The 262,161-nt window shown below is 36.0% G+C and overlaps 3 protein-coding genes and 1 pseudogene across 17 annotated transcripts; 2 read left to right on the top strand and 2 right to left on the bottom strand.

Moving 5' to 3' along the window:
- The first annotated feature begins 14,771 nt into the window (after positions 1–14,771).
- Positions 14,772–180,053, top strand: LCORL (ligand dependent nuclear receptor corepressor like). 12 transcript variants are annotated; one of them, XM_086705366.1, is made up of 9 exons: positions 14,772–15,267; positions 65,255–65,320; positions 75,844–75,923; positions 76,800–76,929; positions 122,757–123,008; positions 146,184–146,277; positions 154,326–159,133; positions 165,610–165,636; positions 179,752–179,851. In XM_086705366.1, exons 1-8 carry the CDS (start codon positions 15,114–15,116, stop codon positions 165,633–165,635), a joined length of 5,610 nt encoding a protein of 1,869 aa, XP_086561492.1. In that variant the 5' UTR covers positions 14,772–15,113; the 3' UTR covers position 165,636; positions 179,752–179,851. The 12 variants fall into 12 exon arrangements, with proteins under 12 accessions (XP_086561492.1, XP_025777631.1, XP_086561497.1 ...); XM_086705367.1 differs by having other exon boundaries at positions 15,135–15,263; XM_086705363.1 differs by lacking the exon at positions 14,772–15,267 and adding an exon at positions 15,989–16,329.
- Positions 180,054–181,064: 1,011 nt separating this feature from the next.
- On the bottom strand, positions 181,065–227,498 carry NCAPG (non-SMC condensin I complex subunit G). Of its 3 annotated transcripts, XM_025921783.2 has the most exons (21): positions 227,210–227,492; positions 225,803–226,006; positions 225,098–225,326; positions 222,297–222,442; positions 221,964–222,048; positions 220,734–220,926; positions 219,897–220,046; positions 215,380–215,520; positions 214,286–214,409; positions 212,691–212,777; positions 212,191–212,370; positions 209,884–209,994; positions 205,849–205,968; positions 198,802–199,029; positions 189,547–189,728; positions 189,105–189,279; positions 186,285–186,446; positions 185,688–185,826; positions 184,962–185,048; positions 183,469–183,538; positions 181,065–182,542 (listed from the first exon to the last, which is right to left on the bottom strand). In XM_025921783.2, the coding sequence occupies exons 1-21, from the start codon at positions 227,318–227,320 to the stop codon at positions 182,419–182,421; spliced, it is 3,048 nt and encodes a 1,015-aa protein (XP_025777568.1). In that variant the 5' UTR covers positions 227,321–227,492; the 3' UTR covers positions 181,065–182,418. The 3 variants fall into 3 exon arrangements, with proteins under 3 accessions (XP_025777568.1, XP_086561500.1, XP_086561501.1); XM_086705374.1 differs by lacking the exon at positions 215,380–215,520 and having other exon boundaries at positions 227,210–227,498; XM_086705375.1 differs by lacking the exons at positions 189,105–189,279; positions 189,547–189,728.
- Positions 216,073–216,173, bottom strand: LOC147582087 (U6 spliceosomal RNA; annotated as a pseudogene).
- Positions 227,499–227,580: 82 nt separating the features above from the next.
- DCAF16 (DDB1 and CUL4 associated factor 16) lies at positions 227,581–239,118 on the top strand. Of its 2 annotated transcripts, none has more exons than XM_086705377.1 (2): positions 227,581–227,754; positions 236,095–239,118. In XM_086705377.1, exon 2 carries the CDS (start codon positions 236,702–236,704, stop codon positions 237,350–237,352), a length of 651 nt encoding a protein of 216 aa, XP_086561503.1. In that variant the 5' UTR covers positions 227,581–227,754; positions 236,095–236,701; the 3' UTR covers positions 237,353–239,118. The 2 variants fall into 2 exon arrangements, with proteins under 2 accessions (XP_086561503.1, XP_086561502.1); XM_086705376.1 differs by having other exon boundaries at positions 236,110–239,118.
- Positions 239,119–262,161: the final 23,043 nt, after the last annotated feature.

Raw genomic sequence — 262,161 nt, forward strand, 5'->3', positions numbered from 1 at the left:
CTCATGTGGTCTTTTGTCTTTGTGCACATTACCAGTGTCTCTTTGTGTCCAAATTTCCTCTTCTAATCAGCACACGGGGGCCTGTCGTTTGACTAATCACCTCGTTAAGGACCCTGTCTCCAAATGCAGTCATGTTCTGAGGCATAGGGGGTTAGGATTTCAACCTATAAATTTTGGCAGAACACATTTCAGCTCATAATAATCACAAATGTATTGAAAAGTAAATATTAAAATAGTGATAGACCTATAATGAAAGACAGGAGGAGGGGAAAACGGGTAGTTTGATGGTCTCTAACATTGACATTGAGAAATACTGGCGGATGTAGATTACTAAGAGATGTGAACCTAATTGAGGGCTGCCACACAGAGTCATGCAAATTCCACAGGGTACAACTGAATATGGCAGCTCTGATTGACCACAAGAATAAATATTAATATTAACAGTCAAAAATTAAACGTAGTTTTCTTTGGGAGAACAGAACTGGGATTGAGGAAGGGAAAAACAGACTTTTTTTTTCACTAAAAAAAAACCATTCAGTACTAATTTACCCTTAAATACACACACACACACACACACACACACACACACACACACACACAATTTGGACAAAAAAATTGAACTGCCATTGAATAAAATAAATAAGAATTTCATGTCTCCTTTGCCTTCTCCCCATCACTGCCTATTTCTAAACCTTATTAGGTCTTGAATAGATTATGGTAAAGTCTTATAAGTGTTTTCCTTGCTTCTAGTACCCTCCAACACATCCTGAAATGCTTCTAGAGTATTCTGTCTCAAATAAAAATATGACCTTGTTCAGTGATCCTTGCACCCCCTTTTTGATGTTCCTTATCATGGGAGATAAGAAGACTTTCTCTCTTATAACTCTCTCTGATAACTCTCTGATAACTCTCTTAGTGCCACTTTTTGTTCTCCCCAGACTAATTGTTTGAGGTTTTTCCCATTCATCATGCTCTTTCTGCCTTTAGTCTCACATTATCTGGCTGAAATGCTTCCTTTTCTAAACTTCAACATTCCTCCTCCCCTCCCCAACTCATTGCCTCCATTTGGTTTATTCTTGTCTTTTCATCCGGTTGTCCAGGTAATTGGCTTTAGACAGAGCTCTTTTACAGGACTTAGCTTCCCTCTCTCCTTTTGTGAGCTCTGTTCTTTGGTGTTGGCTTCCCTCCCGAACTCAAAGTAGTTAACTGGTAGATGTGTGTAGCACATCTCATGGAAAAGAGCAAGGGTCTCTCCCAAACCTCACTGTGTCTCATTGGCCTTGGACAGGTAATGTGGCTATACTTGGGCCAATCACTATGCCAGGGGAACACCATGTTCTGATTGGCCAGTCCTGGGTCACCTGCCCACAGGAGATGGAGTCAACTCCATGAGAAGCAGATAAATTGGGAATAGGAGAGGGAATGGTCTTCAAGGGGAAATCAAAATGTAACTTCTAAAAGGGAAGTGTACAAATACTCCACAACAAATATTATACACTTAGGCCATGGTTACAAAAACAGATTCTGTGGCTTATCACTGAAGACCCACTACCTAGTGTAGTAGCACTTGACAAATGTTAGGTGCCTGAAATGTTTGTGGAATTTTTATGTCTGAGGTATTGCTTATGACTGAAAGATATATTTTAAGATAAGGTGTGTATCTTAAATACTGACATTTTAAAACCAAATCATTCACTTTATACAAATGCAAGTTGTTTAAGATATTTCTGTAAAAAATGAACAGTATTTTTGTAGCTGCATATAAATTCCAGTTGTATTAAGTATGCAGAGTGGAGGGGCGCCTGGGTGGCGCAGTCGGTTAAGCGTCCGACTTCAGCCAGGTCACGATCTCGCGGTCTGTGAGTTCGAGCCCCGCGTCGGGCTCTGGGCTGATGGCTCAGAGCCTGGAGCCTGTTTCCGATTCTGTGTCTCCCTCTCTCTCTGCCCCTCCCCCGTTCATGCTCTGTCTCTCTCTGTCCCAAAAATAAATAAACGTTGAAAAAAAAAATTAAAAAAAAAAACAACGTATGCAGAGTGGAATTCTGTCACATTTTTATATTTACAGTTGACCCTCAAACCGCATGGGTCTGAACTGCATGGGTCTACCTACACACGAATTTTTAAAAATAAATGGAATGCTACATGGCAATGAGAAAGAATGAAATATGGCCTTTTGTAGCAACGTGGATGGAACTGGAGAGTGTTATGCTAAGTGAAATAAGTCATACAGAGAAAGACAGATACCATATGTTTTCACTCTTATGTGGATCCTGAGAAACTTAACAGAAGACCATGGGGGAGGGGAAGGAAAAAAAAAAGGTTAGAGAGGGAGGGAATCAAAACATGAGAGAATCTTAAAAACTGAGAACAAACTAAGGGTTGATGGGGGTGGGAGGGAGAGGGGGGTGGGTAAGGGGTATTGAGGAGGGCACATGCTGGGATGAGCACTGGGTGTTGTATGGAAACCAATTGGACAATAAATTTCATATTAAAATAAATAAATAATAAAAAGTAAATAAATACATTACTATAAATATAGTTTCTCTTCCTTATGGTTTTGTAAACATGTTCTTTTCCCTAGCATTCTTTATTGTAAAAATAAAGTATATGATACACATAACATACAAAATACATGTTCATCAACTGTTCATGTTATCTGTAAGGCTTCTGGTCCACAATAGGCTAGTAATTTTTGGATAGCCAAAAGTTATACTTGGATTTTCAACTGTGCAGGGGCGTTGACACCCCTGACCCCTGCATTGTTCAAGAGCTGTCTGTACTGCTGTTTTGTTTGAACTGAGAAAGTCATGAGAAATCCATCCCAAAGTAGTTGACATTTTGGAGGGCTTTTTATTTTATTTCATTTTTAAAAATCTATCTTAACTTAGAGTGCTTTACAACCAATGCTTTAAAAGAAAATGCTGCTTCGGCAGTAAGTTTTGCATAATCTTTAAAGTGCCAAAATAAACCCTCAGACAGATCAAGGGATTCATAATAGAACACGAGTCTGCTTTTTAAATGCATAAAGAGCACATCTGAAGGTTTATTCTCAAAAGTGAGTATGTGCAAACCAGACCCCTTGGAGGAATGGAGGTGTGCTACCAGGCATTCATTCTATCTTGGCAACTCAGTTTTTCCGGATAGCATGATGCAACTATTTCATTAGCTGCACGCGAGCCACTTGATTCTTCTCTCTCCCTATTCCTTGTAGAACCTATCTGGGCAGCTATTTAATGATACCAGGCCAAATTCTTTCTTCCCTTCTTCCTGCCAAATAGTACCATAATTGTCATCAAGATGTGATCATCTGTTTCATATTACTTTAACTTATGCTGAATGAAAGCACCAGTGTGATTTGCCATGTCATTTAAGCTCTTATTCTTGAAAAGTAGAAAATATGTGAACATTTCTTTTTATTCCCTTTTCCAAATCATAAGACCAGTGAATAAATTAACATTGTCCTATTCGAGGCATTATACTATTTTATTAGAGAAAAAAAGATGGCTAGAATGGAAAGAGGTTTTAAGGGAAGAAATTTGTTGGGGGAGGGAGAGAATAAAGACTCTACTTAATAGAATATAAAAGCTTTCACAGTCCAGAAATGTTCTGCCCAGTATGGTAGCTTCTATCCACATGTTAACTATGAAATGTGGCTAATCTGAATCAAAATGTGCTGCAAGTGTAAAATACATATAGAATTTCAAGAATTTAGGATATATAAAGAACATAAAATACCTCACTAATAACTTTTATGTTGATTATATGTTGAAATGATGATGTCTTAGATGTATTGGACTAAATAACATATAGTCTTAAAATTAATTTCACTTTTACCTTTTAAATGTGGCTACTAGAAAATTTGTAATTGTGCGTGTGCCTTGCATTGTATCTCATATTATATTTCTACTGAACAGAACTGGTTCACAATTTATATGCCAAGAAATGAGAATGATCAGATGAAATGTAAGGAAAAATAAAATCACATTTTAAAAGTTTATCTATTTATTTTGAGAGATAGAGGGAGAGAGAGTGAAGAACAAGGAGAGAGGGAGAGAAAGAATCCCAAGCAGGCTCTGTGCTGTCAGTGTGGAGCCCAACACTGGGGTCAATCTCGCTAACAGTGAAATCATGACCTGAGCTGAAATCAAAAATCGATGCTTAACTGAACCACCCAGGCACCACAGAAAAAATAAAGCCACATGTAACAAGCATTCTCAAACACTATTTTCTGTTCTGAAAAGGCTTATTTGTAAGAATATTTGTGTGTCTAATAGAAGTCAGGGCAAAGTAGGTAAATTTTTTTCAATAAAGTGGCTATTTGTTTTTGCCTGTCTGGATATCTATATTCCCTTTTTCTCTTAATAGCACCCTGGTATTCCTTTGAGGAACCATCTTTCCCTGAATCTGAGTCCATGTGGTTAGAATGAAGTTGATTCATGATGCTAGAATTGGTCATGTCAGCCAGGCCTAGCCAATCAGAATATTCCATTGCCTTGGTCACAATAATTGGCTCAGGAGATTGATATAAGTTGGTTAACAGTAAATTAGCTCTAGATTTTGGACTAACTACTGAAAAAAGAGGTGTTTGGTAATCTGGAGGATTAAGTCTATAACTACTCATGGCCACCTTAACCAGTATATGGGGAGATCTGATCTAAAAATGAAAACAACCAAGAGGAAAGCAGCGGTAAGAGACAGTAACAGATTATTATTATTCTTTTTAGAAGTGAGAGTTCTGCAAGCTGTAACTTCTTTTTTTTTCTTTTTTTTAAATGTGTTTATTTATTTATTTTGAGAGAGAGAGAGAGAGCAGGGGAGGGGCAGAGAAGGAGGGAGAGAAAGAATGCTAAGCAGGCTCCATGCTGTCAGTGTAAAGCCTGACGCAGGGCTCAGCTAGATCTGACAAACTGTGAGATCATGACCTGAGCTGAAATCAAGAGTTGCGCACTTAACTGACTGAGACACCCAAGCACCCCAGAAACAGATTATTTTTGAGTACTTAGATTCATTCTATGACTAAAGCTATCATCTGAAATTTTTCAGAATTTTAATAAATTCCTTTACTGATCAAACAAATTTAAATGTAATTTCTGTCCTTCAAAACAAAGAAATAAGACTAATGTAAAGGGATTATCAAATAGGTAAACAATCTGCATTCGTACAGTCCAATGAATACTCAAGGAGGTTTGTCTATGTTTAAGTAACTGTGCTAAGTGCTGATGGAGGAGGGCACAAATTTGTTCATTATTATCATCCATCCATCCATCCATCCATCCATCCATCCATCTGTCCATCTATCAAGGAAGCACTGAGTGAGATCCTCTTCCATGCCAGGCATTACTTTAGTCACTGGAGAAGCAGAAATAAAAATTAAGACTGGCAGACACTGATTATTTTCCTATTTTCTAAGTTATCTATGGGCCTGTTACTAGTTCTTTTTGCTCTCTCCAATAGTGTTCCAAGTTTCCAATTTTTCACAAATCAAACCTGTTATATAATTTCTATTCCATTTTTGTCTCAGGAAATTCTTTCTTGGATCCCTCCTCATCCTACTCACATTTGGACTTGCTTTCAGGGTTTGCTCTCAATTCTCATCTGTGACTGCCCTTCCTTACCTTCAAAATTCCTTTGACCTCTCCCTTATGTTGGATTCCCTGTTTCTTTGTTGTGAAGAAACACATCCTCCAGCAGTATCCTGAAAAGGAGTATATGGGAGATAAATGTTTTCAGATCTTGCAAGCCTGAAAACCTCTATTCTATTCCCATAATTGACTGATAGTTTGGTTATTTCAGAATTCTAAATTGGAGATTATTTTTAGTTATAATTTTGAAGACACTGCTCCATTGTCATCTATCGAGAAGTCCAATACTGCTCTGTTCCTTATCCATTGTACATGGTCTACTTTTATTCTCAGAAGTTTTTAGAATTTTCTCGTTATTCCTGGGATCCTTAAATTTCATGGTTATGTCTTGGAATGAAACCTAATAATCTAGAGACTCATTTCCCTCAGTTCTGAGAACTTTCCTTTTATTATTTCTTTGATAATACTCTTTCCTCATTTGTTCTTTTCTCTCCTCATGGAACTCATCTCTTGTTGGTCAAATACTGGACTTCCTGGATTGATCTTGAAATTTTCTTATCTCCTTATCTCCGTATATTTTATTTTATTTTTATTTTAGAGGGGGAGAGAGAGTAGGGGAGAGCGTCAGAGGAAGAGACTGAATCTTAAGCAGACTCCATGCCCAGTGTAGAGCCCGTCACAGGGTTTGATCCCACGACCCCAGGATCATGACCTGAGCTAAAATCAAGAGTCCGATGATCAACCGACTGAGCCACCCAAGTGCCTCTCCATATTTTTTTAACACTACTTTGGAGAAATATCCTATCTCAACACTTCTATTGAATGCATATTTATGAATGAAACTCTTAAAACATTTATTGGATGCTCTGTCTACATGGGTAGGCTTGTGACTGATGGACTTTACTAAAGTGTGATCAGGCAGAAGGCCAGTTTTCTCTGGGGAGATTTTCAAATGTCAGCATTTGTAAGTCTTTTCTGTGATTCTTCTGAATTTCTTTTGAGAAGAATTTCCAGTTTCCTGCTAAAAGGTACAAATCAAAGTTATGAGTATTGTAAGAACAAGTTGGGGGAAATTTAGCAAAATTGTACTTAATCTGTGTTTAGTCTGCAACTTGAGCTCCTCCTTCTATCACACTTGTTGTCCACAAATCCACAATCTCTCCAGTCCAATTTCTCCAAAGAATAAATTTCCTATCTCTTGCAGAAGTTGGGATAAAGCCTGGCTGTACCTGGTGCGGAGGCAGTCAAGAGGAGGAGGTGATTGTCACAGCTTTTTACACAATCTTCCAACCAATTCCAGGCTTTTAGCCCTGTCTCTCACCTCTACCTCTGCTTGTAAGTCTCTATTACCTTGGGAAAAGGAGAAAGAAATCATGGAGACCAATGATATTCAAAATTGTTGCCGAGTTTTATATTTAGATTGTTTTTTCTTTCAAGTTTATGATTTAGAGCTTAATGACTTTAGTGCATAAGAATAAGATCACACCATTTTGCCTATTAAATTTGAAAGCCTCTAATAGGATAATATTAGATTGTTCTTTACTTCCATGGTTGCATAAGTGATTATTAATTATAATTTAAATCTATATTATAATTTAAATCTTCAAGTATGATACAATTTTGACATACTGACTACTAAGTTAAAAGGTGCTAAAGCAATATCCCAACTTCACATATTTATTCCCATATCTTCTTTATAAATGTGAATCATAGGTAATTTAACTGCTTCTTTCTTTTCTATCTTAATTTCACATCTGTTCCCTAGGTGGATATTAATATGGGCCACTATCATATTTACTGTTTAAATAAACCTTCTTTATGGTGATATTTTAAAGTAAACTTCAATCCACTGGATTTCACTTTGTAGCTATACTGCTGGGCCACTTCATGGGCCTCATATTTATTTGCATTCTGTACTATTTTAATATCAAAATAAATATTTTTTATATGTTGAAACTGAGAACCAATTCCTAGCTACTGTCAACAGCATGGAAAAACAATTCCAAATTTGTAAATTGTTCATATTTCTGTTCCCTGAGGCATTTTGGTAAGTAAATCAATGAACTTTATTCATATGAGACATTACGGTTTATTCTGTATCAGGAGTTTCAACATACAGAAATGCCAAATGATGTTAATTTCTTGGTTTCGAATATAATCTCTGTAAAATGCAACCACACCATCTCCTTTTGCCACTGTCTTAACATCAAGAATGAAAAATAAGTTTGAATTTATGAGTAGCGCTTGAGAATGGTGGTGGGATGGGAATGAAAGAAGTCTTAAATCTTTCATATTTTCTTCTAAAAATCCCAATTTGTTACCATTTCGTTTCAATTCAACAAAAGTCTCTTTGGTACCAACTAAGTATAGAACGCAGGTATACAGAAATGATGAATACTCAGGCCTTGACTTCACACTCTTCAAGGTGGTAGAGTGGAACAATAAGAAACATTCATAAATAATGATAATACATGGAGGAATATACTAATACCCATGAGAAAAAGTATAAATAAAATGTGTCAAGAGCACAGAAAGGAGTAGTTTGGAGGTACTTAGTTTGGAGGTACTGAACAAACTCAATGAGAGTAGAACAGCTTGCAAGTGTCAGATGGGGGGCAACAGAACACCTAGTTTGGCTGAATGATTGATATATTAAATACTGGAGGATGATACTTTTGTGTTTGTATCACTATATTCTTCCACATCAACAGTGTTCCCTCATGAAAATCAGGTAAGTCTAAGTTTCTCGATTTCTGATTCCTTACAAGGCAGCTTTATCACCTTCTTTTCTGCTTGCCAATATAAAGCAGTGGTAAATCTGGAAAGACAGAGTTGGAAATTCTAGCTCCACCACTAACTACTTAGTGATGTTGGATAAGTTCAACTCACTGAGCCAATTTCTAATTCCTTCTCTGAGAAATGGGAACAATAATAACAGTACTGTGGCACTTGGATGGCTCAGTCAGTTAAGTGTCCAACTTTGGCTCAGGTCATGATCTCAAGGTTCATGAGTTTGAGCCCCACCTCAGGCTCTGTGCTGACAGTGCAGAGCCTGCTTTGGATCCTTTATCTCCCTCTCTGTGCCCTTCACCCACTCTCTCTCAAAAATAAATGAACATTAAAAAACTTAAAAAAAAATAACAGTACTTGTTGCATAGGGTTATGGTAAATGTTAAGTGAATTAATAATGCAAATAAATGCTCAAAAAATGATGGCTATTATTATTGTAAAAAGAATCAAAATTAGAAATTAGGAAATCTGATCTTCAGTTTGAGTACTACTACTTATAAGCTGTGTGACATACACAAATTGCTAATCTTCTCTGGGCCTCAATTTCTGTATCTGCAACAATAGGGAATTGACCTATATCATCTGTACTGTCTCTAAACTATAATAGTCTAGGTGACATTTTTATTTGACTTTGATACTAAACTATGCAATTGGACTAAATTGGCTCAAATTGCCACCATTAAGCATATAATACAGTGAAATTATTAAAAGGCTGAATATGAAAGTGATATTGAGTTAGGCTGGAGGAGTAGTTTCAAGTGGACACAAAAAGAGTAATGATAGATCAGGTCCTATTATCATCTGCCTGGGTACAAGAGAAAATATACGGTAAATAGTATTAAATTCAGATTCCAAACTCAAAGGTGTATGATTTTGTTTTTTTAAAAAAATTAGAAAACATGCTTACCCTAATTTCACTATTGGTTATCCTGACAGTTGAGGGCTTGACTCTTCCTAATACAGTGAAAATTGTGTCCAACTAAAATATATTTAATATGAAGATGGTAACAGGGTGTAATAGTAATGCTTAAAGAATACCTAATGGTGGAACTGAACAAAGAACATCAAGAAAAAATATCTGAGATAGCACCTATACTGGATCACCTATCATACCTATTTTTATGTCTATTAAGAACAGTCTTGAAATAGGAAATAGGTAGACATTATAATATAAGAAATGAAGTGCATCACTGTTTCTGCTTCCTCAATTTTTATTCCTTGCTGTGAAATTTTATCTTTGTTCCCTACAAAATGTACCAAAAAAATGTTGATGGTATCTGGAAATGCATCAAGAAGACAAAATTATTCCTCTATTTTAGATATCTCTTAATTATTTAACTGCAGTATTGAAATTAAATGCACCAGCATGTATATCTGAGATGATGGTATCCTTGGAGTCCATACTCTCATGAGAAAAAGAATGCTGAGAAATCTTTGGCTCATAAACCTGGATGAATCTAAGATGTTTGCATAAAATTTAGCATAATATGATTATGTGGCTGATTAGAAATTTTCTGAAAGAGGGCTATGTTCCATGCCCTAAATAATTGGTTGATCAAATTTGTCTTTGATTTTTAGATCTCTGATCAGTGCAGTGCACTATAGTTCAAAACTAAAGGAAATATAGTAAATTGTGATTTTTTTAAAGCATCTAATAAAATTTACTAAAAAAATGGCTTCTCAGAATTATTAATCATTTTATAGTTAATTAAGGCATTGAATATTATGCCTTATAATTACAAATATCTAATTCATACAAAGCGTTTAGGTTTTATTAAATTAGAAAATGTATATTATGTTTGTGCTACATGTTGGTAATTCACAACTGAGTAGGTATTTTACAATCCTACTAGTATATTGGGCTGTTTCTTTTTGTTGCTAAGTACAAGAATAGCTTTCATTTTTGGTTAGTATCTCAAAAAACATGACTCTTCTCATACCCCTTTGTAAATTTTATATTTCTCTACTATGGAAACATGAGTATTTCAAGCCACTCCAATTTATTTGTATGTTTTAATTATCTTCTACTAAAATGTACCCCAGATTAAGAAAGCCAAATGGTCACATAAATCAAGAAACTTTTAATTTTTCCAGTAGTTTATATCTACACTTGGTACTATATAAAAACCACAGATGTGCTAATCAGTTTTAGGTAGAGAATAGTGAACTTGGGTGGATATTTATGGTGGTTTGATTATAGTAATGACCCCAATTTGCTCACACCCTTCTATATCCATGCCTTTGTTAGTATTCTCTTTTTCAGATTTGGGGCTCAGGCATGCGATTTGCCTTGGCCAATGGGAGAGTAGAAAACAACCAATGGAAGCAAAGACTTGAAAACACTTGCACATTAGTGCTTCCTCCACTGTTGTGCTTCACATGCCACCACTAGGTAAATAAGATCTAGCCAGTCTCTGGATGATGGGACACATGGCTCAGTCATTCCCATTACCCCAGCAAACACGGAGCCAAACTCCAGACCAGAGTGAGGCCACTCTGGATCAGGCAGCTTCCCACATTAGCAATCCCAGCCAAGATCAGAAAAACCTCTCCAGATCAGAACTTGCAATCTGACCTGTAGACTTTTGAACAAAAACACATGGTTGCTCTTTTAAGCGCTAAGTTATGGATTGGTTTGTTACACAGAAATTAATAAATTATATGATATACGTAGGACATAGCAGTACAAAAACATATTTCCAAAGAACATTAACATTTTCATATCATGTATCTGTTGTTATATGAAAAGTCCTTTGTGAGTAACTAGATTTTTAGTGTGGGATGTGACCCTTACTTTATCCTTGGCTTTATAGATACCCTAAACATTTGTCAAATCAATAAAAAAAAAAAATCAGGCACCAATTAAGTGCCTGGAACATCACTAGATGCTGAGAACACAAGGGTGAATCAGCTAGACTACTAAGGACTCTATGTTTATTGAGCTTACCCTGAAGTCAAGTTCTTGGACTATTACAATATACTCTCTGATACTTGCCATGGAAAATTCTTTGTTCTCCTAAGTCAAGCTGACTTCCAAAAATTGCTCCATTTATGCATTTCATTATATATGGCCATGATCTTTCCCTTCTCCCAGAAATTCTTCAGCAATGATATTCATTGGTTCTGTTCATTGATATTTCTATTCTCATTCTTTGGGGAAACATGGTAGCATTGTACTTTCCCATATGCAGTAGGCTGCAAAATGGCCACAAATTATTTCTTTCCCCTGTCTATACCCCTTTGGAATGTGTCTTCCAGATATTTTTTTAAAGACATAGAATCTATTTTACCATCCTGATGCTTGGCTTGGCTATATGATTTGCTTTAGCCATTGGAACTAGAGCAAATGGGACTCAAGCTGAAACTTAAAAAGTATTTGTGTATTGGGGCTTGCTCTCTTGCTGCTCTTAGAATACTGTAACTGCCACCATGTGAACAAGCCAGGGCTAGCCTCTTGATGATGAGGGACACCTGGCCAGATTGCTCTGTTGTCCTGGCCGATAGTCAGCTCACCCTCAGAAACAGAGCTGCCTTGCTGACAGGCAGATAATCACAAATACCCAAGTAAGCGCAGCCCAGGCCAGGAGAAGTGTCTGGCTGAGGCTAATACAAATTTCCATTCCATACAATCATGAGCTAAATGAATAGTTGATGTTTTAAGCTATTAAGTTTTGGAGTGGTTTGTTATGCCCTTAAAGCTATCTGATATATCTCTCCTTTGAAGTTAGGCATGACCACATGATTTACTTCATCCAGGGAACTATGTCACTTCTGGCAGAAGCTTTTAAAAGCTGGATTGTGATTCAGCATCTTATTTTTCTTGTCATAGGGTGCTTCCAAATGGTAGGGCTTCATAAACTTGGGTCCCTTTATGGACATGGAACAGTTCTCCCCATTCTCCCTGATACTTTTCAGAGAACATATAGTTTAAGAAATAAATCTTTGTAGTAATGAGCACTGGGTATTATATGTAAGTGATGAATCACTAAATCCTACACCTGAAACCAATTTTGCCATACACGTTACCTAACTAGAATTTATATAAAACTTGAAATAAAAGAAATGGATCTTTGTATTAAACCTCTGAGATTTTGGGTTACTGTTACTAAACCATAACCTAGTCCATTCTGACTAATGTAGAAATTGGTACCCAGGAGGTATAGTTATGACAGAAAACCTAAAATATGTAGCTGTGATTTAGAAACTCAGTGGGTGGTGGCAAGGAAACTATTGTTAGTAGCTGGAAAGTTGGCAATCCATGCTAGCTGTGGTAAAATATTTGCTAGAACTATTCATGTGTGTCTCCCATTCTTCCCCGTTCTAAATAGGAATGTTTACCATGGTTATTCTGTCACTATTCCAGCACTGTTTGTTGAGTACGAGTGTGTGCCTGTGTGTGTGTGTGTGTGTGTGTGTGTGTGTGTGTGTGTAACCAGGGAGGATAGATTATCTTTCACAAAAGAAGTTTTATCCTGTTTTAATAAGGGACTACCAAGATTCACCCAGAGATGCTGAACTTTGAGATTAATGCCTTTACTGAATGAAAACGTTAGAATTGTCTCACGTGTGATAGGAGTGAATGTATTCTGTATCATAAGTTGAGTGAACTACAGGTTGATGACTAGAAGAATGGATTGCAGTAATCATTGGTGCAGTTTACCTGTAAATTTGGGTTATCTACCTTCTGAGAAAAAAGAATTATACTTCCCTGCTCCTTTAAAGATAGTACGCTCATATGGTTTGCTTTTGTCAATGAAATGGGAGTAGAATTGAGTTGTATAACTTTCAGGAAGAACCAGTTTGCCATGCATGTTCTTTCTGCATATCGTGAAAGTGGGGACATTCTAGAGATTGGAGCCTCCTTAAGTCATCTGGTTGCTTGGTGAGAACCATCTGCAGTCCTCCCTCTCTCCCATCCCTCACCACCCGGCAGCCCCCCATGAACAGTCAGATGAGCAGGAAATACCATTTTTTGCTGTTTTAGATTTTTTGTTACTGCACCATAACCTAGCCCATCCTAACTAATGTAGATTACTGTAAAAGTGATCAGGAAACCTACAAAGGCTGATCATCTGGGCAATTGTAATATGAGTGGAATCTGTAACTGAATCCATCCATTGATCATTCCAAAAGCATCTTCACAAGTGATTTCACTTGCTCCTCCAACTATGACCATTCTGGGAAGGGTGACTGTGAAATTCAAATTTCATCCTTTTTTCTTTATGAAAATGTAAAACTACATCTTCATTATTGAGAGGTAATGAACAATGAAACACTTTTTCATAGGAAGAAAAAAAAAAAGGAAGCAAGCAAGCAATCCAGAAAGCCAATAAGGATAAGCCACAAAACAGGGAGGGTGGAACTGAACTCAGAATGCATAGGAGTTTCCAAGAAGAATAAAACGTATTGTCCACAGACTTGGGCATACATTTCCAGTAATACACAGTACTTCTCAGCAAACTTTGGGTGTCTTAGCTTTGGCTTGACCCCTGCACATATACAGAACTTCATGCACACTCTGGTGCAAAAGTAAAAAATGTCATTGGAGTTTATATTTAATCAAAAGTTTTCTCTCTCTCTCTGAAGAAATATTTTCTCTAGCATAGCGTAGAATTTATTCCATAACATTTGTAAAACGCTAAATCCCGTGCCATGCACTGTACTAGAGTCAGAGAAGTGAGAGATGTCAAGGTACAGCCGTCTCAGTGGGTCGCTGTCCTACGGGAGTTTACATTTTGTGGAACATAAGTTTCCCCTTTCGGAGTTTTCACCTAGCCACACCCAATCCCCCCCGTAAATAATTTTCTATGAAAAGCCTCTTTTTTCCTAATCCTTGTAAATACTCTCGCTCTCGGAGATCTCTTTGCCCTGGAACTGAAGTCACTTTGGCATCTCCCTCTGGATGTTTGGCAGTTATTTCTGATGCGGCCGAATGGCCGGCTTGCTCTATTCCTGCATCTATTCCTGCTCTATTCCTGTCATCCCGGTGGCAGGATGACAGTGACCCCCAAAAGTTTCCAAGACTTAAAGCACAAAGCGCAGACAACTCGGGCGGTTTCCACCGCTCTTCTATCTGGGAGCCCAGAGAATGTAAGACGGCTGGGTCAGACCAGGCGACGCTGGCAGCGCAATCCTGATGGCGAGTTGGAGGCTAAACCCACAAGTCGCACAGCGCAAAGAAGTCAGAGGCCAGTCTGCAAGCCCAAGTGTGAGACAACTAGTGAGTGTCCGTCCCTGCTGGACTACAACGACCGGCAGGCATCGCGTCGCGGCGGCAAGCTCCGCTTCGGGACCCCGGCGCAACGGAGCCTGGGAAGTGAAGTCTCCAGGCGGCCTGAGTCGCGTCGCGAAGTCAGAAGGGAGGCGTTGCTAGTCCGCTCCATTAGCACGCTGGTTTCTGGCGGGGCTCCGAGGCTCTCGCTCCCGCTCAGGATTTTCGCGGGCGGTGGGAGCAGTATGGCTTGCTTGAGTAAACTCCGGCGGGAGGAGGGAGATGGGAGTGGATGGGGAGGCGGGGTCAGCGGAAGCGGCAGGTTGCTTCCTTCTCCTCACGCTCCCTCCCCGCCTCTCCCTGAGGGAGTGGTGGGAGGGGGAGGGAAGGGCAGAGGGAAGGTAGTGACACGTGTCAATCAACCCCCCCTCCGGGGGGTGCGCGCTCCGGGGCTCGCGCCGAGGGCTCGCGCCCCTGCCTCGTGCCTGCGCCGCTCGTATGTAAATGAGGGCGCGTGACGCGGGACGCAGATGGACAAGGGAAGAGAGAGAATGGCCGCTGCCGCCGCCGCTGCTGCCGCCGCCGCCGCCGCCGCTCAGTGCCGGAGCCCTCGGTGCGCGGCGGAGAGGAGAGGATTCCGGCGGGAACTCGACTCTTGGCGCCACCGCCTCATGCACTGTGTAGGTAAGAGAGACACGGGCCGGGGCCCCGGCTCCGCGCGGCGACGGCTGCAGCAGCCCGAGGAGTTTGTGGCTGAGGGGGTTAGTTCAGTCTCTCGTTCGGGTCAGTTCAATGGGGGAGCGCGATGGGAGCGGCGGCGGCGCGGCGGCCCCGGCGCTTGCCTTTTGTCTGGGGGCTCTCGCCCTGCGCGGTTCGCGCTCCTTCCCTTCTCAGCTCTTGGGCTCCTCAGGAACTGTTAGTTCGGACCCGCTCGCCGAGCCCCCGAGGAAACCTCTGGCTCGCGCTCTCCCCGAAACTCCGCGGTGCCCCCTCGCCGCCCGCCGTCCACCCTGTCGGGGGGAGGCAGCGGCCCGGTGGGTCGGCGCCGGGGCGGAGGGGAGCCTGCGGGCAGGGCCGGCGGGAGGAAGGCGGGCTGGTCCGCGCCCCCGCCGGGCGCACACACACCCCCTTCTCGCCGCCGGGGGCCGGGCGGGTAGACGCGGCCGAGTTCCCGGTGACTAGGACCGGGGCGACCCCCGGGCGCTCGCGGGGCGGGGGTCGCGGGTGGGCCGGCTGGGGGCGAGGGGCGGCGGGGGCGTCGCCCGAGGGGCGGGGGCACCCAACTCTGCCCTCTCGCGCTCGGCGGCGACCGCGGCGGCGGCGGCGCTGTGTGTACCCCTTTAAGAAGGAGCTGCTCGAGCGCTGACGGTTGGGATTTGAAGTTCTTCCTCCCTCTTTGGAAGTCTGGACGGATGGGGGGTGTTGCCATGGCGACGGCACCCTTCTCCCCCCGCCCCCCTTTCCTCCTCGCGGACGCCGGGACGACTCTGGTCCTCTTGTACTGTCATGTGATGGACCCTTCCCTGCATGTACACGCACGTCGCCCTCCCCACCTCCCATCCCCGTTCTCTTGTAATTCGGTCTTCCCTTTTGGTGGGGTGGGAATCGTTTTGCTACAAACTTCTGGGCTTGGGGCTGTCATTCTGCGGGTTGCTCGGGGTGGCAGGAGGTGGTGGGAACTCCCCACCCTGCCGCCGTCGCTTTTTTGTCTGAGTGAGACGTATGCGAGGAGCTGTTATCCAGCAGGTTGGTTTAGTGGGCACAGAAGGGGCAAGGAGGGTTATGGGATGGGGTGTGTTGTGCCTGTTTGTTTTGGAAGGCGGTTGCGGGTAGGAGAGTAGGGGAAGAGGTAGAAAGGAGGGTTGCATTGTCTTAAGAAGTGGATGGATAGCGGCAGCAGCTTGCTCCACTGGCGATTAAATCTTAGCATTTGGAGTTGAGGAGTAACCTTAGTGCCTTAAGAAAACAACTCTCTTACCTTCTTTCCATCTGTTCTTGCGCCACCTCGCGCCCCTTTTCCCCCACCCCTCTCAGATTTGTTTGGTTAGCCTGAAGATCTTTCTCGTTTTTCACTAGTGAAAAGGAGATAGTGGTAGGATAAACTAATACAGCCTCAGCTCAGAAATGTGCACTGCAGAAAACGGTGGAAATAGGGAAATGACAAGAAAGAAGATTGCTCTGACTAGGAGCATTTAAGTTCACTTTAGGCAACTTAATGTTTTACCCTTATAAAATATATTTTGGTTTTATTTAAGGAAACATTCTGGGAAATAGCTTTCTTTAGTCAAGTATTTATGAATGATTTAGTTCTTAAAAAAAAGTAAAAAAAAAAAACCCTCACGATATTATTCTTTTATAAAAATGTTAAGCTGACTGTTGCTAGTGCTTCCTAAATACAAAATGGACCCGTTTTCACAATTGCTTATCTAAAGATCTCTTCCACTGACAACCTGTGTAGAAATTGTTGAGTTCGTTCGGTTAGAATCAGGCAGAATGACAGCATTGAAACCCTGGCTCACGATATAATTGTGTTAAGTTTTGCCGCGGCACACAGTAATTCGGAGGTGTCTTAGGTCAGTTTTTGTTTTAGAATTCTTTGGGTTTTTTTCCCGTATCTTCTTACTTAGATCCATGAAATATGGCTCTGTATCACAAAAATATGTGTATTTTGAAAAGTTGTCAAATTTTAATTAAACACGATGTTGGCTTTGATGGAAAAGGGGGTTTAGAATATCTGCTTTACCTACTTGGATACTCAAGTAGGATTGGAAGACGTTGAAAATTGAGTGGATGTGGTATGTCTCACATGCAATCTCTAATATTACATTTTTAATGTAATGTGTATAACTGTACTGTATTTGAAAGGAAATTTTTTCCTGGGCTCTAATTATATTTGAGAAATGTTTCCCATAGTCCCAGTCAGGAGACCTAGCAAAATCCATCTCATACGTTTTGTCATTGTTATTTTGAAATAAACAGTAAAACTCCTTTAAACAGGATATACACTTGTTGATTGGGTTTTTTTTTCCCCCAGTATCCTATATGTGAAGCACCTATTCATAGTGTGAATTGGGATTAAGTGTAGTTTGTGTAATTATTTTAAATTGCCTCTTGCTATTAATGTGCTTACTTTCAATACTATGTAAACATATTTACAAAAAAGCCATATTCTTTTTCCTTTGCATGTGTGTGAATATTTATATGTATGTATTTTTGCATTGAATATATTCAGTGCTCTTATTGCTTGAAATAATTTTTATAAAACATTACACTTTCTACCTTTGAAAAGAAAATGAAATGACCCAAAAGTCTTTTTTTTTTTTTTTTAATGTTTATTTGTTTTTGAGAGAGAGAGAGAGAGTACGAGCAGAGAGAGGGAGACACAGAATCTGAAGCAGGCTCCAGGCTCTGAGCTGTCAACACAGAGCTGATTGCCGGGCTTGAACTGGTGAACAGCGAGATCATAACTTGAGCCGAAGTTGGATGCTCAACTGACTGAGCCATCCACGCGTCACCTCGCCCCCTCCCGCCCCCATCACCAAAAGTCTTATTTTGAAATGAGACATAGGAATTGTAAGCAGTAATTTAGGGTCATATAACAAATTAATATTGAGCCAGTAGTGAAATTTTAAATCTCAGTTCTTAGCCTAGGTTTTTAAAGTAACCTGATTTTTTTTTTATAACTCATCTATATTATTCTAATTTCATGGAGGAAAAAGATCATTTTAGTTGTCATGACTGCTGGTAGTTAGCTAAGATGTTTAACCCTTGATAAGGAAAGTGATGTTTGCCTTTCTCTATTTGTGGAACTCATGTCTTTAGGTTAGATTTCTGACTACTCTGTACTTTATTCCTGGTTTTTCTTTATAATTTAATTGAAAAGTTGTTCTACAAATTCTATGTCCTAATCAGTAGTTCTATTTACAATTTATAATTCGATTATTTTTCTATCATCATCCTGTACTATAATTTGAGTATGCTCAGCTAACAAATGTTTGAGTGCTTACTGGATTTAATAAATAGTATCCTAGTACTCATTATGACTATGACTATGACTCATTAAGTGATAACAGACAAAGTCCTGGATTTTATGGAATATATAATACAGTTAGTATCTGATAAGTCATAAAATTTAAAACAAAGTAAAGTTGAGGATAAAGGAAATGCATTAGCATATTTTTAAGCATTACCAGAACTTGTATAGTCCATTAGGATAGTCAGTCTGGGAGACAGGCCAAGTTTTTGTTTTTCTACTTTTTCTTAACTTTTAATTTGGATAAAATTTCAAATTTACAAGAAAAGTTGGAAGAATAGTACAAGGAACTCCTGTATACCTTTACCCACATTCACCAGTTGTATTACATTTTGCTTACATTTTGCTGCATTTGCTTTATCATTATTGCCTTATATCTATTTATCTATGTATTTTTTTTCTGAATCATTTGAGGATAATTTGGTGACATCATACCTCTCTACCCCTAAATTCTTCAGTGTATATTTCCTAAAACCAAGGACATTATCTTACCTAATCACAGTGTATTATTAAAACCAGGGCATTTAAAAATGATATAATACTATTATCTATTTCATAATTCATGCTCAATTTTTATCTTTTATCTATTAGTCCCCTTCCTCCCCCCACCCCACATCATGTATCCTGTGATCTCTTTAGTCCTATCTCTTTAGTCTCTCTTAACGTGGAACACTTCCTCAGCCTTTCTTGTATTTCTTGACCTTGACATTTTTTAAAAGTACAGAATGGTTATTTTGTACAATGTCCCTCAATTTGAATTTGTCTGTTGTTTTCTCATGACTAGATTGGTTATACATTTTTGGCAGGAATACCTCTAAAGAGATATTGTCTCTTTATCAGTACATCATATCTTGAGGTTCGTGATGTTGGTTTGTCCCAATGTGGTGATACTAGGTTTGAAAATTTGGTTAAGGTGGTGTTCTCCATATTTCTCCCTGAAAGTTACTATTTATCCTTTTGTAATTGATATGTAATTTATGGGAAAATGTTTCGAGGAACAGAATATCTACATAGTCACACCCATATTTCACTCACAAGTTTTAACATCCTTTCATGATTTTCTATCTTCACCATTCCTTCTATAATTAGTAGTTGGTATTCTGTCATAAAGCCATCTTTCCCATCTCCTCTCCACTATTTATTTATCCAGTTATTTCTATTTGTATGAACTCCTGGATTATTATTATTATTTTTATTTTTATTATTATTATTTTTTTTTTTTAGAGAGAGCACACCTATGAGCTGGGGAGAGAAAGGGAGGGAGGGAGAGGGAGAGAGAGAGCAAGAGAGAGAATCTTAAGCAGGCTCCACGCTCAATGTGGAGCCTGATGCAGGGCTTGATCCCAAGATCCTGGAATCGTGACCTGAGCCAAAATCAAGAGTTGGATGTTCAACTGACAGGCACTCCTGAACTCATGGATTCTTACTTTATTTAATGGTTACATCCATTGCTGTCAATATTTTGATTCCCAGATTGTCTCAGGTTTGGCCTTTGGGTGCCTCATCAAGCTGGTTCCAGTGTTTTTTACAAATCACACCTCTCTACAACCCCTCTCACCCTTATCTCTCAAATGATTTTTTTTTTTTAAGTTCATTTATTTTATGAGAGAGAGAGAGCGTGCGCAAGCACCTGAGCAGGGGAAGGGAAGAGAGAGAATCCCGAGCAGGCTCCATGCTGTCAGCGTAGAGCCCAATGTGGGGCTCGGTCTCATGAACCTTGAGATCACAACCTGAGCTGAAACCAAGAGTCGGATGCTTAACCAACTGAGCCAGAACCATGAGATCATGACCTCAGCTGAAGTCAGACGCTTAACTGACTGAGCCACCCAGGTGCCCCTGAAATCAGATATTTTATACATCTAACACACCTTAATTTGAACTAGCCACATTTCAGGTGCTTATTAGCCACATGTGGCAAATGGCTACCTCATTGCACAACGTAGTTCTGTGGTGTAGTAGCTCCAGCCAACTCTTGATACCATGGTACCACTTACTTCAGATTGTTGATAATAACCACACCTATAGCTTAATTTATCTTCCCCCAAATCTTTTATTTGTATAGACTAATACAGCAAATAAGTAAGCTCTGGAGCTAGACTACCTTTGAAACCTAGTGTTACCACTTACAAGTTGCCTAATCTCTCTGTACTTTAGTTTCTTATCTGTAAATTGGAGATAATAAAGTGGCTTGAGAATTAATTATGTTGATATATGCTAATATGTGTCTGTCATATAAAAAACATTCCATAAATTTTAGGTGTTATTATTAGTGATTTATACAAGTTATTAGCAGCTTTGAGCTTTATGCTTTTGCCAGTAGATTCTGTCTGGTGGGAATGCTGATACACAATAAAAGGATCATGAGGCATGTTAGTGGAAAAGATAGTGAGGGCTTGCATTATCTGTATTAAGGTTAGTTTAGAGCCACAGAGTCAGGGTTTTAGAATCACTTAGTCTATCACTTAGTATAATCCTGTCTTTTTATATATGGAGTGACTAAAAAGACATTTGATGCCTTCCTACACTCTAAGGAATCTTTTGGCTTTGTAGTAACTGAATACAAGAAATTAGTTTAAATTCATTAAAAAAAATCTGTATCCTACTAGATCATACTAGATCATCTTGCAGCTACTCTTTGTTGGTACCTACTCTGTATTTTATGCTTCCTTAAAGCTTTGCACTCTGCAAGTGTTTGTAGAGTGCAACTTTCTTCCAAACTACCTGTGCCATTTATAATAGCAGTATCAGTGTCAGAGGATAGTCTCTTCCTCTATTTTTAACCTGTGAAGAAGTTATGGGAGCGACTCATAGAGCTGTGACACTTAAAAGATAGGGCAGTCCAGGTAAATAAAATTTTAGATAATCAACTTGACATTTCTTTCTGGCTCCTTCTTGCCTTCTGATCTTTTGTCTCCCCGCAAACTTCTTCGTCATCTTTTCATTACTGCCGTGTAAATTCCAAAAGGGTAGATTTACTTAGAAATCTTAATTTGATGAAGACTGGTATGGATGGGTCAGCCACCCAAAAACCTTGGCACTTGGCTGTAGCCAATTTTTTACCCATTTAAAAAGGTGTAAATTATGGCACTAATAATGTTCACCAGGAAAATGGAATCTGTGTTGATAATGAGTAGTTGGGTGTTTAAGACATGTATCCAGTATGTCTTTAAAATAGGCAGGTCTGGGGCACCTGGGTGGCTCAGTCTGTTAAGCGTCTCACTTTGGCTCAGGTTGTATCTCGCAGTTTGTGGGTTCAAGCCCTGTGTCAGGCTCTGTGCTAACAGCTCAGAGCCTGGAGCCTGCTTCAGATTCTGTGTCTCCCTCTCTCTCTCTGCCCCTCTCTCTCTCTCTCTCTCTCTCTCTCTCTCAAAAATAAACATTAAAAAAATTTTTTAAATAGGCACGTCAATGGATTTTACATGTAAAATTTGAAATCCCTTATACTCCTGGATTATTTTATACTTGGGAGGGTAAAGTTCTGCCATCCTTAGAAACAAGTAGTGTGCGAATTTTGTATTTTTGCAAATGTTAGAGGCTACAGGTTGGTCTCTTCATGTCCATACTACTTCCCTTGACTGGCTATATATGTGTATCCCTCAAGGCTTGGCTGTGTACCTTGAGAAGTTGCTACTAAGTATTTCCCCCATGCTCCCCTGACTTGTCTGACTTTCAGCCCTGGTGTTTAACTCTACAACAGTGCAGTCTTGAGAGGAGAAAGCAACAAAGGCATGTAGATTTTGGGGCATGCAATTTTTTCTCCCTTATTAGTAAATCTAGTCTTTCATTTATTCTACATTTTGTGTGTGGACTTCCTATCTTTTTCTTTTTTGATAGTATTCCTTCTTCTTGGTGTGTATATATATGGCCAGCATTCATGGGTGATAACAGTTGGTTAGAGCACTAAATTCGTAGGTTCAAAATTTTGGGGACCCATTTAACTTTATTAGAGTCCATACTTAGGGCTGAATCTATCATTAAGCAATTCTTTCAAAAGTTTTTATTCACCACAGAAGGTAAGAGAATGTGAAACTTAATGAAGGATCACTTTTCTCTCTCTCCTCTCATTTTATACAGTTTTCTCATAATTGACAAGAAACCTAACCTCACTTACATTCACTTCTTGTTTTTCTTTTTTATTTTATTTGTTGCCAAGTTATTATTACTTTGTTTGCACTGTCTCATAGATTCAGTTTTTATCGTGAAGTAAGCACTTTGGGGAGATTCAGATAAGATTTTGGTTTATATCAATATCTGCATTGCTGGTTTCATTGTGTTTCAGTCTATATTAAATCATTATTTGAAATAACTGCTTTGGTTTGTAGTTTACAAAGCAGTAATATCTCCCATTTGTCTTTCTTCATCAAGTAAATACTAATAACCGTATTCAGGAAGTACATCATAACTTACTAGACTGCTTCTTCCTTATTTGTATGTCTAGCTTCTTCTTTAGACAGCCTATACATTTTCATCTGCTTTTACTTCTGTTTTGTATACATTGCCCCAAATTCTTGAGTATCTTTTTAGTTGTATGTTCTACCCTGCATCCTCAGTAACTTGTAATTGTAACCTAGAGTCTTTTCTAAAGTATTTACTGAAAAACAAGTTTTCATTAATTCATTCAGATTGGCCAATTCATTTCTTTTTTTTTCTTTTTTAAATATTCATTTATTTATTTTGAGAGAGAGACATAGAGAATGAGCAGGGGAGGGGCAGAGAGAGAGAGGGAGACAGAGAATCCCAAGCAGGCTCCATGCTGGCAGCCCAGAACCCGTCATGGGGCTTGAACTCATGAACTGTGAGGTCATGACCTGAGCCGAAATCAAGAGTCCGACACTCAAACAGTGGAGCCACCCAGGTGCCCTGGCCAATTTGTTTCTGATGGGTATGTGCAAGGTTTGTATGTAGGAAGTAACTTGTCCAGTAGTCTTCATATTTAAGTAGTAAATCATTTAGGGACAAGGGACTGAGTCCTAACAAATGGTAGAAAGGACTAAGAATTGAAGGAATAAGGTTTTTTTTCTTAGCCTTAATCATTATAGCCTTTGGCACAAGTCATTTTTCTGTAAACTAAGATAATATCTGTCCTTACATGTTCACTATTTTTTGTTTTGGGGAAAGGTGCTGTAATACTTATACAGTAGTTTTTTTTTCTGTGCTGAAGATATAAATTAAGGAATTATCAGCATAAAGATGGTATTTAGGGGTGCCTGGGTGGCTCAGTCAGTTAAACATCCAACTGTTGATTTCAGCTCAGGTCATGATCTTAAGGTTCATGGGATTGAACCCTGCCTTGGGCTCTGTGCTGACAGCGTGGAGCCTGCTTGGGATTCTCTCTCCCTCTCTCCCTCTGCCCTTCCCCCACTCATTCTCTCTTCCTCTCCCTCCTCAAAGTAAATAAATAAACATTTAAAAAGAGGACGATATTTACATCCATGGAAATGGATGAGATTACCTAGGGGTAAGGGATAATTAGAGAGTAGAGTACTCTATACCATGTCTTAAGAAATCTTAACATTCCCTGGGCAGATGAAGAGGAGCCCCAAGGTAAGGCCACTGAACTTTTACACTGAAAAGTAAGACAACAGGCTGTAAGTAGGAAAACCAGGAAAGAGTAGTATCGCCAAATCTAAGAGGAGATTGTTACATGTTGTTGAGATGTTAAGTATCTTGAAATAGGGAAGTATACATTGTTTTTGGCAACATGGAGGTTCTAAGTGACATTATTAGTAAATTGCAGCAGTATGGTGGGGAGGGAAGCTACATTGTAATAGGTTAGAAAATAAGAGATGTGTATAAAGGATTATTAGACTACTCATTTGAGAAGCTACATTGTGAGGAAAAAGATAAATGGGGCAGTAATTGGAAGACCCTGGGGTCTAGGGATGTTTGTTTCTTAAATAGGAGATACCATTATGGTGGGGACTGCTTTTTTGAATCAGTAATATCAATGATTAGTTTGTATGTTATTTAATTAATCTCAGACTTGATAGCAACAATATGTTGAGACAGATAAATAGGATGGGCTTGGTTTGAGTGACTGAATGTGATCTCTAAATGTATCTTTTTTTTCCTTCAAAAATTTTTTTCCTAATTAAGTTCATCACTAAGATATGTGTGGAATTAATGTTATACAATTTAAAGAAATGATTTTTTTCCAATTAATTTACTGTTGTCAGTTAATCCTCACAGATCTTAAGTCCTACTGTGTGGCAGTTGATGGGGGGGGGAGTGTTTAATTCTATGTTTCTTCCTTATTGGGTTCTGAACTGGAAATAGACTTAGGACTCAAAGATCAAAATGTTAGCTTTTTAGGTAATTAGGTTGTATTGGGGTTCCTGGGTGGCTCAGTCGGTTAAGCGCCTGATTCTTGATTTTAGCTCAGGTCATGATCTCAACAGTTTCGTGAGTTTGGCTCCATGTTTGGCTCTGAGCTGACTGCTGACCAAGTGGAGCCTGCTTGGGATTCTCTCTCTCTCTCTGCCCCTCTCCCTGCTCGTGCTCTCATGGTCTCTCTCAAAATAAATAAATAAATTTAAATGGTGAGGTTGTATGGACAAATCAGACTTCTTTACTCCCTGTCCTCCTGAATTGAACTTACCAACAATCAAAGACAGAGCAGTTAGAACTGTAGACCTCTTCTAAAATACTGGGAAGTTCTGTGCCTGGTAGAACTTGGTGAGTTTACCATGTGATTTGCTTATTGGTAAGGTGTGACCATCTAGGCAGAGTAAGAGGGAAGCTTGGCCATGCATGAAAAGTGACCTTTAAAACAACAATTCATCCCACTAGGAACAACTATCAGGATGCTGCCAATATTAGTCATTCTTCTTTCCTTTGGGAGGACTCAATAAGGGGTAGAGAAAAGGGCAGAAGCTTCTTTCAAAATACTTCCCCTAAGAATGAAAATTGTTGGGAGAGGTGGGGACTGTGGGTGTGTAAAAAGCTTAGTGTATAAGAAATAGGGCTTAGACTTTGCTTTTATTAAAGCACTCACAGTTGTCAGGGATGTTAAGTATCAGAGTTGGTATAATATAACGGAAAGACTGAAGAGGGAGCAATTAATTTTGATTTGAAGGATCTGAAATGATGAAACTTCAAAAGATTGAGTGAAAGCAGGAGTTGGCATACTTTTTTTATTCCCTACACTGTACTTTTCAGCTCCTGATTTATTTATTTTATAACTAGAAGTTTATACTTTTTTTTTTTTTAATGTTTATTTTTGAGAGAGAGAAAGAGAGCAAGTGTGCGTACCAGCAGGGGAGGGGCAGAGAGAGAGGAGGACACAGAATCTGAAGCAGGCTCCAGGCTCTGAGCTGTCTACACAGAGCCTGACACGGGGCTCAAACTCACAAACTGTGAGATCATGACCTGAACGGAAGTCGGATGCTTAACCAAAGTTGGATGCTTAACCGACTGAGCCACCCAGGTGCCCCTGGAAGTTTATACTTCTTAATCTCCTTTGCCTGTTGGGCCCATCCTTGCACCCACTTTCCCTCTGGCAATCACCAGTTCTCTGTATTGAACATTCTAGGGTTTTTTTGTTTATTTATTTGTTTTTAGATTCCTCATATAAGTGAAATATTTGGTACTTGCTTTCTCTGATTTATTTCACTTAGCATAATACCCTCTAGTCACATCAGTACTGTCACAAATGGCAAGATCTCATTCTTGTTTTATGGCTGACTTACGTCTCTGTCTATCACATCTTCATCCATCCATCAATGGACACTTGGCTTGGCTGTTGTAAATAATGCTGCAGTAAACATAGGGGTGCATATATCTTTTTGAATTAGTGTTTTTGTTTTTGTGGCTAAATACCCAGTAGTGGATCATATGGTGTTTCTATTTTCAGTTTTTTGAGGAACCTCCATACTGTGTTTCCTAAAGTGGCTGCACCACTTTACATTCCTGCCAGAAGTGAAGAAGCATTCCCTTTACTCCACATACTCTTCAGCACTGGTTATTTCTTGTCTTTTTGATACTAGCCATTCTTGACTGACAATCTACTCATTGTAGATTTGATTTGCATTCCTCTAATGATTAGTGAGTGATGTTGAGCATCTTTTCATGTGTCTGTTGACCATCTGTAGGTCTTCTTTGGAAAAATGTTTATTCAGGTAATCTCATTTTTAATTGGATTTGTGTGTGTGTGTGTGTGTGTGTGTTGAGTTGTATATGTTCTTTATATATTTTGGATATTAACCCCTTACCAGATATATCATTTGCAGATTATCTTCTCTGCAGATATCATTCAGTAGGTTGCCCTTTTGTTTTGTTGATGAGGTTTCCTGTGTTGTGTAAAAGTTTTTATGTAAAGGGCTGGATAGTAAATATTTTAGGCTTTGTGGGTTATATGGTCTCTGTTGCAGCTACTCAGCTTTACTGTTACAGTGCAAAAGCAATATATAAATAAATGAGCATGGCTGTATTCCAATAAATTGTTAACAAAATTCCAAAATTGTTTACAAAAATAGCTGGATTTTGCCTATAGACCATAGTTCTCTTATCCCTAAATTAAATAATCTAGCAGGAGAGTAGGGTGGACGGAACAGGCAGAGGGATAGTAAAAGCAAAAGGTATAGAAGTCTAAATAATGATATATTCTGAGAATATTCAGCACTCTAGAGTCATTGGAATATAGACTGGGAGTAGGGAGTGGGACTAGAAGTATAAATTATGGCCTCTATAAGGAGGAAATTATGAGTCTTGAAGTTTTTCTTTTTTTAATGGCTAATAAGCATGATCAGATAAGTTGGCTTATGTTCATTTTGAACATCTGCTGTTGGTTCAGGTTTAAGGGGTTTTTTTATTTGTAATAGTTTTAAGAAGCTCAAATTGAAGCAGCCCTTTTAAGTCAAAACTGGGAAATGAGCAATCTCCACTTCAATATATTAATTAAGATGTTGGATTGCTGAAGTACTTGCAAATGGCACCCTTCTTTTCTGTCTGGGTTCTGAACAACTTGAAAAAATGAAACAAGGAAAAAGATAGGAGCAAGAATATCACTTCTATTGCTGATTAGATCAGGTTAGAGGAACAGGTTGGGAGAATCACGTGGTCTGGCATAGGCCAACTTAGCCACCCTGTTCTAGGCATACTAGGGAAGCAGAACAAAATATGAGCTCTCTGCAGGTATGTTTTCCCAATAGCTGACTCCCAAGGGGAAAAGGAGCAGACCTGAGCTCTGTCTACTCAATTATTCTTTGCAAAATCACCAATTAGATCAGGCAGTTCACTTCCCTAGGGGTGAAGAGAGGCTGATATTATGCTTGTGAAGCATCCTTCCTCACAGAAACAAGGAGCAAGGAAAAGGTGTTATTCCTCCAATAATCCAAGCTACTTTTTGCAGTTATATCTGGAGGTAAGTTTACTGGAAATGATACAACTAGTATTATACTGAAAACAAGTCAAATTTACATATTTTGGATGTTTAAAAAATATTTCATTCTACTGTTTGAAACTACCATGTTTCTAATTCTTTTTTTTTTTTTTTTTTTTTTTTAGCGTATTTATTTTGAGAGAGTGCACATGCAGGGTGAAAGGGCGAGGGAGAGAGAGAGAATCCTAAGCAGGCTCCACACTTAGCGCAGAGCCTGATGCTGGGCTCAATTCAGGAACCATGAGATCATGACCTGAGCCAAAAATCAAGAGTCAGATGCCTAACCAACTGAGCCACCCAGGTGCCCCACAACCATATTTTCTAAACTCTCACTCTTTTTAATGAACTAGATTTTCTACAGACCTGTGTAAGATACTTAAGTAAAATGTATGTTTGGTGAGAAAAGAAAGACAAGACTAACTTCTTTATCAAGTGACTTTTTAAATTTAGAAAGAATAGAGAACTGGTTTTTTTAAGTGGAAAAAACAGATACTTTGATAAAGAGATGATGCTTTTAATCAGTTCTGACTGTGGATACTTATCCAATTTATTCACTGTATCTCTTTCTTTAAAATGTTACCAATTTTTCCTTATCCTCTTCCTCTTCCCTTTCTGAACAATTCAGTACTAAAACCATCAGATGGGACTAAGTGAGGGTAAGTGTCTACACTGGATGGTGTATGTGGGAGAAGGAGCCATGTCCTTTTGGAGGAATGGCATGTCAGAGCCTGACAGGGATGAGGAGGGTCCCGATGTGGGTTGATGGAGTTTTGAGAGGTGAGGAATAATCTGCCTAGAAGGGCATGCTGGTGCAAGGTGTCAGAGTCCAGGCAGGGTATCTATGAAGGATAGTAGACCTGGTATGAGGGAGGGTTGGTTGGTGCTAGTAAGGGGTGTCTAGACCTCAACAGGGTAAGAGGATGATAAGGAGGACAGCTACTGGAAGGTTGGGGGGGGAAGAAAGGAGGGTAGCCTAGTGTGGGTGTATTGAAGCAGATTGGATGAGGAGGGGGTCCATGCATGGAGGCATCCCAGTGCAAGATATCAAAGCCTGAGGGTGGGGAGAGGAAGGCATCCCAATGGAAGGGTCAGCTCAATATAGGTAGGGTATTACAGGAGGAGGAAGGTATTCTTGTAGGACAGATGCCAGGCTTGAGGAATAGGGACCTGAACAAGGTGAGGAAGTTATATACATGGAGAAGGCATGGGGGTGTTGGGGCAGAGAGGGTCAAGGAAAGCATCCCTGTAGGGAAGGGAAGGCAGCCACAATGGGAGATTGGCTATATACAGGGAGACTGGTCAAAAAAATAAATATTAAAGATAATGGGAACCAGGCCTCTCATTGTCTGAGAAGGGAGTTACAAATATGGAATTGGAGAAAACTAGAATGCTGTCTGTAGTGTTGGACTGGAAATGAGATACTGGTATGAACTCATGATTTTCATAGTGTATAGTAGATAGAAGTAAATGTGTGTGTGTATGTACACATGCCCTATACCATTCACTGAGAAGGGGCCTAAGAGCAGTGACTGTCCAGTAGCTTTGTGCCTAATGTATAATTGTTAATTTCCTGATTTTGATACTTGTATTTGTAAGAGAATACCTCTGTAGGAATTACTTGTTGAAGAATTCAAGGGTCATGGGACATCCATTTATTCTCCAATAGTTGGAAAATAAAAGTTTTTACCATACTTAAGATTAAAACACTTTCTGTAAATTTAAGATTGTTACAAAGTAACAATAAGTATTTAAAATTTTTTTTTTAAACATTTTTATTTATTTTTGAGACAGAGAGAGACAGAGCATGAATGGGGGAGGGGCAGAGAGAGAAGGAGACACAGAATCGGAAGCAGGCTCCAGGCTCTGAGCCATCAGCCCGGAGCCCGACGCGGGGCTCGAACTCACGGACCGTGAGATCGTGACCTGAGCTGAAGTCGGACGCTCAACCGACTGAGCCACCCAGGCGCCCCAACAATAAGTATTTAAAAGCAAAGCTATGGGGGTGCCTGGTGACTCAGTTGGTTAAGTGTCTGACTTCGGCTCAGGTCACGATCTCACGGTTTGTGAGTTCGAGCCCCGCGTCAGGCTCTGCACTGCCAGTTAGCACCTGCTTGGGATTCTTACTCTCTTTTCTCTCTACCCCTTCCCCACTCATGCTTTCTCTCTCTCTGTCTCTCAAAATAAATAAACTTAAAAAAAAATAAAAGCAATGTTATGAGTCAAATATTACATCTTTGAATTAATCACTTTCAGCCCTTAAAACCACGTAGTTAATAATATGTAAATTGTCTTGCAGGTTTTTCAACACTAAGAATTGCTCTTTGGAATAATGATAGTTAATATCTACTGAGTGCTTATCATGTGTCATACACTATGTGTATATGTTTTAATCACATTTAATTTTCACATGCAAATTAGCACAATTTTTATCTTCATTTTACAGATTAGAAAACTGAAGTTTAGAGAGGCTGACTTTATGAAGGTGGAATTCAGATCCAGGTCTATATTTGCTCTCCTGGTCAAACCTGATTAAAAAATTAGCAAGTCTGATCCTTCCTGATCAGGTAGTCATGTCTAAAGGTTTAGTAAAATACTGCGGTTCTCTGCTTCATTTCAGAACCCTGAGTTTCAATGGTAGGGAAAAGAATTCTGGATTTAGACCTCCTCAGCCCTTTGTTCCTGGTGAAGAATAGAAGAGAATAGGGGCTTCGGTTATTTAAAAAAATTTTTTTAATGTTTATTTATTTTTGAGAGAGAGAGAGAAGGGGAGAGATGGAGTGCGAGCAGAGAAGGAGCACAGAGGGAGAGGGAGACATAGAATCCAAAGCAGGCTCCAGGCTCTAAGCTGTCAGCACAGAGCCCAGTGGGGGCTCAAACCCACAAACTGTGAGATCACCACCGGAGCCAAAGTCGGGCTCTTAACTGACTGAGCCACCGAGGCGCCTTGGGCTTCTGTTATTTAAAGGCACATATCTCAGTTAAGGGTTCTATGAATGTGGGTTAATCAGAAACAATATACCCAAATTTCTTTCTTGGTCCTTCAGTTGGGAATGGCCAGTGGTAGGAGCATGGAGTTAGTGGGGCAAGGATTTTCCCCAGCACAGATTGTCAGTGTTTTTAATCTGGATATAAAGTTGTTCTCTATCCTAATTCCAAGAATGATGGCTATCACCTTTCTATCTCTTTTGAACTTTTCCAAAGAACGGCAAATGATCAAATAGAAGATAGCTAGTGACAATTTATTGTTTTATCTTAACTCTCCTTTGCCTGTGCTCTCTTAGACCCATTCAGAATATAGGAATGTAATGCCCTGGTAATTTTTTTTTTTAACATACCAACATTATGGCATCAGCTTAATCATTACCTATTTTTTCTCCTTTGCCTTATTATTTGACCTTTTAATATTTCCATTATGACATAGGCATCATTTATAAGTGGGGTTGAATATCCCTATGAGTATACATTAGCTTACTTATTTGCTTATTTTACTAAGTTATGTTATTTATCTTCACACTTCTCATCAGTCTGAATCCACAGATCCTTTCATCCTCTGTCACAGAGTGAGTTTTTGCTGGCCCTCTCATTCTTTAGATCATTCTAAAATTGCTCTTTTATTTTATATCAAGAATGATGGGATTTTCAGTGTCAAAGGAAGCTTGGCCATCTGCTATGATCCTCTTGTGCATCTCTTCCTCATAATTTTTTTTCAGTATTTATGGATCAGTCATTGTGCTAGGGGACTCAGATGCATTAGATTGTTTGCATGAAGCACAGTCTTGTAGGGCAGACAAAGTTCTCTTAGTATAATAAATGCTGTAATAGAAGCATATACAATATTAAAGTTGTGACACAAAGGAAGAGAGTGATCAGGTTTCCTTGTATGGGTCCAAGAATGGTCATAGGATGATTGTGGGGTATGAGAAAAGAGAAAGAGAAGCTGAATCATGAACAAACTTTTAAGCAGAACATAATAGTAATTATTGTTATTTTTAATTATTTTTCTTTATTACGGGATTACACTTGAATTCACTTGATTTTCACAACAGTTATATAAAGAGGAACTATTTTTATCCACTGTATCTGTATCCACTGTACAGATATGGGAGTTAAGTAACTCATCTTAACTTCCATTGGTGGGTTAGTTTCATTTGTGGTTCTGTAAGATTACTCTGCCGGTAGACTAATAGGGGAATATGACAGGTAACTCAACCAGGGAGATGTCAAGATAGCCCAACCAAGTAATTATGAGGATCTGAAATAAGAGTTGTAGTAGAAATGGAGAAGGAAAAATTCAAAAGATATGATGCATTACAGTCAACAGATTTTAGATATTGATGAGCTATGGGCATACAGAAAAAGGAGGAAGAATAGAGAAAATAATTTGCAGGCTTCCTTTGTAAGCCTAATTGGATTGTGAGACATTTATCCAGGATAGGATATAGAACAGCATATTTTTCATATTTCACAGCTCTAAAGCTCCTACATCTGTTGTAGGAATGATGTGGTGCCTGTACATTCTTGTTTTCTTAATATTTGAAGGTCCAGGGATGGTTTTAGAGCTTGATTATTATTGTGTGTGTGGTATTTTGTTTTTTTTTCTCTCCAACATTTGATTCTTTATTATCTGTCAGGAAAATTTAGTGTAGATAAACTGAATGATTTTATATTGTAATCGTATGTTAGTGAACAATTTTATAATACATGTAAGTAATTTGGACTGTCTCAAATCAGTTTTCCCTAATTGTATTGAAGTTGCTAGAGTGTAACATGGTTCACTGTAGGTTTTTAGACCCCCATACTTTGACATATAATGATTCCATTTTTATTTAAACAAAATCTCAAACACTACCTTTACCTTCATCTTCTCTATATACTTCCAGTTACCTAACCTACTTCAGTATTTGATTTACTTGGTCTTTCTTCACTTACTTGTATGTCTTTCACATATCCTTAGTGCAACATACCTAAAACTAAACTCTTGATCTCCCTCTTTTTTTTTCCCCTCAAAAATTATTATAGCATCCCTGAGAGTTGCAACATGGCAGAAACCATGGGAGTACAAAAATTGGCTTCAGGACCAGATTGTGAATAGTTCTCTTTTGTTTTGCTTTTTAATATTGTCCTAAGGAATTAGCACTTATTCTGATATTTAACTGAGATTCAACTGATACTGTTAGCTTGTTTTTAAGTTTGGAGGGTCATAGGAATGCCAGTTTCCACATTCCATTCAGTGAATTTACTGTTAACAGTTCTCTTGTTTTAGACCAACCCTATGCAAACCATGATTACTCTTTCTTTGGGGGAATCAAAAGTAGCCTTCCCAGAAGAATATTTGAAAACTTGGGCATAATTTATAAAAATCATTATGGAAAAATTTAAATATGTACAAAAGTAGAAGAAAGCATAATGAATATCCATATTCCTGTGACCCAGCTTTAACAATATTACAAATTGTGGCCGAATTTTTAATATTAAAATTTGTTTCAACATAATACTTAATTTTATTTTTTTTAATTTACATCCAAATTAGTTAGCATATAGTGCAACAATGATTTCAGAGTAGATTCCTTAATGCCCTTTACCCATTTAACCCATTCCCCCCTCCCACACCCCCTCCAGTAACCCTCTATTTGTTCTCCATATTTATGAGTCTCTTATGCTTTGTCCCCCTCCTTGTTTTTATATTATTTTTGTTTCCCTTCCCTTATGTTCATCTGTTTTTCTGTTAAAGTCCTCATATGAGTGAAGTCATATGATATTTATCCTTCTCTGACTGACTAATTTCACTTAGCATGATACCCTCCAGTTTCATCCACGTAGTTGCAAATGGCAAGATTTCATTCTTTTTGGTTGACGAATAATACTCCATTGTACATATATACCACATCTTCTTTATCCATTCATCCATCGATGGACATTTGGGCTCTTTCCATACTTTGGCTATTGTTGATAGTGCTGCTATAAACATGGGGGTGCATGTGTCCTTTCGAAACAGCACACCTGTATCCCCTGGATAAATGCCTAGTAGTGCAATTGCTGGGTCATAGGGTAGTTCTATTTTTAATTTTTTGAGGAACCTCCATACTGTTTTCCAGAGTGGCTGCACCAGCTTGCATTCCCATAATATTAAAATTTTTAATCAGAACAAGGCATTTTATGTATTGGTTGTCTGAATTCTGTAATCCTTTTCTTGTTCTAATATGAATAAACCCAGATTACACATTTCCTTGCAAGTAATTATGGATTTATGTAAGAGTTGTAAAAAATATGACATTTATGACATCTTACTGCTTGCCTTTAGGCTTAATATAAACTATTTTGGGTTGATTATGCTTTGGTTATGAGCCAAAAAAATTGAGTTTAGACCCCAGAAGCTTACTCTCTCTCTTATTGTCTTTCTTACCCTTTTTCTCCCTCTCTTCCTCCCATCTTTATGCTCTGTGTTTTGAATAGCTCTAAAACCATTAAGAAACCATTGCTGCTTATGTCTTGGATCTGACATTTTCTATTCATGAAGCAAACCAAAGAAGATACTGTTTATTAATAGACTCATTGCATATGATGAAGAGCAGTTCATTGTTTTTTAATCTCGTAGAGCCACTGAATTAACAGTGATATAGCTAATGTGTCAAAATCCCTCAGAGCACTCATCTTACTTGGTTGTTGTTGAAATAACAATAGCTTATTAAAATGTTTTCATATTAGTGTTATATTTGTCAGCATTCATGATAATTTGGTACTTAGGACTTGAGTGTTTATTAAAAGAGCCACAGCAAATTAATTTATGGCTTAGAAGATTTGAAGTTTATGAGATATAGATGGAGATATATATAGATGTATACAGATATAGATGTCTAGATATATATAGATATTCACCTATGTGTATAATATTTTTTTAGTGATGATAATTGTGATGATTCTAGGAGACTTAAAAAAATAAATGTTTTTGGTTTAATTTTAATGAACAATTGAACAGAATGTCCTGATGCCGTTAGTAACTTAAAGTTACAATTATATAAAAAGTATTAAATTGATACTTTTGCAGTAAACTGAATTTAGAGTAACTTTTATTCTAAGATGCCAATTAACTTTGTATCATAAAAATTGTGGACCTCCCTGCAGTATTGTTGCAGTCTCATTCTTCTTGATACCTTTTTTTTTTTTTTAAAGCTTCACATCTTCTTTCTGTAGGTAATTTTCCTAAATTCAAATGTGATCATATGACCATAAAAGCTTCATTGGTTTTGTTCCAACCTTAGGATAGTCTAAATTCATAACATGGCTTGGAAAAGCAAACCTACTGACTCTATACTACCTTACCCTTTTTGTCATTCTGCCTTGGGCACTACCAACAATCAAATGCATCAGTAGCACAGTAATAGTAGTGTAGAAATAACACCAGGTAATATTTATTGAACACGTATTAATACTTGTGCCAGGTGTGTGCTTTGTATATGTTAATCTCCCTTAATCCTCATAATAACTTTGAGTACAGGTATTGTAGTTGGTATTTTACAGAAGAGTCATACTGAACCATTTTGAGATTCTCAAGCACTGTGCCTCTGGGTTTTCCATATTTGTTTTCTCCTTGTGGATTACCAATAGCTGTTATTGGTGAACTTTTTTTTTAAGTATAGCTACATAGAGAAAAGTATACAGTGACCAAAATGAGCATACTTGTATAACTACCACCAGATCAAGAAATAGAACCCCTCCCCAAGAAGTCCCCTCATATCCTCTCACAATCACTAATCTCTGTCCCCTCTGCAAATGTACATAGTATTCTGACTTCTTAACATTATAGATTATTTTTGCCTGTTTTTGGAAACTCTGTTTGAATGGAATTATATAGCACTTATTCTTTTGTATCTAGTTTCTTTAAACTCAACATTATATCTGTAAGATTCATTCATGCTATTGCCTTTAGATATAGTTTATTCATTTTCATTGCTCTATAATATTTTGATATATAAATATGTATAATTTATTCATCTGTTCTCATTTTGAGGGATATTTGGGTTGTTTCTCGTTTACATTATTGCAAACAATACAGTTAACATTTTTATACATTATACATTTTTAATTGTGGCTCAATTCCTGGGTTATTTTTCTGCCTCATCTTAGTTGACTAGACTTCACTTTTCTTAGGAAGCCTTCCTTAGCTTCTCCAAGTTTGGATTTGGTATCCTTTTCTGTGTGGTGGTATCACTCTCACCTTCCTTTATCATAAACATTTATGCTGTATTTTCCACCACATTCAAGGTATATGTGTATGCACTCAGAGAAGAAAACCATGTTTTATTATGTGTGTGTGTGTGTTGCATGCAAAGAAAAAAAAACGTGTTTTCTCTTTCCCTGTCTTTTTGGTACTCACTGAGTACTTAAATGTTGAGTGAATGAATTTTTTCAATACAGTCACCCTTTCATTGCTAAAAACAAACATAAATATAATGTAAATTGAATAATACACTTAATATTCTCTGCCTCTGTTTTATTCTCTTATGTGGTTATTTTAAGATAATAATCGAGTTATATTAAAATTTCTAATTTGTCAGGCATCTGTGTTGTCCCTTTTGTATTTTTGTTCTACCATATGGCTATTTGTATAAAGTATGTTAGGAAAAATGTCTTACAACTCGCGGCACATTTAATAACCCCATTTGTGGCAAGTAATATTATTTGTCCTTTGAGGGTGGTCTTGACTTTTGGAAATAGGCAAAAGACATTTGGAGCTGAGACAAGAATTTTATGAATGATAAACTGTATCAAAAGTGAGTTGAGATTTCAAGGAGCATAAACTCTCCTCCCCTACCTCTTTCCCTTTACGGGTTTAAGAACCAATTTCTTTATACAGAATTAAGTCACTAAATTCAAGTAGAGTTAAGCCATGGTATATGTTGCTTTTGAGTTTCTTATGCCTTAAAAACTGCTTACCTTTGCAAGTTACTTATGTTATACTTGAGTATCATTTCTTTTATTTGTAAGAGTGTTTACTTTTCATCTTGAATTTGTCTTCTCTGATATTAAAATTATCTTTAACCAATTATATCATCTTTAACATCTTTAATCATGCTTTGGCCACAATGCTCATTACTGACACTTGTTTCTCCCCTCCTCCAATTAAATAATACTGATGATATATTTTCTTATTTCTCCCACTTTCTTTTAGACTTAGCTCTCTAGTCTTTCTCATCTCACACATTTTATCATTTTATGTAGCGTTTATTGATCTTTGTTGTTTTGCCTTTCTTCCCCACCAAACTGTGACCTAAGACAAGTGCTTATTAGTTTAACAAAAATGTTTTTTGAATATACGAAAACTTTGTCACCTGTTTTAGTCTTCTCTAAAATACTGTCATTTGCCACAAATGCTCATTTTTATATTAGTCACCTTATTATTTAAAAACTCTTCTACCTCTTTATTAAAAAAGTGTTAAGAATAGATGGTCTCTTGGGGCGCCTGGGTGGCGCAGTCGGTTAAGCGTCCGACTTCAGCCAGGTCATGATCTCGCGGTCCGTGAGTTCGAGCCCCGCGTCAGGCTCTGGGCTGATGGCTCAGAGCCTGGAGCCTGTTTCCGATTCTGTGTCTCCCTGTCTCTCTGCCCCTCCCCCGTTCATGCTCTGTCTCTCTCTGTCCCAAAAATAAATAAACGTTGAAAAAAAAAAAATTTTAAAAAGAATAGATGGTCTCTCTCTCTCTCTTTCCTTTTATCCAAATCCTCTGTTAGCCATGAAATTCAACCACATATTATTGCATGAATCACTATGACAGATCCTAAGGATAATACAACAAAGGCAATAATGCTGTCCCTGTTGACAAGGAGCTAAGAATTCTAGCTCCCTTCCTTAACAACAACAACAACAACAACAAAAAAAAAGGAAAGAAAAAGAAAGAAAAAGTCTTGAATACTTAAAGAATGTGATAATAAATTCTGACAAATTAGGTCATGAACATACTTGAAGAATGTGGTAGCAATAAATTCTGACAAATAAGATTGGAAAAGACTTTGTGATACCATTTAGACAGTACCTGTATACCAGCTCTACGTATTCTACACAAATAAATTTCTTAACATGATTACTCAGCTAGTTGTAAAGATAGAAGAAAATATTTTAGGTTAGTTTGGAAGACAGGGTACTTGACAGATGAATAAAGATGATGGGGGAAAAACATTTCAGATAGACATGAGCAAAAAGCTCAGATGTGTAAAACAAAATGAGTTGTTTCTTATAAGTGACATGTAATTTAATTATGATGAAACTATATAAAATAAGCTGGGAGAATAGGCAGAGATTAGATCAGAGAAGGCCATGTATGCTATTTTAGAACATCTGTAATTCATCCTGTAAGCAGTAGAGACCAATTGAAGAGTTTTAAGTAGAATTAATAAAGTCTTATGCTCTTTATTGTTATTATTATTTTTTATTTTTAGAGAACGTGAGTGGGAGAGAGGGACAGAGGGAGAGAATCTTTTTAAGTTTATTTCAGAGAGAGGGAGAGTGAGTGATGCGTGCACAAGCAAGGGAGGGGCAGAGAGAGAGGGAGAGAGAATCCCAAGCAGTTTCCACACTCTGTGCTGAGCCCAACATGGGGCTCAATCCCACAACACTGGGATCATGACCTGAGTCAAAGTCAGGAGTTGGATGCTCAACCTACCGAGCTACCCAGATGCCCTTTGTCTTATGCTCTTTTAAATGGTGAAAGTTGATTAGAATAATGATTCTGATATCTAAGAGCCTTAGTAATCAGAGAGATACTCCAGTTAACTTCACATTTTCTGTACTGCTGAGAATAATGTTCAATAGAGGTGAATCTTTAAGGTAACAAAGATTCACTGTTTGGAGTTATAAAATTTTTTTCAATTTGTGAATTGGATCAGGCTTCCAAAACTTAACACAGGGTGTAGTATGACGTATATTCAAGTACCTTTCATCTCAAAGGAATGAAACGTGACAAGTGAAATTGAAATTCTCATGTATTGTTTACTGTCCCATTCCCTTTCCTTCATCCTAGACATGCATATTTTTCTCTTGCTGTCTCCTTTAAAGCATTCATAGTCTGCTTCCTACAAATGATTTCAATGTAAGAGTCGGTATACTTTATGTGCTAAGGTGTCTTTTGTAAAAGTTACACATTGAATTTTTCTGTGCTGGATTATTTAAATGTTCCACAAACTTTCTTCTTTAAGTTATTATGTTTTTTCCTAAAGCGTATTATTACCCCATATTTTGTCTTTTTATTTGTGTATAAATCTAGTTGTTTTACTTATTAGTTTTATTTAAGGCAAGGCATTATCAGTGCTATAAATTGTGAATATTCTAGTATTACAACTTTATAAAAATAATTTACAAACTTATTAAAAGATAAAGGGAAATAATATGGACACAGTGTAGTTAGAATGTATTTCCTGAATTTGTCCCTATATACTTGGGTAGGAGTGAAGTCTAGTTCAGATACGTGTGTGTATTTCTAGTTTGTGAATAGTATTTAGCATTTTATTATTGCTTTACACTAAAAATTATATACATTTTTTAATAATTGACTCTGTCTTGGGATTTTTTATTTTTATTTGATTTTATTATTAATATTTGATTTATTTTTTATTGAATATTTGATTATAATTTGATTATAATAAGTAAATCTTCAACATATGAAGTGCTGATAATATTCCAAGTCTTATAGAAGAAAGATTAGTCATTCAGGGAAATTAGGTCATTTGTCCAAGATCATACAGCTGATGCAGTGACAAATCTGGGACTCCAGCCTGGATCTTAATTTCATATCCACTATCATCCTACATATATGAGAAGGCAAAACAGACTCAGATATAAAAACCAAGGAATGCTAATAGTTTCAATGAGAGGATGCGATCAGTTTTCCCAACAGTGACTAACAAGCATTTAAATTCAGTGAAGTAATTATTATAGAATCAATCAAATGAACTGTGTTTAAGCCTTTTACACGGTAACAATTTATTTTGTACATGTATTTATTCCTTGGTGATTCCTTATGACTAATTTTATTTACACATGTTGCATAAATGTAACTCAGAGAAAGAGGTGGATAATTAAGATATTCTTTGGGTTTTCTCTTTTATTGTTATTTTTATTTTTTTTAGAGATTGAGAGTGTGAGTGGGGGAGAGGGGCAGAGGGAAAGAGCCAGAGAACCTCAAGCAGGCTCCACACTCAGTGCAGTCTGACACAGGGCTAAATCCCATGACTTGAGCTAAAGTCAGGAGTCAGACATTCAAATGATTAAGCCACTCAGGCACCCCAGCTTTTCTCTTTTAGTTATATGCAGACACATTGACCCATTTTTCGTAACACTGAGTTTTGAATCAACTTTGGCAGTATTGACATTTTGAACTGGACAATTCTTCTTGTGGAGTTTTGTGTATTGTAGGTTGTTCAGCAGCATCCTTGATATCAGTAGATACTAGTAGTTCCAATTATTTGCTCATGTTTGGGGATTAGGGAGACTATAAGACCTTATAATAATAGAGACATGTATATTAATAGAGGGATCACAATCCATAAGTCACAGTAGAAAACATATTTGATATATACTTATAGAAAGAACAGAAAAGTAAGAAACCACTTAAGAAAGAGGCAGTGGTTACATTGAAACAGTGTCTTAGGTTCTAAGAAATAGAAAAGGCACTAAACTAAGCAAGAGACAAATATGGATCTTTCTTCTTAGAACAAGATAGGATGTGAATACATAAATGTGAATTTCAGAAAGAAATTTAATGTAAAGAAAGATAATTATTAAGAACAGGTAGTTTTTAACTTATAATTGGGCTGTGTTCCAAAAGTTCTTTTGAGAATGAATGTCTTTGGTCTCAGTGAAATTTTTTCCTTAAACATTTATTCAACAAATATTTGAGTGCCTTACATGGGCCAGACACTAGGGCTAACATAGCAGGTAAGATGACATGGCCCTTTACTCCTTGGAGCTTATAAAATTCCATGGCATTTATCAGATAAAATTTTCAAATAAAGATTTATTTATGTAAATTTTTCCCTATTACCCTCTTTTTCCAGTTTGAGTTGAGGGCAGAATACTTGTCTCTTCCTACTTACTGATGTCTCCCCAGCTTCTAGAACACCTGGTAGATGCGCAAATATTTGCTAAATGAATAATTGATTAGTTAGGAAGAGACATTAAAAAAAATTACACATGATTAATTAGAATTGTGATAACTGCTCCAAAGGGAATAATACAGGTATTATATAATATGAAGCATGCAACAATGGGTCTAGTCTAAAGCTAGATTAGATGAGAGAGAGCTTTAAATTGAGGCAGTAGTTTTCCCCCAGCTTTACTGAGATGTAATTGGCAAATAAAATTGTATATTTTTAAGGGTACAATGTGATGATTCAACATGTATACTTTGTTCAGCGATTACCATAATAGAGTTAACACATCCATTACCTCACATAGTTACCTTTTTGTGTGTGTCTATGTGATGAAAAACTTAAAATCTACTCTTAACAGATTTCAAGTTCACAGCACAACATTACTAACTATGCTCTTAATTAGATCCCCAGAACTTATTCATCTTTTTTGTTTATTTATTTTGAGAGAAAGAGAAGAAAGAAAGAAAGAAAGAAAGAAAGAAAGAAAGAAAGAAAGAAAGAAAGAAAGAAAGGAGGGAGGGAGGGAGGGAGGGAGGGAGGAAGGAAGGAAGGAAGGAAGGAAGGAAGGAAGGAAGGAAGGAAGGAAGGAAGGAAGGAAAGAAAGAATCAATCCCAGGCAGGCTCCATGCCCAGTGTGCAGCATGACTTGAGCCGAAACCAAGAGTTGGATGCTTAACCAACTGAGCCACCCAGGTGTCCCAGAACTTACTTATCTTATAACTGAAGGCTTGTTCTCCTGGACTAGCATGTCCCCATCTCCCCCACCACCCCCAGCCCCTGATAACCATCATTCTACTCTGTTTCTAGCAGTTTGACTTTTTTTTTTTTTTAAGATTTCACATAAAAGTGAGATCAGATCATATAGTATTTATTAGTCTTTCTCTGGCTAATTTCACTTAGCATGGTCCTCTAGATCCATCCATGTTGTTGCAAATGTCAAGGTTTCTTTCGTTGTTGTGGCTGAATGATATTCTGTTGTTTGTATATACCACATTTTCTTTATCCATTCATTAGTTGATGGACATTTAGGTTGTTTCTATATCTTAGCTATTATAAATAATGTTGCATTGAAGGGGGGAGGGCCAGATATCTCTTCAAGATAGTGGCTTTGTTTCCTTCAGATATATACCCAGAAGTGAAATTGCTGGATCATATGGTAATTCCATTTTTAATGTTTTGAGGAACCTCTATACTGTTTTCCATAGTTGGTTATTTCCTTTGCTGTGCAGAAGCTTTTTAGTTTGATATAGTCTCACACATTTACTTTTACTTTTGTTGCCATTGCTTTTGGTATCCTATCAAAAAAATCTTTGGCAAGACTAATGTCAAGTAATATTTTCCCTATGTTTTCTTCTAGGCGTTTTTGGTTTTAGTGATTCTTAATACCAAGATTTTTAAGAATTAATAGGAGTTATCCAGACAAGTTTTTGGGGTGGAAATGGGGGTTGGAATGTATTGTAGGCTGAAGGAACAGCTTTGTGTGAATGCCTGAGGTAGGATATAATGTGGCATTTTTTAAGGTTTGAGAGTTGGCAGGGGTGGAGGCCAGGGGTAGCATGGTACCAGATGGTATATTGACTTTTCGTCCATTGTATGCTGAAATACTGAACATCTGTAGCAAAAAAACAGTACCATTACAGTATTAAAAATAAAAATAGAAAAAAAGCTTTTAAATGGTAATTAAAATTTTTTTTAATTCTGATATTTGAAAATTAATTAATTAGAAAATGGGACTCCATCTTTCATGTGTGTACTGATGGCTTTCAAGTCTTTGTTTCTACCTCTGGATGTTTTTGTTTGATTTATGCCCACATATCCAGGTTAGCATATCCAAAAATGAACTCCTTTTATGTCTACCAATTATGTAAAACAAAAATAAAACCAAACCACTTCTTCATGGATTTTCTGTCTCAGTGAATGTTTATTCACTCAGTTTCTCAAGACAGAAATCTTTACTGCTGTCAGTCTCACCTTAAAATAATGAAGCTATGTTACCATATAATTATTTTCACTTAATTGTACTATATCACTCAAAGCTACTTTTTCTTTAATTGGCTATCCTCTTTCTCTTAGGTAAATTTCTGCCTAAGCTTAAGTTCCTGTTTTTTTCTCCGCTTTATTTCTGCAAGTTTTCTGCCATCTATCTTTATTCTTTTCCTCTTTAGTCTATATGCCACTTGCTGCTTGAGTGATCTTTTCTGAATGTAAAACTAATCCTGTCTCTTGACTACTTAAAGTCCTAGCATGGCTCATTCTGACCTTCCAAACTAAGTATTAACTACTTGGCAAAATGCACTAGGCCGTTCAGGATCTGCATTGTGCTTCTCTCTCCAGCCATTTATATTTGCCCTTTCTTCATATCACATTCCTTACTTTTACCATACTTTTTCAGTTTCTAGACATGGCTGTTTAAATTGAAATTAGTTAAAACCAAACAAAAATTTAAAATCTGATCCTCAACTCCTGTATTGAACAGCACAGATAGAACATTTCTATCATTATATAACAGTTCTATTGGGTAGTGCTACTTTTGAGTATATCAAGCTCCCTTTTCCCTGTCTTTGTATATGCTCCTCTCCTTTTCTTTCCTTTTTAAAAAAATTTTTTAAGTTTATTTATTTTGAGAGAAACAGAGAGAGTGAGCGGGGGAGGTGCAGAGAGAGAGAGGATGAGAGAGATCCCAAGCAGGCTTTGCACTGTCAGTGTGGAGCCCCATGCAGGGCTCGAACTCATGATCTGTGAGATCATTACCTGAATCAAAACCTAAAGTTGACGTTTGACCAGCGGAGCCACCTAGGTGCCCCATGCTCTCCTTTTCTAAATATGTAATGTGCCTTTCCTTGTTTTGCCTAGCTCTCTTATTCCATTAAGACTCAGTTTGAGTGTCATCCATTTCTGGAAAACCTTCACTGACAACATCTTTTTCTGTCTCCTCCAACCTTGAAGTCTGAATTCTTGCCTTCTGCCTTAATGTCTGTCACATTTAAATCCAGAAGTCAGTGTTTAGTAGCAAGATTCTAGCAGATACAAAATATTGAAATTTTGTATGAGCTATAGTTTTACTCAATATAGTTTTTTTTTTTTTTAATTTATTTATTTTGAGAGAGAGGGCATGCATGTGAGAGGGGCAGAGAGAGCGGGAGAGAGAGAGAGAGAGAGAGAGAGAGAGAGAGAGAGAGAGAGAATCCCAAGCAGGCTCAGCACTGTCAGCACGGAGCCTGATACAGGACTCAGCTTGACACAGGGCTCTAACTCACAAACTGTGGGGTCATGATCTAAGCCAAAATCAAGAGGCAGATGCTTAACTGACTGAGCCACCCAGGCGTCCCTACTCAGTATAGTTTATGTTGAGCGTAGTGCATGGATTTACCGCTGTGGAAGCAAAAATACATTTAAATCGATTTACCATCTAAGTTCTGACTGAAGAAGCACTTTACTGAATAATTGTGACCTTAGTTAAAGACAGTTTGTATGTTATGTACATCAAAATTACTAGATTTGCTATATTTAGTAAGATTTTAAAACATAGAACTGAATCTAGCAACTCAATCTGTCCAAAGGTAACTTTACAGGTAGAAAGCATTGTAATCAGGTGTTTACATTTTCATTACAATTTACATATTTTATTACAAATATACATATTAGATTTGTGCCCCTTTAATAATTAGCATTATGATAAGCAAAGTGGGGGAATGAAGAAAGCATCAGCATGGTACCTACCCTCAAGTTTATAATATGGTTACTTATCAGCAAGTTTTACCTCTCCTCTATTTTAGTTATCCACTACTTCCTGTATCTCACCATCGCTTGGTATATTTCACTTCTGTAATCATAAGTTCAGATATGCTCTGTTTGTCCAGAATGAGGAGAAAGTAGATTCAACTAAGTTTAAGCCATCAGAATGGTGTTAGTGCCCAAAGACTAGAGAGGAAAATATGATTCTCTCCATGCCCCCAGGGAAAGCTTCACATTTTTGCCCAGGGCTAGACTTTTGTCCTAGGAAAGGGACAGAAAATATGTTCTTCTTGCCTCTGTAATAGATTTGGTGACTGTATTTTCCAAACCAAAGATCTGAATGCATCTTCTAAATAGAGGTGGGTTTTGGTTTTGGTTTTGGTTTTGGGGGTTGTTAATCTGTCTAGCAATATGAAATTACCCTGGAATAGGTTTAGGTGTCAAATATAAGAATGCCACTTTATGGGATTATGGAAACAGTAGATTTCCCAAAATATTTCTAGTTGCAAATATTCAAATTTGGAAGTTATAACTGCCAGAATCCCAGTTTTGTGAACTCATTTGAATTTAGCTACAGTTGGTATTGGAAAGGCTTCCTTGATATGTCATAGGTACTTAAATTGTGTAGCAGAAATAAATTCAGTCATCACTTAAAGACACACAGATATTAGGAATAGTTTAATTAGGAGTGCTTTCTTAGAAGACATTGGATTTGAGTTGAGGCAAAAGAAGGGATGGAGAAGAAAAAGGAATAGACCCAATAAAGGCAGAGAAAAAGGAATGAATAGTGTTTTGAGAATAGTTGATACAGGATAAGAACACCTACCTAAAATAGAGGACTGACTGGTGGTGAGAGTAGTTTGGCTAAGTAAAGTAAAGTAACTTAAATTTATATTAATTGTATACTTTTAAAAATAGCATTTTTCTAATTTCCCCTATACATATAGAAGTTGGTCTCACCTATGAAGGAAGGGGTTAGGAGCATCTGAGAAACTCTTTTATAAAATCTCATATTTATATGAACATATCATATTGTCCTTACATTTGCCTTCTCATCCTTTTAGTCTCAAAAACTTTTTTTAAAAAGTTTTTCTGGGGGCGCCTGGGTGGCGCAGTCGGTTAAGCATCCGACTTCAGCCAGGTCACGATCTCGCGGTCCGTGAGTTCGAGCCCCACGTCGGGCTCTGGGCTGATGGCTCAGAGCCTGGAGCCTGTTTCCGATTCTGTGTCTCCCTCTCGCTCTGCCCCTCCCCCGTTCATGCTCTGTCTCTCTCTGTCCCAAAAATAAAAAAAAAATAAAAATAAAAAAAAAAAAACGTTGAAAAAAAAAATTTAAAAAGTTTTTCTGTGTGTATTCTGTATCATGCTTTTGCTTCAAATCATTGTTCTACCCCCATACGGAAGGCTCGCTATTTTTGAGAATCAGGGGATGTTTGGTATGCCATGAACATGCGGAAAGCTGAGTTGTGTTTACACATCACTGATGACTTTGACATCTAATTTTCAGTCTTCCATCTTTACATTAAACCCTGACATCATTTGTGGTTGACTTTTTTTTCTTAAGGATAACCCATCAAGCCATCTTACCTTATAGTTCATTTAATTCTCAATAATAACCTTCACGTTTCTCTGCTTTAAATCTCTTATGCCATATTAAAAAAAAATTTTTAGCAGGTTTATTAAAATATAATTTACAGAGAGCATTTTATGAATTCTGACACACAAACAGTTGGATAACCAGTTTCTTCAGCCATCAAGATAAAGAGCATTCTATCATCCCGAGAAGTTCTTTTGTGCTCATTGATAGTCCTCTCCTTACCTGTACATACTTTGGCACTCACATCCATTAATCTGCTTTTTGACCCTACACTTTTGCTTTTTCCAGAGTGTTCTATAAATGGAATCATACAGTATAAACTTTTGAGTCTGGCTTCCCTCACTTAACAATATGCATTTGATTATATAGCCATGTTGTTGCACGTATCAGTAGTTTGTTCCTTTTGCTTAGTAGTATTCCATTGTACCATGGTTTGTTTATCCATTTAACAGTTGAAGGTCATTGGGTTGTTTCCAGTGTTGGGTAATTGTGAATGAAACTCCATGAACACTTGCTTGCAGGTTTTTGTGTAAATGTACTTTTCATTTCTCTTGGGTAAATAAAGTCTAGGAGTGGGATTGTGGATTGTGTGATAGTATATGCTTAACTTACTAGAAATTGTCAAACTGTTTTCAAAAGTTGTTGGGCCATTTTGTATTCTTACCAGCAATTTGTGAGAAATTTAATTGCTGTACATCCTTACCAGCATGTGGTATTAGCAGTTTCTTATTAGTCATTCTAATAGGTGTATAGTTATATTTTATTGGAATTTTAATATGGATATCAATGATAAAAGATGTTGGGCACCTTTTCATGTGCTTATTTGCCATCCATATGCCTTCTTTGGTGATTGTGTTTATTTAAATCTATCTATTTGTTAAAAATTCGAGTTTGTTTTCTTACTGAGTTTTGAGAATTCTTTAGTCTAAATACAAGTCATTTATCAGTTATAGAATTTGCAAAAATTTTATGTATACTATTAACCAGTATCACTTATTTTTACTTTAGACAGTTGATTATCTTTTAGAGTTATTAAAAATGAGAAAATCATCTTTCATATTTTACCTTCATCTTAACAATTTTTGAGGGATCTTTATTTTTTTGGTATATATCCAAAGGTCTGTATTTCTTCTGCCTGAAATAATTCTTCTGCCTGAATAACTTCCTTTAGTATTTCTTGTATTGTGGGTCTTATGATAATTTTGTCGCTTTTGGGAGAAGGGGGAGAGTCTGAAATGTCTTTATTTCACCTTCATTTTTGAAAGATATTTTTACTGAATGTAGAATTCTGGGTTGATAGTTTCTTTCAGTACTTCAAAGATGTCAGTCACTACATTGCCTTCTGGTGTGCACAGTTTTGGATGGGAAATGTGCTATCTTTGTTCTTATCTTTGTTCTGTGAATGTAATTTAGGGTGTTACCAAAAATAAACATTAAACAATTTTTTAAAAAATTCTAATTAAACAAATATAGACTTACATTTGGGGACTTCAGGGACATAAATGTAGCGTTACTAATCATTGGAAATTGTATATTGCTTGGGATACACTCAGGTTTCTATGTTAGACTGTTGCTAAAAAATGAATTTAAAAACTACATGTTTAAAGCAGAACTTCAGAATTCTTTACACACATACACACATATAAAATAATTATTTTTGACTTTCAAAAATTTTTCTTATCCAAGGAAAAAAGTACAAATCATAAATTAAAATACAAAAGTGTCTATACTATATTAACACAAAATAAACTGTGTGAGAGAACAAAATGAAAAGTCAAGCCATAATTGGGGGGTGAATGTTGTTCGTGAAATTGACAATTGTCATCCATAATACATGAAACTATGAATTTTTAAAAGGCCAACTATCAGTTGGATAGTGGCAAAAGGGCAATTGGAACATAGAACAATTCAGCAATATGCTGAAGTTCAGTAATAACTTAAGAAACTTCAAATTAAAATGATAAATGATTTTATTTTCATGTGTTTGATGAATATAAAGTTGGATGATACCAAGTTTTGGTTATTTGGGGAAAATTGCAACTTTTTTTTTTTTTTTTGGAACTCTTTTTTTTTTATTTTTTGTTTTTTAGTTTTGTTTTTGTTTTTAATTTTGCAAGAGGCAGAACATGAATGGGGGAGGGACAGAGAAAGAGGGAAACACAGAATCCAAAGCAGGCTCCAGGCTCTGAGCTGTCAGCACAGAGCCTGACACGGGGCTTGAACCCACAGATTGCAGATCATGACCTGAGCCTAAGTTGGACACTTAACTGACTGAGCCACCCAGGTACCTCTGGAAAATGGGAACTCTTAAACATTGCTGATAGACTTGTAAAGTGATTCAACCATATAATGCCATATGTGGGAAAGTTGAAAATGTGCATACATTAGGACCAAGTAATTCCACTTACAGATTTCCATGCACAAGAAACTAACACTTGGACAAGATGACACATTTATGAAGATTTTTAATGCAGCATTGTTTATAATACCAAAAAAAGTGAAAAGTCACATAGCCCTCAAAAAATGGATAAACTGCATATACTTATATAAATGAATTCTATATTAGGGTCAAACCGAATGCACAAGAAATTTTTGTTTTTTGGTAAGGGTGATCTAAATTATGTAAATCTTTCTGCTGAAAACAATGAAAAAACGTTAGATTTAAAATATTAAATTTTTTTTTAATGTTTATTTATTTCTGAAACAGAGAGAGACACAGAGCATGAGTGGGGGAGGGGCAGAGAAAGAGGGAGACACAGAATCAGAAGCAGGCTCCAGGCTCTGAGCTGTCAGCACAGAGCCCAACGCGGGGCTCGAACTCACAAACCGTGAGATCATGAGCTGAACCAAAGTCGGTCACTCAACTGACTGAGCCACACAGGCGCCCCTTAGATTTAAAATATTAAAGAACTGAGCCTGGGTGGCGCAGTCGGTTGGGCGTCCGACTTCAGCCAGGTCACGATCTCGCGGTCCGGGAGTTCGAGCCCCGCGTCGGGCTCTGGGCTGATGGCTCAGAGCCTAGAGCCTGTTTCCGATTCTGTGTTTCCCTCTCTCTCTGCCCCTCCCCCGTTCATGCTCTGTCTCTCTCTGTCGCAAAAATAAATAAATGTTGAAAAATAAAAAATTTAAAAAAATAAATAAATAAAAAATAAAATAAAATGTAAAATATTAAAGAACTGAAAAGACAGTTGGGAATACCCAGGCTAATGTTAGAGGTAAGTAGAAAATAAAGGCAAAGCTATTTAAGTTTGAAGTCCTTTTTAAATATTGTATACTTGTGCTTTTCTGGTTAACTAGGCAAAAGGATCAGAATTCAAGCCCAAGTTTGTCTAAGATAGACATTCTTACAGATCTTCTGCAGATTAAGCTAGGCTTCTCAGGGCCATGCCTTCAGTGTAAAAGCAACCAGACCTAAAATCATCCTTCCTCTCTGTAGTTCCAAAACTGTTGCCTGATGAGCAGAACAGGAAAAGGTGAAAAATATATGAGATTGAATTGGTCACAGACTGGCCTACTAGCAGATCTGTATCAAGTCAATCAAGGAACCTCAAGCTATAATATTGGTTTGAAGTGTTACTATGGTCTGAATTTTTGTGTTGCCCAAAATTCATATGTTGAAAACTTAATGCCCAAAGTAATATTAAGAGGTGGAGCCTTCTGGAGGTGATTAGATCATGAATGTGGAGCCCTCATGGGATTGGGATTAATGTGATTAGTACCCTTTTAAAGGTGGCCCCAGAGAGCTAGCTCACCCCTTCCACTTATGTGAGGACACATAGAGAAGTTGGCCTTCTGTATGTAACCCAGGGGAAAGCCTTCACCAAAATCTGACCATGCTGTCACTCTAGCCTGGACTTCTAGCCACCCAATTTCTGTTATTTTGTTATAACAGCCTCAATGGACTAACACAAATATTTATTAATTTCCTACTGTTATAACAAATTAACACAGATTTAGTGGCTTATGGTGACACTAACACTAATTTACTATCTTAGAGTTCTGGGATCCGAAGTCTGAAGTGGGCCTCAGTGGGCTAAAATCAAGTTGTTGGCAGTACTGTATTACATTATGAAAGAAGCCCCAGGGAGAATACATTTTCTTGTGTTCTCCAAGTTTTAGAGGTTGCCAGCATTCTGTGGCTTGTGGCTTCTTTGCATCGTTACAATTTTTTAATGTTTATTTATTTTTGAGAGAGAGAGAGTGAGCGCCACGAGATGGGGAGAGGCAGAGAGAGGGGGAGAAACAGAATCCAAAACAGGCCCCAGGATCTGAGCTGTCAGCTCAGAGCTCCATGCAGTGCTCGAACTCACAGATTGTGAGATCATGACCTGAGCCGAAGTCTGACGCTTAACTGACTGAGCCATACAGGCACCCCCACCTCTTTTCATCTTTAAAGCCAGCAATGGCTAGTTGAGTCTTTCTGATGATACCATTTCATTCTGACTCTTCTGCCTCTCTCATCCCAATTTAAAGCTTTTTATGATTATAGTGCATCTACCAGTATGATCTTATTTTAAGGTCAGCTGATTGGCAACTGACCATCAAATTCCATCTGTAATCTTAGTTCCGTCTTGCCATGTAACATGATTTATTCACGGGTAGTGGATATTGGAACATGAACATTTCTGTGGGACCATTCATTATTCTACCTACCACAAGATGGTTTCTAACTGATAATTGCCTTTACATGCCTTCTGGAAACAAACAGTAAGCATTTTGGGAAGGGGGTACATCCATCCTAGGCCTTAGGGAATATTTAATCTTTCGAAGGCAAAAGCCAGTAAGTACTGAATTAAGTGAAAAAAGAAATAGGCAAGATAAGCAAGAACCACGAGACAGCAGAACACACTCATACGCTGTAAGATTTTGGAATGATGAGATACTTATCTTTGTTATTTTTATTTTTAATTATTGTTTGGAGTTTATTTATTTTGAGATAGAGCACAAGTGGGGGAGGAACAGAGAGAGAGGGAGAGAGAGATATTCCTAAGCAGCTTCCACAGTGTCAGCGCAGAGCTCAATGCCAGCTCAGTCCTACGAACCATGAGGTCATGACCTGAGCCGAAATCAAGAGTCACACACTTAACCAACTGAGCCACTGAGTGCCGCTTTATTATTTTTTGAATGTTTTGATATTTTGAGAGAGAGAGACAGAGTGAATGAGTGGGAGAGGAGCAGAGAGAGAGAGAGAGGGAGGGAGGGAGGGAGAGAGAAATCCTAAGCAGGTTCCATGCTGTCAGTACAGAGCCCAATGTGGGGCTTGATCCCAGAACTGTGAGATCATGACGTGAGCCAAAATCAAGAGCTGGTCACTTAACCAACTTAGCCACCCTGCCCGTTCCCAGACACTGATTTTTAAAATGATTATGCTTACCATATTTAAAAAATGACAGACCTCAATATTTGCAAGGAATGGGGAGCTATAAAAAAAAGATGTTAAATATTTAGGGCACCTGGCTGGTTCACTTGGAAGAGCCTGTGACTCTTGATCTTGGCATCATGGATTTGAGCCCCATGTTAGGTGTAGAGATTACTAAAATAAATAAAAGTTTAAAAAAGATGTTAGATATTTTAAAAAGAACATAGTAAAACTTGTATAAATAAAATTATTAAACTGACAAATCAGCAGATGAACTTCTGCCTCTGACCAGGGGAAAGTTGGAGGGCTTGGACTTATTCTCCTGTGTAGACAGATAGGAACTGAAGTATGCACTTAAAATCATTTTTTTTTTTTTAAGCATTGGAAAACAGGTAACATAGAAGTGTGATCCCTGAGAAAAATGGAATTAATGATATAGGCTTTATGATCACTCCACCATTTTGCTTGGAGGTCATATCCAGACTGTAGCACAAGCAGGATGAACCCAAAAAGAGCCCAGTGGTCTCACTGACTTGAGAAGATAGAAATCAGCATTCATAGTGTTTCAAGGGGCTAGAATTTGTGGGGCCATACTACCAGAAAGCAGGCAGCTACACAGAAAAAGAGGTCAAGAGACCAGCACCTGTTACCCTCGAATCTTTAAAAACCAGTTAATGCATATGTAATATGGCATTCCACAAGGGCTGATAAATAACACTCTTAGAAAAAAATGATTACAAATGAGCTGTAATCTGAACAATTTCCAGAACTCACACAGGGTTGGGAGTCATTCAGGTTCCCACCAACCAGAGTAAAAACAATCATGGAATACAAGAGGTATTCAGTGGAGATCCATGAAAGCTAAACATAGTAGTGGGAAGCCTTTTTTTGCTTCTGTTTGAAAAACCTTTTTTAAAAGCCTCAAAATGATCTTCAAGTATTTTAAATTCCTGAATAAAGTATGACACTTTATTTTTTTTATTTATTTATTTTTAATATATGAAATTTATTGTCAAATTGGTTTCCATACAACACCCAGTGCTCATCCCAAAAGGTGCCCTCCTCAATACCCATCACCCACCCTCCCCTCCCTCCCACCCCCCATCAACCCTCAGTTTGTTCTCAGTTTTTAACAGTCTCTTATGCTTTGGCTCTCTCCCACTCTAACCTCTTTTTTTTTTTTTTTCCCCTTCCCCTCCCCCATGGGTTTCTGTTAAGTTTCTCAGGATCCACATAAGAGTGAAAACGTATGGTATCTGTCTTTCTCTGTATGGCTTATTTCACTTAGCATCACACTCTCCAGTTCCATCCACGTTGCTACAAAAGGCCATATTTCATTTTTTCTCATTGCCACGTAGTACTCCATTGTGTATATAAACCACAATTTCTTTATCCATTCATCAGTTGATGGACATTTAGGCTCTTTCCATAATTTGGCTATTGTTGAGAGTGCTGCTGTAAACATTGGGGTACAAATGCCCCTATGCATCAGTACTCCTGTATCCCTTGGATAAATTCCTAGCAGTGCTATTGCTGGGTCATAGGGTAGGTCTATTTTTAATTTTCTGAGGAACCTCCACACTGCTTTCCAGAGCGGCTGCACCAATTTGCATTCCCACCAACAGTGCAAGAGGGTTCCCGTTTCTCCACATCCTCGCCAGCATCTATAGTCTCCTGATTTGTTCATTTTGGCCACTCTGACTGGCGTGAGGTGATATCTGAGTGTGGTTTTGATTTGTATTTCCCTGATAAGGAGCGACGTTGAACTTCTTTTCATGTGCCTGTTGGCCATCCAGATGTCTTCTTTAGAGAAGTGTCTATTCATGTTTTCTGCCCATTTCTTCACTGGGTTATTTGGTTTTCGTGTGTGGAGTTTGGTGAGCTCTTTATAGATTTTGGATACTAGCCCTTTGTCCGATATGTCATTTGCAAATATGTTTTCCCATTCCGTTGGTTGCCTTTTAGTTTTGTTGGTTGTTTCCTTTGCTGTGCAGAAGCTTTTTATCTTCATAGGTCCCAGTAATTCACTTTTGCTTTTAATTCCCTTGCCTTTGGGGATGTGTCGAGTAAGAGATTGCTACGGCTGAGGTCAGAGAGGTCTTTTCCTGCTTTCTCCTCTAAGGTTTTGATGGTTTCCTGTCTCACATTCAGGTCCTTTATCCATTTTGAGTTTATTTTTGTGAATGGTGTGAGAAACTGGTCTAGTTTCAGCCTTCTGCATGTTGCTGTCCAGTTCTCCCAGCACCATTTGTTAAAGAGACTGTCTTTTTGCCATTGGATGTTCTTTCCTGCTTTGTCAAAGATGAGTTGGCCATACGTTTGTGGGTCTAATTCTGGGGTTTCTATTCTCTTCCATTGGTCTATGTGTCTGTTTTTGTGCCAATACCATGCTGTCTTGATGATGACAGCTTTGTAGTAGAGGCTAAAGTCTGGGATTGTGATGCCTCCTGCTTTGGTCTTCTTCTTCAAAATTACTTTGGCTATTTGGGGCCTTTTGTGGTTCCATATGAATTTTAGGATTGCTTGTTCTAGTTTCGAGAAGAATGCTGGTGCAATTTTGATTGGGATTGCATTGAATGTGTAGATAGCTTTGGGTAGTATTGACATTTTGACAATATTTATTCTTGCAATCCATGAGCAGGGAATGTCTTTCCATTTCTTTAAATCTTCTTCAATTACCTTCATAAGTTTTCTATAGTTTTCAGCATACAGATCTTTTACATCTTTGGGTTAGATTTATTCCTAGGTATTTTATGCTTCTTGGTGCAATTGTGAATGGGATCAGTTTCTTTATTTGTCTTTCTGTTGTTTCATTGTTAGTGTATAAGAATGCAACTGATTTCTGTACATTGATTTTGTATCCTGCAACTTTGCTGAATTCATGTATCAGTTCTAGCAGACTTTTGGTGGAGTCTATCGGATTTTCCATGTATAATATCATGTCATCTGCAAAAAGTGAAAGCTTGACTTCATCTTTGCCAATTTTGATGCCTTTGATTTCCTTTTGTTGTCTGATTGCTGATGCTAGAACTTCCAGCACTATGTTAAACAACAGCGGTGAGAGTGGGCATCCCTGTCGTGTAGTATGACACTCTTTAAAGGAAAAAAAAATCCAGCATTCACAGTGTAAAATTCATAATGTCTGGCATCCACATGCAATTATTAGATGTGCAAAAGAGCAGGAAAATGTGTCTCATCATCAGGAGAAATTGATATTAATAGAAATTAATTAATAGAAATTGATAGTTAATAATTAGACTAGAAATAATAGAATTAGCAGATAAGGATGTTAAAACTGCTTTTAGAATTTGCACAGTGTACTCACGGATCAAGGGATAACATACACATAATGAAGAGCAATATGGAGAATGTAAAAAGGAAAACGGTGTAAAAAGGAAACAAATGGTGCTGGATCAAATAGATGTCAGTATAGAAAATATAGAAAAAAAGATGTCTGTATGGAAAAAATATCATTCCTATCACATCATTCACAAAAAAATAATCAAAAAGGACCATAAACCTAAATGTAAAACTTAAATCTAAAACTTTTTTAAAAAGGAGCGCAAGCAGAGGAGGGGCAGAGAGAGTAGAAGACAGAGAGAATCCCAAGTAGGCTCCACACTGTCAGTGCAGAGCCCAGTGTGGGCCTCAATCCCATGAACCATGAGATCATGACTTGAGCCGAAATCAGGAGTTGGACACTTAACCAACTAAGCCACCCAGGCACCCCTAAATCTCTAAAATTTTTAAGAGAAAACCTTTGCAGCCCTATGGCAGCACTAAAAATCTGAAGAGGTATAGCTAATAAACTAATGGTGGCAATATAATGGGATACCTAAAATTGTTATTTAACCTAAAACAATATTGTGGGAGGTGAGAGTCAGAGAAGGGAACATATAATAGATGTGACAGAAAACAAATAACAAGATGATAGTTATAAACCCACTGATATTGATAATTACATTAAATGTTAATGGTCTAAACATTTCAATTAAAAAGTAGAGATTTACCGACTGGATAAAAATGGAAGATTCAACTGTGTGTTGTAAGAAACTCCATGTAAGTATAAAGGGATAACATAAAGGTTAAAAAGGATGCAAAAAGATAAAATAAAAATGCTGTGGGACATCTGGGTGGCTCAGTCAATTAAGTGTCTGACTCTTGGTTTCAGCTCAGGTCATGATCTCATGGTTTGTGGGATCAAGCCCCGTGTCGGGCTCTGCACTGATAGCTCAGAGTCTGCTTGGGTTTTCTCTCTCCCTCCCTCCCTCCCTCTCTCTCTCTCTCTCTCTCTCTCTCTGCCCCTCCTCCACTGTCCCCACCTCTCTCTTTCTATCTCAAAAATAAACTTTAAAAAATTTTTTTTAAAAATGAAGAAAAACGCTAATCATGAGAAAGTTGTTATGGCTGATGTGGCATGAGACACAGTAGACATCAAGGAATAGGGCTTTAGAACAAAGGTAAAGAACATTTTGTTAATGATGATGAAGTAAATTCACAAAGAACCAATAAAAAACGTATGCACCAAAAAAGCCCCACACATAAACACCTAATTAACAGAGCTTCAAAATGCACAAAGCAAAAGCTGACAGAACCTAATGGAGAATGATCTACAGAAATACAGAAGACTTCAAAACAAAACAAAACAAACAAAAAAACAAAACCGTAGAAGACTTAAAGAACACTATCAGTCAAGTAGGCCTGACATTCATAGTACAATCTACTCAATAACTGCAAATACACATTCTTTTCAAGTGTACATGGAATTCTCCAATGTACTTCATATGCTACTTGTAAACCTCAACAAATATAAAATGATTGCAATCTTACACAACATGCTTTATGGATCACAAGGATTCAGTTGGAATTTAGTAACAAAGATTTCTGGAAAATGACCAAATTTTTGGAAATTAAACAACACATTTATAGCCTGTGTGTAAGAGAAGACAACATAAGAGAAATTGCAAACATTTTGAACTGGATGAAAATGTAAAGATAGGTGATCAGAATTTATGAGATGGAGCTAAAATAATGAATATAGAGAAGCTTATAGCTTTAAATGCTTTAATTAGAAAAGGACAATTGGGGTGCCTGGGTGGCTCAGTCAGTTGAGTGACTCTTGATTGCAGCTCAGGTCATGATTCCAGGGTTGTAGGATTGAGCCCTGCATTGGCCTCTGTGCTGAGTGTGGATCCTACTTAAGATTCTGTCTCTTTCTCCCTCTGCCCCTCTCCTTCTCACACTTTCCCTCTCTAAAAATAAAAAATTTTTAAAAGGGCAATGGAAAAAATCTGTGATCTAAGCTTCCTCCTGGAAAACTTAGAAAAATTAGGTGCAAATGCAACAAAAGTAATTAGAAGGAAGGATGTAATAAAGGTATGGCAGAAATCAAAATCACAGAAATGGATGGAGAATAAAGAAAATCATTGAAACCATCAGTGGTATTTTGAAAAGACCAATAAAATTGCTAAAATTTTGTCTGGGCTGATTAATGAAAAAGGAGAGAAGATACTTAAACCAACACAGGGGGCAGGGGGCACTTAGTGAGGTCAGTTAAGCCATTAAGTGTCCAACTTTGGCTCAGGTCATGATCTCATGGTCCGTGAGTTTGAGCCCCATGTCCAGCTTTGTGCAGACAGCTCAGAGCCAGGAGCCTGCTTCGGATTCTGTGTCTCCCTCTCTCTCTCTCTCTCTGCACCTCCCCTGCTCGTGCTCTGTATCTCTCTCTCTCTCAAAAATAAACATTTTAAAAATTAAAAAAAAAATACTGGGAATGATAGAGGGCTATCACTACAGATTCTACAGACATTAAAGGGTAATAAGAAACTCTTTTGGACAACTTTCTGCAAATAAATACTATAACTTATAAGATACCAATGGCCAAAAATGACTTAGGTAAGAAATAGATAATCTGAGTATTTTTTATTGATTAAAAAAACTGAATTATAATTTAAAACCTGACCATAAAGCAAACTTCAGGTCTGATTTATAGTTAATGAATAAATATTAAAATATACAAACTCAGGAAATAGAGAATAGCTATCTTCTCGGTTTGCTTTATGAGGCCAGCATTATTCTGTTACAAAACAGAATAGAGACATTTCAATAGAAAGAATGCTAACAGTTTTTAGTCATCAAGGAGCTGCAGATTACAACCACATGCACATTCATTAGAGTGTGAAAGTTGATAAGGTTCTGGTGCAACTGGATCTCTTGTATTATTACTGGTGGGAATGTAAAAGACTACAGCCATTTTGCAAAAATGACTATTTGGTTTCTTAAAATTTTAACAACAAACCAAACCGACTCTACAACTAACTTCAGCAATAACAATCTTAGATATTTATTAGAGAAATATGATATATTTATAAAGATTTATACACGCATGTACATACCAGCTTTATTTATAATAATCACACATTCTAAATAACCCAAATGACCATTAACATGAGAATTGATGATTTATAATATATACATATAACAGAATACATCTCCACAATTAAAAGGACAATACTACTGGGGCGCCTGGGTGGCGCAGTCGGTTAAGCGTCCGACTTCAACCAGGTCACGATCTCACGGTCCGTGAGTTCGAGCCCCGCGTCGGGCTCTGGGCTGATGGCTCAGAGCCTGGAGCCTGTTTCCGATTCTGTGTCTCCCTCTCTCTCTGCCCCTCGCCCGTTCAAGCTCTGCCTCTCTCTGTCCCAAAAATAAAATAAACGTTGAAAAAAAAAATTTAAAAAAAAAAAAAAAAAAGGACAATACTACTGATACATGTAACACCATGAATAAATTTCAGACTATTGGTCAAAAGCAGCAAGATACAAAAGAGTGTGTATTTTGTGATTCCATTTAGATGCAGCTCTAGAAAAGACAAGTCTAGTTTATAATGACAAAATAGATTAGTGTTTCTTTGGGCTTTGGATTATTTCAGGCAATTTACTCAAAATGGCACAAGGGTACCATTTGAGCTGATGGAAATATTCTGCCTTGATTGTGTTCTTGATTAAATGAAAGTATGCATTTGTCAAAATTTATTGAACTTTATCCTTAAAATGGATACGTGGTATTGTATGAAAGTTATATCTCTTTAAAGTTGACTCTAAATCAGAGGGTATGTTTGTCAGATTGTACAATAGAGGGAATTTGTGAAATGGAATATATATAGAGTAGAAGAAATTAACCATAATACAGTTATGAAAAGAGAGAGGTAAAATACAGAAGAGAGCAACATAAAGTATATAATGAGGATGACTTAGACACTTTTATTCAGTCTTATGAAGGGTGTTGTCAGCAACAGATGCTCACTAAAAGAATTACTTTACGCAGAAGAAAAGTAGTCCAAGAAGCATGCTTTGAGTTATAATCAGTAACGAAGAGCAAAGACAAGGGTAAATATGTCTCTAAACATAAAAGAACATAATGCTCGGGAAAGTACACAGAGCGATAGCGTATATGGGGAGGAGGTCTGAGTCTTGCAATGATGGGTAAAGATTTGATTAACTTTAGATTTATATCCTGATTTCAGGGTTAACTTGAGAAAAGCATAGAAATAAAGGAAACAATTTTCAAACTGAGAAGAACAAATGGAATGAAGAATATTCAGTCAATTCCAGAATTTGCAAGAAAGGAGAGAAACAGAAACATAGCACCTTGATACAAATAGAAAAAAAGTAGATAAAAATTTAAACCCAAATATATTGGTAACTTTTAAATTTAAATTACTAACTTCAGACAAAATGTCAGAGTGTTTTTATTTTATTTTTTTTCCCTCAGAGTGTTTTTAAAAAGATATTCCACATTAATAATACAGGAAGTTTGTAAAATAATTGAAAAAGACCTATCATGGAAACAATACCAAAAAATGTTTTATTTTATAGCTGTATAATATTAGACCATATAGTCAATGTATAATATTAGACCATATAGTATAATGCAAAACTCATTGTTAGAAATAAATTAGGTGACTTCATAATTGTATAAAGTTCTATTCACCAGGAAGCTATGAAAGTTATAAAATTATAAACACTTGATAATACAGCCTAAAAAATACATAAAACAACAAAGAAATAGAAAAAGTCACAATTTTATGGAAGATTTAAGATACTTTTCTCAACAACTGAGAAGAGACATAACAGAAATGAATAAGGATAATTTAAAGAGTACAGTTAACATGCTAACCTAATGAACAAATACAGAATGCTGTATCCACCAATTTAGAGTGCGTGTTCTTTTCAAGTATATGTAGAGAATTTTCAAAAGTTGTCTATATCAACCACATAAACAATCTCAGAAAATTTCAAAGGATTGAAATTATATTGGGCATTTTCTTCAAATAAATTAAGAAATATGCTTCCAAAACCCATGGGTCCAAAAAGTAGTCATAATAGAAATTAGGAAATATTTTGACCAAATGATGAGAGAATACGAATGTATCAAAAGTTGTGTAATGCAGCTTAAAGGAGTACTTAGATGGAAATTGATAGCTTTAAATACATGTTAGGAAAGAAGAACAGCTGAAAGTTAATGAGATAAACATTCATTTAAAAAGGAAAAATAAGGGGCGCCTGGGTGGCGCAGTCGGTTAAGCGTCCGACTTCAGCCAGGTCACGATCTCGCGGTCCGTGAGTTCGAGCCCCGCGTCGGGCTCTGGGCTGATGGCTCGGAGCCTGGAGCCTGTTTCCGATTCTGTGTCTCCCTCTCTCTCTGCCCCTCCCCCGTTCATGCTCTGTCTCTGTCCCAAAAATAAATAAACGTTGAAAAAAAAAAAATTTTTTTTAAAAGGAAAAATAAGAGCCAAATAAACTCAAAATAGAGGACATGAAATAAAAGCAGGAGCATAAATTAGTGGATAAGAAAACACACATACAAAAGAGATCAAGGAATCAAAAGAAGGTTCTTTTTAAATTAAAAAAATAAAATTGAGGCGCCTGGGTGGCGCAGTCGGTTGAGTGTCCGACTTCAGCCAGGTCACGATCTCGCGGTCCGTGAGTTCGAGCCCCGCGTCAGGCTCTGGGCTGATGGCTCAGAGCCTGGAGCCTGTTTCCCATTCTGTGTCTCCCTCTCTCTCTGCCCCTCCCCCGTTCATGCTCTGTCTCTCTCTATCCCAAAAATAAATAAACGTTGAAAAAAAAAATTAAATTAAAAAAAAAATTGAGAAATCTTTAATGAGCTTGATTGAGAAAAAAGAGAAAGCATAAATAACCAAAGTAAGGAATAAGAAGCAAAAAGGACACAGCTGCTGATGTTGTTGGACATTAGATAAAAACATATACTGAAACATTTTATGCAAGTAAATTGAGAAATATAGTTGAAATGGGCAGTAACATAAGAAACAGAATACCTTGGGTGCGGGTGGCTCACTCAGTTAAGCCTCCGACTTTGGTTCAGGTCATGATCTCGTGGTTGGTGAGTTTAAGCCTTGTGTCAGGCTCTGTGCTAACAGCTTAGAGCCTGGAGCCCGCTTCAGTTTCTGCATCTCTCTCTTTGGAGGATCCGAAGCAGACTCCTCACTGAGAACAGAGAACCTGTTGAGGGGTTGTACCCACTAACGTGAGATTATGAACTGGGCCAAAGTTGGATGCTTAACCGACTGAGCCCCCCAGGTGCCCCAAGTGGTGTTATTTTAAAAGAATGTAGCCAACATTATATTTAATGATGAAACTTTGAATGCTTTCACACTTAGATCGGACATAAGTAGTTAACCTTCAAAATAAAACTAACAGTTATTTTACCAGCGAAAGATGGATTTATTTAGGAATAGCAGAGACTTGTCATCCTGGACAAGCAAGCTGGGGCAAAACCATAGGCAAGTCCCCTGAACAAGTTTCTTTTTTTATAGAGGAAAAGGAGGAAGTTGGGTGGGCTCTTATAAACATTGGAGCCAACTGGGAGTTCAGAGTATAGTGGCCTTTCGTTGGCTGAGTTATGACAGTCTCTCATTGGCTAAACTGTTGCCAGGGGAGGAGGAAAGCCTTCTTTTTTCCTTCTGGGACAGTCAGGTAGATTCCACATGCAAAGTCCCTCTCTTCATTTAGGCTGCAGTTGACAACTGGTGATAGGACATGAGAGTTCCCACTGCTGGCCTCCTGCCTCCATTCTAAATGAAATTTCCTTTTATTAATTTTCACAAAGTCAAGGATGTCTACTATCATCACTAATTTTCAGTATCATAATGGAGGCTTTAGCTAAGGTGGTAAGGCAAGAACAGGAAAAAAGAAAGCAGTAAGGATTTGAAAGGAGAAAACAAAACTACCATTCTCTATAGATAATGTGTTTGTGTATGTAAAGAATATCCAGATAAGTTTTTATAGAGAATTTAGCAATGTTGCTAGATATTGAGTCAATATACAAACATCAATTATGTTTCCATAATTGATTTCCAGAAACAAAACTTTTGATTAAAGATGTTTATGGTAGCACCAACACTATGCACTATGAATAAATAATTAACAGGATATATGTAAGACCTTGGTGTTATCTAGGGAGGAGCTGAGAAACTCAATAAAACAAAAGTGTAAGTCCTTATTTGTTTTCTTCTTTTCAAACAAATCTAGGAAACATTCAGCATTTAAATTCAGTTGGCTTATTGGGGCGCCTGGGTGGCGCAGTCGGTTAAGCGTCCGACTTCAGCCAGGTCACGATCTCGCAGTCTGTGAGTTCGAGCCCCGCGTCAGGCTCTGGGCTGATGGCTCAGAGCCTGGAGCCTGTTTCCGATTCTGTGTCTCCCTCTCTCTCTGCCCCTCCCCCATTCATGCTCTGTCTCTCTCTGTCCCAAAAAATAAATAAAACGTTGAAAAAAAAAATTAAAAAAAAATAAATAAATTCAGTTGGCTTACATTATATAGGCTTATACATTTTGTCCAATATATGTCACAGAAAAACATCTTAAAATAATTGTTTACAATGTTATTTTTGGAGCACATTGGTAAATAGAATATCTTAGTAATAGAAAGAGATTTGGGGTTCTTTCAGTCTGAGTCTTTACCCAAACTGGAAGTCTTTTATATAGCATCCTTTTTTTTTTAAATTTTTTTAAATGTTTATTTTTGTTTTTTTATTTTTTGGTTTATTTTATTTTATTTTTTAATTTTATTTTTTTAATATGAAATTTATTGTCAAATTGGTTTCCATATACAACACCTAGTGCTCATCCCAACAGGTGCCCTCCTCGATGCCCATCACCCACCCTCCCCACCCTCCCACCCCCCCACCCCCCATCAACCCTCAGTTTATTCTCAGTTTTTTTTTTTTTGTTTTTTGTTTTTTATTAAAATTTTTTTTTTTAACGTTTATTTATTTTTGGGACAGAGAGAGACAGAGCATGAACGGGGGAGGGGCAGAGAGAGAGGGAGACACAGAATCGGAAACAGGCTCCAGGCTCCGAGCCATCAGCCCAGAGCCTGACGCAGGGCTTGAACTCAGGGACCGCGAGATCGTGACCTGGTTGAAGTCGGACGCTTAACCGACTGCGCCACCCAGGCGCCCCTATTCTCAGTTTTTTAAGAGTCTCTTATGGTTTGGCTCCCTCCCTCTCTAACCTTTTTTTTTCCTTCCCCTCCCCCCATGGTCTTCTGTTAAGTTTCTCAGGACCCACATAAGAGTGAAAACATATGGTATCTGTCTTTCTCTGTATGGCTTATTTCACTTAGCATAACACTCTCCAGTTCCATCCACGTTGCTACAAAAGGCCATATTTCATTCTTTCTCATTGCCATGTAGTATTCCATTGTGTATATAAACCACAGTTTCTTTATCCATTCATCAGTTGATGGACATTTAGGCTCTTTCCATAATTTGGCTATTGTTGAAAGTGCTGCTATAAACATTGGGGTACAAGTGCCCCTATACATCAGCACTCCTGTATCCCTGGGGTAAATTCCTAGCAGTGCTATTGCTGGGTCATAGGGTAGGTCTATTTTTAATTTTTTTGAGGAACCTCCACACTGTTTTCCAGAGTGGCTGCACCCGTTTGCATTCCCACCAACGGTGCAAGAGGGTTCCTGTTTCTCCACATCCTCTCCAGCATCTATAGTCTCCTGGTTTGTTCATTTTAGCCACTCTGACTGGCGTGAGGTGGTATATCAGTGTGGTTTTGATTTGTATTTCCCTGATGAGGCATTCTTGAAAGCTCTCTCTGGTGATAGTTCATTCACTTTCTGCCTGAAATTTCCACTATTGGAACTAGTACTGAATCGTTTCACGAAGATTTTATTAAGTACGTGTTTACCAAGTATCATGATAACTATCTTGTCAAATCTAAGACATCAGTTGTAAGTTGTATTATTTCTTCATGTTCTACTAAATGAAAAAAATGTTGCCACTCCTTGGCTATAACACACCATTGATTTTAATATACATCTTGATTTCAAAGATACTAAAAAACATTTTTTTTAAAGCATCTTATGGGGGTGACTGGGTGACTCAGTCGGTTGACCATCCAGCTCTCAATTTTGGCTCACATCATGATCTCGTGGTTTGTGGGATCGAGCCCCATCCCGGGCTCCTTGTTGACAGCATGGAGCTTGCCTAGATTCTCTCTCTCCTCTCTCCTTCCCCTGCTTGCACACGTTCTCTCTCAAAATAAATAAACATTTTTAAAAAATAAAACATTTTATGATTTATTAAACATTTCTATAGAAGTATTTCCACTGTTTTATAATTTAGGAATACCACTAAAAAAAAAAACCTTGGTTTCCTGGTTATTTTGCCGTTCTGGTCATTTTTCTTGAGATGCCTTGTAGTTTATTAAGTTGCTTAAAATTGAATAAGATACAGGTACAGACTTCAAAAAGAAAATTGTAAAATACTAAAATCAGTATATTCAGAAGGTAGAATACTCTTGTAAATTCATGAATTAGGGTCTTGTTAACCTGACAAGATATTCAGTAATTTTTTTCCTTAAAACAAGGCAGTCCATAACCATGAAAAAATTGTTGTGTTTTCATTTATACAAGTATGTAGATTTAAATTTTGCACATCATGCTTTTCACAGCAAGATTTTCTCATTCTTTTACTCATTCTTTTAATTGGGGTTAAAGATGCTACTTTCTTTTACGTTAACATTTTTTATAACAAATACAAACTGGAATGTAGTACATGTTTTGTTATTTATTCTGTCTACAAAATTATTACTGCTTATAATATTTCAACCTCAGAATATTTCTAAGTAACAAAGATATTTACTTGTTTTAGTTGTGAATATTTACATTTGAATATTTTAATTTCACAATCATGTGATTTCTGATAGTCATTGTTTGATTGTTTATTGTGTGTTGCCTACTTCAGCTTAATACACGTTAAGGAAAAATGACACCTTATAGTATGTAAAATTTATAAATTTCTAAATCATATAGAGTTCATGGTTTTTGATTATTATAAAATTAACTCTTCCAGTAGGTTATATATTTTTCTCTCTTTTACAACACAGGTTTTGAGAGTATTTTAGAAGGGCTTTATGGACCACGGCTACGAAGAGACCTCAGTTTATTTGAAGGTAATGCTTTTTAAATTTTATTTTAAAACTCTGTCCCATTTAATACACAAAAAATGGTTGTTCTATGCTAACTTTATATTAAATATGAATTTGTGGTCTTGTTTAATTAGTATTTTTAAATGAATAAATAAAATCCAAATATTTTGTTTTATAAATCTTTTTAAAAACTTTAGTACACTGATCAAAATGAAAACTGAAGCTTGTTTTTGGCTTAATGGTACAATTTAATTTTTATTACATATTATGTGTCCTCACTTATTCTTAAAGAAGATTTAAGTAAATATTTTCTGTTGCTCATGAGATAGGCAGCCTGGAAATAAGATTGTCATTCTGAAAAATCCTGCCATGTGTGTTCAGAATCTTATATTTATGTATAATACTATTTGTTATGTAGTATAGCCATCTCTTTCAAATGCTGTAGCATAAATCCTAGTGGAAGATTTTGATTTATGATATAATTACTGTGATACCCTAGTTCAATTGTTTTATTGCTTGCTTGGAAATGTAGAGCACTAGGAAAGAACAGTTTTGTAGACATCTGAAATTATATTCCTGTTTATTCACAAAATGGGTAGTGCTAGTATAGATTTACTGCTTTGATTTTGATCAAATTATTTCTGAGTCTTGTATGGGGTCAGTTTTATGTACTAACTCTGTTACCTTCTATCCTGTGGTACCTGCCATTCTACCAAGACCCAAGACATCTCTACAGGCCCTTCTCTCTTCTTTATAAATAAGTCTTTAAGTTGAGGGAGTGATGGTGGGAGTTGAGGAAGTGATGATGGGAGTAGTCAAAGTTTTCTGCTCTTTCTTTATTAATGTTGAGCAGGATAATTGAGTTATAAATTGTAGATCTGAAAGTATCTGTGAAAGATCATTTGTCTCAACCACCTGTCTTCAGTGAGATGAATCGATACACATGTAGAACACGACTTTAAGAATGAAGATTCCAAAATGTGCTTGTTCTTGTGTTTTATTATTCTTATAGCTAAGATCATTTTTTATTTCTTTTAACTTTAATCATTTCTCATCTTGTCATAATTCAACACTGAATTAAGTATTTTTACCTGATATATTTTTTAGCAGTACTAACTGTAATTTCACCTATATTTCTGAGCTTACAAATGAACAAAGGAAACATTTAAAGAAACAAAAATTTAACCTATGCTTGACCTATTTCTTCAGCCTTCCTTTCTTAACCTGCTCTCCTCATTCATGTCAGAAGTCAACATTATACTTAATTGTCTTCTGGTAACCCAAATTACAACTTAAGACTCTTAGCCTGTTGCTTCCCCTACTTTCATTTGTTTATACATTGTATATGTATGTGTATATTTATGTTCATTCAGAAATTGTTTATTATGCAAAGGGCAGAATGTTCTAAGGAAATAAATGCTTTGTTTTTTGTTTCTAGGCTAGTATTCCTTTAGTATGCACGTTTTACATGTTTATTTTAGGGAATTTGAAAATACAGATAAGCCAGAAAGAAAAACATTACTCCTAGTCCCACAATCCATAGATAACCTTTAAACATTTTTATATAAATGTAAGATATGTGCTTGTGTATATTTATTCTTTTATTATAGTAGTGTATACTCTACGCACAGTGTATATAGTTTCTGTGCATATTGTGTTCACTGGTATATCATTTTGGTGTATAACGCCTAGATCATCTTTCATCTTTCTTAACAGTATTTCATTGTAGATCTATTTATAATTAATTTACTTAGTTGATTTAATCACCCATTGCAGTATATCTCATTCCATTTATTTAAATTCAGATAGATCTTATACTTTATGTCCTTTTTAGTGATTTTTTTGGTGAGAGTAGTTAACAAAATTAGCTAAGCTTTGGAACTTGCATATAAGCACATATTCATTTTCTTTTTTTCACCCTCAGATACTCTTTCATCAGGTTTCTTAGGTAAATTTTTCCTCCTTTTTCTGCTTTTATGATTAAAAAAAAAAGCTTCTAATTAAATTGTAGCTTTAAGAATGATAATATAATAGCAATAAATCTGTAATCTGTGCAAGGATGAAGACAGCCATGTATTTTGAAGGAAAATTAAATAAAAAATGTAGAGCCTTTTGAAAAGGCATGTAAAAACTATCCATTATAGACATCTCCAGCTTCTTTCTTACCTCTTATAAATAAGTGTGCTTGTTTTGTTGCCAATGTTAAATATGGTTTAATATTTAGATGCTGAGACTACAAGTATAGGGATTTCTCACTAAAGAAATTTGTATGCAGAATTCAAATAGATTAGTGTATGTTTTCAGATAAATCATTGGAAATCTGAACCTTTATTACTTTGCAAAACCCAGAAACTAAGTATATTACGTGGCAAAAGATTCTTGTATATTACTCCAAATTATTTTTTATTAAAAAATTAAACTTTTAAGCAAAAATTCCCTCTTTTTTTCTGCTTTAGTCAGTCCTTTCTCATGTCTTATTTGTGAGCTGGTTTCTTCCACCTATGGGATCATCTGATTTATTTGTGACTGTGAATATTTACAAAAATACGATAAGAGTGCAGTAGGCCTATGTAAGCTGGCTGATAGATCCTTACTGGTTTTTCTCTAGGTGTGTCTACATTTGGAAGGGAGATTATATCAGAGGTCTGCAAGCTATAGCATGTGGGGCAAATACAGCTTGTTGACTTTTGAATGGCCTCTAAGCTATGAGTAATTTTTACATTTTAAAATTTTTTTTTTTCAACGTTTATTTATTTTTGGGACAGAGAGAGACAGAGCATGAACGGGGGAGGGGCAGAGAGAGAGGGAGACACAGAATCGGAAACAGGCTCCAGGCTCCGAGCCATCAGCCCAGAGCCTGACGCGGGGCTCGAACTCACGGACCGCGAGATCGTGACCTGGCTGAAGTCGGACGCCCAACCGACTGCGCCACCCAGGCACCCCTACATTTTTAAATAGTGGGGAAAAAAACAAAAGAAGATTAATAGTTCATAGCATGTGAAAATTATGTGAAGTTCAAATTTAATTGTCCTGTTAATAAAGTTTTATTGGAAACAGCCCCTCTTATTTGTTGAAACATTTTCTGTCTGCTTTTATACTACAACAGTAGAGTTGAATGGCGTGACAGATGTTATGGCCTGCAAAACCTAAAATATTTACTATTTGGCTGTTTATGGAAAAGCTTTGCTGACCCCTGACTGTACCACTGACTGAAGTTTAATATCTTTGACATAATATCCTTTTTTCAACTCTAAACACTATGATGGTGGAGACAACAAAATTACTTTTTATTTTTTATTTGTTTTTATTTTTATTTTTGAGAGAGAGAGAGTGTGTGAGTAGGGGAGAGGGGCAGAAGGAGAGAAAATATCAAGCAGACTCCATGCTTAGTGCAGAACTCAGCTTGAGGCTGGATCCCATGACCCTGAATTAGGACCTGAGCTGAAATCAAGGGTCAGATGCTCAACTGACTGAGCCACCCAGGTGCTGCACAAAACAATTTTTTAAGATTTATTAGGTGAAACATTAAAAAATTTTTTTTTTAATTTTAGAGAGAGACCACAAGTGGGGGAGAGGGGCAGAGGGAGAGATAGAATCTTAAGCAGATTCCATGCTCAGCACAGAGCTCGCACAAGGCTCAATCCCATGGTCATGACCCCAGCTGAAATCAAGAGTCAGACACTTAACTGACTGAGCCACTCTGGCCCCCCTTCCCCCCAATTTTTTTTTTTAATCTGAGTATAGTTGATACACAATGTCACATTAGTTTCAGGTGTGCACATAGTGATTGGACTTCTCTATATGTTATGCTCACCCCAAGTATAGCTATCACCTGTCATCATACAGTACTATTACAATATTGACTATATTCCCTGTGCTGTGCCTTTTATTCCTGTGACTTATTCATTCCATAACTGGAAGCCTATTATTCCCCACCCCCCTTCACCCATTTTGCCTGTCCTCCCACCCCACCCACCCCTTCCTTACCTTTGGAACCACCAGTTTATTCTCTGTATAGGTCCAGTTGTGCTTTTGTTTATTGATTTGATTTTTTTTTTTTTTTTTTTTTTTTTTTTAGTTTCCACATGATTGAAATCATATGGTATTGGTTTTTCACAGTCTGACTTGTTTCACTTATAATACTCTCTAGGTCCACCCATGCTGTCACAAATGGCATAATCTCATCCTTTTTTAAGGCTGTGTAATATTTTAGTATGTATGTGCATCTCACATCTTTCTTATCCATTCATCTATCAATGGACACTGGGTTGCTTCCCATCTTTAGGTTATTATAAATAATGCTTCAGTAAAACATAAGCGTGCATGTATCTTTTTGAATTAGTGTTTTGGGTTTTTTTGGGGTAAATAGTATTGGAATTACTGGATCATACGGCATTTCTATTTTTAATTTTTTGAAGACTCTCCACACTGATGTACCAATTTTTCTTCCCACTAACAGTATACAAGAGTTTCTTTTTCTCTACATCCTCTCCAACTCTTGTTGTTTCTTGCATTTTTTAAATCAAGTTTTTATTTAAATTCTAGTCAGTTAACATACAGTGTAATATTAGTTTCAGGTATAGAATTTAGTGATTCATCACTTACATACAACACCCAGTGTTCATCACAAGTGCCCTCCTTAATACCCATCACTTGTTTGCCTTTTTGATTTTAGCCATTCTGACAGGTATAAGGTGATATCTCATTGTACTTTTGATTTGCTTCCGTGATGATGAGTGATGTTGAGCATCTTTTCATGTGCCTGTGGTCATTTGGAAAAATGTCTATTCATGTTCATATTTTAGGTGGATTATTTGTGGTTTTTTTGTTATTGAGATGAATAAATTCTTTATATATTTTGGATGTTAACCTCTTATCAGATATATCATTTGCAAATATCTTTTCCCATTCTGTAGGTTGTCTTTTTGCTTTGTTGACGGTTTCCTTTTCTCTGCAGAAACTTTTTATTTTGATGTGGTCCCAATAGTTTATTTTTGTTTTTGTTTCCTTTGCCCGAGGAGACATATCTAGAAAAATATTGCTACCACTAATGTCAGAGAAATTACTGCTTGTGTTCTCTTTTAGGAATTTTAAGGTTTCAGGTCTCACAATTAGGTCATTAATCCATTTTGACTTTATTTTTGTGTATGATGTAAGAAAGCAGTCCAGTTTCATTCTTTTACATGTAGCTATCTGGTTTTCTTAGCATTTATTGAAGAGATGTCTTTTTCCCCATTGTGTATTACCTTTTTGTTAGATGAAATATTATGAATGCTTATTTTGTGTAAGGAACTGTGATTAGCGGTGAGGAAAGGAACTACTAGGAATTCATGGCCTAGTATTAAGTCAGTAGTTTTCTAATATGAATTGATTATCTATATTAAAACCAGAGAATCTAATATTGCTGTATTTTATAGTTAGGTAAATTATATTAGTTCTTATCAATGTGTACACAAAAACTTATCCAAGTGTATTCATCATGCTATTTATAATCCCAAGACTAAGTATCCAAAAATAAGGTATTGATTAAATAAGTTACGATGCATCTGTTTGATGAACCATGCGTATCTGTTAAAAATGATTTAGAAGTATATTTGAGCATAGGAAATATTTGTGACAAATAAACATGTGTATAATATCCTAATTTTTTAAATAGCATTTTTGGAGCAGTTTAAATTTACAGAAAAAAATCAAGTAGAAAGTACAAAGATTTCCCATATAATCCCCCTTCAAGGTTTCTCTATGTTAATATCTTTCATCACTGTGGTACATTTGTTACAGTTAATGAGCCAATATCAATATATTTTATTAATTAAAGCCTCATAGTTAAGTATACATGTTGTACAGTTGTCTGCATTTTGGCAAATGCACAGTCATGTATCCACACTATAATATCCAACACAATAGTTTCACTGGCCTAAAAAATCACCTGTATTCATCACCTTTTTAGTTCTTTCCTCTGTCCCCAATCCTCTGCTCTTTTTACTGTTTTTTTTTTCTTCTCCATAATGTCATATAATTGAAATCATACAGTATTTAGTCTTTTCAGACTCACTTCTTTCACTGAACAATATGCATATAAGTTTCCTGTGTCTTTTCATGGCATCACAGCTCATTTCTTTTTATTACTGAATAATACTGCCTTGGTTAGATGTACCACAGTCTACTTAAAAGACATTTGGGTCACTTCCAAGTTTTGGAATTACTAATAAAGCTACTGTAAACATTTGTGTACAGGTTTTATGTAGACATAACTTTCCAGCTCATCTGTGTAAATACTTAGGAGCCCCTTTGCTAGATAAGTATGGAAAGATTCTGTTAAACTTTGAAGAAACTGTAAGACTTATCTTCAAAAGTGGCCGTACTATTTTGTGTTCTTACCAGTGATGAATTTAAGTTCCTTTTGCTCTGCATCCACACCAGCATTTGATGTTGTCAGTGTTTCGGACTTAAACTATTCTAGTAGCTGTGTAGTGGTAGCTCATCTTAATTTGCAATTCTCTAGCAGCATATGATATTGAGCATCTCGGCAAATGATATTGAGCATCTTTTCATAAGCTTATTTGCGATCTGTATATATCCTTGGATGAGGTGTCTGTTCAGACAGTTTTTGGTAGTTAGGTAATGATGATAGATGATAATGATAGAATGAGGAAGTATTCCTTCTGCTTTTATTTTCTGGAGCAGATTGTAGAGAAACCATCTGGATTGGAGTTTTCTTGTTTTGGTAGGTTATTGATTATTGATTTAATTTCTTTAGTAGATATAGTCCTATTGAGATTTTCTATTTTTTGTTTGAAATTTGGTAGATAGTGTCTTTCAAGGAATTTGTCCAACTAATATTGTTCATAATATTTTTTTTATTTTTTTATTATTCATAGAATCTGTAGTGATGGCCCATCTTTCACTTCTGATATTTTCTTTTTCTTTACTTGGTTAGGCTGGGTAGAGGTTTGTCACTTTTATTAATGTTTTCAAAGAATCTGCTGATGCTCATTTTTGAAAAGACCTAGAATATAAACTGGAAGGATATATTGCAAAATGTTAATCATTATCTCTGGATGATGGGATTACAAATAGTTTTTTCTTCTTTGTACTTTTCAGTATAGTTACTATGTAATTTCATAATGAAATTTTATTTTTTAATAACATTGCCCAATGTTCAGTATCTTCCCTCAAAGTCAACATTTGTTAGGGGTAACCTGGGTGGCTCAGTTGGTTAAGCATTCGACTTCAGCTCATGGTCTCCTGGTTTGTGAGTTGGAGCCCTACCTCAGGCTCTGTGTGGACAGCTCAGAGCCTGGAGCCTGCTTTGGATTCTGTATCTCCCTCTCTCTCTGCCCCTCCACCGCTCATGCTCACTCCTGGGCACGCTGTCTCTCTCTCTCTCTCTCTCTCTCTCAAAAGTGAATGAACATTTATAAAATTAAAAAAAAAATCAACATAGTTATAACTACTTTTTCATGACCTTCATGATCAATCTAGTTCAGTATTCTCTTTTTTCACTTTTCATTGGGCTTTGTCTTTGGGAACTTTACATTTATTTCTTGTGGTTAAAGGGTACTGAAGAGAATAAAAACATTCAAAGGAAGTATGATTATCTAAAAGAAAATGAGAGTACCACCAATTGGACTTGTTAGGTGTTCTTCATACATTCTTGTTTAATTTTGTTACTATAGTCTTAAGGTGTAATTATTATCCTCATTTTAACAGATGAGGAAATTGACGCCAGGGAAAGTAACTTGCCAAAGGCCACATCTAGTATTTGGAAAGATATCTCAGTTCCAAGGCTCTCTAATTTCAAAGTCTGTTATCTTTCCAAGATAGATTAGGTAAAATGATTAGAACCAAACTTTGCCCATGAGTATATACCCATGGTGAAAATGTTGATCTTTTGTTAGTCATTTACTATCCATTTTCATTATGACATTGCCTTTTCTGTGAAATACAAACTTTGGCCCGTTTTGAATTTATAGCTTCATTTATTAAAATTTCAGAATAAGAGGCAACTTATTTTAGGGATATCTGATTTATTGTCTTACTTTGTTTGAGAGATAAAATTAATGTATTTTGTTGCAGTATTTATTTTTTGTGACATGAAAAGATAATCTGGACAAACAAATCTGGCTTAGAGTTTTTCAAAAATTTTTTTCCAATAAATAAAAAACATGTGTCTCATCATCATTTATTTGAACTGAAAATCAAAAGTTAATGTAGAAAGAGTAGTTATTAAATATTTGTAAGTAAAGTCATAGTTTTTTTTAACCCAGCAAAATTTAATGGCATTTATATAATTTTGATTTATTCAGTGCTGTTTATTTAACCACATAGGGATTTACTTTAATAACATCTCTCTGAAGAACTTCTAAAATAACTAAAATAAATGAGATAATCTGAGCATGCCCAATTTATTTTACAGCTGGTAATTGTTTTAATTAATCCAAAGTTGTTCCTCAGTTCAACATATTTATCATTGAAACTTCATGAAACCTTATAATAGTTTTCAAAAATACCTCTTCTCCAGGACTACCAGCTATTTTTTAAAAAAGCACAGTGCTAGATGTCTTTCATATTTTTTATTCATGAGGCCATAATAAAAAAGCAATAAGTTTTCCTTGATCTATCAAAGTTATTATGCTTAGCCTATGAGTCAAGTTTTGCACAGTAATACTGCATAACAAAGAGCTCTAAAATCTATTGCTTGCTCATTGGGTGATCTGATTCACTGGACTTCAGGAATCACTTCTCCTGATGATACCAGGTGCCAGTCGGAAGGAGTAATGGCTGTGTTGGGCAAGTTCTTTTCGTGTTGCAAGGTAGAAACTCAACAGAACTGGGGGAACTTGCCATACCTTTTAAAGCATCAGCTTGGAAGAGTATACTTCCACTTCTCCCACATTCATTCCACTGATCAGGAAGAGACATTGCACAATTCCACATTCCGGAGTGTGAATGTATTATTCTATAGTGACAGGCTGAAAGGTTGAAGAAAACTATACACCTACATAACTACAGTTCTGGGTTTCTAATTGTATAGATTGCTTAAACTTTTGATTAATCAGGTTGTTTACAAAAAAGTGATCAGTTTTCTTAAACTGATATATTAAAATTATCTGTCTTATGCAAATTAACCTTATTAAATATATTTGTGATTGTATAGATTTAAAAAATAATGACTGATGATCCTGTTTTGATAGTAACTAGCCTTTGCATGGTGTTTTAGAGTTTATAAAATATTTTCACATTTTTTCATGTGATCCACAAGTTAGGTAGTGGGATCCTTACTTTACAGATGTGAAAATTAAAACAAAAACGTTGTGACTTTACAAGGTTACAACCAGTAAGTTCCATTACAGATTTTTGGAGACTTTAAATCCAGTTATCTTTACATTGCCCTATACTGGGTTTCATGCTCCCATTTCCTACCATTTCTAAGTTTAGATAAATAATAGAAATATTTCTGGACCACTGTTAAAACCTAAGGGAGCTATCACTATACACTTTATACTCCATCACATCATACTATCTTCTACTCTGATTTGTGTATCTGGTTTGATGCAAAAATTGCTTAGAGGCTGATCCTCACTCTAATTTATTTATTATTATTCCAACAAAAGTAAGCTTATTTTCTGTGTAGTTTAGTAGAAACATGTATTCAACTTCATTATGTATTTCAAAAGTATGAGGGAAAATTACTGTGGTATACCCCAGTGCTTTTCAAATTAGTACCAGGGTAACTGCCTCAGGTGATAATGGTTTCATATATTTGAGGTTCTGTGTAAAAATTTATTTGGGAAAAGAGATGGGGAGTTTTACCGCAAGAAGGAACTTTGAAAAATCACTGTCTATACCAAGTATAGTTAGGATGGCAATGATATTCTATCTTCATAAAATTTCTTCATTATATGTTTGTTTTGCACAAACTTTGTATTATAATAGTTGACTTATATGAAACATTCTTGTGAAAAAAAAATGTTTTGTGTTGAATAATATAACATGTTTACCTGCCTTCTATTCTAACTCTTGCAACAACACCTTTAAACAATGTAATAAAAATCGGATCTCTTTAGCTATGGATTTCTATTTTTTTGGACAGCATTCCATTTTCTCAAATCTATGGGCTTTTCTGGTGCTTTACTCCATTTTCTCTGTTTTATGTTGCTTTCATGATGTGCAAAATTTATTTATTTTGCCCCCATATCTCCCTGTTTTGATTTCTTTCATAGTGAAAATTAAAAATTAATAGGTAATGATAAATTGAATCTTTTAGAAGGTTAGATGATACTTAAGACCCTATTGTTAGAAAATTAATTTATAACCAGCTCATTGTTCTTGATACTTTGTCCCATAATAGTGCAAATTACTCTCCTTACAGCCTTCTCTGTTTATTTCTTTCTAGAGGTCATCACTTTAATTTCAAAGTTAGGCCTTCTCCCTTTACTATTAGTAGTTAGTTTTTTTATATGAGCCATTGCTGTGGAGAGTGGTAATTTTATTTGTTTTAATAAAGTTAGTATACTTAATGAATATTTTTCCCTCTTTTAAAGACTGTGAACCAGAAGAGCTGACTGACTGGTCTATGGATGAAAAATGTTCATTTTGTAATCTACAGAGAGAAGCAGTCAGTGTAAGTTTTAGTGCTATGAAATTATTTCTAAACTAATTGCACAATTGTAACACAATTTTTTTAACTGAATTTTTTCTGAAAATTGGTGATTTACAGTGGAAATTTAAATACTTGATTTTGATAATGTGAAGAATATTTTAAAGTCTAACATTTAGCTTAACTTGCAGGTGAAATCACAAAACACTCATCTTTTTTGCTTATTTCACATTTCTTCCTTATAGCTCCCTGACTCATGAAGTTCAGTTTAGATCTGTTTTGTATTTAGGTAGATGACAGTGAGTTTAGAGGCCTAGTTTGATTTGACACCACCCTGTAGTCTTTCTTAGGAATCTGTAGCTGGAGGATAATGCGGTACTACTTTTTAGCCCATTACTCTCTTGAAGTCTTTTGGATATCACAGTTATTTCCTGTGTAAATGATTAAATATTTAGTGTCTAATATAAACAAGGCATAAACTAGACAAGCAGCATCTTCTTGTATGGTGGAAAGTCCTAATTCTTTATTGGTGTGAGAAAGGCTGAAAAGAAATGACAACTTGAGAACCTGTACCCATTTTGTCAGATTAGTGGGTAAACGTACCTGCTTTGTTGTTACAACTCTCATTATTGGCATTGCTATCTAATGAATTTATTTAGCAATATATTTTATCTACTCTGCTCCCCCCTCCATTTTTGACTGTAGTTTTGCCAAAAAATAAGGCTAATTTGGTATCAAAGCTAAATTTCTTTTCTCCTGACTCCTGTCCCAAATTTTATGTTCTCTCTATATAATTTGATAGAATAAATGAACATTTAGAGAATATTTTTTTGCAATTTTTAATGGAATTTCATGTATAATAAAAAGTGATTTTTTTATGTTGTTTTCTTATAATTTTAGGATTGTATACCATCTCTTGATTCTTCACAGTCAACACCAACAGAGGAACTATCATCTCAGGGCCAGTCCAACACTGAAAAGATTGAATGCCAAGCAGAAAATTACCTAAATGCACTCTTTCGAAAGAAAGGTAATATTGGTATACTTTGTCATTTAAAATTTGCAGTAGAGGTCTAAAATGTTTGCAGTTTTCTCACATGCAAGTTTTTTTTTGTCAGTCTTTACTCCATTTTTGATTATTTCTTTTTTTATCTTTAGTTTTTCTTCATATTAGGACATTAGAATTCTTAGTTACTGTAGGGCTAGTCTTCTATTAGCCATTCCTTTTCTCCACTTTTTTCTCAAATCTGTCCCTGACACTATCAGATATTTTCCTCATCTACTATAGGCAGACAGGAAGTGTTTTTATGCTTCTGGTCTTTATTTTGTTGCTGTTCTCAAGACTTCAAAAGTTCTTTCATGTTCAATAAGTGATAGATATATTATACTGTAAAGCTGTCTTTAGAAATCTAACAGTTAAGTCATTTATCAGCCAGATTGGAGTATTTTTGCTGGCTTGGGATTTCAGTGTTTCTTTGGTAGCTTGAATATGCTTACTTGACCTTAAATGTCAAATGTTCTTTTTTACTCACCTGTCTAAACTATTTAAACCAAATGAGGCTTGTTTCACTTGTTACCTTACTTGATACACATGTATCAGAGAGTAGTTTTTATATCTTAGTTGCTTGAGAAAAATATAGAAATATAGAACCTTCCATTTTTTGTTCTTGGCAATTTCTGCAGTAGTAGAGTGTCTTAATTTTTACCACATAGATCTTTGGAGTGAGTCATGATATAAGGGGAATGTAAGATGGGAAGGGTTATCATTCTGCCTCCCACTTTCCAGAGACTGAGAAAAACATTATTGTATTTCATCTAGGTGTTGACCCTGCGTTACTACTCTTTGAAATTAGGTTAACATCAGATACTGTTCTATTAAGTTGATAACTTTTAGATTTTAATCAATAATGTTGAAAATAGTCTTCACCTTTGAGCAAGGAGGCTTTTGTTTAGTCCTCAGTGTTATGAGTTTTATGTGTTGAAATATGAGAATTCTTTTATTAGAAGAATCATTAGTGTATTAAAAGACCTAAGGTTAAGAACTGTATATTTTTTTAAGTGCAGGAGACTGAAAATATTTTCCTGTATGTTACTAAAGTGCTTAGTGTTGAGAAATCGGCATTGTCTTTAAAAAAACATTATTTTTTTCAGAAATTTTCTATTTGAACCCATATTAATATTTTACATGCTTTCCTTAAGAAGTTTATAACATATTAATTTAAAAAATTTTATTCTGCCAGTGTACTTACACTTACAAGAATTATGTTATCAGATTTATATCACTAATAGAGCTGGAGGAAATGTACACATTTACATACATGCACATGGTTTCACCTTAGAACTCTTTCCTCAGTCTTCTTTTCCTTGAGTAATTTATAATGGTAGTCGCTGGAATTATCAATAGTTATGACCTATAATTTTTGATAGTATGGAGTAACCTGTGCTCCATTGCCCTATTAAGAGTAATCAGTAAACACTTGGTACTATTTCAGCTGATTCAAGCATCTGGGTCTTCAAGAGGTCTCCTACCAATGGTTGGGTGAGTGTTCATGGATATTTAGTGACCTCTCCATTTGAGGTGAATCTTGACTTTCTTCCCGATCTTTGAAGGATTGCAAAGTTTTTAAATGAAAGATTCTTATTAGTATTTTTGCTTTAACTTCAGGTCTTATCTCTGTTAATTCCTTTATTTGTAGTCCAACATGATTTTCCAGATTTAATTAAACATAAGGACTTTTCTACTCATTTACTTGGTTTTGTTTTTGTTCTTTATTTTTTAATTTTCTTTGAATAAAATCATTTTAGAGGTTTCCAATATGGTCTGGATTAGGATAAGGCCAGAAGATAATAATAGTATCTTTAAGTGATGATAACGTCTCTGTTTATTTAATTCCACTGTTAACTCTACTTGAAAATAAAAGGCATAAACATGTTTTTAAAGATAAGAAACACTTCTGAGCCTTTGGAGTAATAAATAAAATGTTGATAAAGCATATTGTTGGTGGAGCTTTTATTTGATTGCTGAAAATTTCCCAAACTCAGCCATTTTCAGGAATTCTGGATATTAGTAACATTAATGTTACTGACACTCGACAGATACTGATCTTTTGCTTAGTTTGAGGAATATATGCATGTTAATCATCTTGCCAAAATGTAAAGAAATCTTTTAATAGCTTTATTATAGCTTGTTTATTATTTTTCCTAACTGTGGTTTTAGGGACGAAGATAATGATAAGTATAAACTGTTATTAAGAACCCACTACACAGGGTAATGAGATGGTTGATGTCATCAGTTATGATTGAGCACTGAAACCTTTTTATGCCTTAATCTTGTTTAATCTGAAAACAATGTTAAGAGGTAGGTACTGTTATCATTTTAACAGGTAGAGACAGTGAAACACAGAGAAGTTAAGTAATGTGTCTTTTAGTTCTATTACAAACATTTGAATCCTCAGGAAGTTAAAAAAAAAAAAAAAGTTAAAAAGTGTTCTGTGTGAGGAGCATCCAGATTCTTTTATGTGCTAAGTAGGAAGACTTTCCTATTCTATACTTATTAGCCAGCTAGGATTAGAGTTATTTTAATTGAATTAGGCAGACTAGAGAGGACTATGAGAAATGCTATATTTCTTCTACACTTCCATTTTCCCTTTTATGAACCATGGACACTTTCAGTGATTAGTTTCCTTGTAGTGTTTAATAATAGATTGGAGGAAACTTAAATACTAAATAGTTTGGCAAATCCCTCATAATTAGAAGCTAGTCAAAAATACTTTTTCAGAGTTGAATAAATGGGGGGGAGGGTATATTACTACAGAGATGAACTTTTAACTAGCTTTGAATATTATTCAGAAATTTTTCAAAATTTTTCAAAATTGAATTCCTTCCAGAGGTTTACCCTAAAATTGTCTATAGTGTTAAAATAGAATGAAAGCTCCATGAAAGCAGGCACTTTTTTTTTGTTAATTGCAGTATCCTCAGTATTTGGAACAATACTTATTACATCTGTCTTCAGGAAATACTTGTTGAACTTATGAATGCGTACTAATAAACTGTCCAGGTATCTTCCAGTTTCACTACCTATTCTAATATTACTACTTATTTGATTTGAAGAAAGAAATTAATTAGCATGTATATATAGTTTACCTTTCCCTACTCTGTACTTAAGTTTGTTACTGTGTATAGTTTGAGTATCAGTTTGTTTTGAAGTGTGTAGAAACATAGCCATGTAGATATAAAATGCCTTTTCCAAAGTATCCCCATCAGATGTAAACTAAATTATTTTTACTTTTTGCTTCGCATTCTCAGATTACCTGAAGCAGTGTAAGTCACCAGCTTATGATTCAGGAAGATGTCTCATCTTTTATTTTTAAATTAAAGAAGGTTACTTGACTAAATTGGAAAGATAGTAGTTGAATGAATCATACTGCTAAATATATGATAAAATGAAATCTTTCTTCATCAAAATACAATATGTTTCACCTGCTTTATCTTTTATCCACACACATATTAGCATTCATGCAACTACTATTCTGGTTTTTTGTTTTCAAAGACCTTTCCTGATATATTTGATGCAGTTAGTTGAAAGCTGATATTAACCAACCCTTTCCCCTTAAATTAATTGGTAGCCAGGTTTTATATAAAGTCTTTCAGCCTTTTCTGAACACAGATCCTTTTCCTTTTAAACTCTTAATTTTTAAATCTTATATCAAGAAATAAATATTAATATGGCTTGCTAAACAATTGGTTATGACTGTTAATAAAGCATTTGATTTCTTCTAAGAAATCTTTTAGATTGCTTTTCTCTAAATGCAGGCATCCATGAGTGACTGTGTAAATTTGACCTGATACATTCATGCCCAGAGTTTCTTACACAAATATGCCTTTGTGAGATCATTGTGGGTCATAAATCGAATTTCTCCTATGTGGGTTGCCATTTGGAACTTTCCGGAAACTGTGTATTAGTGCCATAAAATAACTCACATACTGTTATGGGCCACGTTCAAAGGTGTTTATGAAAATATTTTTCTTGTTTTGTCATAATCTGGAAGATATGAATGAAATTCTAAGAAAATACACTTAAAATTAGAACTGGATTTAAGATTTTTGCATTCTGGTAAAATCACTTTTCTACCTGCAATACCATCCATGACAGGAATTAAAGGCCAACTGTCAGGTCACTCATTATCATCTGCATTCTTATCTCCTTTTGTCTTTTTTATCCTCAAATTCGAGTCAGTTACCCCTTTACAAGCACCCATATTTCTACTTTGTCTTTTGAAACTTGTGATCTTTAATCAGCAAAAATCTCCTGTGTCCTCAGGCTCTTCCTCTTAATGTTCCCTTTATTTTATTGTTGTCACTCAGATCTGCATATTCGTAAGAGATGCTTTTGTAGCCCTCCCCTTACTGGCTGTTTTTAATTTCTTGCTTTATGTAATATAGGATGATACCATTGGCAGGTAACCTCTAATATCTTTATAGCTGCTTTCCCATCATTTATTCACCCTCCTCACTCAAAACCCTGAGCTCCTTTGAAGCACATGACAGCAAACTATTCCACTTATATTATCATGTTGTGGACCTCTACCAACCTATTCACTTTATTCCTCCCAAATGTTATTCCCATCACAATTCTTAGTGACTTCAAATTCTATGTAGGTGATATATTCAACACTCTGGACACTCTGGACCTCTTCATTTCCAATGATCTTTTCCTCCATTCCCCTCCAGCCATCTTTCTCCATGACCATTCCTAGACCTTTGCCGCCTCTCACATCTAATTTCAGCCATCTCTTTCTGTGACTACAACTTCATTCCAGTACTCATCCTGCCCCCCCATTTTTTTAACCTCATTACAATTTCCAGTCTATTGACCACACCAATTTTCAACTCTTCATTGTCTCCTAGACATGACTTCACTTCTCCTAGAAGTGGCAGAAGTGAAGCTGAATAGCTCTGATAATGTGCTTAATAATCACTGTGATCATCTTTCGTATAAAAATCTTAACTCCGGGGGGCGCCTGGGTGGCGCAGTCGGTTAAGCGTCCGACTTCAGCCAGGTCACGATCTCGCGGTCTGTGAGTTCGAGCCCCGCGTCAGGCTCTGGGCTGATGGCTCAGAGCCTGGAGCCTGTTTCCGTTTCTGTGTCTCCCTCTCTCTCTGCCCCTCCCCCGTTCATGCTCTGTCTCTCTCTGTCCCAAAAATAAATAAACATTGAAAAAAAAAAAATTAAAAAAAAAAAAATCTTAACTCCGTTAATTCTCTCTTCCTGTGTCATATTTGCTTATTAGAACCTTATCTGTGTTTTAGTCCCATTCCTCATATATTACACACTTGCCCTGACCAGCTAAACTTGGCTAGAATAAAACATCCAATTATGTTGACTTTATAAGTCTTGCCTGTCTGTCTCATTTAATATGATCTATATTCTGTTTTAAAGAATTTCCTGGTCCCCATAGTACTTCAGAACCTCATTCTTTCTGAATTTCTCTTACTCACCAACATACAAGGAGTCTAGGATTCTAGCAGAGGGCTTTTTCAAATACCATACTAGTGAAATGTGATAAATTAGTTTATAAATTGCCATCTTGCCATTTTTAGCTTACATATAATTTGAACTGTCAGTTACAGTTTACTATTTGCTGTTGGCTAGTTGTGCATTATACCCACAACCTTCTCAGACTGTTTTATAAAGGTTATCAATTAATAATAGTGATTTGTTAGTAATAACTAGTAGTTATCCCCTGCCTTTTCCATATGGATTTATATTTGTGTGTGTGTGTGTGTGTGTGTGTGTGTGTGTGTGTGTGTGTGAGTTTTCCTCCTTAAAATGTTTTGAGTGAAGTCTTTAAACTGTTTCTATATTTAATGGAAGGGGCCAAAGCATAAGTTCACAATTGAACAGATAGGAATTCAAATCTGTCCCACCATATATTATGTGATTCTGACAAACTACTAACCCTTTTTGTGACTTAGTTTTCTCATCTGCAGAAGAGGCACAATAATTATAGATATTTATACTCTGTTGTCTGTCCTCATCCACCAAAAATGTAGTTTTGTTAAAATAGAAGATAATGGTTAAGGTTTTAATGTTTTAATCATGTGTGTTCAGTTATAGCTTCTGGTGGAAAAAAGAATATGGGCTATGGAGTCAAACCTAAATGTGTTGCTTGCAGTTTTTTTCCATTAAATTAGCTATGATATTGGGCAAGTTATTTAACTTGGTGATACCATATCATTGTGAATTATATCATTAATATAATGTAGATGAAACATCTAGCTTAGTACCATATTTATAATAGGCATTCAGTGAAAAGTAACTCCATGGTGGATTGCACTAATTTTTGTTGCTTTTGTTGTATGAGAAAGCTAGGCACTGGCATCTAAATGGCCTGCTCTTTTCATAGTAAGGCATAGTAGGTAAAATGTTGGGTTTTGGATTAGACCAAGAGTCTAGTCCTGGCTGATATATTCAGCCTTGTGTGACCTTGGGCAAACTTTTTAACTCTTTAAGACTTGTTTCCATTTCTATAGGATGGGAATAATTCTAGCTTTCTCAAGAGGATTATTGTGATGATTAGAAGAGTTAATGTATCCAAACCCACCAGGTTGTATGCATTAATTATGTGCAGTTTTTATATACCAGTTATACCTCAATAAGTTGAGGAGGAAGAGATAATGCATGTAAGGACTCAGTAATCTACAACTGCTGCTAATTTTATTTATTATCATTATCATCAATTACATGGAATGACAATAAATCAACAAAGGGAGACCATTGAGAGTTTAGCTGCCACATTAAATCATCTGATTATTAAGAGTGTGGTCTTTAGGATTCCATGAATTAATAAGTAACATCAAGATGTAAGGTAGCATACAGTCTTAAAAGTGAGTAATAATGCTTCAAAACTGTCAGCAGCAAATAGTGTTCTTTGGATGTTTTGAGGGAGTAGAATTGTCCACCAATAGGATACAAATTGCAAATTTGTATTGCAAACTACAGTATTGTGTTTGTTTTGTACAAATAAAAAGTCACTTTTGTGCATCAGTTTCTTAGTTAATAAAATGGAAAACTTTTTGCTAAGATGTGTTGGTGTATATTGTTAGCCTATGTAACATTCAGGAAGTAAAACAATATAAAGAAATACTGGAAAAAAATATTTTGCAGACATTTGTGTCAATCAACCATGTGGAACACTTTGAGGGAAAATTCAGCATAGTTTGCAAAGTTGGCCAATTCTGGTAGCTATTTTTCTAATTCCTTCCATGTTCTGAATGCTCAGAGAACCAAAACTAATTTTAAAATATTAACTTAATAAAGTGAAAATCCTATATCAATATATTTGTGCAACGAAAGGACACATTTTCTGAAGCAAAATATAAAATATTTGGGGACTATTACATTAGATTACTTTTTACTTCTTTAGGTATGAGTATTTGAGAGTATACCTTTTTTTGAAGGGGGACATTGCAGGGAGGGGCAGAGAGAATTTCAAGCAGGCTCCACACCTAGCACAGAGTCTGATGCAGGGCTAAGTCTCATGACCATGAGATCATGAGCTGAGCTGAAATGAAGAGTTGGACATTTAACTGCTTAACTGACTAAGCCACTCAGGTGCCCCTTTAACTAGAAATGTTAAAATGCTTTCATGTCTATTTAAGAAAATTTATGTTTTATTTAAGCCAGTAAGGTATTAAAGTGGCTTGCCTAGAGTTACTTCTGTCATGAACATACTAAATGAGGCTGCCAGTGTTTCTGATGAATAACTGGAACCACGATGCTAACCAAATATGCTAGCGAATCTGATCATATAACTCTAATTATCTGGTAGTGTTTGAACTCCAAAGCCTTTTGGGTATGCTATGGCCTACTGGCTCTTTGCAATTTTCTTTGCAATTACCTCATTCCTTCAACCTAAAACAATCTAGACTTCTACAAACCATCTGTGAGCCCATATTAGATGCTAATTTTTTGTGTGTGTGAGTCTTTATCCATATTTGTTTTCCTAAAAAAACATACTTATTGTTCTGACAATACTGATTGAGGTTGTTTCTAAAAGAAATACCCTCTCTTTAGTGGAGTAGTGCTCAGTGCTTACCTAGACTAGGTATGTTTATGTAGCTCTGACATCCTCATTTCTTATAGTTATTGGAGTTCAGAGTTGCAGGCCTCACATGTCTATAAGGTATAGAGATAAAACTGTGGTGGACTATTAATAGTGTTCCGTCATTATTGCTGAGTATTTTGTTAGAGCAAAAAAATAATTATTATGTAGCAGTGCTATAGAACAGAGCTTTCTAAAATCATTTCTGCATGAAGACATGTTAAATAAGATGATCCACTGGAGTACAGGAATTCTATTTACATCAATATATGTACTTAATGAAATAAAACTTCTGCAATAAAGGGAACCAAAGATCCTTGGAGAAGTGGTTGCTCCCATTGCTGGGACTGAGAAAATATAAAATGAGTTTGGAACATTTTGTGGTACCAGAAAGTAAAAAAGTGCTCAGAAGAGGATAGGAATATATTGGGTGGGACACAGGAGGCAACCTGAAAGAGTTTGGAGGCCAAAACTGGAACAATTTGAGCAAAAAGATAAATAACAATATAATTGATAGAAATTCAGCAGACACCAACTTGACCCAGGCGATCAAGGGTTAATATCACCAGTAACAAAACATATCAAGTCTTAATGGTGCACTGATCTGATGCACTGAAAAAGGCACATTACTTCTGTCGTAGATTGCCAAAAAGGCATAACTTGGAATTAATCATAAAAAAGCTTCACATATATTAAGGAACATTCTTCCAAATAACTGACCAGAACTCCTCCAAGATGCCAGGATCATGAAAAACAAGGGAAGACTAGGGAACTTTAACTGATTAGAGCAAACAACTAAGTGCATTGTGGAATCTTGGATTGGATTCTGGAACAGAGGAAGAATGTTAGTGGAAAACTGATGAATTCAAATACAGTCTTTGGTTTAGTTAATAGTATTATACCAATGTTAATTTCTAGGTATTGCTAGTTGGTTATATAGGATGTTAACATTAGGAAAGAGGTGAGAGAAGAATATATAGGAACTCTGTGTGTACTGCTTTTGAAACTTATGTAGTCTAAAGTTACTTCAAAATTTAAGGTATTTTTAAAAACATAATACAAATAAAAGTTAGTATTTACTATCTTTGACATATGGACTGACAGTGGCACCCTTACTTGGTCTTTATATCAGAAGACTCTTGTCATATAAGGGTGACCTAGTATCCTGGGAGAAGAGTGAGAGTCCAGTTTCTCATCCAAGGAGGAGTTGAAAATGGCGCCCTCATTCTTCGGTTTGCATTTTGAGTGATATATTTCAGTGCGTTGTGATATATTATAGTTTATATGGCCTAGCTAAATGAATTTATATACTCTGCTATGTAGTTTTATCTGAATTAAGTCCAAAAAACAGATACGTGGCCTTACAATATTCTATCATTGATGAACCTTCCTCCAAGTATATGCTGTCCTTTGAGATGCTTAGCTCAGAATAAGAATGCTACTGTGTAATTTATAAATAGTATACGTTAAAAAATTTTTTTAATATTTATTTATTTTTGAGAGAGAGAAAGTAGAGTGCAAGAGAGCACGAGCCAGGAAGGGGCAGAGAGAGAAGGAGACACAGAATCTGAAGCAGGCTCCAAGCTCTGAGCTGTCAGCACAGAGCGTGACATGGGGCTTGAACCCATGAACTGCGAGATCATGACCTGAGCCAAAGTCGGATGCCTAACCAACTGAGCCACCCAGGCACCCCATAAATAATATACATATTCTAAAGGTGCATTCTCAGTTTTGTTAATTGGTTAAATGTTCAACAAAATTTGAAATCTCTGCTCTGAAGTTACATTTTAGAGATTGATTATTCCCAAGTCCAGAATTGGTGGGCTGATTTACAAAGAATATTTAATAGCTAGAAGATCTAATAGGGAAAGTTGTAGTCACAGGGGAGTTGAACTTTTGTTTTAAGAAGGCTAGGAGGTTCACAAATACAGTGGTCAGTTCATGGTGTTAAAGATGCAAAAATACTGGGAGCAGATGGATACGGAGAGGCAAAATGATTTAGGACTAAAAGGTGGTATCATGTCCATATCCTTTTTAAATAAAAAAATTTTTTAATGTTTATTTTTAAGAGAGAGAGAGAGAGAGTCAGAGCATAAATGGGGGAGGGGCAGAGAGAGACAGAATCCAAAGCAGGTTCCAGGCTCTGAACTGTCAGCACAGAGCCTGACACAGGACTTGAACCCACGAAACAGGAGATCATGACCTGAGCTGAACGAAGTCAGACACTCAACCAGCGTCGACTGAGCCACCCAGGTGCCCCTATATAGTTTTTTTGAAGAAAAACTATATAGGTAAGTAGCTACATTAAGCTGTGTGGTAGGCCATGGCTTTTACTAAAATCTCAAGTGGGCTGTTAGAAATGAAACTTGCAAGTGTAAGTGGGGTGCTGCAAGAGTTTCCTTTTATGATAATGATGTGGATTCTTAAAATCAGATGGTTCTATCCTCCTTCCTACCTACCCCACCGCCTAAAAACCCTAAAATGTTATGAGGGAAAGATCATATGGTTCTATGTCTCTGTGTTCCTCTGATCTGGTGGATTCCTCATTCTACATGGATAATTGAGACCATTAAATCTGTGGAATAAAAACAAGCTTCAGGAAACCCAAGTCTATTCATTTCATCTTTTGATTTTGTTTTTATCTTTTATAATGCATGTTTAGTAGAGACACAGTAAACCAAACTGAAAGCAGTTTAAACACATAGTGTTTAATGTTTAAGTCTTTATTCTTGGGGTACCTGGGTGGCTCAGTCAGTTAAGCATCGCACTTTGGCTCAGGTCATGATCTCAGGATTTGTCAGTTTGAGCCCCGCATCAGGCTCTCTGTTGTCAGCACAGAGCCAGTTTTGGATCCTCTGTCCCCATCTTTCTTTGCCTGTCCCCTGCTTTCTCACTCCCCAAAATAAATATTCTTTATATTCTTTTCTTTCCTTCTCTGAGCCAACTAGCTTATAAGACTTTGCAAAAAAAGAAAAAAAAAACCATTTTTCTCTAATAATTTCCTTAAGTGACTGTTCAGTAACCTTTTGTGTAAGGTGTGTGAGAGTAAAGGAATATTCTCTCCTTATTTTTCTATGTCCTGTAAATTAAAAAAAAAAACAAAAACAGATCAGCTTATCACCAAATTGTTCATGCAGTCCTTACTCCCTTTAAAGAGTGAAGAGTCATTTATTGAATTACCTTGTGTATGGGACCATGGTAGATCACTGAAAAGGTAAATGAGTAAGACACGGTGCTCAGTCTCAAGGAGGACACTGGCATGTTGTAACGGGGTAAGTGGAGATAAAATAGAGTAGTTCATGTGCTCTTGGCTCACATGTCATCTTTAACCTCTTGTACTCTACTCAGGGATACTGAGGTGGAAGATCAAATGAATCTCAAGATACTCCTCCAAGAATATATATTCTTTACATTGTGTCCTTCCATATTGGATTGCTAACACCTAGTGAGCAGAAAATGTGTTCTTTCTCACGATCTCTTTTATTACGCTGTGCCAAATGATCTTAGTTATTAGTCTTGATAATTGATTTTTAATAACTTCTAACAGAAAGATGATCTTCAGTTAAAATATGGCTCTGTGCCTCTGTAGCTATCCCATTATTCTCTAGATAGTGTTTTTTTTTAATACTTTTTTTTTTTTAATTTTTTTTTCAACGTTTATTTATTTTTGGGACAGAGAGAGACAGAGCATGAACGGGGGAGGGGCAGAGAGAGAGGGAGACACAGAATCGGAAACAGGCTCCAGGCTCTGAGCCATCAGCCCAGAGCCCGACGCGGGGCTCGAACTCCCGGACCGCGAGATCGTGACCTGGCTGAAGTCGGACGCTTAACCGACTGCGCCACCCAGGCGCCCCTTTTTAATACTTTTTAATAGTAATTTATTTTCATTTTGTTTAGAGTCTCATTCCACTTAAAATGAAAGATAATAAAGTAAAAAAAGCAATATTTGGGAGGGTTTTTTATGGCTCAAAATCAATAGACACGAAACAGCAATAGTATTAGTCTTGCTAGTTGAGCATTAAGCCTCACTCCTCAGTTTACCTTTCTGTTTGTAAATGAATATTAGATACTCTACATGACCTGTCCAGATCATGTCCAGAGAAAAATACATTTAAATCCTATAGTAGGCCCCATAGTAGTCCTTATCAAACTTTACTGTCTTAGAATAGTTTTTACAACCTTATTTTGGCTACACTCTATTGTAAAGTATTAGATTTTCTTTGATAGGGAGTCTGCTTTTTAATAATTTTACTTTGCTGGTTGTTTCTATTTGTCTTCTGTGTGTACTCAGGAATGCCCCAGCTTTAACAGATCTAAAGGCTTGTTTGAAAAATGAATGAGTGAATGAATGATAAATGAATGAATGAATGAATGAATGAATAAAAGCTTGTCTAGAGGGGTGCCTGGCTGGCTCAGTCACTAAAGCATGTGACTCTTGTTCTTGGGGTTGTGAGTTCGTGCCCCATGTCAGGCCTAGAGATTACTTTTAAAAATAAATAAATAAAAGCTTATCTGGAGATGTTGGTATTTCTCTGGGTGCCACATTAGAGAGTTCTACAAGTGGTTATATTTACAAACACTTGTGCCATTCCCAGCCATAATTCTTCCACAGCAGCCTCTGGACAGTGACTTCTAAGCTCTGTTGTAGGTGGCTATGGAGGAATAAGGTATTACCTAAACAAGTACTTTATTGGTTTAGAGATTGATACTACTTAATAGCAAGTACCATAGCTGCTGAGAGGCAGAAAAAAAAGCAACCTATCATGAGAAATGAGTCAGCATTCCAAATAATTTCTCATCAATTTTTTACTACAATACAGACTATTATGTCAAGAAATATGAGCATTAAGATAATGTACCTAGAATAGCTTGTGTGACTGCATGCCTATAAGAAGAAAATGGTTTACCCCTCCTGTTCAGTATCATAATGAAATGTTTCATATCCCTAGGGTAGCAGTTAGGCCAGCTGAAAAGACTTATGACATTATTATTCATCTGTTCTGACCCTGGCTTGCATGATAGAATTTATCAGTAGATTTTGTGAGAAACGGAAGCTGGATGAAGCAGGATGGGAGTGGATTGTCTGGTACATAGAATGATTATTGTATTGGCAGTCTGTGGTTATGGTGGTTTATCAGGTGATTCCTAATGGGGATATATATTTTAAAATTAGTTTAAATACAGTTATGATTTATTTTACTCAAAATATTCAGAAACCTCCAAACCTTTTCTACCTTACTTTGCTTAACATACCATTCTCTGATCTTTCTTATTCTACTTCACAATTGTAAGAAGTGAAGCAGAAGCTGTGGGTACAGGATTTTTTCACTGCAGGTTAAAAATAGCATTTGCTATTTTGCTGCTATAATTTCCATGATACCGTCTCATCAAGATTTTATGTCTCTTTAATTTTACTTCCTAACTCAGAGGTTCTTAACCTGGGATACTCCTCTAAAAGTTCATGGATAAGATTTCATGAAAAAAAAAAAAAAATGACATCTTTATTTTCACTAACTCCTACCTGAAATTAAATATTTCAAATATAAATGTTGACAACAAACAACAGTAGTAGTAATAATACCTGTTCCAGCAATAAAAATAATAGCTATTTTGTGTCATATAAATTATTGTTTATAATTCTCACTACTTTGAAATTATGGTAGATATTAGATTTACTACTAAATCTTATATTTTAATGTATTAAGAAAAACATATATAACAATATTTCAATGTAAACATTTTTTGACAGTTATATTTCATTATAGTTGGTTTCTTTTATAATCTTATGTATTTGTGCTTTAAAAAAATTTTTTTTAACATTTATTTATTTTTGAGAGAAAGAGACAGAGCATGAGGGGGAGAGGGACTGAGAGAGGGGGAGACACAGAATTGGAAGCAGGCTCCAGGCTTTGAGCTGTCAGCACAGAGCCGGCTGTGGGTCTTGAACTTACAAACCGTGAGATCATGACCTGAGCTGAAGTCAGACAGTCAACTGACTGAGCCCCCCGGGCGCCCCTATATTTGTGCTTTTAAAACATGATTGAGAAGGATCCCGTAATTGTTCCTTTGTTTTTTCTTTTTGTTAAATTACATTTGAGAACCAGAGTGTGAGTGGAGGAGGGGCAGAGACAGCCCGACAGAGGATCCAAAGCAGGCTCCGCTTTGTCCCATGCAGGGCTGGCCTCATGCAGGGCCGAACTCAGGAACTGTAAGATCATGACCTGAGCCGAAGTCGGAGGCTCAAATGACTGAGCCACCCAGGCTCCCCGAGGATCCCATAGTTTTGACCACACTGCTGAAGGAGTCCTTGAAAAAAAAAAAGGGGGTTAAGAATTGTCTCCCTTACTATTTGATCTTCATGCTGTCCTCAGAATGTTACACCTTAAAGACTGTGTCCTTATAATTTATATATTCACACATATGTATATTTATAAGCCTATACATATCTCTTTTTTACCCTTCCATATCTCATCCCCTTTTCCAGTGTCCCATTTAACCTCTCTTTAGATGAGCCATAGCCCCTGTCTAGCTTCCATGCTGTTTTCTAGACATTGTCATGTATATATTTGAGAAGAATTTTAAGTTCAGTGAATCTAAACTAATTTTCCTTGTTAAACCTTCTATTTATCCTATGTTTCCCATTTTTAGTGCCATTGACACCTTCCCACTCACTCAGGATTAAAGTGCAAGAATCATTTTTGATTCTTTGTTCTTTCTTACTACCTCATCTGAAAGGAGTTATTAATAAGTAGCTAGGGATTCTTAATAAGGCTGCTATGAATGTTACTGTTATACTGTTTGAAGAGCTGTTTTATTTCTCTTGGGAAAATACACAGGAGTAGAATTGCTGGATCATAATGTCATGTATATTTTAAAATACATTGAAAACTTTTTTTTTTAACGTTTATTTATTTTTGAGACAGAGAGAGACACAGCATGAACGGGGGAGGGTCAGAGAGAGGGAGACACAGAATCTGAAACAGGCTCCAGGCTTTGAGCTGTCAGCACAGAGCCGGACGCGGGGCTTTAACTCACAGACCGCGAGATCAAGACCTGAGCCGAAGTCGGCCGCTTAACCGACGGAGCCACCCAGGTGCCCCAAAATACATTGAAAACTTTTATGCCATTCTCCAAAATTAGTCAGTTTACAGACTCAGAAATGCATAAGAATTCTAGTTACTCCAGATCCCTGTTAGCAACGATTGTTACCAGTCTTTGTTACTAGCTAATCTAGTAGGTGTGAAATGGTATCTCATTTTGTTTTAAATCGCATTTCCCTGATAACTAATGATGTTGAGTGCCTTTTCAAGTTCTTATAGGCAGTTTGTATATCTTCTTTTGTTAAAAGATCTATTTAAGTCGTTTGCCCATTTTTTGTTTGGGTTATTTACTCTCTATTATTGATTTGTACATATTCTTAAACATTCTGGATACAAGTCATTTATCAGGTCATTAGTGATGTCTTGTGTTTGACTGGTACTTTAACCTTGTTGAAGTGCCTTTGTATCTACTAATCCAACCAGCCTTGTGAAGTTGAAGACATAGTTTTAATCTTCCATGTGGGAGCTAAAGAAACTAGACAGATGAAACTAAGCTTAAGACTAAGAAAATAAAAAGGGGAATCTCTGAAAAGTTGAGAGAGGCTTAGCAACTTTACTTATTTCAGGTGGGCTATACCGTTTATCATGCATTTTAAATGTTTTGTGTAATAAATTAAGCCTTAAACACATTTATGAAATGAAATGAAATTATTATATTTACAGTGTCATTATTAGGTGTATAAAAAGTATTAATTTGTAATATCCAGTATTATTTTGTAATTTCTAGGGGTGGAAATTTGAAGTTGTAAGATGAAAGCCTTTTTTTTAGTCCTGTCATATAAAAATATATAACCTCATTTGAAGATGATATTAAAATTTTAATGTGTGGCAAATTTGTAAATGTGAAACCCAGGTCAGAGGACTCTCCTGGCTGCTTCTATGCTTTATATAAGACTAGACCAGACTTTGTTTCACTTTGTCAGTCTTTAGTTCTTTTTCTTATTGGAGAAGTATATAGCTAGGCTTATCAATGGATAAATTGAAAATTAATATAGCAACCTAGAAATTTCCTTTTTATATGTCTTAGCTATACCTTTTAATGGAGTGGGCAAGAGTGTGTGCTGCTGTTTGTCCTCTGGTCTTCTAAGTGTAATACTTGTTAATATCTTTTCCTGGAGAATGATTAGGAAAGGGAGGGGAAATCTAAGTCTGTGAGGTTTTCCCATTTATTGCTTCTATTGCAAAAGATTTTAGCTCAGTAAGGATGAAATCATTAATGAAAATCAGGTGTTTTTTTTTTTTTAATCTGAGAGATTTGGTTAACCATGTTCTTAAATTCTCTTACAAATTCTTAAACGGTTAGATATATTAATACTAATCTTTATATTGAGTAATTATCTTTTCTTGATAATACAGTGCAGTGATGCCAGAAGATAACATTCCATTGTTAATAGATGCTTCTTTTTAAATATTTTTTCCTAGTTGTTTGGTATAGTATGGATGCTAGAGCTTGTTGAAGTATATGTAGTAGTGGAAGTGTGTTACAACATGCTAGGAAAACAGTTGCAGTAGAGTGTTGGGAAAATTTGAAAAACTTTAACATGATTAGAATATTATCCCACAGCATTGTTAATTTGGCATTAAGAAATACATGTGATGGGGCGCCTGGGTGACGCAGTCGGTTAAGCGTCCGACTTCAGCCAGGTCACGATCTCGCGGTCCGTGAGTTCGAGCCCCGCGTCGGGCTCTGGGCTGATGGCTCAGAGCCTGGAGCCTGTTTCCGATTCTGTGTCTCCCTCTCTCTCTGCCCCTCCCCCGTTCATGCTCTGTCTCTCTCTGTCCCAAAAATAAATAAAAAACGTTGAAAGAAATACATGTGAAGAATAGAGACCCAACCTAAAACAAGGATGAATACCTCTGAATTGTTTAAGGAGATTGAAAGGGTATCACATATTTAGAAATTGTTTAACCCTATATGTAAATTATATATGATTATAAAATTTATATAATGAATTATGAGATTATTATAAAATAATGTAAATTGACCCATGCATACTGAGCATGTTGATTTATAACATATTTGTTCAGTTTAATCTACTTAATGTATTGTCTATACTTCTGCACATGGTAATTAGGAACCTTCTATAATATTGCATGTGAAGGGAGGTTTGGAGTAGAGGGGAAACTACAGTCTTCTTCTCTAATTAAACTAAATATTGCCCTAAGAATAATAGAGACATTTCGGTGACTATAACTCCTGAGACTTGGTGGGATAGAATTAGAAACACGTGCACAAAAAGGAAAGGGATGGATTTTTTTCTTCCCCATCTTCTTATAAAATAGATTATCTTTATTTGAACCCCCAGGAATTGAATAAATTCAGATAAATTTTCAAATAAATTTCTCTCTATTGAATACTCAGAATCAAATAGGTTCAAATAACTGCAACCTGAGCTTGCTCTTTAATTTCAAGAACCAAATAAATTTGAATAAGGAGTGATACTTGTATTTACTGTTTTTATAAGTAAGACGATGTGGTTAGGTAAAGAGTACAGTTTGGAAGATTAGGAAACTGTAGTTCTAAAGCCTGCCACTGTCTCTTGACTTGATCTTTCTGGATTTTCGTTTCCTTCTCTATAAAATTATGAGGTTGGATTAGATTTTTGTCTCTCAGCCTGATGGAGACTGAAGTCTAATGGTCCTGAAAGTTGGTAAAAGTCATATATTTATTTGTAATAAGATTGTAAGCCAAACAGAAGTCTCCTTTATATTTGATTCAAGTTGATACTACTGTTTCTTCATAAAATTTGTCAGACAGTACAATTTATTTACATGGCTTTGAATTAAATTAGAGAATTAATATAAAAGATTGAGAGTCACTATGCTACATATTGTCCAAGGTATATTTCCCAAGATGTAGGTGACCATAGTTTACTCTTATAAGATTAACACATTTATTCTGGAAAAATCAGAGGTGCATCAGTGTCCATAATTTTGTATTCACTGGTAATGTTTAGTAGACTTTCACAGGATTCACTTCCAAGATTGGTTTTCAGTTACTGTGTACTCAGACTTAATCTCATTCTATTTCTATAGTTCCACAGCTACAGTTAAACTGTGTTCCAAAAACTATTGATTAATTTGAACGGAACACTGAGTAATATTTTTTTTCTTGGAAATAAATGTTAAACAGTAATTCTCCAGTGTAGAGAAGACCATATTGGTAATTAAAATATAGTGTACTTCTTTATGTTACCATTTTAGCCACATGCTGCCATCGTTGATAATTTGTTTTCTGAAAATTGAATTCTAAATTTGGAAAAATAAGAATATATTTTACTTTTGTATCCAGATAATTCTTTGATTCCGTCTTACCCTCTATCTCTTCTCTCCTATCCCCACCAAAGTAGCAGTGGTACCACTAGTGGGTAAAGTACATCATACATAGCTGGGCTCCTGTATAATATCACTTTAAAATGATATAAATTAAGGTGGGAGAAGAGGTTGTGTTTTATAAGTCAAATCTACTTCATTTGCTCTACAAAACTGCATAGTGACTATGTCAGTTTGAATGCCAGGGGGTGGACAGACAATAGTTGCTTCGTGGGTAATTAACATGGTTTCACCCTCTGCTTTTTAGAAAGACATAATGCTTGTTTTCTGTCCCAGTCTGAGGAGAAAATGAATTCTAAAATGCCTTGATGCCATATTTAGTGAGTGCTTTTAGTCTGTGGAGAGAGACAATTTACTAATGAGACTTGCTCACCATTAGTCAAGAAGTGTCAAATGGGTGTGCTATATTGTTGTCAAAATGTGAGTTGGAATTTGGTTTTTAAATAGCTTAATATAGCACCTTTTTTATTTACCCATAATGTAGAATTACTGTTGCTCCATAATTCAGATCCGCATTCCTAGATTTCCATGATTATTTACTTACTTCTGGGATGATATAATTTGCACCTAAATTTAGCTGTCTCTAACACATCTTTTTTTATGTCAATTATATTATTCAATGAATAAATACAATCTCAAAGCATGTATCAACAACATCAAGACTAAGCATTATGAATAGTACAATACATCTTATAATTCTTTATTCTGGAGGAACTCTGGTGCCATCTACTGCATAGTTTGTTAGAGGAAGAAAAATATGTGACATCAAGTAGATGTTTCAATTAATCTGATTTTTTCCTTTGTTTTTTTAATTAACAATAAATTATTTATAAATAAGTAATAAGAAATAAGTTGTTTTTTAGAGCAGTTTTAGGTTTACAGACAAATGGAGCAGATATACAGCGTTCCCATATTCTGCCCTCCCTCTACCCAGTTTCCCCTATTATCTATCATCTTTTGCTGTTGTGGTGCATCTATTACAGTTGATAAATAGTATTGATACATTATTATTAGATAAAGCTCAGAGTTTATATTAGTCTCACTCTGTGTGTGTTGTAAAGTTGTGTGGGTGTTGCCAAATGTAGTTTCATGTATCCACCTGTTACAGTGTCATACACAATTGCCCTAAAAATCCTCTGTACTCTACCTATTCATCCCTTTACCCCATGCCCGCAGCCTGTGTCAAACACTGATCTTTTTACTGTCTCTGTAGTTTTGCCTTTTCCAGAATGCCATATAGTTGGAATCATATAGCATGTAGTCTTTTTAGATACTAACTTTTTAGATTCACGTCTTTCATTTAGCAATTTGCATTTAAGGTTTCTCTGTGTGTTTGTAGCTTGATAGCTCATTTCTTTTCATTACTGAATGATATTGCATGCTGTTGATGTACCACAGTTTGTTTATCCATTCACCTGTTGAAGGACATTTTGGTTGCCTCCAGTTTTTAGCAATTATAAATAAAGATGTTATTAAACATTCACAGGTTTATATGTGGATATAAGTTTTCAACTTATGTGGGTAAAATCCTAGGACTGCAATTCCTGGATCTTAGCAAAACTGTTGAGCTTTGTAAAAAACTGCCAGACTGTACCGTTTTACATTCCCACCAACAATGTGGGACTGTGCCATTTTACATTCCCACCAACAATGAATGAGAATTCCTGTTTTTCCATATCCTCACAAGCATTTGTTGTTAGTGTTTTAGTAGATGATGTCTTTTAAGGAATTGGTCTGTTTCATGTAGGTTATCAAATTTCTGGGTACAAAGTTATTCATAGTATTCCTATTCCTTTATTACCCTTTTAATGTCCATGAGATAAATAGTGATGGCTGTTTTTTCATGTCTGTTTTTGAAATTTTTTTTATGTTTTATTTCTTTCTTGAGAGAGAGAGAGAGACAGAGAGAGACACAGACCGAGCATGAGTGGGAGAGGGTCAGAGAGAGAGGGAGACACAGAATCTGAAGCAGGCTCCAGGCTGAGCTGTCAGCACAGAGCCAGATGCAGGGCTTGAACCCACGAACCATGAGATCATGACCTAAGCCAAAGTCAGACACTTAACTGACTGAACCACCCAGGCACCCCCTTTTTAAAATTTTTGTAATGTTTTATTTTTTTATATTTCTGTATTTTTAATTTGTGTCTTCCCTTTCTATCTTGGTATTCTAGCTAGGGGTTATCAATTTTATTGATCTTCTGAAAGAACCAGTTGATGTTAACTTTTTAAAAGGCATGGAATATAAACAACTCTTTTATTCTCTGATACTATCTACTGAATGGCCTTTTTTAAGGAAGAAAATATTATGAAAGCATATCATGGATTCTTTTTCTTAATCTGATTTTCAGTTTAATTGTTGTAGATTTTTTAGACCTTATTTTGCATTGGAACATAGAGACCTACCAGAAAGGTATCAGAGTTACTTTTTATCAGGGCGAGTAACTGCCCCAAGGAGGGTTTTCCTGTAAGGATTTAGCCATCTTTACCTTTTCCTATGAGAATTCAATACTGAATCTCCAGGAATTTTCATGAGATCACAACAGCATTGAAAAATCATTAAGTCTTTTGTTTATATTCTACTTTTAAATTTTTCCCACAGGGTTAGAGCTGTTCATAGTGGTCCCATAGGAAGTTTAAGTGTTTCACTATATCATTAAACTTCCAATTATTGAAGGTAGATTTCATAAGTCACTTTAGTGTGTTTATATTATCTAAAGAGATACTTTTGAACCTTTACATGAGTTATGTCTTTTAAAAATAAGGCACATGGATGATTGGTATTTAACAAACCACTAATTTTAAAATTATTTTGAAAAAAAGGTATCTTGAAAATTCCATATGAATGGAAATTTGTCTTATCTGATTTGTTTCTAGAAGTAGAAAAGACTAGAAATATGAAACTCTCATTAAGGAACAGTAAAAAATACTAGACTGAAAAACAAAAGTTAAAGTAAATAAAAACATATATCTGTATCCCAAAGGAGAAAATCTCCTCTGGTAATTTTTAGAGCCATTGACTATTTGACATAGGGTTTAGGAATCTGAATTCATACTAATTCATAATTCTAGAATTTAATTTAAAATCATCCTGGGTTAGAAACAACTCAAGTATCCATGGACAGATGAATGGATAAGCAAATTTGGTGTATACATATAATGGAATATTATTTAGTCTGAAAAGGAAGGAAATTCTGACATATGGTGTAACATGGAGGAACCTTGAGGACATTACACCAAGTAAAATAAGCTAATCACAGAAAGACACATACTGTATGCTTCTGCTTATAGGAAGTACTTGGAGTAGTCAAAATCATAGAAAGTAGAGTCTTGGTTGCCAGGGGTAAAGGGGAATAATGAGTTGTTATTTAATGGGTGTGGAGTTTTAGTTTTATGAGATGAAAAGAGGTATGGAGATGGATGGTGGTGATGGTTGCACAACATTATGAATGTATGTAATACCACTGGACTGTACATTTTAAGTTGTTAGGATGTACGGGCGCCTGGGTGGCTGTCAGTTAAGTGTCCGACTCTTGATTTCAGTTCAGGTCATGATCTCATGGTTCGTGAGTTCGAACCCCACATCTGCACTGTTAGTGCAGAGCCTGCTTGGGATTCTCTCTCTCCCTCCCCTGCTGACATCCCTGCACTCCCTCTCAAAAAAATTATAAAAGAAATTGTTAGGATGGCAAATTTTATGTGTGTTTTACTGCACTAAAAAAAAAATTTTTTTTTAATTATCTTGGTTTGGTAGCTCCTCCAGGCACCTGGAAGAACCAAAGGCACAGACTCTAACAACATATCCAAAACTTAAATCTCTAAACAGTCTCAATATGAAGTTATTTTAAAAATGAAATCATTCCTCCCAAAATAAACAAGTCATAAAACACACAAGTAAACAAGTCATTGTTTGCAGTAAAAGATAAAAATATAAAAAGAGTATACTTTATTTAAAGAAATACGAAGTTAAAAATTAAAAACACGAGTAAAAGAGACTATCAAAACTATCCAACATATATGAAAAAATAACCAAACAGAATATCTAAAACTGAAGAGTAAAATAATAGAAATTAAAAATTTAATGAGAGTTTTAAACAGCCAGTTATATATAGTGAGGGTAATTGGTAATTGGGAAGATCTGAAGAAGCCACAAAAAACAATACAGCAAAGACATGAAAAATGTGGAAGATGCTAAGAGAGACATGGAGGATATAGTGAGATGAACTGTTGTTAGTCTAATCAGAGTTTTGGGTGGAGATTATAAATAGAATTTAATAGGGTCAGTATTCAAAAAGATACTGCCTAAGAATTTTTTAGAAATTATATGAATCATTATATTCAGGGATGCTAGTGTTACCTAACAGGATGAAAGGAAATAAATTCACATCAGACCTAGTTAAAGAAGACTGAAGATTAGGGCGCCTGGGTGGCTCAGCTGGTTAAGCAGCCAGCTCTTGATTTCGGCTCAGGTCATGATCTCAGTTTGTGAGTTCAAGCCCTGCGTGGGGCTCTGTGCTGACAGCATTGGAGCCTGCTTGGGATTCTCTCTCTCCCTGTCTCCTTCTTTTTCTGCCCTTTTCCCACTTGCATGCTCTCTCTCTCAAAATGAATTAACTTAATGAAAGAAAGAAAGAAAGAAAGAAAGAAAGAAAGAAAGAAAGAAAGAAAGAAAGAAAGAAAGAAAAGAAAGAAAGAAAGAAAGAAAGAAGAAAGAAAGAGAGAAAGAAAAACAAGACCAAAGAAAAAGAGAAAATCTTGAAAACAGCTAGAACTAAAGGACTACTTACAAACATAAACTGACAGCTGATTTCTAAGCAAAATGATCCCCTACAAAAGAAAATGACTATCAATTTAGCATTTGATATTTTGGTAAAAGGTCTTTCAAGGAACAGATTTATTTGCAGGTTAAAAAGAAAATAGAGGCTTTACTTTTAACAGACTTCCTCTTTAAAAACAAAACACAACAGGGGTGCCTGTGTGGCACGATCGGTTGAGCCTCGGACATCAGCTCAGGTCATGATCTCATGGTTCCTGAGTCGAGCCCTGCATTGGGCTCTCTGCTGTCAGTGCGGAGCCTGCTTTAGACCCTCTATCTCCCTCTCTCTCTCTCTCTGCTCCTCCCCCACTCACACTTGCTCTCAAAAAAAAAAAAAAAAAAAAATTAAAAAGTACAGAAAAACAAAACAAAAAAGCCTCTGAGGTTTATACTTGAGGAAGAAACAAAACAATCTTGGAAAGAAAGTCTGAGATGCAAAGAGGAATGAAAGTAAAAATTGATAATCATTGAAGTTAATCTCAAGAAAACCTAATTGCATAAAATAATAAAAGTAATATTTACCTGTGGCATTAAAGATGCTGTAATACCTGACAATGAGAACATGTAAGCCTAGAGTGGTGTGACAGTAAAGCATTGTACAGAGCTTTTAATAGGTCAGATATATTTAATGACTTTAGGCTTTGACAAGGGAAAATATGCATGTGAAAATTTCTGGGCTAAGTAATAATAGATCTAGAGATACTAGTTTCAAAAGCAATAATCGAAGAGAGGAAATCATATGGAAAAAAATAATTTCAAAAGAAAAACTGGGGCCTATAAAAGCAAAAAATAGAAATAAATGGAAATATTAGTTATCTAAAGAGAGTACGAGCTCCCTAATTAAAACATAGGTGATCAGGTAGAATAAAAATTCAAATCCACCTATATGTTTTTCATAAAAGGTCCTTGAAAAGGTGATAGCCTGACCAGATACATGTAACAACGTATTAACATCAAATATAATGATTTATAAAGTCAAAGAGCAGTATTAAAAATTAATAGGAGTTTTATATGATGATAAAAGGTATTGTTCAATTATGAGTATGTATACCAGAATAACATAGCTTGAAAATATGAAGAAGTTATTAAATATATAAGAACATCATAGAGGAAAAGTTTGTCTTAGGTCAAACAGACTTAAAACTAATGAGAAGAAAGCATATTTGAACAACATAGTTAACAAGTTTGAGCTACTAGCCGTATATAGAACCCTGAACCCAACCATCATCAAGTTGGTAGACAGGGAAAACATTGTAAACATTTTTTAAGTGTACTTGAAATTTTATGAAAATTGACTGCATTCTGTACATTAAGAAATTATCCACAAGTAAAACTGATATCATACAGACCATATTCCTTGATACAGTACAATTAAGACGGCAATCAGTAACAAAAAGATAACTTTAAACAAATACATATATATATATATATATATATATATATATACATATATATATATAAATTTTAAGACATTTCTAAGTAATTCAGGGGATAAAGAAGAACTAATACCTATTAGGATATATTTAGCTCTGGATGATATTCAAAAGATATTTGCAAACTTACTGGACAAGCTGATTTGGTAAAAGGAAATTTATAAACTTAAATTCTTATACTAGGAAAAAAAATTAATGGGTGAACCATATATCTAACTGAAGGAGTTAAAACAAAAAGGGTAACCCTAAATAAGTTGGACGAAGGCAAATGAAGATGTTAACAAAATTAGTGAAATAGAGGGGCGCCTGGGTGGCTCAGTCAGTTAAGCCTCCGACTTCAGCTCAGGTCACCATCTCACGGTCCGTGAGTTCGAGCCCCGCGTTGGGCTCTGGGCTGATGGCTCAGAGCCTGGAGCCTGCTTCCGATTCTGTGTCTCCCTCTCTCTCTCCGCCCCTCCCCCATTCATGCTCTGTCTCTATCTGTCTCAAAAATAAACGTTAAAAAAAAAATTTTTTTTTTTAAAATTAGTGAAATAGAATGCAAAGATAAAATAGAGAAGACAGACAAGGTTAAAAGGTCAATATTTTAAAAAGTCTTTAAAATTAAAATGTCACAGCCAGTATCTGAAATCTTATATTCTAAAATTTTAGGAATTTAATGCTTCATAGGTTTTGCTTATTTTTTAAACTTTTGATTTAGAGAAACTACCCAAATTACTGTCTTTGATTTTTTTCTTCTCCTGATAGCGATTATTAGAAAATAGATGTATTATATAAAAATTAAATAATTACGCTAATGCTTTTTGAGATCTATGTGTTAGGCACTGGATATACACTATATATTCGTTCATTTAATCCTTGAAGCAATTCCTTTAGATGCTGTTAGTAGAATCCCTTTACAGATAATGAAATTATGGCTTCTAAAGTTACTTGCCCAAAGTTTCACAGCCTTCAACACAGCTGAAATTTGCTTCCAGGTGTATCTGACCACAAAGATGTCCTTCCATCCAGTCTTGTATATTGCCTTCCAGTATACTATTTATTATGGGATAAAAATGTATTGGGTTTTTGTAGAGTGATGGTTCTCCAAGTGTGATACATGGAACCCTGGGGTCCCTGAGACTCATTCAAGGAATCTGTAAGGTCAAAACTTTTTTTTTTTTTTTTTTAATAATTCTAAGTTGTTATTTGCCACTTTGCTCTGTTGACATTTCCACTGATGGCACAAAAACAACGTTGCATAAATTGCTGGATTCTTAGCGTGAATAAAGCTAGTAGCAGGTTCTGTGGAAGGGGAAAAAATAGTTACAAACAGAGAGGGAGGGAGGCAAAACTTGGGTTCTTCAGTACCACACACATTATAGTAAAAAAGGACCATTACACTTAAGAGTGTCCTTGATGAAGGAATAATTTTTTTTCAATTTATGAAATTTTAATCCTTGGGCTAGACATTTTAAAAAATATTTTGTGTGATTAAATACGAAGTTCTCAAAATATTTCTGTTACATACCAAATTACATTGGTGGTCTTAACTTGAGGACAAAAGACTTTATTAAAGATCATAACATGAGTATCTAAGTACCAAATAACATAGCAAACATCTTCATAAAGCAGAAACTTACAGAAAATTCAGAGAACAGAACAAACACATAGGAGTATTTAGTCCAAGATAGGTGAAGTGAATTTAAAATAAAGGCACAGAAGACCTAAAAGAATAGTTAGGGATAGTTTGTGGGTATGTATTGAACTCTATCCTAGATAGCCTATAATATACTTTCTTCTCCAGTGTACAGAGAATGTTCACCAAAAAATTGATATACTAAGTCAAAAAGAATCCTAAAATAGTTCTATAAATCAGAAGCAACACATAAAAAGGCTTTCTATCATACTATAAAGATAGAACTAAATAACAAAAAATTTTAAAGTCCTGTCCACTACAATATAAATATTCTCTTAAACAACTTTAAGGTGTAAGGGAAGAAAACAAAATTGTTGATTCTATTTTCTACAATGTAGATGAAATGGGTAATTACATAGGAAAATCCAGTTTACCAGAATTCTTATCTCAGAAGAGATAAATAGATTTCTATCAGAGGAGATAGAAAGCTTAAACAAACCTCTTTTTTTTTTTTTTTTTTCTTTTTAAGTTAGAAAATGTATCAAAAAGTTCAACAGTGGTGCACCTGGATGACTCAGTTGGTTAAATGTCTGACTCTTGATTTCAGCTCAGGTCATGATCTCAGGGGTGTGAGATCAAGCCCTGCATTGATGTGGAGTCTGCTTAAGATTCTCTCTCTCTTTCTTTCTCCACCCCACTCACATGCTTGCTGTCTCTAAAATAATAATGATGATGATGGCAGCATTCTTTAAAAAAACAAACAAACAAACAAACAAAAGCACCAAGCCCAGAAGATTTGAAAGTTTTATTTTACCAAACCTAAGATTAGCCAATTTCAATGCTCTATAAATTTTTCCAGAACATAAAAAAAGAAGTACTCTAATTATTTTAACATGACTATGAAGTTGATCTATATAAAAATCTCATAAAGATAGTTAACATCTATGCAACTACAGAACAGTCTCACATCACTACAAAAACATCAGATAGAATTCTATGCTACAGTAAGAAAATAATACTTCATGATCCAATGAGATGTGTTCCAGTAATGCAGGAATGGTTCCATTTTAGGAAATCTATTAATATAAATAACCTATTAATCTAAGAAGGAACAAAAAATAAAGTTCATCTCCACTGATGCTGATAAGACCTTTGGCAAAATGCAACCTGTGTTCATGATAAAAATAATCAATAAAAAAGGAGTTGATGCACATTTCTTAAATAAAACACATATACCCTAGTTTTTTTTTTTTTTTTTTTAAATATAATTTGTTGCCAAATTGGCTAATATATAGTGTGTAAAGTATGCTCTTCGTTTTGGGGGTAGATTCCCATGGTTCATCACTTACATACAACACCCAGTGGTCATCCCAACAAGTGCCTTCCTCAGTGCCCATCACCCATTTTCCCCTCTCCCCCACCCCCTACCCACCCTCAGTTTGTTCTCTGTATTAAGAGTCTCTTATGGTTTGCCTCCCTCCCTCTCTGTTGGTAACTATTTTTTTTCCCCTTCCCTTCCCCCATGGTCTTCTCTTAAGTTTCTCAAGATCCATATAGAGTGAAAACATGATATCTGTCCTTTTCTGACTGACTTATTTCATACAGCATAATACCTTCCAGTTCCATCCATGTTGCTGCAAATGGCATGATTTCATTCTTTCTCATTGCCAAGTAGTATTCCATTGCATATATAAACCACATCTTCTTTATCCATTCATCTGTTGATGGGCATTTAGGCTCTTTCCATAATTTGGCTATTGTTGAAAGTGCTGCTATAAATATTGGAATACATGTGCCCCTATGAGAACCAGCACTCCTGTATCCCTTGGATAAATTCCTAGTAGTGCCATTGCTGGGTCGTAGGGTAGTTCGGTTTTTAATTTTTTGAGGAACCTGTACACTGTTCCAGAGCAGCTGCACCAGTTTGCATTCCCACCAACAGTGCAAGAGGGTTCCCGTTTCTCCACATTATCACCAGCATCTGTTGTTTCCTGATTTGTTCATTTTAGCCACTCTGACTGGTGTGAGGTGGTATCTCAGTGTATATACCCTAGTTTAAATACAGCGTAATATTTAGTGTGGAAACAGTGTTAGCATTCCCATTAAATTGGAACAAGACAGGACTGTTCTCAGTCTCAACTATGTATTTAATATTGTATTAGAGGTTTGGACAATTAGACAAGAGAGAACTGCTTTAGATTTCTACAAATTGGTAAAGAAGAAATACAACTAGTTCTCTTTGCAAATGATAATAGAAAACCAAGAGTAATGATAATAGTAACTCAAACAGTAAAACAATTCAGTACAGTGTCACGATACATAAAATGAACAATCAGTGGGTTTTATATACATATAATCAGATGATATAATACCATTTACAATAGCAAAAAAAAAAAAAGACAAAATGCTTTGGAATAAACCCAAATAATTTCAGTTTTCCCTAAATTAATATATAAATTTCATATGATTCCTTTAGAAAGTTCTCTTCCCCTCCCAACACCCCATCTTTCCTTGGAGCTAACATATGGAATATAAATATACAAGAATAGATTTTTTTTTTAAGTGCTGGCACTGTGTCTTCCAAGCACTAAAACCTGTATAATTAAAATTGTAGTACTGTCACCTGAATGGACAAGCAATCTTGTTGAGAAATAGACCCAAATACCCAAGGAAGTTCATATGATGCAGATGTCTTTACAAATAGTGGGGGAAATGATGGACTGTTTAATAAATGGTCTTAGGACAACTTGAAAACCAACTGGAAAAAGATAAAATTAGATCCATACCTCATGTATAGTTGAATACATTTTATTGAATTGAGTATGTAGATGGCACTGGATAGTATTGCCATCTTTTTTTAAAAATTTTTTAAAAATGTTTATTATTTTTGAGAGAGCATGCACAAGTGGGGGAGGAGCAGAGAGAGAGAGGGAGACACAGAATCCGAAGCAGGCTCCAGGCTCTGAGCTGTCAGCACAGAGTCCGAAGCGGGGCTCAAACCCACAAGCTGTGAGATCATGACCTGAACCTAAGTGGGACGCCCAACCAACTGAGCCACCCAGGTGTCCCAGTGTTGCCATCTTAATAATGTTAAACCTTCCAATTCACAGACTTAATGTCTTTCTGTTTATTCAGGTCATCTTTAATTTTTTTCAAAAGTGTTTTGAAGTTTTCCAGGTATAAGTCTTTGTTTTTCTTGGTTAAATATATTCTTATGTATTTGGATCCTTTGTAAATGGTACTGTTTTCTAAATTTCCATTTTGGATGGTTCATTGATTTTTGTATAGAAACTCAATTGGGTTTCTTGTGTGTTTATTTGATTTGGTATTCAACTTTGCTGCATTCACTTTTTAACTCTTGTAGTTTTTTGTGTGTGAATTCTTTGGGATTTACTCTGTATAGGATCATGTCATCTGTAAAGAGACATTGTTTCAGCTCTTCCTTCCCAGCTTGTATATCCTTTATTTTTCTATTTTCTTTCTTTCTTTTTTTTTTTTTTTTTGCCTAATTTCTCTAACTGGAACCTCCAGTACACCGTTGAGCAGCAGTTGTTAAAACAAAGTGTCCTTGGCATGCCTGGGTGGCTCAGTTGGTTGAGCATCCAATTCTTGATTTTGGCTCAGGTCATAATCCCAGGGTCATGGGATCAGGCCTCACATTGGGCTCTGTGCTGAGTGTGCAAGCTTGCTTAATATCCTCTCTCTCTCTCTCTCTCCCTCTCCCTCTCCCTCTCCCTCTCCCTCCCCCTCCCCCTCTCCCTCCCCCTCCCCCTCTCCCCCTTCTCTCCCCCCTCCCTTCTACTCCCCTCCCCCACTCCCTTTTTCTAAAAACAAGATATAAGAGATTGAAATATAAAATAACCATTTTATACTGTAAGAAAGGATCCATTAATTCTATTATAACCTGGATGAAGGGCAAAGGCTTTCTATATATTACTTAAAGTCCGGATGTAATAAAATACAATATTGACTACATTTAAGAGTCATTTATATTAAGAAAGAAAAAAATAATTTACCCAGGAAGAAAGTTCCATAGTCAAAGTTGAAAGACAAAGACAGGGGTGCCTGGGTGGCTCAGTCAGTTAAGTGTCCAACTTCAGCTCAGGTCATGATCTCACAGTTTATGAGTTCAAGCCCTGCATTGGGATCTGTGCTGATAGCTCAGAGACTGGAAGTTGCTTTGGAGTCTGTGTTTCCCTGTCTCTCTGCCCCTCCACTGCTCGTGCATTCTCTCTCTTTCTCTTTCTCACACACTCTCTGTCACACAAATAAACATTAAAAAAATTTTTTTAATGAAGTAAAAAATAATTTAAAAAAACAAAATATTTGCAAAATGTGTCACAAAGAGTTAATCTCCCTATTACATAAGTAAGTTTTTTAAATTAAGAGGGGGGAAAGAAAGACCAAACACCCAATAGAAATTTGACAAAAGGCATGAGCAGAGTATTACACACAGAAAAATAAGACATTCAAATGGCCCTTGAATTTATAATAGAACTGCAAATTAAAACAATAGTGAGTTACCATTTCTCTTCTATTAGATTGGCCAAAATTCAAAAGTCTTATAGCACTATGTTAGGGAACCTATGAAACAATCACTTTTATCCATTGACATGGGAAGCACAAAATGATACACTTCCTACAAACAGTATTAGGCAATATCTATTAAAACTACATATGTGGGCGCCTGAGTGGGTCAGTCACTTAAGCATCTGACTCTTGATTTTGACTCTGGTCATGACCTCACAGTCGTGAGACCAAGCCACGCATGGGACTCAGTGCTGGATGTGGAGCCTGTTTAAGATTCTCACTCTCTCCCTCTGCCCCTCCCTTGCTCACACACACATTTGCACGCTCTCTCTCTCTCTCTCTCTCTCTCTCTCTCTGTCTCTCAAAAAAAAACAAAAAAAAAACCCTACATATGAATTTACCCTTTGATCCAGTAATCCCACTTTTTAGAATTTACCTGAACATACTTGTTTGACAATATGCACAAAATTCTTCATTTCAGTGTTTTATAATAGTGACGTATTAGAAATCAGTTACATGCCGTCCACATGTTGACTATTCTGTGGTAGAAACATATAGTGGCTAGATAGACATAGAGCTAGAGAATGAAGAACGTCCCTGAACTAATAAGAATGATTAATTCCCAGGGGCACCTGGGTGGCTCAGTCTGTTGAGGAGCCAACTCTTGGTTTTGCCTCAGGTCATGATCTCAGGGTCATGCAAGGTGGGCTCTGTGCTGAGCATGGAGCCTGCCTGAGATTCTCTCTCCCTTCTCCCTCTGATGCTCCCCTGCTTACACTTGTGCATGTGCTTTCCCTCTCTCTCTCTCTCAAAAAAAAAAAAAAAAAGTTAATTCCCTGGGTATATATTTTTAAAAGAAAAAATATACCACATATTGTATGTAATATATTCACTTTTAAGAAGTAAGAGGGAAGAATACATTAATCTGTTTATTTTTATGCAAAAACAAAAGGATAAACTAGAAACTAGTGAAATTGGTTACTTTGGGAGTGGTGGAAAATAAGTAAAGCCTATCTTGTATAGTTTTGTTTTTAAACATGTTAATTTTTTACATTAAAAAAATAAAATCAACAAGGATGGGGGAGGGAACCCTGTGATTGAGTACCAACTACTACAAAAAAAGCAAATACACCTAACTGTATACCATATTGATAATACAGAACAGAGGAAAAACATTAATTCAGATAATTAACCTAGTAGTCTGACTGTAATCTCAGTGGGACATATTTTAAGGATAAACATTTTTCAGTGGTGGTATTGGTATAGTAATTCTGAGAGTTTTTACTGTCAGAGAAAGGAATAGAAATACTAAATGAGGGAAGAAAAAGAACAGTCCTGTGTTATTAGAGGTATCTGAGAATTCATGATTCAAATATATAATCCATATATGTATAGTACTTACTAGCTTTGCCTACTGTAAGATTCTAGAAGCAGTGACACCACAAGTAGCAGTGACCACACTTAACATCCAGACCTTGATGTCTAAATAGCACTCTCTACCACAAAAAGGAAAAATTAGTATATTTGTAATATTGGTTGATTCTAAGTCAGAGACAGGAAAAGTAGAAAGTGGACATGGAGTATCTTCTTTTATGCCAAACACCAAGTCCCCACAAATAAGTGATACGTCAAAAGGATACAGGACCAACTTGAAGGGGTTTCCTTTGGCTAAATTTGGAACAGGTTGTACATTAAAATGAATAGTGATGGCATGGATGATAACATTGGAGAACAGGAAACAATCCATGAGTCCATAGTGGTAAAAACAAACAAAAGATAAGGGTCACAGAAGAGAAGACACTTTTTAAAAATAATGCTACATAAAAGAGAATGAATAATGGAATTACAAAATTATCATTTTGCAATCACTTAGTGTAACAATTGATTCTGGCAGGAATCATCAATTGATGCTAAAACAATTGAATATAGAATGTTGGGAAACAGAATAGTCACATTAAAGTATTACTCCACAGATTGCTAATTACAAAGAAGAAAAGGTAACTTCACAATGGAGAGATTTGTTGGATATCACCAAGCAAGACATCAATGACATCACTGATATGGGGACCAAATGATAAAATACACCAAGCAGGAATATCACCTATGATATTATTCCTGTTAAAAAAAAAAAAAAAAGATTAATCTGAATCTAAATTGTGAGGAATGTAACCCAGATTGTGGAACGTGTTATAAACTAAATGGCATGAAAGTGACAACAACAACAACAAGGCAGGAGAAAAGACTGGGGACACATGATAGTCAAATAGAACATGTAGTTCTTTTTTTTTTTTTTTCAGTCTTATTTATTTATTTATTGAGAGCCAGCGAGTGCATGTGTGAGTAGAGAAGGGGTAGAAAGAGAGGGAGAGAGAGAATTCCAAGCAGGAGTCGGATGCTCAACTGACCAAGCCACCCAGCCTCCCCTAGAACATGAGGTTCTTGATTGCATACTGAAATCAGGAAGAAAAAGGCTATAAAGGATGTAATTTGGAAAGCTGAGGGCATTACACTTTGTTAAATTTCTTGAAAGGGATAAGGCATTATAGTTATGTATTGTAGTGTTCTTTATTACTCAAGTATTTCATATTAAGTATGAAATAACCTGTGCGTATGTAAATCAAATGATAAAAAAATGTCAACAGTTGTTGAATTTATAGAGGTAAAATTTTGTGGAAGTACATTGTAACTTTTCTGTAGATTGAAATGTTTAGAAGAAAAAAATTGGGAAAAAATAAAAGGCAAGGGCAAAAACTGTGTACCATAAATGATTCCATAGGACTTTGCTTCCCTTTTAACTATATCATTATTTGCACTGATATGATACTTGTCATTAAATGATATCAATATATGTCAGAGTTCTATAAGTGCTAAATCAGTGTTAACTGTTGTTAATATAGCTATCAAAATGAAGAGAAGGGAAATGGAGATGGGGAAAGCATACAAAAATGCCACCATCCTGGCCTTTAAAAAATTTTTTTGGATTAGTGACATATTTTCCACATTCATGATCTCATAATTGAGACAACACAATCAATATTCTTAGATTGCTTTCAAGAGCAGCTATTCCTCTTAGGTAAATAATGCTACCTATCAGTGTGAGAGAATACTAAACAAAGGTGTGAATACAAGGAAGTTAAAATCTTTAGGTCCCCAGTGATTCACGTCTCTCTCTATTTGCAAAATATACTCATCTTTGCCCAAGACCTCCAAAAATCTTACCGTTACTACCATATTATCTCGTGATCTGATTTAGTTCCAGGTGCAAACAGGGTTCTTTGGGTATAGCTCTTTAAGTATAGTGCTTCAAATGTAGTTCCTCTTGTTCTATAGACCTTTAAGGGGCAACTGGGTGGCTCAGTTGGTTAAGCGACCGACTTCGGCTCAGGTCATCTTGAGGTTCATGGTTTTGATCCCCGAGTTGGGCTTTGTGCTGACAGCTCAGAGCCTGGAACCTACTTCAGATTCTTTGTGTCTCTCTCTCTCTGCCCCTCCACCCACTCGTGCTCTGTCTCCAAAAAATGAATAAACAATTTTTTTAAAAAGTGGGTTTTTTTTTGTGTGTGTGTGTTTTTTTTTAAGTAAAAAGGCAAGTTACCTGCCCACACACACCCAACAGACAGTGGTGGGACAGGCATAGGATAACTGTTGTAAACACTCTTCAGAATTGGGGAAATGGGGCACACATGGAGGTCACTATTCATAGCAATTCTGAAATCCAGCTGGGCAAAAGTTGGAACTTGTTTTGATCTTAAGGCCTAAGAATGATTCTTTATGACTTGGATCTGTCATGTTCCACTTTCTGAGTTATTCCTTTCTGTTTTTTTTTTAATTGAGATATAATCCACATATTATAAAATTAACTATTTTAAAAGTATACAATTTAGTGGGTTTTAGTGTACTCATTCACTGAGTTTTGCAACCATCACTGCTATCTGATTCCTGAACATTTCATCATCCTAAACCCCTTAACAGATTAACACTCTCTCATCCTTTTCCTACCCTCCCTCAGGCTCTGGCAACCACTAAACTTACTCTCTGTCTCAATAGATTGGTCTGTTTTAGACATTTCATATGAATAGAATCATACCATGTGCAGCCTTCATTTAGCATAATGTTTTCAAGGTTCATCCTTATATACGTGCATTCACCAGTTGATGTTCATTTGGGTTGTTTCCACTTCTTGGCTATTACAAATAATGCTACCATGAACATTCATGCACTTGTTTTTGGTTAGACATATGTTTTCAGTTTCCTTGGGTATATACCTTGAAGTGGAATTTGCTGGGTCATAATGGTAATTATTTGTTTACATTTTTGAAGAACTGCCAGTGTGTTTTCTGAAATGGCTACACCATTTTGCAGTCTCACCAGCAGTGTTTGAGGGTTCAGATTTCTTAATATCCTCATGAGCACTTTATCCTTTGGGTGTGAAATGATATCTCATTGTGGTTTTGACTTGCATTTTTTTCTCTCATGAGAAATGATGTTAAGCATCTTTTTCATGTACTTATTGGCCATTAGTAATATCTTCTTTGGAGAACTACTCAAATCATTTGCCATTTTTTATTTGGGCATTTTTTTTTTTTATTGCTGATTTGGAGGAGTTCTTTATATGCTGTGGACACTGGATTCTTATCAGACATGATTTATAAATATTTACGCCCATTGAGTGGACTGTCCTTTCACTTCACAAAGGTAGTGTCCTTTGAAGCACAAAAGTTTTTAATATTGATGAAGTCTAGTGTATCTATTTTTTTCTTTTGTTGCTTATGCTTTTGGTGTCATGCGTAAGGAATCGGTGCCTTAATCCAAGGTTTTGAAGTTTTACACATATTTTCTTCTAAGATTTTTAAGGTTCTAGCTCCCCTATTTAGGTCTTTGATCCATTTTCAGTTAATTATTATAAAGGGTATGAGGTAGAGATCAAACTTCATTTTGTATGTAAATATCCAGTTGTCCCAGTACCATTTGTTTAAAAGACTTCTTTCCCCCATTGAATTGTCTTGATACTCTTATCAAAAATAAATTGACTGTAGATGTAAGGGTTTATTTTGGGGCTCAGTTCTACTCCATTCATCTATATGTCTAACCTTATACTAGTAATACCTTGTCTTGATTATTTCACTTTATAGTAATTTTCAAAATCATGAAGTGCTAATCTTTCAATTTAGTTCTTTTTTTTCAAGATGTTTTGGCTATTCTGGATTCCTTGCATTTCCTTGTGCATTTTAGATCAACCTGCCAATTTCTGCAAAAATGCCATCTGGGATTTTGGTAGAGATTGTATTGAATCTCTTTGTGGGGTGTTACTATATTAACAATATTATATCTTCCAGTCATGAACATAGGATGTATTTCTATTTACTTAGGCTGTCTTTGAGTTTCATCATTTTTTTTTTGGTTTTTATTTATTTTATTTTTTAATGTTTATTTATTTATTTATTTTTTTAGTGTTTAATTTTTTTTAATATGAAATTTATTGTCAAATTGGTTTCCATACAACATCTAGTGCTCATGCCAGCAGGTGCCTTCCTCAATGCCCATCACCCACCCTCCCCTCCCTCCCACCCCCCATCAACCCTCAGTTTGTTCTCAGTTCTTTTTTTTTTTTTGACAATAAATTTCATATATTAAAAAAATAAAAATAAAAAAAGACTTTAAAAAAGAAAAAAATAAAAGTGAGTTTTCATGATTTTTAGCATACAAAACTTCCACTTCTTTGTTAACTTACTCCTCTGAGTATTTTATTCTTTGTTCTGTTGTAAATGGAATCACTTTCTTACTTATTTCATTTTGGAAATGTTTAATGCCATTGTATAGGAGTAAAATTAATTTTTGTTTATATGATTTCTTGTTGTCTTGCTGAACTTAATTATTATCTCTAAAATTGTGTGTGTGTGGATTCCTTAGAAATTTATCTATATAAGATTTTATTATGAATCACTTTGTTGCATACCTGAAACTAATATAACACTGTATGTTAACTATAGTGGAATTAAAATAACATTTTTAAAAAAGATTGTTATGTACAGAGTTTTACTTCTACCTTTCCAATCTAAATGTCTTTTATTTATTTTTCTTACCTAATTGCCTTGGTTGGAACCTCTAGTATATGAATGAAAGTGAATAGTGAGTAGTATATGAATAAAAGTGGTGAAAATATATATCCTTGTCTTGTGTCTTGTTCCTGATCTTGGAAAGCTTTTGATCTTTCACCATTAAATATGATGTTACCTGTGATTTTTCATAGGTGCCCTTTCTTAAATTGAGGTAGTTTTCTTCTGTTCCTAGCTTGTTTAGTGTTTTGTGTATGAATGGTTACTGGATTTTGTCAAGTGCTTTTCTACATCTATGGAGATTATTTGGCTTTTGTCCTTTATTAATGTTATATTACAGTGACTAATTGGTTTTTATATGTTGAATTGACCTTGCATTCTTGGGATAAATTCTTGGTATATAGTTCTTTGTTATGTATTGCTGGATTCTGTTTGCTAGTATTTCATTTAGGATTTTTGTGTCTCTTCATAATGGATAGTTTTTATTTTGCTTGGTAGTTTTCTTGTGATATCCTTGTCTAGTTCGATATTAGGCTAATGTTGCTGTCACAGAATGAGTTGGGAAGTGTTCCTTCCTCTTCCCTTTTTTAAAATTTGTGAAGTTGGGGCGCCTGGGTGGCGCAGTCGGTTAAGCATCCGACTTCAGCCAGGTCACGATCTCGCGGTCCGTGAGTTCGAGCCCCGCGTCAGGCTCTGGGCTGGTGGCTCAGAGCCTGGAGCCTGTTTCCGATTCTGTGTCTCCCTCTCTCTCTGCCCCTCCCCCGTTCATGCTCTGTCTCTCTCTGTCCCAAAAATAAAAATAAAAAACGTTGAATAAAATTTGTGAAGCATTTGTGTTAATTTTTTTTTTTTAATGTCTAATAGAATTCACCAGTAAATCTGTCTGTCCCTGGGCTATTCTTTGTGGCAAGTTTTTAAATTATTCAATTTTTTTTAATTTATTGCAGATCTATTTAGATTTTCTATTACATCTTTGAGTCAGTTTGGCAGTGTGTGCCTTTATAGGAAATAAGCCATTTTGTCTAGGATATCTAGGTTTTTTTTTCTTTTTTTAAATTTTACTTTTATTACTGTGTAGCTAACATAGTGTTATATTAGTTTAGGATATCTACTTTGTTGATGTATGATTTTTAATGGTATTTTCTGATTCTCTTTTACGTTTCTTTAAGGTTAATGGTGATGTCTCTTCCTTTATTCCTGATTTTAACAACTTAAATCTTCTCTTTTTTTTTTTCTTGGTCAGTCTAGCGACAGGTTTATAAATTTGTTGATCTTTTCAAAGAACCATCCTTTGGTTTCAGTGATCTTCTCTGTTGTTTTTCTGTTCTTTTTTTTTCTGCTCTGACCTTTTATTTATTTCCTTCTTTTTGTTTGCTTTGAGTTTAGTTTTCAATTCATTTACTCTCAAGGCAGGTTAGGCTAATGGGTTTTTGGTATGAATTTCTTTAAAAATATGTTTTTTTACAGCTATAAATTGCCCTCCAAGCACTGCTTTAGCTGCATCTCATACTGTTTGGTATGTTGTATTTTCCTTTTCATTCAAATTTCAGTATATTCTAATATCTTTTGTGACCCAATGTTTTACTCATTTGGTGTTTAGGAATATGTTTTTTTAAATTTTCATATTTGTGAATTTCCCAAATTTCCTTTTGTTACTTGTTTCTTTTTCATTTCTTTGATGTTGGAGAACAGACATTTTAAGTTTTTAATCTTTTTGTTTTGTGGCCTAACATATGGTCTATCTTGGAGAATTTCTACCTGCACTTGACACAAATATATATTCTGCTGTTTTGGGAATGGAGTGCTCCATATATGTTTGTTAGATCTAGTTGATTTATAGTGTTGTTGAAGTCTTCTATTAGTTGATCTATTTTCTGGTTTTTCTATCCATTATTAAAAGTGTTTTATTGAAGTTTCCAACTGTTAGTATTGAATATTTTATGTCTCCCTTTAATTGTTATGTCTTCATGTATTTTTGGACTCTATTGTTAGGTACATATATGTTTATAATTATTATAACTTCTCAATAGATTGAACCTTTATCATTATAAAGTGACCTCCATTTTTATGGACAATATTTGTCATAGAATAGATTTTGCCTGGTATCAGTAGAACCACACCAGTTTTCTTTTGGTTACTGTTTGCATAATGGGATTTTTTTCCCCCGTCCTGTTTCTTTCAGAATTTTTCCATCTTTGAATTTAAAGTCTGTCTTTTGGAGCACCTGGGTGGCTCAGTTAGTTGAGTGTCCAACTCTTGATTTTGGCTGGGGTCATGATCCCAGGGTCGTGGAATCGAGCCCCACATTGGGCTCCACACTGAGCATGAAGGCTGCTTAAGATTCTCTATTTCTCTCTCTCTCCCCCTGCCCCTCTCCCCTGCTCACTTGCTCTCTTAAAAAAAAAAAAAAAGTCTGTTTTGACCACATATAGTTGGGTTATTCTTTTTAAAACATTTTGCCAATCTCTTATTTGTCTTATTTCTTTATGTTTTCTCTGTTTCCATTATTACTTTCTTTTGTGTTCAATAGATATTTAATTCCTTTGTTGTGTATTTTACTATATTTTTTCAGGTATTTTCTTAATGGTTGTCTGAGGATTACAGTTAGCATCCTAATAGACAATAGTCTAGTTCAGATTAATACCAATTTAATTTCAGTAGTATATAAAAAATATCCTATATGTCTCCATTTCATTTCCCCTTCTCTGTGCTGCTTTTGTTCTCCATGTTACATCTTCATACATTGTCCACTGAGAGATATTTGCAATTATTGCTTTAGCAGTTACATTCTAAATTAGATAGGAAAAACAGTTAGAAGCAAAAAATATATTTATGCTGTATTTTTACCTATATAGTTACTGCAGTGATGCTTATTATTTCTTTGTGGGGATTTGAGTTACTGTCCAGTGTCCTTTTATTAGGTCAGGTCTGCTTGCAGCAAGTTTTCGGTTTTTGTTTATCTGAGAGTGTCTAAATTTCTCCTGTGTCTCTAAAGGATACTTTCGCAGAATATGGAATTCTTAGTTGACAGTCTTTTCTTTCAGTTCCTTGAGTAGGTCATCTCACTGCCTTCTGGCCTTCATCGTTTCTGGTGTGATATTGGCACTTAATCTCATTGAGGATCTTGTATGTGATGAATTGAGGTTTTTTTCCTTGGTACTTTCAGGACTTGCTCTTTGGTTTCTGACCACTTGATTAAGTTGCTTTTAAATGTAGCTTTCTTTGAGTTTACCCTACTTGGTGTTTATTGAGCTTCTTGGATATGTAGATACAGTTTTTCATCAAATCTGAGACATTGTTAGCCATCATTTCTTCCACTATTCTTTGTGCCTCTTTCTCTCCTCTCCTTCTAGGACTACCATTTGTAATGTTGGTATATTTGATAGTATTCCATAGGTCTCTGAGACTCTTACTTATTTTTCTTTCTTTTTTTCCTTCCTCCTTCCCCCCTTTACCCTCCCCCTCCCCTCACCTACCTACCACCCGTCTGTCCGTCATTCCTTTTTTCCTTCTTTGCTTCCTTCCCACTCTTCCTACCTTCTTTTCTCTCTCTCAGAATGGCTAATATCAATGGGCTTTCTCTCTCTCCTCAGAATGGGTAATATCAATGAGCCTATCTTCAAATTCATTGATTCTTTTTTCTGACAGTTCAGATCTGTTGTTGTATCCAACCTAGTGAATTTTGCATTTTATTTTATTTTATTTTTTCAATGTTTTATTTATTTTTGAGAGAGAAAGAGTGCAAGTCGGGGAGGGACAGAGAGAGAGAGGGAAACAGAAAATCCAAAGTGGGCTCTGTGCTGAGCAGCAAGCCTTATGTGAGACTCAAACTCACAAACTGTGAGATCATGAACTGAGCCGAAGTCAGATGTTTAACTGACTGAGCCACCCAGGCACCCCAAATTTTGCATTTTAATTAGTGTACTTTTCAATAATTTCTAGTTGGTTCTTTTTAAAAACTTTGTTTTTATTTGCTGAGATATCCTCCTGATACTTTCCTTTATTCCTTTATACATGGTTTCCTTTAGTTTTTTTAATATATTGAAAATGTCTGATTTTAAGTTTTTGTCCAATAATTTCAACATCTGGGCTTCCTCAGAGACATTTTCTGTTGGCTGTTTTCTTCCTGTGTGTATGGGCCATATTCCCTTGTTTTGTTTGTTTTGTTTTTTATTTGTTTTTTTGCATTTCTCATAATGTTTTGTTTAAAAAACTGGATATTTTAAATACTACAGTTTGGCACTGGTAGAAATCAGATTATTCTCCACCTCAGAGTTCGTTGTTGCTATATGTTGTTGTTTGTTTGTTTAATAACTTTTCTGATCTATGAAGTCATTAAAGTCAGTATTCTTTGTATTGTGTGGCTGTAACATCTCTGCTTGGTTAGCTTAGTGGTCAACTGATGGTTGGACAGGGATCGCTTTAAATATCTAGAACCATAACATTGTTTGTCTTTGCCTGGGAACAGGCTACCTCAGAAGTAGGAAGGGAGAGTAGGAATAGAGCAACTGAAAACATTCTTACTATTCTTACCAAGATCTAGCTAATATTCTTGAATAGACACTTCCTGCAAAGATTTGGTTAATTCCAGAGTTCTTTTGTTTAAAGAAATGATGCACCCCACTCACAAAAAAATTAAAATTAAAAATTCACATGAGTCCCACAACATTAAGAGAGTCAAATCGGGAGAAAAACCACCCTTTTGAAGCCGTGTTCCTGGCTATTCCCCCGATTTGGTCTTTGCTCAACCTTTTTTCATTTTAGCCTCATTTGCTGTATGTATGTATGTATGTATGTATGTATGTATGTATGTGTGTGTATTGTGTGTGTGCACACACACACACAATACACACACACACACACACACTGAAAAATTTCAAAATAATCAAGACCTGGTTTCTTTTTGTTTAACAATACTCCTTTTAGTATAGCTCTCCTCTTACATTTTATATAATTAGCAAGAGACCAGAGGGCATCTCAACACTTTCCTTAGGAATTTCCCTAGATAGATCACCTAATTTATTGCTTACATTTTCTACTCTCCAGGTTACTGTAAACAATAGTGTTATAGAACTTTCTGCCACTACAAAATAAGTATATTCTTTCCTCTACTTTCCAATAACATTTACATCATTGTCCTACAAATCCTCACTGTACACACCTTATCAAAGACCATGAAGCTCCTATTAGCAACTTCTTCCTTACTGTTCAATTTACAATGTTAGTTCTCCCCAAAGCCCACTGCCTGGTTCTAAAGCCAAACATGCATTTTTCTTACAGCAATATCTCAACTAACACGTACCAAAATTTGTTTTATTTATTTTTGCCATTTATCCCCAAAATTTGGCAGTTTAAAATAGCAAACATTTATTATCTCACATTTTCTCTGAGCTGGGACCCTCAGAGCAGCATAGCTGGATGTTTCCAGTGTGGTTTCTCACTTGGCTGCAATCAAAGGGTCAGCTAGGGTTACAGTCATCTGGGATTTGATTGATCTAGAGTATCTTCTTCCAAGTTCATTCATTGGTTGTTTGCAGGAGACCAGTTCCTCTCCATGTGAGTCTCTCTATAGAGCTTCTAACAGTATGGTCTCCTCTGGAGTGAGTAATAAGAGAGATTGAAGGACAGAATAGGGGATGGGGAGTGAGGGTATGGGGGGACAAGAAACACTAACATTCAAGGTTACTTGATACTTTATTCTTTTATAACTTAATCTTGGAAGTGACATGCTTCTTTAGTATGCTCTTGATCACCCATACCACAGCTGGTGTAACATGGAAGAGAGTACACAACAGAATGAAACCAGGAGTTCGAATCATTGAGGAAGCATCTTGAAACTGGCTATTACAAAGAGCTTGTTAAACTTTGAATTAGTTAAATTTGAAAAATGAGACGGGAAAAAAGTTGTTTTTGTCTTCTTGGGGCAATAGACACTATTTCCATGTGGCAGCATTCTCTCTTCTAGCCAAATATTACTTGCCTGACCTTTAAAAACATTATGATTCCTGGTCTGTATCTCTAGTTAACTCATTTGCTTGTGCACATAATCTAAAAGGCTCAGTGACTAATCAGCAGCATTTTCTTGGTCTCTTTGTCTTTCTCTTTTTTCATTAATTAAACATACACGTATTTCCCAATACAAAGGGCCAAAACTGAGTACATGAAAAGAATAGGCAGCATTATGTATTCTGCTTTAAACTTAACTATAAACTCAACCCTAAAGTTGTAGCCCTAGGGAGATGACATGAATCCAGATATGTTTCTGTTCTTTTTTTGGTAAATTTAATTATTTTGAATTTATAAGTTGACATTATTCAATAAATTGTAGGATAGTTAAACAAAATACCTAGAAGTAAATCCAGTATCTCCTTTTCTCACATATTACAAAGCAAAATTGGGCTTGAAAAAAGATGGAAAAGAATGTTCACAGAAGCCTTCAACAATTCCTGTAGGTAATAATCAAGAAATGATACATACTGGGAATCCCTATGTGTACAACATGAAAATTTCTTGTTTTAGTGAATCACATCATTTAAGGTACATGTGCTAATATCGCCTATTCTGGACCAAAAAGTATTTACATGTACTTAGAAATTAGGTCCTTTCTATTTTTCTATTAGTTAATAATTTTATGCTAACGTAGTTAATATTTTTACTTATTTGGCAGTTTGTGACTTAAATAAAATACAACTGCTCAGTCTGCATCTTAATAGCTAATGTTTACTAGACTGTTAAAATGTGCCAAGTACAGGAAATCAGTATTTTATCTCCAATCCTGTGTAACTTTAAAATATCCTGTGAGCAAGCTCTATTATGATTTCTAAGATTCTGTTATCATTTCCATTTTTATGAACAGAGAAACTAAAACGTAGAGGAGTATGTGATTACCCTGAGCTCATAAACATGGCTAAGATTGCAACCTATAGCTACGCCTTTTTTCCCCCCAGTACCTAAAAACAGTAGTGCCTCTCTTCCCTATTGGGTTCTAAATGAATAAATGTGAAGGCTAAAATGTTATTTTTTTTTTATAGATCCACAGTTCCTTCTCTCAGATGTTTTTTTGAGAATTTAATTTTTTTGTTTTGAAAGAGGTAATATAACCAGGATGTTTATTATGTAACATTTCCAGCAGGTCCAAAACAGTACCCTGTGATCAAATATATGGATACTTCTGCGGGACTATAAATAGATTCATTTCAGCCTAGATCACATTTTGCTATCAGATTTGGTAGTGGTCATGGTAGAGACAGTTTGTTGCTTCTCCTCACCTCCAAATAGTACATGTTTTTAAACCATTTCACACTTAAAAAATTTTTTTATCTATATTTTTTATTTTAGAGAGAGAGAGCATACACAAGCTGGCGAGAGAGCTTGTTGGGGGGTGGAGAGAGAGAGAGAGAGAGAGAGGGAGAGAATGAGAGAGAGAGAGAATCCTAAGCAGGCTCCACACTCAGCATGGGGCCTGATGCAGGGTTCAATCCCACGACCCTGGGATCATGATCTGAACCAAAATCAAGAGTCAGACACTCAACCAGCTGAGCCACCCAGGCAAACTGCCGCCCCCCCACCCTTGTATTTTAGAGCCATGGATCTATAACAGTAGATGTTTTGGGGAACTTGTCTTCAAATCTCTTAGACATGTGCTTCAGCTAATACTGAACCCCAAAACTAACGAGACTTAATCCTTCAGTCTCAGACAGCCCTGGATCAAGGCATGCCTATTCAAATAACACTAATCTGCCTGGGTAAGAGTTAAGGTATTTAAGGAGCAAAGGCTTAGTATCTCAAGGTTCAATTCTAAGAGGAAGAAGTATGCAGCCTAATCACATCTGCATAGTTAATCCTTTCCAATTTACCAATAAGTCTACCTCTGAAGGAGCAGAATAAATAAAAGGATTGGAGGCCAGAAGCACACGTGTAGAAAAACCACCACTACCTAGTCTCCCCAATACCAAAACTCCTTATCACTATACTGTGTTTACAAGTAGTCTGTCCTTATTCCACACCTCTTATATAAATCATTCAGTTGTTTTACCTCTTGTACAAGTTCAACCAGAATTGTATATCATTGCTGACCTTCATTATAGTTATAGCAGATCAACATGTTTTGAGGTCAAGAATTGATTAAGACCCTCAATAATGGTATTGCCATTTTTATAGGAGAGTCTTAATAGATACATGCTGAAATATTTAGGAGTGAAACGTCATAATTCTACAATTTGCTTTCAGTGGTTCTGCAAACAAACAAAAAAGTTTAAAAACTAAGTATGGTCGAATACTAACAATTCTTGAATCTTGGTAGAAGCTGCCTGTGTCACTGTAGAGTTCATTACCTTTTCTTTATGATTGGAATTCTCAGTGTAAGTTGAGGAAAGAAAAATTTTTGATGACCTTCAGGTTATTCTATATAGGATTCTATATAGAATACACATTTGATAGAATTGAAAATTTTAATGGTAATAGTTATAAGAATTTAGATGTTTTGTTTAATAGTTAATACATGCACTTTGTATATTAAGTTAGAAATTGCCTAGTTACAATTTATGTTCACATTGTGTTTTAATATCTAGTAGAATACCTTTGAATTAAAACTGAAAATAAGCTGTTTTGCTTCTCTAATCCTTTGTCTGTATTTTAGTTTGGAACCAAAAGTGTTTGTTTTTAAGAAATGATTAAATATGCCAAGTTTTGGGTTGATGTAATACTAATTAAATCTACAAGGTTTCTGTTGCTAAGTCCTAGAAACCATTAGCCATTGTGGACTGAACTAAAAGACTTCTGAAACCATTAATTTTTAATAAAAATAAATTTAAGTGTTGGTATTTTGCATTTCTCTTTTTTAATGCTTATCATATTTATTTCTTCCCTAGATCTTCCTCAGAACTGTGATCCTAACATTCCCTTAGTTGCTCAGGAATTAATGAAAAAGATGATACGTCAGTTTGCAATTGAGTATATTTCAAAAAGCGGTAAAATTCAAGAAAATAGAAATGGTTCAATTGGACCAAGTCTAATATGTAAAAGTATCCAAATGAATCAAGCAGAAAACTCCCTTCAGGAAGAGCAGGAAGGCCCCTTAGACCTCACTGTGAATCGAATGCAAGAACAAAACACTCAGCAAGGTAAGACTGTGTGTGTGTGTGTGTGTGTGTGTGTGTGTGTGTGTGTGTGTGTGTAAAACATAATGCTTTGTTTTAGTATTATTTAATATATATAAACCTTATATTCATAAAGAAATATATTTTAGAAGTAATATTATGTGTAATTGGCCTATGTGATATGAACTAGAGAGAAGTGCTGAATTTTATATTGCATTTGACTTTGTTTATTTATGAGAGGAAATTTGAGTTGCTCTTTGTCTCTTTTCATAATAAAGTATATGGTAAGAGGATCATTTGTATTCTTTATTTAATTAAAAAAATTTTTTTTAATTTTATTTTTTTTGAGAGAGCAAGTGAGCAGGGGAGGGTCAGAGAGAGAAAGAGAGGGAGGGAGAGAGAGAAAGAGAGAGCACTAAGAAAGAGAGGGAGAGGGAGGGAGGGAGGGAGGAAGAGAAGGAGAGAGAGAGAGAGAGAGAGAGAGAGAGAGAGAAGAGAGAATCCCAAGCAGGCTCTGCACTGTCAGAGCAGAGCCCAGTGCGAGGCTTGAACTCACGACTATGAGATCATGACCTGAGCTGAAACCAAGAGTCGGATGCTTAACCAACTGAGCCACCCAGGCATCCCATAAAAACATAGTTTTAAAATGTACAGCTGAGAATATTAATTAAGCACTTGCTGTTCAGTTTTTATACTTAAGTGAAAAATAAAAATAAATTGATTTTTCATCAGTTATAATGTAACTGGGAAAGAGAAAAGTTAATATATGTGATAAATATAATATAATCACACAGTTAACTATATAGAGATACATTTTTCATAGGAGTCCTGAATGATGAAAGGTATGTTGGACTTATCTAATACTTAATTGAAGGAAGAGTGATGATTCACAGAGGAAAGGAAGGAAGGGCCTTTTAAATGCTTGTGGCAGATGCCAAATAAGCTTTGCCTGGAGAAGAGAGAACAAGTGTCTTTTGTTAACACAAGTTAGGGATCGTGTTGTCAATCCTTGAAGACAGGAAAATATCAGCATTAAGTTTGATCACAGAAGGCAGTGTGTTTTGGAGTTCTAAAGAAGAGTACCTAGTCAATGTTTAAAAAGATAGTCTTTTCATTACATGAGACAGATTAAAACTGAAAGGGGATGAAATATGGAAATAATTTTCTCTTTTTGCTTCCCTAATTTTGGGTCATGGGTGTTTATATAGAAAAATCTGAGAAATATTAAGATAATAGTTTATAAGACAGAAAGGTCCAAGATGACACATCATAAGTCTTGAGGAAAAAAATACATCAATACATAGAATTTTGGAAGTTAGAAAGTATAGGATTTTTAGAGTTTTGCTTGCTTTCTTTTTGCTCTTCCATGTTTCATACCCTCTTTGAGCTCTTTGTGGGAGGCAGTTCAGTGTTGTAACAATACTGAAACATAGCCTTTGGTGTCTAACAAACTTGTAGTTGAAATCTCAGCTCTGCAACTTACTTGAAAAGGTAACTTTACCTATTGGAGCATTAGTTTCCTCATTTGTTACTTGGCGGTAATAATAACAAACCAATTAGAGCAATGTGAAAGTCAAATATGAGCTAACCAACTCATAAAAGATAGCCAAACCCTGGCCTCCATACTCTGTACCTCCTATTCCTTACTACCACAGAAGAGAAGCCTTAGCAGTAACATAGTGATCTGTAAATATTTGTATGGCCATTAGACTAAAGTAGGATGGAACTTTCTTTGAATAACCCAGGAGTAGATTTAGGATCTGGAAATTAGATGGAAACAGATTTCAGGTCCATTTATGAAAGAATATTTCTAAGGATCAGACATTTCTCCAAGTGGAAAGTGGTTGCCTTATCATTAGAGGTTTACAAAAGCATCAGATGAGTGGCTGGAATAAATGACATTTTAAAAGTAAATTTCCAATCTTTACATTCTGTGATTCTGTGAACTTAAGTGATAAGGGAGACCCAACTCTATGTAGAAAACAAGTAAATTATTTAAATGACTGTGCTATTCTCAGCAAAGTGCACAAATATGTGTGTGAAAATCCTTTTCATCTGATGGTTGAAAACCATCAGTAATGATAGTATATATAAATCTATACCTTAAATAGTCTTCTTGATGATTTGGGGGGATAACTTCTTGTCTTATGTAATTTCAGTGCTCATACTTCAGGATAGGCACCATTTAGTCTAATGTGGCTTGTACCATAGAGAGCAAGGGAGAGAATGTTAATAGATTAAGCCAAAGAAATAAGGATCAGATTATGAGAAAGCTATGTAGGAAATAATAAGATTTTCTTTCTTAGGACCACAGAGAGCTGCTAGATTGCTTCAAGTGGACAGTAATGAAATTAGATTTTTTTAAATTTTTTTTTTTTCAACGTTTATTTATTTTTGGGACAGAGAGAGACAGAGCATGAACGGGGGAGGGGCAGAGAGAGAGGGAGACACAGAATCAGAAACAGGCTCCAGGCTCTGAGCCATCAGCCCAGAGCCTGACGCGGGGCTCGAACTCACGGACCACGAGATCGTGACCTGGCTGAAGTCGGACGCTTAACCGACTGCGCCACCCAGGCGCCCCGAAATTAGATTTTTTTAATAAAACCATTCTGCTATGGTATAGATGGGTAGGCTCTAACTTTGCATACTTGCACACCAAATCTTTAAAAAAAAAAAAAAAAAAATGGAGCACATATCCTTTGAGGCATTTATGTGTGGATTTGTGTGTGTATGTATACACATCAATATCTGCACTAATCTTTCCACAAATTAAAATTTTTAAGGTTGAAGTAAAGATGTTATAAACAATTTTTAAATGTCTTGCTAATCATGACTTCACTGCCAGTATCTTATTACACAGTATAGACTTTGGGAGATTTTATTAGTCATGATAGAAGCTATAAATCCATATTTTAAATGGTTTTCTTAAGAATTAAAATTTTTGGCCTGAATTCACTGTTCTTACCTATAATCAATAAAGTGCTCACACTAGCAGTAGCAGTGTTCTTCCTTTATTTGCTAGTGCTTACATTTTTCATATTATTCTCACTTTATGTCTTAACAGTACTCATTTAAGCCCATTGTTCATTTTGTGAGTTGATTTATTCAAATTAGATCATGTAATTCATAAGTTTAATACCTAATCTAACCGTAAGTAATGTAGACAATTTATAGGCAGTTAGTGTAACTTATTAATCTTTAAATTATCAAACACAAATGGTTTTATAAGGTTCATATAGTTAAAGCAACAGATAATTTTTCTCTTTTGTAGACTATCTTAAAGAATAGAAAAGAAAGAAATATTGATCTAATCTTAATACCAAAACCAGACAGAATAGCAAAAGAAAGAAATTTGCAAACCAGTCTTACTTACAAACATAGGTGCAAACATCCTAAATAAATACTAGCAAATTGAATACAGTGAAGTGTAAAAACATAATAAATAATGACAGGGAGGCATGGATGAGTCCACATTTGAAAAACCTCCATGATTTTCCACATTACCAAGAAAAAGAAAAAAGAAAAGAAATGTATCATCCTAATATATACATTAAAAAATTCTACAAAAGCTGATACATTTATAATAAAAAATACTTATAAAAATTAACAGTAAATGGGCACTGGCACTACCAAAAATATTGTAACCTAATGAGTTAAAGTAATGGACAAGACAACAATGTACACTGTTGCCAATTTTCAACATTTTCCCTGACCATAAGAAGTCCTGACTTCTGTAACATGATGAGAAAAAAATGGAAGTATGAAAATAAGGAATAATAAATAATGTGTTATAAGGAAAGAATGAACAAAATTGTGGTGGCTTATAAATAATATGGTTATGGATGTAGAAGTTATGAAAGAATAGGATACTTTTATCGGAACTGATAAAAAGCTCCAAAAAGGTACTGCTCACAAGATCAGTATATATTACTGCATATCAGCAACCACCTAGTTAGACAATCCTGTGTTTAAAAAATCTTATTGACAATAGCAACAAAAGCAGTAAATGCACCAAAACATCTAAGAATGAAACTAATAAACCATTTAAAACCTTATGGATAACATAAAACTAGTGAAGGACACAAATAAGACTCCCAAAATAAGCAATTGTATTTTAAATGGATGGACAGACTCTAAAAGATGGCATTTCATGCTTAATATGTTTACAGATTCAGTCATTCCCGTTAAAATTCTCATAGGGTTTATTGTCAGAAATGACTTGCCAATCTTAAAATTTATGAGCAATACTTAAAGAGCTAAGAAAAACTAAGGGTGGCTGAGGGAGTCACTCTAAAATGTATGAACACTTACTTGGTGCAGTAAAGTTAAAACGTGGTTCTGCTGGCCATATGAAAATGAGTAGAAAAAATTAGCAATCCGGAAACTCTCCAAACATTGGTGGAATCTGGTACAAGACGGAGGTGTCATTATAAATCACTGGGAAAGATGGCGTATTGAATTAATGGTTCCAGGGGAACTGGTTACCCATTGTAGTACCCCATAAAGAAAAAAGATGATTCCCATTTTACACCACTCACAAAAGTAATTCAAGTGGGCTCAAGGATTAAATGTGAAAAGAAAAACTGAAAGAAAATATAAACAATTACATCCTACCAAACTCAAAATAAGAAGGAAGAATTTAAGATGCAAGAATAACAATCCCTATAGCAATGTTGTAAATTTTATTGTATTGAAATGAACTTAAGTATTATAAAGGCACTATGAACAGAGTGAAAATTCAAGCCTCAAATGCAGATAGTATTTATAACTGATGTAACTGGCAACCATTCAACTAACAGAACAAAACTGCAGCAAACGAGAAAAACATAACTATGTAGAAGAATAGGCAAAAACAGTTGGCAGAATAGAATTAGCCATTTAAGCAAAGAAAAAGATACTCAAAAGAATATCCTATCCAGCCTCTGCCCCAGTATAGGGTTCTTTTATTCTCTACTGTAAGAGATGGTAATTCAACCGCTGATTGACAGTAAATACTTGCAAAAAATCTTTGTTTGACAGCTCTGACAATTAAGGTCATATATCTGAAATAGCCATCCTTCATTTTCATTTTTTCTATCTGCAACAATGTTTTACTTAACAGTACTATAAATAATTTATAGAAATTATTTTATCTTTAAGACTTCTGTTTTCCATGCTAATCTTTAAGAGTTTTTCCTCCCATCTGCAGCAATTTAGTCCTTCTAGTGCTGTAAATATTTATTGAAACTATTATGTCTCTCTAAACTTATGTTTTCCATGGAAATCTTTTCATCTTTTTGATTGTTCTTCATAAGTCAGTTTCCATATTCATCATTTTCCTTCCCTCTCTTCCACAAACTCTAGACTAACTTAAAATATAGTTACCCCAAAGGAAACATTCCCATTTATTTCTCCATTGTACATTCCAGCCAGGTGTTTCAAATATTAGAGATATTTCTTTGTGTACTTTCATTTTTACAGATTTGTATAAATACTCTGAACCTCAGAAACTGGGAGGAAGTAAGTCATGCATTGCTTGTACCAGTGATTCTTTTTTGCCCTGGCACACTGTTAAAAACAGGTAGAAATGACGTTAGCATATCATTTTTTTAAATTTCCACTTTAATCTAGGCCCAAAGTAAAAACCTTCTAAATTCCAAAATACAGGAAGAGCTTACCAGTCCTATACAAAACAAGATCAAATGTGGGCAGAGATGAAACAGCGTGTCATTGGCCCTTGGTATAGATTTCTGCCATGAAGTCCAGTGGATATTCTGGTAGAGCTTTCATTATAGTAAATTTCTCGTTGCATTGTCATTGTTTCCATGTTTATCTTTCCACTATAATATATCTTTTGGAAGCAGGAACCTCTCTCTTCATTTTTATATTCCTACTACATGTATGATGTATGACGTATTGGATTAAAAATCGTCATTGTAGGGGCTCCTGGGTGGGTCAGTCAGTTAAGCGTCTGACTTCCGCTCAGGTCATGATCTCACAGTTTGTGAGTTCGAGCCCTGCGTCGGGCTCTGTGCTGACAGCTCAGAGCCTGGAGCCTGCTTCTGTTTCTGTGTCTCCCTCTTTCTGCCCCTCCCTGGCTCACACTCTGTCTTTCTCTAAAAATAAATAAACATTTAAAAAAAAATCATCATTGATTTCAAATGCTACTGACAACAAAAATGAGAACTGAGACTTGGTCATTCAATTTATGATTTTTTAGCTGTGAATTTTTTTTATTTTAAACATTCTAGATGGAAAATACCCTGAAATACCCTAGTACTTTCATAAACAACATATGGTACATTAAGTGTCATAGTGAACATTAGTTGTTGCACTGCCTTGTAATGTCTTGGCACTTTTAGAATTATTTTCCCTCAAGCTAATTGGCAATAAATAAGTAAAAAAAAAAAAAAATTTTTTTTTTTAATTACTACTTCACACTGCTACCAGTAAACTAACCTTTGGAAATCATAGCTCCTAGTTTGAATAAGACTTTCTTTAAAAAAAAAAAAAAAAATTATGTATGAGATTAATATCATGTAGGCTTCAAGTGAGCAATAGGAGACTGCATTGAATAAATTATATGAATTTCAGTGATATGTTTAGTTGTTATTAAGTATCCTTTGCTGGTGTTACTGTCACTACTAGTCTGGTTTCTTGGCTAAGATTAAGGTGGGTGAAGCTGTCAGCTGAGATGTTAAACTGTCATTAAGAGAGCCATTATGGTTTTATGGTATTATGTTTACAGTAAATGAAGTCTTTTGTTATTCTATTAGGAGAATACAGAATTCAGAAGATATTTCTGTGTCTACCAGTGAAGGCCATAAAATGACTCGTCTTGATTTCTATGCTGAGCTTTTGTTTTCCAAGGCTAAAGACATGGAGGAAAATGTTATGTTCTATGCTTAAGATTATACCATATTTTATTTAAACTGAAGAAGAAAACATAATATATCTAGATTATCCATGCCCTTTTCAAACTAATACTCCCTGACTCTAGGGATAGAAGATACTTAAAATTCCAAATCAAGGCAAACCAGTCCACTGCTTAAAACCTTTTAATGGCTTCTCATTGTCCTTAGGATAAAATCTAAAATCTCTTTTGTTTTAGTCCTCATTCTGGCTTTTTCTCATTTCTTCAATATGTCAAACACTCAGGCCTCAGAACATTCACACATACCATTGCCTTTTTGTAGAAGCCACTCTCTACCCACACCAATTTATTCTAAATAAAACTTGGCTTTTTTCAAGTCTTTTAAACACCATGTCTCTAAGAAAACCTCCTCCACACTTCCTAAATTGCATGCACACATACACATGTGTACACATTCTTATTAATTCCCACCAAAATTTAGTTTGGGTCTCTTATTATATTTTCTTATAGCAGCTTGTGTTCTTTTGTAGCACTTCTCACCCTTCTAATTATTTGTTTCTGCCATCTTGTTTTGTACTTTCTGTTTGTTTAGCTCTTTCCCCTCCTTCATTATTTTCTTTTAGGTTTCATTTTTTCCTTTATTTCACTTTTTTTTCTTTGCTGATTTTGAAGTTATATACTCTCTTGCTATTCTGTTAGTGGTTATGCTAGAAATTTTTTAGTGTGTAATTAACTGAACACTTAATGTAAAGAACTTAGAGTATCTTAACTTGTCACCTATCCCAACACATACAGCCATTTTATCAGAACTTTACTTCTCTTTTTATCACACCACAATCTAACCTAATCTAAATAATCTAATCTAATTATAACTATTTGTTTTATATTATCAATTTTTGTTTAGCTTTACATATGTGATGACCATTTCCTTTGCTCACCATTCCTTCCTTTATCTCATATCTCAGATTTACTCTGGGAACAGAAATTTTAATTCTTTTAATTCTATTGATAGTGAACTCCAAGGTTTTTTTCAGTTTCTTCTACTACTACTTCATCTCTTTCTTCTTCTTCCCTCTCCCTTCTTTCTTCTTCTTTCCTCCTCCTATTCCTCCTCCTCCTCCTCCTCCTCCTCCTCCTCCTTCTTCTTCTTCTCCTTTGTTTGTTTTTTAATTTTAGAGAGCATGCAGGCGGGGGAGAAGGGCAGAGGGAAAGAGAGAGAGAGAGCATCTTAATAAGCAGGCTTCCATGCTCAGCATGGAGCCTGACGCAGGGCTTGATCTGACAACCCTTGGATCATGACCTGAGCTGAAACCAAGAGTCAGGTGCTGAACCGACTGAGCCACCCAGGCACCCTGATTCTTTTTATATTTAATGTATGTTCTTCAAAGATAATTTTTCTGGGTATACTAGTTTAGACTGACAATTATTTTTTTCTCAGCACTTAGCAGTGCTGATAGTGTCTTGGCTTCCATTGTTACTAAAAACTTCAACTCATCATCTTTCCTTTATAGGTAATCTTCATACTCTGTACTTCTAGTGTCTCTGTCTTTGTCTCTTTCTCTGTTTTGTTTATGGTGTTCTGCAGGTTGTCTGGGATATGTTTGGGTGTAGTTTTACTTTATTCTGATTGTTAATCATGTGGTTTCTATTAATAGGCCAAATATCTTTCATCAATTGTTACATTTTTAGCCATTATCTTTTCAAATGTATTGTAGCTCTCATTTTATCACCTGTCAAAATCTACTGAGACATATTTTGGATACTCTCATTCTATCCTGTCTCTTATCTTCTCTTTTATATATTCCACCTCTTTGTCTCCTTGTGTTGCATCTCGATTAGTTTATTTAGAACAATCTCCAAATTCACTAATTCTCTCTTGAGCTATTCTAATCACTGCTTAACCTGTATCTTGAGTTTCTAATTTGTTATTACATTTTTCATTTCCAGAAGTTATTTGTAACGTTTTAAAATATGCCTGTCAGTGTGCCCCTTATTTTCCAAAAGAATCAATAAGCAAGATATCAAGAGTGACTAGGAAGATTATTTTAGGTAAGATGGTCAGGTATTTAGATCAGATTATTTAGGTAAGGTCTTCTTGAGGAAATGAGTTTGAGCAGAGACTTGAATAATGAGAAGTACTCCATATGAAGATCTGAGGGCAAGACATTCCAGGTAGAAGAAATAACAGATACAAAGACAAAAATATCAGAAATCAATAAAAGCAGGAACAAGTCAGTTATGTTTGAGGAACTATATGAAGATTGCCTCAGTTACTTAAAAATCAAGAGGCTATTGAAAGCTTTTTCTATAGTCAAGATTATAGAGTGGCAAGAAATATAATTGTTACAGAAGATATGAACTGGATTTTTCATTTTTCTGTCTTATAAAGAATATCACAAAAAATCATGCTCTTTGCAGTCAGATGTTCCATAAATGTTGCCATGTAACCAAACCATCACTTGGCTAACATAATTAGTTGTATGAAGCATAAAAAGAAAGAAAGAAGGACAGAAAGGAAGAAAAGATCAACTTCCTTTGTGGCCATTACATTTTTCCTGAATATTTGTTATAGTTTGATACTAAATTGGCCACTTTAGCACCACATGGTTTCTAAGTGACATCAGATTTTAGTTTTCTTTGTAATTTCATCTGTTTTCCTTCTGAAGAGATAACTTTCATAATGAATATCTTAACATAACTTTGAATTTATCAGTTTGCCAAAATTGTATTCTCATGCTCAGATTGAATAAAGTAAAGCTTACATTACTTCTGTATTTAAAATCTTCCTCTTAGTTTTCTATTACATAAAGAACAAAATTTAAGTTTATTTTCAAGACTTGTATGACTTTGCTAAGATCTTGTTCATGTCCACCTCTCTGTTTTATATGGAGAGAATATATGTGTATATATGTTCAAGGTTTTTCATTGAGGGCATTATTTATAATAGCAAAGGGTTAGAAATATATTCTGGTTTGCAAAAACAAAGCAGGAAAGATAAAAACTAACAGCATGGTTACCTATAAGGGGGTGACGTAGATGAGGCAGAGAGGAAAGGATGGAAGTTCTGTGAATAGACCTTGTGTAATTTTATGTAAATATCCTACATATTCCAAAGAATACACATTTAAAAAAAATAATAAAGCAATCCCTAAACATGTGAGAAAGAATGTAGCATATAAACCTGACTGCATTATATGACACAGAAGAAAGAATTATTTGAGGTGACTTTAACCAGTATTTTGACTGTACATTCTTAGTGGAATGTATTCTAAGGACAAGGATATGCTTCAAAGAAATGCTTTTGGTAATATTAGTAATAGTATTGCCATTGTTATTTTGAAACTTAAATGATAAATATGTAATCATGTTAACATTGTTAGGAAACCAAGATTTTCAGGGTAAGGGAAAAAAAAACAAGAGTAAAATGAAAGAAGTAAAAACACTTTAATATTATATGTGAATTGGAAATGTCAGTGCAAATTCATGAATTTCTTTTCTTTTCAAAAATATGCATTTCCTAGTCTGGTCACTGAAGTACCTAAAAGCAGTGACAGCTCAATCACATTGAACTAGACCTGGATTGTGGACTTTAAACATTATTTTCCTTCGGGTGCCTGGGTGGCTCAGTCAGTTAAAATGCCTCTGACTCTTGGTTTTAGCTAGGACATGATCTTACAGCTTCAGGGGTTCAAACCCTGCATCAGGCATGGAACCTGCTTGCGATTCTCTCTCTCCCCTCTCTCTCTGCTCCTCCCTCACTTGAGTTGTCCCTCTCAAAATAAACTTTAAAAACAATCTTCTTAAGATAATAGAATAAAAATAAACATTATTTGCCTTTAGGGGCACCTGGGTGCTCAGTCAGTTGAGCATCAGACTCTTGATCTCGGCTTGGGTCGTGATCTCTTGATTTATGAGTTCGAGTCCCACATGGGTCTCTGTGCTTGAGGATTCTTTTTTTCATTCTCTCTCTGCCCCTCCCCCACTCATACTCATGCTCTCTCTGTCTCAAAATAAATAACTTAAAAAAATAAACATTTTTTTTTTCCTTTAAAAGGAAGCTAGCTGCTTCTTTGCAATCCTGGTCTAGATTAGAAAGTGTACAGAATGAGCCTAGAACATCTTGTTCCAACAAGCAAGGAAGCTCTAAAGGCTGAATTGTCAACAGAATACAGAAGCCAATGTTAAGGGTTCCCCATTGGCCAATATGAGAACATTTGAGCATCAAAAGGAAGAACAATTGCAACTGAAGCATGCTGAATGTTTTAAAATCCATTAGTTTATGATGATCAGAAAATAGAAGTGCCTCTCGAAGCCTTTAGTCCACACTGGAGATACAGTAGTGTACCAGCTCCTTACTGTGCAAATGAGCAATTAAAGGAAAAAGTTACGCATAATTCCTTTTTTTTTCTTAAACAAATTGTATTTCAGGACCAAATAGCCATCATTTAAGGAAGATTCTTAAAGAAGAATCTTTAAGATAATAAATATGGAAGACGTGATAGTCTAAAAATATTACTATTTTGCATCTGCTAATAAGATAATTGAATCAAACATCATCATCAGAAGATAAAACTATTAGAGGAAAGGTTGTTTGGGGAGCTTTACAATGGATGGTGGGGTCAGACTATCACCATCAGAACACAATGATCACTTGAGCATCATTGAAATTAGACTTTATGTGCCTTCTGAAATGTTGCATCACTTTGGAAGTATTCTTGCTGAAAACATTGAATATGAATCTAAGCAGTTCTTTTTTAAGTTTATTTATTTTGAGAGAACAAGCGAGCATGAGTGGGGAGGGGCAGAGAGAGAGAATCCCATACAGGCTCTGTGCTGTCAGCACAGAGCTGGACACAGGGCTCAATCCCACGAATTGTGAGATTATGTCCTGGGCTGAGCCACAATCAAGAGTCCAGGTGCCCCTCTAAATAATTCTTTAAGCCAGTGGTTCTCAAATGTGGTTTAGGAAGCTCTTGGAACCCCTGAAACTTTTTCAGGGGATACCCCAGGTGAAAAATAAATAATATAAGTTATTTGTCCTTTTCACTCTCATTCTCTCACAAATATGTAATGAAGTCAGCTAGAGACTACATGATCTAGTAAATTTAAATACATTGAATACAGAAGCATATATGACTAGCTATCTTCTATTGAGCTAGACATTAGAGATTTGCAAAATTATAAAAAAACCTCATTGTTTTACTTTGAAAGTGTTATTTTTCATTAAAATGTTTTTAAAAGCACATTTATAGAGTTATTATCAATTAGAGATATTTTTTAAATTTATTGGTTTAATTTATAATATGGTAAATATAAACGGATATAACTCACCTAAACAAAAGCTCTTTGAGGTCCACAGTAATTTTTAAGACTGAAATTATGAGATTCAGAAGTTTGAGAACCATTTGCTTTAGAATTAATTCAAGTCTTATCAGAATTACTGGGAAATAGAACAAAGTGACCACAAGAAACAAAACAAAGTATAATGTAAAATGGTCTGTAGTAGAACTGATGACCTAGCTTCTTCAAAAAGTTAATGTCCTAAGGACTCAGTAGAGCAAATTTCAGTACAAACCAGGCGTTAGAGGATAGCAAGGAATTGGTAGTGTTGTGTATGAAAATGCTTATATGTTTTAAAGATGCATGATATAGAAATGATGTGACATCTGTAATTAGCTTTAAAATACTTTAGTAAATAGGGATAAATGGAGCAAGTATAGCAAAAATGTAGGTAATTGTTGAAACTGAAGAGTGGATGTAATGGGAGGATCATTCTATATTTTTGTGTGTTTGAATTTTATCTTGATATAATTTACTTTTTAAAAAGAACACATGCACCTTCTCAGAGGCTTTGCCTGATCATTTATTCCAACATAGTAACCTCTTTCCACCTGCTGTTGTTATTACTGTGTCCTGTTACTGGGTTTTATTTTCATGGTAAGGCTTATCACCTTGTGAAATTTTTTTTTTATTGATCTTTTCTTTGTCTTCCCCTCTAGACAATAAGTTCCATGAGAGCAGGAACATTTTCTGTCTTGTTTTCTGTTATCTCCTGTGTGCCTAAGAAAATGACTGGCTTATTATATCCACTTATTATATCCAATTATAAGTACTAATTGAATGAATGAACTATAAAAGCTATGTGTTATAGAAAAACTAGAAAATAAATAAGCAAATGAAGAAAATAAAAATTATCCTTCCTTAGCCACCCAGAGGTAACTGTTCCTGTTAAGTTTTCAATCCTTCCAAATCATTTTCTGGGAAAAAAAAATACACACACACACACTCACACTCTGTCTTCCTAGAGCTCACTCCCACAAATCATACATAATATAATCGTCTGCAACTTGTGTTTTTAAAATCATACTTACTTTTAAGGGTACCTGGGTGACTCAGTTGGTTGTGTCCAACAATTGATTTCAGCTCAGGTAATGATCCTAGGGTTATGGGATCAAGCCCCACATGGGGCTCTGTGCTGAGCATGGAGCCTGCTTAAGATTCTCCCCACTTCTCTCTTGCTTGTGTACACTCTCTCTCAGTTTAAAAATATATAATAATATTTTTAAACATTCTTATGTTACTAAATATTTTTCTACAGAATCATTTACTTTTTTGAGTAGTATTCGATTTTGTGCATAACATTATATTTAATCCTGTCTTCAGATATATAAGTAAACATATGTTTGAACTAAGATATTGCACTCAGTCTTTTTTTTTTTTTTTTTTTTTTGAGAGACAGAGACAGAGCATGAACGGGGGAGGGACAAAGAGAGGGAGAGACACAGAATCCGAAGCAGGCTCCAGGCTCTGAGCTGTCGGCACAGAGCCCAATGTGGGGCTCGAACTCACAAACCGCGAGATCATGATCTGAGCCGAAGTCGGACACTTAACCAACTAAGCCACACAGGCGCCCCAATATTGCACTCAATCTTGATTTTTACCTTAGGACACATTCCTAGAAGTGAAATTGCTGCATCAAGGTGCACACATATAAAGCTGTTAGAAGTTGGAGTGTTCATTCAGTTAAGCAGGTCTTAATCTCAGGATTGTGAGTTCAAGCTCCATGTTGGGTTCAGCGTTGGGCATGAACCCTACTTTAAACAAACAAACAAACAAAAGCTGTTAGAAGTCAGGATATGTGGGGGCAGGGTGAGTTGATGATTAGAGGGTGATATGGTGGGAGTGTCTCTTGGTTGAAAGGTGGTAATCTAGGTGCTGTTTACATAGGACTGTTTGTGAAAATTTATTAAACTGTATATACTTCTGTGCATTTTTATTATGAATGTTATATTTCGGTAAAAAGTTTTTTAAAAAACATAAATAAGTTTTGAATAAGCATGACAGACACTATCAAATGTGTGGTCAACAAATGTAAAGTCTTCCAATATGACATTATTGTAATAAGTATACATCCCACATTTAAAGTAAAATGTTAAAACTTGAACTTACAGAGTAGTACAATACATGGGATGAAAAATAACCTGTTTAAAAAATATTTTTCAAGTATGGACTTGAAGCCTTTGAAACTTTGTTTTAATTCAGTACTTGTAGGAATAACTGAAGAAAGAAAAAGAGCTGCATTGAAATTCTAAAATGGTATTTGGTGAAATTGTTGAAATCTCATTTAATTTTACCAGTAATATTTGTCTAATGAAATTTAGTGTTATTTATTTTTACATCCTAAATTCACTGTAAGTACTTTAGTTTACATGTAGATGAATGAATTCTGTGGGTTTCAGGAATATATGCACTAAATAAAATGCATCAGAAAGACTATAACTTTCCCTTTTAAAAACATGCTTATAGAGGGAGCCAAATAAGGGAAGGAAAAACTGAATCGATGTGCTACTTTGATAGTTTATTGGTTATTTCCTCTATGACTCTGAACTTGGTGGTTAAACTAGTAACAATAAAAACAATTTAAAAATAAAATTTGGGTAAACCCAAGGGAATGCTTTTTCCACTTTGGATTATTTTGTCAATAAGTCTGTATTAATAAGTTTTATTAATAAGTCTGGGTTAAGAGGGGCACCTGGGTGGCTCAGTCGGTTAAGCATCTGACTTCGGCTCAGGTCACAGTCTTGCGGTTTGTGAGTTCGAGCCCCGCGTCGGGCTCTGTGCTGACAGCTCGGAGCCCGGAGCCTGTTTCAGATTCTGTGTCTCCCTCTCTCTCTGCCCCTCCCCCACTTGTGCTCTGTGTCTATCAAAAATAAATACATGTAAAAAAATTTAAAAGAAATAAGTTTGGGTTAAGAATTTTTAATATATGCATGCAAGTATGTGTCCACACACATATTTTAACTACCCAGATCCTTATTAGAAACCACCACTGGTGTCATTTGTTATATTTACTTTCAGGTTTTATTCTATATTTGATTTTTTGGCTTTCTGTATGGTTAATGGTCTGTATCTCTATTCAAGTTTATATCCTACCTTTTTTTTTAAAAAATGTTTACTTATTTTTGTGTGTGAGAGAGAGAGGCAGAGCATGAGCAGAGGAAGTGAAAGAGGGAGACACAGAATCCAAAGCAGTTTCCAGGCTCTGAACTGTCAGCACAAAGCCCCAATGCAGGGCTTAAATCCACAAACCACAAGGTCATGACCTGAGCCAAAGTTGGACGCTTAACCGACTGAACCACCGAGGCACCTTATCTCCTACCTTTTAAAAACATTATAATAGCAGTTGCAGTGTTCCATGTTTTGTTTTGTTTTGTTTTGTTTTAATTTATTTTTGAGAGAGAGAGAGAGTGTGAGTGTGGGCGGGGCAGAGAGAGGGAAACACGGAATCCAAAGCAGGCTCCAGGCTCCGAGCTGTTAGCACAGAGCCCGATGCAGGGCCTGAACGCACAAACCACGAGATCATGACCTGAGCTGAAGTCAGATGCTCAGCCAGCTGAGCCACCCAGGCGCCCCGTTCATGTTTTATTAATTACCTTAATGGATATGTTAGACCTAATTCTCAAGCAAGTGAAAGTACCATATTTATACAACTATTTGTTAAATATTTATGGTTGTAAAAAAATTACATTTATCAGTCATATTGAAATCTTTCATTTGTCTTTGTACATGAAATCATTTTCACGTTAAATATTTTCTTAAAATGCCTAAAAAAGTGTGAGCATTTTTTTTTAAGGCCAAGAAGCAGTTTTTTTAATTTTAGAGAGTGCGCTAGCAGAGGAGAGGGGCAGGGGAAGAGAGAGAGAATCACAAAAAAGCTTCACACTCAGTGCAGAGCCCAATGTGGGGCTCAGTCCCACAACCCTGGGATCACAACCTGAGCTGAAATCAAGAATCGGACACTCACCTGACTCAGCCACCCAGGCACCCCAAAATGTGTAAACATTTTTAAGCTTTTTGATAACATATTGCTATGTTTCCAAAAGCGTTGTGTTCCTGAGCTAGTAGTGTTTGACCATGCAAGCTTATTACACCATTGCCAACATTATAATGTGTTTTGTTAAAACATCACAGATTAGAATTTTGGTTAAAGGCAGACTCTAGAACGTGGCTGCCTGAATTTGAATGGGATTTTCACTACTTACAACTGTATGATTGTGGGCAAGATAATTGACCTGTCTTTCACTTTCAATGTTACCATTAAAATTTGCAAATTTATAAAACCTATTAATATATTGGGTTGTATAAGCACTAAATGGGGTAATACAGGTAATGCTGTTTGTTTTTGCATACTTTATCTGCACTAAAGAAAAATACTGGTTTTATATATTTAGATTTTTTGTGAGTTACTAATATGTTCTAGAAGTCAGCTGAATATGAATAAATTAATAATTTAAATCATAGGAATCTCCTAGAGAGTACAGGAAGAAAAGACCAGAAAGAGCCAAAGGCTGACTAGGACCATACATTGAGGGGCGAAAAGAAAGACAAGACCCATTTAGGGAGATAGATAAGAAGTGATCTGAGACATAAGGTAGAAATAACATTAAGGTATTTATTAACATAGGTTTGCAGTTTGCATCAAGCATTATTAAATGTTAAGTAGCAGTGATTTTGATGAGAGTTTTATTGCTAGTAATTACCATTTTTGTGAAATTTCATTTGGAATATTCTTCCCTCTAGGCAATATAAAATTTATGTGATATTTTCGGGGCATCTGGGTGGCTCAGTCAGTTAAGCGTCCTACTTCGGCTCAGGTCATGGTTTTGTAGTCTGTGGGTTTGAGCCCCACATTGGACTCTGCGCTAACAGCTCAGAACCTGGAACCTGCGTCAGATTCTGTCTCCCTTTCTCTGCCCCTCCTCTGCTCGTGCTGTTTCTCTCTCAAAAATAAATAAATATTAAAAAATTTTTTTGAATTTAAAATTTATGTGATATTGTCTCCTCTCATTAAAGTGTACTTGCTTTGGGGTGCCTGGTTGGCTCAGTTGGTTTAGTGTCTGGCTCTTGATTTCGACTCATGTCATGATCCCAGGGTCATAGGATTGAGCCTTGTGTCCAACTCCCTGGGCATGCAACCTGCTTCAGATTCTCTCTCCTTCTATCCCTTTCTCCTGCTCATGCTCGCTCACTCTCTCTCTCTCTCTCTCTCAAAAAAATTAACTTGTCTTTGTGAACTGAATCTTACTAATGTTTATATGTTTAATATTGGTGATAAATAACGTGGCTTCAAAGACCCATGCCATACTCCAATATGGACTGAGCTTCATGATTTGCCTTGTATAGCCACTGAAGACCCAAAGTGTTGTGAGGAGTTAATAAATATGTTTTTAATGTATGTAATATTCACAATTAATTGATTAATGATCATCAGTCTTGACAATAATTTCTGAAGAAAAATCTGTATGATTATTAGAACCTAACGAATATAGAAATTGATTGAAAACCATTCTTAGCCTCTTTATCTTAAGCAGAGTTTCTCTATGTGAAGCTAACCCTCTCTTCCATATAGATATCAACCTTTTGACTGTGTTGTCATTTTCTGAGTGGCTGAACAAAGTTAATTGATTGCATGACTATTTTGTTAGAGTCAGTTGTATGCAGTGCTTATTATTATGACAAAATTGAGTGAGTCATTGATGAGTCCGTGAATAAGTATTGGAGTACTGTTGCTTTCAGGCCCTGGCTTAGGGACTGGGTATTGTGAGAAAATCAGCCAGGTAATTATGCTTAATTCAATATAAATCTTAAATAGATTCCAAACATACTTACTTACTCCCCTATTGGAGTTTAGGTGCTAAATTAGGCAAATTATAATAATATGTCATAAGTACAGTATAGAAGAATACAAAGGGTATTGTATGTTGTGGGGAAAATTAGAAAAATGTTTGAGGGGATGATTCTGAAGGATGTGTGGAAGTTAGCCAGGCCAAGAGAACACAGAGCATACTTTGAAGAATGGACAAAGGCCATAAGATTAGAGATAGGAAAGAATGGTGTCCTTGGAGTGGTGAAATACAATTCTATGTTATAACAGTTGCATTTGTCTCCTTTGAATAGATCCTTGATCAGGAATTTGCATGAAAATACAGAACTGAAAATCTGTTAATGAAAATTCAAATCTTGATTTTAAAAGAAGGTGAATTCTAAAAAAATTAACCCAGTAAAGTGTTTATATCAAGAAATTGCCCAGTTTAGTCATGATTTCAGTTTTTCAAGCATTGGTCCATTTAAAAAGTTATCTCTTGTAGTATAATATATACAGTTTACCTGACCTTGTTGAAAGATTACACTGGCCCCTCTTTAATTCTATACATGTCATATTAGTGTTTGATCGACAATAAGTAAACTGTAGTGTTCAGACCCAGTCTATAACTAGTAAATGGAAATAATCTGTATTTATTATTAGGAAATTTTCAATTGTATAGAAATATACAGTATAATAGTCATGTTCCTGTCACCCAGAACTAATAATATGTTATTTGATCATGTTTGCTTCTGATATGCTTTCTCTTAAGCAACTATCACATCCTTTTGTTTGCTTTTGGAAGCAACCCCTGATAATACCTATTCGTACATTAATAAGCAAAATCTTTTTGTGTGCTTTAGAAGTTCACATTAATGCATACTAAATGCACTCTTGTTAATTTACTCCTGCAACTTGCGTTTCTTACCAAATTAGCAAAAATTAAAAATCTCAACACCACCAAGTGTTGTCAAGGATGTGGGAAAGAAATTTGGTGATATCTACTAAAGTTCAAACTGTAAAGTCCGGCACTTATACTTCTTGTGTATAACTTAGAAAAATTCTTATACATGAACACAAGAAAGCATTTAGAAGGATTTTCATTTCAATATAGTTTGTAATAGTGTAAAACGAAAACAACCTTATGTACCTGCCAATAGTTGAATGGTAAATAAATTTCAGTCTGTCTTCTACTTAGTTTAGATTGCCCTAGAGCATACATAATAAGTACTTAGTTTTTATCCATCAAGTTAATTATTAGTACTTTGGAAATATATACACACAAGACAATCTAGTTATGGTGTGCTAACTCCATTCTGAAGGAGTGATTCTTCTAGATGTTATCACTACAGCTATATCTAAATCAGCAGCAGGAGCAAGAAAATCCCCTTTACCCCCCATTCCTGATCTTTTCATTTTCTGTCATTCTTCCCAAGCTATCTCTCTCCTTTTCTTGTTTTTGCTTTTCTAATTTGGACAATCCTAGAGGTGACTCTTTATGGTTTTTCTAGCTCTTGAGCTACTGGAGTCATGATATCAGCAAAATACTTTAGTATAGACCAAGGCACTGCTAACAAAAAGTGAGATTTTCTGTGATAACTAAAATTTTTCTAAAAATTCTTTACTTACGTATTTATGTATCCTGTATTCACTACATAAGTGTTCATTGATTGAGTGATTTTACTGTGTGACAGAAATATGCTGAAGGAGTATATTTGCCATTTTAACTGGATAACAGACTATAATGTGTTCCTTAAGTTCTCAAATACGTTTAAAGCAAAACATTTAACATAGGTACCCTAGGATGGGGACAAGGCTGTGGGGGAAAAAAATTAAAGCATTTCTCACTCTGGTCACTGTTTAGAGTTTTGAAAAAAGAAGAATCAGGAGTATAAGCCTGATTTGGGTAGCTCTCTTAAAGATGGAACAGGACTTAGGTCTAGTTCATCCTTAAAATTATCTCCAGCCAGGTCCTTGTCTCTAGGAGTGGTCCAAAAAGGACAAGAATGCCTTTATTGCCCTAGCTAGGGAGCAACAACCTAATTTGCGTAGTTAATGTAAAGGAGGAAGAGGAGTTCCTTGTATCTCCTTTTCTTATTTCTGGACTGTGGAATAATTAACTTTAAATCAACCATATCAAAAGTCTAGAAGAGTTTTTTGTTTGTTTGTTTTTTGTGTTTTTTTTTTAATTAACTCATTTATTGTTGGTGTTACTTTTGTTAGAAGAGTTTAGAATTGGAGAAATTTCATTAATTCATTTTGTAACATTGACTAGGAATAACAGACTTACGGAGAGCATGTTTTATGTGCTACAAACTACATAAAACAGGAGCAGAATCAAGACTAATGAATTCAGTGTTAAATTTGAATATAAATTAGGTAGTAATGATTTTTTGAAGAAAATGATTTTATAAGGTCTTGAGTTAGCAAAATTTAGTTGTTGAAGAAGAGAAATGAGATAGTAAAGGAAAGGACATTTCTCTCTTTCTTCTTTCAGTAGGTCACAGCACTCTATTCTTTATGAAATACAAATAAATAGATCCCTGGCCTGAGGAATTCAGTCTTGTGGGAGAAAAAGATCTATAAGTCAGTTATTACAAGACAGTGTCATAAGTGTTATAGCATGCTGTTGACACAAGGGAAACAAAAATCTGCTTCTGCTTGGGAGCATGTGGATCTTTAAAGATGAGTAGGAGTTTGACAAGTTGAAAAGGTAGAACACTCTAGGCAGAGGGAACCGTACACTGCAGTTTGAGAGACCTGATACCACATACCATGTTTGAGGAACTGCAAGTAGTTAGGGACACAGGAAGTATGAGGGTTGAGTTGAGTTGGAGACAAAGCATAAAAAATTGAGCTTCATGGGTAGCATGGGATGAGATGCTTCACTTAACAATTTTTTAAGGTACTGTGTACCATATTCTGTGTTTACTTGTCCAGTCTCCCCTTTTAATTCTTCCAAATTCTATTCAGCAAGTATTTACTGAACACTTATTGTGTGCCAGGCACTATTCTAGGCAGTGGGGATATCTGGCTGAATAAAATAGACATGGTCTTTGCCTTCACATAGCTTAGAGTCTGCATGGCTAACAGTGGTAAGTATATAAGCAACTAGAATATAGCATACTAAGTGCTAAATAATGTAGTGTTGCAGGTATAGGAACCTAGAACAATGACAACCAACCGAATCCAAGTTGCGTCCTGAATGATTGAGAGTAAGATTTGGTGAGAATTAGGAGTGTGGGGATAGAAAGAGAGGATTTGGAGTATTCTAACAGAGGAAACTAACAAAGTGTGTAAGCCCAGAGTTGAGAAATCTCATACCACTTTCCCAACAGGTTTCCCTCCTCCACCCTTAGCCCCTTGCAGTCCATTCTCACCACAGCAGATTGATCCTTTAAAAGCATAAATTAAAATTGTGTCAGTCCTATGCTCAGAATACTCCAATCCTCCTTTCCTGTCTCTCTCAAAGTAAAATAGAAATTTCTTACTATGGCCTATAAGGCCTAATGTGATCTGCCTTCCTACATTTCTTTCTTTCTTTGTTTCTTTCTTTGTTTCTTTCTTTGTTTCTTTCTTTCTTTGTTCCTTCCTTCCTTCCTTCCTTCCTTCCTTCCTTCCTTCCTTCCTTCCTTCCTTCCTTCCTTTCTTTCTTTCCGTTATTTGTTTTTGAGAGAGAGCCAGAGTGCAAGCAGGGAAGGGGCAGAGAGAGAGGGAGACACAGAATCTGGAGCAGACTCCAGGCTCTGAGCTGTCCACACAAAGCCTGATGTGGGGCTCAAACTCACGAACAGCGAGATCATGACTTGAGCCTAAGTCAGCCTCTTAACCGACTGAGCCACCCAGGCGCTCCTGCCTTCCTACACTTCTGATCTCATTTCACTCAGCCTGGGTTACTCCACTCCAGCCACCCTGGCTTCTTTGCTATTCCACAAACATTTTAGAAATGATTCCGTATCACAACCTTTGTACAAACTGTTCCTTATAGAAGCTTTCCCCCAGGTAACATGTTTGGTTGGTCATGGTTGGTACCATGACAGTTAGTACTTTTTATTTTTATACCTTTGTTACTGCTGCTTCTAAATTCCTAAAATAGTGCTTTGCACATAGTAAGCACTCCATAAAATTATTATTGAATTATACATAATAATAATAGGTTATGAGTGAGACTGTTTTATTTTCCTGTATTTGTATCTTGCAGGGTACTTAAGTGTTAGATGAATTTATATGGTAACAAGAAAACCCAGTTGAATTTTTTTTAAACCAGCTTGAATTTTTTAGTATATTTTTTAGACATATGTTTTCTTATAATGATTCTTTATAACTTTTCAGTTTTTAAACTATCAGTAAAGAAATATTCACAGTATTATTGAGTGCTGTGTTTCCAATTCATAGTTTATGTTTATTCTTTTTGACCCTCAGATTTGTCAGATTAACATGTCTGAATCATTGATTTTATTTATGGAAATTCAATATTATAACAATAATAAAAATAACTACATTTTAATAAATACTTAAGCAGTTGTTTTCTAACAGGCTATTTTTCCTAAGATGTCATATTCTTACTGGTTATGTCTTCATTCAGTAACAGATATAAACACTATATTATATAGACAGTGATTCAACTGTTCTATGTTTCAGTTATTTAAAACTGTAAAATCTTACACTGAATTCTAAAAATACATTGGTTATACATAAGAGTCACAGTTTACTACCCAAAGTATATGTTCCACATATTGCTAGTCCTAGTAAATGCTAGTTATTGTTCTCTTATTCATCATCATTTTTTTCTGTGGTCTCTGTTTTGTACAACTTACATCATTCCTACTTTCTCAGAGCATCATCTGGGCAGCCTTGAATAGAAAAAAAAATCATGGATAAGCAGTTAAATGGCTGTTCACTGCACAACAGTGGGAAAGGTGACCAAGTGTTGCTTTTAAACAGATTTTGTATCATAGCCTGTTTGTTTCTTCATATCACTTACAATATGCCAGCTCCTTCTCTGTTCTTTTTTCCTATGTAGTGCCTTCCCAGTCATGTCCTGTTGCTAAAACCACCAAATGAGTTGGTAATGGCCACATGTCAAATACAGGTGTTAATTTTTAGGTCATGAATTAGTAGATCAGCAAAATATGAAATGTTAAAATGTAAGGATTACCTATTTGTCACAAATATAAAGTTTTTTCTCTTGCAAAAATTATAGGGGATGGAGTGTTAGATCTCTCTACAAAGAAAACCAGCATAAAATCTGAAGAGTCATCCATATGTGATCCTTCTTCTGAAAATTCAATGGCTGGGTAAGCAATATCTAGGAAATATAATTTAATATTAATATAAAATTATCTCTACAGAGAACTCTTAATACTACTTTGAGTAGATTGACATATATAGCTTTCCTCCAGAATTTTTGTCACTCATAAGTGTGTGTCTCTCATACCTCTCATTCGTCCTTTCTCTTTCTTTTTTATTCTTTCTGTTAAAGAAAAGTTATCAGAACAATCACCAAACTTTAGTTCATGTTACTAAAATGAACTACCAACTTAACCATAGACTACAAACCAAGAAGCAGGACGAGTAAAGAAAATTTAAAATTCAGTACTCAGGAGGCAATTTTAAGGGAAATATGTGATTTCACTATTTAATTTTTTTAAAACAATCAACAAATTTTAAAAGTACTGTACTTACTAATTCTTACAGTTAGTTTATAATGTTTACATTTTTTTCACTGTGCTTTAGGTGTGGTGGCAAACTTTATATAATATATATAATAATATATATCTAGTAAGCACCACAAAAAGTCCTTTCATGCTTTCAAAGTTCTCATTAATTAAATAAATAATTAGCAGTGAAAATAATTAGCAGTGAAATGCTGTTCTGTTGGATTTTTGGATTTTTATTTAGTAACTTTTGCATCTTCCCATTAACAAACTGCATAGGAAGCTTTTTTGTCACATTTAAATCTTCGATGTAGAGTGTAATTTGTTTCAACTGTAGTAGCTTTTGAATCTTAAGGTACAGTTAGCTTGTGTTTGAGAAACTTTGAAAATTACAATGATATGTTTGAAATAGAGATAACATTTATAGTATCAAATTATTTTACCCAAATATACCTTGTCTACTTGTTTCAGATTTTAAGTTTTTGTCTAGAGAAACATTAGTCTTGTGGAGATATGGGATGTTTGTGTTTGGAAATATTCTTGCTGCTACAAATTTCCTTTAAAGGGGTTGACTCTTTTATTACTTGTTTAGCGGTAACGTCACGTTTCTACTAACAAAAACTCCTTTAGGATTTGGGTATTTTTTATAATGGAACTCTAATTGTACAAATAAAAATTATAAGTATTGCTCTGCAAGCATCTGTCAGAGGAATAGCAACATCATGAGAATATTTTTACAAATACTGAGTTAGGATTTTATGTTCTTGGAAGGTCTGCCTGTTGAGGCCACCGTATGATTGACACATTGTCCTACCAGGACTGTAGCGTTTGCTTTGATAAGGAGTAACTACTACATCTCACAGACTTAAAAAGAGTCATAAGCAGTGATGTTACCTAAGCAAGGAGTATAATAAAGGAGTGGACCCTTCCCTTCCATAGCTGTGTGAGAGTCTCTCATGCATCAGTTTACCATCGTTTCATTCCATCCATCCAGGAGACTACACAGAAACAGAGAGGACTATGTGGAAAGAAGTGCTGAGTTTGCAGATGGTTTGCTCTCAAAAGCTTTGAAAGACATTCAGTCTGGAGCACTGGACATAAATAAAGCAGGCATACTTTATGGCATACCTCAAAAAACTTTACTTCTCCACTTAGAAGCCTTACCAGCAGGGAAGCCTGCATCTTTTAAAAACAAAACTCGAGATTTCAATGATAGTTACTCATATAAAGACAGTAAAGAAACTTGTGCAGTGCTGCAAAAGGTAGCCTTGTGGGCAAGAGCTCAAGCAGAGCGCACAGAAAAAAGTAAACTCAATCTACTTGAAACCTCAGAATTAAAATTCCCAACAGCTTCCAGTTACCTCCATCAGTTAACTCTACAGAAAATGGTTACTCAATTTAAAGAAAAAAATGAAAGTCTACAATATGAAACTTCACATCCTACTGTACAGTTAAAAATTCCTCAGCTCCGAGTAAGTTCTGTTTCAAAACCACAACCTGATGGTCCTGGTCTGCTGGATGTTATGTATCAAGTTTCCAAAACCTCTCCTCCAGTCCTAGAAGGATCAGCTCTCCAAAAACTGAAAAATATACTCCCTAAACAGAACAAAGTAGAATGTTCTGGGCCTGTAACTCACTCAAGTGTTGACTCTTATTTTCTACATGGGGACCTCTCTCCTTTGTGTCTTAATTCTAAAAATGGAACAGTTGATGGAACCTCTGAAAATACTGAAGATGGATTGGATCGAAAAGATAATAAGCAGCCCAGGAAAAAACGTGGCCGTTATCGCCAATATGATCATGAAATAATGGAAGAGGCTATTGCAATGGTAATGAGCGGAAAGATGAGTGTTTCCAAAGCACAAGGAATTTATGGGGTACCTCACAGCACTTTAGAATACAAGGTAAAAGAAAGATCTGGAACACTGAAGACTCCTCCGAAGAAGAAACTCCGATTACCAGACACTGGGTTATATAATATGACAGATTCAGGGACTGGCAGCTGCAAAAACAGCAAGCCTGTGTAGATTACTTGTTAGGAAGATGTTTGTGTGTGTGTGTGTGTGTGTGTGTGTGTGTGTGTGTGTGTGTGTGTGTGTGTGTGTTTGCGTGTGAGTATGTGCACAGGTGTGTATTTGTGTGTCTGTATACACACATGTGGGAATTACAGATGCTCACTCTGACAGGAGACATGAAATTTTACAGTTCAAAAACCACTTACATGCCTTTTGAAAAAAAGTTTTATTCAGGGTTTTCACTGTGGACAGAATTATATAGTTGCTTACTTAATTCTGATAGTTTGTATTTAATCCTTGTATAAATAGGTGGAAAAGATTCAGGTTTTCTTTAGTAGTCAATAGCATAAAGCGTTGTGGGAAAACAAGTAATTGTCGAGTGAAACATTTTTATTGGTGAAAGACCACTCCAGCCATTCAGTTGAACCATCTTATAATGGAAATATGATATTAATAGTTCGTAAACATTTTTACATAATATACTTACGGCTATTGTAAGTATATCAGACAACCAATCAGAGTTTAAATAGACAGCTATCTCCATACTAAGAAAAATTAATATATACAGTATTACACTACAGTGTATTCTATGAAATATGAAATGCACTCAAGTGCATCCACCAGGAATAGAAAAGAAAACCTTAAATGATATGTATAATGAAATTTAATATTTATCATTTAATAGTTGATTTGCAGGAAGTTGGGGTTTATAAGGTATATACTTTTTAAGAAAACTGACACATAGTTAACCCCAGCAGCTATAGAATCCTTTAATATAAGATGGAATACTAAGAACAAAAAGTAATTTAAATTTAATTATTAAAATAATTTAATTTTGTTTTTCATTTGAAAAATAAGCTAATGTGTAAGGTTAGAAAAGAAAGTTGGAATGCAACTTAGAGCATGTTTATAATGTGCACAGAAAAAGCTTGAGAATGATAATTTTGGTTTAAATGTGCTGGTTAGTTGATGTTATGACTACTTTAAATTTTAAGGATTGTGACACACTCCTACTATTGAAAAACCTCAGTGTAACTTTAATATATTTGCTGCTGTGACATTTCAAAACATTTTCAGTTTATCAAAATGAATTACAGATTTCATTTTGGTGGGCGATACATTATCATTTTGCTAATAACCAAATTTGCAGTTTGTTCAGGGTCTTGAATAGATTTACAGATATTTAACACTGAAGCTGTTTTGAACTTTCAGTAATGTAAACTCTACTAATTGGGTAGTTAGAAGCTGGGCAGTGCATTTTAACTTTTACAGACTCATAAGAGAGACCAATAATTTTTATATAGCAGTTTTAAAATGTGGTTCAGAGTATCCATGTTGGATTTATGGAGTATGCAGTGGTAAAATGTTATAAAGCATGTGCCTCCATATAAAGAATGAGGATTTGCTTCATATATTCAGAATTCTCCGAGTGCCCCTTTCTCTGTTAAAATTCAGGTTCTGATCATTTTTCTAAGCCAATTTTCCTAAGTCCAAAAGGAATACTTAAAGCTGAATTTAAAAAATAAGTGCACCTTGTCAAATACTTGTGTTTTTACACTTGTGTTTGTGTGTAACTAATAATCTCATATACATGTAATACTAAAGAGATTTTCAGCTATTACATTTAAAAACTGCTTACATATGTTTAAAGAAACTGAAGAGTGGGAAGCTACACAACCAAGTAGTTATTTGGTCTCTTAGAGCTACACTGAACCCTCTTCAGCTTAATGTTACCTGCATACTAGGGTATGAATCCTCTTGCTCTGTTTTTGTTTTTTTTTTTTTTTTTCCAAGTAAGTATACATAACGGATTGCAAAACAGCAGATGTCAGGGTCATCTTTCTTTTTAAAGAATTAAGCCATATTTTGTGAGGGCCAGAACTTGGATTATTTAATATATTTCCCCTCCCCCCCCCATTGAAAAACACAGTTAAAAGATAAAGTAAATGTTTCAACACAATTTTATTGACCTCTTTATACAGAATTTTACTTGCAAAATTTGGGGGCCTGAATGCATTACATAATATTTATATTGAGCTTTTTTATTCCTCACACTATATTTACATTAATAAATTGATTGAGAAGTTTATAGAAAAGGGATACTTACAGAACACTTTTATATCATTTAAAAGATGACCTGACCAAAAACTTTACAGGATTCATAAAATCAGGGATCATTTTGCTATTGACTTCACAGTGATCAGTAGTTTTATAGGTAATATTATAGTTAATTTGCAGCATTTAGTATTTGTATTATTTATTTTTGGTCAGAAATAGTAAATTAAATATTTTTTGATAGTTTATAGGTAATGATCAACCCATAACTTTTAAAAGAAACAAAATGTTTCTAATTATTGAGTTAACTTTTGATTATACAAACTAGGAAAGGCAGGGAAATTTATGGGTTCCCCTTCTCCCCAATGATTCTATTAAGATGTTCTTTATGTTAAACTTTCAAAGTACTTTATAAATTTAGTTACCAGTTACTACTTATTAATTGACAGTTTTATGAAAAATCCAGTTTCAGCAGACTTTTAATGAAGGTGAAAGCAACCCTTATATGCTTTCTACTTATTTGAATGTTCCTCAAGTATTTTATATTTAAAAAAAAAAAAAAAAGAAGGAAAAGAAAAAACAGTGCCTCTGTTTTTAGAAAACTACTGCTCAGTAAAGTTGTTTAAACCATTTCTGGTAGCTAACGACAATTTTATATTAAATTGTATACTAACTTTAGTGAGACTGATTTTTTTAGTTGTTTACAGTACAAATACTTGTATTTGTTTTTTAATTGCAGTATTTCCATTGTCGCAGTAATTTAGTAAAACTCTGTGGCTGCCTTGATTTTGACAGATTTTGTTAATATAAACTGATTGTTAGGCAATTAGTTATATTTATGCATAAATCAATTGCACTATAATTCATGAATTATTTATTACAATATTTTCTAATGAATTCATGTATCTGTCTTGTGTTGTAAATGTACTGTAATTCTGTTCCTACTTTGTGTTGTTATATATCTAAATCTGATTGTATGAATCTTAATTGTTCAGTTAACGTGTTTCTAGGTTGTAATTTGTAGTAAAGCACTTCAATGCTTTTGCACTTAAATTTACAACACTGTTGGTGTGTGATTGATTTACTCATTCAGTAAAAGAAAAGAAAAGAAAGAAAAGAAAAAAACTGACTACACTGACTTTTTTGATTCACTATAGGAATGAATTTTATTTTTATTAATGTGAGAAATTGACTTTCTCCAAAGAACTATTTCAACAACAAAATTTGCAATGGGCAAAACTGATAGTAACATACAAAAAATGGGCAGGGTGTTTTGGTTTGTAAATCTAACAGGAAAAGGTTAGAAAAAATTTTAACATTAAAAACAAGGGAGCTGTGAAAGATATGATTATGGTACCTTTACATATAATCACTTGAGAATAGAGTCTAGTTTGGAGATTTATGTGTATTCAACTATTATTTATTCATATTAGATTGTTCTTTGAGTCTCTAAACTGCAAGAAAGATGGAAAAGAAAAAATTTGGAGCCAAATAAAAGTATTATGGAATTTTATAGTTTGAGAATTTAGTTCTCTAATATCTGATATGTGTGTATCAGATATAATCTAATACTTGAATATCCAGTTAGTAACTTTATGAAGTTATTCTTCATATACCATTAGATGGAAATTACTGACCACTGTGGTATTTTGGAATTTCCATTATTGGAAGTAATAAACTGAAAAAATAAAAATAAAAGTAATAAACTGAATAAGAAATCTTTTTAAAGTTTAGACTTTCTTGAAATCTCAGAAGAGATGTAAAAATCTTGTGGTTTTCAGAATAGTTAACACGTCATTAGTTTTAATTATTTCTACTTCTATACTTGACTTACTAACAGATAAAACATTTAAGCATTGAGGAAGTGTTATGAAAGCATATTAATCTTTAAAATATGGTGCAATGTATTTTTCTAAGAAACATAAAATCTCTTTAATTATTTAGTAACAGGTATGTTTAATAGCCCATAGCATAACTTTAAAGAAACTGTTGAAGTGCATCTATCAGAACGTTTTTGGGTTTTCTTTTGCTTATATGAAAATTACAATTTTTACTTTGCTGGAAAAGAGAATAATATCACATATCTTCATATTTGATAGTTAACATTTCCTAATGTCCTTGTTCTCCATATATTTTTTGAATTACCTAATAGTGAATCTTGAGAATCAGTTCCATCATTTACTCCCAAACGTAATAAAATTTACAAATATATATATATATATATATATACATATTTGTTTTCCAGAAAGGAAAGGATATTGGGGTCATGTCTGTGGACTTAAAACATTTTATTATCAATGTCACATCTTTTCTCACGAAACTTTTCTCAAGAAACTGCTTTTTGTCAAACCACATGTTAGTTTTGGTGAAATACTGGTTGAATCTAGTAGAGTTATCATTTTTCTAGAAAACTTCTGATCTAGTGTTCAAAATTTACTTTGGTGTTTTTGCTTCTTAAATAACGTAATATTTTTTAAATGTAGATGAAATATTGCATCTTTATCTGTGATACAAGCCAGTTTTAATGAGCAAAATAAATTTAATTTCATTTTTCATTTTAAAATTCCTTTAATTTTAATATATATGAATATAATAACCCTTTATTTAAACAAAATACAGTCTTCTGTAGCACTTCATAATCAGTATATCCTAATTCCAGCCCTAAATAAAATTCCTACAAACTAGGAACTACTAACAATAATAGCAAAAATAAGAAATCATGAATGGGAGGCTATTTTCATGTACAGAGTTTGGTGATATGTTTAATTTAAAAAGATACTTTTCTGAAACAGAATTCTTTTAATACATTTTATTCTTCTTGCTGCTGGTATTGGATTAAAAAATTTTTTGTAGACTTCTGCCTTGGTTGCTAAGTAATCCTGAGTCTTAGTTAAAATTAGATGTATATTAGTTTCTTCAGTGGGACATTTTCCAGCATTTGAAATTAGATAATTAGGTAAGTAATGCCTTTAGTCTTCATGTAATTACTTTAGTATTTAAAATCAATTCAAAATAGATTTTATTTTTAAATAGCTTAAATTTTTTTTATTATTAGGTTAAATGCCTGCAGCTTAATCTTAGAAAAGATACTGTTATTTATATGAAATCCAAATTCTTTAATTTTCCTTGTAAGTATGCAAAGATTTCTTTTATTAATAATTTTATTTCACTACCTTGAAAAAATATTTTAAAGTTTTCTCCTACATCTTATTTTTCTTATTTGCACTAAATCAGATTGATAATTATCAAAATAACTTCTAAAATGTCTACTTTATAAAAATGTAACTCCTTCTGAAGCACTTTCATTAAATATTCTTAGTACATCCAAAGCACTAAACATTAGCAATCTGTAAATATAATCATATCTTTAATCAGATTTTGTATCCTAAAACTAGGGCTTTCTTTTGACTATTATACTTGCCATAGGAAATTAATTATCATCAGTGCTTCATTATATTTTTGCTGAATGATAATCAAGATGTCATTGTTGCAGCTCTATAGGAGTTAGAAGTCCCACAATACCAAAATTTCTTTTGTTCAAACTCTGTTAAAATTATAACTCCTTATAATACTGGTATTTTTGCTGTAATTCATTTTTTGTTTGATTTTTATTTTTAGTTCAACTGTTGATGCAAAATCAGAGGAAGCTACTAAAATGGAAAAAGGAAAATCAGCATTAAGCAAAGTTTTGGAATCTTTGTGCATACATCACCAGCAACAAGTTTTGGCCATGTTGAAATTTCTAGTCCAAGAGCAAAATGCTGCTTCTCTTTGCTATTGTAATACATCATATACTGTGTCTTCAGAATCTCAAAAGCCCCTAATTGAAGATGATTTACATGGTCTATTCTGTAGTTGTGAATATAGGCTGGCAGAAAGAGGGTGTTTACAAAATGAAAGACAAAGCCCTGGTGTTGTGCCTCTGCCAGTCTGTATTAAAGATTTACATTGTTTATCTTGCCAAACTATAACTATTGAACACATTATGACAGTAGTGAATAGAGGAATTGCAAACAGTTATAATTCTCACAGGTGCTGTTCTGGACTATTACCAAACATTCACTCTACAAAATCAACCTTTCACACTCCTCTTTCATCAAGGGACATATGTGATGTTTCAGTCAGTCTTAAGGATGTTTGTAGATCTCGAAGTCCATCACCCCCACCATTATCACCTGTACAGACGGAAGGATTTGAAAAATTAAAAGATGTTGTCTCAGAGCTCTCAGCCTTAGAAAATAACAGACTTGAAATAAACATTAACCAGCCTCCCTCTCTCACACCAGCAGAAATAAACAGTGACAAGACTGATCACGAAGGTAAAATACATAAAACTAAAAAATTCAGCAACTCGGATTCTTTGCTCCTGGAAGGCAGTGGTAATTGTACTACAAATCAGGAAAAAGGTGAAACTACTGTAATTTTTCAAGATTTAATGGATCGTATTAATGAAAAATTAAAATCAATAGAAACTACAGATATGGGAAACCTTGTAAAATTATCTAGCAGTGATTGTAATACAGATAATGATTTAAAATTAAGAGATTTAATAGCTTCTCTCTTGCATAATGCCAAGGCCAGTGATTACAGTTTTATGGAATTGCTGAGTCAACATGATAAAAAGGTAGAGAATAAAATTATTCAGACAAGATTTCGAAAGCGTCAAGAAACTTTACTTTCAGTGCACAACTCTCCTGATTCACCCACGTTTAGAAGGCAGTCTTTGCAAATAAAAAGAGAACTTGCCAGTCTTGATGAAAATTTTGCAAGAAAAAGATACACTGAAAAAAATTCAAGGAAGTTGACACGCAACGATGAGATATTTTCAATGGACAGAGAGGAATTCTGTCATTGCCAAGGGTCTTTACAAAATTCTAAAAGCTTGCAAGAAAATAATCATGCAGAAACATTTTCACCAGATTGTGCATTGCAGTCATTGCAACTACCTCTTCATAGTTTAGAAACTAACTTAGCTTTTGATGCATTTTCAGAAAGCTTTAAGACAACTTCCCCTGGGAAAATGAGCATAACAAAATTACAGGAGAAATCTGCAGCTGGAAAAAGACTTTTGCAAAATCACAGGAAGAATCCAAAACTGGAGAATACCAAAACTCCTTTGAAAAGTGATGTTCCTGGACTTTTGAGCAGAACTAAACGACATATTGTGCCCCCAGGATGGTATTCTATATATGTAACAAATAATTATGTTTTCAAAAAATCCCCTAAGGCCAAAAAAATTTCTGATTCTGCAAAAAAAAAAGATCCAGTGAAAAATACTCAAATTGAAAGCTCACACAATATAGATCTAAACAAAATTGCAATGAATTCCAATTTACAAGTTGTTGTGGAACGTTTGGAAGATACAATAAATATGGCCAAAAAGTCTTGGAATAATCACTCATTATCTGAAGGATGTAAGACATCCAAGAAATTGATAGAAATTCATGGTAAAGATCAAGATGCAGGAAGAAACATGACTCTAACTGTAAGCAGAATGACATGCAAAGAGCAGAGTTTATCAAAATCTGTGGTAGCAGCCAGTAATATCAAAAGCAGTCATACACCTACAATAGATTTGAATAGCAAAAGACTTGATAATCCAGAAAATTCATCTATTTTAGATACGAGTAGCTTGATTTCCAGTGTTCAAAATGTGCCAACAAAATACGAGACCATTGAAAGCTCTTTTTCCAGCTATTCTAGTCCTATCAAACTCATGTTTTTATCTGAGGTTAAAAGCAGTGAAGGAGTCAAATATACTTTAACTTCAGTCGGTACTTCCAAGTCAAATGCTGATCTTCCTTCTGAAAAATATCCAAGTCATGATGCAATTGAAAAACAACCAGAAACAAATGAGGATATCCCAGATGCTAACTTTGAAAATTATAGTTCTAATCGTAATGGTAGTGACACTCTTCAGGTAGAACTAAACAAATTTAATTGTGCAAAAGAAACTACAGAATCCCCTGCAATGTTTATAGATGATGTGAACAGTGATAAGCCACAAGACAAACCTAAGGAAAATCCAAGCAATGATACTGATTCATCTTTTAAACGAAAACCAGGTAGACCTAAAAAGATAGGTCCCCAGGTTGTGAAACAAATTAAGCGGCCAATTGGAAGACCACCAAAACCTAAAACCGATCAAACAGACATCACCATTTGTCAAAATGAATCATCTAGTACTGGAAAGAAAAGTCCAGAATCCCTCCTATCAGAAGTGAAAGAAGGTATCTATAAAAAGAGTATTACCGTAACTGTTATTTATGGAAGATCAAGAAGAACTAAAAGGCATGTTTCTGAAGGAACTGTAAACATAAGCAATGTTATATCTTTCAGCAATAATGCTGATTTTCCAACTGAATGTAATAGTCTCAGAAATATTAGAGAATACAAAATTGACTCAGGTGAAAGAAGTGCTATTTCAACTTTGACTACTGAAAGTGAGATCTTGGGGTCTGGCTTTGAATATATTAGGCCCATCAAGAACAAGTCTGTGATACCTCAACCTTCCAAGAACATTATCCGACCAAATCAGAAGCCTTTTGCAGTAATTAGGAAGCCTGGTAGACCTGCAAAAGTGAAAATCTCTGGCATATCTGTGACTATTAATAGAGTTTCACCTCAGGAGAGAGAAGTAAGTATTAGCAGCTGTTTGCCTCCTTTAGAACAAGAAAATATATTAGAGAAAAATCTGGCTGAAGAAAAGTATGATCACCAATGCAATAAGATGGACACAAGGCACACTGAAGCTGACATATTTAAGAATGGATCAAAAAGTATGGTTGCTGCTATACCTTTGAGACATTCTATTAGGGATAGAAAGCCATCTCTCCATCTCGTACATCCATTAGCATCTTCCAGCTCACTTATTTATAGAAATACTCTGCTCCGTAAATCATATAAACTCCATTTGCAGAAAGGTAAAAGTGAGAAGGAAAAACATAGGCAGTCAAGGATAAAAGTAGCTTCAAAAGGTACCCCTGGACTTAGAAATTCAAAGAATGCAAAAATGTGTTTGGAAGATAACAAATTAATACCCATTTCTGAAGTATCCTTGGACCCTATAATTTCATCAAACCCTTTGCTCAGGTGGTGGGCTGCTTCTACTTCAAATGATTCCTTATTAGAGGAATTAAACAATAGATTTGAGCAAATAACAAATGCTTGGGTGCAAGTGAGTGGAGATGAAGCTGAAAACTGTGTTCATAAAAAAAGAGAACGCATTGAAAGTGATAATTTCAAAATAGCAAACCCTTTGGAAACCTGTCTTTTAGAACTTGAAGTTTCACCTGTAAAAATGCTTTTTCGGAAAAAGTATGATTTGAATGAACTCTGTATCTGGTTTATGCAAACAACAGAAACACAGTCTCTTTCACTAGTTAGAAAAGCAAATGCTCGAAACCCTTTGGAAGTAATAAATACCAGAGGAATTAAATTAGGGACCAAATATTCTCATTTTAATACTAGCCCCTTCAGAAAGCACCTTAAAAAATTTGCACTGTCTTCTCCTTCAAAATCAGCAGGGAAGTTGCATATACTACATAAAATAGTTAGCTCTCCACTGTTAAATGTGAGAAGTAATTTAACATTAGCTAGATTAAAAAGAACTGAGTTTAAGAGGTTGCAGCACAAAAGGTGGAAAAGAGAGGGAAAGCCGCACAACCATGGAACAGTTGATTGGATCTCTAAAAGAAGGAACTTAAGATTTTTCTGCCAGAATCAATTTTTAAAAAAGACTGAGGGGAGAACAAATGCTGACATCCCACTCCAAGGAAAAAACACAATAGATAATCAGTTTATTTTGCCACCTGAGATCAGAGATGACTCTTTGCAACAGAAGGTGGCAATGTCTGACTTGAAAACACATGCTAATTTAGAGAATAATTTTAAGACAGAAGCAAAGGAGAATGGAACAAATTACAGCCAAAAAGGTTTTGAAAAGGGATCAAGACTAGGAAATGTATGTCCACATAATTGGAGGTCAAAAACCTTAAAAGATTGTAGAATATTTTTGAGGAAGATCAACTATCTTGAACACAGAAATACTTTTAAGCTAAATACAATCATTTACTCTCCTGAATCTATTGGCAGTGGAACTAATCATCAGACTCACATAGAATCAAAGCGCTTTACGTTAAGATCCCATTCTGCTAGGCAAAATTCTTTTAAAAAGCAATCTAAAGAAATAGAAAATGCTAAAACAAATAGTCCTTCAACCGATAAATTTCCTGGCCAACTTGACAATAGTAGATTAAATAAATGTGTTAACTGTGACAAGAATCCTGATAGTTCTGATGTTCTTAGCAAATTGAACAAAAGAAAAAGACCGCCATGGAAGACCACAGAAATGTCAACAAAAAGACATAAACGACAGTCTTGCAACAGTGGACAAATGGCAAACTATTATTCAAAATCCCAACTAGGTAAGTTTTTCTCTACTTAATTTTAAAGTTTCATTGTAGGTGCCTTGAGTAAAGTATGAGATAATGGGTAGAAAAGGAACAGCTGATTTAGTTTCAATTTATTTCCAAAATATTTGGACGACCTAATTTCTTGGCACCTAGTATGAAACTCAATGAAATTAGGTTCTACTAAATGTACCTGTGCGCTTCCCTACATCTTAATGAGTCCAAGATTTTAAACAAATTAAAATATATTTAGTAGAGCCATAGCTTCTAAACAAATCATTAATTTACAAGTTATATTATCTGTTTTTGTATTTGATCTAATATAAAATATAGAAAACAGTTTGAATGGTAAATGTGCCTAAGGAGCTATCTAAAAATTAACTGCTACACTACAGGATAATATATATTTATTGTCTTGATAAATTAATAACTTTGAGACCATGTGGAAAGAAGTAAAGACTATCTCATTGCTAAATTGATGAGGTCTGTAACATATATAATAATTATGGGATATCAGTTGCACTTTCACCATTAAGTTGTTACACCCTTTGGTACTGATTCAGGAACCATTTTAAGACTCCGCATATTTAAATAGAGTCAAAGAACAAGATATTTTCTTCAGTAAATAAGCAAACTTGTTGAATAGTTTTTTTCATAGTAGACATTGAACTAGATTCTATGGATATAAAGATGAGATTTCTTTCCAGAAATAATCTATAGCCTAGCAAGGGAGAAAGTCATATGCAGGTAATTTTAAGGTAATGCTAAATTTAGAATGCAAACGGAAATTACTTTAGTAAGTAATTATGTGCTTTACTTACTATGCAGGCCTGACATTGGTGCCTTGAGGAGACTGTTACCCTTAGAACCTAGCAAAGCAGGATTATGAGCACCATAATTGCCAATGTAGCCATTTCCATCTCTGCTTGATAGGTGCTAGACAGTTCAGGATGTGAAAGAGTGCCAGGTTACATTTGTAAATTTAAGGAAATTTTATCAAATGGTTGCATTATTACATTGTATATTTTAGGGGCCTTTTTGAGGGGCTTATGGAGATATTGGTGGCTTTATTTTTGTCACCTTTTTAAAACATTTTTAAAAGCTAAAAAACCACTATCGAGTCTTATATTAAGATATTAAAAGCAATAATTAAACTCAAGTTTTAATAAGTAGATGATTATAATGACCCCCAAAATTTGATTAATTGAATGAATTTAAAATACCTATTCCATAATATTTAACATGCATTAAATAAAAATTTTAACTTTGCAACATGCAACGATTAAAGCTTTATTATTGGGCAAATTAGAGTCTCCATTATGAAAGATGAATCAAATCTAAAAATAATGTCCTTTGTTTCTTGTCCTCAGGATAACTAAAAACAACATAACAAATAGTATGTCAGGAAAAGAGGGAAGAAGCCTGATAGTGATTTTTTAAAAAAACTTACAATTCACCTAAAACCATACACACATATTTTTAAAAGACTGTCGTGAATGCAGTATAAAGTGCAGTGTTTCATTCTTAATTCTTTATATCATTCTCATTTCATGTCGTTAGAGTTTACCAAAGACAGTTTGCATTAACTCATTTTACAACAGAACCGTATTTTGTACTTTTAGCTTCTTAACCATTGTATCTTCCTAAGTTATAAACATAAAGTTTATTTTAATGATTATCTCAGTAAATATGAGATCACCCAAGAAAAATAAGATGGAAGATGCCTAAATATTACTTTCCAAATTAATCTCAAAATTCTTCTGTTAAATTTTAAAAATTTTAGTATCATATGTTAAGAGTTGTTTTTCACCTTTTCTCATTTTTAAAATTACTGGTACGATTTCTTGTTCTGCTTAAAATTTTATTTATCTTCTACTGATAACTTTCCTTCTTTATTTTTTAACATTCTTTTTTTTTTTAATCAACAAGGACATTATTTTTACAGAGTTGTATTTATAGCAATATTTGTTATATTTATCTGATTTTAAAATGTTTCTTAAGGTGTTATTTTTTTCTCATTATTCTTGGTATTCCATACTTCTTAATGCCTTTTTGGAAATGACACAAATTCATTATTAGTTTTATATGTGTTTTTCTTCTTCATAGAATAATTAGTGATTGGAGATTTGAGAGAGTCTTAATTAACAACAAGGAGTTCTCTAGGAAAATTCATAAGGCAATGTATATAATGAATTATGGAATATTTCTATTGATGAAAAGTTTTGTTTCTACCATAAGTGTCTTGTTTTTGTACATTTCAAAATTACTGTCCAGATAAAAGTTTAATACATAGGAATTTTAGAATTTATACTTCACTACATTTGTTTTGCTATGTATCAATTGTAGACATGGAAAGCAAAGAAGTGCAATTCTGTCCTATTCTTAGTTCAGTAAATACTTAATGAATGCCTACAATATGCTCTTAGACACCATAGGAAGTTCAGAAAGTTCCCTTTCCATCTAAATAAGAAAACAAGACTTGTATGTATGTACTCAACAAAGAGTATATCTTATGTTTTAAGTGGGATATTATATTACTACTAATTAAAGGGATAGAATGGTTAAAGTCATGGTTTGTGTTCTCATGGAGTTTATCATTTTCATGGGGGACAGTGAATAGGCAATTACAGTAGAAGGTGGAGTGCTGTGACTGGGGAGAGAGATAGCTTATAGAAATACATAGGACAGAAGTTGAACCCATGTTTAGAAAATTAGGCAAGGACTCTTACAAAGTCACATCCAGGCTGAGATTTGAAGGCTGCCAAAGTATTAGCAGTCAGGAGAGGAGTTTTTCTGGTAGAGCAAACTGCATGTGGAAAAGTTGGGTGACAGAGCAGGCTAGTAGAACACTGAGTAATTTAATTCATAAAGCTGAGGCATAAAAAAAGAATGAAGAATAGGGCAGGGCATGGATGGAAAAATGGCAAAAAATAAAGCTACTGAAGGAAGCATAGCCCAAATTGTGGGGCCAACATCAGTTAACGAAAAAAATGTTTCAAACCCTAACAGTGGCAGTAATAGAGGAGAATAGAATAGATATATTTGACAGAGGTCTCTGAAATAGTATCAGTATGTCTAAGAGAGTAGAGGAATAAAGGGTAATGTCCAGGTTTGAGTTTGAACATGTAGATAATAGATGATAGTAACATTCACTGAGATATAAGAGAACATTCAGAGTGTGCAGTTTTAGACATAAGGAATTTAAGTAGTATGTCCAAGAGAGATGTTTAGGAAGTAATCACAGTAGACCCTTGGACAATGCAGGGGTTAGGGGTACTGATTCTCTGTGCATTAGAAATCTGCATGTAACTTTTGACTCCCCAAAACCTTAACTACCAATATCCTGTTGACCTGAAGCCTTCCTGATAACATGAAGAGTCAATTGACACATATTTTTCTCTTATAGGTATTATATACAGTATTATTATAAGAAAGTAAGCTAGAGAAAAGAAAATTTTATTAAGAAAATCATAAGGAAGAGAAAATGCATTTACAATAATGTATATATCTTTATGGGAAAAAAATCTGCATGTAAGTGAACCCATGCAGTTTAAACCTGTGTTGTTAAAGGGTCAACTGTGGTTAATATGGGAAAGAGGTCTGAGCTAGAGATAAAGATTTTGGAGTCCAATAATAACTGAAGTCATGAGAGTGGAATAGATTATTCAGCGTAAAATGGGAAGAGCCTAGGATCTGATCCCCAAATACACAGAGAAAAAAGAAAAAAAGATATACACAGAAGGAGACTGATGAGGCTAGTCAGAAAGTAAGAGGAAAGGCAAGAGAGTGTGATAGAAAGGAAATGTGTTTTAAGAAGGGATAAAACAAGTGTAAATTGTTGATGAGAGGCCAGTTAAGCCTTGAAACATTTCCATTTAAGGTAGCACAAAGGTTGTTGTAATGATTTTAGTTTTGGCAGGGAAATGCAGTGAGAATCTTATGATTGAGTTAATGCAGGAAGAGGAAGTGAAGAAAATTAACACAGAAAACTGTAAGTGGCTATGACTGGAGAGGAGATAGGGAGATAGCGAGAGGAAGCTCTAATGAAGACTGGTTTTAAAAAAATTTAGATGCCAATGGGAAGAAGCCAGTAGAAAATGAAAGGTTGAAGATACAAACATGAGATGGCAAGCAGTGGAAATGGAGTGAAGCGCCAGAGTTGATTATTGGACATTATGGGCCATCATTAGATAGATGGATTTTGGCCAGAAGAGTCATTTCTCTCTTAAAACATGAGAATAGTGGGAACAACTTATGGGGATGTAAAGCAGTTTACAAATTCATGGGCAGAATATTGAGGCTATTAGATCTATTTTCAGTGAGTCCAGACATAATTTAAGGGTAATATGATGGGCATTGTACAAAGTAGGTAACATTTGAAATTTATCTCAAGAAATAACAGGATTTGACAGCTTTGTGACTTTTATCTCAGCTGCCGGAACGTAAGCTTGGACAAAGGTGGGCCCTTAGATTCAGTTGGGTCAATCGGATTCACCAGTAAACAAAGAAATCAAGCCTAGAATTCATTCTGTGAATAGTGATGAGAAACTATATGATCAAAGTATAATTCTAATTCTAGAGGGTCTTTTCTGATAATAGCACACAGTATAAATTTGAGGGGGGGAGGATAAAATGGGGTGTGTGAAAGGCTAGCTGTAAGAGATGATTTTTGAGGTGATTATGGCCTAAAATGGAGTGTGGCTATTGAAAATATTAAGAACTTTTGAATATCAGTGTCTTTTGAGTTACCAAGTAAATATGTGCCTTTCCTAATTGACAAATATCTGGATGTAAATAACCTTACTTTGGACACATTTAAGGAAATTTTCAGACTAGAATAACTTATGTGGGCTTGAGGTTGCTATACTCAGTGTATCATCTAAAACATCAAATTTTGCTGTAAAAATTCAGAATTCAAATTGATACTTTGAATTAGATTGAGATGACCTACAACAGCTCAGTTTGTCAGCGTCTCCTGTTTTGTCATCTGTCCTCAAAAATGACAAAATACACATTTTCCCATTCAGCATTCTGGTTTTCACACAGGTATATAACTGATGGGTGATTTTTAACTAACAGTATACTCCTTTAGCTACCTGAAACTGAAGCCAACCATGCATTCTCCTCTGGTCCTGGTCATGAATGGTTTACCACATTTTTTGCGTCCTAACTCAAAATGTCCTTTTAGATTTGTATGGTTGAGGCATACCTTGGCACAGAATAGCCTAAACATTTTCACAAAAAATCTAGAGTTAGCATTTCTTCATGTGCTATTATTCAGCTTCATAATTATCATTTAATGGAAGAACTGTGAAGCACAGGTAGATGATTTTCTAAAGTTCATTTTGATAAACATTTCTAGATGACTCACTGTCACCTTAATCTAGTTTGCTACACAAGCATTCCAGATACAGAGTCCAAGATGCCGTAGTCCTGCATCTGTGGTCCTGGTTCTGTGGTCCAATAGCTTTGGGAAATGCTGAGTTCTCTTTCCTGTGCCTATTGAATCACAGCGCCCCATTGAATGTTAAACTGCATTCTTCACACTTTATATATCACAACTTTTTATATCCTGCAGTTTGGGAAACATAATTGGAAAACACTGCTCTATATAGTTTCCTGAGTAAGGAGAAGAGTTTTAGGTTTTGAAGAGTTTCTAACTCTTGCTGTAATACTTTATTAAAAAATATAGAACAGTGACTTAGATAATCCCGTCTTGATGTTTTTTCTTAGAATTTTTCTTGGATATTTTATATCCTGTTGCTTTGTCAACCATTACTTAGTTTTTCACAGTATTCTTCACTAATTATCCTGCATCTTTCATGGAAAAACCATTCAGTTTATTCAACAAATTAGATACTTTTTCTTTTGATCTGTTAGGCATTGTGTTAGATATCAGAGCTACAAAGGAACTCAGGGAACTTATTTTTTAAAAAAAGTCAAATTATTTTTACTTTGGCAACATAGTATAATTTGAAGAAAGATAATTTGGTTGATCTCTATTACTAGTTGGTATGGAGTATAGAAGTATTTTCAAACATAAGATTATCTAAATCAGGGAGTCTGGCCCATGGCCCATTTGTAAGTAAGTTTTATTGTAACACTGCCATGTTCATTCACTTATATATTGTCTACTGGTGTTTGTGCCACACAAGCTTAACCGAGTAATTGTGTAAAGCCCATAAAACTTCAACTGCTGATTACGTGGCCCTTGGTGGAAAAGTTTGCTGACCCGTTTATATCAGTAGAATTTAGTATGTGGCTAGAAAAAGTCATTGGATTTTTAAAAGTAGATTAAAGTTATTATATCCAGTTTATTTCCAACACCCCATCCTCTCCCTCCTCCTGCACAATACACTTCTGACTTGTAGTTGTTTTGTTTTGCTTTATCTCTATGGGACAAGACCTATCTTTATCCAGCAGAGTGGTGCTGGGGGAGCCATAGTGGCAGTTTTATTCTGTTTTTGTAAATCTTTATTCTCTCCCCGCAGCCTCCAGACCTGCTTTGTCTATCTGAGGTAAGTGCAAGGGTCACCTTCCCTCTCTTCCTTTACTAGTGGCTGCCACCTGTTAAAGTGATTTCAGTGCTTTATACCTTAAATTCCTTCCTCAAGTGTTCTCTTTCCCCCTTCTCTACCCTGGTTTTCTTCTTTATTTCTTCACTTAGGAATTTGGAATTCTTAGTTCAGCTCCCCTAGCTTCCATTCCCCCGCCCCACCTCATTTTTCCTAGGCAGTAAACACTTTTCTTTGTAGAGGAGCTGAGCATTCTGTGATTATAATGCTAACTCTATTGAATTCACCTATTGTTTAATTATGGGAGGGGAGTCAGAGTAGGTATCTGAATGTTTCATCCTGTCAGTTTTTTTCTTGATTGTTTTTGTTTAATTTAAATAAGACCTTGGCTTATTTTTCCTACCCCACCCCCATTCCAATTCCAGGCAATCTGGAAAATTCATTTACTTGCTACTTTGTTTCTCTATATAGAAACAGAGAAAACTGGATAGACCCCATTAATTTATTCTTCAAAAAATATCTCCTATGTGCCAGGCAATATGCTAGGCTATATGTAGGATAAAATGGGAGACAAAACCAGGTATTGTTCTGTCCTCATGGTTCAAGTTTATTAGGAGAGGCAGACATTGAGTAAATAGTTACACAAATCTTACAAGTTCATAACTGTAGGTGGTACTAAAGAATTCTTTTTGGGTACTGTAAGAATTCCTTCTCCCTATAAGGAGAAGACTTCTCTAAGGAAATTGACCATTGAACTGAGCTGTGAAGAGTGAGTAGGAATTAACTAGGCCAAGTAGCAGACAACTGGGCAGGGAGGGGAGAGGACTGACTTTCAGGAAGAGTTGCATGTGGAAAAAGTACAGCACAGTGTTCTTTGCAGGTAAGGCAATGACTGTGTGTCTTGGGTCAAAAGAGAAAGGAGGAGCGTGGTGTCAGATGTAAAGATTGAGGAGTAGGTGAAGGATAGACCATGTAGGTTCTCATAAGTCATGTTTGTGTGTTTCCAATAGCTTCCCATTGCTCTTAAAGTAGAGATTGAAATTGGGAGTGGATGGGGACGGTATATGACATCATCAGATTCTCCTTCCTAAAGGATCTGACTGCCTTGTGAAACATGAATGGTAGAGGGCATAAATGAAGGCGTAGACCATCATGGTGGTCCTAATGAGAACTGTGCTACTTGAAAACAATGCTTTACAAACTTTAGTGTGCATGAGAATCACCAGGAGGGCTTATTGAAAAAGAAATTGTTAGGCTCCAAGCACTTTCTGTTTCAATAGGTTATGTAGTGGGGCCCAAGTGATGCTTATTTTGCTGACCCAAGGACCACACTTTGAGAACCATTGGTATAGAGTGTAGAGTGTTGTGGTGGAAAGAAGATTAATTCCTTACTAATATGATCATTGTGTTATAAATTACCCTCTAAATACCACTTTAGCTATATTCCACAAAGTTTGCTCTGCTGTATTTTCATTTCCATTAAATTAGAAATATTTTCTAATTTCCCTTGTAGTTTTTTATTTAACCCATGGATTACTTAGAGATGTATTGTTCAGTTTTCAAATATTTAGGGATTTTCCAGATTCCTTTCTCTTACTGATTTCTAATTTGATTCTGCTATGCTTATAAAATATACTTTGTATGATTTTAATTCTTTTGAATTTATTGAGATTTGTTTTATGGTCCAGAGTCTATCCAGATCTACTTTAATAACTGTTCTCTGTGTTCTTGAAAATAATGTTCATTCTGCTGCTGCTGGGTGGAGTGTTCCTTTAAGCAAGTTGATAGTGCTGTTCAACTCTTTTACATCCTTCCTGAGTTTGTCTACTTATATTTATTCTTGAGAGAAACATTTTGAAATCTGCAGCTATGATTCTAGATTTTCCTATTTATCCTTTTAGTTCTATCAGGTTTTGCATCATGTATTTTGAAGCTCTGTTATTAGGTGCATATACATTTGGAATTTTTATGTACTTTTGATGTATTTACTCCTTTTTCATATGAAACTAACCTCTTCATCTCTGGAAGTATTCCTTGGTCTGAAATTTTTTTTTTCTGATAGTTATTCCATCCTACTTTTCCCTAGTTTTAACATGGTATATCTTTTCCCACACTTTTATTTCTAACCTATATGTGTCTATATTAAAAGTGAGTTTCGGGGCGCCTGGGTGGCGCAGTCGGTTAAGCGTCCGACTTCAGCCAGGTCACGATCTCGCGGTCCGTGAGTTCGAGCCCCGCGTCGGGCTCTGGGCTGATGGCTCAGAGCCTGGAGCCTGTTTCCGATTCTGTGTCTCCCTCTCTCTCTGCCCCTCCCCCGTTCGTGCTCTGTCTCTCTCTGTCCCAAAAATAAATAAACGTTGAAAAAAAAAAAAAAATTTAAAAAAGTGAGTTTCTTTGAGGCAGCATACACTTGAGGCTTGCTTTCTCATTCAGTCTGACAATCTCTGCCTTTTAATATACCATTTTCCATTTCATGTGACTTTTGATGTGGTTGTTTGAGTCAGCCAACTTTATTTTTTTAATTGAGGTATAATTGACATACAACATATTAGTTTCAGGTGTACAACATAATGATATATATTTGTATATATTGTGAAGTGATCACCAAATAAGTCTAGCTAATATTTGTCACCATAGTTACAATTTTTTTCTTGTGATGAAAACTTTTACAATCTGTTAGCAACTTTCAAATATGCAATACAGTATTATTATATACTCAGCCACCATGTATACATTACATCCCCATGACTTATTTGTATTATAACTAGAAGTTTGACTCACTTAACCCATTTTGCTCTCACCTCTGGCATCCACCAGTCTGCTTTCTGTATCTGCGAGCTTGGTTGATTTTGGTTTTTGTTATTTTAGATTCTACATATAAGTGAAATCTGATATTTGTCTTTCTCTGACTTAATTCACATACGATAATGCCCTCAATGTCCATCCATGTTGTTGCAAATGGCAAGATTTCCTTACTTTTTGGATAATATTCCAGTGTGTGTGTGTGTGTGTGTGTGTGTGTGTGTGTGTGTGTGTGTATGAGAGAGAGAGAGAGAGAGAGAGAGAGAGAGGGGATTCTCTTTATCCATTCATCCATTGATAGACACTTAAGTTGTTTCCACATCTTGGTTATTATAAATAATATTGCAATGAACATGATGAGGAGTACATATATCTTTTCAAGTTATTTTCATTTTTTGGATAAATATCCAGAAATGGAATTGTGGATCATATGGTAGTACTATTCTTAATTTTTTGAGGAACATCCATACTGTTTTCTATATTGGGTATGTGAATTTACATTCCCACTAATAGTACACAGGTTTGCCTTTTCTCCACATCTTCACCAATACTTGCTATTTCTTGTCTTTTTGATAATAGCCCAACTTTCTATTTTCTGTTTGTCCAATCTATTATTTAGTTCCTTTTTCTCTTTTCTTGCCTTCTTTTAGACAAGTTGAATATATTTTATTATTCTATTTAATCTCTTAGTTTTTAAGTAGTACTTGCTGTCAAGTTTACCCTATATATCATTAACTTACTATAAACTACCTTCAGATAATGTTATATTACTTCATGTATAATCTTAAGAACTTTACAGTACATGTGCCTTTCCTCCCTCCAAGCCTTTGTGCTATTATTATTGTCATATGTTGTGCTTCCATAAATGTTATAATCCTTCCAATATATTGTTATTATTTTTCCTCCGTACAGTTATTCAAAGAGGTTTTCAAAATAGGAAAAGTATTTTCTCCGTGAATTTTCCATTTCTGGTGCTTTTCATTCTTTTGTACAAATCCAGGTTTCTATGTGATGTCATTTTACTTCTGCCTGAAAACTTCCTTTAGCAATTCTTGTTGTGTGGGTTTGCTGTTTAATAATTCACTCAGCCCTGCCTTTTTATGTCTGAAAAAGTCTTCATTTCACTTTTGTTTTGAAAGATATTTTTGCTGAATATGAAATTCAAATGTGACCGTATACTTTTTAGTACTTTGAAGATGTTGCTCCACCGTCATTTAGTTTGCATTGTTTCTGAAGAGAAGTCTGCTGTCATTCTTATATTTGCTACTCTATTGTTTTTTCCTCTAGTTCTTTGTAAGATTTTATCACTGGTTATCAGCAGGTTGATTATAAATGGGTTTGGCTTTGTTGCCTTTATGTTTTTTCTACCTGGAGTTTTTTTTAACTACTTGGATATGGGAGTTTAGTTTTTATCATATTTGGAAATATTTCAGCCATACTTTCTTCAAGTATGTTCCTATCCCTCTTGTCTCTACTCTCCTTTTGGGATTCCAATCACATGTATTTTGTTACATAGATCACTGATACCTACTCATTTTTGTTAATTTTTTTAAGTTTATTTATTTATTTTGAGAGCGAGAGCATGCAGGAAGGGCAGAGAGAGGGAGAGAGATAAAGAGAATCCCAACCTGCACTGTCAGCACAGAGCCTAATTCAGAGCTCAAGCTCACAAACCATGAGATCATGACCTGAGCCAAAACCAAGAGACAGACATTCAATCGACTGAGCCACCCAGGTACCCCTTTGTTCATTTTTTTTATGTTTCATTTTGGATTATGCTATTTCTATGTTTTTAAGTTTGATAACCTTTTCTTTGGGTTGTCTAATCTGCTGTTAATAACACCCAGGATATTTTCATTTCAGAAATTATATTTTCATCTCCAGAAGTTTAAATTTAGTCTTCTTTGTATCTACTATATTTCCCCTCATGCTCATGCTTTCCTCAGCTTCTTGACTATAATGGAGTATATTTTAAATATCTGCATGAACATCCTTGTGTGCTAATTTTATAATCTGTATTATTTATCAGTTCCTACTGATTGATTTTTCTCCTCATTTTGGATATTTTCCTGTTTTGTACATGCCTGGTAATTTTGGATTGGATGCTAGACATCGTCGGTTTTACATTGTGTGCTGGGGTCGTTTGTTTTTACAGTGCCTTCAATGTTTTGGGGCTCTGTTCTGAGACACCACGAACTTATTAAGAAAAATCTTTATCCTTTCAAATCTTGCTTTTGGGCATTGATAGGCAGCCTATAGTCTAGGACAGTGGTTCTCACCGGGGGATGTCCTACAGGGGATAATTGGTGACATAGGGAGACATTTTGGATTGTCACACCTAGTGGGTAGAGGCCGGTGATTCTGCTAAACATTCTACAGTGCATATTAAGACAGCTCCCCACAAAAAAGAATCACTCAGCCCCAAACGTCAGTAGTGCTGAGGTTGAGAAATCCTGCTCTAGGGCTAATTTTACCCCCACTAGTGAGGCACTACCAATACCTATTCAATGCCGTATGTATTAGGAGATTTATCCATTCTTGCTGGTGGGAACACAAATTTTATCCAGTCCTATATGGGCTCTGGGGATTTTCCAGCTGGTCCTTTTCAGTGGTCTTTTTCACAGCCTTGGGAAACATTCATGCACTGATCAGTATTTATCTACAGATTCCAGGGAAACCAATGTTGCTCTTGGGCACTGTCAGTGCAGCTCTGTCTCCTGTTATCTGCCCCACAGACTCTAGTTGCCTTGGTCTCCCTCACCTCCAAACTTTGTCCTCTCATCTCAGGAAGGCTTCCAAGCTTCCTTTGGATTCCTCTTCCTATACTGCAGCCTGGAAACTATTCAGGCAGTAAGCCAGAGCAAGTGTTATGACTTACCTCCTTTGTTCCCTTCTTTCAGGGGTCACTGTCATCCTGTACTTTCTTTCATCCATGGTCTTAAAAATATTTCATATATTTTTGTTCCTGTTACTTCATCATGGCCAGAAGCAGAAGTCTAGATTTATTCTTTTGACAGATATTTATCCAGTTTCTATATGCAAGGTGCTGGAAATAATATGTTGAACAAGACCAATATGTTGTACTCTCATCAAACTTGTATTTTAACTGGAGGGAGGAAAAACAAGCAGTTTAAGTTCTGTGTCAATGAAATTAGATGGTATAAAGAGTTTTCTAGGAGTAGTTACTTTAGGTTGAGTACACAGGGAAATCCTTTCTGAAGAAGTAATGAGTGAACTGTGGGATGAGTTGAGATGTCTGCAAGATCTTTGATAACTGAAACTGAGTATGGATGAGAACCCCTAAATAGAGATTATAGAAGAAGAAAAGGAAGCCTGGGACTTGGCCTTAAGAAATTCTAAGCCATCCAAGAATAGGATGACTTGGAGTAAAAGGAAGAGGAAAAAGGAAGCCAGTATTGTGTTTTGTATCAAAATCCAAGAAAAATGAGTTTCGAGAAAGAGGTTTACTCTTCTCAAGCTGTCATAACAAAATACCATAGACTGCATGGCTTAAAACAGAGATTTGTTTTCTCACAGTTCTGGAGGCTAGAAAGTCCAAGATCAAGGTCTGGAGGGTTCAGTTTCTGGTGAGGGGTCTCTTGCTGGTTTGCACATAGCTACCTTCCCATTCTCTGGTGTCTTCTTCTCCTTTTATGGAGACAACAAACCCATCAAATTAGGACTCAGATTGTGACCTCATTTTACCTTAGTTACCTCCTAAAGGCCCTGTATTTCTTAATATAGGGGGTTAGGGCTTCAACATATGAATCTGGGGGGTACACGGTTCAGTCTGTAGCAGAGGAAATGGCCATTAGTGTTGAATGTTGTTAGGAAGGCAAAATAGTTGAAAAATTAAGGATCATTCATTAGCTTTATCAATTCATTGGTGACTTTAGTAGGTGTTTTTGTGGAATGAAAGGGCCTGGAAGCCAGACTGGAGTAGGTTAAGAATAGGAGATAAGAAAATGGTGATATCAAGTATAGGATAATTCATTAAAGTAATCTAGCTCTAAACATGAAGAAAATAAAAGATTGAGTGAAGTTTTGTTTTTTAAGAAATGAGAGACCTTGCACTTGTTTAATCATTATCTATTGCTACAACAATGCTGTATTACAAACCACCCGAAAACTTACTGCCTGAAAGTAAATGAGCACCCACTGCACTCCTATATCTGGGACTGGCAAATAAGGCTAAGAGGTTCTTTTGATTTGGGCCAGGCTCCCTCACATGCCTTTGTACGAGCTGGCTACCAGCTGTGACACCTTAGCCCTGCGCCATACCTCCCACGCATTCTGCAGGCCAGCCCAGGCAGTGCTCTCCTGGCAAAAGCAGAGGTATACGAGGGAGCATAAGTGACCAAGTAGTTTCTCATGCTTCAGCTTGCATGCCTCCGCCAGTTTACAGTTCATACTTGTTAACTAACATCTGATCGGCCCAAGCAAGTCACCTGGGTGAGGCCAGAACGAGAGGACATTACAAAGTGATAAAGAGTAAGTATAGGCATGGGTGAAGAATTTGGGCTGTGAATGCAATTAATCTGCCACAGATGGTATGTTAAAAAAAAAAAAAAAAAAAAAAACAACAAAAAAAGGGATCATTGATTATAATCATTGTTAAGTTCCTCAGAAGGCAGATGTGAACAGGGTCCAAAATCATTCTAAGTCGTGTCAGGCTCAGCAACCTTTCACAATTAGTTGGTTGGCATTATTTTAGATTAATAACTGCTAATTTCTTTTAATATCACATTAATTTAGTACTAAAATTTCCCATTTTATTTTTTATGAATGTATGTAAATCACATTTGTGTATTTATTGAATATCTGAATACCTGTTATATGTAAGATACTGCTTTAGGCACAGCTGTGTTATACTAATTTAATATACAAGTTAACTAAGAAATTCAGGTAAATGTTTTGTCCTTACATGGCCATTGATCACTTCTAAATCACACAGCAGTGCAAAATGTTCATTGATCTCTGAAGAGAATTGGTTTTGTGCCTTTGCTCTGACTATAATTTCCCTCATTGTATTCTTTCATTCTATTCCTTCAAATAAAAATTCAGGTAGATCTGTTTATCAGGAGAAACTATTCTTTTTATTCTAGATGTTTTCTTGTGAATCCCCAATTATGATTTGCTCTAATAATCACGATAACCCTTACTAGTTAAGCACATAATATGCTAATATTTATATTAAAGTAATTCTCCTAAAATTGGTTGGAGTAAATTGCAAATCTAGGATTCTAATTCAAGAATATGAGACTTCAAAGTCTTACTCTTAACCGCCAGTTTCTTCTGTTCGTCCACATAACTACATCAAATAATCAAAAGCAAGCCAGAAAAAATGTCTGACTTAAAATCTACCAGTTAACAATCTGCCAAGGCCTTTAAATTCTTCAGTATTCTGCCAAAAAGAAATTTTACTCTTGAGATAAATTAAGTCTTTAAAAACAAAAAATCTGTACAACCTAACTCTTAACAGAGTTTGCCAGCAAAAGAAAGGATTTACTCATACCTTTGACCTCATGGTCTGCTGGTAGACCATGTTTAACTGGCTAGATCCCTATGGCTCTTAATTTGAGTCCCTCACCCCACCCCTTTAAGCCCAGAGATTTTAAATTAAATGGTTGTACAATTGCAGAAAGAAATTATACACATATCTGTCATCTTTTATCCCACACATGTATCTTTTGACTTTTTGTTAGTAGTACTAATACTAACATTTATTGAGTCCTTATTATGTGTTCAGCCAGGCATTTTACATGCCTTCTCTATGCCACCTGTTTTATATAAACTCATTTACTAATCACATTTCCCTCAAGAGGTGGGTACTCTCATTATCTTCACTTTCCAGTTAAATTGAAGCTTAGAGTTTAGGAAATGTACACTTAGCAGGTGAGTGATTTGATTTGGAATCAGAACTTAGGCTCTACAAAGCCTCCCTCCTTCCCAGTTTACTAAAATCCTTACCCCTTTAGGCCTATTTCAAATGACTTTTCCCCAGTCTCGCCACTGCTAAGATTAACTTCCCTTCTCTGTTATCCCTTAGTCTTTAGTTACCTCTTCTGTATTTACTGTGTACTGCTTTTTATTTTGGTAATTCACGAATACTTCTCCCTTCTGCCTCCTTACCGAACTGGAAAACCCTTGAAGACAGACACCATCACACTATTTTATATTCTTAATATATTGGGTAGGTAGCAGTTAGAGTCCAGTAGACCAAGGGTTTCATTTTTCTAACTTCTTACTACATCAGAAACATGGGAACACACTTGATGACTTCATAAAGGTTCTCTGATCTAGTTTTACACCTTTAACAACCCTATTGATTTGGATAGATTTGAGGAGAATCAGGCTCAGGGTATAGCTATAATAGCTATTCAGTAAATTTTTACTGACTTAACATTAGATGACATCATTTCCAGAGGAAATAAACCAGTCACTCAGAATTTGGAGTTAAAACAAATGAGTTCAAATTCAGTAGTTTCATGTACATTATAGTAACTGTTCTAATTCCAAATCGTATACCAGAATTCAGTTTATCCATGCATACAGCTGACTTTTCTCCCTTTGAAAAGATTAACTTGTTTCTTGAAACCCTTAACCTAAAGAATACTCTTTTGGTAGCTATCAAAAAACATGTCTATGCCCTAACATATTTCCTTTTACCTTGAGAAATTGAAAGATGTAATAGCTCCTTATTTAGTTAAATATGAGGAAACTTGATGCTCTAAATATATCTTTCTAGATACAGTTATGGCTGTAGGCCTTCAGGATGTCTTTCTGTCTGAAATCTGTAGACCAAACACATCTATAGACCAAATAATGCATTAAGTATTTTGAAGAAATAGATAAATGGGTATTAACATGAAGGCAGAATCACGACAGAATTGCAACCCAAGAGTTCGTATGCAGGATAGAGGGATACATCCTAGACTCTGAACTTGCACTTACTAGTTGAGTGACTTTGATATGTCATTTTACTTCTTTGAGCCTCAATGGTGGTTGTTAGAACTGAATAAAATATTGTCAGGGAGGTTTTTAGCATAGTGCCTGGCATGTAGCAACTGCTCTAGAAATGATATTTTCAGACCTGTCCTGATCATACTAAAATTTGTTTCCTGTGATTTGGCTAGTTCACATTAAGGTTTATTGTGTGTATGACAGAGATGAACTATCCCATATCTCTAGTAATAAGTAAAACAAGTTTGAGTTATTAGAGCTAGATATATGTTAAAAATTCTTTTTGTTAGAATTGTCAGTAATCATTAATTTAAATGTTTATTTTGAAGAAAGGGAGAGAGCGCAAGCACGAGCTGGGGGAGGGGCTGAGAGGGAGAATCCCAAGCGGGCTCCACACCCAGTGCAGAGCCCAACATGAGGCTCATCTCACAAACTGCGATCATGACCTGAGCTGAAATCAAGAGTCAGATGCTCAACAGACTGAGCCACCCAGGCGCCCCAGTAATCATTAATTTAAATCACACATTATGACTATTTGGATTTCCATGACCCACCAGAGATTTTCATCTTTTATACTTCCCAAATGCACATACTCTTGTAAACCTCCATTCAGATGCTGGAGAGAGGCTCTATCTAGGGTGGATGAAATTACCCAAGTATTGAAAATAGGCTTAGATGTCTAGATGATCATTTCAGGTGCCCCTTCTTTGTCCTCATTCCCTCCTCACCTACCATCTGTCTAGATTGCTAGTTTGATAGAAGCCTTACTTAGGGTGAGTATATCTCTTCCAGTTTTGTCCCCCATTCACCAAAATACAGTGTTAAACTAACCTTTGCATTTGTCTATAGCTCCATATGATTTTTAAATCATGTTAAATGGTATTCATTAGATCATCAGAAATGTAAAGGTAAGTAGGAAGATGTTGTTTAATTTTTTTTTTTAACATGAGGAAAAGGAGACTGAATGAAGCTGTTACTTGTCCAACATCATAAGGCTGATTATTAATATTCCCAGAATTGGAACCCAGGTCTTTATGTTCCTTTTCCCAGTTCTTTACTTGCAAGAGTGCCGCTGAATACACTACACCATTGCTAAGCTTTCAATAGAATCCTGGATGTGGATATATAAAGCCACTCGATACGATGATTTAAATGCTGCTGCTTCGAATTTTGAACCATATATGTAAGACAGAGAAGCCATGAAATAAGACTGATAAATCTGATGATCTAAAATTTAGAATGGATTCATGACAAAACCACCATAAGCAGATATAAACAACTAATGAACAAGGCAGGATGGGGAGGGAAGTGGGAGTGTAAATCACATAGAACAAAACACTGATCTTAACTAAATAGCAAAATAGATCATCTCAATGGGCAAAGAACACAGAGAAGGAAAAACAAGTGGCTGCTAAATATGAAAATAAGCCAAACCTTCCTCATAAGAGAAGTGCAAATTAAACAACGGCATACCATTTTTAACCTAGTTTTTTTTTTTTTTACAAAGATCCATAACTTTTATTATACATTATTGATAAGAAAATGAGGGAAGAAAGACATTTTCATACATTGTTGGTCAGAGTGTAAATGGCATGTTGTCTACAAAGGATAATTTGGTAATCTCTATCCAAAATCTTTAAAGCACCTTTGACTCAGTTTATCCTACTCCTAGACATCAACCCCATAGATACAGTTGAATACATAGACATACAAGAATATTCGATTTTCCTGTTCAAAACCTAAAGAAAAAAAGCTTAAAAAGTACATCAAGAAAATTTGAGGGGCACCTGGCTGGCTCAGTCAGTAGAGCATGTGACTCGACCTCAGGGTCATGAGTTCAAGCCCCACATGGGGGTAGAGATTATTTTAAAAAAGAAAAAGTTGAGGAACATGTATTAATCTTTCACTTGGTACAAATGTATATGATTGTCCCATAACCTCCTGACATTAAACCTAACAAGTCCAATTTTTTATCTTACAAATATAAAGGAATATTTGTTAAAAAATTCCTCTAGGTTGCAAATTCTCTGAAAGCATGCACTGTGTCCACCTCCCCATCTTTGTACCTCACAAGTGCTTTCTAGTGGATACTCAATGCAGAATAATTTGGGATAGAAGATAGAATTGAAAAGTGCTTTGGTTATAACTGAAGATGCAGGTTCTTATAGTAGTCTGAATGCATCTGGTTAGAACACTCCAAAAAGCAGTTTATTTTTCTATTTTCCTATACCTTAGTTTCCCCATTTTAAAAATGAGTTATCTAGAAAGGTCCCTTCTAGCTCTTATTATTCTAATGCCTCTGTTTCTGGCCCTTGAAGATAGCTATGTTCTTCCACTCAGTACTCTGTAGATAGGTAGTGCCTAAAGTTTGCACACCGCTTTTCTTTTTTTTAATGTTTGTTTATTTTTGACAGAGAGACACAAAGCATGAGCGGGGTGGGGGGGGCAGAGAGAGAGGGAGACACAGAATCCGAAGCAGGCTCCAGGCTCAGAGCTGTCAGCATGGAGCCTGACATGGGCTGAAACTCACAACCTGAGATCATGACCTGAGCCAAAGTTGGACACTTAACCGACTGAGCCACCCAGGCGCCCCTGCACTCCACCTTTTTTTTTTTCTTCACACCACCTAGTTTTAAGTGGGTATTTATGAATTAAGTATGTCATTCTATTGGTACTAACATATAGTGCTTGAACTGGTATTTTCTTCCCATGATGTGTATACTTTTGTGTACTCCTGGAGTTCGTGTACCCAAATTTTGAGTATACTCTCTAGAAAAGTAAATTAATGTTAAAAGTATTAAAAAGAACAATAATGTAGTTATTAAAGTATTATTCTGATGAATAGCAAAGAGCAAAAATTGTTTTTGTCACCATGATTTGTTGCTTTGTGCCATCATTTTCTTCTTCTGGCATTGATACTTGATATGCTTATCTACCAAACTGTCTTAATATAATTGTATTTTTATAGCTTGCCCTAGAGTTTCTCAGAGGCATACATACACATACTACAAATATGAAGACTGGCAGTCCTTGTAAGATGGAAAAACATTACTGCTTTATCTGAGCTTTGCTGCCTTGAAAAACAAAAATATCTTGAGGTCCATGAGGCTATCAGTCTAATAGTAACCAGTGCAAATGTTTTCAAAAACCAGTCAGGATTTCTGCTATGAATGAGAGTATTGTTTTTTTGGATCTCTTTGTCATATATCAGGCCATGATTTAAGTACATTCTTATTCACCTCTGTGTTCTTTCGGTTTTTTTAAAGTGATTTTCTATATGATGAGTAACCTTTTAGGCTACTTGTAGTTTGTCATTCTGTTTCATACATAAACTTGAAACTATGTTATTTGGTGGAACTGGGAGTCCATTTGCCTGAAGAGAGCTCAGTGGCAACATGACAGCTGTTAAAATATAACAGGTTAAATCTCTCTGGTTTACTGAACGGCAAATGAGTAGGTTGTTGAGGTTGCAAGGAGAAATCAGGAAAACGTCACTGATGTCTGGCAGTGGCTGCCACTTAAAACAAGTCACTTAAATACTGCACAGCAGTTTCCTCTTTACTAATAGGAAGAATCATGGACCTGTGGTTGGGAGAAAGCTTGGGAATGATGTAGTCCAACTAATAGCTAATGTATAACAAGCTATGAAATAGTTTATAAACATGAGGATCTACATCTGAAAACGTGAATGGGCTATCAATATTATTTTTAAGATGTGTGTTTACATGTCCATTATATGTGGACTAGCTACCCTTTGGACTCTCAAGTTTCTATGTTTCTAAAGATTCTCTTTAGAGAGCCAGTAGACAAGAATAAGGGAAAGAGGACTATACCAATTTGGTGACTGTAACTTGAGGTGTATCTGTACTTGAGTCTGAGACTCACTTTTATCATTTATCATGAGAAGTATACCAACATTGCTTGGTTTGCTATGAAATTTATGAGATAATCCATGCGAGTGTCTCTAGAACACAGTAGGCTTTCAAAGGTTAATTCCTTCTGTCTCAAAGTGGCTCTGATCCTGGTAAGTTAAAGGACAAATGAAAAGGGCTGAATCCTACCAAGTTCAGTATGTGAAATGTCCAGAGTATGCTGATGGAATCCATATATGCAGTGGTTTTTGTCCAGTGCTATCTGGGTGACCTTTTAAATACCTGGCTAACATAGGTAAAGTATTCAACTCAGTAAGGAGGCCAGAGGTAAGGAACACAACAAAACTCTGTACTTTCAGAATAAAATGCCCTAATTCTAATGTCTGGAGGTCCAAACAATAAGATGATTGAATTTCTTTTACAAGGTTGATAATTTATTTGAAATTAAAGAACTAAAATGCTTTACACTTTTTTTTTCCAGCATGCTACAAATGAAAACTGATGAGAAACTGAATTTGTCCGATGGGAATACAGCAAGTTGCCCTTTGAGCCCCATTAAGATGTGCCTTAATCGTCCCATTGAATGGAATCTGAATTTGACAGCAGCATCTCTAGCGAGCTGTACAGTTCATAACCAAAATCTCAAAAGTGAAGAGAAATAGATTACAGTTCTTCTTGCACTATCCTCATTTTGTACATCAGTATTCCTTCTGCATTTATCAATTGATCTTGAAATATTTCTAGTCCTGTGATGTCTTTATATTAAATCATTAGCATTAATCATTTTGATTATATTCTTTGTATTTTTTTTATGTTTTACACCGGACCATTGTGGAATTTTGCAGTACAGATGGATTTTGATGTTTCTCTTTTTAATGGTATTTTGTGAATTTTTTATGCCCTAAGTTTAAATACATAATTGTTCCCGGTTTTATTTCTGTGCACAAAGTTTTAATATATAACGCATTATGTGATTTAGAAGGCTAGTATTGTAAAGAGTTGTGATGATGACCTGACCCAGGATATAATAGGTGGATACCAACTACCTCGAAGCAAACTGGTAAAAGGCAAAGGTATCTCTTAGAAGTATATTATCTCCTTCAGAGTTATATATGTATAGAAAAGTTGATCATAGTTTATCAAGTAGCATGTTTCCATTCATAGGAGAATTTGAGCTGATCAGTTCTTTCTCTTGTACTTTTAAACCTATAAAATCTGTGGGCTGTAAGATGAATGGCACAATTGCATGTTTACTCGTTAGCAAAGCTGTGCCTCTTACAGACAAGAATACTATTTGGTGTAAGTTACCAGTTTTGAATGAAAAATGGTAAATGGATTTACATCTATTGATTTTACTGTATTTTAGCCATTTAAGTGTAAAATGTCTTTTAAAATCAGGATAATATTCCTTACCTTTAACTATAATTGTGCAAAAGCATAGCTTCAGCAGTGGCTTATGTGATTGTGTCTAAAACTTGAATAGTAAGAATCCTAAAGGTTTGGTGCTTACATTTATTTTTCCCCATGCCAGAGGAAAAAAGCTTTGGTATGGTGGTCCGTGTAAGTATGTAAGAACATGGCTCCTTCCCTTTGGATAGCCCAGCTGTAGGGTAAATGGGATTTAGTTTATGGTGTTTCTAAAGACTTTTCCTTATAGCACATTCTGTGTACACTTTATGTCCTTATTTCTCCCTTTACCCCACCCACAAAAATTATTTTTAAAGTGACAGGGATTTAACAAAAGAAGACTTACATAAGGAATTTGAAGCACAGAAAGACACAGAGCCAACAGAATGAAAAACAATCATCTATTTTTTATTGTTTTATATCACCACCATATCTGCCTTTTCCTTTTGCTTAATAAGCATTCTTACTTTGTAGCTTTCAGACTCCTTTTATATTTCTGAGTTTTATAAAGCACATATATGTATGTAATATAGCAATTTGGTTCTAAAAAGCACAACGATCTTAATTTAGCTCTTACAACATCACCTTAAAAAAAATGGCCTCTAGTGAATAAACCTTAAAAAGCACAATCATTATTAGTACAGATCCAATGTTTGTTAGGACATTTCTGTTCTGGATAATAAAGAGAAAAGGTAATTACCAGAGGGAGAAGAACGTGCATTTTGCTGGGTGTTGCAGCAGGAAACAGGGCTCAGTTCACACGCTAGAAGTTCCCCAAGTCAGGCAAGTGCCAGTTTGAGAAGAAAAGTGAAATGGACAGTGACAGAACAAGTGCTCATAAACTAGTATGTAAAGGATTTCCTGTCACACTTTTCTCACTAGCATTCTCTTTTATTATCCACAATATTATTTTGTTATGCCAAAAACACAGAAAGCAACTCCAGCATTAATATGTGTAAAGGGGGGAGGGGGGGCACCCAGTTGGCTCAGTCGGTAGAGCAGGTGACTCTCGATTTTGGGGTCATGAGTTCAAGCCCCACACTGGGTATAGGGATTACTTATATATACATATACATATATGTGAACATCTCCCTAACCCAAGAAACACCATCACAACCATAAGCAAACGAGGGCTCTCAGATACAAATATTTTAAGAAGAGAAATTACCCATTCAGGTGGCATTACCAAAATATTTTTAGTGTAAGAATCACGAAACAAAATTATCAAAATAACTTTGACTTAGATGCTGGGTAATTTAAGTTCATTGTACTGTTCCTCCCTTAAGGTAAGCTCCTTTCTAGCCAGTTTGTGGTACTTCATTTGCCCTTGAGATGTCCCTTTTTAATGTGTTCTGAAGTGTTTTCATTGATGTTGCATGGGCCCCACCTAAATCAAAGCTTCCTAAATGCAAGCTACTAGTTAGTTACACTGAAAAGCTGTCCATAATGCCATACTAAACATGAGAGTTCATAAGCATCCCCTGGAAACCTACTGAAGCAGCAGGTTCCTAGGCCCACCTTAGATCCTGATTAAATCCACGTGACTGATGCAGGTGTCCGTGGAGCACACTGACAGGCGCTGTCCTGATGCTTCAGTACTGGCAAAGTAATGAATCGCACAGCACAAATTGCTACATGAGGCATTTTCTAATTTTGATACGAGTAACTGTATTAGAGCAGAGAACTGAACATAATTTTAAAGGACATGGTCAAAAGGACTTCACCTCCATCATCTCTTCTCCTAACTTGTATCTTCATTGAGAAACTGTGCAAGGTTAACTTTACTTTTTTCTAGTGCTGCTGTTTTGGCTCGTCTTGGTAATCTCCTCTTCATTTCTGATTCTGGCTCTGGAACTTCAGGGTCACTAAATAGATGTTGAAAATACACCAATTTAAATACAAGCTTTAAACCCTCAAGTTTATTTATCAATAAAACTCTTTGCTTCTGTCATTTTATCAGTGTGTAATTGATATCCTGATTTCACTAGGTTTAAAACTAAAGCCAAAAAGACTAACTGGCTATCCTGCCAAGTAAATCATGGGAAACCTAGGTAATTGCTTTTTATATCTATATAGAACCTTGTGTTATAAAGAAAAAACCAAATTTTGTAATGAAGCGTGGGATTAAACAGGAACAACTGCCCAAAAGAATTCTGGAGGACAACACAAAGTGAAAAAAAAATTTAAGTTCTCTTAATTCAGGCAATAAATTCTTAAAACACTCTGGAAATAGCAAGTTTCCTGAAAACATTTTAAATTTAGTCAAAATTTAACCTAAAGTTCTATACTAACAGTATACACATTACAGTTTTACCAATGAATAGATGAATTCAAGAGAACTTTCAGCTTCCAACAGTGGCTTAATTTGCAGAATCTAAAAGTAAACACTATACCACAAATATATGCAATTTACAATGATAGAATAATCAAGAACCCAAATCTAAATCCTAAGAGTTTGCTAATTCAGTATCAGAGGAGTCATACATCCAATCACATAATCAGAAGTATACATGGAAATATAAATTGAAAGGATGTATTAAAGATGACCACCTAGGACTAGGAGCCATCCCAGTAGGAAAAGCACACAGCCATGGGAGGTCAAATGCCCTTGATAATGGAATTTGAGATTTGAGATATATATCTACAAGACCTCGCTATTTACAGTTTCCACTGAGTATTGTGTTACATACTGAGCTTTTCACAGTGGAAGGAAACTACATTTTTTTTTTCTAGACAAAAAAAAAAAAAAAAAAAGATAGGCCTCTACATTTTCTAGATGTGCGTGGCATACCTTTCAGAGTCAACCTGAGCAGTATGGTGTCTCCTGTTCATCCTAGCTGAAGCTGTCATTTTTCTCTGTCCTTCAAGAAAGTATATAATTCATTATTAAAACTTATTACCATTTCTGGGCTACTCAAATCCTTTCTTTTCCCTCTACAACACATTTCCTCCTAGATTCCAGCCATTTATTCATTTTTTTGGTAAGCTTGGATAATAGGCAAGGGAAAATATGGAAATCAAATTATAAGGAGGCAAATTTTAAATATATTTGAGAGAAAGAAGAATGTGAAAAATAAGCTATATAAACAGAAGTACTTCTATTACGGCTATAGCCTAAGACATATGGAGAAACATGAATATTAAGATTAGAAAAGTAGGGTAAGCCCAGAAAGGCTTAAGCCCATAACAGGTCTGAAAGAAAGAGAATTTAGTGGCTTGTAAAATATTCAGACGTATACATGGCCAATTCAAATACATGTTCTAAAACATTTTTCAGTGTAAAAACTAGACCTTTTAACAATATGCTGAAGATTGCAAAAATTCCACTTGCTAGAAATTTATAAGGTTAAGAAGACCAAGCTTATTAGCCTGTGATGCTCCTCAATTATGATAAGAATCTGATCACTCAGTATGAATATTTGGTTGAAATTTATACACCCTATTTATTCATGTTTTTCTCCAAAACCTTACATATTTGCTTATAATACAGCTAGCCCCAAGAAAACATCCAACAATATGGGACTACTTTGGAACAACACCCAACAATAAGCATTTAAATAACTGACTGGCTACAAAAATATTATGGCCAGATTCCATTTAGAAAAAAAATTAAATCTGCATAGGAAAGGGTCTCAAAATTGTTTTGTTTTTTTTTTTAAGAATTCAAATAATGGTTGGTTCATGGGTGGGATTATTAGTGTTCTTTATATTAGTTTGCTGCATGTATTTTCTGATTCTTCTGTAATAAGCATGAACTGCTTTTGTAATAATAATAAAATAATAAAAAGATCTTGAATTTCAGATTTTTTCCAAGTGATCCCTTGATAGTCAACATTTATTTTATTCCAACAAAGCCCCTATTGTTGGATATTCCTTGGGAAATAAATTATGTTGAGAAATTATGAAATAAAATGGGAAAAAGGAAAACAGAAGCCCTATAGGGAAAAAAGGACAAAACTACTTAACATATAAGGATAGAATACAAACAACTGCTAACATAAAATCATCAATGATCATTTGATAAAAAAAATTTTAATTTAACCCAAATAGTCCTTTACAATATGATACGCTGCATCCTATCTCTTTCAGTCAAAAGCACTTGGAGCAACACTGATATAATCTTTCAGACATGGAGCAAAACCTAATATCCACTGGAAGAACTGAAAATAAAGTTAAGGATATCCGAGACATTTAAAAATCTTTATCAATAAGGAAACTTGCAAAATGAGTATTTCATTGGAAAACAAAATTGCAAAGTTTTATTATACTCAATCCATACACTACCTCTGTTAGTCTTCTGCTGAGTGGATTTTGATGCTCCAGTTGCTTTTACATCCCTGAGAGGGGTTCTATATGCTTCTTTACGATTTTCTAGTAAAGGAAATAATATGACAATGTAAATCTTAAAAAGCTTCATTAATTACTTTAAATGGTCTTTCCAAATCAATTTTTCATAAAACAGAAATGACAACCAGTACGATTAACAGCTACTGAAAATGAAAAGTATCGGGGCGCCTGGGTGGCGCAGTCGGTTAAGCGTCCGACTTCAGCCAGGTCACGATCTCGCGGTCCGTGAGTTCGAGCCCCACGTCAGGCTCTGGGCTGATGGCTCAGAGCCTGGAGCCTGTTTCACACTCTGTGTCTCCCTCTCTCTCTGCCCCTCCCCCGTTCATGCTCTGTCTCTCTCTGTCCCAAAAATAAATAAACGTTGAAAAAAAAAAAATTTAAAAAAAAGAAAATGAAAAGTATCATAAACCAGTTTCAAAAAAAATGTGAATACTGTAAAGTAAGCAAACAAAACCCCTAAGATAATACACAGTCATGTGGTGAAAAATGTACACATTAAAAAAACGAAGTAGAATAAACACTTATCAGTAATTTGTTTTCCAGGGGAATCAGAAAATTTTTTCTTTCATTTCTGAAATCGAACCACATGCTAGAGGAGAAAAAATGTGCTCCAGTAAAGACGAAAAGGAGAGAATATAAATACACAGGTTAGTATGTTATTACCATCTTCAATTTGAAAACCAGTCATATTCATGTTGGCATCCTGTGCTGCTACCACTTGGTCACCATACTCTTTATTTCCTTTTTCTAACTGAATCTTGATTTTCTCCAGAGCTCTCAGACATGTCCTATCTTTTACTTCCTATAATAGAAAACATTATTAACACTTTTTTTAATACAGCATTTCCTAATCTCTCAAAAAGCTACATACTGTTATTAAGTAGTTTAAAAACATGTTAGGGACGCCTGGGTGGCTCAGTCAGTTAAGCGTCCGACTTTGGCTCAGGTCATGATCTCACAGTTCATGGGTTCGAGTCCCATGGCACGCTCCTTGCAGACAGCTTGGAGCCTGGGGCCTGCTTCAGATTCTGTGTCTCCCTCTCTCTCTGCCCCTCCCCCAGCTCACACTCCCTCCCTCTCCTCTCTCTCAAAAATAACCATTAAAAAAAATTTTTTTTAATTCTGTTAAATTTATGAAGGAAACATTTACTTCAATGAGCAGACACAGTTGCCAACGTATGTATAATTTAATAAAGCACATAAAGTCTACTTTGATAAAAAAAATTTATGCACGTTAAGAGTAATTAGAAACTACTTTACCTCCAGCATCTCATTCAACAGAAACAAAAGATCTTGAGCAAGATTGCTACTGAGTTCTAAAGAACTCAAGGCTTTCGTATAGACCCGAATTTCTGGTGAACATGGACATGTTAAGATCTCATTGCAAATTTTTATAGCCAAATTGTCATGAACTGTTAAGGCCTAGAAGATCAAGAGAAAAAGCTTTGTAAATGCAAAATGGTATCATTACAATATAGTTCCCTACACATCTAACAAGCATTTCCAACTAATTATCTTGCCATAATCCCAAATGCAAAATTTCTAAAACCAAATTTAACATATTCCTTGCAAACTGAACTGCCCCTCGCCCCTTTTTCTAGAAGATGCTGTGGTACAGGATTGAGATCTGCCCCCTTCACAACTAAAGCATTCATCCTCCAGCTACTATGAGTTCTGAAGGCTAAAAGTTCCCACGTGCAGAACTGATCCAGGCTAAAGACAGTGGGGCCCTGCCACACTCTTAGTTCACATTCAGTAGCTGGAAGATGTACGGGTACAACAGCTCAGCCTTGTCTCAATTCTGGACAACTCAAAGGACTTTCCCAGTTATAGAACTACCTATGGGATGAGTTGGGACTTTAAGACTTCATGACAGTTCAACTTCTTTCTCTCCCCCAACCTACTTCCCTCACTTTCACATTAAAAGATGTCAACACCTTCTTCGAGGTCTTCTGTAACCCATACTGGTTTATCTGGGACTCCATCTTCCTTGCCTCTCCAAGCTCTTTCTTCATGGCTTTTATACCCATAATCTTCTTCCATCTCAGCTTCTATTCTTTCTACTTTCTATTGCTACTATTATTCTTCTTCTGTAAGCTTTTATCTCTTAATTATATAGATTTCCAACCACTCTCTTTGATAATATTCTATTCTTCTCACCAATTCACCTTATGTAACAATACTGACCACCAACTTCATCTTTCATCCCATTAAGCCTTTTAATAATATACCCTGCATTGTTATGGCAAATACAGCCAACTCCAAATTCCCTACCTTAATGTTCTGCCTTCAACAGGGCCATTCTGGTCCTTAGGCAGAATGATTCTTCCATAGTTCTCCTGTAGGACTTGCACAACCAGCTTCATTTAATCACTTCTACCAAAAGTCTTTTTCTCTCTACCCAAACCACTCCCCAAATCCCAACAAGACTTCACTGAATTTTACTAGTAATGCTGTACTCATCACTCCTAAAATATGAACCCTGTCTTCTAAAGTCGTAAAGGACTTAGAGCTCTATCACCCACCCTGATTATATTTTGCCTTAACATTCATTGTAATCTTCTTTCCAATCACTTGTAACATAATGACTTGAAAGCGGTATGCAAACACTAAATATCAATTAAAATAAAAAAGCAATACTTTCAACTTAATTAGTTGGCATCTGAAATCATTAATAACACATTAATTTTCAACATGATGACAAGTTTGATTAAATGACTTATTAAAGGAGTGCGACACCTGGGTGGTTCAGTCAGTTAAGCATCTGACTCTTGGTTTCAGCTCAGGTCATGATCTCACAGTTTGTGAGATGGAGCCCCACATCGGGCTCTGCACTGATAGCATCGAGCCTGCTTGGGATTCTCTCTCTCTTTCTCTCTCTCTCCCCCTCCTCTGCTCACACTCTATCTGTCTCAAAATAAATAAAACAAAAATTTTAAAAATAATATTAAAGGATTAAAAACCCAGCTTAAGTTTAAACTATGGGACAGTTTGCAGTTCAATTATCTTCTCTGAATTAAAAACAAAAATAAGGGAGCCTGCGTGGCTCAGTTGAGCATCTGACTCTTGATTTCAGCTAGGGTCATGATTCCAGGGTCATGGCATCATGGCCCACATCAGGCTTGGGATTCTCTCTCCTTCTGCCCCTCTCCCCCATTCATACTCTCTCTAAAAAAAAAAAAAAAATGAAAATGAAAATAAAAATTTAAATAAGCTTGAGGTGACCTTCATTCTTTGAATTCTTCCTTGTCTCAGAAACAGCAGGTAAGATAATGTTTGAAGCCTCGATCTGAGTCCTAGATAAACAGGACATTTTCAGAATGTTTAAAAGCCAGCACTATAGTAGTCAGGAGGGGGTAGTGAGAGAGATGAAATTTTGACAAATTCTTTTCAGGAGCAAAATATTAGCACTTATTACTTCTATCTTTATAGAATTACGACTATTCCCGAAAGGTCTTTTTTTCTTCAGTTTTTTTAATAAGTTTATTTATTTATTTTGAGAGAGACAGAGAGAATGAATGGGGGAGGGCGAAAAGAGAGGGAGAGAATCCCAAGCAGGCTCCTCACTGTCAGTGTGGAGCCTGATGTAGAGCTCAAACTCATGAAACAGGAGATCATGACCTGAGCTGAAACCAAGAGTTGGACGCTTAACCCACTGAACCACCCAGGGCACCCCAGCAAAAGGTCTTTTTCTTCCTTTGTGTTATGTGCCACCATATAGACCAGAAATCTCTAGAGGCGCCTGGGCGGCTCAGCTGGTTAAGCATATGCCTTCGGCTCGAGTCATGATCTCATGGTTTGTGGGTTCAAGCCCCACATCAGGTTCTGTGCTGAGAGCTCAGAGCCTGGAGCCTGCTTCAGATTCTGTGTTTCCTTCTTTGCCCCTCACCTACTCATTCTCTACCTCTAAAAAATAAATAAACGCTAAAAAAATAAAAAATAAAAAAAAATAGAAAAAAGAAATCTCAAGATCAAAATGTGGCTTCTATTTCAAAGAACATAAAAGATTATTTTACCAAAACAACAGTGACCTGCATGATAGTTATCATCCTTACCATCCATAGGCCAACTTTCACCCACCTGATAATCTTGTGAATTTTTGGCCTGAGGATTTAATCCACTTGGTCTTGTCAAATCTACAAGTAACTCAGCAACATTAGTGATATCTATTTCAGCTAAGGGAGAAGATGCAGGGGCACTGGCCAGTGTCTGCAAAGTTGGAAGAAAGGCTTCTTCAAAACATTCCTGATTAGTCCTATTGAAAAATAATTCGGAAGTATGTTGGCAAAGAAAAGGCATGTGATCCTCAAAAAAAAAAAAAAATGTATAAAATTCACCCCATTAAGATACAGTATATTTTCATCTAGGAAACAAATAATTGAGGTAAATAAAATCTAAGTAAGTTATCCTCATTTTCATCACTAACCACTGAAGAAAAACAAAATTATATTACAGATATGACTCATGGGGAGCCTGAATTTAACTTCAAGTCAGATTCTGATTTATCCGTTTAACTAAATACCTGCTCGCATAAGCAAACATGGGGAAGAACACGCCCAGGCAATGTCGAAGTCGAACATCCTCTTCAGTCACAGGATTGTACCATAACAAGATAAGGCGAGAAAGAATCCTGCTGCTGACCAAAAGCCCTGAGAACATCAGCTTGGCTAATCCTTCTGCAGCTCCTGTTCTGAGTTCAGACACCTAATAAAAATGACTTTTATTAAAAGAAATATTTTTATTTGTATCTCCTTTTTAAGCTTTACATAATGTAGCCTGTCCTACAATATTTTTCTATGAATTATCAAAAAATCACTCATACTATGTATTTGTTAAAGACACAGAAAAAGATTTTGTATCTTCCTTTTAGGTCAAGGCTATGCGACAAATTATTAGTCTAGCTAAGAAAACTTCAATTTCCTTAAAATTCTTTAGAAGAACCAAAAGGTCTTTTAAACACTGTGAAACCAAAAGTCAAAACGTTATGTATTACATGCTTATCATGATGTAGGATCTAGAAAACACTCAGTAATGATCCCTGCCATCAGAGGAAGGTGGCCTGTAAACGGAAGCTCAGAGGGAGGAGTGGCACTGTGTCGGAATGAAGGGGAAATGTGAACAGAAGGTGTACTGGTAGAAAAAGAAATTTCTAGAAAGAGTAACCAAAACACTCTTAAGACAAGGAAATGGAAAAGATATAGAGATATTCAAATGGAGGTACAGGCATAAAAGAGGGATAACAAAAAATACTAATTATTGAGACTGAATGAAAGTCGAGCCTTTGACACTTCCCAGAGGCATGATCCTGTGCATATGAACTCTGCACTCCACTTTTTTCATATAAAAAGAGGATAATAAAATTACAGTTACAAGGACAAAGAAATACTACAAATAAAACTCTTCATAAGTACTAGCCACATAGTAAATCCTCAACAAATATCAGTTATTATTTATTATCACTGATGAACAGTAAGGTCTGCTCAGTGAGCACATTATAGAGATCTTAAAACTCAGGTGAAAAAACTCAACCGCCCTGAGGAAGGATATGGAACCACTGAAGGTTTTTGAAATGATGGGGAAATAAGATTTAAATGAGGTTTCAGGAAAATCATCTTTAGATTATAATCTACGAATGTAAAACAAATCTAAACTAGGGAGAAGTAAAAAGAAAAAAAATGGAATGAGCAAATATAAGAACTATTTCAAAAAAACTCAAAAGTAAGATTTAGAGGTCAATAAGATTAATAAGTGCTAAGGCACTAGCATGTGCTTTCCACACACTAACGCATTTAGGGCTCACAACCTGAAAGGGCAGAGACTTTGTTCCACACAGCACCGTACTCTCCAGAACATACAGTGACTAGCACATTACTAACCCTCAAGTATTTGTTGACTTATTTAAAGAACCATCCACTGAATAGATATCATTATCCCCACTTTACAGATGAGGAAAAAGACCAGAGACCATAAACACCTTATTGAAGATTTACACATATGCAACCAGAACACAAATCTACAAGTCTACAACTCCAAAGGCTGCATGCTCCCCATCTTTATAAAATGTTAAACTACGGGGTCTCCTGGGTAGCTCAGTTGGTTAAAGATCCAACTCTTAGTTTCGGCTCAGGTTGATCTCATGGTTCCTGAGATCAAGCCCTGCATCGGGCTCTGCACTGACCACACCGACACTGCTTGGGATTCTCTCTCTCTGCCCCTCTCCCTCACTCACGCTGTCTCTCTCTCCCTGAAAAATAAATAAATAAAATGTTAAACTATGACATACCTTCCTCATAGCAACTGTAATCCATCTGAAGTTCAATGTCAGAATTTTGAAATGGGACAGAACTTTAAGTCTTTAAAAGACTTTTAAATGTTAAAAGATTATTATGGACCAGAGGACAATGAAGTAAATCCAGAATTTTTTTTAGTGTTGATGATAAAAATAAAGTCAAAATCACAGAATCAAGTTTATCCAGAAAGAGATTAAGGTGCCAGTACTATTTAAAAAAAAAAAAAAAAAAAAGATTAATTCCTTCATTGTCACACTATTGAATATTGTTCAATAGTTTTCCTACCAATGCAATGTCAGCAAGCCCACAGCACTGGATATTTCCCAACAGGAAATCAGTACATCACTTGAGTATTAACTCAAAATTTAAAAAGCCAACATCAGCCTTTTGATTGGTGAATTTAATTTACTTACACTTAAATTACTGACAAGGACTGACAACTGCCATTTTGCAATCAAAATGTGTTTAGTCAAAAACTTTTAACAAAGGGTAACAAATTCTGATATTAAAAAGGTTAATTCATCAAAAAAGAGGAAAAAAAAGAGAATTAGAAGTATAGACATAACAAATAACAGTGCCTCCAAATACATAAGCAAGCACTGACAGAAAGGCAGGAAGGAATAGCTCAACAGTAATAATTAAAGAGCTTTCTGTAATGGACAGAACACCCAGACAGATCAATAGGGAAACAGAGGGCTCAAACAACACTACAGACCAACCAGACCTACCACACATGTATTCACTCCACCTTACTATAGCAGAATGTATTTTCTTCTCAAGTGCACATGGACTATCCTCATGGACAGACACCATGTTACGCCAAAACAACTCTAAATAAATTTAAAAGAATGAAAACATTGAAATTTCTTCTCAAACCACAACAGAATACACCTAGAAAGCAGTAACAGAAGGAAACTGTAAAATTCACAAACGTGCCAACAATACACTTTTTTCACACACCAATGATCAAAGAAGACATCAAAAGGGAATTTAGGAAATACTTAGAGATGAACTAAAATGAAAATACAAAAAACTAAAATTTACGAAGTGCAACAAAAGCAGGGCACACACAGGGACATTTATAGCAATAAATGCTTACACAAAAAAAAAAAAAAAAAAGAAAGGAGCCACCTGGGTGGCTGAGTCAGTTAAGTGTCTGACTTTTGATTTTGGCTCAGGTCATGATCTCACGGTTCACGGGTTAGAGTCTGGTGTCAGGCTCTGTGAAGACAGAATCTGTTTGGGATTCTCTTTCTCCCCCTCTCTCTGCCCCTCACCCACTCGCACACAAAAGCAGGTGCACACGCACTCTCTCTCAAAATAAAAAACTTAAAAAAAAAAATAAGATGCAAACCACTGAAATCAGAAATAAAAGCAGGAACGTTACAGCTGACCTTATACTAATAAAAAGAATTATAAGAAAATACTATGCGCTGACCACCAAAATATTAAAAAACTTAGATGAAATGGACAATTTCCTAAAATTTACTCAGTAAAAAACAAGATCCAAATAGCCCTCTAATAATACCCAGAGTAAATAAGTCATAGAAACCTCCCCAAGAGAAAAGTCCAACACTAGATGTCTTTACAGGTAAATCCCCACCAAGCAGTTAAAGAAGAATTAACACCAATCTTCTCACAGTCTTCCAATAAATACAAGAGGAGCAAACAATTCCCAACTCAATAAATGAAGTCAGTATTACCCTAACACCAAAGCCTGGCAAAGACAATGCAAGACAGCTACAGTCCAATTTCCCTTATGAATACAGACACAAAAACATTCAACAAAATGCTACCAAACCAACAACATATTAAAAAGATTATACACCATAACCAAGTGGGATTTTTCCCAAGAATACAAGGGTCATTCAACAGAAGAAAATCAAGCAATGTAATATATATATCAATAAAGGAACAAAAACCCACATGAGCATCTCAACTGATGTAGAAACATGCTTTCATGATAAAAACAAAAGAAAGAAAAAAAAAAGAGTAGAAAGAAACTCTCAAAATGATAAAGATCATTTATGATGAATCCACATCATACTCAATAAAGACTAAAGATGTTCCCGTAACATCAGAGACAAAACAAAGATGCTTGTTTTCATTTTTGTTTTGCTTTTAGAGAGAGGGAGTAGGTGAAGGAGGTAGAGGGAGAGAAAGAGAGAATCTTAAGCATGCTGCACACTCAGCAAGGAGTCCACCATGAGGCTCAGTCCCATTACACTGGGATCATGACCTGAGCCGAAATCAAAAGTCAGATGCTCAACTGACTGAGCCACCCAGAAACCCAAAAGATGCTTGTTTTAACCCCTGTTGCTCCACAGTGTACTGCAGATTGCAGTTAGAACAATCAGGCAAAGAAAGAAGTGCGAGATGCAGGAGAGAAGCATCAAAGGAAAACACTTCAAAAGAGAAGGGCTGAAGAAGGTGCAAGGCCTTAGGACAAGTTTACAAAGCCTCAGCTAGGCTTGTAATGAATGCCTAGAGCCATTAACATTGTCCAGGGTCAGATCCTCCTTCACACCTGACCCTTCCTAGTGTTATAGAAACCAATTAACTCGAAATTCAACCTTGAAAAGCTAAACCATTAGATTGATTAACACACTTGCTTAGCTGACTTTATGCACATAGTCTTTAGCAATTATCCTAATAAAAAGAAGCTTCATTCTGGAGGGGCCTCATTCCGACTTGAGCATGTGGATGTTCACTTAACTGCACTTTGTTTACAGACTCATCATTTGCGACTCCAGCCATACTCCCTGCAACAGAAAGGAAAAAAGGAAAAAAGGAAAAAAAGGAAATGTTAAAGGAAAAGGAAAAGGAAAAGGAAAAGGAAAAGGAAAAGGAAAGAAAGAAAGGAAAGAAGGAAGAGAAATAAGACACATGAACTGGAAAGGGAAGAACTGAAACAATGTCTCTTCAGATGACATGATCCTATAGAGAAAATCCCAAAGAATTCACACAAAAAAAAAAACTACAGGAGTTTAATACATAAATGGAGTAAAGTTGAAAACCAAATCAAATAAACACATAAAAAACCCAATTGAGTTTCTATACAAAATCAATGAGCCATCCAAAAAGCAAATTAAGAAAACAATACCATTTACAATAGCATGGAAATACATAAGAATAAATTTAACCAAGAAAATTAAAGAGTTATACCTTGAAAACTACAAACCACTCTGAAAGTAATTAAATTTCTGAAAGAAATTAAAGATGACCTAAATAAATGGAAAGACATCCAAGTTTATGGACTGTAAGATTTTAACATTATTAAGATAGCATTACTATCCAGTGCAATCTACATATTCAATGCAAGCCCTATCAAAATTCTAGTGGACTTTTTTGCAGAAATGGAAAAACTAATCCTCAAATTCATAAAGAACTGCAAAGGACCCAGAGTAGCCAAACAATACTGAACATAATGAACAAAGTTGGAGAACTCAACTCCCCAATTTCAAAACTTATTATGAAGTTAAACCAATTAACAGTCTGGTACTGGCAAAGGACACACACAGGGAATGGAATATAATTGAGAGTCCAGAAAAAAACTCACACACCTAGGTCAGCTGATTCTCCACAAAGGTGCCAAAACAATTCAGTGGATAAAGAAGAGTCTCTTCAACTAACACAAACTGCATGTCCACAAGCAAAACAATGAAACTGGACTTCTACCTAAAACCATGTGGAAATATTATTTGAAAATGCATCAAAGGCCTAAATATAAAAAACTAAAAAAGTAAAACTCTTAGAAGAAAATACAGAAACAAATCTCCATGACTTGGATTTAGCAATAGATTCTTAGATATGACATCAAAAAACACATAAGCAATAAAAGGAAAAAATACATAAATTAGTCTATCAAAATTAAAAATGTTTTCTATATCTAAGGACATTAAGAAAGTGAAAAGATAATGTATATGGAGAAAATATTTGCATATCATATATTTGATAAGAATCTACTACTCAGAATATATGAAGAAACTCAAAAGGCACAACCCAACTTAAAACTGGGAAAAGGATTTGAAGACATTTTTCCAAACAAGACATACAAATAGGTAACAAGCACATAAAGATACTCATTAATCATTAGGGAAATGCAATTCAAAACCATTTGAGGTATCTTTTTAATCTACTAAAATGGTTAAAAAAAAAAAAAAACTTTACTGGAAAATAGTAAGTGTTGATATGAATGTGGAAAAACTGAAATCATTTAACGATGTTGATAAAAATGTAAAATGGTTTGGCTGCTGTGAAACAGTTTGGCAGGTCCTCAAAAAAGTTAAAGAAATTATCACATGAAACCATAAAACTCCTAGAAGAAAACATAAGAGGTAAGCTCCCTGACATAAATCTTGGTGATTTTTTGGATTTGACAACAAAAGCAAAGACAACATAAGCAAAATAAACAAGCTGGACTACATCAAACTGAAAGCTCTACAAAGCAGCGGAAACCATTAACAAAACGAAAAGGCAACCTCAAAATGCAAGAAAATATTCACAAACTATGCATTTGATAAGGAATTAATATTCAAAATATATAAGGAACTCCTATAACTCAATAGCAAAAAACCACCAAAGAATCCAATTAAAATACAAATGAAAACTACAATGAGAAAGCGCCTCACACCTGAAAGCACCTCACACCTGACAGAATGGCTAAAATCAACAACACAAGAAACAACAGGTGTTGGCAAGGATGTGGAGAAAGGGGAACCCTCTTACACTGTTGGGAATGCAAACTGCTGTAGCCACTCTGGAAAACAGTGTGGAGGTTCCTTAAAAAGTTAAAAATAGAATTACCCTGCAATCCAGCAATTGCACTACTAGGTATTTATCCAAGAAATACAAAAATACTAATTCAAAGAGATACATGCAACCCGATGTTTACAGCAACATTATCAACAATACAAATTATGGAAACAGTCCAAGTGTCCATTGACTGATGAATGGATAAAGAAGAGGTGGGTATATATATTTTTATTCAGCCATAAAAAATAAAATCTTGCCATTTGTAACAACATGGATGGATCTAGAGAGTATTATGCTAAGCGAAATAAGTTAAAGACACTCATATGTGGACTATAAGAAACAAAACAAATAAGGGGGGGGGGGGGGGGAGAGGGAAAGGTAAAGCCAGAAACAGACTCTAACTATTCAGAACAAACTGATGGTCACCAGAGGGGAGGTAGGTGAGAGGAAAGGTTAAATAAGTGATGGGGATTAAGGAGGACACTTGTGATGAGCACTGCTTGTTGTATGGAAGTGTTGAATAACTATATTGTACACCTAAAACTAATATTATTGTATGTTAACTAACTGGAATTTAAATAAAAACTTTAAAAAAAATGTGCAGAGGAACTGAAATGACATTTTTCCAAAAACAACACAGAAACAGCCAACAGGAAGATGAAAAAGTGCTTAACATCACTAATCTTTGGGGAAATACAAATCAAAACTACAATGCAATATCACTTCACACTGTTTGAATCAACAAAAAGAAGCTAAGTGCTGGTGAGGATGTAGAAAAAAGGGATGCTTTGTGCCCTGCTGGTGGGAATATAAACTGGTGCAGCCACTACAGAAAACAATATGAAGTTTCCTCAAAAAAATTAAAAATAGAACTATCATATGGTCGAGCAATTCCACTTCCTGGTACATATATCCAAAGGAAGTGCAAACAGAATCTCAAAGAGAGATCTGCACTCCCATGTTCATTGTAGCATTATTTACAATAGCCAAGATATGGAAACAACCTAAGTGTCCATCAATGGGTGAATGGATGAAGAAGTGGTATAGATGCATATACAACAGAATATATTTGGAGGTAAAAAAGAAGGAAATCCTGCCATCTGCAACATGGAGAGTCCTTCAGGATGCTGTGCTAAGTGAAATAGCCAGACAAAGATAACTACTGTATGGTATCACTTTATATGTAGAATCTTAAAAAAAAAAAAAAAAAGTCAAACTCATAGAAATAGAGTAGAAAAGTAGTTGCCAGGACTGGTGGCAGGGTTGGGGGGAGATACAGAGACATTGGTAAAAGCATACAAACTTTTAGTTGTAAGTTCTTAAAAAATTAGAATTAAAATTAAAAAATTCTGAAGACCTAATGTAAAACACGGTGACTACAGTTGATAACGCTGTATTGTATAAATGAATTTTGCTACTAGGAGAGTAGAAATGTTCTCACATTCTGAATAAGTAGATAAATATGTGAATTGTTGGAATGTCAATTAACTAGATTGGGAGTAAATCCTTAAAAAAAAAAAATCACCAATATGACCTAGTAAACCCCTTCTAGATACATACCCCAAAAACAGAAAACAAATACATATCCGTGCATGTTCACAATAGCACTATACACAATAGCCAAAACGTGGAAACAGCCCAAATATCTTTCAATGGATGAATGGCTAAACACATTGTGGTACATACATAAAATGATAGATTGTTCTGCCATAAGAAGGAATAAAGAACCGATACAAACTACAACATGGAGGAGCCTTGAAAATAAGCTAAATGAAAGAAAGCAGACACAAAGTCATATACTATATAATTAATTCCATTTATATGAAACATCTAGAATAGTTAAATCCATGGAAACAAAATGCACATTGGTGACTGTCAGGAGCTGGCTGGAGGGGAAATAGGGAGCGATTGCTCAATGGATCCAGTTTCCTTTTAGGATAATGAAAATGTTTTTAAAAATTGGACAGAGGTGGCAGTTGTATTACCTTGTGGATGTACTAAACACCAATTGTCCACTTTAAAATTGTTGTATCAGTTGAAATATCAATTTCACCTCAATAAAAAAATATTAAAAAGTTTATTTATATATGCTATAAAAACGTAGTTCAAGGGTACCTTAAGGAAAAGGGTCTAATCCCATACTCTGTCTCAGACCTTCCACTGACCCAACATAAAATTACTTTAAATTATTTCTTAAGACTCTTGGGGGAAAAACTTTAAGTCATAAAACACAAAGACAGGGGAAAAGATGGAAAAAAAAAAAAAAAAACAGAACCCCCTCTAATAGTCATTTTTGTTTATACTTCAAAACTCTGCAAGGGCGCCTGGGTAGCTCAGTCGGTTAAGTATGTGACTTTGGCTCAGGTCATGATGTCACATGGTTCATGAGTTTGAGTCCTGCGTTGGGTTCTGTGCTGACAGCTCAGAGCCTGGAGCCTGGTTCAGATTCTGTGCCTCCCTCTCTCTCTGCCCCTCCCCAGCTTGCATTCTGTCTCTCTCTCTCTCAAAAATAAACATAAAAAAAAAAATTTTTTTTTTTAAACTCTGCACTTGCAATCAATCTGAGGGTGAGAAACGAGGTCTATCAGTATTGGAAGTGGGACTTGATTACATTTAAAAGGCAAAAGTTTTAAACGGCCAAATTTAAGCTTCGGCCTAAAAGAAATAAAGGGTATAAATATATACACAATAAAAAGGAATTCCATAATAACAGGGCTATGATCATTTCTTACCTCACTATCTAAGAAATCAGAAAGGAGTTTCAGAACATTCTTGGCTGTAGCAGTCTCTTCTTCAGCTTCTTTTACCTCTTGGTCTCCATCAGTGTTTATTTCTGCATGTTCACTTTGAAGGGCTTTGATTTTTTTAGTTTTAAAAGGTTCAATCCCAAATGTCATCAGTTGGTCAAAGATTGCCTTTAAAGCACTTACTTTTATTGTCACATCATCAATTTGCAAAACCTAAATTAAAATATCCCCACCAAAAAAAGTAAATTCGGTAAAGTTTTCAGTCTGTTTATACTGCATAAAATTAACATGCACCTTATTTTCTTAGTCTAATTTCAACAGTCAAGTCCACATTAAATACCATTTTTCAAAAATTAAAATTTCCATTTTAAAGTTAATATTTTTATTTCTACCATAACATTTTTCACATAAATAAATAAATAAAATTATTCAAGAGAGAGAGCGCGCGTGTAAGTTGGGAATAAGGGCAGAGGCAGAGAGAGAATCTTAAGCAAGCTCCACACTTAGTATGGAACCCAACCACCCTGGGATCGTGACCTGAGCCGAAATCAAGAGTCAGATGCTTAACAGACTGGGCTACCCGGCACCCGGTACCATAACATTTAGACTTCTATTTCATCCAGAAAAAGTTCACCTTCAGTACAAACTTTCTAGAACTAGAGTCAGGCTGAATTATATTATTGCCTTTTATTTGAAAATGAATGGGGCACCTGGATGGCTCGGTCGGTTAAGCATCCAACTCCTGGTTTCAGCTCAGGTCACAAGCTCATGGTTCCTGAGTTCAAGCCCCACATCAGGCTCCATGCTGACAGTGCAGAGCCTGCTTGGGATTCTCTCTCCCCCCTTCCCCCACCTGCTCTCTCTGGCTCTCAAAATGAAACTTAAAAAAAAAAATTAAAAAAAAAAGAATGAATATATTATATTCACTATGATTTTCTTCTAAGATCTAGAAAAAGAGTTTAATTACATTGAAATTGTTTTGGGCCACCTATTAAGACAAAAACATTACATTCCAACCAATGAAAAGCATTCATTAAAAACATCAGTACTCTGGGGCGCCTGGGTGGCACAGTCGGTTGAGCGTCCGACTTCAGCCAGGTCACGATCTCACGCTCCGTGAGTTCGAGCCCCGCGTCGGGCTCTGGGCTGATGGCTCAGAGTCTAGAGCCTGTTTCCGATTCTGTGTCTCCCTCTCTCTCTGTCCCAAAAATAAATAAACGTTGAAAAAAAAAATTAAAAAAAAAAACAAAAACATCAGTACTCTTAGTACTATTCTAGGTTATCAAGCTTCACTAAAGATAAAATTTTCTCTAAATAAATTCAGAATTCATTAAAAGTGAATTCAGTTCTCAATGAACTGGACTCCTTTATAAAAGGAGGTGAACCTTATAAAACCCAGTGGTTTGTAGGAGTCTGTCCTAAGTTAAGAACACTGATTTCCTATATACCAAATTTCAAAGCCATGAAAAAGAACCGAATATTTCTATTACGAAGAGATTTATTATATTCCTTACTGCCCTTAAGTTGTGGACACTGATAAATTATTTGGCTACATGGCTTAGCCTTTATGAAAATTACCTGCACGTTGGTCAAGTTAGTGAACTGAGAAAAATAGCTCAAAACTTTGAAAGAAATTTCAAGAATATATCTATTATGGTAAGACCAACATATTTGCCAAAGCCAAATATAGTTTTCTTGACTGTTCTCTACGAATTCTAAACATGATACTCTTTCAGCAGTAACTTTGTTTTCCTTGCCCTTCTCAGTCCCTTACTGGCTAGCAATAGCTCTCAATACTGAATATTTATCTAAGAAAGACTTTAAAATGAAATAATCTCCCTCTCCCACCTAACAAGTGTATATATATGTCTTCAATCAATTTTTATTACTAAAACCTGATTTAAAAAAGAACTGATTTCTTACTCCCAAAACACAGCTATTTTCCCTTAATCTAAAATCTTCTAACAATAACCCTAAGAATAATTTTATAAATATAAACAACTGAATTTACTCAGTGGTTAACTACTTTTGATCATGAACCACTTTAAGGACCTGATAAAGAGTTTAAAACCCCACCCCAGAAAAACATACAAAACAACAGGGGCGCCTGAGTGGCTCAGTTGGTTAAGCGTACGACTTCAGCTCAGGTCATAATCTCACAGTTTGTGAGTTCAAGCCCCGCATCAGGCTCTGGACTGACAGCTCAGAGCCTGGAGTCTGCTTCAGATTCTGTGTCTCCCTCTGTGTGCCCCTCCACTGATTGCACTCTGTCTCTTGCATTGTCTCAAAAATACACAAACATAAAAAAATAAAAATAAAAAAATATAGGCAAAATCATACATATAATTTATTTTACTGCATTTGAACCTTTTATCATTCACATTTTTAATTTACAAAAAAATATACCTATTTTTAAGGCAAATATTAATAGCTAGTCCTTGAAAAAAAGTTTAGAGATCACAGCTGTTTATACTTTAAAAAAAAAAAGGCAAACTTTACTTCATTAAAACTTTAATTCCATGACAAGGCTGCTATTCTGTTGACTGGCTTGATTTGGAAGAGAGTAAAATTGTGGAATGGTCTTCATAAAAAACATCATTTATCTTTCACACCTGCCTCATTTTGACAATTCCTTTCTACTACAGAAAATTACATATATAAATACAAACAGTAACAAGCTCTCTCTGTCAAGTGGAAGATGAGATAGTATTAAATAACTTCAGAATGGTCCAGGCCACTCATAAGCATTACATTCATACTGCATTTCTTTGGACTAAAATGACCACAGCACTTATTACTGATATTATGCCAGCAAAAATGAAAAGGATCAAAATCCACATTTCATCTTTAAAGGTTAACTGAACTTAATTATTTTCTGGGAAAGTTCTATGGTATTTCCTTTGCTGCAATACTAGAAATTTTATATAACTGTCTACCTTCAATCTTCTCTATCAGACTTCCAGCCTAAAACTTATAATTTTTCAGCAGCATTCTTAATGGTATACAGAATATCTTAATGTTTTATCCCATTTTTAGAGCAAAAAAAAAAAAAATACACTTAACTAGACATAAATGAATCGTTCACTATCAAACATTCTAATAAGATTTTTCTTCCACGTTAAAAAAAAAAAAAAAGTAATGACCACGGGTCAATCTAGTACAAGACCCATCTTCTAGGAAGACAGGACAGTAGAGAGTTTATTGTACACTAATTTCTTAGTAAAACCTCTTTGAAAATACAGGATTTTATTCCCTGGGTACCTATAAAGCCATAAAATTTCACAATAGTAAACAAGACTTTCTTGAGAATTACTAGCAGAACCACTGATGCCAATACCTGCTGATGTAAAAAGAAGGTCTCGCTATACATGGAGATTCACTCTGCATGTTGGAGCAAAACCAGATATACAGCCAAGCACTAAAAATGATTCATCTGAACAAAGTACCAATATTTTTCTTTCAGTTTCTTTGAGAAAAGAACTTCACATCATTTTAAATACTGACATTTCAAGTTTCCAAAAGGACCTAACAATAACAGAAATTTTCCTGTGACAACAGTAGCATAGGATGATAAATATAAACAAAACAGCAACAGTAATTTCATCACTGCATTAAATAAATTGATCAGATGCCAAACGTTCCAAAAAAGGAAACTAGAACAAAACTCTGAAATTTCTTATGACTGTCTTTTGACGTAAGTACAATTTTAATTTTCTTCCTTTGATACAAGCCACAAACAATTTGACCATTTCCAGAACACATGACTTCCCCAAGTTCTCTTTAATTGTATACTTTGTTTTTCCTGGTAATGTGACTGCAACATTAAAGGATGCTCCAAGATAAGGGTTTCTTGCTGAAGGAATATTCTATTATTGGTGGAGTTCAGTCTTTTAAAATAATCTTTTCATGAAAATGACGATCTGTGTTGTCACATGTTATTTTCAAATTGAGCACACAAAGTATTCCCATTTAACCTGTTGGCAAGCAATCTGCACTAAAATTCCTTGCAATTTTTTATACCATTTGGCAACACCAGATGCTACATTAATCACATCGTCTTTTTATATGGGAAATGGAGGGAGGTATATTTTTGAAGTTAAGCCAGGCCCAAATGTTAAAGACAGATGTCCAAGGGAGTTATACTCCACTGGTACACTCGATGCCATCCCTTCTTGTCTACCCAATAGCACTCTAGCAACTGCCTTCTCTTCCCTATATTATCAATTTTTTCCTCTCACTAGGCCTTTGTCCTTAGTATTACAAACATACTGTAACTTTCTCGACCTTAAAAAAAAATTGAAACCAAAAATATTTTGGGGCGCCAAGGTGGCTCTGTTGGTTAAACGTCCAACTCTTGGTTTCAAATCAGGTCACGATCTCACAGTTTGTAGGATCCAACCCTGCACCAGGCTCTGTGTTGACAGAGCAGGGCCTGCTTAGGATTCTCTCTCCCTCTTCTCTCTGTACCTCCCATGCTCACGTGCATGCTGTCTCTCTCAAAATAAATAAACTTAAAAAAAAAAAACAAAAAAAACCCACCTCTTCTTTTTATCCCATATCCTTCTCTTGCTACCTCCCCATTTCTATTAGTCCTAACAAAAACAAAACCTTGAAAGAGTAGTCTACACTGGCTATCTCCAATTCCCCTCTCATAATTCTCTCTTCGGCCCACTCCTATAAAACTTTAACCTCCATATAAGCTACGCTCATGAAAGTCACCAAATATTTCCTTATTTGCCCCAAATGGGCAATTACAAATCCTTATCAACCTGTCACCAGCAATAGACAGTTAGGTGATGCTAGCCCTTGGAAAATAACATCTTCACTTGCCTTCTAGGACATCACACTCTCCCCTTACTGTCCACTTCACCTTGGTCTTTACTGGTTCCTCTTTATCTCCCATTCCTTTAAATGTTACCTAAGCCCTAGGGAACTACAACGGCAAGACTGCTACTCATTCTACATTCATCCCTCAGGTAACATCCAGTCTCTAAGCACTGGATACTATTATAAAGACTTAGATCCCTCTCTCCAACTCGCATGTCCCTCCCATCTCTGACTCACATACACTGCCTATTCAATATATCCACTTGCAACTCAAACTTCAAACTTATCACACCCAAAACTGAACTCCTTATCTCATCCACCATAAAATTTGTTTCTGTTTTCCCCATACAGGAAAGGGCAAGTCTTTCCCAATTATTTTAACTAAAATTTTTAGTTATCTTCAATTTCTTTCTTTCACATCCACATCAGATTCATCAGCAAATTCTATAGATACCATCTTCAAATGTAGATTACCAACACTTCTCAAGACCCCAGTAACCACTTGAACATTGGTCCAAGTCATCATCATCTCCTTCCAGGATTATTGCAATACCCTCCTATGAGCATCTCCGCTTCCATACTTGTACCCCTAAATACTAGAGACCTGCAAACTATGGGTGAGGGGCCAAACCCAGTCTATTGCCTGTTTTTGCACAGCCTTCAAATAAAGAAGAGTTACACATCTTTAAACGATTAAAAAAAAAATAACCTCGTTGCATGTGAAAATTGTATGAAATTCAAATTTTAGTGTCCATAAATAAATTTTTTAAACTACAGCCACACAAACTCATTTATATATTGCCATGGCTGTTTTCACACCTGCATCACAGAATAGTACTTGAGACACACCATGTGGCCTGCAGAGTAAAATATATTTACTCTCTATCCCTTTATAGAAAAGGTATGCCAACCCCTGGTCTACAACAACATTATACCCAGTCAGATCATAATAATCCTGTATGCAGAATCCTCCCATTCTTTACCATTTCATTCACTGCGAAGTCTGCAAGTCCCCAGAAGACATGTACATCCTATTATCTGCAAATCCTTTCTCCTACCCTTCTCCTCTTTGCTCAATCTGCCCCAGCCATAGTTCCCCTTGTTCCTTGACCATGTGAAACAAAGTCCTACTTCAGGGGCCCTTCCCCTGTTCTTCCCTCTCATCAGAAACAACTTACCCAGATATCTACATGGCTCATTCTCCAACTTTCCTGGGACTGGTCCAAATTTCAATTTATTAGTCAGGCCTTTCTTGACCAAACAGATCCTTCTGCCTATTTCCATTCCTTACTCTCTTTTTTTTTCAATTTGACATGCTATTTTTCACTGTGTGTCTCCTCTTCTGAAATGTAAGCTCCATTAGGACAGCAACTTTTATCTTGTTTTTTTCATTACCTATCTTATTTTTTCCTAAGCATAAAATAATGCTGAGCATATCATACTCAACAAATATTTGCTATAATTTTTGTTATATGTATTTTATATATATTTTTGTTATATATAATTTAAAAATACTTTAAATAATTGACATTTCGGGGCGCATGGGTGGCTCAGTCGGTTAAGCAGCCGACTTCGGCTCAGGTCATGATCTCGTGGTCCATGAGTTCGAGCCCCACGTCGGGCTCTGTGCTGACAGCTCAGAGCCTGGAGCCTGTTTCAGATTCTGTGTCTCCCTCTCTCTGACCCTCCCCCGTTCATGCGCTGTCTCTCTCTGTCTCAAAAATAAATAAACGTTAAAAAAAACACATTTTTTTAAATAAATAAATAATTGACATTTCATCTTTTCTCAACTTTATTAAGAAAGAAATCAAAAGATAAAAATCAGAGTCCCTAGGAGTGCCTGGGTGGCTCAGTTAAGCATCTGACTATGGTTCAGGTCCTGATCCCATGGTTTGTAGGTTCAAGCCCCACATCAGGCTCTGTGCTGACAGCTCAGGGCCTGGAGCCTGCTTCAGATTCTTTGTCTCCCTCTCTCTCTGCCCCTCCCACACTCATGCTGTCTCTCTTTCTCTCTCTCTCTCTCAAAAATAAGCAAACATTAAAAAAGAAAAAAAAATCAGAGTCCCTAAAAGTCATCCATAATAGTCACTGTCATCAATAAGCCCTGGAACAGAATAAATGTAGAGTACTCACATTATCACCACAGATTCTGAATATTTATTTCAGGAAAATACAGTCAAGATTTTGTCACAAGATAAATCCTACCTGCAATAATAATACGAAGTGTTTACTTGCAAAATCCTGATTCTGTAGTCCACAGCAGCCCAAGCATAAAATAGCCAGATTTCTTACTATAGGATGAACACTTACTATTCCAGGAAGAATCTAAAATGAATTAGAAGTTAAAACAGTTTTGACCAGGATAAGAAATTTATAACAGCATTATTATTAAAAACATGGTCAAAGAGGTAATTTCTATATGATTTCATAGATCTACTTCTTATCCATACTGTCGATATCAATTTTCAGATTAAAAAAAAAGGTAAATATTAAATTGCTAAAACAGAGAATATAGCCAGAGTGAAATACAGTCTGATCATGAGACACGTCCCCCTCCACCTGCTAAAAGTGACTCAATAGCTTCCCAATGCTCATAAGACAAAGATAAAACTCCTTTACACGACATTTGTCTCATTATGTGGTATTTCTTAGTGTCATCTTATACCATGCTACCCCTCACTCTTTGCTTAACGATGGTCTGATTTTGATGCCTTCCATGCAGTGCTATTCAACAGAAATATAATGTAAGTCATATGTCATTTTAAATTTTCTAGTAGGCACATTAAAAAGAAACATGTGAAACTAATTTTAATGCATCTTATTATTCTCAATATAACCAAAATATTAACATTACAACATGTAATCAAAATTTAAAAATTGAGGGAGTGCCAGGGTGACTCAGTCGATTAAGTGCCCAACTCTTAATTTTGGCTCAGGTCATAATCTCACAGTTCATGAGTTCAAGCTCCACATCGGGCTCCATGATGACAGTGTGGCACCTATTTAGGATTCTGTCCCTCTCTTTCTCTGCCCTACTTCACTTGCGCGCGCGCACACTCTCTCTCTCTCAAAATAAATAAACTTGAAAAAATTTTCAGATAATCTACGTTGTGTTGTTTGTGCTAAGTTTTCAAAACCAAATGTGTTTTGAAACAGCACATCTCAGTTTAGACTAGTTGTTAATACCCACAAGTTTGTTTGTTTTCAATGTTTATTTTTGAGAGAGCAGAAGAAAGCGTACATGCAAGCGGGGGAGGGGCAGAGAAAGAGAGGGACAGAGGATATGAAGTGAGCTCTACACTGACAGCAGAAAGCCAGATGCAGGGCTTGAACTTACCAACTGTGAGATCACGACCTGAGCTGAGGTCAGATACTTAACCAACTGAGCCACCCAGGAGCTCCTAGCCACAGGTTTTTAACAGCCACATGTGCCTGGCTGCAACCATATTGGAGAGAAGAAATCTAGAACATTCTTCCCTCCCCTTTTCACATAGTGAAGGTCTACTCAAATATCAGATTATGGTCACCTTCCCTGAATGGAACAAATCCCATATTTTAAGTTCACATAGGACCATACAGCTCTTCTTCATAGCAATTATCAATGTCAAAACCTTCCACTTATTTATTTGATTGATGTCCCAATCACTGGACCAGAATATCCACAAGGGCAGTCTATATATGTTTTGTATACCGTGTATACTCTATCATTGGCATTTAGTATATAGATGTTCAGTAAATAGTTGCTCAACTAATAACTTTATGATTCTAATTTTAATTTTAATTTTTTTTTTTTTTTTTGAGAGAGAACACCTGCATGAGCAGTGGGAAGAAAGGCAGAGGGAAAGAGACAGAATCTTAAGCAGGCTCCACGTTCAGTGCGGAGCTCAACACAGGGCCCAATCCCACAAACCTGGGATTGTGACCTGAGCTGAAATCAAGAGTCAGACACTCAACTGACTGAACTACCCAGGCACCCCGATTTTTATTTTAAAAATGGTAATTTCACTAAAATATAACTCCTCTATCTAAATATCTTACTCATTTACATCCCTCTAGTTTCCATCAACCTTTATTTTTTATTTATTTATTTATTTATTTATTTATTTTTTAATTTTTTTTTTCAACATTTATTTATTTTTGGGACAGAGAGAGACAGAGCATGAACGGGGGAGGGGCAGAGAGAGAGGGAGACACAGAATCGGAAACAGGCTCCAGGCTCTGAGCCATCAGCCCAGAGCCCGACGCGGGGCTCGAACTCACAGAGCACGAGATCGTGACCTGGCTGAAGTCGGATGCTTAACCGACTGGGCCACCCAGGCACCCCTTTTCTTTATTTATTTTTTAATGTTTATTGTTGAGAGAAAGTGAGACAGAGTGAGTAGGGGAAGGGCAGAGAAGAGATGGAGACACAGAATCCAAAGCAGTCTCCAGGCTCTGAGCTGACAGCCTCAGCTGATGTGGGGCTCGAACTCACGAACTGTGAGATCACAACCTGAGTCAAAGTCAGACACTTAGCCAACTGAGCCACCCAGGCGCCCCTTCCTTCAATCTTTAGACATAAATTGTTTTTGTACACTTAAAATCATTATGACTATTCAATTTTGTGTTCTTCCTTCACTCAAATTTGTGTATCTTCTCCCTACATGTATAGTCTTCATATTTACTACTCCAATTATGTAATTATACCATACTTTACCATTCTCTTGCAATAGGACCAGACATAAAGTATGCAAGTAGAACTTTAAAACTACTACTTTTCACTAAAGACATTTGCTCTACTAAGAATGAAACTAAATTTTAATGGTTTAGTAAAAGCTACTTTTAATCAGAAGTTCTACATCGTCGTAAACAAGAACTGGCATCTTTACTGCATTTAGAAACTCATGACAATTCAGGGAACTAGATTTTAAATTTCTTTGTGGTTTTGTGGGTTTTTTTCTAATTTATTTTTGAGAGAGCCTAAGTGGGGGAGGGGTAGAGAGAGGGGGGACAGAGGATCCGAAGCGGGCGTACTGACGGGGCAATCCGGATGTGGGGCCGTACCCACGAACCACGAGATCATGACTTGAGCTGAAGTCGGACGCTCAACTGAATGAGCCACCCAGGCACCCCAGGGAACTAGATTTTAGATTACATCCACTGGCTGTTTTTCATTAATCCCAAGTAAAAACAATTGAGGGAGGATCCTGGAAGAGCCCAGATACATTCAAACTTTGCTTTGAATAAGTAGCATTGGTAAGAATACCCTACTATGGAATACTGTCGCCATAAACCACATGTGGCTACTGAATGCTTGGAATGTGCTAGTCCACACTGAGATGTGCTATTAAGATTTAGTATGAAGAACAGAATGTAAAATGTCTCGACAGTTTAATATTGAGCAAATGATGCCATTAAAATATTTGGGGTATATTCGGTTAAGTATATTAAAATTATAGGGGCGCCTGGGTGGCGCAGTCGGTTAAGCGTCCGACTTCAGCCAGGTCACGATCTCGCGTTCCGTGAGTTCGAGCCCCGCGTCGGGCTCTGGGCTGATGGCTCAGAGCCTGGAGCCTGTTTCCGATTCTGTGTCTCCCTCTCTCTCTGCCCCTCGCCCGTTCATGCTCTGTCTCTCTCTGTCCCAAAAATAAATAAACGTTGAAAAAAAAAAATTAAAAAAAAATTATATTTCACCGATTTACTTTTAATTTTTAAATGTGGCTACTAGAAAATGTTAAGTTACATGTGGTCTGCATTATATTGCTATCAGACAATGTTGTTTTACTAGAGTATTGCAGTATTTGTGTCCCTATAGTTAATAAAATCTCTATGAAGAGTTACTTTAGTAAAACGTCTTTAAATATATAGGAAAAAAAACCCAAATTCCTTTCACAGGGCTCATAAAGTAAGTCTCAGAGTCTTTCTATATAGCAAGACTCCAGGACTTAAATATACCTAATATGTTTCAGTATTTCCTGTTACTATTCAAAGAATGAAAATACTTTACATCTCCTCCTAGTATAACTTTTCAAACCTGTTAAAGGGATAAGTATAACTTATATACGAGGTCTTTTATATACATTATCTTAATTTAATCTTCACAATATGAAGTAGCCACTATATAATTTTTTTATTTTACCATTTATATTTATCAGATGCTAAAGATGATTATCTTTTTATTCTTTTGAACCCAAGGAACATATTACTTACAAACTAAGGAAGGAGTGGGCTAAAATAAAGCTTCAAAGGCCACCAACTTACCAACGATTCAATGATGCCATTCATGGTTGCACCTATACCTGTTGAAGTGGACATCTGCTTCAACAATTCATAGCACAAAATAAGACACTTCTGTAGTGTTTCAGCATCATTCTAAAATGAAACACAAAATATTCTACATTAGTATAAATGTCCTCTGCCCATCCTTTAAATATTAGCTTTTTCAGGGCTTTCTCTAAGGCATATTGTCTCTTTGGGCAATCTTATCCAATCATACAACTCCATTTACCATCCATCTCCTAAGTTTCAGATTCATACATACAATTGCTACATTTCCTCTTGTATGTTTCACAGGCTTCTCAAACTCAAAATTTCCAAAAGAACTCATCATTACCCAAATCCTTTCTCTTCTTGTGCTATCTCCATAAATAACACTGCTATCTACCAAATGTCCAAACCAAAAAACCTAGGGTACATTCTGGATTCACTCTTCTCCCTGTTACTAATTCCTAAATACTCCTCAAATCCATCACTTCTTTCCACATCCACCATCATTGTCTTCTTCTGGCTGTATACATATCAAGGCTACATTACTATAAGTCTTCAACTACTATGCCTGCCTAGGCTTTTATCACTCTGCACTCTATTTTCTAACTAAGATATAAATCTTATCCTACCACTTAAAACCTTTAGTCATTCACCATGATCCCTGGCTAAAGCAGAAAATTTTAAATACTGCTTATACAAGACCTTAACAAGCCTGGCCCTTAATTTTTCCACAAGATTTATCTCTTACTTCTCTCCCCTCACTTCTCTAGTCATATGAACCTGAAGTTTTTAAACACAGCAGGTACTCTTTAAACTTCTAGACCCTCATATAAGCCATTCCATGGGCCTACAGGATTCCTTTAAAAACACATCAAGAAGAAACAATACAGTGCATTAAAGGCACAAATCTAAAGCCTGACTCGGCTGGGTTTGAATCCAGTCTCTACCATTTACTATCTGTGTAATTTTGGGCAAGTTACTTTTCCTATATAAAATGAAAATAGCACCAACCCCATAAGGTTATAGTGAGAATCAAATACTTGTGAAGTGCTTGAAGCAGTGACTACCACAGAAAAAGCATCCTGTAACTGTTAGCTTACATTATTATTTTTATTCCAATGTCAAGTGAAAACACTTCTTCCCCTGGGGAAGCCAACAACAAGAATAGATTTATAACCCTTAAATAGGACAAATGAAGACACAAATAGTCAAAGCAAGTCAAGTTAAATAAATGATATTAATCATGATAGGCCATGTTTGTTCACAATTTCCCAATTCAGACCTGCAGTTTGTATCATTTTTCAGTTTACATTTTTATTTTTCACTTTAAATCCATTCCTCAAATTAAGCACCCATAATGATCCATACTTTGTCAAACAAGATAAGATGCTAGCTATGAAAATAAAATTCAGGCATATTCAATGGGAAAGTGGAGTGTTGGAGCAGGGATGTCTATGACTAGAGAAATCAAGGATATGGTATAACTTACAAAATGCTCCTGAACAGTAACCTCTTTCCTATCCAGCATTCTCTTTGAGCATACTTCAACTGGCACTTCCCAAACTCAAAGTAAAATAATAATGATGTTTACTACAAAAGGAAAAATTCTAAAAGATCTCCTGAATGAAATTTAACATCAAATATTAGAGCAACTGATACCATTCTATCTTAAAGTGACAAGTTTATCAAATACAACTAAGTTAAAAAAAAGACTGCTGAAACTAAACTTTAAATGTTACTAGATAAAATGTTCAGTATTTCATTTAAAATAACAAAACTCCTTAGCTTTTCCTAAGAACAAAAAGTTAACAAAAAGTTAAGCTTTAAAAACTATATGTACAATCATATGGTTACCATAGAAATTCTTTTCCTAGCTCAGAAAGGTCATGAGTCTTCCATGAAGAGAGAGATGGATAGATGGATACATTTTCTTTTTCTAAAGCATTCAAAACACACACACACACACACACACACACACACACACACACACACACACAACCAAACAGAAGAAAATACTAGAAGGTAAGTTTCCTTAGCAAGGAAGAAAAGACTGTAGGCTCCAGAGATGAGCATGACAAGGGAGCAAATAAAGTCCTAGTTATAATAATTAAAGCTAACTGAGGCCTTTTAAAGTCTAAAATAAAAAGGAACAAAAGGGAAAAACTATTTTCGCATTAATTCATGATACTGCTAAAAACCCCTCCAAAGTAAACATACACTGGCAGGAGTTAAGAAAGAAAATAAAGTGTAGTTGAGATGATTAATAACTGCTGACATTTAGTATGAAAAAGTTATCTATACCTTCTCTATGTGAACTTCTTTGATTTCAAGTTGCTCTGTCTCTTTCAATAGCTTTACTTTGGCATCTTCTAATGCTTTTATTTCTTCTTTTAATTCTGATGCTTGATTAAAATCCTGTAAGTTAATGCAATTTTCCAAAGCTTCTTTTGCCTCAATCAGTTTAACTTTTATTTCAGCCATCTAAGGAAAGATATAAATTGCTTTAACAAAAACCATTAATATAAAAATCTATAGCAAACTGAAGAGTATTATTTAAAATCACAACAACCCAAAAGTTCAGCCGAGTCCAGCATATACAAAAAAAGTTGTATTCTTCCTGAATCAGAGACAGGCAAATCTTTCAGACAGCATAAACTGGTAACATTTTAGATACTCTTACAATTTATAGTTAGTAATGTGACTTTGTGAGAACAATTTTGAAAATATGCAGCAAAAGGAAATAAAAGACTTATACAACTACATTATTCTCAAAACATTTCTTTAATTTAGAAGAAATTTACCCTGAGTTCTTTCTTTCTTACGTCAGCGGGATCATCAACACCAACGGTAACAATGGGCGCCCGAATCTCAGAGATAATTTCTGTAACCTGATAAATTATAATTCAGAGTACATGATTTAATATATGTTCTATATGATAAAATGACACCAAATTTGCTATACATAACTCCAAATAGTATCCACAATCTCCTAAAAAATAGAGCAAAACACACAAGTAAAAATAGCACATATTCTACCTTCTAGACAATTTGGGGGAAAAAATGACCAAACAATATATCTAACTAAAAATTCCAAGATTATAAGAAGGTAAACAGGCACACAGATGTTGAAGATAAATTCTCTCATGTAATACGCAAAAAAAACAAGAAAAATGAGTATAATATCTAATGTTAGGGACCAAAAACTAAAACTTTCTGCCAGTAATCCTCAATTCCCTCTTGCATAAATAATGACAGCATAAGTAAAGACTTTTCCTCTCACAGCCACTGGGACATCAGAGTTGGCTGATTTAGGAAAAGGCTACATCCCCAATGAAGGTACTTAAGGAGATGTGGATAACCACTAACTGGGAATGCTGTATTGTAGAAAGGATTTATGTTTAAGTACGTTTATAAGGAAGGGCTGGAAAAAGACAACCTCCGAATTAACTTGCAACTCAGTACATGAATTTATGAAAAACACTGACAGAGCTGTCTTTTTTGACTATCTCGAGAAAATACTTGGCAATATTATAATAGATAACATTTATTTCTGTATTTACCAAGCACTTCATGAACATTATTTCATTGAACAAGAAAAGGTAGGTTTTATTGCTATTCTCATTCTGTACAAGAGTAAATTCAATAACTTGCTCAAAGTCACAAAGCCAGAAAGTACCAGAAGGGATTTGAACGTAGGTATGAATAACTTGAGCCAGCTCTCAAAACCCCTATGACTAAGGTACATGTGTCACCTCTTCCCTAACCTGCTCTATTTCAAACTGATTCAACAGAATGATGGACTAACAGAAGAAAGAAGAGAATTTTTAAAATGTGCGTGTGGGGCTCAGTCAGTTGGGCATCCAACTTCGGCTTAGGTTATCATCTCACAGTTCGTGAGTTTGAGCCCCGACATCAGGCTCACTGCTATTTGTGTGGAGCCTGCCTCGGATGCTCTGTCCCCCTCTACTTCTCACCTGCTCACGCTCTCTCTCTCAAAAATAAATTTAAAAAACATGTAGGGGTGCCTGGGTGTGATTCAGTCGGTTAAGTGTCTGCCTCTTTCAGCTCAGGAAATGATCTCATAGGTTGTGAATTGAAACCTCACATTGGGCTCCACACTGACAGTGCAGAGCCTGCTTGGGATTCTCTGCCTCCCTCTCTCTCTGCCCTGCCCCACTTGTTCTCTTTCTCAAAATAAATACATAAACTTTAAAAATAAATAAAAAGTGTGTGTGGGAGAAAGACTCAGTTTTAAGAAGTTTAAAAACTTAACAGAAAAGACTAAAACAAAAAGCAATTAAAGACAAAAAAGCAAAAACTACTGAAAACAAGACAATCCTAAATATCATTAGCCAAAACCTCTTAACCTTTATCAACAATGAAGATAATTACTTACAATTTGTGTTCTCTTATTATCATCTGTAACAATGCAGAGCAATCTCTCAACAAGAAAAGAAAGTAGGGATATTGGGGCTGTGGGCAGAGTAAGAATCTCCTGTAAAATAGCCAGTAGTCGTTTCCTGCATTCAAAAAGAAATATTTTAATTTAAACATGACCTTAGAAACACATTTTATCTGTAACATTTCACTTATCCTGCAGACTTAATTACATTTGTCTCAGTTCTTTTTTTATCACTATAAATACAAAAATGTGTACAGACTTTAGGTCAAAAATTCATGTCCTGCAAAAAATATTTATAAATGATCCTACAATCTTTCATAAATCAACATGATGAAATGACAAAATATCAGAAGTGAATCAAATCTTTAGATATATTACTAATCCTGCCTGTTATAAATATTTTTAAGCAAAACCTGCAATTTTATTTATTCTGAAAAAAACTGAATGAGGAATTTGTACTTTCCATATATATGAACAAAATGGATACGAGCTGTACAGGTCCACCTACATGCATATTTTTGCCCATAAATACAGTACAGTACAATTCCATAAATACAATATAGTACTGTATTTTCTCTTAAGATTTTAATTTTTTTCTCTAGCTTCCTTTATTATAAGAATATGGTATATAACATAGAAAACACATGTTAATCAACTGTTGATGTCGATTTTTATGTTTATGCTTATTGGTAAGGCTTTCAGTCAAGAGACTGTTAATAATTAGGTTTTTTATGAGTCAAAAGTTATACATGGATTTCTGACTCCATGGGGGGGATGAGGGATCAGTGCCCTTACACGCTCCCTCTGTTACTCAAGAGTTAATCATATATACATATATGCATATATATGTATGGATATATGCATGTATACATACACATACATGTGTGTATTCACACATACACAGAGAGGGAGGAAGAGAAACGGTGTATTTTCCTGTTATATGTTATATGTATAAGAGGAAAGAAAAAGCTCTTTATTAGCACTTTAGAAAGGTAGTTTAAATACATTTAATCACACTGTAACAGACCGTATTTCAATATAGCATATTAGAAGAACAAATTAGGACTAGGGCTAATATTTAGACATACCTTCCTCCTTCTTCACTTGTATCCAAAGACTTGATAATTAGAATCAATTGTTGACCTATAAACTCTTTTGACATCAAATTTCCAATATAGGAAAAATCACTTTTCTTATCATCTTTAACAACTGGAATACTCTGAATATAACTAAAACAAGTAGAATAAAATGTAAAATCTGTTAAAAAACATTAAACAGCTCCCCGTGAAGTCAGAAAGAATCTTTTTCAGTTCATTATTAGTCCAAATATATATGGATGCTTAGAACACATTATACTAATTCGGCTTCAAGAGTAAACTCTATGCTATTGTTACAAATTTTCACAAACTTATAGGCTTGCATCAAAACTATATTCCTTAAGTACATGAAATATGTTATATATTATATATAATAATGTTATACATATTATATTATATATTATATTGTATTATATGAAAATGTATTAATTAAAGATTCAAATTTCTTACGGGGAATTTTCAAAAAGCAATATTTATGTCTCTCAAGTTGGTAACATTATTTCAGTCACCAGTATTCTCAGTTATAAAGTTCTGCATCCCTTTAACAAAACACAATTTTTCATAAAGAGCACGTCTTCTCTCATCATCCCTAAGTGACCATTATTCTTTTGTTTAAAAAAATAGTAATAATCAATGCTAATTACATGAGTAAACCATGAATATAATGACCTTTTAAAAAATCAGAAAAATACAGATAGCTTCATGAATTTGTATTTTCCTTGCTTAAGGGCCCTACTAACATCTGTATTGTTCTTATTTTAGTGTAGATACTCCTAAATAAGCACCATCAACTACCCTTTTATCCTTACCATCACTACCCAAATTAATGCTTACCCTCATCTAGATTATATTCAACAGCCTACCAGAAGGTTTCCCTATCTTGGGTGAACAAAAAAAAGCTACTTAATGGCAGAATTAGGGGCACCTGGGTGGCTCAGTTGGTTGAGCATCTGACTTCAGCTCAGGTCATGATCTCATGGTTCATCAGTTCAAACCCCAAGTTGGGCTCTGTACTGACAGCCCAGAGCCTGGAGCCTGCTTTAAATTCTGTGTCTCCCTCTCTCTCTGCCCCTCCCCTGCTTGCATTCTCTCTCTCTCTCTCTCTCTCTCTCTCTCTCTCAAAAATAAACATTAAAAAAAATTGTTTTAAGACAGATTTAAGAATTTAAGTTTAGACAATTAGGTACCTTTAGGTTGGAAAGTAATATGAAAAACAATCCTGATGAAAAATGTCATTTTTAAAATGCCAACAAAAATCAGGGCACCTAGGTAGCTCAGTTGGTTAAGCATACAACTTTTTTTTTCTAATTTTTTTTCGATGTTTATTTATTTTTGAGAGGCAGGTCGAGAGAGAGAGAGAGAGAGAGAAGAAGGAGGTGGAGCAGATAGAGAGGGAGACACAGGATCCGAAGCAGGCTCCAGGCTCCGAGCTTTCAGCACAGAGCCTGATGCAGGACTCAAACTCACGAACCGCGATATCATGACCTGAGCCTAAGTCAGACCCTTAACCAACTGAGCCACCCAGGCACCCCAAGCATACAACTCTTGATTGTGGCTCAGATCATGATCTCACGGTTGTAAGATCCAGCCCCTCATTGAGCTCTGGGTAGAGCGTGGAGCCTGCTTGGGATTTTCTCTCTCTGCCCTTCCCCCACTCACATGCACACAGGCACGTACTCTTTCAAAATAAATTAATGAACTTAAAAAAAATTAAAAATTGGGGCACCTGTGGCGCCTGGGTTGCTCAGTCTGTTAAGCATCCGACTTCGGCTCAAGTCATGATCTCACAGTTCGTGGGTTCAAGCCCGGCGTCGGGTTCTGTGCTGACAGCTCAGAGCCTGGAGCCTGTTTCAGATTCTGTGTCTCCCTCTCTCTCTGCCCCTCCCCGTTCATGTTCTCTGTCTCAAAAATAAATACACAGTTAAAAAAAAAAAATTTTTTTTTTTGTTTTTGTGGGGGCACCTGGGTGACTCAGTCGGTTAAATTGTTCAACTTCAGCTCAGGTCATGATTCACAGTTCACGAGTTCAGGCCCCACACCAGGCTCTGTGCTGACCGCTCAGAGTCTGGAGCCTGCTTCAGATTCTGTGTCTCCCTTTCTCTCTGCCCCTCCCCTGCTCATGCTCTCTCTCTCACTCTTCTCTCAAAAATAAACTAACAAAAAAAATCCCTGATTTCTTTATGTGAATACGTCAGTTAACAGGAAATTGTTTCATATCAGAATTATGAATCACTAACTCTTCCTGCTACAAAATGTCTGAAAATATATTCCTGAGATTATCAGGAAGCAATTTTCCATTTAATTTTGTTTCTGTACCTGAATAAACTAATCCTATCCAGTGATGTTCCTCCAAAAAGAAAACCATTCTATTTCTTAAAGTATTCTTTCAATAGTAATTAAACTACAATTTTTAAAGTTTTCTTCTTTACAAGTGAAAAAACGCAAGTTGATTAAAGTTACCTACTTCAAAATCCAGATTAAGTGACAAGGAAATATAAGAATCCCTGACTTCTTAGAGCCAAAAGAACCAAGCTCCTTACCTGTATTTCAGTAAGAATTAATCTGTGAAGCAATCCTTGAGGAGAGGCTCTCCCTGTTATTTAAGTATTTATTTCCTAATATTCTTTATCTTCTATAAGCATCTATTACTTTTATATCAAGTCATATTGTTAAGCATTGCATCAAACTCCTTAATTTTGGAAACACTGCAACATGGCCCAAACAGCATTATAATGAATACTCTAATTAAATATTAAAGCCTGAAACAACTACTATTGAAACAGTAGATGCACACATATTTTTTTATGATATTACTATGAACTGAGGCTATAAGTTTCCATATTGGGCTCACATTTAAGATATTTACCCTGGATTCAATATTTTGCACACAAATTAAAATGCATTTATAGTTTCGACTCCTGACTTATGTTGAATCATCATTAAGCAAAAGCAGAATACTATATTTATATTCCATACAAAGAGAATTCAGGCTTGTAATTCATATTCTATGGAAGAAGCTTTTTAAAAAATGCATCAAAAGCGTAAAGTTAAAAACTCTACACACCAAAACCTACCAAAATATACATAACCTTTGGTCCAGCAATTTTACTTCTGGGAATCAACTCCACAAAATCCCAAACATACATAACAATGTATGATTTAACAAAACGTTATCAGTGAAAACTGGAAATCATGTTAAATGTCCATTAACAGAGGAGTAAATCAAATATTGCCTTCATACTATGAAATGGCATCTTGTTAAGAGTGTGATAAATTTATATGTACCAACGTATAATGATCTCAGATATAAGTAGTTGAGGAAAAATGTATAGTGTGATATCTTAAAAAAAATCATGCATTTTCATATACGTGCATGTAAATGCAGAGAAAGAGATTTGAATGTATATACCCCAAATTGTTAACTCTAAGATAAATGGAATTGAGGAATTCAATGGAATTGAGGGTGATAGAAAAATTCCAGGGGTACCTGGGTGGCTCAGGCAGTTAAGTGACCGACTCTTTAGATCTCTGCTCAGGTCATGATCTCATGGTTGTGAGATTGAGCCATGTGACAGGCTATGCACTGAGCCTGGAGCCTGCTTGGGAGTCTCTCTCTCCCTCTCTCTGTCCATCCCACAAATGCTCTCGCTCTCTCAAAAGAAATAAACATTTAAAAGAAAAGAACTTCCACATTTTTCTTCTACATATTTCTATATTTGAATTTTGACAAGAACTGCATTCATGTTTTAATGGTATGATTTTAAAATAAAATTAAAAATCAGAATTAAAATAATGAAAAAGGTGTATTTTGAAAAAATTTTTTAAAAAACAAAAAGCCAAACAGTGACAGTCTTAATTAATACTAAAACTGGCCTCAAAGGTTCACCCTCTCAGTCAGAAAACTATGGCCCATGCACCAGATACAGCCTGCTGCTTATTCTTATACAGTGTGCAAGCTAAGAGTTTTACATTTTTAAATGAAAGCTTGTTTATATATAGATGTATACACACACATCTGAAAATACCTATGAAAATTATATGAAGTTCAAATTTTAGTGTCTATAAACGTTGATAAAAGTTTTGTCGGAAAACAGTTACAATCATTCATCACATACTCTTTGGCTGCTTTTGTAACACCACACCATAATTTTCATTATGACACAGTATGGCCTACAGACCTAAATATTTACTGTCTGACCCTTAGAAAAGGTTTGCCCAACAATTTCAAAAGTAACACATCATCACCTTTATGTAGAAATGTTCATATTCATACCCTACCAGCTTTAAGGAAATACCGTAAACATGTTGACTTTCTGCTCTTTCAGTATACTGTCCAGTACAGAGTATTCTTCAGAAAGACTCAATGTACATTCCTATTTATCCTTGCCTATCCAAAAAAAAATGGTTTTGAACTGATTCCCAATCCAGCTTGACTTTGACAGAGGGGTATAGAGGACTGAAACATACAGCACCAAAACTACAATACAAACAAAAGCAAAGAATTTTACCTTAGTAAATACTCTGCATATACTACAGGCTCTGGCAAAATCTGCTCCAAAACTTCTTCACCTTCATCTCCTTTCGATTTCACATATTCACAAAGGACACGCCAATACAAAGCGTTTTCAGGAGTTAATGTTTCCAATGGAATCAGTTTCCTTAATTTAAAAGGGAGAGAATAAGACAAAACATAAGCTTAATATCCAGGTAAAAGTTTGAACTGAGTAGGGGCACCCGGGTAGCTCAGTCAGTTAAGCGTCCATCTCTTGATTTTTGCTCAGGTCATGACCTCACAGTTCATGAGATCAACCCCCACATTGGGCTCTGCATTGACAGCAAGGAGCCTGCTTTGGATTCTCTCTCCCTTTCTCTCTGCCCATCTCCCATTCATACATGCTCTCTCTTGCTCTTTCAAAATAAATAAACTTAAAAAAGAATTTTGAACTGAGTATAAAAAAATGGGAAAAGCAGACTTGATTTATAACCAGCATCCTTTAATTGCAAAGTCATTAACTTATTCACACATACACAAATAAAAACATTCAAAGCAAAAGAAAAAAAAAAGAATCAAACATACAATAGGGATGCATATTGTTGGACTTTCCATGGTAAGCTAATGCAAAAACCAAAGTAACAAAATGAGAAAAAAAATGCAGCTAAAGTTGTCTATGCAGATAAAGTAGTGAGTTCTTATACAAAAAGAATAAAAAAGACATCCACCACAGTAAAGAAAACACAAGTGGGGTAGATAAAAAGTACTGATACAATCTGAAGTAATCAGAAAAGGGGACTAATTTTAATTGCAGAAGTTCATCATTATCACATTTCAAATAATGAGTATATACCTGCCATCGTTACTTTTACAGATTTCTGCCAGCTCATTAAGAGGAGTCACTGAAAATAAGGCATTCAGAACAGAGACTGCCACTTCAGAAGAATTTTCCACATCCAACCGATGAAGCAACTCTAATATATTTCCTTCAGTGAAACGTAACCAGCCTTGGAGAAGATGCTTCTGCATTGCTTGTTTTACAGCATCTGTTAAGTCATTTGAAATATAAGTGAACAGAGGCTCCCTCTAGCTTCCATTTCCTATATTTTGTCTGTATTAATCACCTTTTATCATCAGATCAGTGTTGACATAAAATCAGTATTTATAATAAAAATAGAGACTAAGAGGAAGAACAAGGAAAAATACTGGAGAAGAAAATAAAAGTACAATAATACTGCAAAAGTCACTATGCTGTCCACTTCCAAGTAATAATGGAAAAGTTCAAATCAAATACCCAACTACTATCACAGCCTATAAAAATATCTGCATTCCTTCTCCCCTGGATTCACTGGACTTCAAGTGTTAGTCCTGACATTATGATAGCTATTATTTCACCCATTGCCTGACTTCATCTGTTACACGCTTGCTATTTGCAATACTGAATCACTTAAGCATATATCACTGAACAAAATTTATTCTTAGTTTTTAAGTCATCCTCTTAGTCATTAGTCTTCTGACAATGTTTTGAAACTCAAGTTTTCTTGCTACAGCAAAATTAAGCCATCTGAGCCTTCTCATGGGGACTAGAAATTTAAAATATATCATTCCTCATCATTCCCATAAGCAGATTCTCTAGTTTTAACAAAGACAAAAAGAATTTTAAAAAGGTAGGAAAATTATACTAGTCTGATAATTCCTAAATTCTGTTTCTACAGCACAGGACACCTTCCTATCAAGATATACACAAAGGGGATAGATGGCACATTTTTAGAAGACAGAGAGTTCAAAAAGATATCCTGCACTACATCTGATATAAATTAGCTATACATCCTTAAGATATAGTTTCTTCATCTTTACAGATGTGTTTTACAACACAGGAAAATTAAAACAAATTCTGCTCCTTTAATTACCACGATCTTTAACCTTATGAAATGTTTTCTACATGACATACCAAGCTAAATTTTGACAGACTGAGGCAATGGTAGGCTTACTTCACATAATTAAGGAAACATGTTTTCTAAACCTTGTAAGTCTACTAAACCAAAATCTTCTCAAGTTATGTATTTAAAGAAGTCGATCTTACCTGATCTGTCATTAAGACCTTGTTGAAGAAGCATGACTCTCTGAGCAATGGACATAGCTCTCATATGAACCTTTTCAGCTAAAACCTTAAAAAGATAAGGTGGTCATTAAACTCAACATAGTCTATATATTTCATAACTAGTAATATCTCCTTCATCTAAGAAAATAACCCATAATTTCTAAAACAAATTAATATCTGGAACACATTTAATGCAATAAGATTTTACCTAAATTACCTATACTCTCCATCCATAAATATCTCACTGAAGAAATCATTATATGCCAAATATTCTTCAAAAGCATTTTAAGAATGCAAGTTATTAGACTGACTTACTTGATAAGCCAGCTTTCTCACAGCCTCCTTCACATCCTTGGTGCGCCCTACAATTTTTGGTAAAGTTTTTGCTGATGGTGCAATACATGATAACACTGCCCGCCTAACTTCTGGATTTGAATCATTTTCAATCAAAGTAGCATATGCTAAAAAAAGAGCAATACATTTTAGTACATTAAAGAAATATTTAACAAGTCATAAGATAGCCCACATTTTGATATTTAACAATATCCTTAAAATGATATTCATTTTTTTTAGTCTTACACATTTAATTTTACCTGAAGATTCTTTTCTGCCAACTTCCCTAAAGAAAAAAAAAAAAAAAAAAAAACAGAATAAGAGAAGCACCTAGGTGGTTCAGTCAATTGAGCATCTGACTCTTGATTTTGGCTCAGGTCACAATCTCACAGCTGGTTAGTTGGAGCCGCACACTGCACTGGCAGGGCAGAGCCTGCTTGGGATTCTCTCTCCTATTTCTCTGACCCTCCCTCTCTCTCCAAATAAACTTTTAAAAAGAATAGAATAAGAAATTTGTCAAAGGACTAGGCACATAGGCTAAAACTGAAAACAAAGAGCCCTAAAGATCATGGAAAAATTTATCATTAAGATTATGTCTTCGCCACTCTTCAAGATTTAGAAGAAAGTCTAGTATTGCAGGCAGTTTATTTTAAACTAACAATGCTTTTTAAAGGGCTAATTATTTTGATTTTTAATGAGTCCTAAAGAAATTACTTCTGATTTTGCTCACTGAAACAAATCCATTTCCTGTATTTAAGTATTTATTCACCTCTACTTCTCAAATTTTCCCCATCTTTATTATTAAGTACATGTTGGCTACTAAACATATATTTTATACAATACTATGTGTACCATTTAACACCAAAAATATTAACTATCATTAGTTATCAAAATTGATTATAAAGCTAGTAAGAGGGACAAAGACAAAAGTGAAAAAGGTCCCATAATGTAGCCAGACCTATATAGAAAAGTAGAATATGACTATCTTTATGAGCCCAGAAGTAGGGAATAATTTCTTAAATGAAAGAAAATGCAAATCAAAAGAAAAAAAAGTGCAAATCATAATAAAGGCAGAGACCGAGTAATTTTGACATTAGGAATTTCTGTCCAACAAGACGTCCCAAAGAGAGTGAAACAAAGAACCATCTAAAGTTGAAAGAGATCAACAATTCATATAAGCCAAAAATTTCTTTCCAAAATATATAAAGAATTCCAGTAAATCAATAAGACAAACCAACAGAAAAAATGAGAACACATTGACATTATATAGAAGAAACATAACTGTTAAATAAATGAAAAGATGCATAAAAAGGATATATATCATACACACAACTGGATTAAAAAAAATTATTAAATCTGACAATATCAAACACTGGAGAGAATATGGATCAACGAATGCTTTTATTCACTGTTACTGGGAATATTAATTGGTAAACTATTTTGTAGAACAACTGTACCTTATCTGATAAAGTTGAATGCACACATATCCCAACAAGTCCACACTAGGTACATACCTTAGAAACTCTTAAAAAAAATTTTTTTTTAATGTTTATTTTTGAGACAGAGAGAGACAGAGCATGAACGGGGGAGGGTCAGATAGAGGGAGACACAGATTCTGAAACAGGCTCCAGGCTCTGAGCTGTCAGCACAGAGCCTGACGTGGGGCTTGAACTCACGGACCACGAGATCATGACCTGAGCCGAAGTCAGGCGCTTAACCGACTGAGCCACCCAGGCGCCCCCCCCAGAAACTCTTTAACCTGTGTACCAGAAGCCAGGTATAAGGAAGTTCATAGCAACAACATTACTTTTTCAGAGCAAAATAACTGGAAACTAGAAGGTCTACCAATATTAGAAATAATAAACCGTGTTACATTTATACAACACAATGCTATAAAACAGTAAATAAGGGGCACCTGGGTGGCTCAGTCAGTTAAGCATCTGACTTTGGGTCATGATCTCACGGTTCAGTTTGTTAGTTCGAACCCCACATCGGGGTTTCTGTTGTCAGCACAAAGCTCACTTGGGATCTTCTGTCTCTCTCTCACTCTCTGCTCCTTCCCCGTTTCCGCTCTCTCTCAAAAATAAACATTTAAAATAATTTAAAAAAACAAAACAGTAAATAAATATTATCAACATGGATGAATGTTACAATTATAATTGTTGAAAGCAGAAAAATATGATTCACATAGCATACAAAATGATAGGCAAAACTTTTTAGAGATACACACAAATGGCTGTTTAAACACAAAGGCAAAAGAATAATTAACACAAAATTCAGGGTAACCATGAACTGTGAGGGCAAGTGATGTAATTGGGGTGGGATGTAAAACAGGCTTCAAAGGTACTGATGATTCTATTTTATTTTAATGTTTATTTTTGAGAGAGAGAGAGAGAGAATGCGGCCAGGGGAGGGGCAGAGAGACACAGAATCCAAAACAGGCTCCAGGCTCTGAGCTGTCAGTACAGAGCCCAACACGGGGTTCCAACTCATGAACCATGACATTGTGACCTGAGCCAAAGTCAGACACTTAACCGACTGAGCCACCCAGGTGCCTTGAGGCTCTATTTTTTTAAGCTGGGTGGTAGCTACTTGGGTATTTTTAAAAGTCATATATTTATACATATACATATAAAACCTATACTTTTCCATAGAGAGAAAGAGAGAGCCAGAGAGAGAATACATTCAAAAATAAAACAAAAAACAAAAAACAAAAAACCCTCTCTAATGAGAATTTAACAAAGTCAAGGAAACTGAAAAGGAATTTAGGAGGCTACACATACCTTTAACCACTGGACACTCATCATCTTTGGGATCCTGAAGTCGTGAAAGAGCCAGAACTGCCTGTATCCTCACATTTGGAATTTTATCTTTCAATCTAATAAGCATGGCTTCATTAATTTTATCAAACAAATCATCATCAATCTGGGCGTTTTCTGGCATACTTCCCAAGAGCTTGTTTATGAGCTGGCATGCTCTAAATCTAACTGCATTGCTGTTTGCTTCATGAGACTGAAACGGAAACAAATCAAAATTTATTTACAATCACATACCACTTGAATTCTAGAGGTTTAAAATACAAAAAGTTACCAAATCCATTACCTGCAGAGAAACAAGATTACCTTGATCCCTATGTATACTAAACATACATTACATCAAGTCCCACAATATACACAGCTCAAAGTAAGTATAAGCTCAACTACAAGAGCATACTTCTGTTGTAGGAATTCTTCTAAAATAGCTCATTTAAAACAAATGACGTGAGAACTGGCTCACAGAGGTCATTAAAAATTTAATGCTGGAATTACTTTAAGTCCACTTTTTAATCCTAATGACAGTTCTAATATTTCCTACAAAAGGCAGACTCATTCAGACATTTTCTCAGTTACGAAATATTTCATTCTCTAAAACATACAAACGTCCATGGATGGCCCTTTTAATATTGCAAAATTTTCTACAATGCTTCCCCGAAGTTCTAGTTTTCATACCTTTAAAAGAAAGGTAAACAAATAATTTAAAATGCCACAATCTTCCTCTTCCTCATCATCTTCCGTATCTGATTGGTGAAATGAAGTAACAAACTTTGCTGCAAATTCTATTACTCTCTCCACAGCTGGCTCACGTTTATAGACCACCATAGCATACTTAAGGTAATGAACAAACTCCTCATGAAAAATGGTCTTATCATCCATCTGAAAGACAAAAAGAAACCCTTCACAAACTGCATTGATATAATCCCTTTTTCCCAAGAGTACCCTAAGACTGATGAAAGCACCACTCATAATTACTCACACTGAAATCATTATTTAGTAAACTCTCAGGTGAGTTTCCAAACTGTTGAAGGAAAAATATTTGCACAAATTTCTCTCCAGAGCAATTTACTTCTCCAAGGAAGAAAACAAACATGAATTTTGACAGTGAAAGGATCCCTTTCATTTTTTTTTTTTTTTAAATACCCTTGGGGGTGCCTGGGTGGCTCAGTCGGTTGAGTGACCGACTTCAACTCAGGTCATGATCTCGCGGTCTGTGAGTTCGAGCCCCGCATCGGGCTCTGTGCTGACAGCTCAGAGCCTGGAGTTTGCTTCTGATTCTGTGTCTCCCTCTCTCTCTGCCCCTCCCCCGCTCATGCTCTGTCTCTCTCTGTCTCAGAAATAAATAAACTTAAAAAAAATTTTTTTTAATTAATTTAAAAAAAAATACCCTTGAATCCTCAATATGCCTTGGTGCCAGTTTAGTTTAAAAAAAAAAAAAAAAAAAAAAGACCTTCTTCCTGAAACAACCCAAAATCAACAGTGGCTTTCTTATTTTACCACAGTTAGCCTTCCTTTTCCACGGCAATTTCCTTTTAATATAACTTTCACATCCTATCTCACTCATATCCTTAAGCCCGATTAAACTGACAATTTTTCTTGGACCTCAAGATAATTTCTTTTCCCAAAATTCAGTGTCCTATTCTCAGGGTACCACCTACAACAGTATTTACATAAATAGGGAGAGCCAGGTACTAAGGGTTAATTTGTTATTTGGTGATTCAACTCAATTTAACTGTGATTAATTTGACCGACGGTCGGCCTTCCTGAGGTGGGCGGTGACCTGAGGAACAACCACCCACGAACCACGTTCAGGATCTACTAAGCGGCCCAGCACTTGGCGCCGGGCCGCTTCGGTGATCGTAAACGTCGCTCTCCAAATTCACAAAGAATTAGCGGTCCGCGCCGGAGGCCGCAGGGAAGAGGGGCTGCGCGAACGACCTCGGGGAGGTCTCCAGACCTTTCAGAACTGGGTGTGGAAGGTTACGAAGATTGGAATCCGAAGGGCCACCCACAGGAGACCCCTTTGGGAGGCTGGTCCCGGGAGCGCAGGGGGACGGCGGCCGAGGCTGGGGCCGTGCTTACCGTGCAGTAGGTGCGGCTCAGCGCCACCACGAGCTTCGCCTGGTTCTGGTGCGGCTGCTGCGCCAACTGAAAGGCCTCCTTAACCGACAGCAGCTTCTTCTCCGCCCCCATGGCGCCGTGACTTGGCTGGGACGAGCCTCGTCCGCGCAGGGGTACAGCTGGCCCCACGGACTGCAGGACAAAACTCCAAGGTCGCCTCAGGCTCCGGTCAGCCGGCAGCTAAGCACCGAGGGTGGGGTTACCGCCAGAGCGTTCAAAAAACTCCCGCGGGAGAAGCAAATACCGCGAGACTGCCGCGAGAGCGGGAAGAGATGGCTCCACCTTCCTCAAGTACGGCAGTTTGGACGCATGCGCTTAGAATCGTTGCAGCGGGTCTTCGAGAGGGAAGTGGCGTTTGTACGAGGAGGGGGCGTTGGCCCGCCCGGAAGTGAAATCGGCCGCTCGCCGAACCGAGGTGCGACTGTCGGGGCAGAGCTGGTGGTGCTAGGCCTAGCCGGGTCGTGCAGCTGGGCGTGGGGCGAGAAAGAAGAAAGGATCCTCCATGGGTGAGAAGAGGGAATCTGCTGAGGGGAAGATTTCCTTCTCCGGCTAAAGGAGAGCAGGGGATCCCAGGTGTAAGGGTTCTTTTGGAGCTCTGTCGAGAAGGGCGTGCTGGAAGCTGAGCTGCGGCCGGGCTTCCAGTGAGAAAGCAGACGTTCTTGTTCCGCAGAGGGGGCGTTACGTGGTGCCCTGATGGAAGCGGGCCTCGGTCATTTTAACCCTTAGGTAGCTGGCGGAGGGTCTGCAAGAAGTACGCAGTTTGGGAAGAGCTGCGGAGAGAGGCACGATTTAATTTGGATCCAGCTTATTCCAGCTTTTGAGGCCTGGTTTACAAAGGTGCCTAACAGCGATGTATTCAACCAAGAACACAGGGGATGGTGTTTAGGGTAGTGGTAACGATAAATTTTCAGTGCCTTCGAGCAGGAACTGACTCTTTAAACTAAAAAAAAAAAAAAAGGTGGGGGCGCCTGGATGCCTCAGTCGGTTAAGCGTCTGACTTCAGCTCAGGTCATGATCTTCACAGTCTGTGGGATCGAGCTCCCCGCCCCCCCCCCCCCATCGGTCTGTGTGCTGACAGCTCAGAGCCTGGAGCCTGCTTCAAATTGTGTGTGTGTCTCTCTCTCTGCCCTTACCTCTCTCTCTCTCTCTCTCTCTCTCTCAAAAATAAATAAACATTAAAAAAATTAATGGAAAAAAAAGGGGGATTATATCAGACAAAAACAAACATCTCAGTACACACAGCCAGCTAAGATAAAGAAGATTACAAAGTCACCTGTATACCTTTTTCCTATTGAATTACATTCTCTCTACAGCATTAACGGCTTTTCTGAACTTTATATATTAAAGACATATGAGTAAGTCTCTGAATAAATATACTGTATTATTTTTATGTTCTAACATTATATAATCATTTGCCAAAAAAAAAATCCTTTGCACCTTGCTTTTTTTTTTCAGTTAGTATTGTTTTTGAGGTTTATTCATATGAATACTTTCATAATGATAACTTATACCTTATGGACCCTTATGTGCCAGACACTGTTCTAAGCACTTTACTAAGTTCAGTCCTCACAAACAACCCCTATAAGGTAACTTCTAGCTCCTTTTAAGGTAAGGAAACCAAAGCACAGACAGGTTGCTGCAGTATTTTTTGTATGAATATGTGATAATTTATTCATCCATTCTCTTCATATTATACATACAACACTATAGGTATTCAAATGCCAGTTAAAGTAATAAATATGGTAGTATTGGGTTGCCTGTAATTTCAAAATTATCAAGAGGTCTATTGAAAAGGCAAGAAGGATGAGTGTTTTAGATTAATCAGCTAGAGCAAAAGCAGAGGCCCATGAATTCATGGACACACTGCTAACATAATCTAACTATAGCTAAAGGTATAGAATGCCTGGAAAGCTGTGGAGAGAGAAACCCAGAAAGGGCATTAATTTTTTAGCCAGGTATAACCAAAATATCATTTCAACATGTAACCAACAGATTATCAATGGAATGATTTACATTCTCTTATTTCCCTACTAAGTCTTTGAAATTCGGTATTATTTTACATTAGCCACAGGAGTGCTGTGTAGACACATGGAGCCAGTGACTACAGTATTGGACCGTGTGGAACTATGCTCTTATTTTGAGAACCACTGCATATACCATTTGTTTTTCATGTAAAATTGGTAAACTAAAAATTATAACAAGTATTTGGAGACATTTTTCTATTTTGTAGCCTTTAATTGCTCAATTTTCTTTATACTTTGGATGCTTGCTACCTTTATTACTCTGTGAGGTTTCTAACAATATTATTTCCTCTACTATATTTTACTTGGTAATCGACAAATGAGAGATGACTTCCTATCATGTTGTCGGATACTGAAAGATGAGGCATCTGGCCACCAGAGGTCAGCCTAACTGATTAGCTTTTTTTTTTTTTTTTTTAGGATTAACATGTAACATGTTTTTGTTTAGTACTTTTAGAACATTATATCAGAAAAAGAGAAAAAGACACATTATGAAGTGAAGAAGCATCCTTTGTAATGGGAGAAAATATTTGCAAACTATATATCCCATGAGAGGTTAAAATCCAACATACATAAGAAACGCCAACAACTCAATAGCAAAAAAACAACCCAATTAAATGAGCAAACGACCTGAATAGACATTTTCCACAGAAGACATACAGCCAACATGTATATGAAGAGATGCTCAACATCATTGATGGTCAGAGAAATGCAAATCAAAACCTCAATGAGATACCACCTCACAACTGTTAGAATGACTATTATCAAAAAAATCAAAAGATAACAAGTGTTAGTTAGGATATAAAGAGAACCCTTATACATGTTGGTGGGAATGTAAATTGATATGGCCATTATAGAAAACAGTCAAGATTCCTCAAAAAATTAAAACTAGAAATAACCTTGTGATCCAGCAATCCTGCTTCTGAGTATATATCTAAAGGAAATGAAGTCACTATCTCAAAGATATATCTGCAGTACTGTGTTTATTTCAGCGTTAGTCACAGTAGCCAAGATAGGGAAACAACGTTAGTGTCCATAATGGATTAATGGATAAAGATGCACTTTACATATAATGGAATACTCTTCAGTCTTAAAAAGGAAGGAAATCCTGGGGCACCTGGGTGGCCCAGTCGGTTGAGTGTCTGACTTTGGCTCAGGTCATGACCTCTCAGTCTGTGAGTTCGAGCCCCGCATCCGGCTGTGTGCTGACAGCTCAGAGCCTGAAGCCTGCTTCAGACTCTGTGTCTCCCTCTCTGTCTGCTTCTCTCCTCCTCACACTGTCTCTCTCTCAAAATAATAAATACATTTTTTTAAAAAAGGAAGAAAATCCTGCAGTTTGCTACACCATGGGTCAGCCTGGAGGATATTCTACTAAGTGAAATAAGCCAGACACAGAAAGGCAAATACTGTATAATCCTACTTATATGTGGAATCTAAAAAAGTTGAACTCATAGTAACAGAGTAGAATGCAAGTTATCGGTGGCTTGTGGGATGAAGGAGATTGGGGGATGTTGGACAGAATACAAAACCTTGAGTTATAAATTTTGGAGACCTAATGTATAGTATAGCAACTGTTGTTTATGTATACTTGAAATTTGCTGAGAGTAGATCTCAAGTGTAGATCTCAAGTGTTCTTACAACACACAAGAAAATGGTAACTGTGGGCTACAGATGTTAATTAGCTTGTTTGTAGTAATTCACGGTATATACATATATCAAAACATCACATTGTACATGGTAAATATATACAACTTGTCAATCATACCTCAATAAAGCTGGTAAAAAAAGATGCTGTGTTAAACATCATAGTATCACTGCCTTAAAGCTTACTGTTTCTTGACTTTGTGGGAAAAATGAACAAGTAATAGCAACTATGGGAATTTCTTCCTATCCTTGGTAAACTTAGTTCAGTTGAAGAGGAAATAACAAAACTAAAGACTTTGTAAGGTAAGGCTATTTAGTTCTGAAATCATGGTAAATCATTCTTTAAAGGCAAATTATACATGGGAGCATACAGAATAGGTTAATTCAGTTTTGATGCTGGAAAATTATGCACATGGAATGTAAAGGAGTAACAGTGGTAGATTCACTCTAGAATTTATATATGCCCCCAAAGAGACTTTCTTATTTCTGCTAAAAAAAGTGGAGTGGGCCATTTACAAAGTGCTTTGAGTAACACAATAAATGATGTATAGCCAATTAATAATCTTGCAGATGGAATCTAGTTGAAATGAAAATAGTAAAAATGTAGGAGGACAGGAGAATTAAAAGCCAACAGTTTCTCCTGTCTCAATAAACTAAAGACTTAGAGTATGTTTTGAGTTTTCTTTTGGTTTTCACATTGAACTGGGTAGTAATATAAACTTAAAAGTATTTGCATTCATTTTTCTTCTTAAAGTTGAAGTTATAAGCAGTTCCTTTATATTGCTTTAGTAGCATCATCTGTTGATCCTGCTTTAAAAAAAAAAAAAAATTGTTTCGTTTGACTTTGTGCAACATACTACCAAATCGCCCGAATATAATTTGGGAATTTTTGTCTCCCTAGAATAAATATAGAACATGCTTGTATAGTTACTTATAGCAGACCTTTGTCACTCTCTCATTTTCTTTCAAAAAACTTACTAAGCTATATGTGTCAGACATTTTGTGCCACAGAGTTAAATAAGAATATGCAGAAGCCAGAGAAATGTCCTTTAGAGGAATACTATTGACATGAAGCAATACCCTCTGACCTTACTAGCACAACTCAATGTGTTTTTGAAAGTAGAGATGTTTACTAACTCATTTTGGAAATCACTCCTATAGAATGGGCATAAGTGGGATATTAATATTTTGCTTTCCGCTTTTTTCATTTAGAGTTAATGCCTTTAGTATATTCATGTGGCTATGTATACTTCTAGTGTCCTTTCACCACATTTTGCTTATCCACTCCCAATGATGGAAACCTAGAAGCAGAATATATGTTGGTCTTATGGAGAATATCTTTACTATATATACATAAGAGTAGAATTGCTGGATCATGAGATGTGCAAATTGTTTGACTAAATACTGCTGCCAAATTTCTCGAGAAAAATTACCCCAGACCCTAATATCACCAGCAGTACTGGTTCCTACAGGGGCTATTCCTTTAGTTTCCTCACTAACAGTTGGCATTGTCTCCAGCTTCTAATTTTTGCCAAATACAGTAAAGTGATAATAACTCTTTATTCATCATATGGCTAATGGCCTGTTGATTTTCTCTTCTGTAAATTGAATATTTTTGTTTTAGCCATTTCTTTATGGAGGTTGCTACCTTTTTGTTGTGAATTTGTAGTTCACTTAGTTCTTGATATCTTTAGTTCAATCCAGAAATAATTTTGATGTGATACTGAATTCATCATTTTTTGGTCTTGTGCTTTATGTTTTTTTATTTAAAAGTCTCCCTGTCCCCAAGTCACAATACTTTATATTCAGGTATTATATTCTATTAACTATATAGTTTTACCATTCTCATTTTGGCCTTTCATCCAACATGAGTCCTCCTTTGTATGTGGCATTATGTAGGTATACATTTGATTTTTCTTCATGTAATGGGCCAGCTTTACCAATATTGTGTACTAAATGTATCATTCCCCATTGATTTATATGCTAACTTTATTTTGTACTGCATTCTAAAACTTTATATGGCTGTGTTTCTCAATTTTGTTCTGTTACATTGGACTATTTGTCCAATACACTAACTCCACGCTATTTTAAACTCTGTAACTTTCATAGTATGTGTTAATATCTTGTAGGCCAAGAGCCCCTCTACTCTTCTGTTTAAATAGTTGGTTTGGCAAGATGTGGAATTTTACTCTTTCCGTATTAGGATTGTATAAATCAATTTGGAAAAAATTTTTATAATATTCATCTGTTCCATCCAAGATTTTTAAATCCTCTTCTGTCCTTTATTAGAATTCTACATTCTTCATAGAGGTCTTATATATATCATTAAGTAGTTCCTAGATCCTTGATAGGTTTGGTGTTGGGTTTTTTTCTCATTATGAACGATAGATATCTTTAACTTTTTAAATTTTTTTTTAGTTAGTATTGCATGTGTAGAAGGTAAAAGTGTCTGGGTTTAAATCCAGACTGTCATTTAGTAGAGGATTGACCTTGGGACATTTGCAGTTCCTAGAATAGTACCTGGTAAATAGTAAGCACTATATAAATAATGAATATCCATAGATTAATCTCAGATCCAGAAACCTTGTTGAGCCCTTTTATTAGCTCTAATCATTTATATGTTAAGTTTTTTTTTTAATTACATGACCATATCATTTGTAAATTGTTACATCTCTTTTCTTCCATTTCTTACACTTGTCATTATTTTTTTCTAACATCGATTAAGACTTCTGGTACTATATCAGCCAGTATCAGTCATCATGACCATCCTTATCTGATTTCATTTTTAGAGGGAATATATCTAAAGTTTCTCATTTAGGTTATATTTGCTAAAAATTTTTGGTAGGTAACTTAGGTACGAAGTTGAGAAAGTAGCTTTTCTTCCTGGTTTGGTTAAGAGTATTTTGTTACGTTTTTGAAGGAACTAAGAAAGGTTAAATATCCACAGTTGACAAAATTATCAGCCTTTTTGGTTTTTTGCTTCATTTTATTATCATGGTGACGTATATTTGTACATTTTCTGAAGTTGAGGTATTCCTCCTTTCCCTGGGATAAGCTCTGTATGATAGCATATTCTTTTTTTTTTTTTTCTCTTTAATCTACTGTTAGATTTTGTTAGGTAGTATTTGGAATTTATGCAAGTGAAATGAGACTGTATTTTTTTATTTGGCTCATCTCTAGATTTAGAGTTGATATTTTATTAAAATCTTCCTAAAAGGAGTTTGTCAGTTTATATGTTTTTTTTCTTTTTTTTTTTTTAAACAATTCATATTAAACAGGTATTAATTTCCTTGGAAGTTTAGTGGAACTCACTTTACAAAACCATAGGGGCCCGCTGCTTTTAAAAGGAGGTTGGGGCCTTTTTGTTTTGTTTTGTTTTGTTTTTTAACATTTAGTTATCTGTTCTATTCAAGTTATCTATTTCTTCCTATATGAATTTTAGTATTTTCTTCCAGAATTCAGCCATTTCATCTAGATTTTCACATTTAGTATGTATTTGTCATTTTTTAAATTTTTAAATCTTTTATTTTTAAGTCTCGATAAGTTTCACTAGTTTCATTTTTCTTACTCATATTTTCAAAAAACCATCTTTTAGTTTTATCAGTCTTCTCTATTCTTATATGCTGTTGCATTTCTGACTTTATTTCCTTCTTGCTTATTTTGCTCTTACTCTTTTCCATTATTTTGAATTGAATGCTTAACTTGTAGGTGTTTAAACTTCCTCTTTTCTCATCAGTGTATTCAAAGCTATAATTTTTTTTTTTTTTTAAGGGAGAGAGAGAAAACAGAAGTAGGTGAGGGGCAGAGGAAGAGAGAACCTCAAGCAGGCTCCACACCCAGTGCAGAGCCTGATGTGGGGCTCGATCTCACAACTGTGAGTTCATGACCTGAGCTGAAATCAAGAGTCAGTTGCTTGTCCTACTGAGCCACCCAAGGTGCCCCTAAAGCTATAACTTTCTTTTGGGTACTGGTTTGGCCATGTCCCACAATTTTGCCCTGTGTGGTTTATATCAGTCAGTTTTAATATTTAATATCTTTTGTAATTTCCATTTTAACCCATGAGGTATTTAGCTTCCTAACATAGGATTCCTTTTAACCTTTAATATCTACTTTACTGCATTTTGGTCAGAGAATTTAGTCTGAATGAAATTGACCCTTTGGAATTTAGTTACACTTTTAAACCTAACACATGATCTATTTTCATGTGTGTGTATGTGCACTCTCAAGTATCTATTCTGTTTGGTATAGAGTTCTGAATATTTATATAATAATAACGTATATTAATATTTTGACTTTTTCAGGCTTCTTATATCCCTGCTTAATATTTCCCCCTCAGTTCTATGAGTTGTTACTTAAGAAATTTTGAGGTTGTGCTTTCAGGATCATATATACCTCATATATGTTTATGATGAGTACTATATAATTTTATGCTGTTCCTTTCACTGGTATTAATGTCTATATTTGTCCCTTGTGTTTTTTGACTTGAAATCTTTTTTTGATGGGTATTAAGATTGCTATCTCAACTTTATTTTGGTCCACAGTTGCCTGATACATCTTTTTTCATTCTTTTATTTTTTACTTTTCTGTGTCTTTTTGCTTTGAAGTATCTTTTGTTAGTTGCATGTTATTGAATTTTATTTTGTTTTTCTAATCCAGGCTGAATGTCTGTCTTTTTAACTGTGAATTTTAACATGTTTACATTCATTGTAATTCCTACTATATTAAGATTTACACCTGCCATCTTCTCTCATATCTGTTGAGTATGGTTATATGACCACAACCTCTGGGGTCCCAGCAAGAATCCTAACGTCTAACAGCTCTGTAACCAAGACAGGTCCCCTAAAACTAATCCCAACAAACCCATCTAAAGGAAAACAGCAACAACAACAGTACCACCGCCTTTTATAGCTCTCTATCTGGAGTTTCGAGTTTGGAGCATAAAGGAACTACTTTTGCGGGAGTAATTTTCTGGGCTAGAACAGCATACTAAAAAATAAACTGACCCAGATATTAACCAATAAGTGATTAAAATGACCCCAGTCTCTCCCAATAGAAAAATCTGCCTAAGACTAGGAGATAAAGATGGGAAAGCTCAGTAAACCTTCTTGGTCAGCATCCATGTTCTTAGATACAGACAATAATATAACCCATTGCTTTCAGACTTTAATATCATTTCTCTAGTCTTCTCATTCACAGGTTAAAGCTACCTTTCCAGATATTTCAACTAAGTCACCAGTTTCCAAGGGCATTTGCCACCTACGGAAAACATCAGATTCGAGTACACCAGATGTCCTTGACAACTCATCCCACCACAAAATTTGCTCCACCAGCGGACAACAAAGGCAACCACTGTGTTTCTTTCCATTACCAAGTAGATATAATATCCCTGCCATCAAGACAGAATACACAAAGTGTCTCCTCGCAGTATCATAACCAGTTGAGACCACGCTAAGAAAGTCAGCTTGCCTGGAGGAAGACCCCTTCTCTTCTTGGGTAGACACAGTTTGAAGGAGAAACTCTGACCTGTGCCACTGGTAAGTGACTTAACACTTTTACACACTGAACTGGTCCTGAGAACTGAGATACCTTCTTTGTAAGTGAAGAATATACAACATAATCTTGAAGAACTGCACAGTGATAGGAGCCAGAGGCATACTGTGTGTGTATCATGGACTGACAAGTTAATCTTGTTGAAGGATTCTTCATCTTTTGTTTCTGTTTGATAGTTTTAGTATTTTGCTGGCTTAGATTGTTACCTTTTTCTGGTTTCTTCCTCTGTTCTAATCTAATGGGTCCCAGGAATCCCTCTCCTGACCCCTTATCAGAATCAGAAAGTGAGGAAGAAGAAAACGCTAACTACCTAAATGAGAGTTCTGGGCAAGAGTGGGATTCCTCTGAAGAAGAAGACCCTGTGGTGCCCAACCTGACACCTCTTGAGAGTCTTGCCTGGCAGGTTAAGTGCCTTTTAAAATACTCTACAACTTGGAAACCTTTAAATCCTAATTCCTGGTTATATCATGCTAAACTCTTAGATCTAAGCACACCAGTCCATATACTTCGAGAGATAGGTCTAAGACTCTCTCATTGCTCCCACTGTGTACCCAAACTGGAACCAATTCCTGAATGGCCTCCTCTGGCTTCTTGTGGAGTCCCGCCTTTTCAAAAGCCCCTTACAAATCCCAGCCGGCTTTCTAGAGATCATGCCACTCTAAATGGAGCACTGCAATTTGCCACCAAACAGTTAAGCCGAACGTTGAGTAGAGCCACTCCCATACCTGAATACCTAAAACAGATCCCTAATTCATGTGTTTCTGGTTGTTGCTGTGGCTGGTTAACTAAAACAGTTAAGGAAACAACCCGAACTGAACCCATCAATACTACTTACTCCTACACTGACTTCCAAAAGGCAGTTAACAAACTCCTAACTGCATCACTGTAAACGTCCACCATTTGTTCTGATATCTCTCATAGAAAGTCACACACCCGACAGTTGAGACACTAATGCCTTCTCAGCCAAACTATGCCCTGTCCTAATAAGCCCTTAAGCCCTACCAAGTACAGTAGTCCCATAACTCAACTGCAGAAAATGCATGGTGAGCATCCCCTTTGATAGACCCTGTAGCTAAAATGAGAACTTTAGTAGAGAATTAGATAAAAGGGACCATATTATAAAAATTGACTGTTGTCCACACTCAGTTCTCTCCCCAATTTATTCTTCCTATCTGAATGGACTCTTAACTAGATATCTCATTGCTAATGGGAAGGAAGAAGCAGTGAACCCCTACCCCTTTTGTTACCTAACCTTCAGAACAGCCAGTGGGGAAAGTGGGGACTTAGCTACTCCCAATAACACCTTTCTGAGCACACTCTTTTCTAACACTAATTTCTATGAGATAGTTGAATTAAATTGAATACCTAGACAAAAGAAAATGGTGGGGCTATGGATTTACCTCCTGGCTTTTATATAGATAGTCCTGCACACGGCACCCTTGAGAGTTCCTATTTTGGGGGGAGGGAGTGCAGTTTCAAACCTAGCCCACACTACTTCAGACCAATTATATTACCTGCAATTACAGTATAAACTTTTATATCACAGTCTCCCACCAGGCCAAAAAAAATTGTAACTGGGGACTAATCAGACACCTGTTCTGTAGGGAAGATGTTTCCTGTATCTTGGCATTCAGACTTTAGTTAAGAGCAGATCACATTTGAAAAGGCCAGGGAAAAGATGAAGAGCATTTATGCTTTCAATATTAACTGCTTGTAAATTAAAATATTTCATCTATATAATGTTCCAGCAGTACTTTATGCACCGTTTACGTCCATTGCAAATTTTTCTAACTTTAAAGAACTTCACTACTACAGAACATCTCAGCCTAGTAACAGTCTGAAGTTACAGTTTTTTAGCATCATTGTTTTTCTGCATAGATTAGCTTTAGATTTTCTTCTAGCTGAACAAGGAAGAGTATGTACCCTTGTAAATGAATCTTGCTGCATTTAATTAGATGAGTTAAAACCTAGAAATCCTACATAAAAGAAAATGCATGAGACCATTAAATCTTTTCACACACCTACAGTAGAGTGAAACCAGTGTGTGCCCCTGGTTGACTGGGCATCTGAAGGGAATCAGCAAATAGATTGTTAAAAATATATCCTATATCCTCTTATAGTTTTACTTTTTCCGATTCTCCATAATTAAGTGCTGTATATGATATGGCATCAAAACACTGAAGCATTAATGGAATCACAAATTCTGTACATGTATAGCAACTTTAAGGAGAGAGGAAAATGTTTATAATCCAATGAGTATTTCTGCTGAGCCTTAGTTGTCTTAAGGAAAAGGGAGGGAACTGCAGTAGGTAGAAAAACTATCTGTTAGTGGAAAATTACTGAATTGAAACATATACTGTTAGTGTAACTGAATGTATCAGAAACTGTTCTGTGTACATGTTCTGTGAAACTGGGTTTTTAAAATGTTATAAGAACCTGTTTTTTGTTTTTGTTTTTTTTTTAAGGGGGAGGTGGGAAGAGGTAGGGAGGTCTGAAAATTAAAAGATATTGATGTTTATGTAACCATAATATGTTCCTTTCCCATGTGTGTACATAAAAGTGCCTTGCTCATGAAGCATTTTTGCTATTCACTCCAAAAGGAAGCCTTTCCCCAGCTTTGCAGCTGAATAAACCAACAGCTTTGTACATGCTGAACCAGAGTATGGTCATTTGTTCTCAACAAATGAAATAGATCCTGCTTTGCTTAAGCCATAATCAACATTCACTAAGTGCTGAATAGAGTCAACTGACATATGTATATACGTATATATACGTGTGTGTATATATATATATGTGCGTATATATATATATATGTGTATATATATACATATATATACATAAACACACACACATATATGTAAATAATATCTGTACAGTGTCTCTGATAGGAGGTGACTTGGCAGCTCTAGAGAACGAAACATACTTGTAAAAGAAAATGTTAGGCATTCAGTCAAGACCTGAATTTGAACGTGTTTGTTTGTGCATGTTCAGTGATTACAGGTTACACAAAATGGTAAATACCTGAAAAAGCCCTAAGCCTTTACTCTTTTTGTGTGCCATGGATGTGGGCTGTGGGGTCAGGGCTGAGTGTACCACTTTGACACTCGCCCTATGAGGGATTAGGAGAAACAACAAACTTATTATGGATTTGTAGAATATTTGTCAAAGGAAACAGGATTTCTATTTTTTTTTTTTATAAAGATTTTCTTTCTTTTTTTTTTTTTTTTTTATTTATTTTTGGGACAGAGAGAGACAGAGCATGAACGGGGGAGGGGCAGAGAGAGAGGGAGACACAGAATCAGAAACAGGCTCCAGGCTCTGAGCCATCAGCCCAGAGCCCGACGCGGGGCTCGAACTCACGGACCGCGAGATCGTGACCTGGCTGAAGTCAGACGCTTAACCGACTGCGCCACCCAGGCGCCCTGAAACAGGATTTCTAAACCAACAGACATTAATGTTATTTAAAGGTATTCTCTCTCAGTGAAGCTAGGCAGCCTCTTCTTGTTGAAGCAGTCCAGGTACCTTGAGCACAGAAGACCATAGTCATGTATTTTTTTTTTTCTAACATTTATTTATTATTAAGAGACAGAGAGACACAGAGCATGATCAGGGAAGGGGCAGAGAGAGGGGGAGACACAGAATCTGAAGCAGGCTCCAGGCTCCGAGCTGTCAGCACAGAGCCTGACGCAGGGCTCAAACTCACGAACGGTGAGACTATGACCTAAGCCGAAGTTGGATGCTTGTTTAATCAACTGAGCCACCCCGCCACCCCCATAATCATGTCTTTTAAGCCCATCAGCTTTCCTAAGAGAAGAAACAAATTATGCATGCTTGCTAAGGAACAGATCTTAAATATTAAATGGCCTTTTAGGGATTATCCTGCTGGGGCTCCTATCGCAAACACCCATTTAAAAACTTTTCTCTGTGATAAAAACAATGTTCTGATATTAGAGTAGATTATTAAAGCAATTAGGGACTTGAGAAGTCACTTCGGTTATTTTCTTACTGTTACATAAATTCTCTCTTCTATCTAACAAATTATTTTCTACTTTTGGCTCCAGTATTAGAGAATTTAATGCCTTTTGGAGACGCCCATTACTTTGAAATGTCTCCTAGAAATTCAGTCATTCATCTAATAACAGTACAGAGTGCCTACTATAATCTAGACACTGGGAGTGCAAAACTAAATGAGATGCTATAAACAAGAAATTAGCTTTAAAATATATTGAACCAATATAAATAACCCCAAAGCTTTTGGCCACTGATGCTATTTTTGCTCTCTAGGGTCACATTAAATAAGCCTCGTCCTCATACAGACCCTTAGGTATTTGTAAATGTGCAGCCATCCAAATATAGTGAAAATTCACATGGAGGTCACACTCCCACTAATTAAACCCCAAAAGGGGTGGTCAGCTAAGGGAATAGTCAAAGAGGTCCTTTACACACAGATTTAAGTTGTATTTGATAAGTCCACAAGGCAATGGCACACAAAAATCAGGGCCAGGAGCATTTTGCTGGGCTGGGGTATACAGAGCGAATGGCTGGGGTATACAGAGAAGCCCAGAAAGTTTGGATAACTCCTCGGACTGCATGATGCAAGTTTCTGCAGGCTCCTGGTAAATGAGCCCACCAATGGGCAATATCCACTGGACCGAGGGAAACTGAGGGAGCCACACTAGCTGCCCCCAGCTGCCAGGTGTTTCTCCTGTGTCATCGACTTGCTGTTATCCAAAAGAAAACCTCCAGCATATCTTTGCCGTTTTAAGCAAAGTTTAGTTAGTGGCTGCATATTTGAGTCTGATCATTTCATACCATCCTCTAAATTCTTACCTCCAATTGGTGGCAACAGTGGGATTATATAACAGTTAACAGTTCTGGACACGAGACCAAGAAAATGGAAAGGATGAAGGTACCACGATGACCCGACACTTCCCTGGCTGCCCAACTCCTGTTGGCCCTGAGAGCAACAACCAGCCCTTCTCCGGGAGATGGGAGAAAAGAATGCCCGATTTTAAAAATAAAATAATGTAGTGAGCAGAGAGGCCCAGAGTCGTTGCTTCTAAACAGCATGGAGTCAGTTTAAAATGTCAGTGACAGTTTAGGGTTGGATCATAAAACAAGTTGACTGGAGTTTGGGCAGTTTATTTGGGAAAACATAGGTGATAACCCTGACAACATGATATGAAAATCCCTGGGATCATTTGGGAATTGATGCCCTATTCCCTGGAGTGGGACATAATCTGTAATCATCTAGGAGACTTGGGATCCTGGGCAGCCTAACAAGATTAAAATGAAGTTGCTAGTATACACAGAAACCAAACTGGTGTGGTATCAGATTAGATTGCACCAGAAACCAGATGAAACTGTCAGAATCAGTGCTGCAGTTTGTAAATCCAGGAGCATGTTCTTCAGGGAAAATCATGTTTGGGTTAAGTGCTAAACCCATGCTCGTTTAGTACTAACATTCCATTCATAGTGTCAGGTGTGGGACCTGACATTCTAATATATCCACCGCTGTTTTACAGTGTTTTAATTAGGCAATGGTCCGAAAGGGACAACTTTCCTTTGAGAGGCAGCCAAACATTTGGAACAGTCCAAGGATATGGCCATTTTTCATGAAAGAAGACCCTGGATCGCACCCTGAGCAACCAGAATGACTTGATTTTGCACCAGTGACAGAGCCCTGGTGACACAAGAGGCCAACCATCTACCTAAAGAACTAAATTCCTATATAATTGAAAGCATTAATGTTGGCCAGAGCCAATGCATCCAATGGGAATTTATCACAAAGTAGGTTATGTGGTGTTAGCCCCTGGATACCTGCCTGGTAGTAATGTATGTGGACTCCCAGTGACTTGAATGCTTTGGCCCAGATCCCACTTTCCTTCTTTGCCCAACTTGTTTATGTGGGTCACTTACCTACACAGTTTCTTTAAATGTGTTGGGATACTGATTTAGCAAATAAAAATACAGGAGGCCCCCATAAATTCGAATTTCTGATAAACAATGAAATATGGGACATACTTCTACCAGAAGAAAATTATTTATCTGAAATTCACAATCCACTTTTTATCTGGCACCTCTATAAATGTGTTAGCATTGATGAAGCTTGGGTTGTCGTCCTGTAGTTGCTTTTGGAGAGGAGTCTGGTTCTTCCCATTATGTGTTGTTTCCTTACCTCCAAATAGTTGATGTGGGGAGAGGTGACCCAAAGTTAGAATGGTTGTGAGTTTTATAGGAGACACATTTTATTTGGCTAAAATAATCACATAACCATTAAAACATTTACAGACATACTGTCTTAATAGGTAGTTTGGGGTTGTTGTTGTTTGTGTTCTGTTTGGGTTAACTGCTAGATCTTAAGCAGTGTTTTAAGCGGTTAATTTCTCATTTTGCTTTACCACGAAGGGAAAGATTAAGTATTACTTTTTTTTTAATGTTTTGTTTATTTTTGAGAGAGCGTGCACAGTGGGGGAGCAGAGAGAGGGGAGACAGGATCTGAAGCAGGCTCTGCACTGACAGCAGCGAGCTGGATGCAACGGCTCAAACTGAGCTGAGCTGAAGTCAAGCCCTCAATCAACTGAGCCACCCAGGTGTCTCAAGATAATGTATTACTTAAAAAAAGAAATACTTGTGGGGCACCTGGGTGGCTCAATTGGTTAAGTATCAGACTTCGGCTCAGGTCATGATCTCAGGGATCGTGAGTTCAAGCCCTGTCTCGGGCTCTGTACTGACATCTCAGAGCCTGGAGCCTGCTTTAGATTCTGTCTCCCTCTCTCTCTGCCCCTCCCCTGCTTGGCAATCTCTCTCTCCCTCTTAAAAGTAAATAAACATTAAAAAAATTTTTTTAATGTTAAAAAAAATACTTGATGGCACAGTTCTGACAGCCATTCTGCATTGCAGAAAAGGACCACAAATTTGGAACACTTCTCTTTTCCTTCCAGAACCCCCAAAAGACTCAGGGATTTGAAGCACCCTGGGAGATGGGAGTGAGGAGCAAAGTTGAAACACAGGTATTAAAGTTTATCTTTGTCTCCTTTTGTAACCAGGTTACCTGTCCCTCTTTCTAGCCAAAGACTGGAGGCTTATTCTCTGGAGAAATTGAACCAAACAGATGAGAAGTGGGACTTGGGGGAGAGCAGAGGTGGTAGTGAGGTGCTACACTGAAAACAGGAGACTGAGAGAATGTCAGTATTTGGAACATGAGCCTTCAGTCCCCTTCTCACCCAACTAACGAACGTGCCAGCAGGGCCTCTACCCAGCCCGCCCACTCCACCCACAAAGATGAACAATTATAAAAACAACTTTCCACTTGATTATTTGTTAAAATGAAACCCAAGAGTCCACAAGTCCTGCCCATTCATGCAAGGCTTTCAGTCTCTTATGATTATGATAAACTGATAACTGAGGATCAATTGACATTTGAGGATAACTTCAACAATGAAACATAAGACCAAAACAAAAGAACCAAAAATAATAATAATAATGGAAGGAACATATGCTGTAATACTCTCAGAAACAAGAAAATATACTGTCTCTATGAAGTAAGAACAGGGTGCTAGAAAAAAAGGAACAATCAGAAAACTAAAATATTGGAAAAATCGAGCTAGAATTAAACATTCAGTAGATGTGTTGGAAGATAAGTTGAAGAAATTTCAGGAAGCAGAACAGAAAGGCAGAGATGGAAAACAAGAAAGAACAAGAACAACAAAATTGGAAGATCAGAATGGGATCCATCTGATTAGTAAAAGCCCCAAAATAGAGAGCAGAGAAAGGAAGTGAAAAGAGGTAACAAAATTAAAGAACATTTCCCCAAAATGTAGGTCATGAGTCGTATAAATTAAAAGGATCCAGAGTGCCCAGCACAATGAATTTAACACAGAAAAGCATATCATGATATTTCAGGATGCCAGAATTAAAGAAGATCCTGAAAGTTTACAAAGGAGGTGAAACAAGAGTTACACAAAAGACTTTTTCACAGTGATACTTAGATTTCTTGGTAGCAACACTGGATGAAGGAACACTGTGAAAGTAAGGCCTTCAAATATAAGAGGAGAAATTGTTTCCAATGCAGAATTCTGTACCCAAACAATCCAATCAAGTATGGGGCTAAAATAAAGTTTAGACTTGCATGGTCTCAAAATGTTATCTTCCCATGTACCCCTTCTTAGGAGGCTACTGGAGAGTGTGCATCACCAAAACAAAAGAGCAAGTCTAAAGAAGAAGGCTTGGCATCCTGAAGACCAGATCTCACAAAGGAATGCAATGAAGGAAAGTCAGGATGGCTACCATGTCAAGTAAGTAAGGTGGGGGTCTCAGGAAGTAGGGCTCTAGGAAACTGGGAACCAGTGTTTGAGTACGTGGAAAATGCAGAAAGGAGTGAGTCAGATGTTAGGATATTAGAGGAAACAAAAAGGATAAGTACATGGGCTACTTGGTTAATGTTAAAATGAGGCAATTAGAAGTACCCCAATACACATTTTTGGATTTTGGATTTTGGACACATTCCAGGGTGTCACTGTGTCACGAAAATAAATCTCAAATTTTATTTCTTAAAATGCAGTTATTACAATTTTAGTCAGAATTTAGAAGTTTGGCATTAAAAATGTAGTATGAAAATTGTAGTCATGTCAGTAATTATATGGTTTCTTCAGGTATCATACTCCATAATTGCAACAGATGCACCAATAAGACATGCACTGCAGAAGGCTTTTTCAGAAAAAAAATTACAGTAAAACCTTTGTTTGTGAGCATAATTGGTTCCAGAAACATGCTTGTAATCCAAAGTACTCATATATCAAAGCGAATTTCAAGAACCATTGGCTCAGTTGTGATAATGTGACACTCAGTGTCACGTACTAAGATTGCAAGATATCACTCATTGATCAAGTTAAAATTTTTTAGAAATGTTTGCTTGTCTTGTGGAACACTCACAGACCAAATTACTCGCAATCCAAGGTTTTACTGTATTATAACTTGTTTTGTAAAAAGAACTTTGTCCCTTCCTTAGGCAAAGCTCAAAATTTTCTTACTAACAGAAATGATACATAGTCTGTAGCAGTAGGGTGAATAGCATTTTCATGTAAATTTTAGCCTCTGTTGTTTCAAAAGCGTGCTACTCTAAAAATAATATTTTGAATTTTCATGTTATTTTTCATCTTCCATACTGTTTTTGCTATCAAGATATAGTTATATCCAGTGACAGCTCCATAACATATTCCCATATAATGCCTTTGGGTTTTTTTCTGAGTTATGATTGAGGGTCTTTCCTATAATTTGTTTATATTAATATTATATAATCAAATAAATTTTGATTTAATTGCAGGTGATTATGTGTCATGACGTGTGTTTTCTCTGTTATCAAATCTATTGAGGAAACCAGGCCAATTTATCTATCTGCCTTTTTTTTTTTTTTAAGAAACAGATAACATACCTACAGTGGAATACAAAAAGTATACTAATCATAAGTGTACTTGATGATTTTTCACATGTATGCACTTGTATCAGGATGTATACACTTAAAGTGCAAAAAATGTCCTGATTACCTAGTTTCCCTCCCCAAGAAAGAACCACTCTTCTTTTGTAAAACTCCATTAGCTATGCTTGTCCTCAACTTCATGTGAATGGGATCATGCAGTGTATATTGTTTTATACTTGGCTTCATTCATCAACACGACTGCTGTGATTCATCCAAATGTTTGCATGTATCAGTGGTTGATTTCTTTTTATTGCTGTAGACTATTTCATTGAGTGAATATACCATAATTCATTTATCCATTCATGGCATTTGAGTTCTTTCCAATTTGGGGCTGTTACAAATAAAGCTGTAATATACATTTTTGTACCTGTGTTTTTTGTGGATGTATGTACTCATTCCTCTTGGGTTTATACCTAAAAGTCCAATTGCTGTGTCATAGGATACGTGTATGGTTTTTTTAGTAAAACTGGAAGCTTCTAACACTTATCAAGGTGATTTTATAATTTTACACTCCCACCAGCAAAGTGTGAAAGTTTCAGTTGCTATACATGTTTACAAACACTTGTTATTGTCAGTCTCTAATTTTAGCCATTCTGACATTATGTAATGGTATCTCATTGTGGCTTTCATTTACATGACCATGATTAGCAACAGTGAGCACCTTCTTGTCTGCTTATTGACTATTCATACACCTCTTATAGAAGTATTTGTTCAAGTCTTTTGTCCACTTGTAAATGTTATTATCTTTTTCTTATTGATTTGTACAAATTCTTTATACACCTATTATATAGGTTGTCAGATATACAGTTGATCCTTGAGCAGTGGGAGGAGAAGGGGTGTTAGAACCCCAACCCCTGTGTAGCCAAAAATCCACAGGTAACTTTTGGCTCCCCAAAGACTTAAGTACTAATAGCCTACTGTTGACCAGAAGCCTTACTGATAACATAAGTTGTCAATTAACACACATTTTATATGTTACCTGTATTATATACGGTGTTCTTACAATAAAGTAAGCTAGAGAAAAGAAAATGTTATTGCGAAAATCAAAAGGGAAAGAAAATACATTTACAGTACTGTACTGTACCAAAAAATATCCATGTATAAGTGAACCTGTGCATTTCAAGAGTCATCTGTGTATATGTGTTATGAATATCTTCTGCCAGTCGCTGCCTTGCCTTTTAATAGTATATTTTTTTAGTAGAAGTTTATAGTTTTGATGAAATCCAGTTTATCTTTTTTTCATTGTGATTAGTGCTTTAACAAATCTTTGCCATCCTGAATGTTATGAATATTCTATGTTTTTTTTAAGAAGGCTTATAGTATTAGCTTTCACATTTAAGTCTGTGATCCATCTCAAATTAATTTTCTATATGATATGAGGTAGAAGGGGAATTGTCTTGATTAAAATATTCTTATTACAGCTGACATTTTGAAATTTGATCACTGAGATCAGAATATTATAGGCATCTCTGTTTTCTGTAGTACTTTCTCCTTTTCTTCATACTCTTTATATTCTCAGTCTTATCCAGGTCAAAGATGATTTATCTAGATGTGGTTTATATTTTTTTTTTAGAGTTTGTCCTTTTCATGAAATTTGAGGTAGGAAAGTTGACATTCTGGATTTTTTTTTAATGTTTATTTATTTATTTTTGAGAGAGAGAGAGAGAGAGAGAGCTGGAGAAGGCACAAGCAAGGGTGGGGCAGAGAGAGAGAGGGAGACACAGAATCTGAGGAGGGTACCAGGCTCTGAGCTGTCAGCACAGAGCCCGATGCAGGGCCCAAACTCATAAACCACGTTTTTGGTTTTTTTTTTTTTAATGTTTATTTATTTATTTTGAGAGACAGAGAGAGCCTGAGCAGGGGAGGGGCAGAGAGAGAGGGGGAGAAAGGATCTCAAGCAGGCTCCGTGCTGTCAGTGCAGAGTCCTATGCAGGGCTCTATCTCACCAAGTGAGATCATGACCTGAGCTGAAATCGAGTCAGACGCTCAACTGACTGAGCCACCCAGGTGCCCCTTGACATTGTGTTTTTAAGCTATCCTCAAAAGACTGAAGAATTCCCAAATTAAACTTTTTCTTGAAAATTAATTATCTAAGTGGCAAAAAATAACTAAAAATCAAATGCAATTATTTGCTTAAAATTTTGAATGTTAGTATACCAATTCTGTAACTACTGGAATTATGAATAAATGTATTTATTATTCTGCCATGTACTGCTTTAAATGTTTTTATGCGTTTAAGATATTCTTCTAGATGTTAGCTAATCTAATATTCTTACCATCCATTTTCCTGTTATTCAACTGTAAGAAATTTCTCAATATCTGCTTCTGCACATAAATTTAACAGTTTTCACAATCAATAATTTGTTGCACTTTCAAAATACATTCACATTAATATTTTGGCTGACTAATAGAATTTGGCACATAAATCACATTCATTCAGTTGAATATTCAGCAGATATTTATTGAGCACCTTCCAAGTGCCAAGTACTATTCTAAACACTGGGACTTCAGCAGTCAGCAAAACAGACAAAAATTTCTACTTTCATCAGCTTACATTTTTGTGAGATTTTTTTGCACTTCAGTTTATATCCCAAATATTTACCTTTATTTACAAGTGAATGTTCAGATATGAACAGTAAGTCTGAATGATTTGCAGTAGAATATTATGTGCCCATCAGATTGTGTGTTCCCCTTTTCACAGTATGGAATTCTTTTGAGCAATTGCTACCCAAGCAGGAATTTTATTTCCCAGGCCCTTATATCTTTGGCTGTGCCTTTGGTGTCAGTTCTTGCCAAAGGAATGACAACAGAATTGTTGTGTCACTTCCAGTCCAGGGTATTTTAGAATTGGGTATACCTTCTCTATGTTCTCTTTACCTTTTGCTGGCTGAATGAGGATGACAGTGAGGTCCTAGGGGATGATGGAGCACAGAGGGAAAGAGCCAGCTACAGATTCACTTTAGACAGGAAAGGGGGGGGGGGGGGTCTAAAGACCAGTAACTTAGAGTTTATTGTGACCAAAAAAAACAGCCTTTCCGGTGTTAAGACAGTGAAATGTGAGTTTATTTTAGCAATTAGTATCACCATAACTAGCATACTTGTCTGGTTAACGTTGCAGACATTGTTAATCTGAAGAGATATGATATCTACCTGAAAATAGAACCATTATCATTGATCTAGCATAATTTGAGGGTTGCCAAAAATGATATTAAAGAAGAAAGTTAGATATTCAGCCTTCCAAAGGGTAAGGCCAACACCTAACAACAGATTTTTGCTGAATATTGAGCCAACATAAAATTAATTGAATCCCTAGCAGTTAGTGACTTAGAAGTGGGGGGTGTGGGGTTGTAAGAGAAAGTAGGAGTAATCCTGGTCACACTTTGGCCCACGAACCATATTTATATAGTTACAATGTTAAACAGTTACTATTGGAATTCTGATAAAATAAAGATAAGGAATGTGGAGTGGGTACAGTATAGGAAGCCATGGTTTTCATTCAGTATAGTAGCAAGCATAAAATGGGTCAGAAAATAATACATACATACTTTATATGTTCATACAGAAAGAGAATTTGTTGCCTCTGGAAGTCGAACCAGTGGCTAGAAACAGGTGGGAGAGAGACTTCATTTTTTTCGTTTTTGAATGTCCCTTATATATTGATTGCCATGGGAGCTCAGAGAGAGCATCTCTGACTGGAATAGTCAGGTCAAACCTGCCTCAGAAGCGTGATCTGAGCTGAAACTTGGTGGATGACAGGTTTGAAATAGGAGAAAGGACAAGAAGGACATTATAAGGCAAGACCTAGAAGAAACTGACAAGGTTTGTTAGAGCCTTTAATGGCAATTTTCAATTTTCAAAGTGGGACCTGGTACCATCCACAACAGCATCACTGAAGTGGTTATTTAAATGCCTTACTCATGGGGCGCCTGGGTGGCACAGTCGGTTAAGCGTCCGACTTCAGCCAGGTCACGATCTCGCGGTCCGTGAGTTCGAGCCCCGTGTCCGGCTCTGGGCTGATGGCTCAGAGCCTGGAGCCTGGTTCTGATTCTGTGTCTCCCTCTCTCTCTGCCCCTCCCCCGTTCATGCTCTGTCTCTCTCTGTCCCAAAAATAAATAAACGTTGAAATAAATGCCTTACTCATACCTACTGAATCATAATTTCTCCTATGAGGAGACTGAAATACTCAGGGTCCTGAGTTCAAACTCCATGTTGGGTGTAGAGCTTACTTAAAAAAAAAAAAAAAGTTATAAATCCATGTAAATACTCTAGACAATACTTGGAAATATATTGCAGAAACACCATAGATGATTTAAGGGGAGAAAAAAAGTAGTCAGTTTCAAAAAGAGAAATTGAGAAATTGCTACATTGAAATATTCGACCGTATATGGGTCAGTCATATTACCGATACTTAACTCAGTTAAAAACATTGGAGTTTCCATTGAGTGCTGAGCACTCTATTGCTGTTACAAAGAGAATTAAAAAGCATCCGTTCCATTCCTTTTTTGAGTGTTGGAGAGTTCTACTGTTTAATTCTCTTTGAACTCTAGAAAAAGACCAGAAAGGCAACAGTATTCACTTCCTACCTGTTTACCCTAAGGCAATGTCCAATGTACTTTGCAAATTGGTTAATATTTCAGGTATTGAAAAGACCACTTCTGCCATGAACTACTCTTAGGTGAAGTACTCTACTCTTTTATCCCTGTGTTTCACACCTTTGTTACCACTAATGCAATTTTAAGGTAGGAAGATGAAAAAAAAAAAAAAAAAACGACCAATGCTAGAGTTCCTGGACTCAGTTCCCACAGGCTGTTTCCAGAACTGTATGGAACGCATGGTGTTCATACTAATATTAATGTTGATGAGGGATAGAAGCACAAAAGTGTTCACCTTTAGCCCAGAAGGCTGATCTATAGGCTATATAGTTCCGATAAGGATCAAATTACAGGCTGGTTGCTACTTTCTTAAAGGGTGTCATGACTGACTATATATCTCACCAATAGTTAATATCTAACTGAATGGTAAACACCAGAGAAATCTTTCAAAAGTAGTTTTATGAGTAGAAATCTGAAGAAGACGTTTAGGATCTAATACTCCCTGTACGTCCCCTCCCCTTTGAGCACTAAGCATATAATTACCAGCTTCATACAGCAAAAGTGCAGCTCTTTTCTGCCCAGGGGTCCTGTCCCTATGTTTCTTACTTAAATAAACTTACTAAGTTGCACCATACAATGTCTCAAGAATTCTTTCTTGACCCTTTCACTCCATGACCCTGCAACAATATAATCTGGCTATAATATTGTCCCAAACCATTTTATTCCAAAATGGCGTGTCCCGTGGTGTTATGTTGATATTACTGTAAGTTCAGCATAAGTCTTGTCATTTCCTGACAAGGGGTTTTGTCTTTATTTTCTTCCTGTGGAGATGATACAGAAGACCTCATTCCAGGCTACCCGTGGGGCATCCCGATCTGATTGGGGGCGGAGAGTCAGGTGGCTGGGCCAATGAAAGAATGCACCCAAGTCAGAACCAAAGAGATAAAAGTTTATTGAATACACAACAAGGGAGCGGCAGGCAGGACAGCAAAGGATAGACTGTCTGCCACGAGGTGGTGGTGAGGGGCTACGCTTACAGGTGGTGAGGAAGTATGGGAATGTACAGAAGGTTCCCTTTTTCTGTAACTATGCCTGGTTATAATTGGTCAGTTAGGGCCTAAGGTGGATAGCTAAATGAGGCTGTTTCCAGTCAACTCTGTAGTCACTGTGTGCCCTTTTACCTTACTCAGGTTTCCATTGCTCAAGCTTATTGCCTAACAGTGGCCTCTACACTACCTTTATGGACACCCTGGTACTAATCAATGTGTGTGAGGATTATAACAAAGGCATAGTCCCAGTTCAAGCTGTGTGTTCATTTCTTACATTCTTCCCTCAAAAGGGGGGGGGGGAGATATTTGACAAATAAATTTATTTTTTTAAGTTTATTTATTTTGAGAGAGAGGAGAGAGCACAAGTGGGGCAGGAGCAGAGAGAGAGACTGAGAGCGAGAATCCTAAGCAGGCCCCGCACAGTCAGCACAGAGCCTGATGTGGAGCTCAAATCCAAGAACCGTGGAATCATGACCTGAGCCAATGTTGGACGCTTAACCAGCTGAGCCACCCAGGCACCCCAACAGAGAACTTTAGCTTTTAAAAATATTATTTAGATGCCATACAGAAATGCACAGCCTCGAGCACATATTTTAGGGACTTGCATGCCAGTCTGAAAGATGAGTAGAGTTAAAAAAAAAAAAAATTAAGCCAAGGGGCACCTGGGTGGCTCAGCCAGTTGAGCGTCCGACTTCGGCTCAGGTCATGATCTCACAGTTTGTGAATTCGAGCCCCATGTCGGGCTCTGTGCTGACAGCTCAGAGCCTGGAGCCTGTTTTGGATTCTGTGTCTGCCTCTCTCTCAAAAATAAATAAACATTAAAAAAAAATTAAAAAAAAATTCAACAGAGTAATTTGAAGGTCTAATTGGCTTTTTAAAGCAATTCATGAATCGAGCAGCATCCTCGAGGGAGCATCAAGGAGTTGTACTACAAAATGGAAGGTTTTTATAGGAAAGAGGGTGAGGCAAGGAAGCTATTAGCAAAAGAAAGAAAGGATTCTTCCCAGAAAGGTAACTTTGCCTTTGGGGGGAATGGCAGAGGATGCCATCATGCAGATTACCTCATCTTCCTTTGTGACAGATTACTTTATTTGTTCTTATAAACAAATTCCTGACTGACCAGTTAGGACCACATTTATGGGGGAGATTGAAACTGCACTTACACTAGGCATTAACCCCTGGTTTGGTGACTTAGACCTAAGTAACGCCATTTTGGACCTGTGGTTTTCCTTTTAACAGTAGGAATAAGCAGAGTAAGCCTTCTACGTAAAGGGGTTAAGTGAAATAAATAAGAATGTGACCTTGGTTTTAGATGAGAAATATATTGGTAGTGATAACAATCAAGTTACCCATGCTACTTAACTGATAAGGAAATAAAATTACTAAGCAAAGGCTAAAAGATTAGTAAATTTCTACTGAAGAGCTCACCTAAGGCAGCACTTAGATTATCAATGTGGTAAAGATGAATTATTCAATACCCGTTGAGACAATTGCTTACCCATCTGGAAAAACAAGTCTGTATTTCAACCTCACTCCATATGTGAACATAAATCACAGCTAGATCAAATTTAATAAACATAAAAAGAAAGAAAGAAACCATAGAATTACTAGAAGAAACTGATGGGGTTTGGGGGTGATGGTTTGGGGTTCGGAGCCAACGACCAAGAAAGAACTCTGGAAGACGTCTTTGGTGCAAAAAGGTGATTTTATTAAAGCACAGGGACAGGACTTGTGGGCAGAAAGAGCTGCACTCAGGTGGTGAAGAGTGACTCATGATATACCTTCACTTTGGGAGGGGGTTAGGGACAGTGCAAGTCTCTAAGGAATTTTGGAAGCAAGGTTTCCAGGACCTTGAGGGGCTAGCTGTTGTTAAGAAAACATCATGTATTACTGTTTAGTAAAACCTCAGTCATGAGACCCTTCAGATGTATATCAGCAGGCCATAAGCCTGGAGTATGATTGACAACGTATACTCGGAGGTTAAAGATAAAGAAGGTTTGTAAAGGAATTTTTATGTGTTTAAGGATACTCACAGGATCCCGGGGGGGGGGGGGGGGGGGCGGGTGGTCAGGATAATATTAAGCCAAGATTCCCTTTTGCCCCTAGCAAAGTGTCATCATCGAGGCAGCTGAGCTCCTAGAGGGAGGTCACTCTGCCAGTTTCAAGGACTTGTCAATGGGCTATAGGCAGTAAGGGAATTTAATTTTTCACTTGCCTTAGTTTCCCACATCACCATGGCAAGTACTTAAACCCCTTTCCTTTGTTCTTGGGTAGCCCGGAGTGTCCAAGGAATATCACACATAGTCCACCGGGATGGTGGGGGGTGGGGGTTGGGGTTGCTAGCTTGTACTTTGCCTTCAGCTTGTGTTATACTCCTCATCATATCCCCCATGAACAATTTTGACCCTTAAATCTTGAAGTTTGCTGAAGGTGGAAGGTCTTGTCTTCTGTAGCTTCTTCCTGCTAAGCAAGGGCATAGAGTTGTCCCTACCTATGGGTCAATATTGATCAGTTGAGAAACATACAGGAGAGTTACAAATGGCAGAGACAGCTGGATCCAACGTGGACCTCCTTGAGTAGAAAGGATCATCTGTTGGCTTGAAGTTATTGCAGTGATGGAATCTTGGGACCAGGGAGAGAGACATGGGAGAAAACAGCAAAACATAATTAGAATAACTAGAAAGATTAGCTCAAATGAAAGTCCTTTGGTAGCTGTCAAAAATCTCTAGTCTAGATGTTTAACCAATCATTAAAGGAAAGAGAGGGATTGTTTGTTTTTTTATACTTTTTTATAATTTTTTTAAAGTTTACATCCAAATTAGTTAGCATATAGTGCAACAATGATTTCAGAAGTAGATTCCTTAATGCCCCTTACCCATTTAGCCCATCCCCCTCCCACAACCCCTCCAGTAACCCTCTGTTTGTTCTCCATATTTAAGAGTAAGAGAGGGATTGTTTAAAGCACCAATTTGAGAATTCATTTCAGTTAAAATCCAGAAATATTTTTGGGGTAATATAGAATGTATACACAGCATTTTGTTTTTATGAGAGTAGAAGTTCCACGTTGTGCAGCAGTTAAAACATCTAATGCCATTCTATTTTGTAGAACTATTTTATGCATTTGAGTTATTTTAGTATTTAATAATGTAATGTTATTTCGAGAGTCATTTAAGGCCTTAACTTAACAGGTGGTGTTTAGCCATCATATAGACTCTGTTTTGTTTAGTGAACAATCGGGTAATTAATAAGAGGTGTTTTTATGGAAACAAGAAAAATACAGTTTAATGGTTACAGCAAATTACAAACCCGGTGTCTGCTAGTGAGATTTTTTGGATGTCAGGCTTGAAGCATCCTCAGATGGGAGTGGGACCAGGCAGCAGGTCAGATGGGTTTTTCTGGTTTGTAATTTAAATGTCTGTGGTGATCCTTTTGAATGGCCCATTGTAAGAAGGAATTGTCCATATAAATTGGGGAAAGGAGAATGAAAAAGAAAGGTACAACCGGCCTAAGAGAAGTTTGCAGTCTTCTGCAGGGTCACAGGAATAAGAAGACACATTAGTTTACTCATTCGTTTCCTGTTATGGGGATACAGGTTTTATTTTGGATACAGGAGCCCATGAAAAATGCCCCTCTAAGTTTATTGCAGTGGGAGTACATAATATGACCCAGTAGGGTCCCTTCCATTTTGGAATTAAATTCCCTGCTATTTTGGACTTTCAATCCTTTCATTAAACCAGGTATCCTGGGTTTATATGGGGTAGGTTTCTCGGAACTGTCAGTTCAGGTTTAGGAAGGATTTAGAGATTTATTAATTAATCTGGCCTCAAGTGAATAACTTAGTAAAGCGTTATAGTCTTTATCTATTGATAGATCTACAGTGAGTAAAGGTTTTTCATATACAGTTGTTGGGTGTGTTCATCCCATTTTCCAGTTGTTTCAATAATATACCCATAGGGTCCTGTTACTATCTCCACAAAATAACAAGAAAATTGTCCATACTTGTGCTATCGTGACAGTATCTCTTAAGTTTACCTCAAGTTGTCCAGCTTAGGCAGATAATAAACATTTAAAGACAATCAGAACTAGAATTTAACATCCATGAATGTGTGTTATTGAAACATAGTTTTTCTCTCTAAAAACCCTCATTTCCAGAGATAGCCAAATCAATACTAATTTGCTTGTAAAACAAGTCCAGTTTTAATAAACTTGGCCTGATTATCTACATAAGCTCAGCAAGAATAGTGATTGATCATATAGATCTTTTAAAGTTTGCTTTGTTGGAACTTTTTATAAGGAATCACCAGATTGAACTTTTAGTAGCCTCTCCAGACCAGAAGCCAAGCCAAATACTTGCCATCAGACATGCCTGCAATACCTGTAGATTTGGGCAAATTCCTCTTCACCAGGTCCCCAAGATATCCTGAGGTTCCTGCACCTGCCAGGAAGTAACATTCTTTACTCACCTGGTAAGGCTGCTGGGAACTCTGTAAGCAATGTATCAGGCCAACATTTCCAAGGGGCTCTATGGCTCCATGTTTCATAAAGTCAACCTTAGTTCCTTAAAGCTGTCTGGTCATATCTGAGTCTGTGCATATCACTCTCAAAGATGACATTCCAGCCTTGGTAAAATAATCAGCATTTTCAGTCGTGTCTTGTTACAAGGAGAATAGATTTTTACTGAATTTATGCAAATAAGAATGATTGCTGGAAGAATACTCACTGAGACTTCTTGAATTTTAGAGGGTTTAGGTAAAGAAAAGAGTTATCTTTTGCTTCAGTTTACAAATGAACATTTTATCACATTTCTGTATATCATAGATATCTTAAGAGAAAGTTTCCTTAATATAGAAGAACAGACATTAGAGAACCAGCAGTATTTCCAACAAGAGTCACAAAACTATAATCTTCCTCAGTTCATTAGTCCCATGTTCCTAATTCTTGTTCAGTTTGGATGCAACTTTTTAGTTCTGGAAATTCTAACCCATTTTAGTATTAATCTTAAAGATGTCAAATACCTGTATTTGTCCTAAAAGTCCTTTTTATGAATCTCCTTGAAGATAAAACACGTTTTGTTACAGCCTAAGTACAGAACTATTAGTGACAAAATCTCAGAAATGGACACTGTTAAAGATCTGATAAGAGTTCATTATGATGCAAATGACAAGGAAATTCAGTGATTTTTATGACACATAACACTTCCATAATAAGAATATCGGTCAGGACCTTATCCCAGAACATTAAAACTTTAGGAATTGCGTATATATTTGAGCAGTTATAACATTTACCCATGCAGTACAACCTAAGGTTTACCATTATTTGAAAGTTCTTTTCCAAGTAACTTAGCATACCAGATAAAAAAGCCTAATTGGTCACAAAGACTTCTTTTACAATTTAAATGTTGAAAGTTTGTTAAAACCTTAGAAAGTTATAAAGCACATCCTAACTAGGATTACAGATCATTACAAATCTCAAGACTTTAAATTATTTATTTAACCAAGATGGCAATAAGATTTCAAAAGCAAATATGTAGGATTATATAGTTGTTAGCAAAGCTAAGCTCCTTTAACATTGAGAAGTTTTAACTAAGTAATCAAAGACCTGAAAAAGACAAAAATACAAGCTTTGGTTTTCCCGGCAGACAAAAGAGAAAAAACCTTTGTTTATATTTTCTTATCAAGAGCAGATCAGGGGCCCCTCAGTGGCTCCGTCAGTTAAGGGTCCGACTTCAGCTCAGGTCATGATCTCGCAGTCTGTGAGTTCTAGTCCCACATCGGACTCTGTGCTGACAGCTCAGAGCCTGGAGCCTGCTTCGGATTCTGCGTCTCCCCCCCCCCCCCCCCCCCCGCCTCTGCCCCTCCCCCACTCATGCTCTGTCTCACTCTGTCTCTCAAAAATAAATAAATGTTAAAAAAAAAAAAGAGCAGATCAACAGTCCAAGAAAATTTTGTGTTTTGAACAGAGAGAAAAGTGGGAACTTCAACCTTACACCACTATACTTTTAAAATCCATTCATCTCAATCTTAGTCTATCCTGACCACACACGAAATTCTTTTCCAAAGATTTCCCTTCACGAACCTTCTACAACTTTCCTTTGCATTCAGATTTTGTCCCAAGCTACTTCACTCCAAACAACCAGTCTCATTTAGGATGCAATTACTTTCTTTTACCTTCAACAAAAGTGGACAGTCTGTGTTCAGAGACTACAAAATAGGATAGAAGGCAGGAAGCTTTTGTAGGATAACTGATAAAGAACAAGGAGGAGAAAAAGAGAAAACACCTGATTGGCTGGGACCACAGAGTCAACCCGTCTGGAGTGAGGAGGAACAGGAAATAAGCCCAGGGCCCAGAATTGGCTTGGGGTTTGAGGCTTGGCTCACTGCATATACTGATTCTGGTCAGGCAAAAAATTTACAAGGACACAAAAGGTATTTAAGTTTCAGTTGGCAGATGTGGCACTCTGGGCACTCCAACTTGGGCCTAGAAAATTATTCCAACATAAGGAAGAAAGCCCCACGAAAACAATGAAAAAAGGTTTAATTCCAACAACTGATCAATTTGTGGAAAGGTGTTCCAATAGCCCTACTAATATTCACGGAAATGGTGTGTAGGGAGAGACACGCTTTACGTATTAAAATGGAAGATATTTGAAGATCAGGAGCTGCTAGTGTGGGGCCCCTGGGTGGCTCAGTTGGTGGCTCATCCGACTCTTGATTTCGGCTCAGGTCATGATCTCATGGGATAGAGCCAGCTTTGAGCTGACAGTGTGGAACCTGCTTGGGTTTCTTCTCTCTCCCCTTCTCTCTCCTCTGCCCTGCTCTCTTTCCTTTTCTCTCTCAAAATAAATAAATAAACTTAAAAAAAAAAAGCTGCTAATTTTGGCAAGGGTATGGGAAAACACTCATTTTTGTGCACTATTTAAAAAAAATTTTTTTTTCATTTTAGAGAGGGGGTGGGGGGGGTGGGGAGAGTGTGCACAAGAAGGGGAGAGAGGCAAAAGGAGATAGAGAATCCCAAGCAGGCTCCATACTCAGTGTAGAGCCCGAAGCGGGGCTCAATCCCACAACCCTGGGATCGTGGCCCAAGCTGAAATCAAGAGTCAGACACCCAACTGGCAGAGCCACTCAGGCACCCCTTGTGCCCTATTAATGAGAGTATAAGTTGGAATAACTTCAAGAGAACAGTATAGCAATATATATCAACATTTAAAATTTGCTGACCTATTGAAATTGGTTTATGAGGATTTATTCCTATAGAAATATTTGCACATGTATGCAAAGATCCATGTATGATGTCATGTAGGAAGTTATCTCGATGCAGTGGTAGCCTCCAAATACACTATCCCATATGTCATGGACAGGAAGCTCCACAGCCCAAATTAAGGTGCTCAAATCACAAGGTTTACTGAATCACTTTTCAATAGAAGTCAGCTGGAAAGTACAGTGAAGGTGAAGACATTGAGGATAAGGTGCCAGGGAGCTGGGAGGACTTTATTACCTGAACCCTGTGTCATGCAGTGTTATGTCCCATCTGCTGCATCAACCTTCACTTCTGATAGTACACTTAAAACGGCAACAGCTGAAACTGAAAAGGGGGCTCAGCAGAGAGAGGGTGCCTAGAGCCGATAAGTGCTTCTATCAGAAATGTGCAGGGACAAGTATGCCTGGTTACAGGTCTGCTGAGAGCCATGTTTTTTATCTTTTTCTAGACAGAACATTCATGGGGCCAGAATGGGTGTCAACCACGAACGGCATTTGAGGGGATAATGTAGCAATTGACTCGAAGTTGGTATCATCTTAATTGACAACTTGGCCTTCCCATCATTTTCAGTAATACTCTTGTTTGTGCCATCCTTTTTATATACATTCCATTCTCTTAATCGTGTCTTACAGTATACTTTCTGTACTTAACACTTCTTAGCAATTTAAGCTATTTGTTTTTCCTATTATACTTAACAGATGAATATCATATATCCTTTTTGTTTCTCCCGTCCTTTAGGACACAATTGAATATTCTCAATACAGAAAATACACACAGCAAATAGGAACATATAGGAAACATTTTACTTAAAATATAAATTTTTTTTCAATAGGGGATAGGATAAATAGGATATTTTGTATACAACGGAGTACTGGTTGTTAAACATGGGATTGTAGATCTTTCTTGCCAAAAGAGGAAGAAGATGTATATTTTATGTTGAGTGAATAGGGTTCAAAAACATTATGTACAGTATCCCATTTATGTTTTAAAACTGCATACATGAACATAACATTTTTTAGATGTGTGCAGAGAGACATCTACAAGAATCTTCTCTAAAATATTAATAGTTATTTTCTCTAAGTGTAGAATTTGGGGTAATTTTTTGCCTGCTTCTTATATTTTGTCTTATTACAGGCGAGGGTCTTTTTTTTTTTTTTTTTTTTTAGGCAAAGACTACTGTTAAGAAGCTTATATTTTTACAATCTAAAGAAAGAAAAATCAATTATGGCTTTAAGAATTTCATATTGCCAGCATCGTGCTCTGGGAAAAATAGCCTTCAAAATCAGACCCAGATCCATTACTAGCTGTATAAAATTGGGTGCTTAGCCTCCCTTAACTTCATAGTCTGTAGAATGACAATAATAATAAGTACCTTAGAGGAAGTAAGAACATGTGCCAAGAGCATAGTACAATGCCAAGATCATGTTAGTGGTCTAATAATTGTTCCCCACATACACACCCCATATGTGATACATTGCTTAATTCTCTTCTGCCCTCTCTTTCATTCCTGATAGTGTGAAAGACCTACTAATCATAGCACTAGCAAATCCCAGCAGCTGCAGAGGACTCTTTCCAAGACAGGTCAGCTATGGTAACTTCCTTACAGCAGCTGTGGTCCAACAAAGCCTGATAAGGGAATCTGAGGTTTTCCCAGTCTTCCATTATAAAGTTGAAAGTATAATATATCCTACTGGAAAAATATTTTGGCCCCTAGACATGATCATATTTAAATAAGTAAAATTGTGGTTACATTGCAGTATTACTAAACTTTAGTGTGTATATGATCATCTACAGGAGTGATGCTCAATCCTATTCAGACCCAGTGTCACTTTTCTTTATAATGTTCATGTTACTATACTGAAGTTCAGAGATAATTTTAAAAATTAGTACACACATTTTAGGGGTGCCTGGGTGCCTCAGCCGGTTAAGCGGCAGCTTCAGCTCAGGTGGTCATCTCGTAGTTGCTGGGTTCAGGCCCACGTTGGGCTCTGTGCTGACAGCTCAGAGCCTGGAACCTGCTTTGGATACTGTGTCTCCCTCTCTCCCTCTCTCTCTGCCCCTTCCCCATTCGTGCTCTGTCTCTCTCTCTCTCTCTCAAAATTAAATAAACATAAAAAAATTAAAATTAGTACACACATTTTTAAAATCAATATAATTCCTTGACAGTAATATAAAGGAGAAATAAAAGGAAAATAATTATAACTAAGTCATATATATTTCAATATAGACATGCTCTGATATGATTAACCTTATGGTATCATATAGTATTCAGATGTTTGCACATATAGGTAAACCCCCCCGTGAATGTGTCAAATATAGTGCAAGGATGTTGCACTGGCAATCAAATACCATGAGTCATGTGGTCATCGTTGATGTGACTTTCCGAAATGGTGCACAACTTTTGGTAAAGTTTTGCACTAAAAAGGCTAATTTCCCTCGAGTTTACACAGTGGTGGAATTCCCATAAAATTTAATGTGTAATAAGATCCTGCAGAAACTACTCTAAAGGGAACTTGTGTAAAATGTCGATTCCTGGACCCTCAACTCCAAGTATTTTGACTCTGGGAGTCTAGCTTAAGGCTGGAAATCTGTGTCAGTCTCCTGGTGTAATGCCCCTGATTTCGAATCTGAGAGATCACCAAGGAGCCGATACCGATGCAAACGCACGAGGGTTTATTTGCAAGCTCGAGCTTGGGCCCAAGTATACCCAACACAGCAGAGCAGGGACTTGGACCCCTAGGTTAAGAGGCGTAGCAGTTTTATAGGGGCCAGTGGCCAATGAGATTGTAACACACACACAGAAAGTTGCATAGTCATGCCAGTCCACACGCAGGTGGCCAATTGAATTACAACTTACCTTATAGTAACTGTTTGAACTAGCCTATCACTCTGGTCAGAATTGGCGCGCAAGTTTGGCGGGCAAAAGGCGAGGTTTACATTCTTTGGCGGTTAGGGGTTCCCTATTCCTATATGAGCCAGTTTCCAGTAAGGGTGTGCTCAGCAGCTTGACTAGGGTGGGGGAGTGTCTTAAAGCAATAAGTAGGTCATGTGGGGGTTATACATGAGATGGTGGGTATAGCACAAAATGGAGTTAGTCTTGCTCTGCTTGTCCAGGGGTAGAGGTTTTTTGTTAAATTCCTTGGGTCCCACATTGGCAGTGATTCTGATCCAGGCATTGTGTTTTCTAAATGAATCGGAAACTAAGATGTTGCCTTGGAGAGGGAATCTAAGATAATATACTAGGAGCCCAAAACCCAGATTGGCCATTCCTACCCAGTGTAGTATACTGGCATTAAAGTAAGGAATTTAGAAGAGGAATATG

The sequence above is a fragment of the Puma concolor genome, chromosome B1, assembly GCF_028749965.1.
Source record: "Puma concolor isolate L17-30 chromosome B1, mPumCon1.1.hap2, whole genome shotgun sequence".
NCBI classification, from domain to species: Eukaryota; Metazoa; Chordata; class Mammalia; order Carnivora; family Felidae; genus Puma; species Puma concolor.

What these genes read in the sequence shown, in the direction of transcription:
- LCORL (XM_086705363.1), top strand. Translation starts at nt 15,996, where the DNA reads ATGGGGGGTGTTGCCATGGCGACGGCACCCTTCTCCCCCCGCCCCCCT. An exon ending in TACAGAGAGAAGCAGTCAGT is followed by an intron (nt 75,924 to 76,799) that starts GTAAGTTTTAGT and finishes TTATAATTTTAG; the next exon opens with GATTGTATACCATCTCTTGA. An exon ending in AGAACAAAACACTCAGCAAG is followed by an intron (nt 123,009 to 146,183) that starts GTAAGACTGTGT and finishes CAAAAATTATAG; the next exon opens with GGGATGGAGTGTTAGATCTC.
- NCAPG (XM_025921783.2), bottom strand. Translation starts at nt 227,320, where the DNA reads ATGGGGGCGGAGAAGAAGCTGCTGTCGGTTAAGGAGGCCTTTCAGTTG. An exon ending in TGAGTGTCCAGTGGTTAAAG is followed by an intron (nt 222,443 to 225,097) that starts GTATGTGTAGCC and finishes CTCTTTTTTTAG; the next exon opens with CATATGCTACTTTGATTGAA. An exon ending in TGAGAAAGCTGGCTTATCAA is followed by an intron (nt 222,049 to 222,296) that starts GTAAGTCAGTCT and finishes TATCTTTTTAAG; the next exon opens with GTTTTAGCTGAAAAGGTTCA.
- DCAF16 (XM_086705377.1), top strand. Translation starts at nt 236,702, where the DNA reads ATGGGTCCCAGGAATCCCTCTCCTGACCCCTTATCAGAATCAGAAAGT.